A 243,441-nucleotide genomic window follows, 5' to 3' on the forward strand; every position below is an offset into this window, starting at 1 on the left:
ATCCTTCTAACATAAATATCCATGGAGCTGAAAACTGGAACCATATCTGGCAGGCACCCACCCCTACACGTGGACGGGCAACACGGGAGGCGTTGTATTTATGCAACTGTCGAATACGAAATAAAAATTCTGAAGCGTAAACAGGTAAAACGTAACCGCCGCCGCATAAACAGCGCTAGAGTTCAGGCTGCCTCTGGCCTCAACGTTGCGCAAAGTGCACCCATGGTCTGCACATATGTATGTCCGTACGTCAGTGGAATTATGTTGGGCTATGTTCCCGCCTGAATGCAACAGACGCGGCGGGGGAGAGGGCAGATTGCCGGCCGATACAGCCGACTGAAGCTCAGACCACGCTAGCAGCGAAAAAGGGTTGGAGCCTGCGGTCACTGGTGGCTTTTGTTTCAGGCAAGCCATGCATAAAATTTGGTCAGCAGACCAGAGCCACAGGATGAACTGAGAGGCGCGTGTTAGCAGGCTTAGTCCCCTCACCACCTCGGCACAAACTGAATATGTACATGCATTATTTACGCTGCAGCGACAAGCCGATAAACCTGGTAAAAGGTTTCATTTCAGTTTGTCTGTACAATAACGAAATGCTTTGCAAGGCTTTGAATCAATTAATAATTGCTGCCATAGAAATGTTGAGCCCCCACCCAATAGATTTGACCAAATTATCTCTTTTAAGCAGATTAATCACCGAGAACTTGAACCTGAACATCGTGAATGGCAGACGTGTTTTTGATTTGCTTTGACGCCCCCAAACGAAGGCAAGAATAACAACAGAACAACAGAAGTTCAATTGCCCTGGCATCCAAGCTGGAACCCGTTCGCCGGCCCAGCGGTCGTCATGTGGTCACGCTTTAAAAATATCGCACACAACAAGAATATCATGGGCTTCCAATGCAAAAGCGAGCCACTTTTTGTTTAGGTTCTTGCGAAACCCGCTTTGGGGGCTTTGTGGCTGGTGTGAAGCGATGATACTGTCGCCAGCAGAGCAGAACGTACGAACGAACGAATGAATTGATGTGTAATAAAATATATCGTGGTAGCTTGGTAGCTGGCTAGCTGGTACAATATTTCACTATCGCCGCCGCTCCACTCAACGTGCTTTGCATGATATTCGCGACAACAGCAGACTGCATGACTTTCGACTATGCTAATTAGTTATTTAAATTTAAATTGACAAGGGGTACAAACAGAAATCGAATTAAAGCACAAAGTCATGGCCAACGGGCTGATAATTAGCTGTTTAAACAAGCCTGAGAACGGCCTGATCTTCAGTTGCCCGAACCTGGCAGCTTCTGTGGCATTTTTCGAGCCTTATGCAATGCGCTACTGCCACTCGCCTCCACAAATGGCTCACAAGTGTCTAACTGTCAAAGTCGTTCCGTAAACGGTGCAGTGGCAATAAACAGATGGGCACAGGTGTTGCTCCAAGTGCCTGTAATTGGGCAGTTAGGGCGAGGCTAATGGGTATGTGCCTTGCATATATCATAGGAGTAATCGGAATCTATTCGAATAGTATCTCTAGAGCCGAAGACTGAGGTGTTTGTTTGATTGTAAATATTCATTAAATTGGTCGTAGAAAAGCAATACTAAAATATAGTGTCTTATCTTAAAAACATTGGTTTTTTTCGCTTCCGTTGCAAGAAGAGGTTTCGTTGCTTTATTTCGAATGGTATACAAAAGAGCTACCCCTATTCAAGTCAATCTGGCAGATCTTGTTTAATTTTTTGTGCAAACGATTCGTGCATCGATATTTCCAAAGTGGATGCTAATTAAAGTAACATGTTTTGAAGAAATCACAGCAAAATATCAGAATACCAATTCTGCTGCATTTTCGTTGGATTAAAATGTACAAGCTTTTTATTTAATTTTAATTTGAAATAAGGGAATCCGTTCTCATCAGAAGTATATCATCGTGTGTTTATCGGGTTAAATGGATTTGAATTAACTTAAAAAACGAGGGGGAACGTTGCGAGTTGCTGCGGACACCGCAACTCTACATTTTTACCCGATACTTAGTCAGTATGGCTCTCCTCCGGCAGACGCCGCTAATATTAAACGACACCACAAAGAGTGCGTGCGAGAGAGACAGAAAATCAGTCTGAGCGTGACGTCGGGCGCTGCGTAGCCACTACGAATTGATTTGTTCCTTTTGGGTATAAAAATGATCCGATCTAATCCAGATTCAGCAGTCTGATAGATATGGTCATTATCTATGATTCTGCGTTTTTAGTTTTCTCGAATCTGCAATATTGTGGATGCAACAGATTTTCGTTCTTTGTGTGGGCGGAAGGGGGTGAGGCGAAATTCTGAGATATACGTTTTATAGTGAGATCTAACAGAAGTGCGGATACCAAATTTGGTTACTCTAGCCTTAATAGTCTCTGAGATTTGTGGATGCCCCAGATTTTCGTCCTTTGCAGGGGCGGTAGGGGGTGTGGCGAAATTTGGATACGAAACGGTCAAGGTCCGATATCACAGGAGTGTGGATACCAAATTTGGTTGCTCTGGCTCTTATAGGTTCTGAGATCCTTGAACTCATATTTTGCAATTGGCAAAACCGATCATGAAACCTGTGTGTTAGAGAGAGACAGAGCGAGAAAGAATGAAATTGTTTTCTTGATTCTGACTATAATAATTATACGATCTAATTGAGATTTTACACTCTAGAACATATAGTCATCCTCTACGATTCTGCGTTTTTGGTTTTATCGTATCTTTAAAAATGTGGATGCCACAGATTTTCGTCCATTGTGGGGGCGGAAGTGGGCGGGGCGAAGTTTTGAAATATTTTTGTAGCAGTGACGTATCACAGAAGTCCTGATATAAAACGTCGTTGCTCTAGCTCTTATAGTCTTTGAGCACTAGGCGCTGAAGGGGACGGACAGACGGACAGACAGACAGACAGACAGGGCTCAATCGACTCGGCTATTGATGCTGATCAAGAATATATATACTTTATGGGGTCGGAAACGATTCCTTCTGGACGTTACACACATCCACTTTTACCACAAATCTAATATACCCCAATACTGATTTTGAGTATCGGGTATAATAAGGCTGTTCAGCGAGCAAAACATACTTAAATTGAAAGATTCAAAGAAATAGTTTCTCATTTACATATTTGGAGTGTTTCACTTACGCTTACGGTAGATACATATATACTTATGTTTTACATTGGCTTTAATTTTTAAACATATACATACATCATACATCGTCGTATCGTTATTGAACGCATCAAATAAAATAATATCGTTGCTTATTCAATTGTCATTTCATTAGTCATTACTTTTCCTACTCGATTATCGATTACATTACCGCTTAGCAAACTAAATAAATGAGAAGCCGTTCGAATTTTCATTAAACATTCTGTTTTGCAAAGCAACTCAAAACGTTTCAAATATTCTTCATACGAGTAAAAGTAGTACAGTACGTATTAATATCTAAACTTTTGATTCATTTCCTTTTGTGAGGGATTTGGTTTAGGAATGTTTTGTTTCTTGTTTATATTTTCTCGTTTTCTTGTTTCTTTTCATTAGTTTTAATTGCAATTTGGATTTGGATTTGATTACCTTTTTCAGGGGTATTTTGTAGAAGAAGAAGCCTTGGGACAAGTATAAAAAATATCAACTTTTGCTTTCCATTTCCACATCCGCCAGAACATCTGCCCGATTCCTACGAGTATTTCCTATATGCCCTAGTTCTCTTCTCCTTCTCTCTCTGTCTAGCTGTCTTCTTGTAATTTCCTTAATTCTCTTTCTCTTCTCCATTTGCTTTCAAAGACGGGTACAACAGGTACAACAACAACAATTAAACGCTACACTAAGTCCAGATTACAGTTCCATCTACAGACTCAAGAACAGTGTTAGGAGTAGCGTCATACAAGCAGATCCTGCTGTTGCTATCGATCCCGCTGCGTTCACTCCGAAACCGGCCAGCGCCACATCATTGCCGGGATTCGAGGACATATTCTCGGGCGCCTCGTGCGAGTTCACCTCGTTGCTCCCCGGCAAGTCGTGCAGTGTTTTCTCCAGGTTATCGGGACCCGAGTGCTTCTCCCTCATGTGCTTCACATGTACCAGTGGAGGCTCGTTTATGGGTGTCGGCTCGTTGGTGCTGGTGGTGGTCGCATGTGTTGTGGTCGAGGTGGAGGTAGTCGTTGTTGTTGTCGTTGTGGGCACAAGCGTGCCGTTTTCAATCCAGTAGACGGGGCTGAACTCCAGCTTCACTTCCTTCAAGTAGCTCTTGCGAACCTGTAATAAACGCAATAATAAGACCTTTCTAGTCAAGGTAGGTAGTACAGCCTCCGCTGTAGGCCCTGATAACTTGCATCGGCGCTTATCTTCCGGGAAACACTCTCATCGCTGCCGTAGTAGAAGGCAAACAGTTTGGCAGTGTATGGCGCCTCCAGGGTCACATAGGTGCCACGCAGCGTCATATTGATGGCTGTTCCCGGCCACAGTTTGGTCTGCACCGCCTTGTTCTCGAACCGCTTCTCGCTGGTCTTCAGGGCCCAGTTGATTTCCGCTGGGATAATGATATCCTTTTCGAATATTTTTGTGGGCAATCCGCGCGCCACACCGTCATGGGATCCCCAGTACTGAATATAGTCGAAGCTGTAGGGCATCACGGTCTCCACGGTGCTGTACTTGTCGCCCAGATTCTCCAGTTTGCCAGTGGCTGCCGTTGGAAGAGGAAGGTTAGGTCACAGGCCACATCCCGAACGGAAACCAATGGTCTACTCACCCAGCTCGGTTAGGTTCTGTCGCAGGTCGGTGCGTATGCGGTCCAGTTTGATGTCCCGCAGCTCGTAGCGGAACGGCTCCGTCTCGATCAGCACTTCGCCATCGTCGTAGTACTTCTCGCGATCGTTCTCGATGACCATGATTTTGCCCAGACCCAGGGGATCGAGGCGACCCAGGTTGAAGTCTGCGCCCCAGTGGGTTGCGATGCCCTCCGAGTTCGGCTGATGCGTGGCCCGATGGCGGCCAATGAACGAGTCGTCTCCAATGCGAACAGCGCCCACTGGGACGCCAGCATCGAACTTGCGCCAGTGCTTCCAGCCGACCTTGCCCAGGTGCCCCTTGTTCATCAGGACGTCGAAGTTGTCGTACTTTCCGTGCTGGTAGTGGGCCGCCACGCACCTGTGGCGCTGCAGGATCTTCTCGGTGTGGCCGGAGGTGTGCACCCCGTCGATGGTCACCCGGCAAACATAGATCGGATATTGCTCGTCCTCCGTGATGTACTTTCCGCCCTCGACGGCGAACGACAGCTGCGTGGCATCCTTCGGATCGTAGCTCTCCCAGACCAGGGTGCTCGAGGTGACCAGCTGGCCCAGCAGCGAGGAGGCGTTCTTGTGCGTGAGCACTGGGTGCACATTGGCCTCGGTGGGCGCCAGAATGTGTCCCAGGGCCAGGAGGCAGCCAAAAGTGATTAAGCTACTGCTGGCGGCCATTTTGCTGATTGGACTTCGCTGTTGGTGGACCCTGGCTTTCGTCATTCCAGTTTGTGCCCCAGTAAGGTGGAAAGCGATCTGAAAATGAAACAAAAGAACCCCAAGACATTATTCACATATCTTTTATCCATGCCATCGGCTGAAAGACCACTCCGGAAATTAACTGACAAAACTCTCTACCGAAAACTTGGCTTAGTGACACTCGAGTGTGCCAGTCCCAGCCCCAGTCCCAGTCCCAACACTCTGTCCAGCGCTCTCTGGGGTCTCCTTCACACCACAACCTCCCGAAAGGGCAAACATTTGCCGAGGGCGTCCCATTAAAAGCTTAAAGGGGGATAAACAATCTGTTGTTTTTTGGGGCAAGTGGGCGTGGCGTGTCTGCGCTTAACAACTTATTCGCTTCATGTGTATATTCGCTCGCCCCTACCTCCCCCCGTTCCCAGTCATTGAAGGCAACAGTGTCGCCGCAACAGCCAGGGGAGCGGAGCGCAGCGGAGGGGAGGAGAGGAGACTGGACTGGACATGCAGTACGTCTGCTCGTTGTCCTCATGGAGAGTATTCCCAATAAATTCGTCGCAGGTTTGCTCAACTTTCATGCTGACACATGGCGTATACGTAACTTTATTACTCCATGGCTGCGAGAAGGAGCGAAGGAGACTGCAGCGGAAGTGAATGGACGCCATGTTTATTCCTTAGCAGCCATTTTGGCCAGGACAAGGACACACACAGGGACTACAGCTTGTCTCCGCCTTGTACATATTTCCTTGTCTACTCGTGGCGTAACCTCAACCGTTTGACCCTAGGTGTCTGGTACACGCTGCTACTCCACCGCCACCTGCACCCACGCCCCGAAGCAGGGCCAAAGTCACGCCACGGCACAGGGATGCCAAGCAACTTTAGAGTGTCAATAGTTCAAGTGACACGAGTCGAAATTTGAATAATGCATGAAACAGCAAGCCAGCGGCAGGGAGGACCGTCGACTGGCTCTGTGAGTGATGGACGATGAATCATTCACAATACAGCACACACTTTGTGTAGGATAAAGGCTTATATTACGAGTGGTATTCCATTCTATTCCCATTTAGATGTTTGCACTTACCCCGCCCCCCCCCCCCCCCCCGCACCCCCTTTCGAAGCACTCCCCTGTGAGGCAGTGCAAACCTGCAGCTTAAGGCACTTGCCGAATGCTCGAGGCAGCCCATCGCCGGAAGCAGCATAAAAGCAGCTCCAAACTCGCGGAATATTGACCTCTGGCGACCGCATTGTTGGCCTGTTTTTTGCGCATGCAATAAATATGCTAAAAATAGCCAACGCGAAGACCCGACCCGGCAAATTAAGCGAACCCAGCGGAGAAAATAATTTATTTCCGTTTTGCCCAGGCATCCTCGCACCCTCCGCGGTCCGCGTTTCACTCTCCTCTCTCCGCCACGCCCTAATTCAATTGAGCAGCACTGCAGTTGCAGTTGCAGTGCGGAAATCGTGCTTCAGGGTGGAGCTGAGACAGAGCCGTAGCCGTAGCCAGAGCCAGAGCCAGCGCTGGAGACGGTGAAAGTTCACGTGGCCTTTTATTTAATCAAATGCCCTGCAACTTTGTTTTGCTGTTTTCGGGGTTTTAGTTTTTGTCTGCAAGTTTAACGGGGCAACGGGGCAACGGGGCATGGGGCATGCGGCATGGTGAAAAGTCGGTGCAGGTCTGCGGGTACTGCTCGAGGGACGGGATGGCGGGACTGCGGCACTTTAATTGGATTTTATTGAACTCTGACTCTGACCCTCATGGTCACGATAGTTGCAACAAGTTGTTGTTGCTCTTGTCGCTGTTGCTCAGGCATGTGCAACACGAGGTTGCACACACAATTGTTTCAGCTGCTAGTTCGTTATGAATTATCGCTGCCATCGCCATCGTATCCAAAGCATTCTCGTACTCATTCTCATTCTCATTATGAGGGCCCGACCCGCTCTTCAATCAAACCAATTTGGCTTCGTGCTTTATGGCTTTATGGCTTTATGACTTTGACATTACAATGATCCGGCGTCCGGTGGGTTTCAGCACTTGATTTCTCACTTCCAAGCTGGTGCCAGAGTTCACTGCACTGGCGATTGCCATGCCATGCCCAGAGGCGTTTTATTGTAAACAAAAATTAATTAGAAACCCGTTAAAACGCTCAATGGCTTCAAACTTATCCCCGGGAATGTCTGTGTACGTGATGCTGCCCCAAAATCCAAATCCGAATGGGCCCGGGGCATGGGATTTTAGCCAAAAATAACTGAAATAAAAGCCCAACTCGTTCTCAGATTATCGAGTAATTGATGACCATGCCGGGGGAGTTCTGGGAGTTGGCTGAGGGTTGGAGCCGGGGCCTGTGAAATTCAATTACTATTTTCCATTTTCCATTGAAAAGAAGAAGTAAAAGTTTCGATTTCCCTTGGATCCCAGGCAGTAAATCAGGGGGCTTTTGAATAGAACACCAGTCCGTTGCTCTAACGAATAGGAAAGTAATTGCGTTGGGTTCATGGGTCAAAATTAATTGCATCGTCTTGGAGCAGAGAACAGGAGAGGATGGACCACCAATCAGTGGAATTGAGTTGACCCCAGAGCCGCTGTGGTCAAGCGGATTCCTCCGCTAAGCCATTGATTGGGTAGCTGCTTACCGCAACACTTACCAGCCGACAATCACTCCGTTTCACATCGATTAAGCAATTACCCGTAAGTCGGAGATAGTTGCATATCACAACAGTCATCTTATACCACTGATCAGTGCTCTTTCTCCGGTTCGCTCCAGTTCGAAAACTATTCGCAAATTGCATGCCTCGGCCTGTGGAAATATGCCCGAGTATGTCCGCAGTCTTTGTCTTGGCATTTCCCATCGGCTATGTCTGGTGTTTTTCAATTTTCCAGGCGACTTAATTGTTGGTTTGGATTGCGTGCCACTGGGTCAAGCCTGGTCTGGCCGGGCGGTTCAGCTGGAGCTGGAAGCTGGGTCTAATTTAGCAAACAACGCTGCCAACAGGGGACGCTCCTTCCCACGCCTTCGATTGCAAGTGCAGTCTGCTCTCCCCTCCTCTTGCCTCCCGATGGGGCAGCTCATCGGAGCTAAACGGAACCCAGCCAAGCCAAGCGGTTAAGCAGCCAAGCACTGCGGCCGGTCGGAAAAAAACCAAAGAAAAACTACAAAATCCAAGGGAAATTACTATGCTGGTGATGTGGCTGGTGCAGGAACAGTTGTTAACTTAATTAGAGTGCCTCCAGCGCAAAGGTAACTGGGGATAAGCAGCCCCGCAGAACACGTGTTCCGGCGGATACTTTGGCCGAGGTTTCGGTCCGTCTGTGGGTGCCAGGGAATCGAGAATTCGGAGCCAGCATCTCTATTGACCGAATGTTTTATGTGTACACATCACCTGCTGTTTGCACACTTCTCCTACCTGTCTCCTACTTGTCACACGCTTTTTTTGGTAACTGACCTCACGCCCACTTCAGGCGATCCGGGGAGGTGTTTGGACAGCTGTGACAACAGATTTCGTATGCCCCTTTCGCACTCCCCTGCCCCCCCACTGCCGACTGCAGACTGGTGGCTGCCCATTTGCATGTTGCATCAATTAGAGCGTCTGGAGGCGCCCCGCACAGGTTTACTGGCTACTGACACGTCGGCTGTTCAACCCCATTTAATATTGTTGCAGACTGCACGAGGGGGGCACGTGACAATGGAGAGTCCCCCACTGCCCCACTGTCATCTCTCGGCCTGTCGCCTGCCCGAACACCCAAGCATTTCCCCTGCACACAATTAATTTAATGGATCAATCGATCGCCGGGGGGAACGGCGGCAGGGCGCTGAAGTCATTAAATGAACGAGCGGGGAAGGTGTTCTAAATGCCTCGTTGGCGGCTTTCCATTAATTACCGCCACCTGGAAAGCTGGCGTGGAATACAGCCGACCAGCGTGCATAATCCACGACTGACAATATCCTCGTTACTCAGTTACTCGTTAGTCGATTACTCGCTACCTCGTTACTCAGTTACTCGGTTACTCGTTTACTCGTTACTCGGTTACTCGTTACTCACTCGGTTACTACTTACTCGGTTACTAGTTACTCGGTTACTAGTTACTCGGTTACTCGTTACTAGGTGACTCGGTTACTCGTTACTCGGTTACTCGTTACTCGGTTACTCGTTACTTTCTTCAACTGAAACTGAAATCGAATTTCAAGCCAGGTTTTCGATTCGATTTCGAAACTGGTTCCCTGGATCTCCTTAGCTTCGAAGCCAACCCAGTTTTCAATTAGTTTTTTAATAGATATCAAGTTTTTTTCAGAGTTTTATGCTAATCGCAGACTCAACTCGTGAATTTCCCTTCCAGCCAGTCAAACGGCAGGAAAACCACGAGCATTTGGGCAAAGTTTAATTAAATCGAAATTAGACAGAATTAGAAACAAATGAGCTGCTAATTAATAAATTCGTAATGCCCAATAAATTTGTCATCAATTTCAATTCGGCCTCCGGTTCCGTTCCGCCGCTTCCCAAGGCAATTAGGCGTGGAAAAAAACTTTATAAAAAATGAATCCAATGCATTCCGTGGATTTCGTAATTTATATTCATTTAAAAGGTATTTAAACAGCCCAAGATTCGTTGAAGTATTGCGAATGCACGAAATGAGGTATTTCGGTTGGCTTTTATTCGATATGGGGGCTAAGAATTCATTGAATTTGACAGCAGAACGTGTCCCAAACAGAAAGGGAAACGCCACTAGCCAAGGGCACGCACACAATGGGAAACGGAAGCCCACCATCCACCATGCACCCTGCTATCATGCACTTGTCGATGACGTCACGACCGGCTTTGAGGCTTTGAAAATATAATCTCGAGTGAAGTGTGAAGCTCTAAATGGATTGAGTGGATTGTGGATCACAGAGCAGAGCGAGTGCTTTGTGCTGCACAAGACTTGAAGACTTGAAGAGTTCTCCGTGATTACACGGATGTCATATTGCAAATGTCAACGAAAATCCAATTTACAGACGTGCCATTTGAAACGTGAGCGACTGCAAAGACGTAAAGCCTTGCGTATTGGTGGGGGCTCTGATCCCCCAATTTTGCTTTAAAGATTGTTCCACATGGCTGTCGGGGCAGCATCTCAGATGCCACTCGAGTGAAACAATCTGCTCAAGGCCATGTTGGGGGAGAGTTGCCCCAAGTGCTGTGAACCCCCTGCACTTGCAACATCTGACAATATTTCATTATAATTGCTTTTTAATTATGCACGAAAAGACGCGACGACCGTCACTAGATGGAAAAGCACTCAAAGCTCTTGAACAGCAATATTGTACATGCGAGCAGTACACACATCGCAAATCATTTTGGGGCTTGGAAACGGAGACGAAAGAGTATAATTACGGCACACAATGTATCTGTATCTGTATCTGTATCTGTATCTGACACATTGTTGTGTGCTGTTCTTACGAATATAAATTGTGTAATGTGCCAGAAATTCATATTCGTAGAGGTGTGAGATTGTATGTACGGATGGAGGTTGTACATACTTTTTTTGACGGTCAGACACCAATAGTATAGCAGGATTTCGGAACGTGTACCTCTAGCTATGCTCTAACTAGCTCGCCGGAATGTCGTGGGATCTTTCCTACTCTCCTATCTGCTATACGAACACATTCGCAAAGATGTTTTAGGTACACTTGATTTAATGTTCAAAAGGAACTCTACAAAAGAAATCAAAAAGAAAAGAATGTGAATTTTAACTAACTGGTTAATCGACTACCGACAAATAGTCAGGCTAATTCCGTCGCTTTTGGGGACCTCAGATGACTTTGACCCCTTCTCTACCCTCCCTACCTTTGTATGCCGTTTAATCGACAGCATAACCCTAATCGAGCGCATCTCTATTTGATCATCGGACTTCCTCAGGCTCTACTCAGGACAAACACGAAAGGTTTAATGTTCCATTATTATCTACTAATTATTATTTAATAATTCAAAATTTAAGGGTTTGGACTTCATGGTTTTCCAGATAAGTATAAACTTAGCATAAAGTAATTAAATAAAGAAGGAGGAAATAGTAGCAAGTTATACCTAGTTATATGTGTATATGTATATAGGACTTATGTGTAGAGAATATGGCGTAAAAGAAATTAAATTGGAAAGAAGAGAAAAATATGATAATTATATAACTAGAAGGCAAACGTGAAAGAAAAATTAGTAGCCGATACGCTTTAAATTATGGCACGGATATGGTTGTTTTATATACCGGAATATAAGTTTTATAAGACAGATATATATTTCGAAAATACTCGAGAATTCCGTTTAAGGAAGTTTCGTAACTCACTCATACTTTATACGAATTATCCGGCGCGTCCGTTGAGCTCAAGGGGCGACGTAGGAACATATTCTGAGGAAGGGAGAAAAATTATGAATATACAGGTCTTCACTTCTAATTCGGATGAAACACCGATTTTCTTTCCATTTCCATACCCGTACGACGACGATTTGCCACTCAACGGCTGATGTTAAAAAAATGTGGTTTTCATTTTCGCTAATTTCTAATTATGGGTAATTATATACATTATTGGTTTTTTTTTCTTTTTAAATCTATGTAAAGGACAGTGTATCAAGCAGTTAGCACTATCCCATCTAAATTAACATTTGAACTTAAGATCCCATCGATAAGACCTAACCGATATAACCAGACTTAACCGATGTTTAAAAGACCTAACCGATAAGGGGTTATCGATACGGGAGTCGGTTGTTGGAAGTCGAAGCAGAAAGTTGAACAAAAAGTCGGAAGAACAGACTCATTAATTGCACATCTTAAATCATACACTTTGTACTCTTTTTCGAAAAACACTATTAATAAACGATACATTATTATTAATCTTACATTTGGGGGCTCGTCCGCGTCGAATACAGAGCTCGGAGTGTGTGAAAAAGAAAAACAGAAGAAAGCAGAAGCTGATGCAAAAAGAGGATTGTTGAAAAGTTGTTAAAGTTGTTGTTTGTAGCTACATAAAGTTGTAAAGTTGTTGTTGGTGGCTATAAACATTAAGTTGAACAATCCAAATTCTGTGAGCCTAACAGTAGACACGGAGTTTAATAAAAGATCGGTCGTTTAAATCGGTTGGAAAATTGTGAAATTCATTGTCGCGCCGCAGCGTCGCCTTGTCCGTGCGCAGTACGTACGCAAGCAGAAAAAACACGCACAGACACGTTGTGTGTGATACACACTTATAAACAGAAAAGACAAGCACTCGTCGGGTACACAGACACAAGTCGAAAAGAGCCGCAAAATGATGCAAACACCGCCGCCGTTGCACTGGAAAGAGAGAGAGAAGGAAGAAGCTGTACCAGGAACGTCGCGCCCGAGTGCAAACGAGATGGAAGATTTAGAAAATGCGGAAAACAATACTGATGACAAGATTGATCAAATGATAAAGTTGCTAAGTTTGAAAGTGCTTTGCGATGAGCAACGAGAAATCCAAATGAAGATCGCTCCAGATAATTTTACTAAAGTTGTGAGCGATTGTGATGGAAAATCGGTTCCCATAGAAAAATGGTTTGAGATATTCGAAAAAAATGCCGACGCATATGAGCTTACTGAAAAGCAAAAGTATGTGCAGGCCAGAGGAAAAATGACCGGTGCAGCTAAGCTTTTCCTTGAAGCTGAATGCGTGTGCACCTATGAGGAACTCAAGAACGTATTATTGGATGAATTCACATGTAGCTATAACAGTGCAGACATTCATAAGCTGCTGCAAGAAAGAAAGAGGTAGAGTAGTGAGTCGATGCACGAGTACTTGCTGCAGATGAGAAAAATAGCAGCAGTCGGACATGTTGAACACGCGGCTGTTATAAGCCATATTGTGAACGGTCTGGACATAAGAAACGAGTATAAGTATGCCATGTATCGCTGTAAGACCTTCAGGGCCTTGAAAGAAGAGTTCGATATCTATGATCGTTTGAACATATCGGAGAAGAAGGGCAATAACGAACAGCATAAAACGAGTTTCAAGCAGCAAAGTGGGCAAAGCGGTAAAAAAGAATATTGCTATAACTGTGGATCAGGAGAACACAAACGCAAAGACTGCAAAGCCGAAACGAAGTGTTTTAAGTGCAATCAGACTGGTCACATTTCGCGTAACTGTCCTTATGAAGGTGATAAAGTTGATAAAGTTCGCGTCATTTTGGATCGCAGTCGCATGAAAAAAATTCAAATAAACGGCATTGTTGTTGACTGTCTTGTGGATACAGGGTCAGATGTAACCATAATCAAAGAGAGTATGTTGAAGACCATGAAAAACGTTAAACTTTTGAAGTGCACAACTATGTTGCGCGGTCTGGGTCAGATATCAACAAAGCCTGTTGGATACTTTAATGCAGAAGTTACCGTGGATAAGTTGCAGACCACACAGAAGTTTTTAGTAGTCCCCAGTAGCCAGATTGATTTCGACGCACTTTTGGGGCATGATTTCATTAAAAAGTTCCGTTTCGTCGCTGATATGCAAGGATAAACGTTTTTGAAGCATGACGCAGATCCTGTGCCAATAGATGAGCATGCTCTTATATATAATGTAACTGAAGAGTCATCCTTTGTAGCTCCGCCGCAATATCGAAAAGACGTTGAACAGATGATAAGAAACAGTTACCAAATGCCCACAGAAGTTGCAAAGCAGTCTCCAATCCAACTGAAGATAGTTCCCGACGGAGTAATCAAGCCGTTTCATCACTCACCGAGTCGTTTATCAACAGACGAAGCCAGTGCCGTAAAGAAGCAAGTCGAAGAATGGATCGAGCAAGGAATCGTGCGCAAGTCGTCTTCAAATGTAGCGAGCAGAGTTGTCGTCGTGAAGAAAAAAGATGGTACACTTAGAGTTTGCGTAGACTACAGGAAGTTAAACAGCATGGTATTGCTGGACTGCTTCCCAGTCCCGATCATGGAGGAAGTCTTGGAAAAGCTGCAGTCGGCTAAGTGGTTTACCATAATGGACCTTGAAAACGGATTTTTCCATGTGCCTATGGAAGAGCAAAGCAAGTCGTATACGGCCTTTGTTACAAAGGAGGGATTATTCGAGTTTAATAAAGCGCCTTTCGGATTCAAGAACTCGCCAGCTGCGTTCATTCGGTTCGTAAGCTATATTTTTCAAGAATTAATCAACTCTGACATTATGCAGCTTTATATGGACGACATAATTGTTTACGCCGCGTCGCCCGAGGTATGCATGAGGAAGACAAAGTTGGTCCTGGAGACAGCTGCGCAGTTTGGCCTAAAGATCAAGTGGAAGAAATGTAGCTTCATGCAGCCACGCATTAGCTTTCTGGGCCATATCATTGAGGACGGGAGAATCTGGCCCGGCAAAGAGAAGACAGCAGCTGTCAGTCGGTTTGCTACGCCCAAAGACATTAAAGCAGTTCAAGCATTTCTGGGACTCACAGGCTTTTTCAGAAAGTTCATCCCTGGCTATGCACAAGTTGCCCGGCCGCTCACGAATCTACTCAGGAAGGAAGCAGTTTTCAACATTGGCGAAGCAGAGCAACAATCGCTACAAACCTTAAAGAATCTGCTTGCAATCGCACCTGTATTACATTTATACTCACGAGAAGCGCCAACGGAACTCCACACGGATGCATCCAAAGAAGGTTTCGGAGCAGTTTTATTGGATCAGTCTGATGGCAATTTCCACCCGATTTACTATTGGAGTAAAAAGACTACACAAGCCGAGTCCAAACGTCACAGTTACTATTTGGAGGTCAAAGCTGCATACCTCGCACTCTAGAAGTTTCGTCACTACCTGTTGGGGATCAAATTTGATCTTGCCACTGACTGTGCGGCGTTTAAGCAGACAACAACGAAAGTAGATATACCCAGAGAAGTTTCCCAGTGGATTCTGTATATGGAGGACTTTACATTCAAAGCAGTACACCGCCCAGGGGACAGAATGAGACACGTGGACTGTCTCAGTCGTTTTCCGCAGACATGCATGTTCGTGACGACGGAGCTAACAGCTCGGATAAAGAAAGCACAGCAGGATGACGATTTCATCAAAGCCACAGTTGAGATCCTGAAGCAGCACCCATATCAAGACTACAAGCTTAAAGGAGGTCTTCTCTTCAAATCTGTAAATGGCAATGACGTATTGGTGGTTCCAAGGCTGATGGAAAGGGAAATCATTCAAGGATCGCATGAAGTTGGTCATTTCTCCACAGCGAAGACAATGCACTCAGTTCAGCAGCAATACTGGATTCCGCACCTTGAACGGAAAGTAAATAAGTTGATTACTAATTGTATCAGTTGTATAATTTTCAGCAAAAAGTTGGGCAAACAAGAAGGCTATCTTCATTGCATTGACAAGGGTGACACAACACTATACACGCTGCACGTTGATCATTTGGGACCAATGGATGCGACAGCAATACAAGTACATTTTTGCTGTGGTAGATGCATTCTCCAAGTTTGTGTGGCTGTTCCCAACTAAGTCAACAGGTCACGAAGAAGTTGTGAAGAGGCTGAGCGATTTGTCATTTGTGTTTGGTTTTCCCAAGCGCATAGTCAGCGACAGAGGAGCAGCGTTTACATCCAACGCATTCAGCGAGTTTCTCAACGAGAACAAAGTCGAACATGTGTGTACAACGACAGGTGTGGCGAGAGGCAACGGTCAGATTGAGCGGGTGAACCGTTCAATTTTGGGTATCATCGCAAAGCTCTCAGCTCAGGAGTCAACGAAGTGGTACAAGCATGTGCCACAGGTCCAGATGGCGATTAATTCGCATGTGCATTCTACGTTGAAGTCGTCGCCATTCGAGGTCATGTTTGGGACAAAGATGCACAGACAAGCTGAAAGTCGACTATTGGAGGTGCTCAACAGTTTAACAACGAGCGCCAAGAACTGCGTGACCAAGCGAAACAAAACATTCAGAAGGCGCAAGAGGTGTACAAGCGCTATTATGATAAAAAACGACGACCTGAGCACGGCTACAGACTAGGAGACATGGTCGCGATCAAGAGGACGCAGTTCGTCGCAGGACGCAAGTTGGCCAGCGAGTATCTAGGCCCATATGAAGTCACCAAGGTAAAGCGGAACGGTCGCTACGACGTCAGAAAGGTTGCTCAAGTCGAGGGGCCAAATATCACAGCAACGAGCAGTGACAATATGAAGATATGGCGTTTTGTCTCAGAGAACGATGATATATTATCATCTGGGACAGATGAAGATGAGCAGGAGGGCCGAATGTAAAGGACAGTGTATCAAGCAGTTAGCACTATCCCATCTAAATTAACATTTGAACTTAAGATACCATCGATAAGACCTAACCGATATAACCAGACTTAACCGATGTTTAAAAGACCTAACCGATAAGGGGTTATCGATACGGGAGTCGGTTGTTGGAAGTCGAAGCAGAAAGTTGAACAAAAAGTCGGAAGAACAGACTCATTAATTGCACATCTTAAATCATACACTTTGTACTCTTTTTCGAAAAACACTATTAATAAACGATACATTATTATTAATCTTACATCTATACAATACAAAAATAGTTAGTGCGTGGCCTAATCTTTAATAAATGGAAAATCTCACGACGAGACTCAAAACTAATACTTTGGTACATTTTCACACGACGACTATTAAACGGCAGTGTGGATCGCCGCAGAATAATGTTTTATTTTCACAGTTTGAGAGCCACTCCACACATTGCGAAGAACTACATGCGAAAGCCTTAGCCGCGCGCTTGATTCATAAGCGAGAAGGGTGACGAGTGCGGCATATTAGTTTCTCCGAATTCGCAAGAAAATCATTCTTCTCGTCTTACTCCAAAATGTACTTCAGCTCAAGTATGCCTCCACATAACTTCGGGTTTCACTCTAGTATATCTTCGGACGGCTCTTTCTGGTTTATTTGGTTGTAGTTATCGTTGGTTTATGTAGATGCTGGTTCCTGGGAAATCCGAGGTCTTTCCCAGATCTACTAAGAAATCGATGGACTTTGACGACCTCGTTCTTGGAGGGGGGGGGTCAATTGGTTTTTCTTTCCCAGTGTCGAACGTAGTAAGATTTCCAGCCCTATGATACGAGACTGTTAAAGCTGTGTCACTATTGTAAGGTCCAAATACCTTTTTTTTTTTTTTTTAATCCAAAAGGAATAATGTAGTCCACCAGAACTTCAATTTACTTGGCACGTGTTTGATTGCACACAGTTTTCAAATTCACTTGGATCTATATATTTGTATAAAAAGACACATCCGAATTCGCACAGCTTCACTATAGCAATGATCTAGCCAGAAGTTCTATTACTTGCATTAGCCCTTACTATCGGAACTTTGCCTTCCACAACCAACGGGGTAATCGTACGATTTTAGACAAAGCTTACACCTTGCTTCCCTAGATAACGGAGTAATCGTACGATGCTAAGCAAAGCTTACACATAGCTTCCACGACTAACGGAGTAATCGTATGATTTCTAGTAAAGCTTTAAAACATAACTCCCACAAATCCACGCTGCTTCTCTAAATTAGACATTAAGCTCTTCAATGGAAGCTTTAACTACTGCTCTCTTGTAATTGATCTCTTATCTTGTTTTTGTAAAGAGCAGAGTTAATGTTAAACGCGAGGGCCGTACTTCCCAAGCTGTTCTCTGGAGTTTTAGAGTCACAACTGGCCACTACACCTCAGCCAATGAAGCGCTAGTTTTAACTGGCGAAGCCTAAACGGAAAAAGGACAGTTGCCTAGTGTTTCACTTGTATGTCTTTGAGGTGAAATATTCCTAAGTTTTTACCCTGTTCGTTCTTCAGTTGATAATAGGATGAGCCCCTTCGTCTAGATACCACGGCTGAAATAAAAACCGGCGCTAACTTTGCATTGAACTTTTTAATAGCATTGCTTTGGCAGAAATTGCGGGCAAGTACTGGCTCTCCAACCTTAAACTCTACTTTCCGACAGCGTAGATTATATCGCCTAGCATTTTGTTCATGTGACTCTTTCACCTTTTTCTTTGCCGATTCGCGAATAATTTGTAGTGCTTCCGGATAACTAATGCGGCTATCCTCCGATAAGAGTCTTAAGCGGCGAAGCAACTCATAGTCTTTGCCATTCAGAATCATATTTTGTCCAAAGGTTAGGAAATAGGGCGAGTACCCGGTGCTTTGGTGAATGTTGGATCTGAGAGCAGCACTGATTTCCGGTAATTTGGTATCCCAAGTGGAATGATCCCGGCTTATGTAAGCTCTTATAGCTGCTAACACCGATCTATTGAGTCTCTCACTGGCATTCGCCTGTGGTGAATATATCGCCGTACGAATATGTTGTATCCCAAAGCGGGTTAGAAAAGCCTGAAAGGCTCCAGAAACGAATTGAGATCCGTTATCTGTTAATATCACCTCGGGGACTCCAAATGTACAGAACAAATAATTTTCGAGGTAATCGCACACCCGATTGGAAGTAAACACCCTAAGGGGGCATAGGAAATGAAATTTTGTGAAGTGATCTACGATAATAAGTAAACCAATATGCCCTTTCTTGGATCGGGGATATGGACCCAGCAAATCCATATAAAGCTTTTGAAACGGACGATCAGACACCATTGGTTTTCCCATGGGTGGTTTCAACACGGAGTTCGGGTGTTTGGTGTGACGACACACTTCACAATGAGTTACATACTCACGTATTTGCTTGTTCATTTTTGGCCAAAACAAATATCTTTTAATCTTTTCGATGGTTTTCCCTACTCCACTGTGAGCGGCATTGGGCGGATGGTGGGTGAGTTCCCTAGGAATCCACAATTTTTAAAAAAGATTATCTACACCATTATTACCCTGATCAGGTTCGGTTCTTTTGTAGACAAAATCATTGAGAATCTTCAAGTCTGGTAATTTGTCTTGCTTAGCGCGAATATTATCAATTAAGGTCATATATTCTGGTGATTTAAATTCTGCGGCAGATATATCAACTATCGGACCCTGCTCTTCCATTTCAGAAACAGTAATTTCCTCTTTACGCGATGGGGCATCCGCTACCACGTTTAGTGAGCCCTTCCGGTGCGTTATCTCAAAAGAGAATCCCTGTAGTTTTATGGCCCATCGAGCTAATCTACCAGACAACTCCTTCTGACGCATAAGCCATTGTAATGAGGCATGATCGGTTATCACCTCGAATGCCTGACCTTCTACATAAGCACGAAACTTTTTAATTCCCTTTATCACCGCTAAACATTCTAATTCCGTGACTAAGTAGTTTTTCTGAGCTTTAGGGTTTTGAGAAATCAGGAGTAGACAAAATGGGAGCTGACGTCAAGCACTGTTTAAGTTTTTCAAATGCCTGATTGGCCAAAGGGTTCCACGCATACGCTTTCGGTTTGTTTAATAGTTCTGTGAGGGCGCAACTTACCGTTGCATAATTGTCGACGAAACGACGGTACCACCCAGCAAGACCAAGGAATCGTCGCAATTGTTTCACCGTCTTGGGAACGGGGAATTCTTTAATATCTTCAATTTTACTCGGGTCCGTCTTTACCTGTCCGTATCCAATGATGAACCCCAGATACTTAATCTCACGCATGCAAAAGTGCGACTTGGCAATGTTTATCGTAAGATTAGCCTTTCGTAGGTGTACTGCAACTTCTCTCAGTAACATTAAATGAGATTCGAAATCGTCTGATAAAATTAGTAAGTCATCGAGGTAAACAAACACTCTCGTACGCAAGTTAGCAGGTATTACCTTATCCATTAAACGACAGAGGGTTTGTGAGGCATTGGTTAGACCAAAAGGCATAACTTTGTATTGATACAGCGGTCGGTTAGGTATGGTAAACGCGGTGTATTGGCGTGAAGACTCCTCTAGGGGAATTTGCCAATAAGCATGCTTCATATCGAGTCCCGTTATGTATTTGGCAGGTGGCAATCGACTGAGTATCCCATCTATATGGGGAAGGGGGTATGCATCTTTTCGGGTATATTTGTTGATCTCTCGAGAATCAAGGCATAACCTATTCTTGTTCCCTTTTTTTACTAGGACGCAATTGCTACTCCATGGACTATTTGAAGGTTCTATCACGCCCAGCTTAATCATCTTCTCTACTTCTTCGAACATCACTTTCTCTTTCGCGCGGGAAATGGGCCAATGTCGTTGTTTGACGGGTACTTCGGCATTGATTACCATAGAATGTTGTATTAGGTGTGTACGACCTAGTCCGTCGCATTCATATGACGGGAAGGTTCTTATTACCGCCTCTAATTGGTTCCTTTGTTCTTCATTTAGGGAATGCATTTTAGGCGTTTCCTTCATAATCGTGTCGTCTCTATTCTCCAAACAGCTCACAGTTCCTTCTCGGGTCAATAATTGGCATAGAAGACCGAAGTCTTTCCAAAAGTCAACTCCTAAATAAACATCTTGCTTTAAATCTGGTATGATAAAGAACTCTACTTCCGTAACTATTTTACGGAATTCAATCGGGACCGCCAGTTTGGACACTACGGTACAAGCTTCGTTGCTGGCAGTGCGTATGGTTCCCAAACACTTCTGAGATTGTGGGTGATGTGCTAAAAAGGTTGCTGCTCTCCCACCCAAACAACTAATGGTTGCTCCTGAATCCAGCAAAACCTTATAAGTTTGCCCTTTGATCATTACCTCCGTGTACAATCGGTTATCTGAACTCAGAATAACTGCTGAGACTAAACGTTTTCGAACAGATTGGACCTTTTTCCAGAACGCTCGTCTCCGGACCGTCGATCGTTTGGGCTTAACTATCAATTTAAACCACGTATTCACATTTTCTGAATCTAACTCTTTGCTCTCCATCGTTTGAGTCGCTACATCTATACCTGTACAAATTTGGTGTAGTATCATATCCGGTTTTACGTCAACTACCCCTTCGGAAAGCCCTCTTAAGGTAGTTGGTTTACTTTCGTTTAGTTGCTGTTCTTGGTCGGATGTACTGACTGGGCTCCGGTCGGTACATCCCGTTTCAAGTTTTTCGATGGGTTACATTTGACGCATCGAGGTTTATAAATATCCTTAGCACCACACCCATAGCAGAAAATTCGCCTTTCTCCTAAACAATCTTCAAAACGATGCCCTTCCTGGTCGCAGTTCCAGCATACCAGTTTCTTACGATAAATCTGCGAAACGTCTTCTTCCTCCATATCTTCATTGTCCGTAAGTATTTCTGCTACATTCGGTTTGCTGAATTTACCTTCGCTTGCGAACTTCTTCTCTCAGGCCAGTTCGATCGCTGATTTTGAGATGCAAGAGTTCATATCTGAGGGCCGTTTTTGCGTTACGTTTTAAAATGTCTACTAACTTATTTTCGCTAACCTCGTGTGAGAGCCTGGACACTAATTCTTCGACGGCCGTCTGGTAATCGTCAAACGATTCACCCTCTCTCTGTCGGCGTTTTCTAATCAACTCCCACAAGTCGAAATCATCTTTAGCATCATCGAATCGTTGTCTGAACGAGGCAGAAAAAGTTTGCCAAGAAAACTGTGGGTTCTTTCTATGGAAGTTCCAAAACCAATCGCTGGCTTTAGATGAGAAAAGCAGATGCATATTGTCACAGAGTAATTCGTAATCGTTATTTAAAGTGGAGGATGTAAGTGAACGAACCCTGTACAGGAATTCGTCGACGTGCATAGCGTCTTTGGATCCGTCAAACTTTAGTCGCCAACTGGCTAAGATATTAGCGGCCTTCCCAAGAGCTATTGCCCTGTTAGAGACATTTGGATGTGGTAATCCCCTTTCCCTTCCATTTTCTGAAGACAATGAGTTTCCTGTTATATTAGGCTCGTGATTTTGCCTCGTCGCTTGCACAGGCGTGCTATCTGAAGCTATAGTCATCCTACCTAATTGTCCGCGTAGGTTTTCTTCGATCAAATTCTTAACGAATGAACTTAGCTCCACCATCATATCTTTCTGCTCACCTTTTGTCAGGGCTTGTATAACCTCAATGGTTCTTTCCGGCATATCTCCTTCGCCCGACCTGATACTGCCCAAAGAATTATCCCGAAATTGTTGAGACTGCAACCTAGTATGCATCCCTCAACGCGATGTAGTTCCCCGTCCCTGTTTAGGCCTAGCCCCTCTTGACTTTTGATGTCCTCTCTCTGAAGCGTTTGACTCCGGGTTGGATCCCCCTTCTAACGGCACTATACCCGAACCCATTTCGGGTGGTAATTCGGCTGCTAGAGTATTCTCATCAAACGAAAGTTCCTCCGGATTCAACTCCGCCCTACATACGGGGCAATTTCTGTTATTTTTCACGAATTCTTTCATGCAAGTATCATGATACCTGTGCCCACAAGATGCAGTACATATTAGTTGACTTCTTCTTATGGCTTCTTGACATATACCACAGATCTGGGCGTCCACGTCACCCGACGCCTTGCCCCCTGGGGTACGTTGTACTGGTGACATGTTAAGGTAACCCAGTAATACGAGTTCTGATCACTAAATGTGGAAATCCCTAATTATAGGACCAAAGCTTCAATAAATTCTACAAAACTTTCCTAAATACCCAATATATGTCCTTTTCAAGCTTGACTCCGTCCGATATACGCTTTCTCTTGTCGCCGGAATATAACCTCAATGAAATCTAAATTGGTCTACGGTATGTTTATGTGGTCAGTAACCTTGGCAATGGCTAATTTCCAAATCTATATCTAGAAAATTAGACTTCCGAAAGCCATCGATACTCTTCCCTCATAAACTCTTTTGGGGTTATCCTATTATAATTTGGCCGACCTATCCGCCTTTGTGAATAGCTGTCGTATATTCGCAAATTAATTCTGGTAACAAAAAAAAATATCAGTTTCCATCCCTTGCTACCTGGCGGATTCTATTTGGTTAGGTATTCCGAAACTCAGAATCTTAAACCCAAAATTCCATCAATATCCTCCGTTACAGTAGTTGGACGGGAAGTATTAATTTTAATGTGGAATTTAAAATTGCAACGAGCAAAGTTTTTGGGGGTTTTAACCAGTAGTAACTCGTACTCTGGCCCCACGTTGGGCGCCAATCTATGTAATGTGCCAGAAATTCATATTCAGAGGTGTGAGATTGTATGTACGGATGGAGGTTGTACATACTTTTTTTGACGGTCAGACACCAATAGTATAGCAGGATTTCGGAACGTGTACCTCTAGCTATGCTCTAACTAGCTCGCCGGAATGTCGTGGGATCTTTCCTACTCTCCTATCTGCTATACGAACACATTCGCAAAGATGTTTTAGGTACACTTGATTTAATGTTCAAAAGGAACTCTACAAAAGAAATCAAAAAGAAAAGAATGTGAATTTTAACTAACTGGTTAATCGACTACCGACAAACAGTCGGCTATATTCCGTCGCTTTTGGGGACCGTTTAATCGACAGCATAACCCTAATCGAGCGCATCTCTATTTGATCATCGGACTTCCTCAGGCTCTACTCAGGACAAACACGAAAGGTTTAATGTTCCATTATTATCTACTAATTATTATTTAATAATTCAAAATTTAAGGGTTTGGACTTCATGGTTTTCCAGATAAGTATAAACTTAGCATAAAGTAATTAAATAAAGAAGGAGGAAATAGTAGCAAGTTATACCTAGTTATATGTGTATATGTATATAGGACTTATGTGTAGAGAATATGGCGTAAAAGAAATTAAATTGGAAAGAAGAGAAAAATATGATAATTATATAACTAGAAGGCAAACGTGAAAGAAAAATTAGTAGCCGATCCGCTTTAAATTATGGCACGGATATGGTTGTTTTATATACCGGAATAGAAGTTTTATAAGACAGATATATATTTCGAAAATACTCGAGAATTCCGTTTAAGGAAGTTTCGTAACTCACTCATACTTTATACGAATTATCCGGCGTGTCCGTTGAGCTCAAGGGGCGACGTAGGAACATATTCTGAGGAAGGAAGAAAAATTATGAATATACAGGTCTTCACTTCTAATTCGGATGAAACACCGATTTTCTTTCCATTTCCATACCCGTACGACGACGATTTGCCACTCAACGGCTGATCTTAAAAAAATGTGGTTTTCATTTTCGCTAATTTCTAATTATGGGTAATTATATACATTATTGGTTTTTTTTTTTCTTTTTAAATCTATACAATACAAAAATAGTTAGTGCGTAGCCTAATCTTTAATAAATGGAAAATCTCACGACGAGACTCAAAACTAATACTTTGGTACATTTTCACACGACGACTATTAAACGGCAGTGTGGATCGCCGCAGAATAATGTTTTATTTTCACAGTTTGAGAGCCACTCCACACATTGCGAAGAACTACATGCGAAAGCCTTAGCCGCGCGCTTGATTCATAAGCGAGAAGGGTGACGAGTGCGGCATATTAGTTTCTCCGAATTCGCAAGAAAATCATTCTTCTCGTCTTACTCCAAAATGTACTTCAGCTCAAGTATGCCTCCACATAACTTCGGGTTTCACTCTAGTATATCTTCGGACGGCTCTTTCTGGTTTATTTGGTTGTAGTTATCGTTGGTTTATGTAGATGCTGGTTCCTGGGAAATCCGAGGTCTTTCCCAGATCTACTAAGAAATCGATGGACTTTGACGACCTCGTTCTTGGAGGGGGGGGGTCAATTGGTTTTTCTTTCCCAGTGTCGAACGTAGTAAGATTTCCAGCTCTATGATACGAGACTGTTAAAGCTGTGTCACTATTGTAAGGTCCAAATACCTTTTATTTTTCTTAATCCAAAAGGAATAATGTAGTCCACCAGAACTTCAATTTACTTGGCACGTGTTTGATTGCACAACGTTTTCAAATTCACTTGGATCTATATATTTGTATAAAAAGACACATCCGAATTCGCACAGCTTCACTATAGCAATGATCTAGCCAGAAGTTCTATTACTTGCATTAGCCCTTACGATCGGAACTTTACCTTCCACAACCAACGGGGTAATCGTAAGATTTTAGACAAAGCTTACACCTTGCTTCCCTAGATAACGGAGTAATCGTACGATGCTAAGCAAAGCTTACACATAGCTTCCACGACTAACGGAGTAATCGTATGATTTCTAGTAAAGCTCTAAAACATATTTTTATTCGAATTTCAAACTGTTGGTAACACTGGCAGACGTCACGCCAGCGGCTGTCTCTGGCTGAGATGAGAAACCTTGTGGGATGCCGGCATCTTTGTTCATCTGTTAACGAGCTGCCGTTTACTTTGCAATTCAGATATTTAATTATTTAAATGGGCTTTGATACGGCACATATCAACGGAACGTGATGTGGATCCAGCACTGGGCCTTCTCTGGGGGTCTGGCCAGAGAGTCGCCACATCTGGGCTTGGAAGCCACAAGCCACATCTTGGGGCTCCCTCGACGGTTTACGCTTTCTCAGATTACGCCCAAAGAAGAGCCCTCTACTGGTGGCGTGGAAGCAACAACTGCGATCGTAGCTGCGGTTGTGCCATAACTGTACGCTGCGGCCAAGAGTGGAGCGTGGAGCATGGAGACGCCTCAATGCCAGGGCTCTTCCATTAGCACCTCATTGACAGCCTTCGTGCCGAAAAGGCATCAAGTTACGCACTCGCTCGGGGGGATCCAGAATGCACTTGGACGATGCGCTCCAGTGGGAGCCAGACCTGCCCGACTGCCACATCGCGTGCTGCACTCATTACGTAGATTCTTTGTCTGTCCAGCCTCCCGTGCCCACAAGTGTTTGCTGAGCTCTCAACGATGACTCTTGACAGGCCATCAATATTCGTCGGACATCGCTCATACGCCCCGCCAACACGATGATTTCTGCCTGTTGGACACAAGTTCCGTTTGTGGGTAAACATACCCACTACTCCACTACTCACATTCGTCATTGGATCCTTTTGGTCCCAAAAGGCAACCCCCCCCTCGCCCCTCGCCCCTTGCAGTAATTAACAGACCATTTGCATGGGGCCTCAGGCCCGCCCCATAACGACGACGACTCTTCGCTGTTTACGACCCTTTTGTTTACACATTATTTAGGTTTACTAAAGTCTCGAGTTTTCAGTTTTGAGCTGGCGAAGACCCATGACAAGTGTCGTTTGTTTCCTCTTTTGGGGGGACTTTGTTTTCCTCTTGGGTTTGTCAATTTCCTACTTAAGCCCTTTAAATGTTCAATTTGTATGCTCCACTGGTCACCGAAAGGGAGATTCGGGAATGAGTGAAGGCGGGAAGGGGCCGTTCTGTTCTAATAGAAGAATCCATCTATGGCCGCTGCAGGCCAGAACTTCTGCTCTCAGTGTCACTTTCAATTTCTAGCAATTTAATTCGCGTTTGCCGCTAGTTTAAAGAGGCAGAGGCCTCTGCCGCTGGGGTATTGGCGGGGGCACTGGCGGGGACACTGGCGGGGACACTGGCGGGGACTCTGGCGGGGACACAGGCGGGTACACAGGCGGGGACACTGCCGGGGACTCTGGCGGGGACAGGGACACTACACGATGTCAAGTGGCAGGACAGGAGCGCAAACATGAGACATTTTCCGACATGACATGGCGCCAACACAAACAAGCGAAGGGATGGGCGGGGAGGGGAGGCCCTGGGGGAGACTCCATTCAAACTGCGTAGAGCAGAGTCCGAATTTGGACTCCGGTCCGGTGTCTATTGATTTTCCATTGTACCTGGACTGTCGTCAAAGCCAAGTGCTTTCGGTGATACCCTGTAAGGGCTGTGTGCGTTCTCCTTTTAGCTCTGCTTCTGCTTTGAAGATTGTTTTCGTGTGGGATCAGGAGTGGGGCGGAGGGAGGGCGTGTGGGCAGCTCTTATCAGCAGCTGACGGAACTCCAATCGTGGCGTCGTGGAGCACCTCGTGGAGCACGGCCGTGGTTTCATAAATTCCCAACTGCAACCGTCTGCGGTCGTTCTGCGAAAATGCAATTCAGCGCTGACTGGGGGATGGGAAAGATGAAAGGGGCATGAGGCATGGGGCATGGGGGAGTGTCAAGGGCTGGGCATATCGAATTCTCCTCAGCCTCGGGGCTCCTTACTTGTTGTTGTTCTCGGATTGTGGGTGAGTTAAGACGCGACTGCGCCAGGTGGAGATTGAGTCTGAGCTTCAACTGGCAACAGCTGCGCACACACACTGAAAGGAGGCGGGACTGGGGAGGACTGCGGAGGACTTGTTGCCTTTTGCTGTGCTCTGCTCCTTTGTATTTTTGAAATTTAGCGTAAACATTTTTCTCCCCTGCCTTGCTGGCAGTGTGGAGACCCGAAGGAAAGTAAAACCGTTTCCCTGCCGATGCTGGAAATAATGGTCAAGGCCACTGTCAGGGCCCAGAGTTGAATGCGCCGTCAGGAGTGGAGCCAAAGGGTTTCCACGCAGCTTCGGGTTCTTAAGCTGTTCATCGGAGTTTAAAAAGGAAACTTGGGGATTCTCTGATCAGCGCACAGTAATCGTTTCCAGATTATCCCCACTCCCCCACCCCCGCTCGGAGGCAAAACAAACTCCTGCAACAACAATTTCAAACGCACGCAAAGTACTTCAGCAAAGGACTCCTAACCCCCCCCCCCCACTCGGGGGAGGAAGTGTGAGAGTGTCGAGTATGTTAATGGCCAGAATGCAAACCATGCGACCCAAGCGACCTGGGATCAGATTCCACGCTGAAGGCAGTTGTAGCGTGGGGTGGGGGGTGCTTAGCCGCCCCAGAAGCGCAGCCAATAAGTCCAGCAACAATGAGGGCAATTCCAGGAGTTACACATTCACAAAAGGCACAAAGGGATGGATATGGGATGCATTGGAAACGGGACATTTATTTGCGGGGTGGTTTCTCTCGCTTTCTCAGTTACCAGCGCCGCAGGACACACGCGGGCAGAGAGAGAGATCGGAAAGCGGAGAATTTCTCGGCAAATAACAATTTCGAAAAGTGTGTGGAAATTAATTTTTATTTTATGGGCCCGTCCGCTGCTCCTGCCCTCCTTCCCTCCTTTGTTTGTTTTTGTTTTTGTTTGTTTACAGAAACGTGAAATAATTGGTTGCGGGCGCCGCTCGACTCCCGCCGAGCGGTGCGCCGACACCAATATCAAGGATCTCGATAAGGATCCAGAAGGGACAACGGGTGGGGGAAGCGTGCGGTTTCCAAATTTCATGGCAAATGGCGCCTGCGGTGCTTTATTGCGGTTGCGGTTGGCGGGATGGGTTGGGATTCGAAACTGTCACGACGGCGCGCGGCAGCCAGACGGAATAATAATCCATTTGTGGCACTTGCCGCAGAAACAGGAAAGCAATAAGCCAATTTCCCAGCGCCGGAAATGCAGATGAAATTTCCGTGGAGCCAAAGGGATTCGCATGCTGATGCGGATGCGGATAATACCACGATAACAATCCTCTCCCTTTCCTGCTATTCGAACGTTTCCCAGCTTCGAGCACAAAACAAACGAGGGGGAACGTTGTGAGTTACTGCGGACACCGCAACTCTACAGTTATACCCGATACTAAGTCAGTATGGCTCTCCTCCGGCAGAAGCCGGCGAGAGAGACAGAAAATCAGTCTGAGCGTGACGTCGGGCGCTGCGTAGCCACTGCAAATTGATTTGTTCCTTTTGGCTATAAAAATGATCTGATCTGATCCAGATTCAGCAATCTGATAGATATGGTCATTATCTATGATTCTACGTTTTTAGTTTTCTCGAATCTGCAATATTGTGGATGCAACAGATTATCGTCCTTTGTGGGGGCGGAAGGGCGTGGGGCGAAATTTTGAGATATACGTTTTATAGTGACATCTTAAAGGAGAGTGTGTACCAAATTTGGTTACTCTAGCCTTAATAGTCTCTGAGATTTGTGGATGCCTCAGATTTTCGTCCTTTGCGGGGGCGGAAGGGGGTGTGGCGAAATTTTGACACAAAATGGTCAAGGTCCGATATCACAGGAGTGTGGATACCAAATTTGGTTGCTCTGGCTCTTATAGGTTCTGAGATCCTTGAACTCATATTTTGCAATTGGCAAAACCGACCATGAAACCTGTGTGTTAGAGAGAGACAGAGCGAGAAAGAATAAAATTGTTTTCTTGATTCTGGCTATAATAATTATACGATCTGATTGAGATTTTACGATCTAGAACACATAGTCATCTTCTACGATTCTGCGGGCGGAAGGGCGTGGGGCGAAATTTTGAGATATACGTTTTATAGTGACATCTTAAAGGAGAGTGTGTACCAAATTTGGTTACTCTAGCCTTAATAGTCTCTGAGATTTGTGGATGCCACAGATTTTCGCCCTTTGTGGGGGCGGAAGTGGGCGGGGCAAAGTTTTGAAATATTCTTGTAGCAGTGACATATCACAGAAGTCTGGATCCAAAACATCGTTGCTCTAGCTCTTATAGTCTTTGAGCACTAGGCGCTGAAGGGGACGGACGGACGGACAGACGGACAGACGGACGGATGGACAGACGGACAGACAGACATGGCTCAATCGACTCGGCTATTGATGCTGATCAAGAATATATATACTTTATGGGGTCGGAAACGATTCCTTCTGGACGTTACACACATCCACTTTTACCACAAATCTAATATACCCCAATACTCATTTTGAGTATCGGGTATAAACAGCGACGAACGGGCGAACACAACAGAGCAGCAGAGAGGCGGTAGAGCAGCAGAGAAGCGGCAGAGAGGCAGCAGAGCAGCAGAGAAGCGGCAGAGCAGCAGAGAAGCAGCAGAGAGGCGGCAGAGCAGCAAGGCAGCAGAGCAGCAAGGCAGCAGAGCAGCAAGGCAGCAGAGCAGCAAGGCAGCAGAGCAGCAGAGAGGCGGCTGAGCAGCGAAGAGGCGGCAAAGAGGCAGCAGAGAAGCAGCAGAGAGGCAGCAGAGAAGTAGCAGAGCAGCAGTAGAAGCAAAGGACAGAGGCGCAATAGAGAACGAAATAGAAAATAAATAACGAAATAACCGAATGGCAGAGCCAGAGCCAGAGCCAGCGTCAGCGCCAACCCCCTGTCTGCGGGATGTGCGATGCTGCGTCCCTTGCAGACCGAAAAATAGAAGCCAACATTTATGCGAGTGGCAAAAATCTAGGAACGGACGAAGGACGTGTAAATGCTGTAAGCGAGGCCAGACACTGCACAGAGCTAAACCAAACCCCTAAAACTAAAACCCCTCTCCTCACTCTGCCTCTCTCTCGCTCTATCTCTTTCCCTCCGCAAGGACAGCGACAGAGGACAATGCCACCAGGAGAAGCAGCTGCCGTTAGTTGGCTTGCAGGCATCTACTCTCCCATTGCCCATCCCCCATCTCTCCGTATTTTCCGTTCTTCCTTTTTTTGCGTACTTGTCTCGACGCGTCATCGTCATCCTCGTCTGAGGAGAACACGCTCGTCCCATTCCAATGCACTGCAGGCGCAGGATTGTGTGGACGAGAGAAGCACAAATCCCAGCAAACGTGATTCATTCACGGAATTCACTTATTCTGTTGGAATCACGTGCTGTTTGTCTGCCGCTCGCTCTAGCCCTGACACCGAGGTGGGTCACCTCTCCATGGCAGTGTTGGGAATCCAGAAATTAACCCTAATTATCCGTTATCGTTCTGATGAACAGGGGACTTGAAAGCTTAAGCCACTTCCGTTGTGTGACAAAAAGGGGAGTAAGCTAAAGTAAAGTCTACAAAGCAATTACACAATTCGACTGCATATATTGCATCCCCGAGCAATCATCCTTCAATATCCATCAATCTAATCCAATCAAGATGCCACAGCTCAAGAGCAGCGCCATAAAAGGAGGCAAAGTCAGGCCCACTTTACATACTGGTGTGAGCACGGCGCACAGCAGTCAATGTGTGAGTCACGATCGTAGGGGCTCTCAAGGTCCGTTACACACCCGATACACTGACACACCGACACAGCGACACACTGCACACTGATACAACACACATCTTCGATTTGATGACATCACAAGCCAGCCGCTGGCTCACTGCTCACTGCTCAGCGGCGACCATCGGACATCAGCCATCGGCGGTCGAAGAGAGTTTATGTTTGTGCAAAAATTTCAATTAAACTTAAATTATTCCGACAAGAGAGCGGGATGGGGATGAAGTGGCGGGGGTGCAGGCCAAGAGGCACACAACATTCTGCATATTGCAAAACTCGTGAGAAGTCAAGGAGGGAAGGACCTAAGTGTATCTTAGAGAGTCCAGTAAAATATTTTATTATTTCTCAGCCCTACCCCTCTACCCAACCCCTACCACACGACGCCAACCGAATTGACCTTTGACAACGGAGTTCACGACCCCTCATGCCTGATGTGTCCGTCAAACTGGAGCCCCGCATCGATTTTTATACCCGATACTCAAAATGAGTATTGGGGTATATTAGATTTGTGGTAAAAGTGGATGTTTGTAACGTCCAGAAGGAATCGTTTCCGACCCCATAAAGTATATATATTCTTGATCAGCATCAATAGCCGAGTCGATTGAGCCATGTCTGTCTGTCCGTCTGTCGGTCCGTCCGTCTGTCCGTCCCCTTCAGCGCCTAGTGCTCAAAGACTATAAGAGCTAGAGCAACGATGTTTTGTATCCAGACTTCTGTGATATGTCACTGCTACAAAAATATTTAAAAACTTCGCCCCGCCCACTTCCGCCCCACAAAGGACGAAAATCTGTGGCATCCACATTTTTAAAGATACGATAAAACCAAAAACGCAGAATCGTAGAGGATGACTATATGTTTTAGAATGGAAGATCTCAACCAGATCGTATAAGTATTATAGCCAGAATCAAGAAAACAATTTCATTCTTTCTCGCTCTGTCTCTCTCTAACACACAGGTTTCATGGTCGGTTTTGCCAATTGCAAAATATGAGTTCAAGGATCTCAGAACCTATAAGAGCCAGAGCAACCAAATTTGGTATCCACACTCCTGTGATATCGGACCTTGACCGTTTCGTGTCCAAATTTCGCCACACCCCCTTCCGCCCCCGCAAAGGACGAAAATCTGGGGCATCCACAAATCTCAGAGACTATTAAGGCTGGAGTAACCAAATTTAGTATCCGCACTTCTGTTAGATCTCACTATAAAACGTATATCTCAGAATTTCGCCCCACCCCCTTCCGCCCCCACAAAGGACGAAAACCTGTTGCATCCACAATATTGCAGATTCGAGAAAACTAAAAACGCAGAATCATAGATAACGACCGTATCTATCAGATTGCTGAATGTGGATCAGATCAGATAATTTTTATAGCCAAACGGAACAAATCAATTTGCACTGGCTACGCAGCGCCCGACGTCACGCTCAGACTGATTTTCTGTCTCTCTCGCACGCACTCTTTGTCGTGTCGTTTAATATTAGCGGCGTCTGCCGGAGGAGAGCATACTGACTAAGTATCGGGTATAACTGTAGAGTTGCGGTGTCCGCAGCAACTCACAACGTTCCCCCTCGTTTATTTTCGGCAGTGCGTTCCACCCGCTTGAAGGTCTTCTCTTCCCAGCGAACAAGGAACAGCAGGACTGCACATTACGACTGGGGGAAGAGGGAGGCATCATCGGAGTGGGCGTGGCAGCACATTCACAGCTAAAAGGACGCCAATCGGCGCCATTTAGAGGCCAGGCGGAAAGCCAACCTACCGCAATCTGAGACCCCACCGAGCGACATCGGACTGTTTGCATACATCTCTGGCCATGCGGCTATGTGGGCCATCGCGTGCTCGACAAGAGTTAATTGAGCAGCGAATAAAATTTCATAATCAACGAACGGCGGGCAATGGGAAGTTTACGATGTTCCCCCGGGTGGACGGGGTTCCTTTCTGGAACCATAAAGAACTGACAACGGAATAGATGTTATGCGTGCCCGAGGATGACTCATCGCGCATCCCATAAGGCCTGCTCCTGAGTCCTACGGCCTTCAGAAGGATTCGGGACAGACCTTGTCTGAGCAGCGACATCAAAACGAATTAGCTGCGGAACTTCTGTTCATATGTATGTTTCCTTTCCTCAAGCTATGCCTTCGTGAATGGTCCCCTTTCCTGCGCAGACAACTCCGCCTCCGTCCTGTCCCTGGCTTCCTGCTCCTTGAGCATTTGTTTGTTTTCGTGCGATTGTCCTTTGCCTTTGGCTCAGCTGTTGGCGTGCCACAAATAGGTTCCTGCCCCACCCGCTTCGCCAACTTCTGGCGGGGCTAACGAGCACAAGGCGACAGTCGAGCCAACAGCGACTTGTCGCCATTCTAATGCCACCCGCGTGGCTCTTACGTGAGGATATAAATGGAAAACATATATGTATGTGTCCTCCCTGTCGAATACAAGAAATACCAAAGAATTGTGCACATAATATCATAAGGGTGATGGAATTACATGCAGACCAAAGACACTACTGTATATTGTTCGCAATGCAATTCCGAGTTCAGAGGAAATAAAATGGTTAATAAATGTATGCCAGATGTTCTGTTAGTTCCCACTTGCCCTTGTACTTGTGTCATTGAGGTGATTGCGGTAATGAGGTGGGAGAAAGAAAATTTAATTCTTTCCGAGAGGAAAGACTGCCTCACCTCCAGGTTGCTCTACAGGGACCAGACCGCAGCACTTGACTTTTGACCAAGAACAACGAGAATCCCCTTCAAAAACCTTTCTTAACCTTTCTTTAAAACAAAAACAAGAACCAAAAAACGATTGGCGGAAAGGCCCAAAAGAAAAGGAATGAAGATAGCTACAGAAAGAGAGAGGCAAAGAACAATCGCTAGGTAAATCAAAGAAATAAAACAAGTTCTGGCGCTAGTGCGCCGGCTGGCTCCCCTGGCGCCCCTGACTCCCCAGGCAGGAGCCAAGGAACAAAGGAACAACGAACGTAGCTGCTTATCAAATATCAGCCTGCATTCTCCTTCAACTCGAATATCCGTACAACAAATGGTCCGTTTGAGTCAGCGCCAAAGAAAAACCGATTTCCCAGTTCCCACTTTCATCCCCGCAAAGGTGGCAGAAACGTAACCAAATTTTCAGTGCATTCAACTCGATTATCATCGAAAATCGATTCCCCCAGCTTGAGGATAGGCACACGGAAGCACTTACTACTCTGTGGAGCTCGAGTTGGTGCTGGGGTCGGCGACGGAGTCAGAGCCGGAGTCATAAATGCCAGGCCATGCAGGGCAACCCTCCGAACCCCCGCCACATGCTTATTAGGTCGAACGAGTCCTGTCACGAGACACCAGGAGCAGGAAAATTGTCCGTCCCGGGTTTCCGGCCTCTTCCTGGCCCAATAACAACGATTCCACTCGAGGCAACAGTTCTCTGGTTATTCGATGGCGCAATAAAAGCCTTTGCCCCGTATCCCTTTGGGGGCACCGCACAGGACTCGCCTGCAGGAAGCCAAACTTCGTGTTGTTGTTGTTGTCGCTGATGTTCAGTCTGCTGCTTGTCTGCCCTTTCATTATTTACAGCCTCCCCAAATAAAAACCCACAACATTTTGGGGCTGCCTCTGCAGTAAGTGAAGGGAGCGAGCGGAGGGGGGAGCGAAACTTCGCAAACTCCGAATACTACTTGTACTATCTCGACGCCTGGCTCCTTTGAAGATGTTGGAAGTTTAATTTATGTGAGTTTTAACTTTTTTACTGCCGCCAGAGCCAGCTCCAGCCTGGCTGGCCTGCGGTTCTTAGCACACATTAAAAATTCATTATCACAGCCCCCCGCGACGTAACACGCCAGTTAAGAGCTTTACATACAAACAATACATATGTATTACATGGCTTTTGGAGCAGATAATAGCAGGCTCCCCTTGCATAAAAATGAGGCCATGAACAATAGGAATACAGAAATATCAGGCACAGGCACTCGTAATGGGAGAAACAGCCACCTTGTTGATGTTTGACCCAGTTCAAAAATCGGTACTTACCCGAAACAAACTTTAACTTTTCTGTGTACACCGTTAGTCCTAGAATCGAAAAACCATAATTAGCGGCAACAAATAAAACAAAATGCAAATTCTACAAACAAATGCCCGATTGTATTGCCTAGAAATATTCACAGAAAATACGGGAAGAACGGTACTACAGCACCCGATTCATGGCCATGGTTCGTCAACGTTCTAATTTAACACATACACATGCACGAACGCACCACACACACACACACACACACGCTCGGCTCAAAACTGGTCAGCGAATGACGTCATCGTCAAGGATGCTGCGCGCATCCACGGCCACTATCACAGCAGCACTTTAGCTGTGATGACGATGACGTCATTCGCTGACCAGCTGTCAAGCTACAACTCCGTTTTTTTGTTTGGCAAATTTTAGCAAAAGTCTCCATGCAAACAATACCAAGTGGAATAATACGCCGCAACGATTTTGAACTCCCGAATTATCCTGTCAACTTTCTGTTCAATATAACTTCTGATGCGAACTTACTGAATAACACGCGTCTCAATTGGTTTATTTTTATACCCGATACTCAAAATGAGTATTGGGGTATATTAGATTTGTGGTAAAAGTGGATGTGTGTTACGTCCAGATGGAATCGTTTCCGACCCCATACAGTATATACATATATTCTTGATCAGCATCAATAGCCGGAGTCGATTGAGCCATGTCTGTCTGTCCGTCCCCTTCAGCGCCTAGTGCTCAAAGACTATAAGAGCTAGAGCAACGATGATTTGGATCCAGACTTCTGTGATATGTCACTGCTACAAGAATATTTCAAAACTTTGCCCCGCCCACTTCCGCCCCCACAAAGGGCGAAAATCTGTGGCATCCACAATTTCGACGATACGAGAAAACTAAAGACGCAGAATCGTAGAGGATGACTATATCTTCCAGAGTGCAAAATCTGAACCAGATGGTATAATTATTATAGCCAGAATCAAGAAAACAATTTCATTCTTTCTCGCTCTGTCTCTCTCTAACACACAGGTTTCATGGTCGGTTTTGACAATTGCAAAATATGAGTTCAAGGATCTCAGAACCCATAAGAGCTAGAGCAACCAAATTTGGTATCCACACTCCTGTGATATCGGACCTTGACCGTTTCGTGTCCAAATTTCGCCACACCCCCTTCCGCCCCCACAAAGGACGAAAATCTGGGGCATCCACAATATTGCAGATTCGAGAAAACTAAAAACGCAGAATCATAGATAACGACCATATCTTTCAGATTGTTGAATCTGGATCAGATCAGATAATTTTTATAGCCAAAAGGAACAAATCAATTTGCAGTGGCTACGCAGCGCCCGACGTCACGCTCAGACTGATTTTCTGTCTCCCTCGCACGCACTCTTTGTCGTGTCGTTTAATATTAGCGGCGTCTGCCGCAGGAGAGCCATACTGACTTAGTATCGGGTATAACTGTAGAGTTGCGGTGTACGTAGCAACTCACAACGTTCCCCCTCGTTTTTATTGATAACTTTGAAAATCAAATGAAAACGCGCACGCACAACTTTTACCGTTTAGGGATAATATAACGCACAGGCTTTTAGCGAATTTTGTAGCTTTCGAAATTCGTTTATCCGCGACGCGCGCAGCAACCACTCGATTCAAAAAATAATTAAATTCTTTTGAAATCGGCCGGTAATTCTTATCTTTATTTTGGTCAGCGGCCCTTCTTTCAAATCGCGCGCCGCGAAATGCCGGAAGAAAAATGGTATGGACAGCAGAGAAAACGGCACAGAAAACGCAACGCACGCAAGGCAAAATCAACCGTTTTGCTAAATATACCTTGAAGACAAAATCAAGGTTTATTGAGAGCGTTCGCCGAGGTAGGGATCCTATCAAACTTGCAATTTGCATTGGCTCTTTTTGCTTGTTATCCATACCCCCCGTTAATAGGACATTCGAAATTGCTCTCTCCCGACTCATTTTTTCGTCGTAAGAGAGGAGCAGAAGAGATCCGGTAATTCGACCAGCAAACCGGTTGTAGGATGCGAGTGTTGATGGACACTTATATACCCTATGTGTGTTTAAACTCGTATTGCTGTTATGCGATTTTTTGTCAGAGGAAACGGCTTTTGATCTATCTATTTATCGTTGATACTCTTACAGCTATAAAAGGGAGAAACTAAATTACTGCTCCAGACTTTTGCTACTTTTGTAATAGCTAAGCAACTTTGTAAAATCCTCTGTCCAGGGTAGCGTGGTTGTTATACCCGATACTCAAAATGAGTATTGGGGTATATTAGATTTGTGGTAAAAGTGGATGTGTGTAACGTCCAGAAGGAATCGTTTCCGACCCCATAAAATATATATATTCTTGATCAGCATCAATAGCCGAGTCGATTGAGCCATGTCTGTCTGTCCGTCTGTCCGTCCGTCCGTCTGTCCGTCCCCTTCAGCGCCTAGTGCTCAAAGACTATAAGAGCTAGAGCAACGATGTTTTGTATCCAGACTTCTGTGATATGTCACTGCTACAAAAATATTTAAAAACTTCGCCCCGCCCACTTCCGCCCCCACAAAGGACGAAAATCTGTGGCATCCATATTTTTAAGGATACGATAAAGCCAAAAACGCAGAATCGTAGAGGATGACTATATGTTCTAGAGTGTAAAATCTCAACCAGATCGTATAATTATTATAGCTAGAATCAAGAAAACAATTTCATTCTTTCTCGCTCTGTCTCTCTCTAACACACAGGTTTCATGGTCGGCTTTGCCAATTGCAAAATATGAGTTCAAGGATCTCAGAACCTATAAGAGCCAGAGCAACCAAATTTGGTATCCACACTCCTATGATATCGGACCTTGACCGTTTCGTGTCCAAATTTCGCCACACCCCCTACCTCCCCCGCAAAGGACGAAAATCTGGGGCACCCACAAATCTCAGAGACTATTAAGGCTAGAGTAACCAAATTTGGTATCCGCACTTCTGTTAGATCTCACTTAAAAACGTATATCTCAGAATTTTGCCCCAGCCCTTCCGACCCCACAAAGGACGAAAATCTGTTGCATCCACAATATTGCACATTCGAGAAAACTAAAAACGCAGAATCATAGATAATGATCTATCAGATTGCTGAATCTGGATCAGATCGGATCATTTTTGTAGCCAAAAGAAAGAAATCAATTTGCAGTGGCCACGCAGCGCCCGACGTCACGCTCAGACTGATTTTCTGTCTCTCTCGCACGCACTCTTTGTCGTGTGGTTCAATATTAGCGGCTTCTGCCGTAGGAGAGCCATACTGACTTAGTATCGGGTATAACTGTAGAGTTGCGGTGTACGCAGCAACTCACAACTTTCCCCCTCGTTTCAGTTCTCTTTTACGATTCGCTCTCCCGCTCGCAACCATGATGCAATTCTGATGCAATTATACAAGGTGGTCTCGTCGGCAAAAGTTAGTCCCTTAACGTATGCTAGCAATAAGTGCGAGTGAAGGGCACATAGTATAGTGAGTGTGAGTGAGACGGTATATGTTGATGTTGATTAGCCCTTAACAGGCCCGTGGGTTTTAAAATTTTAAAATAAAATGATTTTACTGATATATTAATATTTAAATTTTATGCAGCCATTAATAATTTTTCTTCAACATTTTTAGTTATATTAAAATGTTCTTTTACATAATATAAAAAGATTACTTCTAATTCTGTGGTATTTTTTTTATATGCTTTTTATAATTTTGTTGTTGTCGGGACATAAGGGTTAAGAATATATCAAAAAATTCGTCCGTGAACAACCTTCATCATCAACAAGCAAGCATGCACTGACGATAAGGGACAACACGAACGAACTTCGGCTCCCGACGAGACCACCTTGTATAATTGCATCATGCTCGCAACAAGCGTGTATGTGAACACAGGGTACAATTCATTAGGTAAGGTCAACTCAGACCTCTTTTTGAAGGAAATAATGGTTATAACATAATAACATTTTTTGTGTTGCGAGAAAAATTATAGTACTATTTTTGAAGGAAATAATTGCTTCTGCTTATACGACACTCTCGCATATTTGTAGTACTATAGTGTCCTACTAAATTTGTGAGGATTGTTATTTTTTTTCCCGTTTTTTTTGTTTTGGTAGATATTTATTTCTCTCGCTCTCACTCTATACCATTCCCACATTCTTTAGTATTAGTATTGCTAGAAAATAATAGTAGTCGATCAGTTCGAAGCAACGTAACTGCAAATAAATATTCAGTAAAAATTTGTCCTTTGCGAAAATATTTCTATTCGATTACTTTCAGTATTTTTTTCGATATAAAAAGTGCTGGAAAACGTCGCACCTACATTTGACTTCCGAGCTGTTGCCAAAATTATAAATTTCCAATTTTCTAATTTGGAAACGCAAAAGAAGCACTGTGGGAAATGAAGTCGCCCAAGAAATTGCACAAGAGTGCGGGGGCTGAGTTTTCGCTAAGTTTGCGGGAGACGCAAAAGGAAGAACCCAAACCGGAGCTGAGCGACCAACAGACCGACGACGACACAGAATCCGAATTGCCCATACGCGGCCGCCCGTCGAAGAAGTTGCTGATCCAGCAGCAACAGCAGCGCCAGGTACCAGTAAGGGCTCCACTTCCACAGTGAAGCGTGAGAGCGACGCAGAGGAAGTTCTGGCAAAGCTAAAGAGCGGCGAGATTCAAATTCTGACCCAAATGCCGAAGCCTCGCTCCACCGACCTGCCAGTGGTCCCACCCCGCCTGGAGTACACCAAGGAGGAGAAGCTGCAACAGAAGAAGCTGGAGGGGGCCGCCAAGGACGATCTGCTCTCCGCCAACATGGCTCGCTGGAAGCGCGTACGCGATCATTGGGAAGAGCATACTCAAAAGTACAACCACGAGCGCTACGAGGTCATCGACCAGATCATGCATCAGGTGTCGAAAATCATAGAATAGTCGAAATGATAAATATTGATCTTGAATAAATGTTTAGTTTATTTAGTATGCGTAGAAGATGCGTTTCCCTTTCGATTAAATTATGTCTAATTAGCTTTCTTTTGAGTGGAGTTCAAATGCTGCTGGATTATTCTGGTTTGCTAGTGTTGTGTCGCCGGGTCTCTGTGTTCTGGGTATTGATTGGAATGGTGTGTGCGCCTGTCCGTGTTTCTGATGGTATACACACGCACACCCAATTGCAGTCAGGCCGTGCTCACACACACACATGCACTCCCGCTCCGGATACTTATTCGACCTTGAGCAACTCGACGTCGAAAGTAAGGGTGGAGTTGGGGGGGATGACTCCTGGGTGTCCACGGCTGCCGTAGGCGTAGTCCGGGGAGCAGATGAGCTTGGCGCGCTGGCCCACGCTCAACTGAGCAACGCCCTCGTCCCAGCCGCGGATGACTTCGCCCTTGCCGATGGTGAACTTAAAGGGCTTGTTGCGGTCGCGCGACGAATCGAACTAGGGATAATTCATTATTAGATTGACTTGTTCAGTACTGTACTTCAATGAGCTGTACCTTGGTACCATCGTCCAAGGTTCCGGTGTAGTGCACCACGACTTTTTGGCCGTTCTTGGGGAATGTGCTGCCTGCGAAGATATAAAATGGATGCGAGTGAGCGAGATGGATATAGGCAACGCTCGAGTAATTTTCCGGGGCATCCACCGCAAGCATTTCTAAGGTTATGCTTCACTCGCCCGGCCAGGATCTGTTGCACATCGTTAAATTGCCTAACTTACCGTCACCGGGAGCAATTGGAACAACTTGTACGCCCATTTTAATATTAATTAATTAAAAATTGCAAACTTTTTCCGAAAGCACGTTGACGCGTCTGATAAACAGTTTTATCGATAAGTGACTTAACCGACTTAACCCCCTCTATTTAAGCAGTCCAACGACTTGAAATTAATGATTGTAAATTCTTCTTGCAGATCCAAGCCTCTTTTCTCTGAACTGAAAAATAACCACGCTAACTTTTACCTGAACTGCGCTAAAATTATTTCATTTGCATTATTTTCGGTGGAATATTAAAACACCTCCTTGGTCTACAATGGTTTAATCGCTCTCCGTCAAGCATTGGAAACCACATTCCTCGATTATGATATTCCGCGGAATATTACTAGCTAGCTAGAACATTTTGCCATGCCCACATAGTTTTATCCAATTGATGAACCTATTTTCTATTTGACGGGTTTATTTTAAATACTTGCTTTTATTGAATTTTTTCTACAAAAAGGTTTTAGCAAAATAGGTCAAACAAAAAAAACGAAAGAGGATAGTCGTTCATATATCTCAATTTGATATTCCGTCGAATATTACTAGCTAGATAGAACTATTAGTTCTTCCCACATAATTTAAGGCCATTGATGAATAAATTTTCTACAAGATTGGCTAGGTTTTAGTCCTTGCTTTTATTGTATTTTGACTAAACAAGGTTTAAAATATGACATGTGAAAACATCGGTTATCCACTTTAGACCTATTTATCGGACATTGTTGAAAAATTTTTGATGTACTATCGATGACAAAATACATAAACAGGGTGGATTTTTTGAACTAAATATTTATTTTTAATTTCATTTAGCGTTATCTTTAAACGAAATTAGCTTGCCATTCAGTGTATGCTTCCCGCGATTGTTGATTAGTTTTACAGCATAGTTGATTTTTATAATCTGTCCTGAATCTCCGTTTTCTCCGAATCTCTCTTAGCCTTGTCTGCCACAGTTTTAATACCTGTATTTGATGAGACGGACGTATGCGGTGCTATATTTCCTGCCTCCGTACTTGTAGGGAGCAAACAAGGCACCATTAGTTTCGGCAGGACCTGAATTGGCCAGCATTGGCCAAATGGAGATGCTGGAAAGTCGAGTTCCAAATTAAAATTGATTTGTGTTCGCGCCCAAATAAAACAATCGTCTGCATGCCCTTATCGATAGTTCACTGCCAGGGTAGTCCACATATCTGAAAAAACGCGCTACAAATATTTACAAAAACTGAGCTTCGAGCACTCTGTTCAATAAACAATTTTAGTGAATAATATAAAAAATGCAAGACATTTTGCAATTGAAACGCAGATCTTATTGACAAGATGCGAGATGCCGAGCCGAGCAGCAGTGGCGGGGGAAAAGGACTCGCCGGACAGTGCAACGGCCAGCTCCACAATGTTGAGACGGAGGCCGACAGCGCGAACTGCACCATCTGCGGGGCCGCCAAGTCGTCCGCCCTGCTGGACCTCAGGTCTAATCAGGTAATGCAGCGCCGCCTCAGTCGTGATTGGAAGATGCAGCTGAGTATTCCGCAGCGTTATTCGCGCAATGGATGTAATCAGAGTCCCTCACTATTGCAGGAAGATGTGATCCGGTCTACGCTGAAGGCCATATGCGTAGAGTGCGTTTGCAAGTTGAACATGCATTCGGAGGTAACTCGCTCCCTGATGCAGCGGATGCAACGGCTGCAACAAGCAGGGAGCGGCACGTCCACCATGACGACGACCACGGTTACGCCCACGCAACTAAGTCCTCCCATAGCGGATGCCGAGGTGACCACCACTCTGGTAGAGGTGCAGGAAGGCGAAATGGCAGCCAATGACCACAGCAGTCGCAGCTCACGCTCCTCTTGCTCCGTACTAGAAGCCTACTCTGCCCAGCCACCTGAATCTCCTTCCGCCACCGAGTCAGGCGGCACTCGCAACAACAGTGTTAATATCCAGGACGGCTGGAAGTGGCGCACGCGGCTCGTCTGTCAACACTGTGGGCGAGCCTACTTCCGCAAAGACTACTTCATTATGCACTCGCGCCGGTGCAAATCGCAACAACGTCTGCCCAAGGCTAGGTGTCGTGTGCTTAACGAAGCCGGCAGCGATGACGACACTGTGTCGCCACGTGCGCTGCAGTCGTCCTTGCGCCCTACTCGTACCTTTCACTGCCGCAACTGCGAAAAGGAGTTCTTCACAGTAATCAGCCTACGCCAGCACCAGCGCAATACCCACCAGACCCGGCATCCGTGCAGTCTGTGCGGGGTGGCCTTCGACACCAAGTATGAGTGGGATCTGCACCACACAATTTGCAGTGCCAAGCATGAGGCAAGTACCAACTCGGATTCTTTCTGAAGCAGCAGGAGTTATAACATACTTTTCCCAGGCGCTAAAACTCCACCAAAATACGAACGAGACTAATCACAGGGTAAGGGCCCAGTCGACGCGCTCGCGTTCGCGGGCATGTTCTGAAATTTGGAATAAGTACACTACCAATGTCGAGGAGGAGGACAATGACAGCGAATGCGTCGAGCAGGAGCTGGAAGAAAATGAACAGGATGAGCAGGTGGATACCATGTACACACGGAGAATGAACTTCACGGGCGACTGGATAGTGAACCACAGCCGAAGCAACAGCAACAGTGCCCTCAATTTGTCCCGGCTCTACGACAACTACGTGCTGGAGGAGTCACATATAAGAACAGACAAGGAGTATGGTAATATATTGTTAGGTTTCTACGGCTCATATTTTTCGGAACAATCCAATAGTCGGTCTACTGGATTTGCTCATTCGTTACAATATGAAGCATTTCAGGGACGCAGAGGCAGCTTTTGAAGTGATAACATTTTTGTTTCCATCGACAGATTTATACATGCTTGATTTGCTGAAGGCGCAAGTGCAGCTTAATGAGTTTTCCTGCTTCACCCTAGCCTGTGGCTACCAGACGGATAGCCTTAGCGAGTTGATGAAGCACGACTACATGCGTCATTGGAAGATGAGCTGGTTCTACTGCCAGAAATGCGGGGACGTTTTCACCAGCAAGTATGTACAACTCCCTCGGATATCCTGCCTTTTAACATGGCCCCATGTACTTTGCAGAGTCTTCCTTGACTACCATCTGCATCGGCAGAACCGCGGCGTGTATATTTGCCACAAGTGCCAGGACGAGTTCGAATTCCAGCATCAACTGGACCGCCATCTGGTGCTCCACAACAAGGGCATGACCTACCAGTGCAACTTCTGCCGCCTGGCTTTCCTCAGTGAAGCCAAACTGCTGGCCCACTGCGCCCGTTGCGGGCACAGTCCCAACGACGACCCACCGCTCATCCGGATCGATTGCGCTCTTTCAATCAGCAACTATCCACCCCAGCCTGAAACAACCCACCACAAGTGGGAGTACGAGGAGCGAGAGCTGCTCCTGCCCGGAGTAGCCATGCCATCCAGCGGACCCATGCACTTGCCCAACCATAAGCCCTTCCGCTTCGCCATTGGAATATGCGATTTCGAGAACCGCCACCAGCCCAATTGTGTGGGCTGCCAGTAACTTAAGTTGATCAAAATGGTGGAGGGTCAAATCGTATGCCAAGACTTTTACCTCAGTGTTTTTACTATTCGCGTGTAGATAGATAGTCTCGTGTGTATTGTGTTCGTCTTAGTCCGGCTCAAATCCCTATCCGCATCCTCATGGTGGTCCCGAGGCGACCCAGGTCCCGTCTGTGTCGATGTAAAAATATGTGTATATTTTTCTAACAGATTAGTGTAATAAAGATAAACTCCAGACTGAATGGCTGCGATATTGCCTAATCGTGACTTGCGTCTTGGCGGTAGTGATAGTTAGATTCTCATATTCGATTGATTCAGTCAGTTTATTTCGCATTCGATCGCTTATCATTAAATAATGTAAGTCCGGTGTCAACTTTAAATTGCATTACAATTTCCTTTACTTAATACTAGATCTAATAACTGCATCTCGATCTTTGTATAACTTGTATGGATGTGCATGTATGTATGATGCGTGTGTGTGTTTATAGACTACGATTCTATGTACAGAGGTTACTCGTATAACAAATTAACATTATCAACCGTACGACTACATAATTGTATCTGTGTAGGTGTTTATAATTAAAGAGCCTATTGCATTGCCCCCAGCGCATGTTTGTTGGATTTGCTTATACATATTAATTTTGTTGTGTTTTGCTTTGTTTTTGCCTAAGCTTAAGTTATATTTATGTGTAGAGTCATAGTTGGACCTATGGACTAATTCATTCATTCTAAGTTGGCTTAGATCTAAGTAGGTTGAGGTTCTGAATTTGTACGCTCAACTCTATAGGTTGCCACTTGTATTTTAATTTGTATTTAATGTGCTCGGCTCTTGTTGCATATTCTCGTGCTACTTTCGAGCCGTTTGAGTCGGTGTCAGTCTTATAAAATTCAACCCAGGACAGTGCTTAACGCTAATATGATAATGATAAGGTAACAAAGAAGTTCGTTCTTTAAAAAAAAGCTAGAATAGGCTTTATTGAGGTAGTTGTGTTCATATCTGTTTCATTTCTTATAGACGTCACGGAAATCATAAACATAAGGCTTTATACGTACGTATGTATGTATGTATGTACGTATGTATGTATGTGTCTATTATAAATATCTAGTGCTAATAATTTTTAAAACAAATCACTGGCATTAACAAAGTTGTACAAAGTATTGCTTACTCGCTAGCTCATTCTGACCTGATCCTGTCAAATGTTCCTACCCTACGGTGTATCGGTAGCCTCTTTTGCTCTGCCCTTGATCGCCTCTAATATGCAATATGTGGATTCTTCCTTCAGTCTTATGTAAGTGTATAGTTTACATATGTTTCCTTAGCCATTGAGCCATTAAGCTTCAAAGACCACAGCTAGCTAGCTCCTAAGCTAAGATGGCCATCGAGTGCCTAGCCTAAGTGTCAAAGTGGGAGGGGTGTCTCCTAGCCTAGTGTGTGTGTGTAACCTATGCATATTCTATTCTAAGCTAACGTTTCTGTATTAGGCACAAAGTGATGCTGACAACAATTTTATTTTAGATTGTGGATTTGATTTGATTTCCTCCTAAGGTGCAGAAGCTGGTGTGCACCCGCCTCGACTGGGATAAGGGGTTCTCGTTTAAAGCTTCACCAACGCAGATGGACTGTCGATGCCATTGAGAAAACAACAGTTTAGTCGCACGTTGTACGCCGAAAAGAAAATAATAACACAAGGGGAGTGAAGAGTAACCACCTTGGGGCGGTGTACTGGGGTCGTGCATCTGGCCCAGCAGGTCTAGCATATGGAATCGTAGCTGTCCGCCGCGTACTGCCAGGCCATGGTGAGCGTCAATCAGTCGGTTCTAGCCTGCGACTCATCGCCGCCAAGTAGCTCCCGCTTCAGGCACAGACCCAGGGCCACGGGCGGTGGTGAGTGGGGATAATCCTCGTGGTCCTTTCCATTGGTGGAGGCGCTGTTGGAGTGCATGATCACACTGGCGCTCTCGACCGGCGAGGAGGCCCGTGGGGGCTGAGGAGAATAGGGCGACTCGGGACGTTCTTTGCGTGCCAGCGATAGATCTTCCACATGGTCGTGATCGTGATCGTGATCCTGCTCCTGGTCATGATCATCTTCATCGTCAGCATCATCGCGCTCGTCCTGGTCACGCTCCCTCTTGATCAGGCGCTGCTCGTGCTTCTCCATCTCTATCTCCATGGCCTCATGCTCGGAGTAGTGCCGAGCCCTTGGACTTGGAGATCTGGCTGCGTGTCCATTGGAGTCAGACTCCTGGGGGCTGCTAGACATTCGGTTGGCAGCTGCGTGGGCGGCCGCTGCCAGGGCCATGGCGTGGAGTGCTTCACGCCCGGCCTTATCCCCGCCTCGGTTCTCCAGGGCCTGCTGCAAAAAGGCGTGATCCAGAAGGGCGGCTGCCGAGTGGGGAATGGTGGGTGGCATGCCGTGGTGGCCGCCTCCATGGCCACTATGCTGGCCATGCTCCTTCGGATCACGCTCTAGATCCGTCTGGCCATGCCCGTGGACATGTCCGTAGCTGTGGGCAGCTGCGGTAGCGGCTGCTGCGGAGTAGGGAAAGGCGGCGGAGGACTCCACCCCGGGTGGGCTGCGCTTGGGTGTGCGATGCGTGCCACGGCCCGTAGTGATGTTCAGCTTGCGGACCTTGTCGTAGAGGGTGCGGCTGGGTAGTCCGTACTTGCGGCTCGCCTGGAGCGCGCTCATGCCTTCCCGAACGGCCTGAATGGCACACATCATGTCCGCCCGGGTGTATTGCTTATAACGCTTCCACTCCGGCTTCTTGCCGCCCGGCCCGCCAGTCTCCTCATCAAAGGAACGGTCCGTGTGCGGTGATAGGGGCTCCTTGTCGCCGCCGTAGTCCGAGCCGTTGAAGCTGTGGCTACCGGTTCCGCCGCTCACGCCGACTCCGCTGTGGTGCTGGTGCGGCGGCTGGTGCTGGTGCTGATGGGTGGGAGTCTTCTCGTTTAGGGAGGATGTGGAGGAGCTCTTCAGCAGCAGAGGATTGGGCTGCGAGGAGTCTGCTGGGTTGGCCTGGGCCAGCACGTTGCGCAGAATGGGCGTGTCCCGGGTGCTGTTGAGTAGCATGCTTGAGATGGCCGAGAGCTTCTTGCGCTTGAGCGGATTCATGTCGGCGGCGGACTCATACACGGAGTTCAGCATGGCGGCAGCGGCAGCGGCAGCGGCAGCGGAGGGCGAGAGGGGCCACTGGCCTGCCTCACCGGCTGCGGCGTGCGAAGTGGCCTGCGTGGGCGTCAGGGGAGTCTCACCGGCTGGGATGTGGAGATGTGGATTGATAGGTCCTGATCCAGGCGTGAAGTTTGTGTACGGCGGCTGGTAGCTTCCGAAAGGCGGCGGCGGTGGGGAGCAGCTGCTCGAGATGACGGCGCTGGGCGAGATGTGCGTGGACGTTGAGATCACGGAGGAGTTGTGGTGCTGCTGGCCGAAGGAGCCGTCGGCAAAGGACCCGTTGAGGGGCTTGCCAGAGCCAGCGCCCAATCCCGAGCTGGAGGTGGGCGTGATGCTGGCATGAAACTGGCTCTGGACCCGCTCCTCCGCTGCGCTGGCTGCCTTGTGATTGTACTTCATCAGATTGTCGTAGAGCCCCTTTACCTGCAGCTCCTTGGCAGTGCGCAGGATCTCCGGCTCCTGGCTCTTGGTCACCGTGGCCTCACCCGTGTACATGTACTGAAGCAAGGCCGCGATCTCGAAGCCCCTCACGCCCGGCAGGATTATGCTGCACTGGTCATGGGCCACGTCCTGCAGGATGTGCTGGAAGTACGGCGAGTTTGCCGCCAGCACCACGCGGTGTGCCTTGAACTGCTCATCGTCGACGACTAGGGTGCAGTCGACGTAGCTGCCGACCTCGTGTAGTGCGTGCAGGATCTGCACCAGATTGGTCTGGTGGTTGTTCCAGCGCAGGCAGTACGTCTGGCCCTCGCTGCTGGCCACGGGCGCTGTGGGCCCGCCCATCTCTTCTGCCCTGCTGTTCTGGCTGTGGCCGCGACCCCGGTGACTGTGACTGTTCACCCGATGGCGATGTCCCTGGTGATGGACTGGCGGCTGCTCCGGCTCCTCGTCGGGAGCGGTGTCGCTGCTGCTGTGGTAGACGCTGTTCAGGCTGGTGAACGCGGCACTCAGCAGCGTCGGCGAGTAGGAGGAAAGATGCTTCCGGACTTTGAGCGCCAGTTTAAGGCTTCGGGATCACTGTAGGGCCTGCCGCGGAAGAGAAAAATGTTTCCATGAAGATTAGGAAAAGGTTTTCGCTCCGGTTTGTTGCTTTCGAGAGTTTGCACAAATGATTCCCAACACGTCAATGGGAAAGGCAAAAATTCAGATTTCGCATGGGTTGCTAAGATCATGGAGTGAATTTCTCAGACCAGGGTAACCAGGAAACCAAGCTGGTCCCGTCCCCCTCCTTAATACCTCTATATTTCTCTGCCTCCTCCACGCACACACGCGTACATATACAGGTTTGCGAAACTGGGGATGGTCACCTTCTCCTCTCCATCGTCGTCTCTCATCCACCATTGCAAAAGTTCTCGTTCCCATTCCCATTCCCGTTCCCGTTCCTATTTTTCTGTTTTTTGGCGGAAAATCTTGTCTGTAAAATTTATGCCCATCGCCACCCCCTGAAGTTTTATGCGCCATAAAAAGTGAAAGCGCTCCTTGCCAATGAAGGAGGCACAGACAGCGGCCGTGCCAGAGGCAGAGGAGGGTGAACGAAAACGTGTAGAAAAAATGGGGGAACAAATATGCAAACATCCCTCGAAAGATGTGTGCGCGTATTTTTCCGGCTGCTTTTCGCGCGTTTTACTTAACATATAAATATATATGTATATCCGTAAGTACGGAGGTATACGTATATCATTTTTTACGCCGCCTGGAAAGTGGAAATGGAAAGGCAAGTCACCAACGCTCACACACACACGCACACACACGCCCAAGGAAATGAAAAATGTTACTGAAAAACTTGCAATAATTTTCGTTCATTTTCCGAGGACGAGGGAGGCCATATGCCCTTGCCCTTGGCTTGCCCATGGAGAGGCCCGACGCGTAGTCGAATTTCAGACTCAAGTGGACGCCATATGCCGAACCGATGGCCCATCTGCGTCATGTGTTGGACATGCATCATGCATCGGGCAACCTCCCCGCCTGCGCCTTCCGCCATGCGTCCTTGCCATGTGTCGGAGACGGCGACGGCGACGGCGACGGAGAGGGCGAGGGCAGAGAAGAAAAGCGGACAATCAGACAAAGGAGGCAAACAAACGATCGAATTATTGTCGGGGATGGTGATGTGATGGAGGTGGAGTGCGGAAAATGCGCAAGAGATCATCAATTGTTATCTGTCCATTGTCTGGCCAACAGGATAATGGGCACCTGCAGCGATCCCTTCCCCCTCCACTCGATCCTTCGCTGCCGTTTTGCGCAACAGATTGAAGTCGCTGCCTGTCGCTGTCTCTGTCGCTGTCTCTGTCAGAGCAGGTAAGCGGTTTCGAATTCGTGTCTGGGGATTGACGTTGGCCGAGTAAGCGCATTAGATGTGGTCATAAGCCATCGGGCAGCGCATTAACGCCTCGTTCTTGCCTCCACAGAAACTCTTATACGGGCGCTATATCGCGCATACGTCGTGTGATCGCCAAAATGCCGAAAGCTCTCCGAGCGTGAGCTTTCGCAGCTTTGGCTGACAGTGGGCCACCATTTTATAAACCATTTAATTAAAAATTATCAAAAAATAACAGTCGGACGGACGGACGTCATTGAAACGAATGCACTTGGAAACCGGTTTGGGGTTTTCCAGTTTTTTGTGTGTCAATTTCTTGAACACGTTCCACGAATTTTTAATTGCAAAACTACAAAAAAAATAACGATTTTGGAAGCCCAAACGAATGAGAAAAAAAACTATTGACGAGCCGTTTAAGTAGACTAATTTAATAGAATCAAATATCTGATTACTAATCAGGGCTTACCACAAAATAATGAAATCGCCACAGGCGAAGCACAAGCCTTTTTTTTAGTGGCCAAAGAGAGTCCTGGACACTTGCAGCGGTTTGTTGATATTTTAACAAGTTTGTTTGATTGTTTGTCAATTGGGTTTTTACTGGTATGTTTTAGCTTTGCCTTGTTTTGAATGTTTTGCACATTGCTCGACTTTAATTGATTTAGTTTGTTGTGTTGGGAATTAGTTATCGTTGACTGTTGGGTTGGGTAAATCCGAATCGAAATTGCACTGAAAACCGCACACACAGACACTAGTGGAGGACGCAGCTTATGCCTATCTCAGATGGAGCTCTTATAGTCTTAGGTTTCCACAAACTGCGACACGTTTGTCGTTTTCCTCTGGTCGTGCGTTGTTTGTTTTGCGGTGTTGCAGATTCGAGCGTTCAAAGTTGAATAAAACTGCCACGGCGCTCTATGCAGCCAAGTCATTGAAGACCAAATTTCCCGACCTACCGAGCGAGACAGCAGTACCCAGAGACGGGGACGGCAATAGCAGAAGGGGAAGCAAACTGTTCGACGCGTTGAGAGGAAAACTGTCCTACGGCTCGGCGCACCCTCGCGCTCTCTCGCTCGCGCACGCATTCGCTGCTTGCAGTCTTGTGCGTTTTTTGCGCTTGCACTCTCTCGTTCTCTCTCTCGCTCTCTCTTTCTCTGACTGCCTGTCTGTCTCTCTGTTTCTTGCAGTGCGTGAGAGTGCTGTGCGTGTGTTGGCTTGTGTGTGTGGGTTGCATATGGCTGCTGCTGCTGCTGCTGTCATTGGCACCAATATCGGTGGCAGCGGGAAAGAGAGAGTTGCAGTCCTCCTTTTTTGGCGACTGCATTTTTCGTGCTGTTCCAACTGACCAAACCGCTTGAGCGGCCGGCCGGACGGACGTCGGCAGGTTGTCAGTGCGTGGAAAACTGGTATCTGAATGAATTTTTTGTTCTTCTCCGCTTTTGGTTTTTTATTCGGGACCCCTTCCACGCCCCGGTGCCGTTCCCTGCAAACTCTACCTCGAAGCTCGGCGCCATTTTGGACTGCGTTTCATGCTTTGTCGTTATTTTTTTTTTTGATGTATTTTTAGGTTTTTAATTTTCTTCTTTTCGTTTAGTCTCTATCTCTGTCTTCCCCTCTCGCTAATCGGGCATAGTAGGTAGGAAAGGACAATTTCTCGGCCTCCGTTTTCCTCTTCTTCGCCTTCGTCTTAGTTATGCAAATTCCGAATCGAATGGCATATAGACAAGTAACGACCTTCAGCAATCAATGCATAATTGAATGCATTTTCGGGGTCGAAAGGGCTTGCCCCTTACGATTTTGCCCTAACCCTTTTACGATTTCTTGATTTTGTATGCAAATTGCAAAATAACGGTCGACGGGGTTGTCTTTTTAGGCAAAGGAACAGAGTCCCACAAAACTTTCTGCAATTCCTGTAATGCACCTGCAATCCATCTTACGCAGTGATCGGCGAGAAAGAGGGTCCTTTTTTATAGACATCCATGCACTGGCATCATGTTGCAGCTGTACCTCTCGTGGCGCTCGAAGCTGATAGAGCTGCATAAAAGTACGAGCACGGGTGTAAAAAATGAAAACTTGCAGCGACCAACTGCTCCATAATCTGGACACGAGCATTTATGGGCTCTGGGGCACTCGGCGTGCCCCCGGCTTTTCTCCGCTTTTAATCTTATCAACGCCTTTCCCCCTGTCCCTATCATTGTGTCAGTGAAAGTGTAAAATAAGGAACAAAGGCTCCAGAGATGGACACACAGTTGCTTCCTGAGGAACCCCCTTGGGCACGCCACTGTCCACATGTGTTTGGCATCGTGAATTTTCCCAAATTATTATCCGCCTTTTGGTCAGTGTTGACTTTGCTGACTTTTTGACTAAAAGATAAAGATGTGGATAAGGATGAGCACCAAGATGATGATGTTTACCGGCTCTGAGCCAGCGATCATTATTATGGGGGATTAGCTGGGAGAATCCGCACGTAATCCAACCGCATTGCAGTCACTCAATGAAGCTGAGTCCTCGTAATGGACTGCCTGACCAGGTAGGTGTTCTCTTGCGGTGTGCTGTGCTACTCTTCCCCCTCCCCTTGCCCCAGCCTTTAATTCGCAGTAGAAAATTCCGCGTGCTGGAGGGAGATCATCAAAATTGCATTGTTCTCACATTGTTTCTTATCGCGTATTTGTGTTTGCAAACTGCACGACGAAGTGCGGTTCGCAGGCGTCTCGTAATTTTCGCGATAAGTTCTGGCGGACCCGGTTGTTCTTTGTGCAGCTTATGGTCTAGTCAGCACATGGGTCGGTGCCGCTCTGACCTGCTGCACGCGTGCTTATGATTCATGGCGAAAGGGTTTAATTGCGGAAAATTAAGGTTTATGCTTTATTGCTTCTCACAAAAATTTGCCAAAATAGTTCAGTGGAACTGCAGGATGGCAACGAAAGGATTTTCCTGGAACCGGGCTGCTCTGCCTGGGGTGTTGGTGTTTCGATCAATGTCTGAGGATCTTAATAGCCACGATGGATATTCCTCATTTGTCATGCAAAAAAAAAATGCAAAACCAAGGAAATGTAAAAAACAAAAGGAAACCGCTCCGATGATGCGAGACGTGGCCGTAATTTCCCGCATTTCCCAGACAACCCTTTGCTTCGTTCCCCGCTCCCTGCTGCTCCCTGGAAAGATCGTCATCTTTGAAGTTGCATCGGCACGGGAAAATTCTCCTCGGCTAGATTTCCCATACAAAAGCAATTAGCAAGGGTCAAAGGTAAACAGAAGCCGCCGCCGGCCAACGGCCAATGGCAACCTGTCGAGCGGCTCTGAGCGACACAGGACCTTCCATCCTGGCCATAAAGATGCGCTCGCACACGGGTGCTAATTGATGCGAAAATTCTCTCCACTGCATCAAATCTTTTCGACAATTTCGCCCCCCGCCCCCACCCACATTTACGCGGGGAAACGGCGAAATATCCACATATTTACATGTGCATCTCTATCCGATTATCGCTGTACGGGTAAGTTTGCGTGGTGTGTGGTGCGTGGTGTGTGTGTTGGAGCAACAGTCGGAAAACAAACAAAAACTGCAGCCGACGAAAATGAATAAAAATGCAACAAGAAGACAAGAAGAAAAAACGAATATGAATACGAAAATGAGGAGGAAACGGGGAAACAAACAGAGAGCAGCAAAGCAGCGAAGAAACGAAAACGTTGAAAAATTTTTGTCCCGCGTCATTTGCTTTGCTGCAACTATGGAAAGTAGCACGTAGAGCCGCGACGCGTCGCCGCTGACATTGTGTTGGTGGCAGGGGAGAGGAGCGGATGGAGTGAGGGGAGCGGGAGCGGGTAGCGGGTAGCAAAGAGCAGCCCATTCGCGCTACGCATGGGTCATTGCACTTTTTCCACGCACACAGACTCGAGTCGAGGCATAACTCAGATACAAATACAAACACACAGGCATAGATAGATAGCAAAGGGCAACATTTCAACGAAAATTGTGTAAAAAAGGCACGAAAAATTAGGCGAAAGCAAACAGAAACAGAGAGACAGGCAGACAGGCGGAGAGCGAGAGCGTTGGCCCCCAACAAGATACAGATACATACATGTGTGTATGCGGCATGTGGGGAGCGAAACGATTGCAACTGCAACTTTGCATTGGTCGGCCATTTTTAACGTTTATCTTTTTGCTCGCGCACGCAGATGGAGATACAATCACTTATACTCGTACACATGTACATGGCTTCGGAGAAGCGGCCAATTGTACGAGTATCTGCAGCTTGTGCGGGGCGAGATTTGACGGGGTTCTCGAATGAAATTAAAATATAAATATGTTTGCAATGATAGTTCACACATGTGCTTTGCCACAGAGATACATACAGATACATTCAGATACATATGCTCTCCATGTAGCATGCAGATACTTATGCGCTTGCTATTAATAGCGATCCACGGCCATGCCATTTGTGCCGCCAACACCACTCGAGTGTGCAGTTGCAGTTGCAGTTTGCTGCACATGCACATGTGGAAATTTGGGAAAAGGAAATGGAAACGTTGCGAGGCCCCTGCTTCTGCCTCTGCCCCGGCTGCGGCTGCGGCCACGCCCCCAACTCCTGGTCGAAAGTACAGATAGCATTCAGAGCAGCGCATGGGGTGCGTTTTCCACGATGTTTTCTCCAAAAAGTCACTATCGCACACAGGCACAGACACACAGACACGCACACAGACACACAAGCACGCAATTCGAATTTTATTTTTAGCAATTTGAGGGAAATTTCAAGTCGAGCGTTGCGAATTTTTCGTTTGAATTCATATGGCCACGGTCACATGATGAGGGGTGGAGACGCCACCGATCTTACATACCTTGTATCTTGTAGTTTTATGTGTCGATCTGCAATTTGTATGTTGAATGCCCTCTCGATTTCGATTTCGAACACGTTTCACGATTGTATCTGTGCGATCCAGCTAGAACTTCGATTCTAACCATATTTCGTTTCGCAGTTTCGCAAATAGATTCGCCACGTTTCCACTAGGCTTGAGCTTGAGCCCGCCATTTTCACTGGCATTACGCCGGACGATGCGATTCTTTTCTGTGGTCTCCGCTTGCCGTTCACTTGGGTTTCTGGTGGGGAAAACTCGCGAGGATCGCTGCGAGCACTCCGCGGTCAGTATGCAAAATGCCGAAAAGATACAAAAAATAAAAAACAGCGAAAAACAACTTCCCAGAAACGTTTTACCGAGCTTACACATGTACGACCGCACGATGTATCTGTGCGCAGACAGAGACCCTGCAGGGCGAGGTTTACATGTGTCCAAGCGAGAGGGAGAGAGAGAGAGAGGCAGAGCAGCGTTGTAAGTTCTGAGGCAGAGCACAGCGTTTTGCGAGCGTTACGAGAACTGACCTTGAGTTCAGAATTCAGCCAAGGGATTGGGTCTGGGGACTGGGGACTGGGTCTGGGCTGTTTAACCGACTGATTCTGTTTCTTGCTGATTCTCGCCTGGAGAGAGCACCGAAAAATGGCGTGTGTAGAAAAGCTCTGACTGTACATGTGCATGTAAATACTTATGTATGACAGACACACACAGACACATATTGTATAAACATATGTACCTTCGTATACATAGGCTGACTCACAAATTGAACAAAAAGTTTCGTACTCGGAAAAGAATCAACAAATCTACACCTTCAGCCTAGGGAAGAGACAGTGCGGTGCGGGGCGGTGAGGTAAGGTTTGGTTTGGGGAGCGAAAAGCTCTCCGAGAACATAGAATTATCAGTTCGGCCCTTATGCGCCACACGATTAGAGTGAAGTCAACGCAAGTATTTTGCAAATAAAAAACAGAATCGAAATCATAACCGAAGCCGAGGCTGAACCAGAAGCAGAAAAAATCGCCAGTTGGTGGCTTGTTTTGTTTATCTGTCGAGCGCTTTTCAGGGTCACACTCTTTATTATTACACAATTTTTGTTTACAGCAAATTGCTGTCTGTGTGTGCTGTTGTTGCTGGCGTAAAAATAGTAAATTAATCGTATTTGGAGCTTCAGGTTCTCGAGTTGTTTACAACGAAAACGAGAATTCAATGGGCCAGGGCCACCCTGCTACGTGACTACACGGAAGGACAGTGCGTCCAATGCCAAATGCATGAAGATGGAATGTGTGCAGAAAGGGCACAAGCACTTCCTCTCGGTGCAAAGCGACCACAAGTTGCGTCAGAACCAGAACCAGAACCAGAACCCTACCGAACCCACACACACGCACGCACATTGCCTCACTCATAGATACATAGATACGCGTGCGAAAGCCCGGTTAGCGGAATAACAACAGCAATGCCAGGCAGAGCATTCCCTAAACTTGAACTTGAAATGCTGCAAAAACAAAAATTCAAGAGCAAAATGCCGGCAAAAAAAATAACACGCAAAAAACTAGTCGCAAACAACAACAAATGACGTAAACAAGCTTACTCTCTTCTCGGGAGAGAGTCTCTCTCCCGCTCGGAGCCGAGCGGCAGTCGAGTTTTTGTGCAAGCTTTCGATTCGCTCCGAAGTTCGCGAAATTTCACGAAATTCGCAATCCGACCAATCAGAGGCCATTTTTTGCACACAAACAAAACAAAAAAACGAGGGGGAACGTTGTGAGTTGCTGCGGACACCGCAACTCTACAGTTATACCCGATACTTAGTCAGTATGGCTCTCCTCCGGCAGACGCCGCTAATATTGAACGACACGACAAAGAATGCGTGCGACAGAAAATCAGTCTGAGCGTGACGTCGGGCGCTGCGTAGCCACTGCAAATTGATTTCTTCCTTTTGGCTACAAAAATGATCCGATCTGATCCAGATTCAGCAATCTGATAGATATGGTCATTATCTATGATTCTACGTTTTTAGTTTTCTCGAATGTGCAATATTGTGGATGCAACAGATTTTCGTCCTTTGTGCGGCGGAAAGGGGTGGGGCGAAATTCTGAGATATACGTTTTATAGTGAGATCTAACAGAAGTGCGGATACTAGTCTCTGAGATTTGTGGATGCCCCAGATTTTCGTCCTTTGCGGGGGCGGAAGGGGGTGTGGCGAAATTTGGACACGAAACGGTCAAGGTCCGATATCACAGTGTGGATCCCAAATTTGGTTGCTCTGGCTCTTATAGGTTCTGAGATCCTTGAACTCATATTTTGCAATTGGCAAAACCGACCATGAAACCTGTGTGTTAGAGAGAGACAGAGCGAGAAAGAATGAAATTGTTTTCTTGATTCTGGCTATAATAATTATACGATCTGGTTGAATTCTAGAACATATAGTCATCCTCTACGATTCTGCGTTTTTGGTTTTATCGTATCTTTAAAAATGTGGATGCCGCAGATTTTCGTCCTTTGTTGGGGCGGAAGTGGGCGGGGCGAAGTTTTGAAATATTTTTGTAGCAGGGACATATCACAGAAGTCTGGATCCAAAACATCGTTGCTCTAGCTCTTATAGTCTTTGAGCACTAGGCGCTGAAGGGGACGGACAGACGGACAGACGGACGGACGGACGGACGGACGGACGGACGGACGGACAGACAGACAGGGCTCAATCGACTCGGCTATTGATGCTGATCAAGAATATATATACTTTATGGGGTCGGAAACGATTCCTTCTGGACGTTACACACATCCACTTTTACCACAAATCTAATATACCCCAATACTCATTTTGAGTATCGGGTATAACAAGACAACAAAATGAGCAAAACAAAAAGCTCACATACAAGCTTTCCGAGTAGGTGTGCCTGTGTTCGTGCCGAGGCTACCGAAGTGTGCGAGAGCGGGTATTTTGCCTATTCTTGGCACAGCTTCAATCGCCATTTTTGCGCAAAAACTAAAGTTCCTCTGAAACCGTGTTCTGTTCATTTGAAAGCTAATATTAAGTGAGTGGCAGACTTTAGCACAGACACGCGGTGAGGCTAGTTCTGTCCATGCGGAGAAGAGAGTGGGAGCAGCAGTGGGAACGAGAGCGTCAGAAGAATAGAACACAAGCCGAAAGCTTTCTGGAGAGAGCTCTGATCTGTGTGCGAAACTAAGAGAGGAAGAACACGACACACTCCGACTTGAGTTGGACCTTTGATTAAATTATTTAACATTTTGCTGCTGATGATCACACTCGTATACTCTCTATTTCAGCGAATTGACGATGAATGTGCAATGACCTGCCAATAGGGGTCGAGGCAAGCACACTCGTATATCAAATTTGTTGAGTGTGATAACTCGATTCTTCTACTGACTATGACGTTTCGTTTTGACCACAGACGCAAACAGCTAGTTCCAGATAACACTGCAAAAATAAGCTTTTGCCAAAAGTTCGGGCTTTTGATAGCTTTTCTCTTATACGTATGAAATAGCGAGATCTAGTTGGGCTGCGAACCCGCGAGTTCCAGGTGACATGTGTAAAGATACGCGTAGAGTAAACGTCGAGAACGCAGAACCACAATCTCAGGGAATCGCGGAGCCAATTCAGCCCCGGACTATTGTTGTGCCTTATTATCCTTTTTCATCTTGCCCCAACCTCAGGCAACCTGCTGCAGTTCAGCTGCTGCGCACCAACTGACTTGCAAAATGTTCCCTTTTTCCTCAATCCGTGGGACTTTTCCGTGTGATTCTTTTCCTTCTCCAATCGAATCAAAAAGTTAACTTTTCCCAGGGATTTCATCCCGCATGCGCGTCCCTGTGCCCTTGCGTGTGCGTGTGTGTATCCTGTTGCATGCATCGCATGACGATCGCCCTCCTCCACTTCGCCCCTGCAACAGAAGCAGCAATCAATTTGTGCATTCGCTTTGGTTTGTCCTTCGTCCCTCGTCCGCATCCTCTGTCTCTTTGTGTGTGCCATAATTTCTCGTCATTCTTCTGGTTTTCTTTTGTTGGGTTATTGAACCATTGATTCCCCGAATCCACTGTACAGGTGATAATTTTAAGAGAATTTACTGCGTGATCACTTGTCGCAGCATCAGGGGGGAAAGGTAGGAAAGGCTGTGGGGAGCGGGTATATTCATAATCGCATTAATTGCATCTACAACTACAACCGAGACTAGGGTTCGCCTTGAGCTGTACCTAACCAAAAGTAACCCCCCCTCCACCGCCACCTCCACCTCCATCTCTATCTCCACCCTTCCCACCTCTTTGAACAGCCTCTGTTTCGGATTGCCAAAGAAATTCTCACACATTTCCCATCTCATCATTATCTGGTGGGAGTCCAACTAAGTCAACAATTGCACGGCAGGTATCCGACTATCGACTACCCATCCCAGCCCAAGCGAGGAGCAAATTATTTTGACAAGTGGCCGAGAAATTGTCTTGCATTGTCCGCTTGGTCTAACACAGACAATTGTCTTGATGCTGCAGTTGCAGTTGCAGTGACTGTTTCTGTTGCTGTTTCTGTTGCTGTTGCAGTTGAGTGACAGGCCATTAGAGCGATCCTTGAGTGCTCTAGGAGACGGAGACCAAGTGTCGTTCCTTCTCGTTGCTATTAAATAAATATTGCGGCTCATTAATTACAATCAAAGTGCCACACACACAGAGGCATTTATATGGTTGAGATTGGCTGCATTACATCACTGTCAGAGGATATTTCGAGTGCAGGCAAATCTCCATGAACTCGTCTCTGAGTGTTTTGCGGCAGTACGAATGGTATTAGTCTTAGCTTGAAGGTCGTTAAAATTCCACTGCGATCGGGTGGTACAGTCACCACTTCTCGTTCTCTGCCGTTTGGCTTGGGTGCTGTGCAGCCGGAAATCGCCAGCAATTGCACGTTTGGTGTGCGTGTCTTCCAAAATGTGTGTTTTTCTCTTTCTGTTTCTATTTTCTCGTTTTCCTACCGCTTTTCCATTCCTCGTTGAGTGCAAGCGGCAGTGAGTCGACGTAATGTTGCATTTAATTTCGGGAAAACGCACTGCACAGACACACACACACATGCACATACCCATTATTGAAACAGACGTGGCATCCACAGCAAACGCAAAAGCAACAACTGCAGCGACGGCAGCGCGATAAAACATTTTTGGAAATGTCAACAAAACAGAGAAGAAGCAGAAGAAGAAGAAGAAGGGAGCGAAAAGAAAAATAAAATGCCAAGAGTGCTCTAATGTTGGGTGTAGAAGAGTGAGGAGGTGGGGTGGTGGAGGAGGAGGAGGAGTGGGAGGAGGCGGAGAGGAAGTGCATGATGTGCCCGACGACGCCATCTTTGCTATGGATGGCAAGGGGAAATTGGTAAAAACACAAGATACTCGTACTTGTGGATACACACACACATGCTGTCGTGCATACAAATTTGGAGTCGATTTGTTGCATGCCTCATATGGCGGCCCTACACCAACATTAACGCACGTTGAACGGCCAGATCACGAGTTTTCCTGCCCGAGGCATTCATATGCTGGAAACGCTCCATTGGGCTGATTGCATAACTGCCCTGCCAGCCTATTCAATGTATCTCGCTAATGTAGCTCATTGAATGTGTCCAATTAGCCCGCAAAGGTCAATAAGTCAAAACAATGGTCGGCCTCTGCCTCTGCCTTTTGACTCTATCTCTCTCCCTCGTTTCGTCCAGCAGGACCAGCATTCAATGACGAAAAGGATCTCAGACCGGAGCGAACCAAACGAAAGTGAAACCAGGATCGATAGCCCCTACTCGAGCGACTCGAGCGACTCGAGTGACTGACACACGCTCTCCATGTCCAGACAATGGACCCAGGACCAAGAGAATGGCATCAAAACGCGACAAATTCAAACAGTTTTTGGTTTTGTTTTTTAGTTTTTCGGTCTTTTTTGTGTGTGTGTTGCTTTGTTCAAGTCAAAGTTCTCAGTTCTCAAACGTTCTTTGTAATTGGATCCTTTTCGAGATCCTTGCGCGTGTGAAGCGCGACGACTGCGTGTATTTCTATTTTCATATCTGTTGTCATTTCCCCTGGTTGCCTTATTTTCCTTTCGCCTTGTTTATGGCGGTGCTGCACAAAAAACCGAAAACGAAACCGAGGGATAGCTCCCCGGCACCACCACGGCTCGACAGATATGGCGTACGGCGTGTAATTTATGCCAAATATGATAGAAGAGAAGATAATGTTTGTTGTGGGTGTTTCCTCAATCTTGGTGTGTTTCCATATGAAAATTGACAGTTGCAGATCCGAGTGTGATAAGGAAAGCCTGTCCACGATTCTAGGGGATTGTTAAACAGAAGGGATCGTTGCGGGTAAAATGTAATACATATTTGGATGTTTACAGTTGCTTGGAGAATTCTGAGGGAAGGACTTGTTATTTCTGCCACTGCAATGGCAACCCTTCTTCTACGGCGTCTGGCTCTATCCCGTCCAGTATTGCAGCTTGGTTTTGGCTTTGGCCAAGTTTTCCGGTTTTTTTTCCTAATTCCTATTCAACCCCTGGGTAGCGACGACAAAAAATTTGCATGTGGCCGCTGTCACTAACGCTGCCGCTGCGAAATTGCCTGATACAAGGTACACGTAACGCACAATCCACTTTTAATAATGCAAGAGTGTGCGTGTGTGCGTGCGTTTGTGTGTGTGTTTCGTTGTCGAAGAGAGGGGAGGGTCGGCTTTGGGGTGTTTTCGATAAGTACTTTACGAGAGACAACCCTCATTTTGCGGGTTTTTTATGCTCTGACCCGGCAGTGGCAGCACCAAAGTTCATATTTTCCTGCCGGGAACAGAGGAGGGAACAGGGAACGGAGCGACAGGCGGAGGGCTCTACTCGACATGGTGGTGTTGCTCATGGATCTGCAGCGAATGGCCCTCGCATTGGCTGGCCTTTGCAATTTGCAACATGGAATGACTCTGCGATGGGTTTTGGCGAATCGCATTGGCGATTTTGCAAAGTTTGTGGCAGTTCCCCGCCTGGGATTCAGGGGTTGCGGGTTTGGCGGTTCGGTGGTGGCAGCTCGACGGTGGGAGGAGCTCCTGGCAAGCGAATCATCTCGCAAACTGTTGCAAAACGCACAAAATGGCAAACGGGAAGGGACTGGAATGGTAAACCCTCAGGAAATGCACTGTCCACCGCTGTCGATCTTGGGTCCGAACCCAAGAAAGGATTTGTTTGGTAATTTGCATAATTTTCAACCCAATCAAGAGAATCTCCGGGAAGGGAGTGGAGAGGAAGCCAAGGAATATGTAAATGCAAATCAATCGAGACCTTAATGAAAATCGATCAAAATTTATTTGTAGCCTCGTGTGCAGAAACCCAAACACCGCACCCCAAGATGGGCAAGGAAATGAAAGGAATGGAAGGGAAAGGATACGTCCAGGACACCGCCGAAGGAGTTGAGAGCGTGAGAACGTTTCGTTCGGTGGTTTTTGCACGCATAATTTACATAATTTTTAACCAAGTAAATTGCATGCACATCTCATGTGGACCTTATGCAAATGAGCGTCGCTGTGGCTCTTGCTGTCTCTCTTCACTGTTCAACCCCCTGCCAGGACTCAGGTGTGCGAGCGTGTCGGCATGCTGGGACGGCGAGGTGCCGTCCACGTCCACTGTGCGCATAATTAACCCCTGTCTGGGCCGCCTGTCTCTGTTTTCCTTTTTCTTTACACATTTTCATTTTCACTTTCGTTTCCATTTAGGTTCTTTTGGCAGTTTCGCAATTCGAGGTATCTTGTGCAAATCAGGAATCATAGAAATGAAAGGAGATGGAGGGGAGACGGAGACGGAGAGGGGGGGGGGGGGGGGCTGCGAGGACATCTCTTACCCTATTTTCGCCAAGTGAAAACCTTATGCAAATTTTCCTGTTTGTGGAAAACTCTTTCTGCTGCCACCGAAGAGATGCGAGATCTGCCTGATCTGCGGGATCTTCGCTCTAATTTAACTGCTGGGTGTCAGGTACACTGGTCGCATCGTCTCCTCGATCGTGAGAACCTTGGAAAATTTGCATATTTTTCTTGAAAATTTGCCGGCTACGTGATCGCGGCAAAGACAGCAGAGATCCCAGGACCGAGATCTCTGATCAACGATATTCGATGTTGCATTCACATCTCCCTTCCTTTGCACATTCGGATGTGTCAATGACTCCTCGCACTGATCTCTATTGCAATTAATGGAATATATTAAGGGGATTTATCTGGAGACTACATATGATATCCGTGGAGACTTTTTGCCATCGCTGGAGCGTGGTCAAGGGCTTGATCGAGATGGTAACTCCATTTTTGGAGTCTGCAGGTGTATTTGAACTATCTCGGTTGGTCAAAGCTGTTGGAGCAGTTTTTTCTTGTCATAATCGGTACTGTCCTGGCTGCTGACGATTGCCTACGCTCCTGGCCTGTTTTGTGCTGGCCGACTTAAAGCTGAGCATTCGCATCGATGCTCCATTATTATAACGGAAAACTGAAGCAAACAATGTCACATCAAAGCCAGCGAGCCACCCCATCTCCAGCGTATCCACCCACCCACCGTGCCACCCACAGGCAACAGCCCTTGTCTAATATTTTGCACCACTTCACTTTCACTCTCACTTTCACCCCACCCCCGTTCGCGTTACGGGCATAGACTCGTCGCCCCCTCACTGAAATGTGGCAACGGGACAAAAACTGCTTTTTGCAATTTACATCAACATTTTTATCACCCACCCACCCCCGTCGGCCGGGAGAGCTTCATCCAACCAGGAGTACAACAACAACATGCTTTTTCTATTTACACATACAAAGATATACTCGTATCACGTGTACTAGATACAGACACGCCCACACCAGCCACTGTCAGCCTCCGTCCTCCGTCCTGAGTCTTTTTGCGACACTTAATTACACACGCATACGCTTCATTCTACTTTGCGGTACTTCCGCCCCCGTCATCCTCATCGTTCCACCCACTCCACTCCCCCGCCGAGTACGAGCTGGGACAGGCCCAAACCAGAAATAGAAACGATGCCCGGCAAGGTGTACATCCAGGTTACAGTCCTGTCCTCGGCACAGATCCTTGACTAAGACTCGAACTCGAACTGCAAATTGTTTTCTCTTTAGTCCAGAAAACGCATAGGAGGAACACAGGAGGGAAGCGAGGCACTCACGCAATCAGAAGATGCCAACAATGCCAATGGGACTACCTGCCCGCAGTCCCCGGTGAAGGTGTCAATGTTGCCTTATCATCCCAATGTCGGACCTCTGTCTGCGTCCCCCCCTCCACGACCTCGTCCTCGACCATTCTTCGTTCATTTTTTATCTCTGACGGCGATTAATGCGAATAAATTTTATAGTGGAGAATGTGCACTCGCAGTGCGTCCGTTCGGGCCCGGGCCCGGGCCCGTCCCTTATGTTTTCCTTTGGACCTTTCCATTTCCTTCTTTCTTCTCCTTCGGCTAAGGTTTTCTCACTGACTTTTGGGACCATTGTCCGCCGTCTGTTTTGGAGTATGTGACTTTTGCTGTTTGTCTTGGGCATCCATCCCGTCCCATCCCATAACAGGTCGGTCTCAGGTACAGGCTGTCTCGAAGAAAGGGATACAAGAAACAGGTTTTCGTTTATTCTTACCCTCATCGTGGTCGCGACACTTGTCCCCGTGCTCGAGCACAGCTCCACGTTCCCCTTTCCCCTTTCCCGGCTTACGATCCTCACTCCGTCCATTTTCACGGCCATTGTTTGCAATGTGTTATAACCTTAAGCGATTTCTGACTTTGTCTATCCGTTGCCTGAGCTAGCCACTGGCCATGCCTTCGTTTTCTGCCTTTGGGCCCTATTGTTGGGTCTTTGACTTTTCGGAGTCTCTTTGGAACTTTCGGCGGTTGATTTCGATTTTGATATAAAAATACTCGATAGTCGACCTCGACCAGACAATAGTTTTCGTTGTTTCTGTTGATGCTGACTGTGGGAACGCCGCGGATCCTGGACAAGGACAAAGACGTGGCTTGATAGCCGCGCCTGAGCTGCGGGACCCCGCCATGCACCGCAAAGATGCAGGTTGTCTGATGCAGGGTTACGATAGGATCCTGGGAAAGGGACCTTCCAGCTGGCTCATGACTCTCGGTCGCGGTCTGGGTGGGTGAGAAAGAGGCGCACCCAAAACACACGCACACACACTCTTGCACCCAAGCACACATTATTTATGGACTTCCGTTCGCGGGATGGCGGAAAAGCTACACGGTTCATTTTATTCGCGCCGAATGTGGCCGCTCCCTCTGCCGCCCTCATTACGCACCCCCCGCTCTCTAAGAAGATGCATTCGTACGCACAAGCACCACGAGGCGAAACTCGAGTCAATGACCCGGACGGGTGCTGATAAACATGCCAACATATTCGCAGAGCAGAGAGCTCAGGACTAGAGAGGGAAGCGCCTCAATGAAATGTTGCAATTGCAATCCAAAAGATATCTGATACACAATTTCGGGGGTGGCCTATCGTAGAGTAGATGGATCGGGGCTTGGGCGGGCGTTGCTAGCGTTGTGTATCGAACGGTGTATGTGGACGTGGAGTGGGGTGGAGTCGGTGCCTCGGCTAATTGGGGTGAACTTACGCAATCGGGTGTTTTTACTTTAATAATTTGTCACTTTATTGTATTTCTTAGCGGTTTAAATGAACTTATTTTAAATTGTGCGCCGATGTCTTCTGGTGAGTTCCGGGTACCGCGTCTGTACTCCGGGTTGAGTCTCTGCGTAAGTCCTTGGTACCACGTCCGTGCTCTGAGACGGGTTTCTGCGTAAGTTGCCTCTGGGTTCTCGTCGTTGTCTTTTTATAGGCCCGTATTGCTGGGTCTGCGGGTTTGAAAATGCACTTCCGCGTCGGGGTGCACTTTGCCGTTCTTGGTGATCGTCGCAGATTTTCGCGGCGTCATCTTTCCTCAGTTGATGAACCCGAAAGACCGCACTTGGCCGATGGCTTGGCCTGGAGTGGGGAAAATCCGCGTGACCTGATGTCCTTGGTCAGCGTTATGGAGTTGGCGCGTGTTGATCGGTGGTTGCTTGCGGTGGGGGGGCTGGTCGTGGGGTGCGGTGCGATGCGCTCATTATAGGTCGGGGGACGGATTGTATCGAAACCTTTTAGGTTCGTTACACCCTCCCCTTTCTTCCCCGGCGAGAGCTACGAGGACTCGTGCGTGGGGCGTGCGGCGGTGGGTCTTACCTCCGAGTTTCGGGTGTCTCCTCGTCTTCTGAGTCTGTGGCGGGCTCGTCTCCGCTGTCCGTGCTGCTGTCATACGACGTCTCGCTCTCCGTGGGTGTCGGACCTCTCCGAGTCGGTGTCCCCTGTGAGGTCGACGATTTCACTCGTCTCGATGTAGTCTTCAGGTGCGTCGTTCATTGCGGCGGCTAGTTTTCTTTTGGTGGCCTTAGGATCGGAGGTGGCGCTATTTAACGAGGATTTAAGCTGACGTTGCGGAGATGGCTTTTGTCGGCGGAGTTTTTAGCGGTGTATTTTGGGTGTGGATCTTCGTCAGCGGTTTCGTGGCGTAATTGGATCCTCGGGGCGTTTCGACGGCGCTCCCGATTCCGTTTGCTGATGGGTGCGTTTTCTTTTCTTCCCTCTCTTCTTCGCCTCGGTTGGGTTCGTGTTCCGTGGTTTCATTGCTGGGGTCGTCTTCTGGGGGTTGGCGCCGGACAGTCTCTTAGACCTCGTTGATCGTTGTTCGCGGTCCGGCGGAGGTGTTCGCTGGTTGCTTCGTCGGAGGGGGGGATTGATATAGTCTGGCCCCTGGCTTGGCCGGCGTCGTCGTGTTGCCTGCGGGCGGCGTCATCGTGATTGGTGGAGCGCGGGGCGGTGCGATCGGTGGTTGTTGGCCGTTCTCTTTACCTTTTGCTGTACCGGCGTTCTGTTCCGGCGCCTTTGCGTTGAGGCGGCGGTATAATATTCCGATGACGACGCAGAGGGGAATGACGGTGACGAGTGTGAGTATGTAGGATGACATACTCTTCACCGTCAGTAAGTCGTGCAGGTCGTCGATGTGGTTGAGATTCTTCAGGCTTAGTTCACGTAGGAACGGTAAGCTGAGCCTCTCGTGGTGCTCCGTCACGTTGACTCGGGACATGGCTGATACTACCGCTTTCCTCTTGGAATCGCCCAAGTGGTTGATGTACCAGCTGCCGTTCAATGTGACTCGGCTGGAGTTCGAGATGAGGTATGTCCCCGCGATGTCGTGGGTGGCCCCCGCGTCGTCGATGACGGTCACGTTGGCGTCGTTTATGATGATCGTGCCGTGGTCGACTACCGTTATCGGGTCCAGATGTCCGGGTAGCGTGGCGCAGCGTGCGGTGGATCCCGCTACTAGTTGTTGCGCGCAGGTAATTACTCGTCGCTCCCTGCAAAACGTTGCGGCGACGCTGGGTTCGCAGCTCCCGATGTTGAGTACTCGGTTCTCGCATTCGGCCACCACTTCTCCGTCGCTGAAGTCCAAGATTTTGTTCTCTCGTTGGACCGGGAATATGAGCAATTTCTTGCAGATGAGCTTGGGCTGGGGGAACCTTATTAGGAACCGTAGTAGGTCGGCGTTCTGGAAGACGCTGACGTTGGAAAATTCTAGGAGTTCCACCAAGCTTATATTGGCGAAGTGTTGCTCGTTCAGTTCTTTGATGTCGGTGCCGGCGAGGAGGGTTGGGCTCACCATCTTGATCTTGGCTAGTGTCAGTCCCAGGATGAGGTTCTCTAAGTCGGTGATAACGATTCGGTTTTTAGCTACGATGCTCTCTGCCAGCAGGCTGTCCTCTGCATCGTTCGATTTTGCGATGTGGTTCATTAGCCCGGTCATCTCGTTTAGTCGGGTCTGAATCTTCGAGTTGATCTCGATCTGCCTGTTGTTGGCGTCTACCAGTTGGTTCTGCTTGAATTTCACCTGCTCCCAGTCGTCGAAGTCGGGAGTCCCGGCTACTACTTTCAGCGCGGTCCCGAGTATGTTAATGCTTCGTGTTTCCCGGTGGTGGATTCGCAGGGTGGCGACCAGGTCCCTGATGCGTCCTAAGTCGGCGGATATTACCTGGGCCATCCTGTTCACCTTGAGTTCCTCGATGGTTTGCTGGGTCCGGTCGGCGTATTCTTCGTAGGATGTAACGTTTGTGGTGTGGCTCAAGTATCCGGTCCTGTCCCAGATGACGACGTCGCCGTCGACAATCGGGATATAGTTCGCCGTGGAATAGTCGTTCAGCTTGACCGACGCTTGGGCGGAGACCGTGAGGGCGAGGAGTGTCAGTAGGGCGTTCATGGTTTTGATGTTTTTCTTCGTTGGGTGATATTTGGATGGGACGGAGTGTCTCAGTGCGGCTGTTGGTTCGGGTGCGTTGGGCGAGTCTTTGACTGTGGATTGTTGGCTCGGATGGCTTCGCCTTCTTCTGGCGAGATTGCACTGATTGATGGGAGCCAGAGTTGCGGCTATTTAAGCCGTTCGGCAGGGTCCGTATTTGCGGAGCAAGCTTTTCTTCTCTCTTCCGTATTGCGCCGGGGGTGCGTTTTGGGGTCGCCGCCGACTTGCGATCATCTCTTCCCTTGCCTCGTCAGCGGGTCTGTTTACTTCGTTGTCGAGGGGTTTGTTGTGCTCGCGTTGTTGTTGGCGTCGCGCCGCCGGTCGGTGTTTCGCTGACGTTGTCTCTCTTGGCCGGGGGCCCCGGGTTCTGCTGACTCTGCGGTGCCGCGGTCGGGGCGTCGGGTTGCTGTTTCATTGGTTTCTTCCACTTGTGATGGACCTATTTCAGGCTGAGGTAAGCTCAGTCCCGTCCAGGGGTCAATCCACAAGAAATATGTAGAAATGGATGGAACTTCAAAGGAGACGTCGGGGGTGGCCTATCGTAGAGTAGATGGATCGGGGCTTGGGCGGGCGTTGCTGGCGTTGTGTATCGAATGGTGTACGTTGACGTGGAGTGGGGTGGAGTCGGTGGCCTCGGCTAATTGGGGTGAACTTACGCAATCGGGTGTTTTTACTTTAATAATTTGACACTTTATTGTATTTCTTAGCGGTTTAAATTAACTTATTTTAAATTGTGCGCCGATGTCTTCTGGTGAGTTCCGGGTACCGCGTCTGTACTCCGGGTCGAGTCTCTGCGTAAGTTGCTCAGGTACCGCGTCCGTACTCTGAGCCGGGTTTCTGCGTAAGTCCTGGTACCACGACCGTACTGTGAGCCGGGTCTCTGCGTAAGTCCCTTTCTGGTTTCAGTCGGCGTCTATTTATACGCCAATGGGTGTTGTGTCAGCGGGTTCGAAAGTGCACTTCCGCATCGGGGTGCACTTCGCCGTTCTGGCGATCGTGGGTTGACCTGGTTCTGTCTCTTCGCGTTTTTGGCGAGCTGTCGGGTTTGCCGTTGGGTGCTTGTCGTGGGCTTCCGCGGTGTCATCGTTTTGTAGTCGATGAACCCGGAAGACTGCGCCTGGCCGGTTGCTTGGTCTGGAGTGGGGGAAGTCCGCGTGACCTGGTGTGTTTGGTCAGCGTTATGAACACGGCGCGTGTCAATCGTTGGTTGCTTGCGGAGGGGGCGCTGGTTGTGGGGTGCGGTGCGATGCGCTCATTATAGGTCGGTGGACGGATTGTATCGAAACCTTTTAGGTTCGTTACACCCTCCCCTTTCTTCCCCGGCGAGAGTTACGAGGACTCGCGGGTCGGGCTCTTGTGGTTTCTTCTGTGGTCTGCATTGGGGTTTCCTCGTTCTCTTCGCTTCGTCAGCGGATTTGTGGGGCGCGCGGTCGTGAGCTTTACGTTACTTCTCTCGCTGGCGTCAGCGCTGTTCGATTAATTGGTGGTCGCGCGGTTCGCTGCGCTTGCATTCTCGGCGGTATTACGCCATCGGGCTCGTTTTTGCCGGTGCTGTCTTTTGTCGGGTGTCCCGGGTTTTGCTGACTCAGCGGTGCCGTGGTTGGGGCGTCGGGTTGAGGTCTCGTTGCTTTCTTCGTCGATGTCAGCATTCTCGAGTAGGTCGGTGGGTTCTTCGGACTCGTGATCGTGGAACTCCCTCAGGTCGTTGATATTTGCGGTTTTGTGTTTCCGGCTTTCGCGGTGTTGTAATTTGGCGATGTTTGGTGATGGAAAACTCTTGACCCGGTAGGGGCCGTCGAACTTCGGGGCTAGCTTTGCCGCAAAGCCCTCGACGGCGTTTGAGAGGTGGTGTTGGCGTAGTAGTACCAGTGATCCGATGGCGGGGCGCCATAGTCGCCGGCGGAGGTTGTAATGTTGTACGGTGAGGCTTGTAGCTGCTGTGAGGAGGCCTAGGGTTTTTGGGGTCCGCCGAAAATTAGGCACCGTCTAACGAGAGGCAAGACAAACTCTCTTTAACAGTCGGCAAAGAGGGCCTGGGATCAAAGAGTGGGTCAGAGCCATGTCAGACTTCCTCGTCGAAACGAGAGCGAGTTCGAAGTCGAAGTCGGACAAGATAAACGGCTATAAATAGATGGCATTGGACGCCATTGCGGGATTCCAAGCCTGGTCGACAGCATTGGATTTTGTTCTCCAAGTGTCCTCTATAGTGTCAGCCGTAGTTGAATATTCAAAGAAAGGAAAAAGAGAAAAACCATATAAATACAATAACTAGTGAAAAGTAGCCAGGAAGTGAGACGGTGATTAGTGAAACCTCTTCGATACACCCTTTCGACGGGTCACCCGTTTGGGTAAGTTGTGGAATAAAAAAAAAGACAGCCTAGCGAAAGAGTATAAAGGTGTTCTGTGGGTGCAAATTTCCATAGGTCTTAAATTGGAGGAGGCTCGTCTTCCACGACCGCCAGCTGAAATTCGTAGAAATTCGCCGGAGCTTTGGGTCGTCGCCTTGGAGCAGTTCGGCGAGCCAGAGAGGAGAGGCCAACTAGTGCCCGGCAGACGGCAGCCGCGTCGGCTTGTTCATCGCTCCGCGTATGCGTCCATACCCCGTGCGCATGGGAGGAGGCAAAGAAAAAAAAGTGTTCTTCAGTGGCGACAAATAGTGGCAGATCGAGTTAGAAAATTTCTCATAGAAGGCCAGCCCCGCCCAAAATAACAATAACAAAAAAAAAAAAAAAAGAATCAAATATGAGAAACAAATAACGGATCGTAGTCAGATGCTCTAAGCATCAATACCCGAGTTATTTTATTCTCCCTCTCATTTAGGCTTCTTTAGCTCTCTATCCCTATCTATCTCTCTCCACCTAACTTTGCGCTGCGGGCGAGCCCCCACATACCGGTGCCCGACAAGCGCCGCTAATCTGCACATAGGAATGCAAGACTGAGCGCAGAGGAATGTAAGGCGGCGTGAGGGACGGGAAGAAAAGAGACAGGCAATCACCGTTAAAATTAACTCGATCTGCCTGAGCCACTCGGTCGTCATCTCAATTTTTTTGTGTGTGCGAATTGTGTGTGTTCTTTTTTTATACTTTTCAGGGGCCCAAATCGGAAGCGCTTCGTCGATGGAGGTTCCTGTAAGTCGTTCAATTGAATAAATAAAATATGTATATGAAAGTTCGAAAAATATATAAAAATATGAAAGTTCGCCACGGGAGCGCACCCAATTAGTGGGTTGAAAAGAGAGGGCATCAGAAAGTCACCTCTTGATTCTTTTCCCTACGCCTCTCGTACATTACACCTTCTCTTTTGGTGGATCGCTATGCCAGCAATTGCTCACATAAAATTTTCTTACATTTCTTTTCTTTTCACTCCTATTCAAATCATCTGTTCTCTCTCATATCTAGCCTAAGCTTCTTATTTATTTACAGTACTTTACGCAAATTATTTAAAATTAAGTCGTAGCCAATACTCGGGAAGGGCAAATGAGAACATTAAATTACTGGGGATCACTAATTTTAGTCATTAGAAATATATAAACGTTTATAATGTCTGAGTAGAAGAAATAGTGTTTGATCTCCTGCAGCAAGCCCCTGTAGGTCTCGCATAATATAAGGGGTCTTGTAACAAATTATGTGGTATCGGGCACAGCAAGACCAAGGTAGGGTGGGCGAACATCACTCCTCATGAACAGCTGAGGAATTCTTTTCGTTGTCCGTTCACCAGTGCAGTTATTGTCTTTCGTTTTAGGTGTTGTGCTTTCCGTCCGGTTTCATATGGCTTATTGACACGCATTAAATGTAGAATAATAATAGGGTAGGCCTCAGCTTAGGAGCAAATAAACAAGAACACCACACTCGTGGCCGACGAGCCAGTAGCCGGAAAATTGACAGCGTGCCGCTTCAAGCTGAGAGGACCATCTCGCCTACATCGTGGTTGCACGTGACATTTATTATTATTTTTGGCGCCCAACGTGGGGCCTCACTGTTAGGTGGGAATTATTACAATTTGTACTTAGGGGTGTGGTTCACGAACAATGACCTAAAACAAACCTTCACTTTTAAAATTTTCCTTCCATCGACTGTTCGATGTCTTTATTGAAGACAAAGAAACGCAAATCATTTCCGCTTTCATTCAGTTCTCTTACGGATCTTTGGAACACCGATAGAAAACTAAGCCCCAGGGTATGTTTCCGGGCCACGATTCTAAGGGTTCTGAGTGAGTTTGACTTATTTCTGTACAAATAGCCTGATTGTCGTGATTAATAGGAATACTACTAGAATAGCTTTAAGAAGCTATCTGTTGTCCATGTCATTTCAGTCTGCGCTGTAAGTGCTACTCAACTTTATGCCTGAGGGACCAAGGGAAAACTGAACCGTCTTGGATTCACTGGTGATGCATTTAGCTTAAGTGCACTCCTGACCACGGATCATTTCATTAAGTGCCTCAGTTTGCTTTGTCTTATCTTTGTTTGGCAGTTTGGATCACTGCTTCTATAAGCGCTGTTGGACGCAGGTGCGCAGAATTTAGAATTACCACTGCCCACGGCCTAGGTGTTCTAACTTGCCAGAAAGTATTTTCCTCTTTAGCTGTACTTGGTGAAATAATTCGGACAATTAAGAGAGGCTCTGCAGGGAGCCAGGCTAGCTGGGAGATCAAACCATTAGAATTTTTTTGTATTATTTTTTTATTTGAAACTGTTGAGTTGAAAGTTTTTTGTTTAATTAATATTCAAATTTCATTTCACTTTTAAATTTCCTTATTATATATATATAAGAAAACATACATAACCTTTACGAGTTAAGCAGATAGTTTTTTTAGTAAACACCTATAAGAAGAAAGATGGGCTTGGATCGGTCTGATGATGAAGGGGCAAGCGCCTCAGCAATCTGTTGCAGGCTGTGCAAAGTCACAATGGCCCCCGAAGATGTTTATAGAACTCCTTGTCAGCATGAATTCCATAAAACATGCATGCGAACATACCTTAAGACACAAACAACCTGTCCAGTTTGCAATGCGGTTTGTAGTGCCCCAACGGCTGGTCAGCCTCCTCTGGTGCCTGGCAAGACTAGACAGCAGACAAAGTCAGTTCTCGCGGGAGGCAGTAAGCAATCCCAAGCAGGGTCGGAGGGTCAAGCGTCTATTTCAAGTCAAGCGTCTACTTCAAATCAAGCGGCTAATTCAAATCAAGTGTCTAGGGAGATCAGGGCGGCTATTAGGGGTATGCAGAATGAATTACTTATCCACCTGACGGAGAAGATGTCTCAAATGATAAGTACCACTGTAGAAGCTCGTCTAGCTTCTAATGCGCAAATTCCGCAGCCGTCAGTAGGGAGCCTGAATATGAACGCTTCTTTGGATCAATTGCTAGAAATTCCCGAGGGGAACCAGGGCGCAGTTTACACACCTCCACTTCGGACTTCGCTCTCTAGATCAGCAGCATCTGATTTAGCTCAGAGACCTGACAAGGTGGGTCATATAATGAATAATTGGAAGCTTCGCTTTTCGGGAGCCTCAGACTCCATAAGCGTGGATTCATTTATATACCGAGTAGAGGCCCTTACCCATCAAACGTTGGAAGGGAACTTTATGCTGTTGTGCAGCAATGCAAACACTCTGTTTGAAGGGAAAGCATCTGATTTTTATTGGAGGTATCACAAGACAGCTGGCTCAGTGCGGTGGATGGATCTGTGTGAAGCGTTGAGGAAGCAGTTCAGAGATTCCCGGACGGACGTAGACATTAGACAGATGATTCGCGATAGGAAACAAAGAGAAAAAGAGACTTTCGAGGTATTTTTTGACGCAATCCAAAAGCTCACTGACAGGTTAGAGCAGCCTCTTTCTCATAAAACTTTGGTCGAGATCGTTCGCCGAAACTTGCGGCCGGAAATACAACATGAAATCCTGAATCAAAAAATAGACTCAATAGAAGCACTACGGGATATATGTCGGAGGCGAGAATGTTTTATGGAAGAGGTGCGTCGGACTCATGGCTATCAAAAACCTGCTCCATTTCGAAAGCAAATCTGGGAGCTAGTGGACGAAGCCTTGGGAGAGGATGCGGAAGAATTCTCGGAATCGGAGTTTGGGGAGGAGATAGCAGCTTTATCCTTGGTGTGTTGGAATTGTCGAAAAGAAGGGCACCGTTACCACGACTGCGTAGCTAAACGGAAAATATTCTGCTTTGGCTGCGGAGCGCCAAACACGTATAAGCCATCTTGCAAAAAATGTCAAAAAAACACCAAGGAGAACACGGCAGAGTCTCGTCGGCTGACCAGTGTTCCGCAGAGGGGGTCGGCGAAACAGGACTAGATGTAGCAAGTGGCGAAACGCAAGGAGAGCCTTCTCGGGATTTTGGGGAGGCGGAACCACCGATAGTGGGATGGCATATGAAGTTGATAGAGGGTAAGAAGTTAGAACCTCCAGTGGAAATTGTTAAGTCAAGGAGACTAACTAGAAATGCACGTAGGATCAAGGCCCATTTTAATTCTCTCAAATGTATTAATGAGATAAGGAAAAAGGAGGGAGATAAGAGGCCTTATGCCGAAGTCAAGTTACTGGATAGAACCGTAGTAGGATTGCTAGATACCGGCGCCGGAATGAGTTGCGTGGGTGGTCAATTGGCAAAGGAGGTAGTATGCAGTAAGAAACCATTTAAATTGGTGTCGTCCAATGCTTTTACGGCTGATGGAAAGAAGCATCAAATAGTAGGAAAGTTGACAACTAAGATAGAGTACCGTGGGGAGTCTAAAAACATAGAGCTATTCATAATTCCTAATTTAAGTCAAGATTTATATTTAGGTATTGATTTTTGGTCCCTTTTTGAATTATTACCGTCCGAATGGAAGATTTCCGAAATTTGCGAGAGTTCTGATGTTCATACACTTACGTCTGCTCAGGAGGCGGCGTTAAACCAGGTTATTTCCCTATTTCCATCCTTCGCTGTGTCGGGTCTGGGAAGAACAGATATGCTTTGTCATACCATCGATGTGGGGGATGCGAAGCCCGTAAAGCAGAGACATTTCTCAGTCTCACCGGCTGTTGAGAAATTGCTGTACGGGGAAGTTGATAGGATGCTAAAATTAGGGGTGATTGAGGAGTCAGGAAGCGCTTGGTCTTCTCCGGTGGTACTGGTCCAAAAGCCTGGGAAAGCTCGTCTTTGTCTGGACAGTCGAAAAGTAAACGCGGTGACAGAAAAAGATGCGTACCCGTTGCCCCAGATTGTTGGCATCTTGAGTAGATTGCCCAAGGCAGAATATGTAACTAGCCTGGACTTGAAAGATGCATTTTGGCAAATACCTTTGGAGGTGGCGTCGAGAGACAAGACTGCGTTCACCATACCAGGGAGGCCGTTGTACCAATACAAGGTCATGCCGTTTGGTTTATGCAACGCCTCACAAACCATGTCCAGACTCATGGATAAGGTAATACCCGCCGCTCTCCGAAATCAAGTTTTTGTCTACTTAGATGACCTGCTGGTCATTTCAGACACATTTCCCTCGCATCTTGAGGTACTGCGTTCGGTGGCAGAACACATTCGTCACGCAGGGCTGACCATAAATATAGAGAAGAGCAGATTCTGTAGGAGATCCGTAAAATATCTAGGTCACGTAATTGGCGAAGGCGGCATTAAAACAGACCCGGAAAAGATTTCCGCCATTACTAAGTTTCCGCTCCCAAGAACTCTCCGAGCCCTAAGGAGCTTCCTTGGAATGGCCGGGTGGTATAGGAAATTTATACATGATTTTGCTTCACTATCCGCCCCTCTAACAGACTTGCTAAAACAAAAAAAAAAATTCGTCATGTCCCAGGATGGAATAGAGGCCTTTGAAAAATTGAAAGAAACGCTGTGCAAGGCGCCAGTTTTAAGAAGTCCTGACTTTGGAAAGCCCTTCTATATACATTGCGACGCGAGCAATACGGGAGTAGGGGGGGTACTAGTCCAAAAGACGGAAGAAGGGGATGAGATGCCGATAGCTTTCGTGTCTAAAAAGCTGAATAAAGCCCAGCGCAATTATACAGTGACCGAGCTAGAGTGCCTGGCGGCCTTAGTGTGCATTAAAAAGTTCAGAGCTTATGTCGAAGGTCATCAATTCACCGTGATAACGGATCATGCCTCACTGAAGTGGTTGATGTCCCAAAATGATCTGCACTCGAGGTTAGCTCGATGGGCACTAAAATTGCAAGGTTTCCGATTTAGCATCGAGCACCGAAGGGGAACCCAGAACATAGTCCCAGATGCATTGTCAAGGGTTCACCAGGATGAGATCGCAGCAATAGACAAGAGTAATGGGCTCCTGGTGGATCTAGATTCTCCTCACTTCAGAGCGGTAGGGTATCTTGAATTGGTGCAGCGGGTAAAGAGCAACCAGGAACGATTGCCAGACGTAAAAGTGGTCGACAACTTAGTTTACCGGAGAGCTGAGCATGCGAATGGCGACTTACTTCATGACTCGTTTGCTTGGAAATTATGGGTGCCTAAGGAATTGATCGGCGAGATCTTAAAACAGTCACATGATGATCCGTTAGCCTCGCATGGGGGTATTCACAAGACCTTGGAGCGCGTCCGTAGGTACTACTTTTGGCCAGGATTGGTTAACGATGTCAAAGCTTATGTGAACAATTGCAGTGAGTGTAAGACCACAAAGGCGCCAAACTTTACCTTGCGGCCACCCATGGGAAAGCCGGCCGAATCACAAAGATTCTTTCAGCGACTATACATTGATTTTCTTGGTCCATATCCTAGGTCACGAAGTGGTCACGTCGCTATTTTTATCGTGTTAGACCATTATTCTAAATTTGTTTTCCTCAAAGCCGTTAAGAAGCTGACAGCTGATGTAATTATCAAATACTTGCGGGAGGATCACTTTCATACTTTCGGGGTGCCCGAAACCATAGTGTCCGACAATGGATCCCAATTCAGGGCTGAAAAATTCCAAAGCCTTTTAAAAAGCCACCGTATCTCACATACCTTGACAGCGGTACACGCGCCACAGGCAAATGCCTCCGAGAGAGTCAATCGCTCAGTGATTGCCGCCATGAGAGCGTATGTGCGTCCGGATCAAAAAGATTGGGACGAGAATTTAAGCAGCATTTGTTGCGCGCTGAGATCGTCCATCCACTCGGGAGTAGGCGCTACGCCATACTACATGGTGTTTGGTCAGCAGATGATCACTTCTGGTGGCACTTACTCTCTGCTGAGATCACTAGAGATGTTGGAAGACAGCTTTTACAAGAGAGGATTCCTTGGAGTTGGTCAGGAAGAAAGCACGTGAAGTAATGGATAAGCAAAATGCACGTAATGAAAAGCAGTATAATCTAAGATCAAGAGAGACAGTATACCAGGTTGGGCAGGAAGTTTATAGAAGGAATTTTAAACAAAGCAACTTCCAAGCTGGATACAACGCTAAGCTTGGGCACGCCTTCGTAAAGGCTAGAGTTCGGAGAAAGCTAGGAAATTCGCTTTATGAGTTGGAAGATTTGCAGGGCCGAAGCATTGGGAAATACCACGGGGAAAGATATCCGCCAATAACAGCTACAAGCGGTTCATCCTTGTGAGCCTTCTGCACCCCAAGTCTGATCTTGGCAGGGGGGAGTTGTACGGTGAGGCTTGTAGCTGCTGTGAGGAGGCCTAGGGTTTTTGGGGTCCGCCGAAAATTAGGCACCGTCTAACGAGAGGCAAGACAAACTCTCTTTAACAGTCGGCAAAGAGGGCCTGGGATCAAAGAGTGGGTCAGAGCCAGGTCAGACTTCCTCGTCGAAAGGAGAGCGAGTTCGAAGTCGAAGTCGGACAAGATAAACGGCTATAAATAGATGGCATTGGACGCCATTGCGGGATTCCAAGCCTGGTCGACAGCATTGGATTTTGTTCTCCAAGTGTCCTCTATAGTGTCAGCCGTAGTTGAATATTCAAAGAAAGGAAAAAGAGAAAAACCATATAAATACAATAACTAGTGAAAAGTAGCCAGGAAGTGAGACGGTGATTAGTGAAACCTCTTCGATACACCCTTTCGACGGGTCACCCGTTTGGGTAAGTTGTGGAATAAAAAAAAAGACAGCCTAGCGAAAGAGTATAAAGGTGTTCTGTGGGTGCAAATTTCCATAGGTCTTAAATTGGAGGAGGCTCGTCTTCCACGACCGCCAGCTGAAATTCGTAGAAATTCGCCGGAGCTTTGGGTCGTCGCCTTGGAGCAGTTCGGCGAGCCAGAGAGGAGAGGCCAACTAGTGCCCGGCAGACGGCAGCCGCGTCGGCTTGTTCATCGCTCCGCGTATGCGTCCATACCCCGTGCGCATGGGAGGAGGCAAAGAAAAAAAAGTGTTCTTCAGTGGCGACAAATAGTGGCAGATCGAGTTAGAAAATTTCTCATAGAAGGCCAGCCCCGCCCAAAATAACAATAAAAAAAAAAAAAAAAAAAGAATCAAATATGAGAAACAAATAACGGATCGTAGTCAGATGCTCTAAGCATCAATACCCGAGTTATTTTATTCTCCCTCTCATTTAGGCTTCTTTAGCTCTCTATCCCTATCTATCTCTCTCCACCTAACTTTGCGCTGCGGGCGAGCCCCCACATACCGGTGCCCGACAAGCGCCGCTAATCTGCACATAGGAATGCAAGACTGAGCGCAGAGGAATGTAAGGCGGCGTGAGGGACGGGAAGAAAAGAGACAGGCAATCACCGTTAAAATTAACTCGATCTGCCTGAGCCACTCGGTCGTCATCTCAATTTTTTTGTGTGTGCGAATTGTGTGTGTTCTTTTTTTATACTTTTCAGGGGCCCAAATCGGAAGCGCTTCGTCGATGGAGGTTCCTGTAAGTCGTTCAATTGAATAAATAAAATATGTATATGAAAGTTCGAAAAATATATAAAAATATGAAAGTTCGCCACGGGAGCGCACCCAATTAGTGGGTTGAAAAGAGAGGGCATCAGAAAGTCACCTCTTGATTCTTTTCCCTACGCCTCTCGTACATTACACCTTCTCTTTTGGTGGATCGCTATGCCAGCAATTGCTCACATAAAATTTTCTTACATTTCTTTTCTTTTCACTCCTATTCAAATCATCTGTTCTCTCTCATATCTAGCCTAAGCTTCTTATTTATTTACAGTACTTTACGCAAATTATTTAAAATTAAGTCGTAGCCAATACTCGGGAAGGGCAAATGAGAACATTAAATTACTGGGGATCACTAATTTTAGTCATTAGAAATATATAAACGTTTATAATGTCTGAGTAGAAGAAATAGTGTTTGATCTCCTGCAGCAAGCCCCTGTAGGTCTCGCATAATATAAGGGGTCTTGTAACAAATTATGTGGTATCGGGCACAGCAAGACCAAGGTAGGGTGGGCGAACATCACTCCTCATGAACAGCTGAGGAATTCTTTTCGTTGTCCGTTCACCAGTGCAGTTATTGTCTTTCGTTTTAGGTGTTGTGCTTTCCGTCCGGTTTCATATGGCTTATTGACACGCATTAAATGTAGAATAATAATAGGGTAGGCCTCAGCTTAGGAGCAAATAAACAAGAACACCACACTCGTGGCCGACGAGCCAGTAGCCGGAAAATTGACAGCGTGCCGCTTCAAGCTGAGAGGACCATCTCGCCTACATCGTGGTTGCACGTGACAATGTCTCCCTTGTTCTTGACTGGCTCTCTGGATGTTGTTCCGGACGATGGCGAATACTTCTTTCAGCCTCGTCGCTTTGCTGGTGGCCGTCTCTGGCGTACTCCCTGTCCCGGGTGTGACTTCGTCGTAGAGGGCGCCGGGGAGTCGGGCCTCTCTTCCTTGCAGGAGGAAGGCAGGGCTGAATCCGGTCGTCTCGGAGACGCTGGAGTTGATCGCCAATGTCATCTCGGGTAGGAGCTCGTCCCATGTGTTCTGGTGGTCGTCGACGAACTGGGCGATCATCGTTTTCACAGTCCGATTGGCTCTCTCCGTCTGGTTTTCCTGGGGGCAATATGGGGCCGTGTGTTGCAGCTACACGCCCGCGCTTTGCATGAATGTTCTAAACAATCGGCTGGTGAACTGGGTTCCGTTGTCGCAGACGAATAGTTTCGGTACGCCGAAGCTGCTCAGTATTCGTTCTCTGAAGGCTCGTTCGAGATTCGCTGTTGTCGCTTTCTTGAGAGGTACCAGTTCGACCCACTTGGAGAAAGTGTCGAAGAATACCAGTAAGATGGTTTTCCCGTGCTTGGACCGTGGTAATGGTCCGACGAAGTCGGCACACAGGGTGGCGAAGGGTTCTTCGGCTTTACGTGTGAGCATCCTGCCCACGGCCTTGCGCTGCGTGGCTTTGAACTTCTGACAGCTTACGCAGCCCTGTACGTACCGTCGCACGTCTCTGTGTAGTCCTGGCCAGTAGTATCGTTGTGTTGTCCTCAGGATGGTTTTCCGGACGCCAAGGTGTCCTGCCGTTGGTTCGTCATGGCATTTGCGGAGTACTCTCGTCCGGCCGTTTTTGGGCACGCATAGTTTCCACGGTATGTGGTCGTCGTCGTCGGCTCCGTGTCCTAGGTAGCGGTATAGCTGCCCGTTTTCGTGCGTGTAGTCCGGGTACTTCTGGGGTTCGTCTTGGACTTGTTGGATCCTTTGTTTAAGCCAGGTGCATGGTGTGTCGTCTTCCTCAATGCGGGAGAGGGTCTCCAGTGGTTGTCTTGACAGTGCGTCTGCGACTACGTTCTGGTTGCCGGCCCGATAGTGCACGTCGTATTGGTATTGCTGTAGCTCGAGCGCCCATCTTGCTACTCTCCCGTAAGGGCTCTCGAGGGTATTCAGCCACTTTAGTGCGAGATTATCGGTTATGACTTCGAATCGGTAGCCTTCGAGATAGCATCGCAGTTTTCGGATCGCCCAGATGACGGCGAGGCATTCCTTGTCGGTGGCCGAGTAGTTTTCTTCTGCCTTGTTGAGGCGTCGACTGACGTATGCAATGACCCGCTCTTTCCCTTCGATCTCTTGGGTGAGGACCGCGCCTACTCCAAGGTTGCTTGCGTCCGTCTGCAGGGAAAATTTGACGTTAAAGTCTGGGCAGGCGAGTACCGGTGCGGTGGTGAGCAGTGTTTTCAGCTCGTCGAAGGCATCTTGTTGTTCTTGACCCCATGTCCATGCTTTCCCTTTCTTCAGCAGCAGTTACATTGGTTGGACTACGGTGGCAAAGTTTGGGACGAATCTGCGGTACCACCCGGCCATGCCTACGTATTGTCGTAGCTCCTTCAGGTTGGTCGGCGGCCTCAGATCCTTTACGGTTGCGATTTTGTCTGGGTCCGTGTGGATACCTTCTTCGCTGATCATGTGGCCCAGGTATTTTATCCGGCGCTGGAAGAAGGCACACTTGTCCGTGTTGACCCGTAGGTTTGCCTTTCGCAGTCGTGCGAAAACTTCTTTTACGTTGTTCAGGTGCTCCTGGAAGCTTTTCCCGACGATGACGATGTCGTCGAGATATGCGAACGCGAATGGTTCCATGTCAGCGCCGATAACGGCGTCGAGGGTCCGTTGAAACGTGGCTCCCGCGGAGTGTAAACCGAAAGGCATTACTTTCCATTGGTATAATTCTCGGCCGGGTATCGTGAATGCCGTGGCTTCCCGGCTGTCGCGGGCCATTGGTATCTGCCAATACCCGTTTTTCAGGTCGAGGGTCGTGATGAAGTGGGAATTTCGGAGTCGCTCTAGTATGTAGTTGATCCTGGGTAGCGGGTACGCGTCCGGGATGGAACGCTCGTTTAGCTGTCGATAATCTACACACATGCGCCATCTCCCGTCCTTTTTGCGGACCAGGACGATTGGCGCGCTGTGGGGGCTCCGGGATGGATCGATTAGGTCCTCGGCTATTAGTTGGTCGACCTGTTCATCGATGATCCGCCGCATGGCTGGATTTTTCGGGTAGTACCGTTGTTTTATGGGTCGGTTGTCCCTCATGACGATAGTGTGTTCCGTTAGGCCCGTCGTCCCTCGGATGCCACCGAGTGTTGGCAGTTCCTCGTCTAGGAATTTCCGTATTTTCGGCGCGATGTCGGGAGGCCATGGGTCGGAGATTCGTTCCGAATCGTCCTCGGGTGGGTCGTTGATTCCTGGGTCGTCAGTGTGGTCGGGGTTCTCGGGGAGGATTGTTGTGTCGAATGCGCTTTGTGGTTCGACTTCGCGAGTGTATTCGCTTATGCTGGCGACGATGGTGGGTGCCTCGATCATGAGTAGGGGGCTCGTGTGTGTCCTGGGGTGTGCTTGCGCGACGTTGTACTCTGCGTGACGTACGAACGTGCGGGTCCCGATGGCGGTCGTAGCGTTTGACCGACGGCTAGTTTGGGCGGTGAGGTTCACCGACATGGCTCCAGGCGTGGTGCTGGGCCGCATGCCGGCGCCGTACGAGGTGTTGCCCGGGAGGCGTTCCATGATGTCGGGGACGATCGATGGTGCGTCGGCTCCAGGTGCGTCGGGGTTCCGATGGGTGCCTCGTGTGGCAGTGATCGCCTTTCCCGGTTCCTGCCTGAGAGGACGCGGGCGTAGCGGGTCGGTCGGTGTCGGAGGGGTCGTTTTCGCGTCGAGGGCGGTGTCGACGCGTTCGTGGGCCAGGGTGGCGAACGGAGGTGGTACCTCGAGCGCCTGGCTGCTGCGTGGCGGCTGTCGTTGCTGGGGCCGGGTTGTCTTCTGGAGGGGCGTCCTGGGTTCCTTTCCCTTAGTTGGTGGAACCGCGTCGGTGCCCTCGGGAGACCGGCTCGCTTTCTTCGTGGCTTTGCTTAGTTTTGGTTTTCTCGGAGTGGGCCTGGGGCTAGTGTGCTTCGTCATGGCCGTGGGTTCTGTGTTCCTTGTGCTCTTGTCTCGTGTCGTGGCGGGGAATTCATCTGCGGCGGAGGTCTCGAGTTCGTGGCTCCGGGGGCGTGTACTTGGCTAGCGGTGATCGTCGGCGTGTTTGGGATGGGGCGTTGAGAGCCTTGGAGATGGAGGTGAGTGGCGCCACATTGTATTGTGGTTTCAATGGCGCACAGGAAATCCATCCCTATGATGGCTTGCTCTACCATATTGGGGAGTACCAAGAGTGGCATCTGTATCTCTTGTTCGTCTAGTTTGACGCGCGCTAGCAAGATCTGAGTTATCTCGCGAGCTGAGCCGTCGGCTAGGCGTATCGGGACGCAGGCGGCTCGCAGGTCGTTGTCGCGGCCGAGTTTGCGGGCGAGGTCGGCGTTGATGAAGCTTCGGGACGCCCCGGTGTCGACCGTGGCTTCCGCGCGCCGTCCTCCGATGGTCACTCTCGCCATTATCCGGCCGTCGCGTTCTTGTAGCGGGTTTCTTAGTTGGTTGTCTGAGGAAGAGGATCGACGGGTTGGTGCAGTCGCGAGAAACATGTCCAGCTTCTCCGCAGCGTCGACAGGCTGCGTGTGGGTTGGCGATGGGTGTGGTGATCATTCGATGTGCCGTTTACTGTGCTGGAGCGCCGGCCTGGTGCGGCTTCCTTGCGGGTTCCGAGGTATTCCAGTGAGGTTTTCGGGATTGGGCCCGATTCGTCCCGCTTTCGTTTTGTTGTGCCGTTGGCCGCGTCATCGAGGGGGGATGAGGGTCGCTGGTACGTTTCGTTCCTGGATACTCTCGAACTCTGTGGCCAATCTTGTTAATTGCGTCAGACTTCTCAGTTCGTGCCTTCGCACGTACAGCTGGTACGCCGGGAGGGTGTTGTCATAGATCCGGCTAAGTTCCTTGGCTTCGTCGTACCCGGCGTGGTGCATGAGCAACCGGAGCTCGATGACGAAGTCCTTGAATGGTTCGCCCACCGCTTGTTTGCGGTCCCTGATCTGGTCTTCCAATTGCTCGAAGTACCGGGGAGGCAGGAAAAAGGCTAGGAATTCCTGGCGGAAATCGGCCCAAGAGGCGCTCTGGAGTCGGCTGGTGCGGAACCAACGGTTGGCTCGGTCGGTGAGGAGCTCTGCCATGGCTCGCGGCACGTAGTTCATGTCTACCCCGTACGAGAGGGCACGCTCTTCCAGTAGTTCGACGAACGACAGTGGGTCGTCCTGCCCGTCGAACTGGATTCCCCACTTTCGGATCCGTTCCGCCATCTGTGCGGCGTGACTGTAGTAATGACCGTCTGTGGGGCCATTTCCTACCGCGGGGGCTTCGGTAGATATTCGGCGGTTATCGATGTCGGTGAGGTGCTGGCTTTGCCCTCCATGACTCCTGGAACTTGTAGGCTGCGTGTGGATCCCGTCTTTCGCTTCTCTGTTAGTGCTGAGATGTCGGGCTGGGGCGATCTGGCTCGTCCTGGCGATCGGGCGTACTGCCGCTCGAGCTCTGCCAACCTGACCCAGGCATCGTGTTCGAGGGGCCCGGCGACTAGTTCGGCGACTAGTTCGGCGAAACTTCTCCGCAAATCTTCCACGTTACCCCCGCGGCTGAATCCGAATTCCTCCGCGAAGGACTCCAGCTCTTTTCGGCGGCGTTTGTGTATCCAGCCGGTACTCACCCCTGGGTTGGCGACGTATTCTCCAGGGTAATACCCACTGGGCTGTTCCTCTGTATGGGATTCCATCGCTTCGATTGTTACTCGAGTTGGCTGTTTCGCTAGGCCTGTGCTTTTCCTTCACTAGGGCACTATGTCGAGCTTCGCGGCCGACGCTTCGAATTTCTTCTCGGGGTGACGGCACGGTTCCCGTTTCTCTGTCGCTGTGTCGCGCTTTCGTCTGCTCGTTGCGCAACTCTTGCCGTTGATATTGCGCGAGGTCGGAGTTTTCTTTGAGTCGTTTTCTTTTGTTCTTCTTTATTCCACAAACCCTCGCTGACGTTCCCTTGGGTCCCTACTCGGGCGCCACTTGTGATGGACCTATTTCAGGCTGAGGTAAGCTCAGTCCCGTCCAGGGGTCAATCCACAAGAAATTTGTAGAAATGGATGGAACTTCAAAGGAGACGCCAGGGGTGGCCTATCGTAGAGTAGATGGATCGGGGCTTGGGCGGGCGTTGCTGGCGTTGTGTATCGAATGGTGCACGTGGACGTGGAGTGGGGTGGAGTCGGTGCCTCGGCTAATTGGGGTGAACTTACGCAATCGGGTGTTTTTACTTTAATAATTTGACACTTTATTGTATTTCTTAGCGGTTTAAATGAACTTATTTTAAATTGTGCGCCGATGTCTTCTGGTGAGTTCCGGGTACCGCGTCTGTACTCCGGGTCGAGTCTCTGCGTAAGTTGCTCAGGTACCGCGTCCGTACTCTGAGCCGGGTTTCTGCGTAAGTCCTGGTACCACGACCGTACTGTGAGCCGGGTTTCTGCGTAAGTCCCTTTCTGGTTTCAGTCGGCGTCTATTTATACGCCAATGGGTGTTGTGTCAGCGGGTTCGAAAGTGCACTTCCGCATCGGGGTGCACTTCGCCGTTCTGGCGATCGTGGGTTGACCTGGTTCTGTCTCTTCGCGTTTTTGGCGAGCTGGCGGGTTTGCCGTTGGGGGCTTGTCGTGGGCTTCCGCGGTGTCATCGTTTTGTAGTCGATGAACCCGGAAGACTGCGCCTGGCCGGTTGCTTGGTCTGGAGTGGGGGAAGTCCGCGTGACCTGGTGTGTTTGGTCAGCGTTATGAAGACGGCGCGTGTCAATCGTTGGTTGCTTGCGGAGGGGGCGCTGGTTGTGGGGTGCGGTGCGATGCGCTCATTATAGGTCGGTGGACGGATTGTATCGAAACCTTTTAGGTTCGTTACACGGGTTGCGCTTGCGCCTGCGCCCGCCCGCATCTTTGTCAATAAAGAAAACATTAAATTGGAAATGGCCTAGAGCTGCGCTGAGATACGGAGGGAGCGAGGGCAGTGTGAATGGTGAAAGTCGGACAATTAAACTGCAAACAAATTTCTGCCAATTATTTCACATTAATTAAAGGTCCTCGGAAAATGAGGGTCAGCGGGCACAGGCCCCGTACAGGCGTTCCTTGGAGCTCCTGGCGGGGAAGGGTTGGACTGGTGGGAAGGGTTCACTGACATGGTTTACCTTCCGGCTTTTGTGGCTTGTCAACATCAAATCTGTGCTGGTGTTATCGGATCTCTCATGAATCAATAATCAATACTCCATTGGTTCGGCTCTGTTCGGTTATGGCGGTTTGCACTTCGCTCCCTTCACATGAGAACGCCAATCCCAAAGCCTTTTCCTGCCTCTCTCATGGTACACGTTCGTGAATACATCTGTCAAGCGTTTCTTGGGTGCTGGGTGCCCACGAAAATGCCTCACAAGTCATTGACTCTGGCAAAGGTATCTATCTGCATGCGGTGCGATGGCCATGGCCATTGACGCTGGCGGCCCAGAACGCCAATCGACCAAGACGCTGGCCATGCCTCTACCTCCGTCATCTAAGAGGTCTAGTCCACCAATTAAGCCATGAGACCAGGCTGAAGCTGCGCTCAAGCTGCCACAAAATGCAATCAAAGAAGGTTGGAGGAAAGCAAAAACCTCAAAATGAAACATTTTTCAAAAACCTAAAGAACCTAAAGATGAAGAAAATCGGGTTTTGAACGGGCTACCTGTGCCGGTTTGGTCCCGGTGCCGCAAAAAAAAAAATAACAGCAATAGGAACAACAAAAAAGTCAGGAGAGAGTCGTGAAAATGTTTTTCTTTGCTGAAACCCAGTCAGCATCATAATCCAAGTCAGAGGCAGCCGACCAGATTTCGTATCGCGCTAGCTGGGGGATTACACAATTTATGCATTTGCCTCGGACTGACCCCGACGAACCCTTACCCTTACCCTTGCGCTAACCATTCGATCGAGGGCCGCAATTGATACGGAGTAGTGCCTGCGCGTCTTTATGGGTTGACAACTTGTAGGCGTGTTGAATCGCGGAGGGAGATTGGGTTTGAGCGAGAGATGGAGTTTGGAATCGAAATGTATTTGGGACTGGACTGGCACTGGCACTGGTAGTGGAAATGGGCTGCATAAATGTGCAGCGATCTGCAGCGGGAGATAAAGAAGATCGTCGAGACGGAACCTGTTTTATGGCCAAAAAACGATCGAAAATAAATGAACAAAACGACAAAATGAAATGCATAAACGTAAATCTCACAGCAGGTAGTCCCCGGATGATGCAGATGGAGATCATATGGACTTGGCCTGGCAATGGCGACCTGCAACATTACGTTTGATGATGACTTTTGGAGTTGGCTCAGGGCGTCGCCGGCGACAATAAATTTCTCAATTTTTCCTTGCCCGATTTTTTGGGTTTGGGAGATCGGGTTTGCTCCAGATTGCAGCTCCTGATTATCCTGTCTGCACATTCTAACAATTTCTTAAATATACAACTGCGCACTCCGCTGCAAGTGAATGAATGTGCATTCAGATCAGCAGCAGGAGGTGGAGAGGGAGAGTGAGAAGGAGAAGGGTTCAAATTTCTGCGCTTGGTTATGTCTGCGTGGGCGATCTGCTTTCAATGTTTTCCCAATTTCCCATGGCAGAGAAAGGGTTGTCTTTGATTGCAAGCGATTGATTGATTCTGGCCGACGGATGCACTTGCGTTGAAAGGCAAACATTTGCATCATCTGCCCCTCCTCCAGTCTACTTCGTGGATGGTGTAGAGCGGGAATAGGAGTGGGAATCCGAACTAGAGTCTATGTTCGTTCTGCGGTTGGGAGTGTGTGAAAATACTTTCGCGAGCACCAGCAGAAAATGGGATTGCCGTTTTTCCAATTGAGTTTTCCGCTTTTTTATTTCGGCGATTGCCAATTGGCAGAGCTGCGGGTCAAAGGTTGCTTATCTGGGAAAAACTTAAAAAAGGGCGACCATTGGTAAAAGCGGGCGCTGGCTGCGACTTTTCATTGAATGCGCTATCTTCAGATCGACTTGCCACTGATAGTCAACTTCTCCAGTATCTCCAGATACTTTCCCCATGCCCATTTCTTTGCGTGTGTATCTGTATTCGTTGCGACGGACAGCAGAGTGCACCCAAATGGTTATCGCAAACAACAATATCTAGCCGAAAAATGCGTAGACACCGAAAAAGTTCATTGACTTTCGCATACAAAATACAAAAACAAAATGACTACGGCAACAACAAGATCTTTTTAGTGCGTTTATTGCTGCTGTCTGCCTCCATCAGCGGCAACGGCAACTTCAACAGCAACAGCAACAACAAAAATAAATTTGGCCGCACCAACAGCGTGCACAAAAAAGCAAACTCCAAGAGATTGCAACAGCAGCACCAACAACAAATTATATTAAAGTGAAAATGAGCGATAAAAACGCACAAACACAGCCATGGCCCCAGGCAGATACAGCCACACATACACTCGCACCCATGACACAGCGCCACCAGAAACAGTAAACAACGGAGAAGAGAAAAAACAGCGGCTCCCCTCTCAGCCCTCTTTCCCCCCACCCAATCTTTCCCGCTGGCCACATGCGATCTTTCGAGAAACTGCATGGCCCGTGCAGCCATTTTTTTGCTGCTTCTGCTTTTTTTAGCCTTGTAAATTTTTTAATTTAATTTCTTCACCCAAAAATATGCTTTGAAAAATGCTATCCGGTCTTAGTTCGAGAATTGGCCGGGCGATATTTCTACTGGCGTCACCCAACATTTAGTTGCCGATGATACATTTAAAAATACATAAGATATCGAAGACATGTAAAGTTGACATTTCCAATAGCAATAATTACACTAGGCAACAAAATTGATCTTTTTCTATGGTAAGGTTAATTTGAAAACATTTTCAAAAACTGTTATTTTTAAAATTTTTTTCAGTGGTAGTTATGTTTATGTTTCTACATAATTTAAGTATCGTGCATCTGGTTTTATTGAACATTGCAGTTCTGAAAAGCTGATATATGCAGCTATAAATCGGACCCAAGAACTTTGTAGCTTCAGCTTACCGTATGGAAAATATTAAGCTTTTAAATTGATAATTTTTAGCGGTATTTTTTATTTCAAATTTTGAATTTGGTGTTGCGTAGTGTAATCGTAGTTGAAAACACTTAAGTGACGCAGATATGTTTAAACTAAGCTTTAATGTACATACAAATCTGATTCAATAGAATGAGTGTACTTGAAGATCACTAAAATGTTGTTATGTTTTTACAGAAGGTACATGGGGTACTGGCGGCTCACAGATCCTCCTTGGATGACTCCTTTTTGGGCGCTGCTTTGGTTAGGTTGTGGACGCGAAAGGCCTCCAGAATATTCAGCTTTTGCTGCAGCTCCAGCTTCTTGGCGGCAGTCACTTTGCCGGCCTTGAGCCGCAGCAGTCGCTTAGTCTCCTCTTCGAGGAAATCGTATCCATTCGCGTTGATCTTCCGCATGTACAACACGTAATATTTGCCACTCAGTTTCTCCTCCGGCTTGGAGAGCTTCTCCTGCTGGGTCTCCAGCTCCTCAATCAAGCTAAGCTGAGCATCGTCCGGTAGGTTTGCGTAGTTTTTAATGGCATCGTTGAACTCTTTCAGACAACCCTCGCGACCGATATACAGCGGGGTGTTACTGCTGACAAAGGCCTTCAGGTTGTCGAGTGTCACATCCAAGTGGCTGGGGAACCAAATGTACTGCTCCACGCTGCCCTTAAAGAGTAGTATGGCCGGGAACTTCTTGTCGTCGATCTCGAATCGCTCACCCAGAGCCTTGTTCTCCAGTTCGCCATAGTCCTTGATTCCGACAGTGGCCACCAGCAGCTCTCCAGTTACCTTGTGGGCTGCCTTGGAGAAGGCAGCGAATGCCTCGTGCTTCTCCCCGTACGGGAACGCAATGTCAAACTTGACCACGGCATACGGAAAGCGCTCGACGGTATTCTGAAAGTTGATTTCGTCCAAGTCCACGCAGCCGGCACACGAGATTGCCCACGTAGCATGCCGCGCCAGAATCGCCGCCAGCAGCAGTGTCACCAGTATCCTCATCATTGTATTCGTGTTTTGTATGTGCAGAAGAGACTTCTTGTGCCAGAATATAGTGTGAACTTGACCTTTCTTCTGCCGACCCGCTGCGCTCAACAGATATTGTTTAGTTGCTATAGCCACGAGGAGAGAGGCCCTACGATTCGCTCACCTGTGCGGCTCTTAGCGGCGACTTCTGGTTCTCGATTGAGTTGAATGACACGAAACAGTTCTCTCTCTCTTACACTCACTCAAAACCGGCCTACTCTCTGTTGGCCAACTCTTCGTGTTGGTTGAGCTGCTTTGGTGTCTGTATTGCTATTGCTCTTAGGGAGATTTATGCTGTAATGCCGGATACTCTGCGTTTGCCCGTTGCTTTTGAGTGCTCCACACAAATCTAGAAATAATTGTCATTCAAAATTTGACACTAACTTTGATGCTGATAAAAAACTCATTACAACAAAACTGATCATTTGGCCAATAGAGCGTGCCAGTGAGCCAGGGTAATTAGATATAGGCCATTTAATGCCAGTATAGGAGGGAGTGCTCGAAAATGGTCATTTGCCATTGAAAATAGGGTCAATTTTGAGAGACCGATGCCCATATACCCTGTCTCGGGCAAATATGGCCGGATCGGCGAAGGACCCACTTTCCAGGATCGGGATTATGCAGACTGTCGATCGGCTTTGCCACAAGTTCATGGGCCCATATCCCAGCTAATCAGAGCCAGATCCGCGAAGGACCTAGCATCTCAGAACCGGAAGAACTGTCGATCAACATTAATTGCCAATTTCCTGATGTAAACGGATAACCTAAAACATCCTAAATAATGTGCAACATGCTCTGAAATTCGGATATTGCTCGGTAGCATCAGTTCGTAAGGACCCAAAAAGAGATTATATGGTTGTAAATACGCAGCAAACTGTTCGCCTCGTGCAAGGGTATAAAAAGGTAAAGAAATGAAAACACCTGCATGTGGATGGAAAAACTAACCCCGTTTGCAATAATTTTCATTAGTCAGCAATTGAAATTTTCGTGGCCTCCTTCTCCTACCCCCAGATGGTTAATGGACATTTTCGGCAATTGTCGATTAATAATTCATGTGTGCGGCAGACATGTCGGATACCCTCCGACCGCCCCGCCCCCGCCCACTCGCGCTCGCTCCACCTACTGCTGTCCCGCCTCCTTGCTGGAGTATCTAGAATAGTTGGTTTAGTTTTTCCATTTGCGGTTTCGTTTGTCCACTGTACGGAAAATTGAACATCACGGCACGCAATTTGGTAAGGAAAAGCATTGCGAGCTTCACACGATCGATATGGGCGACTGGTAAATTATCTTTTTCGATGGGTGGGCGTGTGCCCCAGTTGGTACGGGGAGGGGTAGGGGTTAGGGGTTAGGGTAGGAGTTGGTTTAGGGGTGGAGGTGTGTCACTCCAGTTCAGGTGCAAAGAAAAACCTGCTGGCAATGCGCAATTTCGGGATGGAGTACAGGAGCGGGGTAATGGTAATGCGGAGTGGAGTGGAGTTGAGATCCAATAATGGGGACTGACATGCGTGTCAATCGCACAAAGATCCAAAATTACCCGGTGGTGGGAGCTTTATTGACCCAACTCTGTTTGATATGGTGACCTCTTTAGCAACGCGAAAAATGAAGTCCAAGTTCGGGCGTTGTAGTATGTGGACACAGTTCAGTGCTTAGTTTTCCGAGAACTCTCTCTTTGCACTTCATTCATTATGCAACACTGGGCCAAGCAATTTGTTAAGTACACCCCCTCCGGAAGCCTACGATAGCGACTGGACAATACACAGCCCTGTCGTCAATTAGCTGCCGTGACGAGCCTTTTATTTTTAACACCCCTCCAGCAAGCGCCATACGTCAAAGCTATCCTTTTCTCTAGCTAAATAAGATATTGAAACACAACTCAGATTGGCTCCTTGAAGACACCCGCTGCTTTAAAAGTAATAACGACTTAAAAATAGATAAAAAGTTTTCATGGAGGGGGCACAGCTAGAACCGTATGTCTTACTGGGCAAAGTCGAGGGACCTTCAGCGGACCTCCGTGGGGCCTTCAGGATTTCCCGTGCTGGGCACTCATACTCGTACTCATATGAGGCATTAATAATATAAATTGTGCGCTATTACGTTGGTTGTGAATGGGGCTGGGGCTGCGGCTGGGGCAATAACACAATGACCTTTACGCGAAACGACCAACGGGTGTCCCTGTCCCCACATGGTGCACGGCGACCAACTGACATTAAAGTGATAAGCGCGCAAAATTCAGGACATGGAACGGCCGCAATCTTCGTGGGGAAATCTAACGATTGCCGCATTGTTTTTTATGGGCTCCATCTATTGGGTTCGGGGCAACAGCCAATACAAAAAGCTAATCGTCCCCTGTCAGGGGGAGGTCCCGACTGGACATGTGCCCCATTAGCATACCCGCTGCCGAACGAAGTGAGGGAGTATACTAGACAAGTGAACAGTTTCATACACTCGCATTCGTAAAGTAGCAGGATCCATGGGTAATTGCAGAGTGGTGCCACTACTGATGGAGCATATTGTATCTATCAGTTTGACAAAAAATGCCATACTTTCGAAATTGCTTTCTTTTTTGGCAGCCCGTCTAATTATGTGGACTACAGTGAACGGAGACCATGAATTTTTCATGGCACACGTATGCCAAAGACATGCAATGCTTGAGGCAACTGACAATTTGGATAGAAAATAGATGGAGTTCAAGGAGTGGGGCCCGCAACTTGCGTAAGAGCCCACAAAATTTCCAACAGTAGACATTTTTCTTGGTTTTGTTGTTAAGTTTTCAATGGTCTGATGGTCGATAGTCAGGGACCAGAGCACTTGTAACGCTGAAGCTCATCAAATTTTTATGTTGTGGCATAATTCCATAAATGGGCCATCGAATGACCCACCTGAAAAGAGCCATATGTTCCCTCCACTCCCACCGTCCACCGACTCGACTGAGTCCACGCGCCAGTCCAAAATTTCGCATGCCCAAATCGAAACTGCCAAAGTCCAATCCTCGTCCAAGTGGTCGAATGGGGCAGGAGACGGCTCATAATAATCGGTATTTATTGAAAATGTGTTTTTGTTAACCCGTTCTGTTTATAACCATAACCCTCTGCCACGAATTGTCTCTAGAGAGAGTCAGAGCTAAGGGTTGGCTTGGCCGAGGTAGGCCTGACTTCTGTGCGTTTGTTGGGATATGTGTTTATCGCTTTTCATTTGCATTTATTGCCATTTCGATACGTGTGGCCATCATCGCTGGCAATTTGAGGCGTTTAGCGCAAATTTCTTTTCAATATTTGTGCACCCAATTACCCAAATTGTGCACCCAAATTGCTCAGCCCGTGGTCCAGTGGCCAGTTAAGCCTTTATCGTTCTCTGAATTTGATTGCAAATTCGGCTTCAGGTTTATGCGATCTGCGTGCCGGGATTTCGAAAGACAGTCGATATAGACAGTCTTTTGAAAAGGAATGAAAATGATTTCTTGCTTATCAGGAAATGTTCGGTTCGACTAATTAATCACTTGCATGCCTTATTATGTGTCCAGCGCTAATTACGGCGTTTCAATATTTGTGCAGGGAGTTGTGGGACGTCATGTGCGTACTTCCAAATCAAATATACTGTCAAAGGCCTAATGATGATTTCTTGGCCGATTGACCAGTGGAGCAGTTTACCTGCCTGTCGGAAAATTCCATTAGAGTATGGTCTATTAATTAGCCAAAAGGAATGTGTTAACTGGTTGTGGGTGGCGTGAGGGGTCAATTAGGCCAGCCGCATTCTAGGCTACAGTTTAAAAAGAGATTGACTACTGTACTCCAATAAAAGCTTCTTTTTGGTACGTTCAGAGAAAGTCAGCCGCTATATCTAGAGCCTCGTAAGGATCACCGTCACCCACTCGAATATTTACTTATTTCCTCTCACTAAGTATTTCCCGAAGTAAATTTTCGCAGGGGAAATCCCCGTATAACACTTACAAAGCATGCATGCGCATGCGTCGTCCTTGTTCAGAGCGCAAGGACTTCCAATGCGTTAGGAAATTTCCTCGTCTCCGTCCGGGAGTTTGGGCATTTGTTTACAAACAACTGGAGAACAGAACGGGTTCACTATCCCGGGTGCACTATCCCGGTTCGGGGGAGCTGCCATGCAAATATTTTCAATAATTACCTCCACTTGTTGCGCAATCCCGAATGTGCATGTGCCCCAGGAAGGAGGAGGACTCGAAAAACTTGTCCATTTCATGCAGTCCATTCGAAGGCAATTACTTAGCTACGTGGGTAGGGCCTTCCTACGTGGACGGACGGACAGGCAGCGGGAACATGACCAGACAGACATGCAAATTGCAGTTTCATGAAACAGAATTGGATTGCTCCGACCTCTGGGGGGGGGGGGGGTAGCAGGGTGGAGGCGGTCCTTCGCATTTCGCATGACATTTTGCGGTCCCACTGCATTCACTTAACATTCTTTTTCGCTTTGTACGATAACACCACCCTCGCCGCAACGCCCTCCCACCACCTCCTGGGCAGCGCTTTTGTTTTATAACATTTAAGCGCAACCGTCATCAAATCTAATTGGCGTTGTCGCGCCGGAGTGCCTGAAATTGCCGGTCTGCATTTGATTTTTTGCACTGATTTCGATACCAACTGTGGATTACGGACGCCAGGGCTGGGTGGGGACACCCCCTTGCTGTGCTGCTTGAATCAACGATCAGCGAATCATCGAATCAGCGAATCAGCAGGTTCACATTGAGGCCTTACTTAGATATTCCATTACTTTGTGAATCCTTCTCCCGTCTCGGGTTCTTCGGAAACCCGCTGGCCTTTCAACTAATAACAACTCGAAGAACAACAAAAACTAAAACAATGGCAACAACTTGATGCAATAATTTGCCACAACTTTTATACTGACCACAACAACATGTAATATGCAGCAGGCTCGTCAAAACAATAGCTGCATGGACGAAAAACGAAATATTCGCAAGAGGATTTTTTCCAGCGGGCCATTTAAAAATGCATGAGCAGAGAGCACTCAATGCGGTTATCGTGTCCCTGTGTGTGGCGGCCAGTCCGGGGTGGACATGGGCATTGGCAGGGGCGTTGGCATGAACATGCAGGTGCAAATTCTAGGCAACCGCAGGCGCCCCAAAGCCCAAGTGAACCGACTGACTGAATTGACGGCATGGCTCACAAGTTGAACGGCTTTCGTTCGGCATTTTATCGGTGGGGAGCGCACTTTATATCTAAACTATGAATCAATGCATTAGTCAGTCACCTTGTACGCTCTACTTTAATTATGCCTTTTATGCCGGCCCTTTGACTTCAGCACAAGTGCTCCTCTGGCTTAATCGTGACTTAAAAATTGCACAGAAAAACTAAAACAAAAAATAGCAAAGCGAAATTCTTGGCCAAGGCCCACTCTCCTTCCCCTCTCTCGCCGGCGTGGATGCACAAATATTGCATTACAATCGTTTTCCCCCTTTGGAGCTCACGAGTTGTCACGCGCTTTGTGGCAGGCAACTGCGAATTGGATTTCATGTTAATGCAGGGTCCTTATCGCTGGAGGGGCGCTTGAACGGGTCGCAATGGGTTCATTTGTGTTATATTTGGCCGGTAATTTCACTTAATTGCGATGACGCTGGGGGTGGGGCCTCAAGCCACCCGCCGCCCGGACCCATGTACAAAAAGCAGCCCATTGCATTACTGATTCATATCTTCGCCGCCGTGGCCGGTGCCTCTGGGCTGTTCCTCAAATATTCAGACGTTGTGGCTTATTGAAAATGAATGGCAATTCCAGAAAGTGCGAATAGTCCTCGTCCCTTTGAGACCGCGATTGTTTCACGATGATAGCCGGCACTCGTTTTGTGTGTACATTTAGGATTTATTTTTTTATTTGAATGCAATCGTGGTTTACAATATATAGAGTTTCTTTTCAACGTTGCCTTGCACATTCAATATTTAATAATAAAGAGTAACAACAGTTGTAATAAAAAACGAGGGGGAACGTTGTGAGTTGCTGCGGACACCGCAACTCTACGGTTATACCCGATACTAAGTCAGTATAACTCTCCTCCGGCAGACGCCGCTAATATTAAACGACACGACAAAGAGTGCGTGCGAGAGAGACAGAAAATCAGTCTGAGCGTGACGTCGGGCGCTGCGTAGCCACTGCAAATTGATTTCTTGCTTTTGGCTACAAAAATGATCCGATCTGATCCAGATTCAGCAATCTGATAGATATGGTCATTATCTATGATTCTGCGTTTTTAGTTTTCTCGAATGTGCAATATTGTGGATGCAACAGATTTTCGTTTTTTGTGGGGGCGGAAGGGGGTGGGGCGAAATTCTGAGATATACGTTTTCTAGTGAGATCTAACAGAAGTGCGGATACCAAATTTGGTTACTCTAGCCTTAATAGTCTCTGAGATTTGTGGATGCCTCAGATTTTCGTCCTTTGCGGGGGCGGAAGGGGGTGTGGCGAAATTTTGACACAAAATGGTCAAGGTCCGATATCACAGGAGTGTGGATACCAAATTTGGTTGCTCTGGCTTTTATAGGTTCTGAGATCCTTGAACTCATATTTTGCAATTGACAAAACCGACCATGAAACCTGTGTGTTAGAGAGAGACAGAGCGAGAAAGAATGAAATTGTTTTCTTGATTCTGGCTATAATCATTATCTGGTTCAGATTTCGCACTGTAAAAGATATGGTCATCCTCACCGATTCTGCGTTTTTGGTTTTATCGTATCTTTAAAAATGTGGATGCCACAGATTTTCGTCCTTTGTGGGGGCGGAAGTGGGCGGGGCGAAGTTTTGAAATATTTTTGTAGCAGTGACATATCACAGAAGTCTGGATCCAAAACATCGTTGCTCTAGCTCTTATAGTCTTTGAGCACTAGGCGCTGAAGGGGACGGACGGACGGACGGACGGACGGACGGACGGACGGACGGACAGACAGACAGGGCTCAATCGACTCGGCTATTGATGCTGATCAAAAATATATATACTTTATGGGGTCGGAAACGATTCCTTCTGGACGTTACACACATCCACTTTTACCACAAATCTAATATACCCCAATACTCATTTTGAGTATCGGGTATAATAAAAATAATAAATATGTGGATGCATTTCTCATAGACGGTTGCGGTCATATTGGTCATCAGCTCGTTATCGTTATAATATATAGATACTCGTATAGGTTGTATAAAAGGTGTACTGCATGTGCTGTGTATCTCGATTTTGTATTTGTAGTTGTAATTTTATGCGTGGGTCGGTGTATATGTTTGTTGTTGGGTTGAGTGTTGGGAGTGAGTGGGAGTGTGCTGTTTACTTCGAAAATCTTTAGAAATAGGTATAAAATCTACTGTGTTTGTTGTTGAATTTCAATCTTCTCGACTGTCATGTCCGGATTCATGGCCGTCGCTTCCTGCAAAACAAAAGTACGTCATTAGATATCCAGTACACTTCCAGTATGTATTCCGCATAATACTCACTTGTATTGCCTCTGCCAAAGCTTTGTCATGATCGATTGGATCTCCGTCGGATTGAATGGTGATCTTCTGTTCCACACGGGTCTCAACAATCCCATCGCGTTCGGTTTTGTACTGTGAAGGAAGGATGTGATGATGTGAGTCATTAACCATCTGGAACATCTGATCAGCGTGTTCTGTGGAAGATGCCTCAACCTGAACCCATTCGAAAAAGGGACTGATGCATGGAATATAGTACAGTGGAGCGCGTACGAGCACAGGAAATTGGTTGTAGAGGGATTCGAGTAAAAGAGCCTACCTCTGAATACTTACGCACTCAGCGAATGGGGTTAGTGTACTTACGGTAATGGTTTCCACAGTGCGGGTTTTACTGCTCACGGTCTGGGTAGAGATGATTTCGCCGTGTCCCGAGTATCCGGGTGTGTCCTCGCCAAGCACCACCCGGGTGCTCTCCACATGGGGGCCAGTGGTTGTGGTCGCGAAGCTCGAGTAAAGCGGAGATTTCTGTCGAGAGAATCGAGTCAATTCCAGAGATTAGAAACGAACATGCACGCCATACACCTTAGCCTATGATTTTTAAGATAGTAGGGGGTGGGAGGGGATGCAAAACAAACCTGGTTGTCTGTGCTCACCACACTAGAACCATCATATGGTCCATCGATGGGCGTGCCCGAATCGCCCGAGCTGGTCGAGGAAACGCTGTCCCGTCTTTGATACTAAGTTACGCAAAACAGTCACAACAGCGAGGCAAATACAAATCAGGAAAGGAACATCAAATCAATTCATGCAAAACGAAAAGTGCAGTCATGCGATCTTGGAGCCAATGATCGGTCTTACCTGGTCGCCGCTGGTTACCGTCGCCGTCGTCTTCACCTCCTGAGTGACGACGAGCTGTTGCTGCTTGGTGGGGTCGTGCGTGCGTGTGGTGGCGACGGTCTTCTCCTCCAGCTGCTCGGTCTTGGCGTTTTTGCCCAGATCCTCGTGCGTGGTGGCTGGGCGGGTGGTGACAGCGGTGGCCGTGACATAAGCGCCGCTCAGATCGGTTGGTGTTGCATCAGCCTACGGTAGTTGCGTGGATGATGGTAAGGTTAGTGCGTACAATTCAACAATATTAAACAGCAACAGCAGCAGGAACAACAACAACAACAGTAAATAGCAAATAAAGAAAGTTCATGCAAACTTAAATGTAGGCGTACGAAATTATTAGAAGCGTTAGAATAAAGGCGACAATGAAATACAGAGGGAGAGAGGAAGAGTATATCCCTTGCTAACCTTGTGTTCCTGTGTCGAGAAGGTCACTTCGCCTGTGCCCAGGTTTCGGACCTCCTCCTCCACATTGTGTGTGACGCCGTCGTTGTTCTTTGTCAGCACCTGTTTCGTTGTCGTCTTCACTACGGTGGGCGTGCTCACTGGCTTCCCCAGCTTGGAGCTGGCGCCCGCCTGGCTTGGACTGCTTATCACAATGTCCTTGACCGTATCGCTGCCATATTGCTGGGTCATGTCGTCCTCCGAGCTGCCCTCGGAGTCACGGCGCAGTGCCCCCTTGCCAATGTGTTTGACGCCATCGAAGAACTGCTGCCGGGTGATGGGCACCGTCTCTGTGGTGGTCTGCACTTGCGCCTGCTTGCCAAAGTGGGACGGATCGATCTGAGCGTAGTTGAGGATCAGTTTTCCCGTGACCGGGTCTGTTACGGCTGTGGCCGGGTCGATGTCTCCCGTGTTGGGGTCTATGTCGCCGTACTCGCTCTTTATGCGACCCGTCACGGGGTCAATTTCGCCGGTAAGGGTCATCGTATGTGTCACAGTGGTGCGGGCTCCGGCGAATCGGGGATCGTTGGGGTCGACCTGCACAATTTCACCAGTAACCGGGTCAATCATATTATAAACGTAAACGGTTTTGTTGAAGAACTTAAGAACACGCCCGGAGACGGGATCGATCTCGCAGGTCTCTGGGTCGATCTCCTCTGGGCGACCGCGCTCATCGGTCTTGGAAATGAGCAGGATGCGAACGATGACGATCTTTCCCGTCTTGGGGTCTACGCGAGCCAGCTTCGTGTACACCTCGCCAGACTCTGGATCCACCTGAGTGGCGGCGTACAACGGTTCACCCGTGGCCTTGTCCACCTCGCCGGTGGCAGTGTAAATCTTTCCAGAAGTGGGCTCGATCTTGATCGTGTTGGGGTCTAGCTTGGTCTGTTTCTTGATCTCGTTGGTCTTGGGGTCCAGGTAGCCGTAGATGGTGATGACGTAGCCCGTCTTCGGGTCGACGCTGCTGGAAATGTATTGCTGCTCCTTGGTGCTGGGATCGCTGGCACCCGTGGGCACCCAGATCTGGTTCGACTTGGGATCCACAATGATGTCTTTGTCCTTGGCGGCGCTGACCTGGGCAATGGGAGCCTTGGTTGCGGGGTCTACGCGCTGCTGCACGATCCTCAGCGAGATTATCCTGGCATAGTCCTTGTCAGGCTTGTTGTTCTTGGGGTTGATCTGGTTCTTCAGCACAATCTGGCCGGTGGCAGGCTCGATCTTAATGTCACGCGTCACTGTCTTACCCGACTTCGGGTCGTTGAAGGTGATCGTGTGCTTGACCAGATCGATCTGGCCGTACTTCGTATCGATCTTGCCAGCCTTCGGGTCAAACTGACCGCCGGAAGTCTCCACCTGAGCGGTCTTGGCATCTATAATGTTCTTCTTCGAGTCGAACTTGCCGGCCAGCGAGGTGACTTCCACTATCGGGTCAATTTGCTGGCCCACTTCGATCAAGCGGCCTTGGCTGGGATCAATCTTGTTGGTCTTAGGATCGATGACACCCAGAATGGTGATCTGGCCAGTGCCTGGATCGACCTTGACGTTCTTGCTCACCACGATCTTTCCGGACTTGGGATCGATGGCCTTCAGTTCTCCCGTGCGGGTATTAATCTCTCCGTACTTGGTATCCAGCAGGCCAGTGTCCAAATTCAGGACTCCCAGAGAACGCTCAACCTCCCCATTGACGGTATCGATCTTGCCGGTGGCGGGATCAATGCGGCTGGTGATCACCGTTAACTCCACCACCGGATTGTCTTGCGGGGTTATGCACACAATCTGGCCAAGCGTGTCATCCAGGCGTCCCGTCTTTGGATCTGCTACTCCGGAAACCAAGTTCAGGTTGCCCGTTTTAATGTCCACATCGCCCTGGAACAGCTCCTTCTTTCCCGTCATAGTGTTGAGGGCCTCCAAGGTGCCCTTCTTTGGGTCAATCACACCATACTTGGTATCGATACGTCCAGTAGCTGGATCCAGGACCCCTGTCGAGTGTTCAATCGTTCCGTTTTCGGCATCAATGCGTTTTGTAGCTGGATCATACTTCGAGGTAATGACCATTATCTTCACGCGCTTCTTCTTAGGCTTAGCAGCGGCTGCAGCACCTGCTCCTGCTCCGGCAACCACACCAGGACCAGTTTTTGTGGGCGAGCCAGGCTTCTTAGCACCTCCAGCACCAGCAGATCCTGCAGCACCAGTCGCACCAGCATCACCCAAGCCCACGTAGCCAGGCTCCTTGTTGTAGCGCTGAGGCTCAAGGAAATCTGATTTCGGATCAGATATGGGCTTATAGCTGCCCGGTGCCCCGTACGAATAGCCCTGAGGACCCTTGGTTGGGGAATAGGAGCGCTTCTGGGCATCGCTCAGGGATACAGCGGCGGCATCCACAGCACTGCCCTGGAGCTTTGCCCTGGTGGTGGGCGAAAGATTGCCGTCTTGCAGGAGCTTGGCCCTGGACTTGGGCGACAGTTGTCCGCGGTTCAGCTTGTCCTGGGTGCGGGGTGACAGCTGTCCAGCTTTGAGCTTCTCGGCCGTCTCCTTCAGGGCATTCTCGTTGCCCGGAGCATAGTTGAAGGCCAAGCCAATCTTCTTTTGCTGTGACGTTGGCGACAGCTGCTCTTGACCATCGGCACCAAGGTTCTTGGCATTGGGATCCTGGTCGTAGCGGAAGCCGCCCGGTGTGTAGGATTTGCGTGTGGGGCTAGTGTTGCCGTCGGTACCCACAGCGTACTCATAGGGACGTGTGACGCCGGGAGTCGCCGAACCGCGATTCTTGGCGGCATTTTTGTTGGCCTCATCCTGCTCCTGCTCGCCGAGACCCGAAGTAACTACCAGACCAAGTCGACCCACTTCTTTGTCCTTGTCCTTTCCGGACTTGTTCTTGCCATCCTTCGATGGTGAACCGCTCTTGCTCTTGCGACCCGAGGAGAATATGCCAACGCCCTGGTCGCATGTGAAGGCCCCAAATGGCGACAAATCAAAAGTTTCAAACATAAAACGAAAGATAAATTGGAGGGGAGAAAACAAAATTAAATTCGTACACAACGTAAATAATAATAAGGATAACTTAAGATCGATTCGGATTATCTACAAACTATCGGAACGGAACTTACGGGTAAAACTTAAGTGAGGTGATTGGGGTATGGTTGGGGTGGAATGGGATGGGATATGTACACAAGGTCGAGCGCATTCAGTGCGAGTCTATCCCTTAGCTTACGAGTTACAGGACTTAATATATAATCATCGGATGTATACTTACACGTCTGCCGGACTTGTCGGACTTGTTGGAGTCGTTCAGCTCGTCATTGCCTAAACAAATGCAGAAGAATGAGACTTAATTTATGTTCCATCTCAAAGATACTCACCATTGACTCCCGACCCTGCAGCGGCAGCGGCAGCAGCAGCTGCGGCTGCCTTGGCCGCCTTCTCTGTCCTCTTCTTCTCATCCAGATCTCTCTTCTCCTTCTCCTTGCGTTCCTTCTCTTCCTTCTCCTTGAGCTTCTTCTCTTGGAGCTTGGCCTCCTTCTCTTCGTCCTGCGGGAAGTGAGAAATAAGTTAGAAAACATTCCAAACCGTGGACGCAATAGACGGAATAGACGAATTTTCGGGAGAAAAGGCAACATGCTGTGCAATATAAGGGCGGGGGCTTGCTACACAAAAATAAATGAAGAAGATTATATACAAGCGTGGAAATTGCTATGGGGATGTGAGGACTTGCTTATGCACTACTTGCTCAATGATTGTTTTGTGTAGACTAAGGACTACAATTGACGGTACAGTTAGGAGGTTTTTTTTTGTTTGTACAGAAATTACCATCTCAAGATCAAGGAACTGCGCATTCAGTGGTTACCGGGATTTGGGAAAGTCGTTTATGAAATCAAAACAAAAAAAATAAATTAATATGTTCACAAGATTGATAAAATATAATAATATATAACAATATATAGATATAGAGAGAGATATATGCAAGTGGTAAGCCCTGAACGGAACAAATAAACCTCGGGGGAGTCTTCAAATAAAATCCTTTCATACTCAAGCTCACAACATTCGATAAGCAGAGAGTTCAAAGCCGAAAAGAAGTAAATTAGGAGAAATCGAGGGAAGTAATCGTTCTGATACGGTTTAGGTAGAAAAGTGTTCACGTTAACCTGAACTTGGGGCGACAGTTCGATCTCGGCGGAGCCTGCGTCGGCCGCCTCGATGCGGGGCTCGTAGTCACCCTCGAGGGAGCTCTGCGAGGATGCCGAACCTGTGCCGGTGCTCGATTGGCGTATTAACTGGTTAGTTTTTGGGAGATGTACGATTCGGGGTTTTAGTATGGAGTGGTAGGGCGAGTCAGTTCAGGCCACAAAGGGGGCAGGCAGAATTACGAGAACATCATTATCATTATCATTATCGTTATCGTTATCATTATCATGGATGGTGGGTCACCAGAGACGAAGACCAAGACGAAGATGTACACCATGTTGTTGTATCGGTATTTAGTGGTTGTAAGTGCGTGTGCGTGTGTTTGTTTGGTTTGGTTTGTGAGTGAGTTAGTAACAAACCGAGAAGAAAGTACAAAAAATATTTTGTTAAGTCCGAAAATCGTTAAATATGGTCATCTCATCTCAAGCTAAGGTCAAGCTAGGCAAGTGCCAGCCGGAATCCTCAGTCAGCAGCGTCAGTTACCTTGTCCTTCTTGTTCTTTATTGGACTGCGGCTGTGCGCGTCCGCATCATTTCCTCGGTCCGCCCGGTCTCCTCTATGGTCCAGGGTGCTGCTCTTCCGAGCCACCTTTTCCTTCTCGGCCATGGCGAGCGCTAAATGGGAATGGAAAGAGAGACATCAGAACTGTGATATATGAAGCTAGGTAAGTCCTACCGTCCATGCTGCGCGACGTGAGGCGCGCCCCCGATAGGGTTCGGTCAAACTTGGGCGCCGTACGGTCCACGGGCGTGGCCGTGGTCTCGTATTGGGTGCGTCCCTTGTAGCGGTACTTCGACCCGAACCTGGGGAACATGGTGGACTTATTGTCCGGCTCTGGCGTCATCAGGCGGAAGAAGGTGTGATGCTCCACACAGGACTTCCACAGCTTTTTGGCGGCCCGATGGTTGGCAAGCTTAAAACCAATGGTCGATTCGTACTGCTCGAATTGCCCCGGTCGTATCTTGATGTAGAAGTGGTGACGCTTGTACGAGATCTTCAAGATCTTGGGCCAAGCGAAGCGGTTGATGCGCAGTCTGCAAGGGAAAGAGACGACGCATTATTGAATTGTTGGGCTTTAGTTTGCGAGGCTCTCACTTGTCTCGGTAGACTAGCAAACCGGAGGCACAGACGCCCAGCATAATGTCCACTCCCTCGGAGTCCTTGGCCGGGTGTAGGTCCACGCCGTACATGGCCAGCTTCTTGGCGTTTTCCAGGTAATGCAACTCAGCATCAGCAGGCGATTGGCCCCTGAAAGAGTAGGATTTGTTAAGTGATGCCCAGCACCAGCTTTGAATGCGTTTCACTCACTTGTGGGTCTTGTGCAAGTCCATGACTTTTTCCTCGAGCTCCGGCGTTTGATTGGGAGCAATTTTGAAGTCTTTCAGATAGGCGCGAGTGGGCATATCCTTGGCATCGTAGTCGCCCATCTCCGACTGGACCAGATAAGAGCCGAGCAGAGCGTGGGTGACAAAGGTGCATGGCAGCCTGCCCTCCAGGATGTCGTTGCGCACCTGCAGGCACAGGTGGTAGCGCGTGATGTCTTCCTGCAGCTGCGACGGCTCCGGGGGATAGAACTTCACGGCAAACGACAGGGGCCACGGGTCTGTGCGAAAGAACTTCGCCACGGGCTTCTCCAAGTCCAGCCAAGTGCGCAGGTCTGTGGGCGTCTCATAGGTCAGACCGAAGTAATCCTTCTCAATGATGTTCAGGCCGGCACAGATGGAGTTCACCAAGTCGCGACCCTTGGCCTTCCGCTATGTGTGTGTGTGATTGATTGCCATTGCGATAAGTCGTGCTTGCAGGAATATGTATATATACTTACATCAATGGTCACGTCCAGAATGGACCCATCGAGGAGGGTAACGCGGGCTAGAGCGGCCTTTGAGAACGTCGACGAGTTGCTCTTCGGCTTGCTCTTGGTCGGCGTTTCTGGCTCAGCGGGCGCGGACGGTTTAATTTCCGCTGGCATCTTTCTCTTCTGGGGGGCTACGCCAGCAGCTTGGAGGACGCTGCAAGCAAGGGAAAACTTTAGTTGGTGCAACAGTCGATGCCCCTGGCTCCCAGCACAAGGGGACGGCCGGATGTGCCCACTCCTTCTGGTCGTGTGTGTGTGTGTGCGCCCTCGCTCATTAGGCGTCTGCAGCTAGAGCGTTAAACATGCCATAAAGTTGCTCAATTTGCCTGGCGCCAGTTCGTAAACAAAATGGGGCACAGACCAGCAAGGAAGCTACCAGCTAGCAGGGGTTTCAACCCTCTGAGACAGCCAGCGCTGGTGCCGTGGCGTCTATGATGTCATGCGAAGACATGTCGCTGGCGGGGCTCTAGTCGGTACTTACTTGAAGCTGGCTCAGTAGTTTCTCTGCAACAGCTCCCAGTGATTTAGCGCTTTGTCGGGGAGCTGAAAAGATGGGGAAGTCGAGAAAAGGCCCATTAAATGCAGAATTGCAATGGTTAAAGTTTAACTAGCGAAAGCCACAGCCGCATGCCATTCCGTCTAACAAGTGCAGACTGAAACGAGTCGCGTACTCGTAAAGCTTTCGAGCCAGGCCATAAACAGCACATCAGTCGGCACTCGCAGATCTATGGCTGAAGATTCCCAGATCCTAATTAGTGCTGGTATATGCCTGAAGCGAGGCCCGAGCGGACTTTCAGCGGAAGTCCTTTGCAAAAGCTGAAAATCAAATGATCTTTTCAAGCTCACGTTTCTTGAAGTTCAGCAATGACAAACGTTGGATACAATCGAATACGATTATGTCTGCGTGTATGTGGGTGTATGTGTGTGTTTTGTGTTATATAAGCCGACAAGTCGGGGCTGCGTCATGTTCTACTTCTTATCCCATTCCGTTCCTATTCGCATTCACCCGATCCCGTTCCCGTTTCGTTTGCGGTTTACGTTTAGCGGGACTTGAAATTGTGAAACGTCGCTATCGGTGTGCTCTCTCCGAGCTCTGGGCTGGCCCCACCCATAGAAGCCTCTTGAAGCCTTCAATCAACGCTGATTGAGGCATTAGCTAACGGGAAAGGAATGAAAGTCAATTGGCAGAAGATGCACCGACCGATTGCACTGCGAGTTCAATTTAGTGTTTAATTGATTTCGAATGGGGTATACCACGATGCAAAAGAGTGGGGGTACGGCACGAGTATTCACTGAGAGAAAAAGAGCTAGCTGAACCAGTTTTGCAGAGTTTTATTGATGGACCAGACTTACAGGCACAGCTGCGGAGAACAACTATTTCCAGCGATCAAAATTTACAGTATAAACGCAAAAACAAAGTCTCAAAGAACATCGCAACACAATTTCAATTTCGGACAACGGACAGCAGGGACAGCACGGACGGGGGGCGACATCACGACCCCAAAGAGAATAAACTCTGGTGGCGTCATCGTGCGTTCAAAATTATACGAAAACTCACAAAAAAATATGTACATACATATGTTGAACAGCAGACCCAGAACCAGAAAAGCAGACAAACATCTAATTTATTCTATTTTATTTATTTTTTTTCCTCTGTATATCACGAGGAGCATGTGTATGTGTATGTAAGTGTGTCTGTTTGGCTCTATATAGCATTATTTCGGCGGTTCTGTGCTGGGCTGTGTGTTTATTCCCATAGTTGAAGGTTGCGCATACGCAATGTTGACATCATCGAGAGAAGGTTGCAATTGTTGGATTGCTGTTACTGGTACTCGTAATTGCAATTCGCTTGGATTGGCTTCGATTCGATGGAGAGCGTTAGCGAGATGTGACTGAGGGCACACTTGAGTGATCATCGCCGACCGGTGAATCAGCCTCATTATGCACGAGCATGTTCCTTATGTTCGTATCGCATTAACGATGACATCATCATCGTCGCAGCGTCAGAATATGCCATGAAATCGAGAGCTATTTCTAGAGTATATTGAAATATTTGCAAGAGGTGCCGACACCCAAAAAACAGAAGAGAACAGCATTCGCTTCAATTAAAGGGGGTCGAGGTGAAATCCATCAAGTACGACAGCCAGAAGCTGGCTCTGGGCGAGTGTCTAATCATGACGGCGATGCTGTAGTCGGGGTGGACGGACAAACAATGCGGCACGTATGCGCTGTGCATACACATGTAGAAGAATATTTCTGTATACATATTATGAATGTAACAAAGTTCCATCCACATACAATGAACAGCTCAACAAAAGATTCCCCTAGCCCTCGCCCTCGCCCTAGCCCTCGCCCTCGCCGGTCATCCCAATTGAGACTGCCACTCTCGAGTGCTTCTGGGCGTAGTCTGCTTCTGCTGCGTCTGATCCTCCTTAATTAAGTTTCATTTAATACAACTTAAATCAAATTCAATTTGCATTGGGTCTGTGCAAGCAAACGCTTGCCGAAGGGGGGAGAGTATGAATGACGGATAGCTGGTGTATCTCTAGTTGTTACTCATTTCATTTCATTCACTTCTCACACTCCACTCGACAGTCTGTCATCATATTATGTCACCTGGCGGTGCCGTCATGACAGTTTGCAGGGTATGCGGAGCACTCCTCGGACCCCTGCCCGGATTCTGAATGAACTTTCGCTTTAAGCCCATTAGCATTAAGCTTTTCCTCGGCGGTAAAATGCACAAAACTGGTCGGACTTGCCAATTTTGCAAACTCAACGAACCGTTGCCAATAAATTGTGTCTAAAATGTGCTGCTATTCAAAGTGCCTTCTTGACAGGCTAGTGCTCAACATCCGTCCGTCCATAAACATGGCCCCGCCTCCGCGAGCAGAGATCTATGGGAGTTTGGGAGTTATTTCTGGACTCCCGCAACACTGAAAGTTCCACTGGAGTTCACGGGGTCTCTCTGGTTATACCCGATACTCAAAATAAGTATTGGGGTATATTACATTTGTGGTAAAAGTGGATGTATGTAACGTCCAGAAGGAATCGTTTCCGACCCCATAAAGTATATATATTCTTGATCAGCATCAATAGCCGAGTCGATTGAGCCCTGTCTGTCTGTCCGTCCGTCCGTCCGTCCGTCTGTCCGTCTGTCCGTCCCCTTCAGCGCCTAGTGCTCAAAGACTATAAGAGCTAGAGCAACGATGTTTTGGATCCAGACTTCTGTGATATGTCACTGCTACAAAAATATTTCAAAACTTTGCCCCGCCCACTTCCGCCCCCACAAAGGACGAAAATCTGTGGCATCCACATTTTTAAAGATACGATAAAACCAAAAACGCAAAATCGTAGAGGATGACTATATCTTCTAGAGTGTAAAATCTCAACCAGATCGTATAATTATTATAGCCAGAATCAAGAAAACAATTTCATTCTTTCTCGCTCTGTCTCTCTCTAACACACAGGTTTCATGGTCGGCTTTGCCAATTGCAAAATATGAGTTCAAGGATCTCAGAACCTATAAGAGCCAGAGCAACCAAATTTGGTATCCACACTCCTGTGATATCGGACCTTGACCGTTTCGTGTCCAAATTTCGCCACACTCCCTTCCGCCCCCGCAAAGGACGAAAATCTGGGGCATCCACAAATCTCAGAGACTATTAAGGCTAGAGTAACCAAATTCGGTATCCGCACTTCTGTTAGATCTCACTATAAAACGTATATCTCAGAATTTCGCCCCACCCCCTTCCGCCCCCACAAAGAACGAAAATCTGTTGCATCCACAATATTGCACATTCGAGAAAACTAAAAACGCAGAATCATAGATAATGACCATATCTATCAGATTGCTGAATCTGGATCAGATCGGATCATTTTTGTAGCCAAAAGCAAGAAATCAATTTGCAGTGGCCACGCAGCGCCCGACGTCACGCTCAGACTGATTTTCTGTGTCTCTCGCACGCATTCTTTGTCGTGTCGTTCAATATTAGCGGCGTCTGCCGGAGGAGAGCCATACTGACTTAGTATCGGGTATAACTGTAGAGTTGCGGTATCCGCAGTAACTCACAACGTTCCCCCTCGTTTTGAGTTTTGGGTATAAAAAACGAGCTACGAAGCAAGTAGAAAATGATCATAAAATCAGAGCATACTCGTAGTGAGTGACAGAAAGAGGGAGAGAGAGAGGGGAGAAGGAGAGAGAGAGCGCTAGCTAACGACTTGGCAGCACGAAAACATGGCCAAACAACAAAAGTCGGAATCAGAGACAAGTCAGAGAGTGGAATGGAATGAAAAACCTGAATTCGTTGGCGGAGAGGCAACAAGGTGTGTCTGGGAGCGTTAGAAGCTCCCCAGAGAGCGTTCTCCAGAGAGAGAGAGAGAGAGCAGCTCGAAGAGAGGCGAAGAGCAAGCCTGGCTTTGAGAATTGAATTGCATTGTAAACTGATGTTTTAGGCCATTGGCCAGAGTGGCAAGATCGCATCGATGGGGAGATGCCCACGAGTCCGAAAGTGTAATCGAAATATAGGATGATTCTCTCGTATTCTTAGCTCACTCTACCAACCCCCCTTTATCCCTTCGCTCTGCCAATGGAACCAATCTAATCTGTCAACAAACTCAATCAGACGGAAGGCAGCTTTTCCAGCTCGCTTCCAGCTACTCTGCCTCCTTCCGTGCGCCCCCCCATCATTTTGCATTCTATTTTTATACCCGATACTCAAAATGATTATTGGGGTATATTAGATTTGTGGTAAAAGTGGATGTGTGTAACGTCCAGAAGGAATCGTTTCCGACCCCATAAAGTATATATATTCTTGATCAGCATCAATAGCCGGAGTCGATTGAGCCCTGTCTGTCTGTCCGTCTGTCCGTCCGTCCGTCCGTCCGTCCGTCCGTCCGTCCGTCCGTCCGTCTGTCCGTCCCCTTCAGCGCCTAGTGCTCAAAGACTATAAGAGCTAGAGCAACGATGTTTTGGATCCAGACTTCTGTGATATGTCACTGCTACAAAAATATTTCAAAACTTCGCCCCGCCCACTTCCGCCCCCACAAAGGACGAAAATCTGTGACATCACCACAATATTGCACATTCGAGAAAACTAAAAACGCATAATCATAGATAATGACCATATCTATCAGATTGCTGAATCTGGATCAGATCGGATCATTTTTGTAGCCAAAAGCAAGAAATCAATTTGCAGTGGCTACGCAGCGCCCGACGTCACGCTCAGACTGATTTTCTGTCTCTCTCGCGGGTAGCCTTTGTCGTGTCGTTTAATATTAGCGGCGTCTGCCGGAGGAGAGCCTTACTGACTAAGTATCGGGTATAAATGTAGAGTTGCGGTCTCCGCAGCAACTCACAACGTTCCCCCTCGTTTTTGTTGTACAGTTATTAGCATTAAGTTGCTGGCACTCTCCTCACCTCAGTGCCAGTCCCAGGCCCAGCTGCAGGTCTAGCGCTCGTTTGCTTTGCTCGGCTGCTTTATCTGTTTGTCTGCTGTGCAGCCAATTTCTTGGCTTGCAACCGGTTTATAATGCAAGCTCCACTTCGCTCTCTCGCTTCTCTCTGTCTGGCTTCCACTTATGTACATATGTACATTGCATGAAGAAGTCTTTATGTTAATGTCTACAACTATTTGGGTCAAAGCCCAGAGCTCTCCAGCCCCTTTCGCGGTCGCTGCCACGTAAACACGTGCCACGTATTGGTCTTGGTCTTCGATGACGCATGGCTGAGGAGGCAGGGGCCCAGTCACCTGCCATTCATAAGTCATAACTACATACACGCATGGCCTTTGTTTTGGTGCCTATCTTATCAGCCGCATTCTAGCCGTGTTCCCATAGTTGTACGGTACGGCTAAAGGCTTTGCAGTTTTCCTGCTATGCTAGGCCTTCGATATCGAAATGCCAATGCGAAAACCGGCTCAATGGCTGATAAGCAGTTGAAAACCTGCCCGACGGCGCGCCGATCGATTCCCATGGCCCCAGGCGATCTATTTTGGTCCCAGTAACGTCGACATGGTAGCCCCTATAAAGCGACAGACGTGGGACAAATGGAACACGCAGTTGGATGGGATATATCCACCCTGTGAAATAAGTCGCATTCCAAAATTACAAACGCCTCTATGTATAGATACGCACACGGGCGGCACAAATTGCTTTCAGATACATTTGTATCTGATCGGTGTTGTGGAACGTTTCCTTGACTACCACTGTTCAATTGGAACCCTCCCCTGTTGCAATGCCTCTGGCTGGCGGCACAGCAAATGGCAAAATGCGAAGGAACTGAGGAAAACACAAAATTCGGTAAAGGAAAAGTGAAGTAAGGCGAGACAACAGTAACAGCAACAGCAACAATGTGGGACGAATACACGCGTACAGTGGACAAAACAAGAAATAGAAAGAATACCGTGCCAAAAGATACACGGAAAGCTTGATAGCTCACAGATGCAGTTGCAGATACAAGTACAAGCGTTACAACTACAACTATGGCCAAAAAACATCTCTCTCCCTCTCTTTGGCTCTGTCGGAGAGCGGCTCTCTCAGCCCGTGTATGTGTCTGTGAGTGAGTGGCTATGAAGTCATTCTGGCCCAAGTGTATATGTGTGTGTCGGAAACATAAAATGAGACCGAAACGCAGATGGAGACCGAAAGCCACAGAAAACTCCCGACCACAGCCCAAAAAAAAAAATCTAAGCAGCCCACCAAAAGGCGCGATTCTGGTGGAACTTTCAGATACTCACCAAGAAGTCGTCGCTCTAGAATCCTTTTGATAATCCACGGGAAGGATACGTAGATGAAGATACTCTGTGGCTGTGGTTTTAGCTGTTTTTTCTTGTTTTCACTTTCACCAACTGCTTTTCCCGATTCCCGTTCTCAATTCGATTCGATTCCTACTGCACTCACACAAGCTTATGCAAATAACCAAATTCTTGGACACTTTTTTCTTTTGAACGCGAAAAAAGATAATTTGTTGTTGTCGTTGAATACCTGTTGAAATTTTACGTGAGTTTGAGTGAGTAATAGAGACTAGAGTGAAAGAGAGGGACAGAGAGAGAGAGCGATAGAAAGGGGGAGCGAGGGTGGGATTATAGGCGTGGGCGAGTGGGAGAACTAGAAAACTGCACGGAAAGTGGTAGCTTCCAATTTATTTTTAAACACACTGGCGAATTGCGCGCTTTTCTATTCGCAATGGGGATCTTGGGATCGGATCGCAGATGCTTCTCGGCCAAGTGCTGGCAACCCGAAACGTACCGTCTTTAATAATATTCGAGTACGCCCAAACCCAACCGTTGGGATTCGCAGTTGAAAAAATATTGGGAGAGCAAAAGAATGAGATACTTCACTGAAACGCAAAACTGAGCATGGCTCTCTCTTGGTTAGTTTCTCACGGTCTTCTTTGAGGGTGGTTCGCTAGCCCATGGTAAATTCTTTCAGAAGGTACGGTGTTAGGTGCATTCGAACGCATGGTAAATGGTATAACTAAATTAGGCGGTCAATTATATTAATTCCAGTGCGTTTTTTTTTCGCTTTAAAACAATTGTACGATTTAGCTGATTGGATTTACAAGTTTGAATTTTATTACGCCTTTCTATTTTCTACATTTAATTAATGTATGCACTTTTAACCTTTATCCTCATCGCTTGCGGTAGAGGCAAGGCTTTAGAGAGAATGGCTTTAGCTTGACCGCCTTGTCCACATGCCGCATCTTCTTGAAGTGGAAGAAGTAGAAGTAGTTGACGGCCACATCTTTCTTGACGAGATCGAAACCGCAAGCGCCGACGCTAGGAACAAAGTCTCGGGCATCCTCAAAGCGCGACTGAATCTCCGCAATGTAGAGGCTTCCATGGAGCTTGAGCACACGGTTTGCCTCCAAGAAAAAGTCGTTCAAGTTGGTACCCATGAGCGAGAGGCAATAGACAGCCACGTCCAGGCATTGTGGTTCCAGCGGTGTGTTCGCAATGTTGCACGCTATGATGTCGCCTCGAGATGCCACCAAGTCCATAGAGAACACCTTGTTGGGCAAGGACTGGGCCAGCTTGCCATCTCCACAGCCAAAGTCGCCAATGATTGTCGTCTTGGGCAGTCGTTTAACAGTCTTGATGATGCGATTTAGCGGATTCGCTGGCCACTTTTCCATTTGTTGTCGGTAGCCGGCATGGTAGGCATCGAATGCGGAGGCATTTGAGCGAAACATGGCCTCCGCCTTGTGGCTGTTCATTGTGTAGAGTTGTTCGTTGATGTATCGGAAGCGTCCGCCCAGGAGCTTGTTGGCCAGCGAAGGTGCCGCCTCAGCGGTTGCCGGCGTCACTTCCATTGCCTCCAGTGCAGCCTGCGCCAGCTCCGGCTTCAGTCCCAGTTGTTTCTTGCCACCTTTCATTGTTTGAACTGGAGGACGCTGCTTTTCCACACGACCAGATCGCACTTTGTGCATGGCCCGCATTTCGTCATCAGCCTCATCGTCGGACGAGGTGTCTGCTGGCGGAGCCAAGGGTCCTCCACCAGGTCTGTAGCGAAATCCGCCAGTAGCCGTGGCAGTCTCCGCCTCAGCTGCCGCCTTTGACTTCTTCTTCTTGGGTTTTTTTTTCTTCGACTTCTTTGTAGCACCAATTCCGTTTCCTGCCGAGGTCATCGGCATAAAGTCAATTATTTCGGCTCCATCTTCCCAGGGAGGAACTTCAAACGGCATCTTGAACAGAATTTTGTAAACAAATGTGTGGAACACGCGAGACCGAAACTAAATGGGCTAGTGCGTTTGGCAAGTGAGTGAGACCAAACGCATTGGTGAGAAATACCATAGCGCGTTTTAGCGGGCGCCAAATTCAAAACTGAGCAGTACAGTGTTTTTTCAAATACTTTTTATTTTTGCACTAAGCTAGAGTTCAACAATTTTGTGTTTCTGTTTTCTTTTTTTGTATTAGTTTATAATTTTCGGTTTTACGCTTTGTCATAAGAACTAAATAACTTAAGATCTAGAGAATATTTTTACAACTGAAGACTTAATGTGCTGTTCGGAAAGATTTCTTTTTTGATTTCGTATAGCCTAAAACCGTGACTACGACAATCAGTTTAACACACAATACAGATAGGGGCCGTTTCAGCCATTTAGTTTATGTGTTCAATTTGCATGTAATTTCTGTGTGTTATTAGTTTAGAAAAGTCTTACTTTCTATTTTTGTTTCCCAACAAACCGTATCTGCTTTGCATTCCTAAATACTCGTCATTCATTCATACCCTTCTCACGATGTGCAACAGATCGCATCGAATCCTACCAATTTCGTTATTGAGCCAATTCAAAAGCAGATTTAACCACCTAAAAACATTGCGGTTTACAATTGCTAAAGACTATGTAATATTTAGTTTCTAATTGCCTTAGTGGATCTCGTAATGTATGTATGTATGTATATATAATTGTGTGTGTATAAATATGTATAATTGGATTCTGTTGCTTTCGCCCGCAGCTGACTATTTATAAACGTATTTATTGGCTTTGTGAAGCGTGTACACAAATCTCTAACATAACTATTGATTACCGTAGGGTAGGTCATTAAAGTTAGTTGTATAAATTAAAGCATTTCTTTGTAATACAAAAATAGAACTACAGACGCAGACTGTGAGACTTACGAGTATCTATTGTATGTATTGTATGTATATATAACGAGTGTATCGGCAAAGTATAGCGCAATGAATTGGGATTAAGACTCTTTTGTGTATTGGTTGTGTGGGATCTCTTGCGTATGGATTCTGCCTCTACGTGCGATAAAATTGCGCTAAGTAGCTATCGAACTCTCGACATGTAAGTGTATGTAAGTGGCTCTATCATCTATCATCTATCGTCTATCATATACCATCCATCTATTATCAGTAATCCAATTCTTAGTTCTACGAGTAATTAAATTACAGTTATTAGTTGACGACGACGACAACGGCACCTGCTTGCCATTAAAACGTATTGTGTAGCGTATTATATTAAAAATATAACAAGTGGATTACGCGGGCGCCTAGTAACTGGCCTCGTGGCCGGCCAAAATGTACAGATCGTGTCCCTCCTCACTGCCCAGGGAGCCAGTTCTAAGCAGCTGACTCTCCAAGGCAACAACCCTGCAAAAAAAAGAGAATATCAAATGTGATACCAACTGAATGGATCATGGACCGTGCTTACTTGTCGCTGCCCAGCAGCCGGTAGGTGCGACTCATGTCCTTGATCTCCTGCGTCACCTCACCATTGCGCAGCGACTTCCCCTGCATGCCGTGCTTGTGGAATGCCAAAACGCTGTCTGGTAAGCAAACTGGAATGAGAATGGTCGAGTGTGGCGGTAACTGATGGAAGGTGGAGGCGCAGCGGTGGGTGTGCCATCTCTTACCAATACTGTCAACGTTAAAGTCAAAGTTAAGCTGCGATACCATCTTCTTGTGCTGCTTGGGGTTGCCTTGGAGCGTGACCACCTGCATCACATTGCCATAGCAGACGAGAATGGCGTCCTTCTCCACCTGGTGCACACGCACCACCTTCAGGAGGTCGCGTCGCGGCACCATCGTGGCCATGGCGTCATACTCCAGGTCCTCCGAGTGGAACCAGCTGGCACCTGCAAGACAAATCCCGTTTAGACCTCCTTTGCCCATGCCCTCTGCCGAAGCAGCTTCCACAACGCAACTGTTCATGTTGATCAGCTCCAGCTTGAGGCAGCCGTTCATCGCCTTGCGCACTCCCGTGCACACAATGGGGTACTCCAGCTCCGGCGTGATGATCATCTCGAAGACGGGCGTGTGTCCGTTCTGAACGCAGCCGTGACCTCCGCCCAGGATGCTGATGGCCGGCCACTCGCACTGCTTCAACAGCATGAACTTGTTCAGCGGATCGTACCACTGCATCAGGAAGATGCCGCTGGGCGTCGCCCCGCACAGATACTTGTATCCGTTGTAGGGGTTCCTTGTTACGCAGCACTGGGTGCAGCCCTTTGTGTCTGGCACCTTGGTGGTGAGGGCGAACTTCCTGGGCACCAGCCGCTCGGGGATCTTGTTCATGTGCAGCGAGAATCGAACCGTCTGCTTGGAATGCAGAGCCACCAGATCGTGCCTGTACAGCTGGCAGGACTTGCCTGCAAATAGCGATGGAATCGTTAGCGATAGCCGACGAAATATGTGCCAAGCCAAGCCAAGCGGACACCTACCAGACAGACTCATTAGGACGTCCTTGATCACATATAGCCAGGTGGTGCGGCGCGGGAACAGCTGGTCGATGGCCGCGTCGTGGAGCTCGTTCATATTCAGGTTGTAGATGCCCTCCTCGGCGCCGATCAGCAGGTGCTGATCCCGCGTCTCTGGATGGATCCACGAGGCGGTACAGTGCACTCGCAGGGGGCAGCCATTGAATATTTTCGAGAAGCAGGCGCCCATATGCACCTTGGGTGTGGGCGGCAGTCCGTTGGAGATGGGCCTGGGCGGCGTGTGGCGACGCTTGTGCGAACGCTTTGGCGGCACAGGAGGTGTATTGTTCAGCAGATCTGGTTGCGCCTCCTTCTCCACTGCAATGGGATGGTTTGGAATTAGTGCTGGACTCCTCTGGAGATTACCTTGTCTACTCACCTTCTTCGTCGTCCTGGGTGCCACCATCGCTGAGGCTGCGTGTCCGCGAAGACTTTCCCATGTCATTGAGCAGACCGATCAACTGATCTATGGAGCTATGCCGCCGCGGCGAGTCTTCCAGCCCGTTCTAGAGGAGAGTTTGGGGGTGGTTAATGGGAGTTCCCATTGGGGTTTTACGTCGCCTGGTTCTCTCTCTCTTACCTGGTTGCTCTCGTGCCGGTAATCACAGTTGGTGCCCGCTGAGGAGCCCGCCGCTCCACAGCCGGGTGTCTCTCCAGAGCTGCTCCTTAGCAGATTCTGGTAGAGATGCGAGGAGCTGCTGGCCGCCGCCGCTGCTCCGAGGCTGGCCGTGGGGCAGCTGGAATGCATGAAGCCGTCGCCGATCGATTGTGTCACAGGCGAGGGTGTGGCATCGGCCTCGACGCCGTTGGTGGCACCAACACCGCAGCTGCCGCCGGCGACGCCGCCGCCTCCACCTCCGCCGCTGCCGCCAACTGCATCGCCGCTGGAATTATCGAGGAGTAGTAGGCGGTTATAAAACGAAGCTGATGACTCGGAGGACGATATGCTGGATGAGATCAACCCGTGGCCATGGCCCTGGCCCTGACCGTGCCCATGCCCGTTCGCGTTCACGTTCGGATTCGCAGACGCCGGCGAGGGGGCAGAATGGGCGGTCTGAGACGCCTGCGCAGCCGCAGCGGAGCGATAATTGCTGCTGTGCCTCAGGTAATGCGCGGCAGAGGCGGAGCACCCAGAGCCGGACCCAGTAACCGTGCCCGGGCCCGTGCCCGCTCCCGAACCTGAACCTGGGACGACGGCGGCAGCAGCCGAGGTCGTTGGAGCAGCGTTATTCATGGCAATGTCAACATCCACCAGGCCGTCGTCGTCCCCATCGCCAATGCTCGTGGTGCGGAGATTGGAGAATCCCAGGCCCAGGCCCATGCCCATTCCCACGCCCATGCCCAGGCCCAGGCCCAGATAGGAGCTCAGATCCGGCATCGAGGTCAGCGAGGCGGAGGAGCTGATGGGGGTCGAGTTGCAATTGGGATTGTGGGCCGCCGAGGTGGCCAAGGCGCTGCTGGTGCTGGACGATGTCAAAGCGGTGGTCGATTGCAGCTGATGGAGATGCTGATGCTGTGGATGCTGATGTGCTTGCTGTGGTTGTAGCTGTGGCTGTGGCTGTGGCTGTGAATGCTGCTGCTGTTGCTGCTGCTGCAGTTGATGGTAATGATGATGGTGGGTGTGGGGCTGCTGGTGATGATTGCCTCCTCCGACTCCGACTGCGACTCCGCCTCCATATTGGGCACTGCCACCGCCTCCGCTGCTGCTACCGTTTGCCTCGCTTCCACCTCCGCCTCCTCCTGCTACTCCTCCTCCACATCTTCCTACGCCAACTATCCCGTTGTGGGAGGAGCAGCTGCACTCGGGGCCGATGGAATCTTTCAATCCCGTGTCGTGCAATGGCAGAGTGGCTCTGCAGAGCAGGATCGCGACACGGCAGACACAGCAGACACGCGGAGAGACGTCAAGAGAGAGAGAGAGAGAATGCGGGATAGAGAGAGCATGGGCGAGAGAGAGAGAGAGAGAGAGAAAAGAATGCCAGTGTTTCAGCAATCAGCAATCTGATATATATGATCATTATCTATGATTCTGCGTTTTTAGTTTTCTCGTATCCTCAATATTGTGGATGCAACAGATTTTCGTCCTTTGTGGGGGCGGAAGGGAGTGGGGCGAAATTTTGAGATATACGTTTTATAGTGAGATCTAACAGGAGTGCGGATACCAAATTTGGTTACTCTAGCCTTAATAGTCTCTGAGATTTGTGAATATCCCCAGATTTTCATCCTTTGCGGGGGCGGAAGGGGGTGTGGCGAAATTTTGAAACAAACTCGTCTCGGTCCGATATATTAGGAGTGTGGATACCAAATTTGGTTGCTCTAGCTTTTATAGTCTCTGAGATCTAGGCGATAATGTTTTACTCTAAGCAAAGCCGGCTATGCTACGTGTGTGTTAGAGAGAGACAGGGCGAGAAAAAATGAAATTGTTTTCTTGGTTCTGGCTAGAAGATATAGTCATCTTCTACGATTCTGCGTTTTTAGTTTTCTCGTATCGTCGAAATTGTGGATGCCACAGATTTTCGCCCTTTGTGGGGGCGGAAGTGGTCGGGGCAAAGTTTTGAAATATTCTTGTAGCAGTGACATATCACAGAAGTCTGGATCCAAAACATCGTTGCTCTCGCTCTTATAGTCTTTGAGCACTAGGCGCTGAAGGGGACGGACAGACGGACAGACAGACATGGCTCAATCGACTCGGCTATTGATGCTGATCAAGAATATATATACTTTATGGGGTCGGAAACGATTCCTTTTGGACGTTACACACATCCACTTTTACCACAAATCTAATATACCCCAATTCTCATTTTGAGTATCGGGTATAAAAAACAAAATGCGAACAATTTTGCCCCAAAACGAGAACGAGACGAGAACAAACACGCCCCAAAAAACAAACAGGAGGCAGGGCCTCAATTTACTGGAAAATCTCAGCAGCTGCTTGCAGGCGCCAGGGGGGGGGGGGGGGGGGGGGGGGGGGGGGGGGCTTGGAGATTGGGGAATCGTCAGGAAATGACCGGAGGAATCCCATTTTCCGAATTAGTAACATAATTGCAATTTGTTTTTGCCCATCCGCCAGGCTCCATCTTCAATCGCAGTATGGATGTGCCTCTACTTGTGGCATGTGGCATATTTTAGTGCAGAGCCCCAGGAGCAAGTCCTGGGACGGATGTCAGCAGCAAAGTTACGCTCTCGACAAGTCCCTGGGAACACTCGTTCGAACTAGGCCTGACGGCCACTGGGATGTCCAGAAATACTCGCAATAATAATAACAATAAAACCAATGCGACGCCCATTTGCACACACATCAAAAAAATAAACAATAAGCACGGGAAAAGGGTGTGCGCACAGACTCGTGACTCGGGACTCGGGACAAAGGACAAATCGAGCGCATTTAATGGAGGACCGGATCGGGGCATAAATTTCGCCCAAAATATAAACCAATTTCTGTATAAATTAGTTGAGAATTGCCTTCTGGTGGCCCGGAATATAATTGAGCCATCGATGAGTCCGGCCCACGGTGCGTATGCTCAACATTTCGTTCTCCCTCTCCGGATTGTGCATCTGCCTCGTTCTCTATCGCTAGACAAAGGCAAAAGTTTAGGCGGAATAAGAGGCACGAACAAAGCCCCGACGAAACAAAGGCCCTCCCCAAAAGAAGTGTAGTAAACAAAGAGAAGGAATGCCACGAGAACCACAAGAACTCACTCATGGAGGAGGCAAAACAGAACAGAACAGAACAGAACAGAGCCCAGCCGAACAGCAGCCGTAACTTAATATGGTTTAAATGGATGAAGGCCGAACAAAAAGCGTAATGAAAATGTTGCTATTTCTGGGACAGGACAGGACAGCCTGACAGGACGGGACGATACGGTACGGTAGTTCGTAATAAACCAAAGCGGCCCACATGATGTTAGATAGTGCGCAAACTATCAGCTGTACTATCGGCTACACAAATCTTGTAGCAACCAGCCGCCGACAAGCATAAAACCAAAAACAAAGAAGAAGAGGGAAAAAACAAAACAAACAAAAAAGACAGAAAGGTGCATACTTCCAGGCGGAAATTATTTGTTCTGGTAAGGAGTAAGCGATACCTGCCTACATCTAGGCCAAAATTAGCTAGCACAAGTCTAGGTAGGGGAAAAGGCTGAAGGTCGCGGATCCGACTATTTTCCAACTCCCCCGCCTAGGCGGCGCCCCGGAAAAAAGGGGCTCTGGGGACCGAAAAAGGGGCGGTATATCCCCATCGACCAGAAGCCAAGGGAAACCTGTGGCCAGCGCGGGATCCCCTATCGCCTGACCTGTTAAATCAAGCGGCATGGAGGTAGGAAACCCCTTGGAAAAAGCGCAGCGATGGCAAGATCGCCCCCTCAGCCAAAAGCCACGCCATTGGCACAGCAGATGGCCGAATCGCTTAGCAGCCTACCACGGCACCAAAGTCCCTGGCGGACGCGGTACGCCAAATAGGGCTGATCTTGAAGGACCTCTCGACCCTGTTCACCGGCCAGAGGCACATCAACCAGCGGATGAGAGACAGCCTAACACAGCTGGTACACCTGCAGGAGATGGCAGCCGACCTCACCAGCCAAGATAATGGTAAGGTCCCCGAGCGCAAAGAGGCAGACACGCAGACGTCGCCAATAGCGGCAAGTAGGAACGGCAGAGGGCTCGGCACCCTGGAGAGGAGTCAAGCGACACCAAAACGTGCAAGGGAACCAACAGCAGTACAGAGGCAGACACCGCCTAAGAAGTTCAGGCCACGGGAGCGAGCGGACCGCGAACTTGAAACCCAACGGTCCCCAATTGGCAGCAGTTCGGTAGGAACCAGAAAAAAACAGACCACGAAAAAAAACGCGACCAGACGCTGTAGTGATAGCGAGCGTAGGAAACATCACTTACGCGGAATTATTCAAATCGGTGAAAGGAGATGCAACGCTGAGCCATGTGAGCGGTGATGTGGAAAGCATCAGGAAGACAGCTAAGGGAGATCTGCTGCTGCGCCTCAAAAAAGCCCCGAGTCACAGCGCGGAGGAGGCCAAATCGGCGGTCGGAAATGCACTGGGGGCCCAGGCAGTGGTACGGGCCCTGACCGAACAAACAAGGCTCGAGTTAATGGATCTAGACGAGATAACAACGAAGGCAGAGATATTGGAAGCATTGAAGCGTGCCACAGGGGTAACCGAAATCCCCGAGGACGCGGTAAGGTCCTTAAGAGCCACCAGAAGCGGGATGCAGATAGCCACCCTATCCCTCCATGCAGTCGCCGCCAACAAACTCGCTGCAATGGGGAAGATAAGGGTCGGCTGGGTAAACTGCCGTATCAAGCAAATGGTGGCGCCAAAACGATGCTACAAGTGTTTGGAGTTCGGGCACATCTCGGTAAACTGCACCGGAGAAAAGGACCACAGAGGAGCGTGCTTTAGATGTGGAGGCAGAGACCATGAGGCCAAGATTGCAGCAAGGACCCACACTGCATACTCTGCGCTCAAACGGGTAGCCCCACGGACCATGCCTCAGGAAGTTTTAAGTGTCCAGCGTACCGCGAGGCAGTTAGAAAACTCAAATGTTAAGGATCATCCAACTGAACCTTAACCATTGCAGGGTGGCCCAAGACCTTCTCACCCAATCCGTTACAGAGCTCAACACGGACCTGGCACTGCTGAGCGAGCCCTACAAGACCGTGAGATCCAACACGTGGGTCATGGATCAATCGGGGAAAGCGGCAATCTGGATGTGCGGCAAACCGGCACAGCACCTAGACGAAGTTAAAAGATCCAAAGGATACGTACGAGGGAGGCTGAAAGACCTATGGGTATACAGCTGTTACCTACCACCCAGCTGGTCACTCGAAGAGTTCAGCGACACAATCGACAACTTGGCAGATGACATCAGAGCACACTCGCCGTCGCTAGTAGCTGGGGACTTCAACGCCTGGGCAACGGAATGGGAGTCAGCAACAACGAATGCCAGGAGGCTTTTGCCTCCCTGGACATAGTCCTAAAAAACGCTGGTTCCAACCCAACATTCAGCAGAGCAGGTACCACATCCATCATAGACCTCACCTACATAAGTACTCGACTTGCAGCGAGCACGTTATGGCAGATCAGCGAACAGTACACCGCGAGCGACCACAACGCTATCTTCTGCAGTATCCAGACCAGAAGAGCCACCCAGATATCGCTACGAGGGGGCACTACAAAGAAAACACGCTGAACACACCAGCCTTCAGGGCAGCCCTAGCAGGACTAGCCGTCATGAGACAAGTCATGGGACAACTCGAAAGGGCGTGCAAAGCTAGCATGGAGCGCAGCAAACCATTTAAAGGCCATAGGCCGGTATTTTGGTGGAACCAGGCGATTGAGGAGGCCCGCCACGCAAGCATAGGCGCCCGAAGAGCATACCACTGATCCCGCGGAACAGCAGACTTTCAGGCTCTCAAGGAAATCTACACCCGAAGAAAGAAGGCACTGAAGAAGGAAATCAAAAATAGTAAAAAACGAAGTTTCCTAGATCTCTGTGACGAAGCCGAAAACGATATCTGGGGTAAGGCCTACAAGGTGGTCATGAAGAAGACCGGCGCATTCAAGCACGTGGCACCAACGGGAGCGGAAAAAATGGAGGCAATCGTCAAGCACCTATTCCCAGCGCAGGACACGCAGGTAGACAGGATCACGAGTACGGGACACCAAGTACCCCCAGTGACCCCGCATGAGTTGGCAGAACTAGTAAAGAGAGTGCCAAACTGCAAGGCACCAGGACCAGACGGCATCCCAAATCGGGCCCTCAAGCTGGCTATTAGCCTGCACCCGACGATGTTTGCGCAGACCTATACCAAATGCCTCACCGATGGGTGCTTTCCTGGAAGATGGAAGAAGCAAAAGCTGGTGCTGATACCAAAACCTGGGAAAGACACGGAGGACCCATCGGCATACAGGCCTATCTGCCTCCTGGACGGCGCAGGTAAGATGCTGGAAAGCGTAATCAGCGCAAGGTTAACGGAGGCAATCGAGGCCGCTGGTGGACTCTCCGACAGCCAGTACGGCTTTAGGAAGGCTCGCTCTACCTTGGATGCGCTAGACAAGGTGTGCGGCACTGCCAGAAAGGCCTTGGAAGGCACACGATGGCTCGGCGGGGCCAAAAAATACTGTCTGGTGGCAACACTGGACGTGAAAAACGCATTTAACTCGGCATCCTGGAGCAGGATGTCCTCCCTGCGCACACTCGAAATCCCCGGATATCTACAGGCGATGGTCAGTGACTAACTGGAGAACAGATGGCTGATTTACGACATGGAAGATGGCCCTCGGTCATACTTCATCACGGGAGGGGTCCCACAAGGATCTGTACTGGGACCTCTACTGTGGAATACAATGTATGATGGAATTCTTCGCCTCAACTTCCAACAAGGAGTCGAAATCGTGGGATTCGCTGACGATGTCGCGGTGACGGTCACGAAGAAAACCCTGGCGGAGACCGAGAGCTGTATGAACGAGGCAATCGGAACCATAAGCGACTGGCTAGACCTGGCAGGGCTCAAGCTAGCCGAGCACAAGACGGAAGCGGTTCTCATCAGCAGCAGGAAACAGGTGGAGACGGCGAGGATAACCGTAGGAGGAGCCTCAATTACCTCAAAACGAGCGATTAGATACCTGGGAGTTATGCTGGACACCAGGCTGTCGTTTAGAGAGCACTTGCAGCAGACACACCAGAAGGCACGCGGCGTAGTCATGGCGGTTTCACGCATGATGCTGAACCACAGAGGCCCAAAGTCAACGATTAGGAGACTGTTATTTAACGTGGCCAAGTCATCCATACTATACGCAGCGCCAATATGGGCCCAGGCCACGAGGACCAGGAGCTACACTAAGGGCATTGAGTCGGACTTCAGACTCGGAGCCCTGCGGGTGAGCTCGGCGTTCCGTACTGTCTCCACAGAGGCAATAATGGTAATAAGCGGCATACCACCAGTAGAGCTCGCAGCGGGGGAAGCCAGCGAAATCCACAAGGGAAGAAAGGCCGCCAACACACAGGCAGACGCTAGAACGGTTAAGACCAGGGCGAGGGCTGAATGTCTTGAGAGCTGGCAACTCAGATGGGATTATGCTGAAACCGGCCGTTGGACCCACCGACTAATCCCCAACATTGCAGCATGGATGAATCGGCGGCATGGAGAACTTACGTTCTCGCTGACAAAAGTTCTCAGCGGCCACGGGTGCTTTAAAGAGTACCTCCACCGCTTTGGCCACGAGGAAGATGGGCTGTGCAGCTGCTGCGGAAAAATAGAAAACGCTGAGCATGTCCTGACCGCATGCGCCAGATTCTCAGAGGCCCGCAGGCGAGCAGAAGGCACCCTAGGGGTGCCCATTACAGTGGAAAGTTTGGTACCTAGGATGCTGGAAAACCAAGCAAATTGGACGGCGATATGCTGTCTTGCATCAGAAATCGCTTCGGAATTGAGGCGGCTTGAACGCACACGAAACGAGCGGCCGTAATAAGCTAGCCAGCCTTGCGAAGCAATGCTTCACGGCAGTCCCGCAAGTCTGGTCATATATATGTATATGCTATATATTTTTATTTTTAACTTTTATATTCTTATATTTTATATATATATATCCTATTTTACTATGAATAAAAAAAAAAACGAGGGGGAACGTTGTGAGTTGCTGCGGACACCGCAACTCTACAGCTATACCCGACACTAAGTCAGTATGGCTCTCCTCCGGCAGACGCTGCTAATATTAAACGACAGTTCTTTCCATACATTCGTCGAAGACGGACGTGTCGCGAATTGAAGTTTCTAAATAATCGCAAAGTGCATTCTGTGTGCTTATCTCGCACGAGAATCTATTTTTAGACACTGCGTAGCGGTGTCGGTAACACGAGAACAACAAAGAACAGTAAGCGAAGTAAGCTGTCGTACAGCGGGCAAGCTTTTGCCCTCGCCCTGCGCGCAGCCGCAAACGAAAGGCAACAAAAGCTCAACTTTTCTTAGCAGCAAGAATTCTTGATGCTAGGCAATCACAAATTTGTAACAAGCAAATTTCGTGAAGTGCCAAAAAATGCACGTAGACTCACCTGATCATTCCCAGCTTAGTGATAAGCTTTCAGCGACTGATAAGATGAGGAAAATAGCTGGTGCACCTGCAGAATTGCGTGCCAGCTTGGCTAAAGACCTATATAAGGCAATTGGAACGCCTAACTACAATAGTAGCTTGATCGCAACGACTACAAGCACTATTACCACGAGCACACTATCTTTTTCAACAGGGAAATGTCCAGCGAATTACTCAATGGCAAATACCGTAACTGGCAGCATATGTTCAGTACCGAGCACCTCGAGAGCTGAGGCGTCTACTTCAAGCTTAGCCAAAAAAGTATCCCAAGGAAAAGATTGTACCTTTCAGATGCCGATGGTCTCTATTAGTAAAAAGCAAAAAAGTGCTGATAAAGTCTCAAAAACAATTCAAAAAAATACACACCCAGCTATTCCAAAAAATCACTCATTCAAGGGCCGCCAAAATTTTACACCTGTTACTACCCCTTCAGTAGCACTTCTAAATAATCGCTATGCAGCGCTATCTGAAGAAGCTGAATCTGTCATGGAACTGGACGAAGAAGAGCAACATGGGCTAGTAGCAAACGAAGCTAGCAATGAGCAGCAGCCAAGCATAGTGCCTAAGCCTCCAGCTATTTGCGTGCCGCAAGTGAATAAAATGGACAAACTCGAAGACGCCCTCAATTCTGTAATTCCAGCTGATGAGTATGACATTCGCACATCCAGATTTGGAGTTTCGCGTATATATGCAAAAAATTCCCAAGCTTTTCGAACAGTTATTGATATGCTGACGAAGCAAAACTGTGAATTCTGGCACCATCAGTTGAGAGAGGATACGCCGTACAGATTGATTATTCGAGATATCCATCCAAATGTACCAAAACACTTAATTGAGCACACGTTCACCGACAAGGGTTTCACAGTCATGAACATCTACTGCCCCAGGAAGCCAAACTGGCGTAATATTGAAATAAATGAAGAGGATGATCATGAAATAAATAACTTAAAAACAAGACAGAGTATGTTCTACGTGAACCTAAAGAAAACACCAAATATTGCAGAGGCACTTAAGATTACTCAAATTGGAAGGCACAGAGTAACAGTAATTAAGGCAAAGCACAGTAAAGAATTGGTGCAGTGCTTTAGATGCCAAGATTTTGGACATACGCGAAACTACTGCCTTAAAAAGCCAGTCTGTGGAAAATGCTCTGGCGACCACTATACTGGATCAAAATCGTGCGAACTAAGTCTTAGTAACAAATCCATTTGTGCAAACTGCGGCGAAGATCACCTATCTAGCTATAAAAGTTGTTCAGTCCGAATTGAACTCAGCAAGAAGCTTAAGCCGACAGCCAGACTACCAGAAGATGGAATGCCTGCCAGTAGCAAAAATAAAAATCACCCAGTCGGATCGCAAGTCATCTCAAATGCCAATGTGAGGAGTGGGTTCTCCTATGCAGACATAACAAGACCGCGTGCAGAGAAAAATATTAACGTGAACACATTACATGACAGCTCCCGGTTGTTTAATGGTGCTGAAGATCAACATTTTAGTAGCAAATTCAAAATATTAGAAAAAGCTATAAACGACCTTAATAGTAGAATGGATCAAATGTTCAAACTAATACAGGATACGATGGAGGCAAACAAAGCCTTCCGCGACCTGGTACAGAAGCTTATTTCAAAATGAACAAGCTTCAATTAAAAATCGGATTATGGAATGCACGAGGGCTAGTCAAGAACATTGAAGAACTTAGACTTTTCCTTAATGCTAATAAAATCGATGTAATGTTGATAACAGAGACACATATGCGCCCTGGTCGGAGAGCATTCGTACCAGGATACGATCAATATTACGCTGATCATCCCAGTGGAACATCGAAAAGTGGCTCTGCTCTGTTCATACGATCGTCCATTGCCCATACTCAGAACGAACCTACGTCCAGGATAAACATACAAGTTGCCAGCGTGAGTGTGCCGACTAATGTTGGATGCATCAAGATCTCCTCAATATACCTGCCACCCAACCAACCTTGGAGTACAACTGATTTTGAGCAACTTTTTCTTAGCCTGGGGAACAGATTCATCGCAGGCGGTGACTTTAACGCAAAGCACCCATGGTGGGGTAACGTCAGATCATGCTGTCGAGGGAAGCGATTGTAAGAGGCCATCGTCAGTAGCACATGCGAAATCCTTGCCACTGGCGAGGCAACTTTCTTCTCATACAACACTCGCCTTACACCTTCTGCTCTCGACTTTTTCATTGTCAACGGGATTGCGCAAAACAAGCTGTCAGTCGAAACTAAATATGAACTCTCCTCGGATCACCTGCCAATTGTAGCATCAGTGCATCATTCTCCTCAAATCAAAACTATGAAGCAACAAATTCTCCCTCGAGGCTCTTGCGTTGAAGTATTTCAAGCCGAACTAGATAGTAGAATCAACCTCAACACGGAAATAAAAAGTCCCGATGATATAGAAGATGCAATCTCGATATTTATGAGAAACGTAACAGCAAGCCCAGTCACATTTCAAGAGGTGGTGCAGCAAATTAAGAAGCTGAAGGCCAAAAAATCCCCTGGTGAGGACCTGCTGGACAACAGGACTTTAAAACTACTGCCTAAAAAAGCCCTGCTATTTTTAGTGCTGCTCCTCAACAGCATTCTTAGGATAGGACACTTTCCTACCTGCTGGAAGATGGCGCTAATCTCCATGGAACCTAAGCCAGAAAAACAACACACAGAAGTCGATGGCTACAGACCAATTAGCCTACTCTCAGCGCTAGGGAAGATGGCGGAAAGAATGATACTGAACCGCATCATGCAGCTTGAACCTGTAAAGCAAAGAATTCCAAAGTGGCAGTTTGGATTTAGACAAGGTCACGGCACGCCAGAACAACTTCATCGAGTAGTCAACTTCGCGCTTGATGCAATGGAGCAAAAAATGTATTCGGTAGCTGTGTTTATGGACATTCAACAAGCGTTTGACAGGGTGTGGCATGATGGCCTCCTCTTTAAGCTGAGAAACATATTGCCGCCGCAGCTATTCCAGCTGGTGAGTAGCTTTCTAATGGACAGAAGTTTTAGAGTTGTTGTAAATGGAGCAAAATCATCGAAGCGCCCAATCTGTGCAGGCGTCCCACAAGGCAGCGTTCTTGGACCAACGTTATATACCCTATATACAGCCGATATGCCTTCCTCAAGGGTAATAACTGGGTTGGACGAGGACGATGTGTTGATAGAAACCTACGCGGATGACACTGCAGTGCTGACCAGAAGTCCAAGCATAAATCTAGCTACGGAAGCTCTGCAACAATATGTGAGCAGCTTTGAGGTCTGGGCTCAGAAATGGAACATAGGCATCAACAGTAGCAAATGTGCTAATGTTACTTTTGCTACGAGAACACTTTCTTGCGGAGGCATTAATATGCTGGGCTCCACACTTACGCACAAGAGCTCGTACAAATACCTGGGTGTTGTACTCGACAGGTCACTAAATTTCAAAACCCATACTACCATGGTTCGACAGTCTGTGATGGCGAAAGCGGGAAAGATGGCGTGGCTACTTGCACCAAGAAATAAGCTATCGCTGTACAGCAAAGTCACGATACACAAGTCCATCCTCAGCCCCATATGGAAATACGCACTTCAAGTTTACGGCGTCAAAAACCAACTTAAATAAAATTAGAGTTGCTCAGTCAAAAATTCTACGACGAATATGCAACGCTCCATGGTACATACGAAACAGCGACATCGAGAGGGACCTAAAGGTTCCCAAAGTTGGCGATGTTATACAATTACATGCAGCAAGGTACCTTCAACGACTTGGTGGTCACCCTAATGCGCTAGCCAGACGTCTAATTAACCCGCCAAGGAAAAGAAGACTCAAAAGGAGTCATCCACTGGATCTCCCTACTAGATCCATCCTATAACATCTCATTAACTTTTTGTAAATATTGTAAATAATGTATGTACCTACTCTACATATATGTAACATTAAGTTTAAGTATGTATCTCCTGTGATCAATTGTTTTTCCCCTTAAATGTAAAACTAGATTAAGTTGCCACGAAAGGTAGCAGTAAACTTGTTTACAATAAAATACAAATTTTCCACATGACAAAAAAAAAAAAAAAAAAAAAATATTAAACGACACGACAAAGAGTGCGTGCGAGAGAGACAGAAAATCAGTCTGAGCGTGACGTCGGGCGCTACGTAGCCAGTGCAAATTGATTTGTTCCTTTTGGCTATACAAATTATCTGATCTGGTCCAGATTCAGAAATCTGATAGATATGGTCGTTATCTATGATTCTGCGTTTTTAGTTTTCTCGAATGTGCAATATTGTGGATGCAACAGATTTTCGTCCTTTGTGGGGGCGGAAGGGGGTGGGGCGAAATTCTGAGATATACGTTTTATAGTGAGATCTAACAGAAGTGCGGATACCAAATTTGGTTACTCTAGCCTTAATAATCCCTGATATTTGTGGATGCCCCAGATTTTCGTCCTTTGCGGGGGCGAAAGGGGGTGTGGCGAAATTTGGACACGAAACGGTCAAGGTCCGATATCACAGGAGTGTGGATACCAAATTTGGTTGTTCTGGCTCTTATAGGTTCTGAGATCCTTGAACTCATATTTTGCAATTGGCAAAACCGACCATGAAACCTGTGTGTTAGAGAGAGACAGAGCGAGAAAGAATGAAATTGTTTTCTTGATTCTGGCTATAATAATTATACGATCTGGTTGAGATCTTACATTCTAAAACATATAGTCATCCTCTACGATTCTGCGTTTTTGGTTTTATCGTATCTTTAAAAATGTAGATGCCACAGATTTTCGTCCTTTGTGGGGGCGGAAGTGGGCGGGGCGAAGTTTTGAAATATTTTTGTAGCAGTGACATATCACAGAACTCTGGATACAAAACATCGTTGCTCTAGCTCTTATAGTCTTTGAGCACTAGGCGCTGAAGGGGACTGACAGACGGACAGACGGACGAACAGACAGACATGGCTCAATCGACTCGGCTATTGATGCTGATCAAGAATATATATACTTTATGGGGTCGGAAACGATTCCTTCTGGAAGTTACACACATCCACTTTTACCACAAATCTAATATACCCCAATACTCATTTTGAGTATCGGGTATAAAAAAACACACATGTGGAATTTGTGAGAAGCGGAAGAGGTGCTCTGCAGGTGCAAAGGAGAAGTGCCAGGGCCCCCGAAAGTTGCATTTCCCCGCTGCGCTGCTCTCGTGAAGAATGGAAGTGGAGAAGTAGAGAAGTGTAGAAGTGGAAGAAGAGGAAGTATGTGAAATGAACTTAACGCTAAATCAAAGTCTATTGTGTGTGTGTGTAAGTGTGTGTGCGCATGGAGGTGTGTGCGTGAGACAGGGTGCAGGGGGCTGTGTGTGGCGTGTTTGGGTGGTACGGGGGACACCGAGAGCCTTGATGTTCGCTCGCAATATTTTTATTTTGGGTGTAGGGTGGTACGGTGGTAGGGTGGTAGGGTAGGGATGTAGTTACCTTATTTTTAGCTCCTCATCAATATACTGTAAGAGGCTCCTACGGATATCAAATACAAAAAAAAAACAAAGATACGGAAAAAAGGATAAAGAAAATAAACAAAAATTTCATTGTGTTAAGTTTCGCATACAAAAATAAAAGCGAAAAGAACTCCGGAAAATGTAAACGCAATTCTTTAGTTTGGAAAATTACTCGAAAGTTCGGGGCTGAGCCCCAAAACGAAACTAAAGCCACTGCCCGATCGTCGTGTATCGAAAGCATTACTATACTACTTATAAATACAATATCTCTGTGTGTGTTTATCGGTATATCGGAGGGTAGTTGTGGTTCGTGTGGCCAGAGGATAGGCCTTCGTTCAGTGTGACCCAGGCTGAAAAGCAGCAACAGGAGGGAAGCCGCTCCTTGCGGCCTAATTAAACGGATCTGGCTAATTTCTCCTGTGTCCCATGATTAGGACGTTCTTTGCTCCGCCCTGGAAATTATTAATGTTCCCCGCCTCCTCCTGCCCACCGCCTTTGTGTGAGCGTAAACAAAAAAAGGGAAAAAAGTATCCTTGTTGTACTTTCCGCTTATGACGGTTTAAATGAAATTAACCATGACAACCGCAGGAGGAAGGATGCCGAGTAAGACGAGCCAGGCCTTTTCCCACTAACTTTTCGGGCGCCATTCAGCGGAAACGGGGGTGTGGCACTTGGCCAGCAAGTCGCTTGTCGCTTGCCGCTTGCCGCTTGTAGGCGACTCTCAGTACATAAAAATTGGCGCAGCCAATAAAAATTGGGCGCCAGAATCGCGACAGTCGCCGCTTGTCTGTGCCAGTGGCTGTGGCAGGGGCATGAGTACTCATGAGTAGTACTCGTACTCATGAGACAGAGCCAGGCACTGCCTTTTGTTGTCTGGGACGCGCGCTCAGGTCGCGGCTGCCGCAAAGTGTTTGCCACATCGAGCACTTTGCATGCTGCCCCTTGACGCCACACCTTGCCACAGGGAGCCTGGCAACAATGTGTAATCGTTTAAAATGACAAATGGCACATCATCCGGAGCATCTCTCCATCTCGTGGCATATTGAAGCTGCCTTCGTGGATGTGGCGTACAACATGGCGTATGATTGATACTTCGATCTTCCGTTTCTCCTCCGTCATTGATTTCTTGGCAAAGTTTCTGCTCCTTGAACTCAATTTATTTCAAGTTTCCAGTTGGCCCATCTGTCTGCCGCTCCCTCGCTTTTTCCACCTCTTCCGCTGGGGCTGCTTATTATGTTATGGTGCAGCATACTTAGTGGCGCCCCAGCTCCGTCCTGGTTAAGTAATTACTCCGACTGGCTGCCAATTAAATATCACACAAGTTTGAGGCATACAGCCAGGCAGCCAGCTCGCAATTATAGCCACACACTCTGGGGACTGGCTCGGACGCGGTTGCGGACTCGTACTCGGACACAGACTCCTTCGAGGAATGGATGAAAAATTCACAAGTTTCATTGCCCGGACAGACCCTGCGAGAGCTCCGGCACGTAACTGCAACTAAGCGCAAGCGTGTGCCGCTGCCACACACATGAAAATGCAGCAAAATACGAAAGTAAACACAGCTCTGGGGATACGTGCAGCTGAAAATTGACTGTGGCAAGTTGTATGTGTGTGTGTGTGTGTGTGTGGTGTGTTTTTTTTTTTTTTTTATTGGGAAAACAATTTATATTTATAAAATAACAATTATGGCTGGGAAGGGGGTGGGGGGGTGGGTCCGCTCCCGCGGGACTGCCGCTAGGCATTACTTCGCGGTGCGGGCTGTGGGGTCATCCTTCTGGCTTAGTTTGTCCGGCTTCGCTCCAGCCTGCGCAGCTCCTTGATCACGCTTGCTGCCATGTAGGCGACCGCGTTCCAAGATTGCTCATCGGCTAGCATCTGGTCGGTGAGGGTGTCCACACTCACTTCTGCAAGCGTCTCTCCTAGCCTCGTTCGTTCTTGCGAGAAGCGGGGGCATACAAAGAAGACGTGCTCTGCATCCTCGTCGACTCCAGGCCCGCAGCAGCTGCAATACGGGTCGTCAGCATGCCTAAAGCGATGCAGGTACTGCTTGAAGCAGCCATGCCCCGTCAGCAGTTGGCCCAAATAATGGTCCATTTGGCCGTGCCTTCTTCGCAGCCATGGGCTAAGCTGGGGAAGGAGACGTCTGGTCCACCTCCCTTTTGCCGCTTGGTCCCAGCGCCGTTGCCACTGGGCTATAGTGCGCTCTCGCCGCTCGCTGGCTACCTCCACTCCGCTCTGCCGCTCAGCTGCCAGGAGATCCAGTGGGACCATCCCTGCCACAATAAGTGCGGCGTCTTCAGACACCGTCCGGAAGCAGCATGTAACCCTCAGGGCACAGCGTCGGTATGCGCTTCTGCAGTCTCTGCTGTATGTGGAAACCATCATTGCTGGTGCCCACACTGCTGATCCATATAAGATTATGGAGGTGACCACCGCAGCGATGAGCTGCCTGCTACGCTGCCGTGGTCCCCCTGTATTGGCCATCATCCTGCTTATGGCCGCCGTAGCTGCAGTCGCTTTTGGGCTGGCGTATTCCAGGTGGGCCTTGAAGTTTAGCCTCTGGTCCATCATTACCCCTAGGTACTTTAGCGCAGGCTTGGTCCTGATGATCGTGCTACCGACTCTCACGCATGCCTGCTCGACCTTTTTTCTGCTGCTCATTAGCACAGCCTCCGTCTTCTTCTCCGCCAATGCTAGCCCGTTGGCTGCGAGCCAGGCCACTATCATCCCGACTGCTACGTTGGTTTTCTCCTCTACGTCTCTTACGTGTTTCGACACTGTCACCAGTGCTATGTCGTCGGCGAAGCCCACCAGGGTGCACCCTTCCGGTAATGTAAGCCGCAGGATATCGTCATACATCACGTTCCACAGTATCGGCCCTAGGACCGAGCCCTGTGGGACGCCTCCGGTGATTTGGTGATGTTCTGCTCCTTCTTCCGTGTCGTAGATCAGGACGCGGTCCGTGAAATAGCTTCGCAGAGTCCGTGTGATTTGCTCAGATATACCCCTCCTGGTCAGGGCCTCTAGGATGCTCTTCCAGCTGGCAGAGTTGAAGGCGTTTCGTACGTCTAGTGTACATACTAGGCAGTACTTTTTGTCGCCTCCAGCCCATCGCGTTCCTGCCATGGCTTCCCTGGCAAGGTTTGTCACCATCTCGATGGCGTCAGTGGTGCTCCTCTGCTTGCGGAACCCGAATTGGAGGTCGGAAAGTCCGCGACGCTCAGCCAGTTCCGCCTCCAGTCGGTTACACACCATCCTCTCGAAAATCTTGCCCATGGTATCCAGCATGCACAGCGGCCGGTATGACGATGGGTCGTTGAGCTCTTTGCCTGGCTTGGGTATCAGAACCAGCCTTTGCCGTTTCCATGCTCGTGGGACTGTCCGCTCCGCTAGGCACTGGGTGTACATTGTGGCGAATGCTTCCGGATGGGCTCTAATTATGCATTTTAGTGCTGCATTAGGGACTCCATCTGGACCTGCCGCTTTCCCGATCTTCAGCTTACCCGTGGCCTCCAGTACTTCTCTGGCAGTGATGATGGTGGTGGTGTCCCTCAGGCTAGCTCCTTCTAGCCTAGCTTCCTCTTGTAAGGGTGGTTGTCCAGGGAATAGGGTGCCGACTATCTTTCTCATATGCACCGGATCCTTGGGCATAGGCTGTCTGTTTAATCTCCCCATGACTAGTTTGTATGCTCCACCAAAAGGTTCCGCATCGGCCGCATCGCAGAGCTCCTTGAAGCATTTGAGTTTGCTGCTTCTGATGGCCTCCTTCAGCTCTTTTCTTTTGGCCTTGAATGCCGCGCCATTTCTGCCAAATTGGGCGGAGCCTCTTGCTCGCTGGTAGGCACGCCGAGCTGCGCAGCACTCCCTCCTGGCCTTGGCAATGTGCTCATTCCACCACGGTACTGGCCGGTGCCTGCTTCCTCCGATCTTTCTTTTTTTCATGGCTGCATCACAGGCCGCTTTGACGGTCCTGTAAACGGCAAGCGCGGATGCTTCAGCATCCCCGGCGGCGCTTAGGTTTTCTGCTGCCGAGAGGAGCGCGGCTCTGCTCAGGCTTTCCTCCTTGTACCCGGCCTGGAGCGCCCGCTGTATCCTTGTTGTGTTCCTGGGTGCAAAGGTTTCCGTCATTACGGCTAAGTGGTCACTATGGGTGTAAGCACTCAGCACTTGCCACTTCGCGTGGCGTGCGAGCTCTGGGCTTGCAAAGGTGAGGTCTATAATAGACTCCCGCCCTGCTTTGCTGAACGTTGGTGTGGTTCCTGTGTTGAGGAGACAGACGTTCAGGCTTGCAAACTCGTCCAGGAGCGATGTCCCACGGGGTGTGTTCTTGGCGCTGCCCCAAGTCGTGGCCCAGGCGTTAAAGTCGCCCGCTATCAGGACCGGCGATTTGCCTCGTGCGTCGTTAGCGATGTTGCTGATGATCGCCTCATACTCCTGCTGCGTGAACCTCGGTGCTATGTAGCAGCTGTAGACAAAAGTGGCGCTGTGCTTAGCTCTCACATATCCCACTCTGGATGCTCTGTGGGTAAGCTGGCCTGGTTGTGGGCCACAGCTCCAGATTGCTGCTCCTCCGTCTGAGCTTTGCTGCCAGACTCCTTCGTGTTTTTTGCCGTACGGCTCGCTGAGTAGCGCTATGTCGATCTTCTGCTCCAGGACTGTTTGCGCCAACAGATCCTGAGCAGCTCGGCAGTGGTTTAGGTTGAGCTGCAGGAGCTTAACCATCAACCAGTTTTGCTAGTGCCCTCTCATACTCAGGGCAGCTGCGGCTGAGGGCCGAGTGGGCTGCTGAGCGGACGTCTCCTGGCTTGCCAGCGCATAGTATGCACATTGGCGGGTTGTTGCACTGGTTGTGCTTGTGCCCCTCCCCACCACATTTGTAGCATGCATTGCTTGACACAGGCCGCTTGGATCTGCACCTGGCTGCAGTGTGTCCATAGGCCATGCACTTGAAGCAGCGGGTTGGCGCAATCCGTTGCCGCACGCGGCAGACAACCCAGCCGATTCGAACTTTTCCGAGCTCCAGGAGCTTCTTTGCGAGTGCGGGCTGAAGGTTCAGCGTAGCTACCTGCGTTGCGCCATATGCTTTCCGCATGTACGGCACTGCTCCTTGTGTTAAGTCGCCGTCGATCGCTGCAGCTATGGCCTCACATACCTCGCGCCTGTCGTGAGCTCGTCTATGTTGAGTACCTCAACTGCGACTGTCTCCTGCATGGCCTTCACGGCTGCCTTGTCCCCAAGCGCTGCCTGGATGGCCATCTGCAGCTCCTGGGTGGCGGGGTCTGAGGATTGTTGCATCCTTAGAAGCAGCTCGCCCGAGGCTGTCTTCCTGATGCCCTGAACCTTGTTTTTGAGGCTCTGGAGTGTTGGTGCTGCCTTCACCAGTTTGAGGATGTCGGCGTATGATGCCTCCTCGGTGCATTTGACCAGCACTGCGTCTGGTCGGCCTGTCTGCTTGCGTTTCGCACGCCTGCCTCTCACCTCACTCCACTTCTGTGTAGGGTTGGTGTCTTCCGCCTTGCCGCACTGCATCTTGGTTTCCTCTTGTCGAGTGGCGTCAGCTTGGTGTCCTTGCCTGGGCCTTCCGCGCGCGCTCTTCTCCTCAGTTCGGGGTGTTGCCTCGCTCTTGTGGGCTCCTGATGCCGTTTGCGTCGCCTTAGTCGCACTGGGCTTGGTCATCCTGGGTAGGGGGCCAGTTGGGCCTGCAGTGTGATCATGGCACTGGCATCCTCCTGGCGCTGCCCTTTTATCCTCTGGCGCCTGCAGATGGGATTTGACTCCCACTTGCACCTCCTTCATGCGTGCTACCATCTTCTTGATGGCCATGTTGATCGACCTCTGGCCCTTCTCGTTCATCTGGTAGAGTAGGTCGTCCAGGATTGCGCCAATCTCGTCTATGTCCTGTAAGCAGTTCCTGCTTCGCTTGGGGGGGTTTTTCTCCCGCTACTCGATGGTGAGGGGGGTCCCTCGGCCTCTTCAGAGTATCAGTGCCCTTGCCGCCGTCCTGCGTAGCCCCACTGGCAAAGCTGTGCAACGAGCTCTGCTTCATTGGCGGTGCTAAAGCTGCTTGTGGCGGTGTTCGGGCCACCTTTGAGGCTTTTTGGAAAGCCATTGCTCCTTGGCTTGTAGCGAATTTTGCTTCGTCGGCCAAGTGTGCCACCGGCGAAGCAGGATTCGGGGGAACATCTCTCAGGGCCTCCAGGGTCCGCGCCCCGGCCACGGGATTCCTCCACGCGTGTGAATTTGGGATGGAACTTATGTGTAGGTGTGTGTGCGGTTTGCAAGTGATCCCGCCTAGGAGTTAGGCAGTACCTTCCCTCAGGTGCGGTCGCTGACAGAAGCTAGCTGCTGTGGGCGCAGTTATCTTCCGCAGCGGGCTCTGTCGAGGGCTGGATGCTTTGGCACCTAGTGCCCCTTCACCGCACTGCAGTCGATCAGCTGGTTAGTGGCCTGCACTATCCAGCCCTGGTACCCCAGTCGATCAGCTGCGAGGCCTGGAGTGAAGAAGAAGAACGGGAGAACCGGCCCAAAGGAGAGAAAGGATGAAAAAAGGTGGGAATCTCCAAGTGACGAGTGAAAAGCGCCGTCCAAAGCACTCACGGTGGGCCCCAGCGCCCCTGCCCCCTTTGGGTGACCGTGGAAGTGCAACGCGCAGCCCGGATCAGAAGCCAGTCGGGGTGAGACTCGATCCTCCCAGGTGAGCACGCGGTGTCAGCAAGAGCTTGAGCTAATTTCGGGTATATTTTTGCAGGTATCTTTCGCGATTTGTCTGTGTCTTGCAGAGCAGCTGTTTGGCGCGTCCACACTCGAAAAATTCGCGGGTGACTCTGTGTGTGGTGTGTGTGTGTTTGTGTGTGTGTGTTTTTTTTTCCATGGATACGCCTAGGTGGGTGAGAATCTCGAAGAGACGCGACCGGCCCGTACCAGTCAACGAACTGGACTACCCCTTCGGGGCTTCCCAGCTAAACTCACCACCACGCACAGCTGCACACCTCATTCCCCGCGGGATCACCGCAAAGTATTACTTCGCGGGGATGGGTTGCCTACGTTAGGCACTCTCCTCTACGCGTCGCTCCCTTTCGCATCTTCTCAGATCGCTCTGGATGGATATTAGGGTGTTGATAACGCGCTGCCAGTTCTCGTCGGACTCCGTCATGAACGCCATTAGCTCCTCTGGTCGTGGGAAATACTCTGCACTTGAGCGGTACCTCGTGCAGTGGTAGATCACATGCTCCGGATCCTCGCTCTCATTCGAACACTCAGGACACTCGGGAGTATCCTCGTGATGCAGATACTTCCAGTATCCTCCGTGACCCGTCAGGAATTGGGTGAGGTGGTAGTTCATCTCTCCGCTTCTCCGCCCTATCCATGACTCAATGTCCGGGATTAGTCTATGGGTCCACCGTCCATTTGTGGCCGTGTCCCATCTTGCCTGCCATTTTTCTAACGACGCCCGGCGCACACCCGCACCCGCACACCGGCGCAGCGTACAGTAGGATCGAGGCCACTACTCTCGTCAGGAGTAAGCGTCGACCTGCCTTGGGTTCACCAATATTGGGGAGCATCCTTGCGAGTGCTGCCTGCATCCGGGAGGCTTTTTGACTCACGTACTCGATGTGGGCCCGGTAGTTCAATCGGTTATCCAGCATCACGCCTAGGTACCGGATTGACTCCTGCGACTTAATAGTCGCATTACCCACGCGAAACGTCGCGTACTCCACCTTCTTCCGACTCGTCATGAGTACAGCCTCCGTTTTGTGGCCAGCCAGGTCCAATCCCGCGTTTTCCATCCAGTTGGATACGATCCAGATTGCCTCGTTGGCCGTCGCCTCGACATCTCGGAGCTCTTTGGCTACCACGACCAGGGCGAGATCGTCAGCGAAACCGACAAGCGTGCATCCCTGCGGGAGCTGGCGTCTCAGGGCGTCGTCGTACATTATGTTCCACAGTAGAGGTCCTAAGACTGATCCCTGTGGAACTCCGGCTGTCACCCTGTAGAGCTTTGGTCCCTCCTCCTTCCCTTCCCTCAGTACCCTACCCGACAGGTAGCTGGCTATTATCCGAAGCAGGTAGGTGGGAACTCCAATTCTCCCGAGCGCCTCGTTTATCCGAGACCAGTTCGCTGAGTTAAACGCGTTACGGATATCCAGGGTCACCACCGCGCAGTACTCCTTTGTGCCAAATCTCCATCTTATTCCCTCAATCGCTCTGGATGCAATGTCGGTGACTGCCTTGATGGCGTCGACCGTTGATTTGGCCTTCCGGAATCCGTACTGGGACTCCGATAAGGCCTCCTTCTCCTGGACCACAACTTGCAGTCGGTTGTAGACGATTCTCTCCAGGGTTTTGCCGACCGTATGCAGCAAACATATTGGGCGGTATCCTGATGGTTCCTCCGGGGACTTATTTTCTTTGGGTAGAAGTATTAGCCGCTGCACTTTCCACTGTTCTGGAAACACTCCTTCCCGTAGGCATTTGTTGAACGTGTCAACAAATACTTCTGGTCTGGTGGTTGCTCCAAGCTTCAATGCCTTGTTTGGGATACCGTCCGGTCCTGGTGCCTTTTTACCCCCAATTCTCCTGGTAGCCGCTATCACCTCCTCAACAGAAATCTGTTGCCACAGCTCGGAGTCTTGGCTCGAGACGCTCTCCTCTCTATACGGGTGCTGTGGGAATAGGGCTTCCACGATGCTACGAAGCAGGATCGGGCAGGTCACTTCCGGTGTTGACTGGCTCCTTATCCTCTTGGTGACGACCTTATATGCCGTCAGCCTCCTCGCATATCTGCCTGAAGTAGGCTGACTTGCTCTCCTTTATGGCACGTTTAAGGGCTCTTTTCGCTGATCGGAGTTCCTCTCCCCTGGTTTCGAACTCAGGCCGACCTCGTGCTCTCTGGTAGCACCGTCTTGCTCGTAGGCAGGCTTTCCTTAGCTGGTTAACCTCCGCATTCCACCAGTAACAGGGCGCTCCTCTTTTGCAAGGCTTCCTTCTTGGCATTGCCACATCACATACCTCCTCCATTAGCTTCGCCAGTTTCTGAGCCAGGCCCTCTGCCGTTTCTCGCGCAGGGCTCCAGCTGGCGTTGCGCAGATATTCCGTGAAGGTTTCCAGGTGGTCGCCCTTCCATTTAGGTCCGGTAATTTAGGCTAGCTGTCTTTTCGTTGCTGCTCCGCATTCGAAGTGGATCGCCTGGTGGTCGCTGAACGTAAACTCCTCGCTTACTCTCCACGTAGATCCCCTATGGAGTGAGACGCTCATGAAGGTTAGGTCGATAATGGACCCTCGACCCGCCTTGAAGTAGGTTAGCTTCCTGCCATCGTTTGCGAGTATTACGTCCAAGGACGCAAATTCCTCGAGCAGACAGGTGCCTCTGGCGTTGGTTTCCTTACTGCCCCACTCTACGGACCACGCATTAAAGTCTCCCGCTATTATTACGGGGGCTCTTCCGCGCGCGTCTTCCCCTATATGCGCTAGCATACTTTGGAAGCGCGCTAGGTCCCAGCTCGGCGGGGCATAGCAGCTATAGAAGGTTACCTCTCTAAGCCTCGCTCTAACAAATCCTTCGTTGGCTGCGCATATCTCCTGGGGGTGGATTTGTACGGCCCAGATGGCCGCCTTGCCGCAACTGCTGCTGGTCCAACCGCTTCCTGGTATCGCCCTGAATGGCTCGCAGATGAGCACGACTTCGGTCTTCCTCTCCCTGACTGCTTGTCTCAGGAGAGACTGAGCAGCTTCGCAATGGTTTAAGTTCAGCTGAGTACACCTCATGCTGATCTTTTAGTCAGGGCGTTCCTAAACTGCGGGCATCTACCGCTGCCGGCCACGTGCTTCCAGTCTGCGCTCGTTCCCTTGCAGAGCATGCACTGTGGTTCCAGGCTACAGTCCTTTGCCAGGTGGTTCTCCTTTCCACATCTTCTACACAGCTTGGACCTATCTACTTTGCTACTGCACTGTCGTGCCATATGCCCAAACTCGAGACATCTGAAGCATTTGGTGACGCTGATTCGCTCACGCAGTCTGCATCTTAACCAGCCTACTTTTAGGACTCCTATTTTCAGAGCCTTTTGAGCGCTCTCCGCTGGCAGCCTGATTGTGGCCGTCTGGGTTCCGCCGTATGCCTTTCTCAGCTGGATGTCATCCGCAGACAGCTCCGCCAATTCCACCTGGCTTCTCAGAGCTTCGCATATATCCTCCGTGGTGGTTATTTCGTCCAGGTCCTTGCACTCTACGGTCACCCGGTGCGACAGGCTACGGACTTCTGCGTGCTCCTTCAGCGTATTGGCTACCAGGCTTTTAAACGTCTCCGTCTCCTCTCCCGACTTGTTGAGCTGTAGCAGTAGCTCTCCTTTTTGGGTCCTCCTGATCCTGGCGACCGCATCACCGAGTCCACGCAGGGTTTCGTCCGTCCTAACCTTGCGCAGTATCTCTGCATAGGTCTGTTCACCTTTGGTGGCAATGACGATGGCGTCTGGTCGCGTCTTGTCCGCGAGCACTCCAGTCGGCTTTTGCGGCCTCTTCCTTCTGCGCCGGTTGGTCACCGTCAGAAATGGTGTCTCCTCCGGCTCCTTTCTCTCCCTTTCAGCGTGGGCGTCCTTTTCAACTGCTACTCCTGGTGTGGTCTGGACCTCGACCGCTGCCTTGGTCCTCTTTGTCCGGGGTGTTGGTGCACCTGCAGCCTGTTTCCTCTTAGGCTCCGGGAGAGGTCTGAAAATCGGTGACGTCTGAGAGGACTGGTGGGTCCTGATCACCGCCTTAGCTCCTTCGTCGTGCAGCTGGATAGCAACCAGTTCATACAGCACCCTTATGCTCTCGATCGAGTCCCGCATGGGTTGGTGTATGGATCGCCTCTTGCCATACTCGAGCATCTCCACTAGCTGCGTGATCTCTCGTCCTAGATCGCGCAGCGCTGTGCTGCCCTGAGCTTTTTGGTGCTGCTCCGGGCCAGGGAGGGCCGGCAGCGGGGCGTCGGTCCGCTCACCAGTTGGCGTTCTCGCCATTTTTTTGCTTTTATTGAAGCCTTCTGAGTCGTTCGTCGTTATGGGTGTGATATTTTTACTCATTTTGTTGGGTCCCAACTCGTAAGCCGTTGTCCTTGTCTGTTGTACAGTCGCGTTATGATCCCATGGTTGTCTATGCAAGCAGGGAGGGCAGGCGAGGGTTGACTCCCGCCCTTATGGGGTCGGGAGTTCAGAGCCGGATCCGCGCTAGTCAGGAGTGACTCAACTGAGCCTGTACGTCCAATTTAATGACTACGGAACAAGGAGCGTGCTTAGAGATTTGCCAATTTTTCACGGGACGGGGGCAGAAGCAGCATTAACCTAGCAGCCATTTCGGCGGGGTTTCATTTCGCGTACTAAAGTGCTAGAATGCTGGCTTCCGTCAGCCCTGGGGTCATCAATCCAAAAAAGGGGGGTCCAGTTCCTATCCTAAGACTTTACTGGTCTCCGTCTTAGTCGCCTTCTCGTATTAGCTAGGTGTTTCACAAGTGTGTTAGACCTATCCGGGGGATACCTGGCATGTGCCGGCGGTTACGAGTTGCTTTAGTGCTCTTTAGAGGGAGCAGAACATCCCCGTGTCTTCTTAGTCGCCTCATACGACAAGCTGTGACATGCTGTGGTGGTATTCTACTGCCCGCTCACCACACGTGTTTGTGTGTGTGTGTGTGTGTGTGTGTGTGTGTTTTTTTTTTTTTTTTTTTTTTTATTCATAGTAAAAATATGATATATATACAGTATGTCAAGAAACTCTTTACACACTGAAAATAAATTAAATTTTTTGACTTTGGATAAGAAAATAATGGCCTTTGGTTCAAATTTATCAAATTTTTTTAATTCATAATCATTCAGGGATTAATTATAAAGTAGTTAGGGAAAAAAAAATAACAAAACTATAAATAGGTAACTTACAAAACAACAAAAACAATGATTACTCATTTTTGACACTGTCAAGAAACTCTTTACACATTTCGTTTTCGAGCTCTGTTTTGATCTCGTTCTTAGAAAAAACGGGACTTTACCGTAATCTATGCTTTTGGCGTTGCTCAGTGATGCTCTATTTTTGCATTGACTTTGATTTGGTTGCGAAATTTTGACCGGTGCACATCTACAGACTAACTTTCTGAAATTTTTAAAATGCCTGGCAAAAGACTAAGCTTTGACGTTGTCCAGTTGATTTACTATAATCACCAGTTGGGCAAATCTGTTGCAGACATGGTAGACATGTTTTCAGTATCAAGGAAAACAATTTACAATGTCCTTAGTCGCGCGAAGAACGAAGGGAGACTGGAAACCAAATCTGGAGGTGGCCGTAAAAGGAAGATAGACAAACGGGCAGACCGCATAATCATGAGGAAAATTAATCAGAATCCGCAAATATCGGTCAGGACTCTGGCCAAGGAACTTGACGAAGAACTTGACTTGGTTGTTTCACACGAAACAGTACGCCAGGTTATTCTACGCCATAAATACTCTTCCAGAGTGGCACGAAAAAAACCGCTGCTTTCGTCGGTCAATGTGGAAAAGCGCTTCACTTTCGCTGTTAACATGATCAGTTAGCCGGCAGAGTATTGGGATGACGTCATATTTTGCGACGAAACAAAAATGATGCTATATTACAATGATGGTCCACCCAGAGTATGGCGCAAGCCGTTAACAGCTTTAGATAACCGAAACATCATTCCGACTGATTTGGGGGTGCATCTCTAGCCGAGGAGTGGGAAATATTGAATTTATTGAGAACACAATGGATGCCAAACAGTACCTCAAAATTTTAAAAACAAATTTAAAAAGCAGTGCGGAGAAATTTGGTCTCATTACGGACAATAGGGCCAAATTTAAGTTTTATCAAGACAATGATCCCAAACATAAAGAGTCCAATGTGGCTCTCAGCTCTCAGCTTGGCTGCTTTACAACTGTGGAAAAGTTATTGATACACCACCCCAGAGTCCCGATCTTAACCCCATTGAAAATTTGTGGGCCTATTTGAAGAAGAAAGTGGGAAAAAGACAGCCCAAAAACCGCAATCAGCTCAAAGAATTCATATTGGAAGAGTGGCAAAAGATTCCCTTTGAGTATGACCTACAAAAATTGATAAATTCGATGAAAAAACGGCTCCAGCATGTAGTCAATGCTAAGGGTGGACATACCAAATATTAAAATAAGTTAAATATATCAAATAATTACGAAGAATTTTGAATTTAAAAAATGAAAATATTTTGTGTAAAGACTTTCTTGACAGTGTCAAAAATGAGTAATCATTGTTTTTGTTATTTTTTAAGTTACCTATTTATAGTTTTGTTATTTTTTTTTCACTAACTACTTTATAATTAATCCCTGAATGGTTATGAATTAAAAAAATTTGATAAATTTGAACCAAAGGCCATTATTTTCTTATCCAAAGTCAAAAAATTTAATTTATTTTCAGTGTGTAAAGAGTTTCTTGACATACTGTATATAAAATATAAGTTAAAGTTAAAAATAAAAATATATAGCATATATATATATGGACCAGACTTGCGGGACTGCCGTGAAGAATCTGGCGCATGCGGTCAGGACATGCTCAGCGTTTTCTATTTTTCCGCAGCAGCTGCACAGCCCATCTTCCTCGTGGCCAAAGCGGTGGAGGTACTCTTTAAAGCACCCGTGGCCGCTGAGAACTTGTGTCAGCGAGAACGTAAGTTCTCCATGCCGCTGATTCATCCATGCTGCAATGTTGGGGATTAGTCGGTGGGTCCAACGGCCGGTTTCAGCATTATCCCATCTGAGTTGCCAGCTCTCAAGACATTCAGCCCTCGCCCTGGTCTTAACCGTTCTAGCTTCTGCCTGTGTGTTGGCGGCCTTTCTTCCCTTGTGGATTTCGCTGGCTTCCCTCGCTGCGAGCTCTACTGGTGGTATGCCGCTTATTACCATTATTGCCTCTGTGGAGACAGTACGGAACGCCGAGCTCACCCGCAGGGCTCCGAGTCTGAAGTCCGACTCAATGCCCTTAGTGTAGCTCCTGGTCCTCGTGGCCTGGGCCCATATTGGCGCTGCGTATAGTATGGATGAGTTGGCCACGTTAAATAACAGTCTCCTACTCGTTGACTTTGGGCCTCTGTGGTTCAGCATCATGCGTGAAACCGCCATGACTACGCCTCGTGCCTTCTGGTGTGTCTGCTGCAAGTGCTCTCTAAACGACAGTCTGGTGTCCAGCATAACTCCCAGGTATCTAATCGCTCGTTTTGAGGTAATTGAGGCTCCTCCTACGGTTATCCTCGACGTCTCCACCTGTTTCCTGCTGCTGATGAGAACCGCTTCCGTCTTGTGCTCGGCTAGCTTGAGCCCTGCCAGGTCTAGCCAGTCGCTTATGGTTCCGATTGCCTCGTTAATACAGCTCTCGGTCTCCGCCAGGGTTTTCTTCGTGACCGTCACCGCGACATCGTCAGCGAATCCCACTATTTCGACTCCTTGTTGGAAGTTGAGGCGAAGAATTCCATCATACATGGTATTCCACAGTAGAGGTCCCAGTACAGATCCTTGTGGGACCCCTCCCGTGATGAAGTATGACCGAGGGCCATCTTCCGTGTCGTAAATCAGCCATCTGTTCTCCAGTTAGTCACTGACCATCGCCTGTAGATATCCGGGGATTTCGAGTGTGCGCAGGGAGGACATCCTGCTCCAGGATGCCGAGTTAAATGCGTTTTTCACGTCCAGTGTTGCCACCAGACAGTATTTTTTGGCACCGCCGAGCCATCGTGTGCCTTCCAAGGCCTTTCTGGCAGTGCCGCACACCTTGTCTAGCGCATCCAAGGTAGAGCGAGCCTTCCTAAAGCCGTACTGGCTGTCGGAGAGTCCACCAGCGGCCTCGATTGCCTCCGTTAACCTTGCGCTGATTACGCTTTCCAGCATCTTACCAGCTCCGTCCAGGAGGCAGATAGGCCTGTATGCCGATGGGTCCTCCGTGTCTTTCCCAGGTTTTGGTATCAGCACCAGCTTTTGCTTCTTCCATCTTCCAGGAAAGCACCCATCGGTGAGGCATTTGGTATAGGTCTGCGCAAAGATCGTCGGGTGCAGGCTAATAGCCAGCTTGAGGGCCCGATTTGGGATGCCGTCTGGTCCTGGTGCCTTGCAGTTTGGCACTCTCTTTACTAGTTCTGCCAACTCATGCGGGGTCACTGGGGGGTACTTGGTGTCCCGTACTCGTGATCCTGTCTACCTGCGTGTCCTGCGCTGGGAATAGGTGCTTGACGATTGCCTCCATTTTTTCCGCTCCCGTTGGTGCCACGTGCTTGAATGCGCCGGTCTTCTTCATGACCACCTTGTAGGCCTTACCCCAGATATCGTTTTCGGCTTCGTCACAGAGATCTAAGAAAACTCGTTTTTTACTATTTTTGATTTCCTTCTTCAGTGCCTTCTTTCTTCGGGTGTAGATTTCCTTGAGAGCCTGAAAGTCTGCTGTTCCGCGGGATCAGTGGTATGCTCTTCGGGCGCCTATGCATGCGCGGCGGGCCTCCTCAATCGCCTGGTTCCACCAGAATACCGGCCTACGGCCTTTAAATGGTTTGCTGCGCTCCATGCTAGCTTTGCACGCCCTTTCGAGTTGTCCCATGACTTGTGCCACTAGATCGTCTTCGCCTTCCAACTCGGCTAGTCCTGCTAGGGCTGCCCTGAAGGCTGGTGTGTTCAGCGTGTTTTCTTTGTAGTGCCCCCTCGTAGCGATATCTGGGTGGCTCTTCTGGTGTGGATACTGCAGAAGATAGCGTTGTGGTCGCTCGCGGTGTACTGTTCGCTGATCTGCCATAACGTGCTCGCTGCAAGTCGAGTACTTATGTAGGTGAGGTCTATGATGGATGTGGTACCTGCTCTGCTGAATGTTGGGTTGGAACCAGCGTTTTTTAGGACTATGTCCAGGGAGGCAAAAGCCTCCTAGCATTCGTTGTTGCTGACTCCCATTCCGTTGCCCAGGCGTTGAAGTCCCCAGCTACTAGCGACGGCGAGTGTGCTTTGATGTCATCTGCCAAGTTGTCGATTGTGTCGCTGAACTCTTCGAGTGACCAGCTGGGTGGTAGATAACAGCTGTATACCCATAGGTCTTTCAGCCTCCCTCGTACGTATCCTTTGGATCTTTTAACTTCGTCTAGGTGCTGTGCCGGTTTGCCGCACATCCAGATTGCCGCTTTCCCCGATTGATCCATGACCCACGTGTTGGATCTCACGGTCTTGTAGGGCTCGCTCAGCAGTGCCAGGGCCGTGATGAGCTCTGTAACGGATTGGGTGAGAAGGTCTTGGGCCAGCCTGCAATGGTTAAGGTTCAGTTGGATGATCCTTAACATTTGAGTTTTCTAACTGCCTCGCGGTACGCTGGACACTTAAAACTTCCTGAGGCATGGTCCGTGGGGCTACCCGTTTGAGCGCAGAGTATGCAGTGTGGGTCCTTGCTGCAATCTTGGCCTCATGGTCTCTGCCTCCACATCTAAAGCACGCTCCTCTGTGGTCCTTTTCTCCGGTGCAGTTTACCGAGATGTGCCCGAACTCCAAACACTTGTAGCATCGTTTTGGCGCCACCATTTGCTTGATACGGCAGTTTACCCAGCCGTAGCTGGGCCCCATTGCAGCGAGTTTGTTGGCGGCGACGGCATGGAGGGATAGGGTGGCTATCTGCATCCCGCTTCTGGTGGCTCTTAAGGACCTTACCGCGTCCTCGGGGATTTCGGTTACCCCTGTGGCACGCTTCAATGCTTCCAATATCTCTGCCTTCGTTGTTATCTCGTCTAGATCCATTACCTCGAGCCTTGTTTGTTCGGTCAGGGCCAGTACCACTGCCTTGGCCCCCAGTGCATTTCCGACCGCCGATTTGACCTCCTCCGCGCTGTGACTCGGGGATTTTTGGAGGCGCAGCAGCAGATCTCCCTTAGCTGTCTTCCTGATGCTTTCCACATCACCGCTCACATGGCTCAGCGTTGCATCTCCTTTCACCGATTTTAATAATTCCGCGTTAGTGATGTTTCCTACGCTCGCTATCACTACAGCGTCTGGTCGCGTTTTTTTCGTGGTCTGTTTTTTTCTGGTTCCTACCGAACTGCTGCCAATTGGGGACCGTTGGGTTTCAAGTTCGCGGTCCGTTCGCTCTCGTGGCCTGAACTTCTTCGGCGGTGTCTGCCTCTGTCCTGCTGTTGGTTCCCTTGCACGTTTTGGTGTCGCTTGACTCCTCTCCAGGGTGCCGAGCCCTCTGCCGTTCCTACTTGCCGCTATTGGCGACGTCTGCGTGTCTGCCTCTTTGCGCTCGGGGACCTTACCATTATCTTGGCTGGTGAGGTCGGCTGCCATCTCCTGCAGGTGTACCAGCTGTGTTAGGCTGTCTCTCATCCGCTGGTTGATGTGCCTCTGGCCGGTGAACAGGGTCGAGAGGTCCTTCAAGATCAGCCCTATTTGGCGTACCGCGTCCGCCAGGGACTTTGGTGCCGTGGTAGGCTGCTAAGCGATTCGGCCATCTGCTGTGCCAATGGCGTGGCTTTTGGCTGAGGGGGCGATCTTGCCATCGCTGCGCTTTTTCCAAATGGGGTTCCTACCTCCATGCCGCTTGCTTTAACAGGCCAGGCGATAGGGGATCCCGCGCTGGCCACAGGTTTCCCTTGGCTTCTGGTCGATGGGGATATACCGCCCCAGAGCCCCTTTTTCCGGGGCGCCGCCTAGGCGGGGGGGTTGGAAAATAGTCGGATCCCCGACCTTCAGACCTTTCCCCTACCTAGACTTGTGCTAGCTAATTTTGGCCTAGATGTAGGCAGGTATCGCTTACTCCTTACCAGAACAAATAATTTCCGCCTGGAAGTATGCAACTTTCTGATTTTTTTTGGTTTTTCCCTCTTCTTCTTTGTTTTTGGTTTTATGCTTGTCGGCGGCTGGTTGCTACAAGATTTGTGTAGCCGATAGTACAGCTGATAGTTTGCGCACTATCTAGCACTGCTACTATATCGATCAGCTGCTCGAGTCGCCGAGAATGGAAGTGTGTGTGTTTGTGTGTGTGTGTGTGTGTGTGAGAACTGAAACCAAATTACCAAAACTGAAGCGAGGTGAAACCGTTGACGCGCAAGTACTTAAGAAATAAGGTATAAACTGTGGCATAGGTTCAGGCAAAGAAGAGATATGTTCGAGTATACGCGGGATACACAGGAGGAGGATCGCGGCACAAAGGCAGGACTTACATGTCGCAGGGTAACGTCTCGGGACTAGAGGATCGCTCGTTCCACATGGAGTTTGTCGTCATGGCTGCGGTGAGGAAGGGGGGAAGGTGAGAGATTAGCAAAGGCCAGGCAGCCTCTCGGCGTCGGAGTCTTGCCTGTTTTCAGCGTGTGATTCTGGGCTGGAGCTCCATTGGTGCGTAATGTCATCTTGCTGGGTATCCGCTGCGGAACACTGGACACCGTCTAAGGGAGGAGACACGTTAGGATGCGGGTTAACAAGGGAAGAACGCTAAAGAGCTAAAGAGGCATCGTCAGTGGCAAAGTTTCAGCCTGCGATGGAAGCCCATAAATCAAAATCATATTGGGATTGGAATTTTGGAGCGTCATTCGTTACTTTCTTCAAGTTACACGAGGAATGTGGGGCACGTGGGGCACTAAGTAAAATTTGAATATCTACTGCGCGCTTCTTGGGGGTGGAGTCCCTCCTTTCGTTCAAAGTTTGCAAAATATCCAAACAAATTGAAGATTTATGACTTGACAAGCACCACAGACCCCACCCCAAGACAGCCTGCTGTTGAGAGTGCGGGGGGAAATGGCCATTAAATTTAAATTTGATTTTCCATTTGAATTTGTCGTTAAATAAGTTTCGCCTGGCCGTCTGTCTAGAAATCTGCATTTGAGGGAGGGGAGCAGGGGGAATTAATTGGGGCAGTGGCCGGCAAAACCTAGAGTTTGGGGCTCCCAAGGTGTCTAATGGCGCACTAAATCTCTATTCTTGAGAAAGCAGAAAGCAATCTTGGTCCTTGGTCTCTGCAAGGACGCAGGCCGCAAGCCGCAAGCCCCAAGGCAGGGAAGCCCAGTAAATAGCCACCAAGGCCCGAGAGAAAGCGAGAACGAGTCATCGAGCCAACACTAAAAGCGTAAATAAATTATACAAAAGGTGCCACAGCCAGAGCCAGAGCCAGCAGCTCCTTCCACTCCTCCACCTCCTAGGGCTGACCAGGCGCCACTCCTCACCTCCTCCTCGCCGTCAAGATAGTAGTAGAACTGCTGATTGGGACTCTGGTACTTCTGGAGCAGCTCCTTCGCCACCCGCAGCGACATCTCGCACTGGACGAAGGGATGCTGCAGGAGGCGCTCGGCGGTGGGTCGCTTCTTGGGGTTCTTCGTCAGCGCCGTCTTGATGAAGTTGTGGAATGTGGGACTCCACTTGTCCTTGTTGCCCAGTGTGGGCGGCTTGAAGCCGCTCTTCGACATCAGGAACAGGGCTCGCATGGGATGCAGATCGAACATCGGTGGCTGGAGTTCAGCAAGCTCTACAAAAAGGGGTGGGGGTTAAAGGGGGTCAGCCGCAGAGGGGGGTACTCACCGATTGCCGTGATGCCACAGGCCCAAATATCACATAGTTGATTGTAGCCGCCCTTGCGCTCCACGGCGGCCACCTCGGGTGCCATCCAGTAGGGTGTCCCTGCGAACGGAGGAGAATCGGTTGTCAATGCAGCTGCCACTGGATGGGGCATGGCAGGCGATTCCTGCTAATTATGCAACATTCACACATTTAATTTCATTGCCTCAGAATATGTGCCGCAAATGTCATTTATTCATACGCATTCGTTTTGTTTTTAATATAATATAATTTAATTTGATTTTTTTTACGGTGCAATCTGCCAATTGTGCAAATTGTGCGAATAAACAAATTGCTGAATTATGCAGAGCACGGCAGGATGGGGCGCCTCATTTCGGGCGCACGTTTTATGATCCTGCGTCCATTACTCATACGCCATGCTGCAGCCAATGGCCCCATCTAGGAGGAACATCAGCGGCATCTGTTGTCGCACTTTCTCGAAAGTTCTGTGAAATTAATTTTCATCTCCCTGGCGATGGTGAAAGGAAAAGCCAACCAACTCGAACACTAACTCAAAGTTAATTGTATTTTCAATTTAATTAAGCCACAACGAAGGTGGAAAATCAATTTTAATGCCTGCTTCTTGATGGGGGGGGGAGACCAAGGCTGCTGCTGCTGCTGCAAGTGGAAGTTTCCGACTCGGTTTTGGTCTCGGTCTGGGCCCTGGCTTTGTTTCTGCTTTTGACGGGATTCTCCAAAGGAGAACCGAACCGGAATGGAAGCTCATCGATGAAGGACTCAGCCAAGTGTTCCGCACACTTTAATTAAAGGCGCAACACAAACAGATACACGACGAAACAGCTACAGATACACAGCCGGAGATACAGATTGCTCCTAATTGAATTGCATTCAATTGGGGGCCCCACTGTGCATCGCCGATTCGAATAATTCCCCTACAGTGGAGCTCGAGTACTCCCAGCATTCCCCAAGCATCCTTTGTCTTGCTGCTACTTTTTGCTGTTTGTTGTTTGGTTTTGTGCTCTGTCATTTCTGACAGCTTTTGCACCTCCTCCTCCTTTCTGTCGAGCGTCCAGAGTCGAGAAGCGTTAAACGCAATTGTTGCCAGTACATCCCCCTCCCCCCTCCCCCCCCCCCACCGCCCCACAGCAGCACAGAGTCCCACAATGATAAACACTTTGTGTATTTCCATTTCCATTTACACGTCCATCTTTAACTCGAAGCCTGAATCGTCGACTATTTGTTGCCTGGCAATGTTCTTGGCGCCAAACGTTTCCCCCCGTTTCGTCCTGCCCCGCATTCAGCACCGAAATCGATCTGTGAATCTGCATAAATCGAATGACAGAGGATGCCTCATCAGTCATGCCTCCACCCAGGCGGAGGGGGGAGCAACAGGGGGGCCGCCACTCACCTATGAAGCTCTTCCGCTTGTTGATCGTGGCCGTTATCTGGGCCGAGACCCCGAAGTCGGCCAGCTTCACGTCCCCGTACTCCGTGAGCAGGATGTTGGCGCCCTTGATGTCGCGGTGCATCTTGCCCATGGAGTGCAGGTACTCCAGGCCCTTGAGCGTCTCGCGGCACATGTAGGCGATCTGGTTCTCGGACAGCGGTCCCGTCACCTGGTAGATGTCCTGCAGGCTGCCGCCGCCGCAGAACTCCATGCAGATCCAGAGCTTGTCCCGCCGCAGGTACGACCCGTAGTAGGCGATGATGTTCGGGTGCCGGCAGTCGCGCATCATGATGATCTCCTGCTGGATGATCTGTATGTCATCGGAGGGCTCCAGCTTGATGACCTTGATGGCGGCCAGCTCATTGCTCTGTATTCGTTTCGCCTGCGAAAGCAAAGAATGGGAAAACGGAGATCAGAGACGGCATATGGAATCGTGAATCGTGAATCACGAATTGGGCTGTGAATAATGAATGTATACGTAAGGAATGGAGCATGGAACAATGGCAATGAAAGTGATGATGGCAGTCCCTGTTCATTGGCTTGTAACAGCAGCACACCTGCACTTGCAACAACCTGCATCTGCCCCACATCCCGAACGCTGTTTTTTGCAAGCATTCGCCATAAAAATGCATTGTAACCACGACGCTCAGTCCCCCCCCCCCCCCCCCCCTTCCCATCTCTACCGTTTGTACTATTTGCATAGAACAATGAAATGGGGCACCATCATGGGGGGTGCAGCGCCTGAGAAGAATATTAAAATGCTCCTTTGGTAGCGGAAAACTGAGCCAAATTGGTTTTTCTCACAGGAGAGGAGATGGGGAGGGGACGATGAGTGGATGGGGGGGACAGAGAAGCGCTTTAATTACAGTCAATTATGGAGAGCTTCAATCTGTTTGACCTTTGCCACTGGGGCCTGGTTGTGTCTGCCGTGTTCTCATTTTGTAATCGTAATCAGAGCAGAACCGAACATCCTCTCCATCCCCAACCCCTAGCCAGCCGTTGATCTTAAATGGAATTCGATTGCCATGGAGCTGCCACTGTGGCCATTGGATTCCATTTAAGAGCAGCCGCGCGTCCGTATCGGCGTCCGTGTCCGTGTCCGCGTCCCTGTCTGGCTTTCCACTTCGGCGCTCGCTGCAATAATTTCGCTTCGCTTCCTTCTGGTGCGCCGTCAGTCCTGGGGTGTGGGTGGAGCATCAGCACCAGCCTTGGTGGTCTGCAAAGGATTCGCCCACACACACACACACACACACACGCACACACAAAAACACAAAAGCCAAAAGGGGAAATGACTTACGCGGAGATCCTTAACCTCGTCACCCGCAACCAGAGCGAGAAGATGAAGAAGGTCGGCGAGAGTGTGAGCAGAGTGAAGCGCACAGCCAAAGGTGCTCTTCTATTGGAGCTCAAAGACGCCTCGAAGGAGACCGCGCAGCTGCTTTGCGAGGACATAGGCACTGTCCTAGGAGGTAAGGTGGAGGCGCGAGCACTCACCCAGCAGACGAGGCTAGAGATGCTCGACTTGGATGAGATGGCTACCACGGAGGACGTGAGGAAGGCCTTCAGCGAGCAAATGGGGATTACTCTCGATGCGGACGCCATTAAGAGTTTGCGCCCAGGCTTCGGTGGTACCCAGCGCGCTGTTATTTGCCTGCCGGCGACCCTTGCGACGAAGGCGCTATCCGTTGGAAAGGTCAAAGTGGCATGGTCCGTCTGCCGCATACGGGAGCGAAACCTGCCGTTAAAGTGCTTCAGGTGCCTTGAGATCGGCCACGTTGCACTAAATTGCAAAAGCTCTGTGGACAGAAGCGGGTGGTGCTTCCGCTGCGGGTCTGCGGAGCACAAGGTAAGCGACTGCCACAATGAGAAAAAATGCTTCCTTTGTGTCGGAAAGGGCAAGCCCCACACACACGTAGCTGGTAGCCACAGGTGCCCCATGGCACCCAAAGAGAAGGCAAGTCAATACGCTGGACATGGTTAGGTTTTACCAAATAAACCTAAACCATTGCGAGGCTGCCACAGATCTGCTCTCTCAGTCGGTGCGTGAATTGAGATCGGACGTTGCCATAATTAGCGAACCCTACATTTCCCCCGAGGATGGATTCTGGGTCCAAAGCTCCTCAGGCAAAGCAGCAATATGGGCTTGCGGTAAGCCTCCTCTGCGGCCCTCAGTGTGCGTTGAGTTCCGACATTTCGTCAGGGCAAAACTGGGGAACTTATGGATTTACAGCTGCTATCTCCCCCCAAGCTTGAGCCGTCATAGCTTCGCTGCGGCGATGGACGAATTGGCCGACGACGCCAGGCACCACAAACCAAATGTGATTGCTGGCGACTTCAATGCTTGGGCCCAGGAGTGGGGCAGCGACATCTCCAGAAGCAGCAGCTCGGACGCCATATACAAGGGACACGCACTGCTTGAGGCCTTCGCTGCGCTGGACGTAGTATTGTTGAATCAGGGGACCGCGAATACCTTCAACAGGGGTGGCTCTGGGTCAGTCATCGACCTTACATTCGCCTCTAGTAGCCTTTCCCCTCTGTCCACCTGGCGCCTGGGGAACCACTATACGGCCAGCGACCACGAGGCAGTGGTGTTCTCGATAGGCGGAGAAGGTGGTTGCAGACTGACCAGGGCAACGCAGACAAGCCGGAGAGCAGCCTACAATCCCGAATCAATGCGGATTCCAAGGTTCTTGGAGGCGCTGAGGCATATGGAGGTCGGAGGCTCAGCTCAACAGATGGTCAACCAGCTCTTGGAGTCCCTACTGCTCGCATGCGATGCCAGTATGACTCTCAAGAGGCCATTCAAGGGTAAGCAATCGCCGACCTATTGGTGGAACGGCGAGATCCAGGAGGCCAGACGCACATGCCTGTCAGCTAGAAGGCGATATCAACGGGCTCGCAGAAGGAGTGGCACTAGCTGGCCAAGGCTACAGGCGGAGTACTGCGGAGCTAGAAAAGCGCTAAAGAACGCTATCAAGGAGAGCAAGAGGGAGTGCTTCCTGCAGCTTTGCGACTCAGCCGAGAAGGATCCGTGGGGACGTGCCTACAAGACGGTAATGAAGCGAATGCATGGCAGCAACGCGGGGTCGCCGTCTGACCCAGACCAGTTGCGGACGATTGTTGAGGCATTGTTCCCATCCGGGGCTCACGGTCTTGCCATCAGTGCCGTCGCACACCAGCCTGCATATTCGGTCGAACCTGTCACGGAGGACGAAATCGTCGCCCTGGCCCAAAGCTTAAAGGCCAAGAAGGCTCCAGGCCCTGATGGAATCCCCAACCGTGCGGTAAAACTGGCGATGGCATACAACCCGCACGAGTTTGCTAAGGCATTCACGCAGTGCCTGCGGGAAGGTCTATTTCCGCCGCAGTGGAAGTTGCAACACCTGGTGCTATTGCCAAAGCCAGGAAAGCCGCCGGACGATCCCTCCTCATTTCGACCGATTTGCTTAATCGACTCGCTGGGGAAGACTCTGGAACAGGTAATCCGTAGAAGACTGGACAACGCCGTCGAGGATGCTGGGGGACTTTCACCAAACCAATACGGCTTCAGGAGTGGGAGGTCAACGGTGGACGCCATAGGCAGGGTAGTCGACATAGCCTCCAAGGCAGTGGAGGGAACTCGATGGAAGGGCGGCAAGAAGGAATACTGCCTGATTGTCACCCTAGACATCAGGAACGCCTTCAATACGGTGAAGTGGGAGTGCATCCTGGACTCACTTAACCGGCGCGGTGTACCCCAATACCTTCAGGCAATCGTAAGGAGCTACTTCGAGGGGAGAATGCTGGAGTATAATACGGCGGCCGGCGCGCAGACTCACGGCATAACGGCAGGCGTTCCCCAAGGATCAGTGATGGGTCCCCTCTTATGGAACATTGCCTACGATGGAGTCATGAAATTAGCACTTCCAGGCGGATTTCAGCTAACCTGCTACGCAGATGATGTCGCACTGACGGTGGTAGCCAAGCACCTGGACGTCGTCGAAGCAAATTGCGACACCACAATCCAGCTGATTGCAGACTGGCTCCGTTCTGCGGGACTAGAGCTAGCCGCTCATAAAACCGAGGCAGTATTGGTGAGCACCCGTTCGACTGTGGAGACCGCTCACATCAGGGTTGACGACCAGAGACTATCGTCGAAACGAGCCATTCGGTATCTGGATCGACACCAGGCTCAGTTTCCGTGAACACCTAAGCTACGTCCAGGAGAAAGCGGCAAACACGAGTCGGGCGCTGTTCCGAATACTGCTGAACACCCGTGGCCCGAAGCAGGAGAGGAGGATTCTGCTGACCAGCGTAGTCCGCTCAGCCATGACCTACGCAGCAGACGTATGGGCGGATGGCATTAAAGTTGCCAGCTACGCTAGGGGCGTAAAAGCCACTCATCGCCTCTGCGCGCTCCGGATCTGCTGCGGCTTTCGGACCATATCCGACGATGCTGCCCTAGTACTGGCGGGTGTCCTACCGTGGTCGTGGCCGAAGCCATCCGCGCAAGCAGGCCCGTGAAGGAAGCCTCAGAGCATGGCAAAGCCGCTGGGACGGCTCTGATAACGGACGGTGGACACACCGCCTGATTCCGGATGTCCGATATTGGATCGGCAGCGCGACACGGTGCGGTCAATTTCCATTCCACACAGCTTCTGAGCGGACACGGCTGCTTCAGCCATTACCTTTGGAGGTTCTGCCACGAGGACTCGCCGAACTGCTCGTGGTGTGGCGACGCCACTGAAGACGCTGAGCACATCATTTTTCAATGTGGGCGCTTCTCACTTATTAGGGAGGAGTTGTGGCGAGCCGCCGGCGGGCAGCTCACGCCGAACAACTTGATCGAGGCGATTGTGGAAGACCCCATGGTATGGTCGGCCTGGAGCAACTTTGCAGCCGGCGCCATGAAGGAGCTGCGTAGGTGCGAGCGCCGAAGGAACGAGAGTGGCTAGGAGGAACCATGGTCCCTGCGAAGCATTGCTTTGCGGCCGTCCCGCAGAGACCCGGAACTTCCTGCCGGTCTCTCCAACTCAATACAGCTCCCTGTCTAGCTATAGTTAAGTCCCAGGCTTATAAAATTTAATAAAATTAAGAGTTAATACAGAATAAAAAAAAAACACACAGACACACGCTTCCAAAGTATGCTAGCGCATATAGCGGAAGACGCGCGCGGAAGAGCCCCGTAATAATAGCGGGAGACTTTAATGCGTGGTCCGTAGAGTGGGGCAGTAAGGAAACCAACGCCAGAGGCACGTGTCTACTCGAGGAATTTGCGTCCTTGGACGTAATACTCGCAAACGATGGCAGGAAGCTAACCTACTTCAAGGCGGGTCGAGGGTCCATTATCGACCTAACCTTCATGAGCGTCTCACTCCATAGGGGATCTACGTGGAGAGTAAGCGAGGAGTTTACGTTCAGCGACCACCAGGCGATCCACTTCGAATGCGGAGCAGCAACGAAAAGACAGCTAGCCAAAATTACCGGACCTAAATGAAGGGGCGACCACCTGGATGTGGAAACCTTCACGGAATATCTGCGCAACGCCAGCTGGAGCCCTGCGCGAGAAACGGCAGAGGGCCTGGCTCAGAAACTGACGAAGCTCATGGAGGAGGTATGTGATGTGGCAATGCCAAGAAGGAAGCCTTGCAAAAGAGGAGCGCCCTGCTACTGGTGGAATGCGGAGGTTAACCAGCTAAGGAAAGCCTGCCTACGAGCAAGACGGTGCTACCAGAGAGCACGAGGTCGGCCTGAGTTCGAAACCAGGGGAGAGGAACTCCGATCAGCGAAAAGAGCCCTTAAACGTGCCATAAAGGAGAGCAAGTCAGCCTGCTTCAGGCAGATATGCGAGGAGGCTGACGTCAATCCTTGGGGGACGGCATATAAGGTCGTCACCAAGAGGATAAGGAGCCAGTCAACACCGGAAGTGACCTGCCCGATCCTGCTTCGTAGCATCGTGGAGGCCCTATTCCCACAGCACCCGTATAGGGAGGAGAGCGTCTCGAGCCAAGACTCCGAGCTGTGGCAACAGATTTCTGTTGAGGAGGTGATAGCGACTACCAGGAGAATTGGGGATAAAAAGGCACCAGGACCGGACGGTATCCCAAACAAGGCATTGAAGCTTGGAGCAACCACCAGACCAGAAGTATTTGTTGACACGTTCAACAAATGCCTACGGGAAGGAGTGTTTCCAGAGCAGTGGAAAGTGCAGCGGCTAATACTTCTACCCAAAGGAAATAAGTCCCCGTAGGAACCATCAGGATACCGCCCAATATGTTTGCTGGATACGGTCGGCAAAACCCTGGAGAGAATCGTCTACAATCGACTTCAAGTTGTGATCCAGGAGAAGGAGGCCTTATCGGAGTCCCAGTACGGATTCCGGAAGGCCAAATCAACGGTCGACGCCATCAAGGCAGTCACCGACATTGCATCCAGAGCGATCGAGGGAATAAGATGGAGATTTGGCACAAAGGAGTACTGCGCGGTGGTGACCCTGGATATCCGTAACGCGTTTAACTCAGCGAACTGGTCTCGAACTCTAGAGTTCCCACCTACCTGCTTCGGATAATAGCCAGCTACCTGTCGGGTAGGGTACTGAGGTACGAGACGGAGGAGGGACCAAAGCTCTACAGGGTGACAGCCGGAGTTCCATAGGGATCAGTCTTAGGACCTCTACTGTGGAACATAATGCACGACGACGTCCTGAGACTCCAGCTCCCGCAGGACTGCACGCTTGTCGGTTTCGCTGACGATCTCGCCCTGGTCGTGGTAGCCAAAGAGCTCCGAGATGTCGAGGCGACGGCCAACGAGGCAATCCGGGGAAGGGATGCGAACTAATGCATCGCTAGAGACCATCCGTGCGTCGGAAAGGCGGGCGTCGATAGAAAAATGGCAGGCAAGATGGGACACGGCCACAAATGGACGGTGGACCCATAGACTAATCCCGGACATTGAGTCATGGATAGGGCGGAGAAGCGGAGAGATGAACTACCACCTCACCCAATTCCTGACGGGTCACGGAGGATACAGGAAGTATCTGCATAGGTTCAAACACGAGGATACTCCCGAGTGTCCTGAGTGTTCGAATGAGAGCGAGGATCCGGAGCATGTGATCTACCACTGCACGAGGTACCGCTCAAGTGCAGAGTATTTCCCACGTCCAGAGGAGCTAATGGCGTTCATGACGGAGTCCGACGAGAACTGGCAGCGCGTTAGCAACACCCTAATAGCCATCCAGAGCGATCTGAGAAGATGCGAAAGGGAGCGACGCGTAGAGGAGAGTGCCTAACGTAGGCAACCCATCCCCGCGAAGTAATACTTTGCGGTGATCCCGAGGGGAATGAGGTGTGCAGCTGTGCGTGGTGGTGAGTTTAGCTGGGAAGCCCCGAAGGGGTAGTCCAGTTCGTTGACTGGTACGGGCCGGTCGCGTCTCTTAGAGATTCTCACCCACCGCGGCGTATCCATGGAAAAAAAAAAACACACGCACACACACACACACACACACACACAGGAACCGATAACCGATACTACCTGGATAACAGATGGTTGATTTACGACACGGAAGATGGCCCTCGGTCATACTCCATCACGGGAGGGGTCCCACAAGGAGCTGTACTGGGACCTCTACTGTGGAATACCATGTATGATGGAATTCTTCGCCTCAACTTCCAACAAGGAGTCGAAATCGTGTTATTCGCTGACGATGCCGCGGTGACGGTCACGAAGAAAACCCTGGCGGAGACCGAGAGCTGTATGAACGAGGCAATCGGAACCATAAGCGACTGGCTAGACCTGGCAGGGCTCAAGCTAGCCGAGCACAAGACGGAAGCGGCTCTCATCAGCAGCAGGAAACATGTGGAGACGGCGAGGATAACCGTAGGAGGAGCCTCAATTACCTCAAAACGAGCGATTAGATACCTGGGAGTTATGCTGGACACCAGGCTGTCGTTTAGAGAGCACCTGCAGCAGACACACCAGAAGGCACGCGGCGTAGTCATGGCGGTTTCACGCATAATGCTGAACCACAGAGGCCCAAAGTCAACGAGTAGGAGACTGTTATTTAACTGTTATACGCAGCGCCAATATGGGCCCAGGCCACGAGGACCAGGAGCTACACTAAGGGCAGTGAGTCGGACTTCAGACTCGGAGCCCTGCGGGTCAGCTCGGCGTTCCGTACTGTCTCCACAGAGGCAATAATGGTAATACGCGGCATACCAGCAGTAGAGCTGGTAGAGCCAGCGAAATCCACAAGGGAAGAAAGGCCGCCAACACACAGGCAGACGCTATAACGGTTAAGACCAGGGCGAGGGCTGAATGTCTTGAGAGCTGGCAACTCAGATGGGATAATGCTGAAACCGGCCGTTGGACCCACCGACTAATCCCCAACATTGCAGCATGGATGAATCGGCGGCATGGAGAACTTACGTTCTCGCTGACACAAGTTCTCAGCGGCCACGGGTGCTTTAAAGAGTACCTCCACCGCTTTGGCCACAAGGAAGAGGGGCTGTGCAGCTGCTGCGGAATAATAGAAAACGCGGAGCATGTCCTGACCGCATGCGCCAGATTCTCAGAGGCCCGCAGGCGGGCAGAAGGCACCCTAGGGGTGCCCATTACAGTGGAAGGTTTGGTACCAAGAATGCTGGAAAACCAAGCAAATTGGACGGCGATATGAAGTCTTGCAGCAGAAATCGCTTCGGAATCGAGGCGGCTTGAACGCACACGAAACGAGAGGCCGTAATAGGCTAGCCAGCCTTGTGAAGCAATGCTTCACGGCAGTCCCGCAAGCAGGCCCATATATATGTATATGCTATATATTTTTATTTTTAACTTTTATATTCTTATATTTTATATATATATATATATCCTATTTTTACTATGAATAAAAAAAAAAAAAACACACACACACACGTGCTTCACACAGAAGTGTGAAATGAGGAAGTGCGGTCGCGTTTTCCTGGTGCTCCCGCGCGGAAGGCTATTTAGCCAAGTGTCTGCAGGACAAAAAAGCGAAACCGGGGAATTGACAGACCCACACGTGTGGCCGGTACATACCGAGGAGATTTGCAAGGCAGGCGAGGCCGCATGTCCAATTCCAGACGGCAGGAAGGCGAAATGCGTCCCCCCTTGGTCCACCTGGCCAAGGGGGGGTGGTGAGTTTGCCCTCCTTTCTTGTTCGCCCTGCTCTTTCAGCACTCGATATTCTTTGTTGTTTTAATTGTAACTTTTCACTCTTTGGCCCGGCCGTCTTGCTCTTGTTCTTCACTGCAAGTGTTACTCGTCAGGCCAGCTGATCGATATATCAGCTGCCGACCAGTGCACTGCAGCGGAACCAATGAGCCACCGGCAGAGGGCGTGCTCATGCTGATCTAGGATTATCTACTCCTACATCTGCTACACCTACATGTAGCATAGATTATGTTCCCCCACCAGAAGCCGCCACTGTATTAAGGTGGCTACACAGTGCCAAAATTAAGTTTTTGGACACTGTACTATTGGTGATATGGGACGTACTAGGAGGCAGTCGTACTAAAGGTAGTGGAACCTAATAATAGTAACCACCACGGCGAGCCGCTGCCTGTCGCAGCAGGCGACAAAACACGGCATCAAGGCCGAGACCAGTACAGCCTTGATTATAAAACTGGAAACACCGGCACGGAAAGACTTTTTGGGCTGACGGCGTCAGTATTCTAGAACTTCAGTAAGCGGAGTGAAATCCTGCTGAAATAGCTTTTAGGCTAATGCGGAGGCCGCCCCCGTCCCGTTAAAAACTGGCAGTTCTCCTAGGTACGCTTCCTGATTCGTCGCCATTAAGTTGGTGGTGCAGGCTCGGTTGAGCAACGCTCCCGACTAGCGCGGATCCGGCTCGGAACTCTTGACCCCGTGAAGGCAAGAGTCAACCCTAGCATGGCCTCACTGCTTGCATAGACAACCATGGGATTAATAACGCGACTGCGCAAGCGAACAGGAACAACGACCCGGGAGTTGGGACCCATTAGAACGGAAACACCACAATCACAACCAAAAATTACAGAGGACGAAAACGCATTCACGAGGAGTGCAAGGATGGCAAGATCACCGGTGGAGGTGAGATCTGCGGGAGAAGCAGCAGTAGCAGTCCAGGAGCGGACTCAAAAAGATCGGAACAAAAAGGAGCTACAACAGAAGGAGCATACCCAGATGGAGCAGACCCAGATAGAGCAGACCCAAACGGAGCAGACCCAGAAGGGGCAGAGCAGCACGGCGCTACGCGATCTCGGGCAGGAAATTGCAAAGCTGGTGGAGATGCTGGAAGACGGGAAGTGGCGCTCCATCCACCAGCCGATGAGGGACTTTATTGAAAGCATCCGAGCGCTCTACGAGCTGGTGGCCATCTAGCTTCATGACGATAGGCCAAAGGCGGTGATCCGTACCCACCAGTCCTCCCAAACTTCGCCGTTGTTTAGGACAGCGGTGGAGGCAAAAAGGAAGCAGGAAAATGGGAAAGCACCGAAAAACAAGAGGAGCAAAGGGGTGGACACCCAGACGAAAACCTGCGCGGTTGGAGTGGATGCGAAAACTCCAACTCCAGGAGATAACGACACAGGGGAGACACCGACGGCGCCTCCGAACAGGGAGTGGAGGAAAGTTGAAAGAAGGCCGAGAGTTAGGAAGCCGAAGCCTTCTAGGGTGATGACGGAGAAGGCACGCCCGGATGCCATCATCATAGCGGCGAAAGACCCGAGCAGCTACGCAGAGATTCTGCGAAAGGTAAAAGGAGACGAGAAGCTACAAGGGCTAGGAGAGGCGGTGGCAAGAATCCGCCGCACCCAAAAGGGGGAACTCCTGCTCCAGCTCAGCAAATCAGGAGAGGAAACCTCGTCCTTCCAGAGTCTGGTCGGCGAGTCGCTAGGGGACGCAGCAGAGGTCCGCGCCCTCCAACAGCGAGTCATCGTTGAATGCAGCGACTTGGACGAGGTGACCACCAAGGAGGAGATAAGGGACGCCCTCATGTCCCAGGTCCAGTTGGCAAACGTGGCACTGGACGACATATCAATAAGGAGAGGGTACGGACAGACGCAGATTGCAACTGTCCGACTTCCGACAGAGGACGCCCGCAGGGCACTCAAAATAGGAGGACTGAAGGTCGGCTGGGTAAGAGGCAGACTTAGGGAAAGGGTCAGCGTCACCAAATGCTTCCGCTGCATGGAGCGATGTAGATCGTTCTAAGCTGTGCCGGAGATGCGGGAAGGAGGACCACCTTGCAAAAGACTGCGACAAGGACCCCCAGTGCATGTTCTGCAAGGGAAAGAAGGAAGATTGGAGGCATATCGCAGGAAGCGGCAGGTGCCCCCTCTTTAGACAGGCACTTGCAAAGAGGATAGGATGAGGTGCATGCAGCTGAACCTTAACCACTGCGAGGCGGCACAGGCACTACTGAGCCAAGACGCCAGGGAGAGGAAACCGGACGTGGTCATCGTATGCGAACCATACAAACCGGTGCCAGGCAGCGGTTGGGCACAAAGTAAGTGCAGGAAGGCCGCGATCTGGGGCGTCGAGACCCCGCCGCTCGATGTGGATTCGTCAAAGGAGGGCTTTGTAAGAGCTAGACTCAAGGGTGTAACTTTCTACAGTTGTTACGCACCGCCGAGTTGGGACCTGTCGCGTTTCCAAACTATGTTGGAACACATTGCGGAAGACACTCGTGGGAGGACACCCTTTGTCATCGCAGGGGACTTTAATGCGTGGGCCGTCGAATGGGGCAGCAAAGAGACCAACGCAAGAGGCTACTGCCTACTGGAGCAGGTCTCGTCTCTCGACGTCGGACTGGCAAACGTCGGGAAAAAGATGACCTTCTGCAGGGCGGGAAGATCCTCAATAATAGATCTGACCTTTCTGAGCAGTTCGCTATGTAGACATTCCACCTGGAGAGTGGGTGACGAATTCACATTTAGCGACCACCAGGCGATACACTTTGAGCTCGGACAGCGCAACAGAGTCCCCAGGAAGCCAAAAACAACGGGGCCAAAGTGGAAGGATTGTCTACTGGACGTCGCAGCCTTCTCGGACTCCTTCAGGCAAAACGAGTGGAACCTAGCTGGTATCTCAGCGGAGGAAGCGGCACGGGAACTGACGCAGAGGATAGCCGACGCATGCGATCAGTCCATGCCAAGGAGGAAGCCGTCTCTACGAGGAAGACCTTGCTACTGGTGGACGCAGGAAATAGGCGAGCTTAGAAGGGCTTGTCTCCGAGCGCGACGGCGTGCCCAAAGAGCGAGAGGCCGCTACGCCTTCGAAACCAGGCAAGAGGAATTTCGCACGGCAAAACACGGGCTGAAGGTGGCCATCAAGAAGAGTAAGAGCGACTGATTCCGCCACATATGCGACGAAGCGGAGGTAGACCCCTGTGGTACTGCTTATAAAGTAGTCACCAAAAGGATCAGAGGAATAAGCACTCCTACCCCGACGTGCCCGCAACTGCTGCATAGGATTGTGACAGCGCTGTTCCGCAGGCACCCGCAGAAGGAAGAAGCTAACCTGGACCAGGAGGAACCACCATACGAGCCAGTATCTACACTGGAGGTCATAGAAGCAACCAGGAGAGTTGGCGACCGGAAGGCACCAGGGCCGGATGGAATACCCAACAAGGCCCTAAAGCTCGCGGTGGCCACCCGACCGGAACCCTTTGCGGAGACTTTCAACAGTTGCCTCAGGGAGGGAACATTCCCAAAACGATGGAAGAGGCAGCGTCTAATTCTGCTGCCCAAAGGCAACAAGCCAGCAGACGATCCATCGGCGTACAGACCAATCTGCCTGTTGGACACGGTGGGCAAGCTGCTTGAAAGAGTGCTGTACAACAGGCTTCTAGAGTTCGTGGAGGAAACAGAAGCACTCTCAGAGGCGCAATATGGATTCCGGAAATCCCGCTCGACCGTGGACGCCATCATGGCGGTAGTTAGCATCGCAGCGAAGGCCATAGAAGGAACAAGATGGAGGTGGGGCACCAAGGAGTACTGTGCCATCGTGACGCTGGACATCCGAAACGCTTTCAACTCGGCCAACTGGTCAAGGATCGAGACGGCGTTGTACCGAATCGGGGTACCGGTATACCTTCTGAGGATGATCTCCAGTTACTTCTCGATACCAGCCCATACTGCCCTACGTGCCCAATCGAATCGCAATCGAAGACCCGGAGCATGCCCTCTACGGCTGTAAGAGATACGCAGCATGGACGGAGAATATCCCCCAGCAGAGTTGCTGGTTAGCTTTATGACAGCATCGGAGGATAACTATATATACGTGTACCGTCTCATCAAGCGCATCCAGGATGACCTGAGACGATGCGAGAAAGAGCGGCATGTAGCGGCCTAGAATAGGCCCCCCCTCCCCACGAAGCAATACCTAACGGTGATCCCGCGGGGGAAGAGGTGTGCATGTGTGTGGGGTGGTTTTAGTACGTATGACTTGACTAGAGCAAGGAATCGTGCATGCCAATGGCACGGGTCATTGGTATCTCATAAAGATTTCCACTCCTCATGGCGCATCCATGGAAAAAAAAAAAAAACACACGTGCTGAAGTGATGCTACAATTGCGCAGGAGCCGACCACCAGGCCAAAGATTACAAAGACGAACCAAGTTGCATTCTTTGCAAGCGCCACCGGGTGAAGGACCCGAAGCACCAAACGACGAGTTCGAGGTGCCCGCAGTACCAAAAGGCGATGCAGCAAATGAAGGATAGATGAAAATCATCCGACTAAACCTCAACCACTGCGAGATGGCACAGCAGCTGCTGGACCAGACCATAAGGGAGCACCGTATTGATGTAGCAGTCATAAGCGAGCAATGCCGGAATCGCAACTCGGGAGAGTGGATTGCTGACTCGAGCAAGAAGGCAGCGATATGGAGCTGTGCGAGTCCCACACAGCAACTACTGCAAACATACGTCGGAGACGGATTCGCCAGAGCCCGGATAAATGGAGTCCACATATATAGAGCTGCTACCTGCCCCCGAGCCTCAGCCTACAGCAGGCGACGCAGGCACTGGAAAGGATTGCTGAAGATGCGCGGGAGAAACACCCTACGCTCATAGCCGGCGATTTCAACGCTTGGGCGACGGAGTGGGGATGCCCGAGAATGAACCCAAGGGGACAGGCGCTCTTAGAATGCTTTGCGACGTTGGATGCCGTACTGCTGAACACAGGCACACAGCAGACGTTCGGCAGAGCTGGAACGGGGTCTATAATAGACCTTACGTTCGTGAGCAGCAGCCTCAGCCGCAGGACAACGTGGGAAGTTAGCGGCTTATACACCGGGAGTGACCACCAAGCCCTCATATGTGAAATCCAGGAAGCGGGCGCACCTAACCCGTTCATTGGCAAGCAGATCGGTTATAAGACCGAAACGCTAGAGCCGGATATGGTCCGGGCCATGTTTGAGGACTACGAGACCAACGGTACGGCTGAAGAGAGAGCAAGCCAACTGGCTATACATACGCTGGAAGCATGTGATGCCTCCATGCTAAGGAAAAGAAGAAGCCTGAACAACCGCAGGCCAACGTATTGGTGGAACGCTGCAATAGGTAGCGCCAGGCAGGAGTGCCAGCGGAAAAGACGACTATACCAGCGTTCGAGAGGTTCCCCGGAATTCGAGAGGCTCCAAGGAGAATATAAGGAAAGCAGACGCTGCTTGAAGAGGCAGATCAAGGATGCCAAGCGCAAATGCTTCGAAAAGCTCTGCGATGACGCAGATGCGAACCCTTGGGGCTACGCATACAGGATGGTAATGAAGAGACTGCGAGTGTTCAGTCCCCCGCCGCCAATGTGTGCAGATCTGCTGGTTAACATAGTAGAAACCCTCTTTCCAGAGAAAGTGGCAGCCCAGAGGGTGATGGATAGAATACCGCCACCTGAAATAGAAGCCACCACGGGAGCAGAAGTCCTCGAAGCTCTACAACGGATCAAGAACGGCAAAGCACCAGGAACTGATGGGGTCCCAAATACCGTTCTCCGCACGGCTATTGAGACCAATCCACAAATGTACGTGGATTTATTCAATGCGTGCATGTCCGAAGGGACCTCCCCAGACCATGGAAGCGACAGCGCTAGTCCTCTTACCCAAGGGGAACAAGCCGACCGAGGAGCCATCATCCTATAGACCACTCTGCATGCTCGACACAGTGGGTAAGATCCTCGAGCGCATAATCCACACCAGGCTGGAGAAGGCAGTAACGCGTCAGCTCTCACCGAGACAGCACGGGTTTCGCAAAGGCAGGTCCACGGTGGACGCAATCGGCGAGGTATGTGAGATAGCAAAGCGAGCTATCGATGGCACCCGATGGATGTACGGGACCAAAGAGTATTGCATAGTGGCAACACTCGATGTCCAAAATGCATTCAACTCTGCCAATTGGGATCACATACTAGAAGAATTGAGAAACTTTCAAGTACCGCCGTATCTGCAGAATATCATCGCGGACTACCTAAGAGACCGAGTGCTCATATATGAGACGGATAAGGGGACACGTGAGCACACAATCACTGGAGGAGTTCCCCAAGGATCGGTCCTCGGCCCGCTGCTGTGGAACATCATGTATGATGGAATCCTCAAGATGGATATGCCAATGGGCGCCACGGTGATAGGCTTTGCCGACGACATAGCAATAGTCGTAGTGGCAAAACAGAAAGAAGCGGCGGAAGAAATCTGCAACGACGCGGTAGAGAGAGCCATAACATGGCTATCAGGGAGGGATCTCTCATTAGCCACCCTAATGAACGGAGGCGGTGCTCATAAGCAGCAGGAAAGTAGTGGAGACGGCCACGATCCGAGTAGGAGACTGCACTATTAGCTCCAGTCCAAGCCTGATGTACCTGGGGGTCATGATTGACCACAGACTCAGCTTCAAGCATCACATGGCGTATGCAAGCAGCAAAGCAGGAAAGACGGCAGTGGCCCAATCCCGCATCATGGCCAACACCGGAGGCCCGAAACAGCCAAGGCGAAAGCTACTAGCGAGCGTAGTTGGCTCAACGCTAATGTACGCTGCACCAATATGGGTTGATGCAATGAAGCATAAAACATATGCCCGAGAATGCAACGCAGAGGCTGTGTGCCCTGAGGGTGTGTTGCGCATTCAGAACGGTATCCCAAGACGCCGCACTTGTGGTAGCAGGAATGATTCCCATCCATCTGCTGGCAAGAAAAGCCGCAGGAATCAGGGCACAGCGAACCCTGGGGACTACGGACCAGGACACCAGAGGTGCCTTAAGGCAGCGCACAATCCTGCAATGGCAAGATTCGTGGGATAACAGCAGCAAAGGGCGATGGACCCATAGGCTAATCCCAGACCTGAAGAGTTGGCTGAACCGTAGCCATGGACAAGTGGAGTATCACCTGACACAACTGCTGACAGGACACGGTTGCTTTAAAGCCTACCTGCGTAGGTTTAAGCACGAGGACGACCCCTTCTGCGTGGTCTGCGCAGGGGTCATTGAAGACGCAGAGCACTGCTTCTTGGAATGTCCAAGATTTCGGCAAGAACGAGAGGATCTAAGCAACTAGCTTGGAAGAATGTCAGCGGTGACAAACCTGGCAGAATGCCTGCTGGAGTCGGAAGGAAACTGGGCCGCGATTAGATTCATGGCCGTAACTATGGCTACCAAACTGCGTCGCGAAGAAAGAGCACGCAATGCAAGGAGATAAAGGACAAAGGAGATTATTAAGAGAAGAGCCCTACGGGCATCTCCCCCGGCGAAGTAATATCTCGCGACAGTACCGCCGGGATCCGGGATAGGTGTGGTTGGTTTTAGAGCGGCTAGAGTCCCTCACTTCGGCTTCGGCTGAGTCGGCATGAAACTTTCCTGTAGTCACACAACAACAAACAAAAAAAAAAAAAAATATTCGTTGCCTGTTGTGTGTTGCGCGTTGTGTGTGTGTGTGTGTGTGTGTGTGTTTTTTTTTTTTTCCATGGATACGCCACGGCGGGTGAGAATCTCTAAGAGACGCGACCGGCCCGTACCAGTCAACGAACTGGACTACCCCTTCGGGGCTTCCCATCTAAACTCACCACCACGCACAGCTGCACACCTCATTCCCCGCGGGATCACCGCAAAGTATTACTTCGCGGGGATGGGTTGCCTACGTTAGGCACTCTCCTCTACGCGTCGCTCCCTTTCGCATCTTCTCAGATCGCTCTGGATGGCTATTAGGGTGTTGCTAACGCGCTGCCAGTTCTCGTCGGACTCCGTCATGAACGCCATTAGCTCCTCTGGTCGTGGGAAATACTCTGCACTTGAGCGGTACCTCGTGCAGTGGTAGATCACATGCTCCGGATCCTCGCTCTCATTCGAACACTCAGGACACTCGGGAGTATCCTCGTGTTTGAACCTATGCAGATACTTCCTGTATCCTCCGTGACCCGTCAGGAATTGGGTGAGGTGGTAGTTCATCTCTCCGCTTCTCCGCCCTATCCATGACTCAATGTCCGGGGTTAGTCTATGGGTCCACCGTCCATTTGTGGCCGTGTCCCATCTTGCCTGCCATTTTTCTATCGACGCCCGCCTTTCCGACGCACGGATGGTCTCTAGCGATGCATTAGTTCGCATCCCTTCCCCGGATTGCCTCGTTGGCCGTCGCCTCGACATCTCGGAGCTCTTTGGCTACCACGACCAGGGCGAGATCGTCAGCGAAACCGACAAGCGTGCAGTCCTGCGGGAGCTGGAGTCTCAGGACGTCGTCGTGCATTATGTTCCACAGTAGAGGTCCTAAGACTGATCCCTATGGAACTCCGGCTGTCACCCTGTAGAGCTTTGGTCCCTCCTCCGTCTCGTACCTCAGTACCCTACCCGACAGGTAGCTGGCTATTATCCGAAGCAGGTAGGTGGGAACTCTAGAGTTCGAGACCAGTTCGCTGAGTTAAACGCGTTACGGATATCCAGGGTCACCACCGCGCAGTACTCCTTTGTGCCAAATCTCCATCTTATTCCCTCGATCGCTCTGGATGCAATGTCGGTGACTGCCTTGATGGCGTCGACCGTTGATTTGGCCTTCCGGAATCCGTACTGGGACTCCGATAAGGCCTCCTTCTCCTGGATCACAACTTGAAGTCGGTTGTAGACGATTCTCTCCAGGGTTTTGCCGACCGTATCCAGCAAACATATTGGGCGGTATCCTGATGGTTCCTACGGGGACTTATTTCCTTTGGGTAGAAGTATTAGCCGCTGCACTTTCCACTGCTCTGGAAACACTCCTTCCCGTAGGCATTTGTTGAACGTGTCAACAAATACTTCTGGTCTGGTGGTTGCTCCAAGCTTCAATGCCTTGTTTGGGATACCGTCCGGTCCTGGTGCCTTTTTATCCCCAATTCTCCTGGTAGTCGCTATCACCTCCTCAACAGAAATCTGTTGCCACAGCTCGGAGTCTTGGCTCGAGACGCTCTCCTCCCTATACGGGTGCTGTGGGAATAGGGCCTCCACGATGCTACGAAGCAGGATCGGGCAGGTCACTTCCGGTGTTGACTGGCTCCTTATCCTCTTGGTGACGACCTTATATGCCGTCCCCCAAGGGTTGACGTCCGCCTCCTCGCATATCTGCCTGAAGCAGGCTGACTTGCTCTTCTTTATGGCACGTTTAAGGGCTCTTTTCGCTGATCGGAGTTCCTCTCCCCTGGTTTCGAACTCAGGCCGACCTCGTGCTCTCTGGTAGCACCGTCTTGCTCGTAGGCAGGCTTTCCTTAGCTGGTTAACCTCCGCATTCCACCAGCAGCAGGGCGCTCCTCTTTTGCAAGGCTTCCTTCTTGGCATTGCCACATCACATACCTCCTCCATTAGCTTCGCCAGTTTCTGAGCCAGGCCCTCTGCCGTTTCTCGCGCAGGGCTCCAGCTGGCGTTGCGCAGATATTCCGTGAAGGTTTCCACATCCAGGTGGTCGCCCTTCCATTTAGGTCCGGTAATTTTGGCTAGCTGTCTTTTCGTTGCTGCTCCGCATTCGAAGTGGATCGCCTGGTGGTCGCTGAACGTAAACTCCTCGCTTACTCTCCACGTAGCTCCCCTATGGAGTGAGACGCTCATGAAGGTTAGGTCGATAATGGACCCTCGGCCCGCCTTGAAGTAGGTTAGCTTCCTGCCATCGTTTGCGAGTATTACGTCCAAGGACGCAAATTCCTCGAGCAGACACGTGCCTCTGGCGTTGGTTTCCTTACTGCCCCACTCTACGGACCACGCATTAAAGTCTCCCGCTATTACTACGGGGCTCTTCCGCGCGCGTCTTCCGCTATATGCGCTAGCATACTTTGGAAGCGCGCTAGGTCCCAGCTCGGCGGGGCATAGCAGCTATAGAAGGTTACCTCTCTAAGCCTCGCTCTAACAAATCCTTCGTTGGCTGCGCATATCTCCTGGGGTTGGATTTGTACGGCCCAGATGGCCGCCTTGCCGCAACTCCTGCTGGTCCAACCGCTTCCTGGTATCGCCCTGAATGGCTCGCAGATGGGCACGACTTCGGTCTTCCTCTCCCTGACTGCTTGTCTCAGGAGAGACTGAGCAGCTTCGCAATGGGTTAAGTTCAGCTGAGTACACCTCATGCTGATCTTTTAGTCAGGGCGTTCCTAAACTGGGGGCATCTACCGCTGCCGGCCACGTGCTTCCAGTCTGCGCTCGTTCCCTTGCAGAGCATGCACTGTGGTTCCAGGCTACAGTCCTTTGCCAGGTGGTTCTCCTTTCCACATCTTCTACACAGCTTGGACCTATCTACTTTGCTACTGCACTGTCGTGCCATATGCCCAAACTCGAGACATCTGAAGCATTTGGTGACGCATTTGTGTGTGTGTGTGTGTGTGTGTTTTTTTTTTTTTTTTTTTTTTTTTTTTCTTGTGTGACTACAGGAAAGCTTCATGCCGACTCAGCCGAAGCCGAAGTGAGGGACTCTAACCGCTCTAAAACCAACCACACCTATCCCGGATCCCGGCGGTACTGTCGCGAGATATTACTTCGCCGGGGGGAGATGCCCGTAGGGCTCTTCTCTTAATAATCTCCTTTATCCTTTATCTCCTTGCATTGCGTGCTCTTTCTTCGCGACACAGTTTGGTAGCCATAGTTACGGCCATGAATCTAATCGAGGCCCAGTTTCCTTCCGACTCCAGCAGGCATTCTGCCAGGTTTGACACCGCTGGCATTCTTCCAAGTTTGTTGCTTAGATCCTCTCGTTCTTGCCGAAATCTTGGACATTCGAAGAAGCAGTGCTCTGCGTCTTCGATGACCCCTGCGCAGACCACGCAGAAGGGGTCGTCCTCGTGCTTAAACCTATGCAGGTAGGCTTTAAAGCAACCGTGTCCTGTCAGCAGTTGTGTCAGGTGATACTCCACTTGTCCATGGCTACGGTTCAGCCAACTCTTCAGGTCTGGGATTAGCCTATGGGTCCATCGCCCTTTGCTGCTGTTATCCCACGAATCTTGCCATTGCAGGATTGTGCGCTGCCTTAAGGCCCCTCTGGTGTCCTGGTCCGTAGTCCCCAGGGTTCGCTGTGCCCTGATTCCTGCGGCTTCTCTTGCCAGCAGATGGATGGGAATCATTCCTGCGACCACAAGTGCGGCGTCTTGGGATACCGTTCTGAATGCGCAACACACCCTCAGGGCACACAGCCTCTGGACTGCGTTGCATTCTCGGGCATATGTTTTATGCTTCATTGCATCAACCCATATTGGTGCAGCGTACATTAGCGTTGAGCCAACTACGCTCGCTAGTAGCTTTCGCCTTGGCTGTTTCGGGCCTCCGGTGTTGGCCATGATGCGGGATAGGGCCACTGCCGTCTTTCCTGCCTTGCTGCTTGCATACGCCATGTGATGCTTGCTAATAGTGCAGTCTCCTACTCGGATCGTGGCCGCCTCCACTACTTTCCTGCTGCTTATGAGCACCGCCTCCGTTTTGTGGGTGGCTAATGAGAGATCCCTCCCTGATAGCCATGTTCTGGCTCTCTCTACCGCGTCGTTGCAGATTTCTTCCGCCGCTTCTTTCTGTTTTGCCACTACGACTATTGCTATGTCGTCGGCAAAGCCTATCACCGTAGCGCCCATTGGCATATCCATCTTGAGGATTCCATCATACATGATGTTCCACAGCAGCGGGCCGAGGACCGATCCTTGGGGAACTCCTCCAGTGATTTGGTGCTCACGTGTCCCTTTATCCGTCTCATATATGAGCACTCGGTCTCTTAGGTAGTCCGCGATGATATTCTGCAGATACGGCGGTATTTGAAAGTTTCTCAATTCTTCTAGTATGTGATCCCAATTGGCAGAGTTGAATGCATTTTGGACATCGAGTGTTGCCACTATGCAATACTCTTTGGTCCCGTACATCCATCGGGTGCCATCGATAGCTCGCTTTGCTATCTCACATACCTCGCCGATTGCGTCCACCGTGGACCTGCCTTTGCGAAACCCGTGCTGTCTCGGTGAGAGCTGACGCGTTACTGCCTTCTCCAGCCTGGTGTGGATTATGCGCTCGAGGATCTTACCCACTGTGTCGAGCATGCAGAGTGGTCTATAGGATGATGGCTCCTCGGTCGGCTTGTTCCCCTTGGGTAAGAGGACTAGCCGCTGTCGCTTCCATGGTCTGGGGAAGGTCCCTTCGGACATGCACGCATTGAATAAATCCACGTACATTTGTGGATTGGTCTCAATAGCCGTGCGGAGAACGGCATTTGGGACCCCATCAGGTCCTGGTGCTTTGCCGTTCTTGATCCGTTGTAGAGCTTCGAGGACTTCTGCTCCCGTGGTGGCTTCTATTTCAGGTGGCGGTATTCTATCCATCACCCTCTGGGCTGCCACTTTCTCTGGAAATAGGGTTTCTACTATGTTAACCAGCAGATCTGCACACATTGGCGGCGGGGGACTGAACACTCGCAGTCTCTTCATTACCAGCCTGTATGCGTAGCCCCAAGGGTTCGCATCTGCGTCATCGCAGAGCTTTTCGAAGCATTTGCGCTTGGCATCCTTGATCTGCCTTTTCAAGCAGCGTCTGCTTTCCTTATATTCTCCTTGGAGCCTCTCGAATTCCGGGGAACCTCTCGAACGCTGGTATAGTCGTCTTTTCCGCTGGCACTCCTGCCTGGCGCTACCTATTGCAGCGTTCCACCAATACGTTGGCCTGCGGTTGTTCAGGCTTCTTCTTTTCCTTAGCATGGAGGCATCACATGCTTCCAGCGTATGTATAGCCAGTTGGCGTGCTCTCTCGTCAGCCGTACCGTTGGTCTCGTAGTCCTCAAACATGGCCCGGACTATATCCGGCTCTAGCGTTTCGGTCTTATAACCGATCTGCTTACCAATGAACGGGTTAGGTGCGCCCGTTTCCTGGATTTCACATATGAGGGCTTGGTGGTCACTCCCGGTGTATAAGCCACTAACTTCCCACGTTGTCCTGCGGCTGAGGCTGCTGCTCACGAACGTAAGGTCTATTATAGACCCCGTTCCAGCTCTGCCGAACGTCTGCTGTGTGCCTGTGTTCAGCAGTACGGCATCCAACGTCGCAAAGCATTCTAAGAGCGCCTGTCCCCTTGGGTTCGTTCTCGGGCATCCCCACTCCGTCGCCCAAGCGTTGAAATCGCCGGCTATGAGCGTAGGGTGTTTCTCCCGCGCATCTTCAGCAATCCTTTCCAGTGCCTGCGTCGCCTGCTGTAGGCTGAGGCTCGGGGGCAGGTAGCAGCTATATATGTGCACTCCATTTATCCGGGCTCTGGCGAATCCGTCTCCGATGTATGTTTGCAGTAGTTGCTGTGTGGGACTCGCACAGCTCCATATCGCTGCCTTCTTGCTCGAGTCAGCAATCCACTCTCCCGAGTTGCGATTCCGGTATTGCTCGCTTATGACTGCTACATCAATACGGTGCTCCCTTATGGTCTGGTCCAGCAGCTGCTGTGCCATCTCGCAGTGGTTGAGGTTTAGTTGGATGATTTTCATCTATCCTTCATTTGCTGCATCGCCTTTTGGTACTGCGGGCACCTCGAACTCGTCGTTTGGTGCTTCGGGTCCTTCACCCGGTGGCGCTTGCAAAGAATGCAACTTGGTTCGTCTTTGCAATCTTTGGCCTGGTGGTCGGCTCCTGCGCAATTGTAGCAGCACTTCGTGAAGTCTTGGCTGCTCTTACAATTAGGCGCGATGTGTGTGTGTGTGTGTGTGTGTGTGTGTGTGTGAGGGGGGGTTGTTGGGAGGTGCACTTGCAATGATATCTTCCTCGACTTAATGAAGATAAAGCGATTTTTATTGCGCTGCAGCTTCTATCGTGCTTAGGTTCTCTTTTTTTTATGCCACGCTGATTGCTTCTCGGTGTCTCTCTTCCCCTGCCCAACCCTCCCTTCCTCCCTCCCCTCCCTTCCTCGTTCCCTCGCTCCCTTTCAGTATTGTTGCATTTTTGATGTTGTTGCAATCTGGGCTTGCTTCCAAAAATTGTATTGCATACTTTACAGCAGGCTGTAGGAGCAGGCTCCCGCTTCCACCGCTGCACTATGGTCCGAACGACCACTTTTGTTCGCCAAAATCTAATTTTTAAAAGTCACAACTAAAACTTGGTTTTGATCACTCTGCATTAGAAAAAGATGGACCATTAAAGCTGCGTACCAGAAATTTCCATAGATGGCGCCACATTCGCAAAACCAGCTGTGCAACACAACTGTTTTTATAGTAAAGCACGTGAAGGGAAAAACGATTTTATTTTTATTTAAATCAAAATTATGTTTAGGCGTGCAACGCCGTTTTCTTAAATAAAATATGCTTAATACTTTTTTTCACTATAACTAATAATTTAAATATGCATTATTAAAAAAAGGGGCGGTGCCACACCCATCTTTTTTCTTAACTCCACTTCTTATTGATTTTATATATCCAATACAAAAAACTAAATGAAACGAGGTGGAACGTTGTGAGTTGCTGCGGACACCGCAACTCTACAGTTATACCCGATACTAAGTCAGTATGGCTCTCTCCGGCAGACGCCGCTAATATTGAACGACACGACAAAGAGTGCGTGCGAGAGAGACAGAAGATCAGTCTGAGCGTGACGTCGGGGGCTGCGTAGCCACTGCAAATTGATTTGTTTCTTTTGGCTACAAAAATGATCCGATCTGATCCAGATTCAGCAGTCTGATAGATATGGTCATTATCTATGATTCTGCGAATGGATTCTGTTGTGGATGCAACAGATTTTCGTCTTTTGTGGGGTCGGAAGGGGGTGGGGCGAAATTCTGAGATATACGTTTTATAGTGAGATCTAACAGAAGTGCGGATACCAAATTTGGTTGCTCTAGCTCTTATGGGTTCTGAGATCCTTGAACTCATATTTTGCAATTGGCAAAACCGACCATGAAACCTGTGTGTTAGAGAGAGACAGAGCGAGAAAGAATGAAATTGTTTTCTTGATTCTGGCTATAATAATTATACGATCTGGTTCAGATTTCGCACTCTAGAAGATATAGCCATCTTCTACGATTCTGAGTTTTTAGTTTTATACTATCTTTAAAAATTTAGATGCCACAGATTTTCGTCCTTTGTGGGGGCGGAAGTGGGCGGGGCGAAGTTTTGAAATATTTTTGTAGCAGTGACATATCACAGAAGTCTGGATCCAAAATATCGTTGCTCTAGCTCTTATAGTCTTTGACGGACGGACGGACGGACGGACGGACGGACGGACGGACGGACGGACGGACAGACGGACAGACAGACAGGGCTCAATCGACTCGGCTATTGATGCTGATCAAGAATATATATACTTTATGGGGTCGGAAACGATTCCTTCTGGACGTTACACACATCCACTTTTACCACAAATCTAATATACCCCAATACTCATTTTGAGTATCGGGTATAAAAATGCTCCAGCTCCAGCCTGCGGCCAGCCAGGACAAAGGAAAAACATACGATGCCCCAACCCCCCTGCCCCTGCCCCTCCCCACTGTAATGTATGCTGCGGTAAAGCAGCCCGAGACCGAGACCGAACCAATCAATAGCTGATGATCGCCCCCCCCCCCCCTTTCCCTCCCTTCTCTGGCTACAAGGGAGAGGAGTGGATGGATGAATGGTTGGTTACGCCGTTTCCTGTTTGTGTGTCTGGGTGCGTCTGGCGTGTAATCGTTACAATTTCCGACATATGCACATACTAGTGTATGCGTGAATAAGCAAGCCATCTTGCGGCCCCAAAGGAGGTGGGGGGAGCTCTTTTACATTATTTTACATAATGCATTTTACGCGTTAAGCTCAAATTTTCATTCCCGGATTGTTTCCTAATTGCACGGCGTGGAGGGGATATGGTGAGGTCTAGACGAGGGCATACCCTCGCTCTCTCTCTCTCTGTCAGCCCTGGAAAACTTTTTAGGTGGTGTCCTTCACGTGGGGGACTTAATTCAGTTTCAGGGATTGCGCTGGAAATTCATTTTGAACGTCACATGAAATGAGCTTAAATCGCAAACGTCCACGTCCTCGGCCACGTCGCGGTGTCCACGTATCCTTGTACGTTTTCCAGAGCGGCTTTCGTTTATTTTTCAATGGATGCAAATTGTTTATGATTTTATTCGAGTGGGGGGGGAAGGTATAGCTGACAGCAGCCCCCCTGCAGGAATTTGATTCAATTTACAGCGCATTTAAATGCAGTTCGCTTTTATGTTCTCTTTCAATTGAAATTGAATTTCCACTGGAGGAATGGAGGAGCACTCGACACTGGAGCGGGCCAGGGGCAGAGGCATGCCACTCGAGAGTCTCTCCGGCAGCCGCGATAGCTCATATTATCCACTCGAGTTTATCGATGAGCTCGCAATTTACCGGCAATTTTCACGCAAAACCAGAAAAAACGAGGTGGAACGTTGTGAGTTGCTGCGGACACCGCAACTCTAGAGTTATACCCGATACTAAGTTAGTATGGCTCTCCTGCGGCAGACGCCGCTAATATTGAACCACACGACAAAGAGTGCGTGCGAGAGAGACAGAAAATCAGTCTGAGCGTGACGTCGGGCGCTGCGTAGCCACTGAAAATTGATTTCTTGCTTTTGGCTACAAAAATGATCCGATCTGATCCAGATTCAGCAATATGGTCGTTATCTATGATTCTGCGTTTTTAGTTTTCTCGAATGTGCAATATTGTGGATGCAACAGACTTTCGTCCTTTGTGGGGGCGGAAGGGGGTGGGGCGAAATTATTAGATATACGTTTTATAGTGAGATCTAACAGAAGTGCGGATACCAAATTTGGTTACTCTAGCCTTAATAGTCTCTGAGATTTGTGGATGCCCCAGATTTTCGTGCTTTGCGGGGGCGGAAGGGGGTGTGGCGAAATTTGGACACGAAAAGGTCAAGGTCCGATATCACAGGAGTGTGGATACCAAATTTGGTTGCTCTGGCTCTTATAGGTTCTGAGATCCTTGAACTCATATTTTGCAATTGACAAAACCGACCATGAAACCTGTGTGTTAGAGAGAGACAGAGCGAGAAAGAATGAAATTGTTTTCTTGATTCTGGTTGAGATCTTACATTCTAAAACATAAAGTCTTTTGATTTTATCGTATCTTTAAAAATGTGGATGCCACAGATTTTCGTCCTTTGTGGGGGCGGAAGTGGGCGGGGCGAAGTTTTGAAATATTTTTGTAGCAGTGACATATCACAGAAGTCTGGATCCAAAACTTCGTTGCTCTAGCTCTTATAGTCTTTGAGCACTAGGCGCTGAAGGGGACGGACAGACGGACAGACGGACGGACGGACGGACGGACAGACGGACAGACAGACATGGCTCAATCGACTCGGCTATTGATGCTGATCAAGAATATATATACTTTATGGGGTCGCAAACGATTCCTTCTGGACGTTACACACATCCATTTTCACTCAAATCTAATATACCCCAATACTCATTTTGAGTATCCGGGTATAAAAAGATAAGAAGAAGTGAGGCAAATGGGCGGCTGCTGGCGTTGGCGCTGGCGCCCCTCCAAACAATTGGTGGGTGTCTGGGTCATTGCCAAGACAATGCTGGCATCTTGACGAGCGTTTTTATGTGTGGCCAGCGCAATCGTACGAATTTGTGGCTGGCGAGACAAAAGGCTAACGGGGCCATTGGATGACCAAAAAATATGAGACAATCAATCAATCAAAATGGCCCCCAGTCGATGCTACATTGGATACACCCTGTCAGAGGGAGGATATACGTGAGTGTTTGGAGGATATATATCCCCCATGGTGGTGGGGGGGGACTATCCCAACTGAATCAACATTGCGAACGATAAAAATGTGCAGTATTTTCATTCAGAGCACATTTTCTGTGTTTGTCGTATGAGCCACGCTCAGGCCCACGCCCACGCATGCCGTCTGCCAAATATAGAACAGCTTTTTTCATTCCCGCTTTCGGGGCTCCTCTTCCTCCTCCGCGGCTTATTGCGGGTCGCTTCTTCTGCTTTCCGTGTTCTGTGTGTTCTGCTTTCCTCTTTCCGCTTCCAGAGATTCTGTTCCCTCTTTTCCATATTGTACTTTCCGCAACAAATATTTGCCATTTTTCGCCGTCGGTTTTGCCGCTTAATGCGTCAGCTTTTCAAATTGTTTATTCGTGTATTGCGGAATGTGGTGTTGAGGGGGTGCTACCTCCCTCCCTCCCTCCCTCCCCCCTGCTCAGCCATCCAGGGTCAGTCGACGGGGGCGGTGGTAATGAACCCGAATTTGCTTTGTGTGCAACACTCGACTCTTATGACTCTTCTGCTCGGATTGACATGTGCGCATTCGATGTAATTAGCAGATAATCAGACGTGGAGGTGCACTGGTGCACTGATGCACTCTCTTCGCCGAAGAGAATCTCATTAGCCGACAGTCGATAAACAGATTAAAAAGGAAGAGATGCAAAGCAAAGAGATGATCCGTGTGCAACTGTAACTCTCCTGCTCTCTGCCCGCATGTCTGTCACGGTTGGGCAGGGAAACAGTAAGAGCTTCTGCCTTGCCCTACCACTTACATACCTTGCAAACAAACAGCCTGCCGTCAGGCGATTATATTCATAATGAGCGCTCGCTCGAACGCGGCGCCAGCAGATAAAACGAGTTAAATGCACAGCAGCCAGAGAGAGAGAGAGAGAGAGAGAGAGAGAGAGAGAGGGAGACAGAAGCAGACTCGGAAAAACAGCAGACAAAGAGCAGCGAGCGGGAGTGCGCAGGGAGAGAGCAACGAGCGCTAGTGAGCAGGAAGAAAGCAGAGAGCAGGAAGACGGGAGAGAGCTGCGTTAAGGTAGACAACAAAGATACAGCACAACAGGACAGGACTGAGCATGCACAAGGCTTCGGCGTAAATGAGGGAAATGTCCAGTTAAACCTCTCGCTCAGGCAGGCAGGCAGACAGACGACTCCCGAGTGCTTTGAACCCTTCGGAGGGTCATTAACAAGAGGACTATGCCGCTCTGCGCTTTGTTTCCACAGTCCATCGCTCTTATTAGATCCATTATTGTTTATGATTTGCATGCGACCCCCAGCCCAAGCCACGCCACAAGGCGGGCGAGACGCAGCTCTCCACTTAGCAGCTCTGATCCAGTGGGAGAGGGGAGGGGAGAGCACGGGGATAGGATCATCTGACAGCGGACAGCGGGTCACGTAAAGCTCGGAATTTATATTTTAATGGCGAGAGCTTTCCGATGGCACGACATGCGAGAAAATAAGCGAAATGTGACTCGAATGACTCTCGGAACATTCGTGGGGATTATGCTCGAGTCCTTCAGAGTGTTGTCCTGGTCAGTGGGCCAACGCCCAGCCCCCAGCCCCCTGCATCCGCCGCACCGCTACGCCACTGGCTATGCTGTGCTCCACTTTTCGACTGTCTCTTGATTAACCGTTGCTGCCTCAACCGTTTTACAGTTATTAATGGCTTCTTCTCCGCCTCCCCTCCTGCACTGCTTCTCGTCTGTATCCGCACCTTAAGAGCTCGTTTACAGTTTGTTCTGTATTTATGTGTCACAGAGCATTCGTCTCTCCCTCTCTCTTGGCTTCTTCTTTTGGCTTCTGGAAACTCCTTTCCCCCAATCTCCGTCCCATTACAGGCGTAATAGCCTTGGCCCCATCTTGGAGCTGGCGTGGGCGTCGCATACATGGCACGCGTGGCTGTGGCCCGGCTTGGCTTCCGTCGGTCAACAGGTTCAAAATTAGCGCTTTAATTTCATTTCGAGAGCTCTGCTCATAAATTTCAATAAGTGCCCGGGCTAGGAGGGAGGAGGGGGAGGAGCAATGAGAGAGCGAGTTATAGAGCACTCTCCCTCACATATTAAGAGCCTCCGTCGAGGCCTCCATCCAGCAGCTGCAGCCCTCGAAAGGCTAATTGAAAATACAATAACATTTAAATTGAAATTTAAATTAGTTCCCGAATCAGGTCGAAAACAGGACCAGGTCGAGCAGGTCGAGCAGGTCGAGCAGGTCGCCTCTCCAGTGAAGGTCAGTGAGGATGGAATATACATCCAACAGATGGCGGCAGGGCGGATGGGGGCACTCCATCAGCCTCTACCCCGACGAGTATTCATCAGTATGCATGTATGTACATATGTGTGTGGGTGTGTGCCTGTATCTATTGCAGTTGCCATAACACAGGCGAAACACGTACTCGTGTATCTACGGCTATGGTTACGGCTCGACGGAAGCGAGGGCCATAGCGAGAGCGGGCGAGCGGAAACCTTTTTGCCTTTTTACGCCCACTTGCACCTGCCGTTAGTTATCAGTGTAAAAGTTTATCATAGCCCTAGGAACCTCCTCCTGCTCCTCCGCCGGTAACCCATCCCCTGGACTCTGGTGGGGGGGGGGGGGGGGAGGGGGGGAACAACAAAATTATTAACGAACTGGTTTATGCATGAGCTACTTTACTCGCACAGCATTATGCATTGACAACATTGGGGCGTGGCGCCCAGTCGATGCCGGAGTTCGGTTCGGCCTTCAACCACATGCGAGGGAGCCAGCAGGAGCAGCCTTGACGAGCGGAGCGACGCTCTCTTATAGGCTTTGGTCAGGAGGCCATAAGAATGCGAGGATCAAACGGAGGAACGGTGGAGGATACTCCGCCGGAGAGGAGAGTCATAGAGGCAGCCACAAAGTGTGTCGACCATCACTCGAGTGGTGTTTGTGTTTTCCTTTTCCTTCAGTCAAAAGGATGTTTAGTAACCTTTCAACACGATGCATATATGCATGAGGCAGGGGTAGGGGCAGGGGCAGGATTGGGTGTGTGTTTGTGCCACAGGGAGAACAGAGAACCCTTCACCTGCACCTCATTAAGTCAGTCACAAAAAGTTCTCGCACATTTTGCAAGCTGCTAAACTAATTTGCTCTGGTCGAGTGCCTGCCACATGCACCATGCCCCATGCCCCCTGTCAACTCTGTGCTTCTTCGGGCTGGCACCTCGAGTGAGAGACAAAACAAGAAGTTGCCTCGTGTTACAGCCTCCGGGGAGGAGTGCTTACGGCCGAGGTGCGAGGGAAAGATAGACAAAAGAGATTCAAGTGGCTCTGTTTTGTTGCATGAATTAAAGTTTGACAGCCCGCACCGCACCCTTCCCCCCACCCACCGCTACCTCGGTTGAGTGCTGCGGATGATTAGCGGAAGAAATTTTCAGCTGGCCATAAAAGTCGTTCGCTGAACCCAAGGCGGGGCACAGTCCCCGTAGAGATGTAATTAGCAGATAATCAGACGTGGAGGTGCACTGGTGCACTGATGCACTCTCTTCGCCGAAGAGAATCTCATTAGCCGACAGTCGATAAACAGATTAAAAAGGAAGAGATGCAAAGCAAAGAGATGATCCGTGTGCAACTGTAACTCTCCTGCTCTCTGCCCGCATGTCTGTCACGGTTGGGCAGGGAAACAGTAAGAGCTTCTGCCTTGCCCTACCACTTACATACCTTGCAAACAAACAGCCTGCCGTCAGGCGATTATATTCATAATGAGCGCTCGCTCGAACGCGGCGCCAGCAGATAAAACGAGTTAAATGCACAGCAGCCAGAGAGAGAGAGAGAGAGAGAGAGAGAGAGAGAGAGAGAGAGGGAGACAGAAGCAGACTCGGAAAGACAGCAGACAAAGAGCAGCGAGCGGGAGTGCGCAGGGAGAGAGCAACGAGCGCTAGTGAGCAGGAAGAAAGCAGAGAGCAGGAAGACGGGAGAGAGCTGCGTTAAGGTAGACAACAAAGATAAAGCACAACAGGACAGGACTGAGCATGCACAAGGCTTCGGCGTAAATGAGGGAAATGTCCAGTTAAACCTCTCGCTCAGGCAGGCAGGCAGACAGACGACTCCCGAGTGCTTTGAACCCTTCGGAGGGTCATTAACAAGAGGACTATGCCGCTCTGCGCTTTGTTTCCACAGACCATCGCGCTTATTAGATCCATTATTGTTTATGATTTGCATGCGACCCCCAGCCCAAGCCACGCCACAAGGCGGGCGAGACGCAGCTCTCCACTTAGCAGCTCTGATCCAGTGGGAGAGGGGAGGGGAGAGCACGGGGATAGGATCATCTGACAGCGGACAGCGGGTCACGTAAAGCTCGGAATTTATATTTTAATGGCGAGAGCTTTCCGATGGCACGACATGCGAGAAAATAAGCGAAATGTGACTCGAATGACTCTCGGAACATTCGTGGGGATTATGCTCGAGTCCTTCAGAGTGTTGTCCTGGTCAGTGGGCCAACGCCCAGCCCCCCAGCCCCCTGCATCCGCCGCACCGCTACGCCACTGGCTATGCTGTGCTCCACTTTTCGACTGTCTCTTGATTAACCGTTGCTGCCTCAACCGTTTTACAGTTATTAATGGCTTCTTCTCCGCCTCCCCTCCTGCACTGCTTCTCGTCTGTATCCGCACCTTAAGAGCTCGTTTACAGTTTGTTCTGTATTTATATGTCACAGAGCATTCGCCTCTCCCTCTCTCTTGGCTTCTTCTTTTGGCTTCTGGAAACTCCTTTCCCCCAATCTCCGTCCCATTACAGGCGTAATAGCCTTGGCCCCATCTTGGAGCTGGCGTGGGCGTCGCATACATGGCACGCGTGGCTGTGGCCCGGCTTGGCTTCCGTCGGTCAACAGGTTCAAAATTAGCGCTTTAATTTCATTTCGAGAGCTCTGCTCATAAATTTCAATAAGTGCCCGGGCTAGGAGGGAGGAGGGGGAGGAGCAATGAGAGAGCGAGTTATAGAGCACTCTCCCTCACATATTAAGAGCCTCCGTCGAGGCCTCCATCCAGCAGCTGCAGCCCTCGAAAGGCTAATTGAAAATACAATAACATTTAAATTGAAATTTAAATTAGTTCCCGAATCAGGTCGAAAACAGGACCAGGTCGAGCAGGTCGAGCAGGTCGAGCAGGTCGCCTCTCCAGTGAAGGTCAGTGAGGATGGAATATACATCCAACAGATGGCGGCAGGGCGGATGGGGGCACTCCATCAGCCTCTACCCCGACGAGTATTCATCAGTATGCATGTATGTACATATGTGTGTGTGTGTGTGCCTGTATCTATTGCAGTTGCCATAACACAGGCGAAACACGTACTCGTGTATCTACGGCTATGGTTACGGCTCGACGGAAGCGAGGGCCATAGCGAGAGCGGGCGAGCGGAAACCTTTTTGCCTTTTTACGCCCACTTGCACCTGCCGTTAGTTATCAGTGTAAAAGTTTATCATAGCCCTAGGAACCTCCTCCTGCTCCTCCGCCGGTAACCCATCCCCCTGGACTCTGGAGGGGGGGGGGGGGGGGGGGGGGGGAGGGGGGGAACAACAAAATTATTAACGAACTGGTTTATGCATGAGCTACTTTGCTCGCACAGCATTATGCATTGACAACATTGGGGCGTGGCGCCCAGTCGATGCCGGAGTTCGGTTCGGCCTTCAACCACATGCGAGGGAGCCAGCAGGAGCAGCCTTGACGAGCGGAGCGACGCTCTCTTATAGGCTTTGGTCAGGAGGCCATAAGAATGCGAGGATCAAACGGAGGAACGGTGGAGGATACTCCGCCGGAGAGGAGAGTCATAGAGGCAGCCACAAAGTGTGTCGACCATCACTCGAGTGGTGTTTGTGTTTTCCTTTTCCTTCAGTCAAAAGGATGTTCAGTAACCTTTCAACACGATGCATATATGCATGAGGCAGGGGTAGGGGCAGGGGCAGGATTGGGTGTGTGTTTGTGCCACAGGGAGAACAGAGAACCCTTCACCTGCACCTCATTAAGTCAGTCACAAAAAGTTCTCGCACATTTTGCAAGCTGCTAAACTAATTTGCTCTGGTCGAGTGCCTGCCACATGCACCATGCCCCATGCCCCCTGTCAACTCTGTGCTTCTTCGGGCTGGCACCTCGAGTGAGAGACAAAACAAGAAGTTGCCTCGTGTTACAGCCTCCGGGGAGGAGTGCTTACGGCCGAGGTGCGAGGGAAAGATAGACAAAAGAGATTCAAGTGGCTCTGTTTTGTTGCATGAATTAAAGTTTGACAGCCCGCACCGCACCCTTCCCCCCACCCACCGCTACCTCGGTTGAGTGCTGCGGATGATTAGCGGAAGAAATTTTCAGCTGGCCATAAAAGTCGTTCGCTGAACCCAAGGCGGGGCACAGTCCCCGTAGAGATCTGTTTGCTGATCGAACGAGAGCCTCTTCTGTTCGATTCCCAAGAGGTTTCCCAGAGGTTCCTCAAATGCTATCCCTGCTAGAAATTACTCGACGTGCATGATACTAAATATTCAGCCTTTCCGGGCCATTTGCCAGCGTCCAACTCCAATTAGACGGCAAATTAGGCAAAGCCAAAGGCCGGGGACAAATGAAATTGGGGCCCAGTTCCAAATCCTGGCCACGCACGCAACAATACAAAGGGATCCCAAGGCAGGGCATGGCAGGGATTACCACCAAAGACTCGGTGGATAAACCGGATTCTGAAACCGAAACTAAGACCCAGACATGTGCGTGGCCTGTGCAGATGGAAGAAGGTCTTCTCTCTTTTCCGTTTTCTCTCTCTGTTCCGAGAGAAGGCTTAGGCTGTGACAGGCATATGCCGGCCATATGGCAGCGGTGGAGGTCAAGATCCCGCAGGATAATCATGGAAATTAAATTATGCTTTTCCCATGCATATTAAACTACAAATCGCACGGGGATTCCAGGACCAAACAAAAACCCGGAAAGTAAAATGCCTGGCCGGGAGACGAGGGCGCCGCGGCAGGGGGCCCGGGGACCCACCAACACTAATGAAAATACTTGTCATGCCCCAGGCTGCTCCTTGCCTCCCCACACTTAACCCTGCTTTGTCTTGGTCCCTGGCTCTGGCTCTGGCGTGCTTTTGTCGTGATGTTGATGGCATTAAAATAATTTCTCCTGGCAATTTCCTTGGGTTTCTCTGCCTTCTGCTTCCATCCAAGGTGTAGTCTGCCGTGACTCCTACTCCTCCCTCGCCTTGTTTTACCAGAAGCATCCACTTTGATTGAACGACTCGACGATGATGATGATGCGCAAAGGAATTTGTGGCACTGTAACCTCTCCAGGGGGCGGAGTGGCATCCGCATTAGCTGCCACTGCAGCTGCCTCATGCGACGCGACTCCATATCCGGCATCCGCATCGAAGCCAATTTTGCTCCATTCTTTCTCTCTCTCTCTCTCTAACTCTCTCTCTCTTTTTTTAAACTTTCGCTAAATTTTATTTTTTATTACGTAAATATTGGAGTAGCTGCGAGTCGTTGTTCGCCCGCCACTTCCTCCCTCCCTCCGGCGGGTCCGACATTTGCCTTTTGCTTTCTCTTTGTCTCTCCCTCTTATCATTAGCAAGGATTTGCGCACGAACGCCTCTGCAGTAGCGACGTTGGCACCGAAAAGTATGCTATAATATTTAAAGCTCACGCAAGCAAGCGATTCTCCTTGTTTCCTTGTGTCTTCTCAGCGCCTCAAGGAGCCCAGGACAAGCAGGACGAACGGAGGAGCAGGAGAAGGAAGGGCAATGCTTGGGCACCGCTCCGAGGCACAGACGTGGCACAAACGCGACGACGCCCACAAAAGGAAGCTGCGGTGTTATGAATTATAGAAAGGATTGCCCCCACCCCCACCCCGGCCCACGCCCGACACACACACACAAAATGTTGTCACATCCGATAAGTAGGTTTTCTATACGTCAGAAGGCGGCAATTCAATTAGCCCCACGGTGGGGAATGGCCTTAGTGCCCCCCGCGCTGGCAGGAGGCTCGGGTATGGCATTTATCCATTCATAAAGGCGCTTATCTGTTCCGTTGGGGCCAAGGAATTGCCCTTGATTTATGGCCCTGCGATTTGTATCCGTCGCCCACACACACACAAAAGAAAACGGGGAAAAACATGCGAAATGAAAATCCTTCACATTATTTTCTCCACATTTCACATTTCTTCTTGCCACATTAGCCAAACGCGCGTCTCATTTGGATCACCAGGAGGAGGAACAGCAGGCGAGAAATAAAGCCCTCTGCTTTGTTAAATTCCCGTCCGCTTTATGCAATTACAGAAAGTCCCGATGATCTAGATGTGCTCACGCCAAACCCCTTTCTCAATGGAGCCCCGAAAGCTGCATTCGACGAGCCAGATGTGGCGCATCTCCGGGTCAACCTACTTAGTCGATGGCAGCGGCTGTGTCAAATGAAGCAGGCGTTTTGGAGAAAATGGAGCACGGCGTATCTTTCGATTCTTCAGGAGTGGAGCAAGTGGCGGTCATCGTCTCCAAACATCAAGCTAGGAGCGCTCGTCATGATCAAGGAGGAAACGCTGCCACCATTAAGGTGGCCGCTTGGCCGCATTGAGAGCGTCATCCCAGGAAAAGATGGAACCATCAGAGTAGCCGTCATCCGCACTCAAAAAGGCCTTTTCAAGAGGGCCGTTGGAAAAATAGCGGTTCTGCCCCTTCAGGATGGATCTGTTGAAAGCCTTTGCCTTCCAACGGGGGGTGAATGTTCGGAGCAGAACCCAGCCGATTAGCTGCTTGCCAAATAGCACCTAATTCTTGGCCCTCAGCCGCTTATTTTGTTTGTTACTTATGTCTATGTCACTCATTTGTTTGTTAAAGCTCTGCGCTTGCTTGCCCTGCTAAACGCTCTCTGCCAGCTCGCTCTTCGCTATCTCCGCTTTGCGTCTGCCTACCGACGTCGGCCGAGCGAAGCAGCGCTTAGCGATCGGAGCGGCAATGTAAAGGGCAGGCAAGCCACACTTGCAATTTGGATGTCACGCATTAAAGAACATATCGTAATTTTATTTCTGCGCCGAGTTTTGTTTAATTCGAAATAATTAGTCGGCCGATTGGGGATAAAAAACATTATCTCCACATAAAATTTGGTGACCCCGACGTGATCTCTGAGTTGCAGTGTCAATTAATAATCATTCGCGATCGACATTCGTTAGCCCTAGCAAATTTTCGGCGGTTAAGCACAATTCGGTGCTAAAACACACTTACATACACCTACATACACGCATTGCTGGCTATTAATTTCTCTGTCCCGACAATTCGGTCAGTGCAGTGCGGTAGGCAGTGCAGCGAACTCACTAATACACACAAGCGGAGTACAAAGCGGAATCGGACAGCTCGCACAGCCGCACAGCTAAAGGCATTAGCTGTAATCCCTTTGCTTTCGGTTCCCACGTTTATACGTATACAGGGTGTCTTTTTCGGTCGTGCTGAGTGACTCTTTTAAAACCTCAACATGGCAGCACCTGAGCCTACCAATGTCGCGAACGCAGCAATGCCGAGTGATGTAGATTCCTACAAGCACAAGGTCGAGTCCATCGCGCGCCAACTAAAGGCCATGGATCGCTTTCTCACCAAGGCAGAGCTTGCCGAGTTAGATGAGGCAGAACTTCAAGCTCGCTTAGAGAAGATCGAGCGAATGAATGCGGATTTCGATGCCGCTCAAACGAGCCTTGAAAGGCTGGATTTCCTGCAGTTAGCCCATGATGCCCGGCTAGACTTTTCGAATGTTTATGTCAAGGTTAGGTCCAGGCTGTCGCGGGAGTTGATGGCTGCTCGCACGGTAAATGTTGCCAATTCAACGGCTCGGCCTACTCTCGAGCGGAATTCGTCGGTGTTCGCCTATAATAGTATAGGCCGTTCTCGAATGCCCGAGTTGCAGCTTCCGCGATTCGGTGGGAGCTACATGGATTGGCCAGAATTCCACGCGATGTTTTCGACAATGGTGCACAAAGACCATCGTATACCAATCATCGAAAAATTCCAATATCTTCGTGGATGTCTAGATGGTGCTGCGCTGGATACGATTCGTTCCTTGGAACTTTCTGAGGAGAATTACGACAAGGCGTTGAATTTACTAATGTTGCGATTCGATAATAAACTGTTACATTTTCAGGCACACGTCAAGGCTATTTTCGGGCTGCAAGGGGTGGAGAAGGGCTCGGCTATCGGCTTGCGCGCGCTCAGCGATAAAATCAATTCGCACTTGCGTGCACTTCAGACCTTGGCGACCCCGCAGGAGATTTCCGATGGGTTGCTGATCTTCATCATAGGCACGAAATTGGACCACAAGAGCAAGGAGAAATGGGAAGAGAACTTGCCGACGTCAGGATTGCCTCGGTGGTCAAGCATGGCCTCATTCTTGGAAGCAAGATGTCGGATGCTGGAAAACTTGGGATCGGCTATGGTAACAATTCCTAGCCAGCAGGTGGGAGAAAGTAAACCTAGCACCCTAATCACCTCCATTAACGATCATAATAGCTCAACATGCAAGTATTGCAAATCCTCCGATCACTACATATCCCGATGCCAGGCATTTATAGATCTCCCTGTTTTTTCTCGATACAAGGAGGTGAAGAAGCGCCATTTATGTCTAAACTGCCTTAACAAAGGCCATTCATTGCAACGCTGCAAGTCAGGGGCATGTAGAAATTGCCAAGCCAAGCATCACACACTGCTCCACATGCAGTCGGGCGCTGACGCTGAGTTGCCGTCGCCGAGCACGGAATCGACCCAGCATGATCCTGCAAGTGCCCTAGTAGCAAGCAAATATATTAGCCCTCCCCCCTCGAGTCAAAAATCTCTGCCTAGCCAAAACGTGCTGCTAGCTACTGCAATCGTATATGTCAGGGGCCGTTTTGGATCGCTTATTCCATGTCGTCCCATTTTAGATTCCGCTTCTCAGGTTAACTTTATAGCATCGAGACTCGCCAATCAGCTGCAGTTAGATCCTCACCCGTCTCACGTTCAAATCGCCGGTATTGGAGAGTCAATTCTACCATCCAGCAAGGCTGTGGACATCGTCCTGCAATCTCAAGACGAAAGCTATCGCGGTTTCCTCTCTGCAATTATCACTGCCTCAATCACAGGAATACAGCCTAACTTCGGCCTAGACGCAAAGGATTGGCCGATGCCAAATAATCTAAAACTGGCTGATCCTAATTTCGCCAAGCCCCAGCGTGTCGATCTGTTGATAGGTGCTGGTTTGTTCTTCGAATTAATGTGCGTTGGACAGATTCGACTGTCAGACCAATTGCCAACATTGCAGAAGACGAAACTTGGCTGGATAGTGTCAGGAAGTATTAAAAACTCTGAGAAAGCCCGTGCGGCGCTAGCAGCCGTTGAAGATCCCCCTGTCATCTCCGCTTGCGAGACTAATTTGTGCGATATTGTAAGGCGGTTTTGGGAAGTCGATGGAGATTATTCGCCCTCATCAATTTCGGAGGAAGATGTTCATTGCGAACAGCATTTCGTCACAAAATGCATTCGCCTAGAGTCCGGAGCTTACTCCGTGCGTTTGCCAACCAAATTCAGTCTAGAGGAATTAGGAGAATCGTATCAGCAGGCGCTACGTAGATTTCTCAATTTGGAGAGGAAGCTAGCAAAAAATGCACAGCTTAAGGCAAAATATATGGAGTTTCTCCAGGAGTATCGTGATTTAGGACACATGTCGCCAGCTTCGCGGCAGTCAGACCTCCCGCAGTACTTCTTGCCTCACCATTGCGTCCACAAGCAGGATAGAACAACCACCAAATTACGCGTAGTGTTCGATGGATCTGCCAAAACAGCGTCTGGAGTATCACTGAATGATGCGCTAATGGCTGGACCCACCATCCAACCTAAAATTCTGATAACTCTGCTTCGTTTCCGCTTTTTTAAAGTCGCCTTGTGTGGCGATATCTGCAAAATGTACCGCTGTGTACGCGTTTCCCATCCCGATACGCACGTGCAGTGCATCCTATGGCGCAATGACCCGAAGGAGAATATTCAGGTGTTCAAGTTGGAGACTGTTACTTACGGAACCAAACCTACCGCTTTCTTAGCAATTCGTGCTATGCATCAATTGGCAAATGATGAAGAGTTGCGTTTTCCGCTTGGCGCTGATGTTGTTCGAAGAGATTTCTATGTCGATGATCTCATATCTGGAGGGGACAGCATTGATTCTGTCATCAAGATTCGTCAGCAGGTAAAGGAGCTACTTTCGAAAGGATGTTTTCCCATACGTAAATGGTGTTCCAATGAACCCGCTGCTTTGGAAGGCGTATCGGAGGCGGATCGCGAAAAGTTCCTTACCTTTCATGACGGGACTGAAGTAACCAAGGCGCTTGGTCTAGTTTGGGATCCCACCACGGACAATCTTCTGTTTGGCTTCGCTCACGTCGGAACCGCTGCAGGCCCAATATCGAAGCGTTCGGTCCTGTCTACACTAGCTAGGTTCTACGATCCTCTAGGGCTCATCTCTCCAATCATCACAAAAGCTAAAATATTTATGCAGTCGCTATGGAACGAAAGCCTAAAGTTGAATTGGGACGAAAGCCTGCCCCAGGATCTACATACGACTTGGATTGAGCTGACTTCGCAGTTGTCGATGGTTAAAAACTTTAAGTTTCCACGTTACGTGCTTCGGAAGCAAGCCAGATTAGAAATGCACGCGTTTTGTGATGCGAGCCAAGCAGCATATGGCGCCTGTGTATACATGCGTTCGGAAGCTCTTGGCATTGTGCAAAGTCATCTCTTATGCTCTAAATCCAGAGTCGCGCCCTTGAAAAGTATGACTATCCCCAAGTTTGAGCTGTCCGCTGCCCTCGTATTAGCCGAACTAGTGTCCACCATAGTTAAGGGATTATCAGCTCCATGCCAAATACATTGCTGGTCGGATTCGTCCATAGCCCTTGCCTGGATTCGAGAATCACCATTGAATTTTAATATATTTTTTTCTAATCGAATTCAGCGGATTCAGGAGCTCACCGCTGGAATGACTTGGAATCACGTGCCCACAAAGTTGAATCCTGCCGACATCATATCACGTGGATCCACGCCCGCTGAACTAATGGATAGCAGCCTTTGGATCTCTGGACCACCATTCTTGCGTCTTGAGAGCTCAGAGTGGCCTGCAGGCTTGCAATTGCCGACCGATGTACCAGAACGTCGTCATGCAGCATTGGTTGTTTCAAAGGAAAGGGATGTATCGTACGATTGCAAATTTCAAAACTCATTCGGATCCATGCAGCGCGTCTTTGCTTACATATATCGATTCTACATTCTCAAGGACAAAGGCATAGCGCGGTCGAAGGGTCAACTTACCGTAATCGACGTCAAAAATGGTACGCATTTGCTCATAAGGGCAATACAGCAGCAACAATTTTCGGAAGAGATAAGGGCCCTCGCCAGCAAACAGGCCCTACCCCCAAAAAGCACGATGGCCTCACTGAATCCCTTTCTGGATAGCTTTGGATTGCTGCGTGTTGGAGGCCGCCTCCAAATTCCGAATTGGACTACGACGCGATGCACCCGATCCTGCTTCCTAAGGGACATCCTGTCACTGTCTCTATTATTATCTTCTTTCACGAAAGGTTTCTCCACGCAGGAGCTCAAGGATTGCTCGGACTGCTTCGGCAAAAATTCTGGCCTATTGGTGGACGCAAATATGTTGCGGGAATCATTCGCAAATGTGTTAGATGCTTTCGTTTGAAGCCAGTGCTGAGGGAACATATCATGGGAAACTTGCCTGCGGATCGCGTAAGGACTAATCCAGCATTCCACACAACGGGCGTTGATTTTTGCGGACCCTTTTATCACAAGTCGGAAGTCAGAAGCAGGCCTCCTATCAAATGTTACATCGCTGTCTTCGTATGCTTTAGCACCAAAGCAACTCATTTGGAAGTCGTTCGGGATCTATCTACAGAATCCTTTCTGGCAGCATTAAGGCGTTTTATAAGTCTACGTCCCAAACCTCGAATCATCTGGTCAGACAACGCTACAAATTTTGTAGGAGCAAAAAATGAGTTTTTGGAGCTTTGGCAAATGTTCCTCAGCGATCCTCATACGTCGGCTGTGTCACATCTCTGCGTTTCTAGTGGAATCGACTGGAAATTCATCCCCCCTCGCTCACCTCATTTTGGGGGTTTGTGGGAGGCGGCTGTTAAAGCAGCTAAATATCATTTTCATCGCATCGTCGGGACCTACATTTTTACTCTTGAAGAAATTCAGACCTTGGCTTGTGAAATCTCTGCTTTGTTAAATTCCCGTCCGCTTTATGCAATTACAGAAAGTCCCGATGATCTAGATGTGCTCACGCCAAACCACTTTCTCAATGGAGCCCCGAAAGCTGCATTCGACGAGCGAGATGTGGTGCATCTCCGGGTCAACCTACTTAGTCGATGGCAGCGGCTGTGTCAAATGAAGCAGGCGTTTTGGGGGAAATGGAGCACGGCGTATCTTTCGATTCTTCAGGAGCGGAGCAAGTGGCGGTCATCGTCTCCAAACATCAAGCTAGGAGCGCTCGTCATGATCAAGGAGGAAACGCTGCCACCATTAAGGTGGCCGCTTGGCCGCATTGAGAGCGTCATCCCAGGAAAAGATGGAACCATCAGAGTAGCCGTCATCCGCACTCAAAAAGGCCTTTTCAAGAGGGCCGTTGGAAAAATAGCGGTTCTGCCCCTTCAGGATGGATCTGTTGAAAGCCTTTGCCTTCCAACGGGGGGTGAATGTTCGGAGCAGAACCCAGCCGATTAGCTGCTTGCCAAATAGCACCTAATTCTTGGCCCTCAGCCGCTTATTTTGTTTGTTACTTATGTCTATGTCACTCATTTGTTTGTTAAAGCTCTGCGCTTGCTTGCCCTGCTAAACGCTCTCTGCCAGCTCGCTCTTCGCTATCTCCGCTTTGCGTCTGCCTACCGACGTCGGCCGAGCGGAGCTGGGCTTAGCGATCGGAGCGGCAAGGTAAAGGGCAGGCAATCCACACTTGCAATTTGGATGTCACGCATTAAAGAACATATCGTAATTTTATTTCTGCGCCGAGTTTTGTTTAATTCGAAATAATTAGTCGGCCGATTGGGGATAAAAAACATTATCTCCACATATACTACATAGGGAATGCACATCATTCAGTTCATCCACTTCCAATGCCAGAGCCACAGAGCCATAGCCACAGCCACATAATCATCTATATCCACATCAGCCCCATCATCGACATCATCGTTCCCACAGATGACCCCATCAATGGCTTCTTCCACTGGCCTCTCCAGTGCTTCAATCGATTTTTATGCTGATTATCGACGCGCACGCCCTGCTCTTCGGCTCTGTTCTGCTCTCACACATTTTCCGAACAATTGAACCAATATTCTAATTATTTTCACTGCTTCTCCTCCAGATTTGGCACACGGAACGAAGCTATAAAACGCGTGCGAGCTCGAGAGCCCCCCACCACCCAGAGACAAAGGGAAAGAGCTAGAGCGAGAGAGAGAGAGATGAATGAAAAGAACAAAGCAAACGGGAGAGAAATTAGTTTGCAGACAAGAAATGATTGAGGTTGAGATTGATTTGAGGATTTCTCTTCGCTTCTCGAGTGGAGGACGGCACGGAACGATGATCTGGTTGCCGGGCAAGGGGGAAGGGTGAAGGATGGAAAATATTATATATTCTGACTCCTCCCTGCCCTGCCCTTCCCCTCCCCGGAGGTGGCTACTCACCACCTTTTTCATTTGTTTCATTTGCCTCATTTGAAGCATTTTCCTGGATTTTTTTTTGCCGCTGTTGCACATTGCTTGCATTTTTCATGCCTCCTTTGCCGTTGCAACAAAAGTTGCAGTTTTTGCCACTTCGAGAGCCTCGGGAAAATAATGAGTTTTCACGCTTTTCCATTGCTGTTGCTGTTATTGTTGTTTTTGGGTCACTTGTAGTTTTTTGCCTGCCGTTGTGCCGCTGTTTTTGTTGTTTTCAGCATTTTCACACGACTCTTCTGTCGCGTCGTGTTATGCCCCAAGCGCCACCCGCAGCCCCAGCCCCAGCCCCAGCAACAGGACGGAGACCCCGAACTGTTGTTGACTCCGACATTGCCATTGTCCGTTTCCAGTTTTCAGTTACCATTTTCCTGCTGACTTTGCCATCGAGGTGGCTGTCGCTGTCGCTGTTGCTGTCGACGGCGGGAAAAATTGAAATTTAATTAAGCTGCTCGGCTGCTATCTCCGCCCCCTCCCATTTTTTTCTGGACAACCCCTTATACGTGTCTGGTCCGTGCAATTTTCCATCGCAGTTCAAACAGTTTTTGGACGCTGCGCATCTGCCGCCTTTGAGGGGCATAATTAAACGCCGGCTTTGTCGCTCACCTGCGATGCCAGGACGCGGATTCGAATAGTTACGGCGATACGGGATGGTCCGGCGTCCACCTTTGATGTTCGAAATTCGATGCTAATGGACGCCCATGGATGCTTACCTGAAACGGAACGGGAAGAGGTCGAAAATGTAATTTTAGTTTTTAGCAACATTTCCATATTTTCATCTAATAAGCCGAGCGAAAGCATGGCCCACGTCAAAGGAGCAGAGGAGTGGGAGGTGCAGGAGAGCGTGGAGCATATTTACCAAATTGGATCCGAATCGGAGTCGGGTTCGTTGCGGCACGGATGGGTCCAAATCGAATAATAATCCGTTATTGAAACAAGATTTGCTCGTATTTTTTGCTTATTTATTTCTGCTGGATATTTGGCGCTGTTCATCAAGTGTCTGCCACGGCTCACCCCCCACCAGCCACATCTCTGGCATCCATCACACGTACACGCACCCACACACAGATACATACAATCCATCGACATTTCCACATATTTTCTCGCAGTATAAACATTAATTCGCTCTGAAGAGGGAAGAACACAAACAAAAAACCAAGAAAGGAAGGCTAGCCTTCGGGGCGTCTCGAATCTTTACATACCCTAGAATATCCATTGATCCTAGGGCATTTAGTACATATCCCTCAATCATGAAATACTTTTTGCATAGCAAACAGACAATTAGCAACAATGCAAAGTGGACGAAAAAGACACGCTCGGTTTTGTTTCCGCGTGCTTAAGCGAAAAGCTTCAGCGCTTCTCTCACAACAACAACAAAAGCTGTTAATCGAAACGAAAACGAAAGCTGGGCATGGCTTTGTTTGTTTGATTAAGCGAAAAGCTTTGCAAAGTTATTCGCTTCTCTCGCAACAATAAAAGCTGTTGATCGTGGGACAGTCGGGCTCAACCGAAAGCACGAAGCACAGAACACACGAGCGAAGGTGCAACGAAAGCTCTTCGGCTCAGGGAAAGATAAGAGTTCGGAAACATATGTATGTAGGTGCAGGGCGCTCTGGTAGAAAACGAAAGACGGCCATGGCTTTGTACAAATCTGTTATACTTTCCGACATGCAGGGGTATTCCACCCAAGGCAAGGGGTAGGGCAGGCTGCAGAGGCAGCGGCAACCAACTGTTTGTTTACGCAGAGCGCATTTTATTTTTGGAGGAGGCAGCCTAGGTACCAGCCACCAGTCAAGAGGTGGGGAGTGGGCAGAGTGCAGAGGGCGGAGAGACAGAATCACGGCACAGTCGGTTGAGAGAAATTCTTGCCGTTTTGTTGGCTGTTTGTTCTGTTCTGTTCGCGTCGCTGTATTGGCAAATTTCTCGCATTTCTCGCTGCTCCCCTGGCCATATGTTGTGCCCCCAAATCGATTGCGAGTGCCATGAATTGCCCCTCCCCCCTTCACCTTCGATCAACACTTCATCATCATCATTAACGGTAAAGTTAGTCTCTCCCCCCAGAATTATTCAAAGCGAGGGGGGAGAGCGGGCATCGTACAACATCCTCCGGGGAGTGGCACTTAAACCACTTAAAATTGTCTTATCGGTCGGGCAGCAACAGCAACACTGCAGTGTTGGGCAGTGCACTGATGCTCGAGGCATCAACAAAAACTAACCTCAATTTCAATATACGTTAAAACAAAGGGTGGCGCGGAAGGGGGGAGCGGAAGGGGGAAACCGAAAAAGTTGTGCGCCCGAGTGTATGCAGCAAAAAGCGTCGACAACATGGACGCCTGCGCACTGTGGGCCAGCGACCCCATTTTTCGACGTTAATTCGAAAAAATGCATGTCAATGAAACTTAATTTTAATTTAACATTTAATTAGTATATACATTAATTTAAAAAAAATCAAAAATCTTTTTTGTTTTAATGCATCCTTGGCATTTTTGCAACGTTTTAAAGTCAGCTATTTGATAAGCTGCAATCGATAGTAAAAAACGCGGGAAACTGTTTGTTTACTTTGAGAGCTTACCAAATTGAAACTAAGTTCAAAAACTGAAATCAAAGTAATGGAAAAGAAAGGCCAGGGTATGTAGAGTTATTATATTAAACAAATTTGTGCTCATGTTTTTGAATATGTTTTTGTGTGTAATAATTTGTGTCGTCCAAAGGTAGAGAAATTCTCTACGAACAAAGTGTCTTTTGCGTATGTAAGTTAACGTACCCAATTCTATTGAGCTCTTATACGAGTTGTAAACAATCTTTGGCTTTCTAAAACGAAAACAATTTCAATCTTGGGCCTCCGCCTAATGGATTTCTAAGATGTACAATCTCAATGGCTCCCGCCACAATCCCAATCTTTGACACTCGCCTAAATGGAAAAACAATGTTTGCCCACACCCGGCTTCCCATAAACAATCTCACACCCGGCTTTCTGCAGATCCTGCACTTTGGGCATTTTACAGTTCTCTCTTTGGATGACGAAATCCAATACTCGGGATGGCGAAATCAATTGAGATGTTTATAGAAAAACTATTCCCGAAAGGGATCGACGATGCAAAGATCAAAAAGTTCAAGGGAGTCTTGATCCAGAAGCGACACCGAAAAGTCGAACTAAAAACTAAGATCGCGCAAACCCTTTGTCCGGAATCCTTTGCGACCCTCAACTTAAATCTATATCTGTAAACTTAGAAGTTAAATAAAAACTTTTTAAACTTTTGTGAATTCTATACGGTTTAACTATTGGAGCTTAAAATGAATCGTGAAAAGCAAAACGAAAATGTTCGTTTGCCAATTTTGCAAATAAATATACATATTACAATACAATAGCACAAAAGATGCGGAAAACATGAATAAATAAACATATACACGAAAAAAAAACTAAAAACACTTTACTCAGACACTTTTTTGGTTCAACTCATCTAAAGACACTTTTGCTGTGAGCGCTTGACCAAAGTGTCTCTCTAAGTTGTTATTGTGAGACACGATCGTGTGTCGGGCTCACCCGAAAACCCGAAACACATAACACAAGCGAAGAGACAAAAAGTGTTCTGCTCAGTGAGAGACCGTGTCTTCGTGGTCTTTTTCGGTTTTGTCAGTGTCGAGACAGCAAAGGGAAAAAGTGTTGACCGTCGTTTGCGAGCTATGTAGAGAATACTTAACCAATGTGCCCGTCTCTTATGGTCAATAACTAATTTTGTGCGCAATTGTGCGAGAAAGTAATTATGTAATATTGTAGTGCAAGCTGTGTATAAAATAATCCTAAAACTTGTTTTTGCGCCATTTTGCGCCGGTGTGCGCATTTTAATTTATTTGTAGGTGAGGTGGAGTTCACTAATGAAAAGCTGCTCAGTATTTACATTGAGAACAATCGAAACGCCGCAGCACTTTCGAGTTGGATTTTCGAAGAACTGAAGGCATACAAAATAAGCACGGAGAAAAAACTTTATTGTCAGCGATCCAATGGTTTTTGACCAATCCCTTTTCGCGACAACAATGGTTCCTCTCAAATTAATGGATGATATTGGAAATATATTGTGGCTAAATCGTACTCCTCAGTCTATTAGATTTTGTAGGCCAATCAAATTTGAATTTGTTAAAGAGACCAAAGACCATATTATCGAAGAAAAAAAAAATTTGGACGATCAAATTAAAGATTTATCTTCATATGTCTGCACATTTATAAATGGAAGAAACATAACAGTAAAATATAATCTGCATATGACACTTTTAGACGGGAAAGTTTTGAACATTTTGACTGAAACTAAATCTTGCCAATTATGTCCCATCTGTGGAGCAAGTCCAAAAGATTTCATGGAAAGTGGAAATATGGATTCACCGACATTTAAGCCTAGACGTGGAACATTACAATACGGCATGAGTCCACTTCACGCATGGATTCGATTTTTTGAGTTTTTTCTTAAAATTGCTTATAGAACTGGACTCGAAAAATGGCAAGTTAGAGATGAAAATGGAAAAAAAGAAATGGCGAAAAAGAAAAAGCTCATACAGGAGAAGATGTGGAGGAATATGGCTCTACATGTCGACAAGCCTAAACAAAATGGAAGTGGAAACACCAACGACGGCAACACAGCAAGAAAAGCCTTTTCAAAACCTAAGCTATTCGCTCAAATCTTAGGTCTTGATGAGTCTCTCATCACATATTTTCAAAATATTTTAATTGCGATTTCCTGCCAGCTGTCAATTGATGCAAAACTATTTACAAAATATTGTCAAGAAATAGTTACACTATATATGTTCTTTTTCTCATGGTTTCCGATGTCGGCAACAGTTCATAAAGTTTTAATTCACGGTTTCCAAATAATAGAAGCATCAGTACTGCCAGTAGGTGTTCTTGGAGAAAGCGCTTCGGAAGCACGCAATAAATACTATAAGAGTGACAGACGATTACATGCTCGAAAGGATTCACGACGCAACAATATGACAGATGATTTCCAGAGAGCAATGGATTCCACTGATCCTCTTGTATCGAGCATCTATCTGACAAAAAGATTGAGTGGAAATAAAAAGGATCCATTGCCGAAAGCTGTCATTGAACTTTTAGAAACACCATGTTTTGAAAATATTTTTTATAACAATAATGCTTCCCTAGAAACTGATACTTATTCTGGTATGTGTAAAAGTGACGAATCGGATTCCGATAATGAAAATTCATTTTCAATAGAAATAGATGTAGAAGAAGATTAATAATAAATTCGTTGTACTTTGAAAAACATCAACATTCATCCCCTTCTAAGTATTAAGTTTAAGTGTAAAAATATAAATTTTTAAGAATTTTAATAACATATTCTATCATAATGGACTACGTGTTAAAAATCAATATTAGCGAATCTTTTCTTTTATGGGCGTTTGGTTTGGCGTGGTCGGATCGGTCTAAAATTAAGATATATATAGTTAAATATGCGACACTTCAGTTTAAGTTTTAAAAAAGGTTTTATTCTTTCACTTAAACTTAGCGTACATTGGTTAGTTATTTCCCCGACGATGACTGAGGTCTGATGTCTTGAACGGAATTAACTTTGGTTGAATTCTCCGACGGTGCCGCGATTGACGTTTGTCTTGAACAGAACTGTCTTGGCTTCTTAGATGTAGACTATTTATACTATGATGCTCGGTTTGGGATTCGGATTTGGATTCGGAGGCGTTGGCTTCGACTTCGGCTTCGGAGATGGAGTACGTGACTCGATCGATATGTCGGAAAGGCGGCTTTTGATGAAAGGCTTCCGCTGCGTATGATCGGTGTTGCATTACTTGGGGGTGGCTGAGAATAGGGCCTCTGATTGGTCAGCTAGGATGGTGTGATTCTTGAGAATCGATTAGTAATTGATCTCTGAAGAGTGGCGTGATTCTGGTGCGGCTGGATTCTAGTGCGGCATCTATTGTTTTATGTTCAACTTCCAGTTTAGGGTGTTTGTTTACATTGCCTGCAATCGGCTACGCGTGGTCCATTTCGAGCGTGAGATTGTTTATGAGGGTTCGAAGCTGAGGGTGTCGTATTGTTTATAGTATTGTGGGTGCAGGGTAATAGACATAGACAAGGGTATGCGGAGCATGGACTATAGATATGTCACTCCCCCATTGTTAGATTTAAGCCTGTCCTCAGGCGATTATCCTTGGATATAGTTCAGGTGCGTCTAAAACTGTGCCTGCTGGGGATTCCTCGTCTCCGTCTAAGGATGTTTCTATGTGCGGGTCGGTTTTAGGCTTATTGCTTTTACTTAGATTAAACAATTTGTAGCTTAATCCTATTATGATTATGACAAATAGTATTAAGCTTACATGTAATACATTATTTAATCGCATATTTTCTATTACGATTTCTTTGGTTTGCAAATAAGACAATGGTTTAATTTTTGTTACGTTATTGTTGATGTAGATGCTTTTTGCAAATTCTGGTATGGAGTTGGATATTAAGAATTCATTTAACTGTATACTGCAATTATGTATTTTTATTAATGCGTTACCTTCTACTTTTATTTCTTGGTTTAGGCAATCTTGGTTTAAAATGGTTTTTGGTAATTTCCAAGTTAACAATATATTGGGTTCTATGAAACTTATTTGAAAGTTTTGGTGTGCTTTGGTGTATGGACATTTTGTTTCTACTTGTTTGACTATTCCTGAAATACATTCGTCATTTATTTTTCGTTTTGATTCTTTTTCATATACCTCGTTTTCTAGAACGTAATAATTGTTTTGCGTTAGGTCAGTGAGGATGTTACTATCTTCATCTGGATATGGGACAATTTTAAGTATAGGAATATTTCTGATCTCTCGTGGGATGTTGGAAATTATTAGTATTTCGTTATTGTCTGTTTTCAACCAGGTAGATGTTTTGATATTTAATAATTTCTCTGAATCGATGTGTTTTAGGTAATCCTGCCTCAATAATTTTGAATTAAAGATCCCTAATCTTGTTAGCTGCATGCCTAATTCAATATCCTCTATGTACTCTGTAAAATGTTGAAGGTTAAATATTAATATCTCTAGTTGCTTATTTCTATCATTATCCTTGTTTAATTTATTGACAACTTCTATGCCAGAATTTACTGCTTGAATTACTAAGTCTAATTCGTTAGCTTAAACACTGGGGCTAGCCAGATTGTTTATTTTCCCTTCTAATTCGACTTTATAATCTTGATCTAATGTTCCAAATAGATATTTATATACTGTGCCTACTGCATTTATAATGCCTCTTTTGTTTCTTTTGGCTATTTTGATGCCGTTAAATTCACGTTGCAATTTCTCGATTAAATATTGAACTTGGATTACGTTATTATATTGGGTTGCCTGTTCTAGTAAACTCTGATATGTTTCATCTGTTCTTGTTATATTAATTGTTAGATAATGGTATTCATAATTAATGGGTATGTTAATGGTATTTGTTTTGAATATGAGATATCCATTCCTTGAGTTGATGGGATCTATCTCTATATTCTGTCCGGAAGACTGTAGGACGGTGAACATTAGTAAGATTATAATCTTAATCATGTTGTAGCTCCGGATTCCCAGTACTCTCTTCGGGTACTCTGCAATTATCGTATTTACTTTTATTAGATTTTTTCTTTCTTTTGAATTTCGTTTTATAGTGGGTGATTTTCCTCCCTCTATTTTTCTCTTCAAAGTGCTTTTCGTCTACCTGCGTAATTTCCCCTGTTCTTTTGAACGGGTTGGTTGTTTTTGTTTTAACTAGGGGTGCATTCTTGTAGCGTGTGTCTACTTCAAAGTCGATTCTATCGTTATTCAAATGATTGATCTTCCTAACTTTATTCAGTTGGGTGTTATAATGTGGTAGTCCGGCGTACAGGAAGATATCAGCTGGGGATCTTTTTGCAGTATTAGGAACCGTTTTATGGTTATAAGTGTATAGAATTAACTCAAATTTTGTGAGCTTGTTTTCTATGTTATCCTCACTTGAAATGATTCTTAATTTTTCATTGATCGTTTTATGTAGTCGTTCTACATCAGAAACTCCGTTTTTACTGGTAGTGATTTCGATTTTCACATTTTCCGCATTCAACCATGCTTGCAATGCTGCGCACATAAAGGCTGAATCTTTGTCGGCTTTAATTCCCTGTGGCTTGCCCATTTCGTTAAAGAATTTTATGATGGGTCTCTTGGTTTCTAACCAGTCACGACTCTTAACTTCTATACCTTCTTCTATACCAAATAGAAATCCATGACATACTTTTCTCTGATATTTTGTATTTCAGGGGTGATTTCGAAGGTTAGATTGGTGTTACGATGCTCTGTTTTAGCAACGTTGCACGTAGGACATTCATTGATAATATTTTGGATTAACTTTTGATAATCGGGGTAGTAGAATTTTCCTTTAAACCAATTAGTGGTCTTTTCGATACCTGGGTGAAGTAGCTCTTTATGATTCTTCAATATTTGTTCTTTGAATTCGGAGTAGTTCGGAATATTTATGAGTTTGGTACTGGATTTAATCAGTTTAGTGAAGTGATTTGGACTGATTATCTCCAGGAATGCCCTTTGGAACAGTGGGAAGTCTACTTCGTTATAGAAATATAGTGCACTCTTTTTGGTACACACATATTCCTTTATTATATCTTTTGCTAATGATTCTGTCATTTCGGTATATGTGATTTTTATCAGTATCTTGTGGAAATAGTGGGATGTTTCTACCTTATCCTCATTACCTTTAATCAGTTCTATTTGCCTATTATAGTAATTGATTGGTCTCTCTGTAAGTGGAATATAATTTGTATTATCTTCTTGCGCGCTATGGACCGTTGCACAATCACTATTAATGGTTTCCCCGAGTAGGTGTTCGTTAATCTTTACTCTTGATAGCGCATCGGCTACATGGTTCTCCTTTCCGGGTAAATATTTTATTTTGAAGTCAAATTCATTAAATTTGATCTTCCATCGTTGTAGCTTCATATTTGGTTCCTTGAGGTTATTCAACCAAATCAAGGGTTTGTGATCACTCAATATCTCAAACGTTCTACCAAACAGGTATGATCTGAAATACTTAGTTGCCCAAACTATAGCTAGTAATTCCTTTTCTATTGCTGAATAATTGATTTCGGGTTCGTTTAAGGTTCTACTTGCATAGCAGATTGGTTTGTGGTCTTGCGACAACACTGCTCCTAATGCAATGTTACTTGCATCGGTTGTTACCGTGAACATTCTGTTGAAATCTGGGAATGCGAGGATGGGGTCTGAGGTGATAAGTACTTTCAATTTTTCGAAGGCCTCGACGTATTTTTCCTCTGTTGGGTCTATGACTGCTCGTTTCTTTAATTTGAGTGTCATAGGTTTCGCTATATTAGCGAAGTTGGGAATGAATTTCCTATAGAATCCACATAAACCTATTTTTTTTTTTTTTTTTTTTTTTACGCGTTGAATCCGTACATTGCATATAACGTATCTTAACATCACTGGTAAATAATATTGGGGTAGCCAAACCTAATGGTAAATGCGAGAGGACTTACAAAAAATATAATATTATAATATTGGCCAATAGTTCAATCTCTTCAACCGCCTCAACGGCCTGGCAGGTAGTAATCGTCTGGCGAGCATACTATGGTGTCTAATTAGCCTGTCACTGTATCTGCTGGTGTGCCTTCCAATCTGCTCCTCTACTGTATGCAGATTCAAATCCCGATGTAGGGTGGAGCCGCGCACGTACCAAGGGCAGTTCGTTATTTGCCTCATGGCGCGATTCTGCAAGACCTGGCAGCTATACCCCAAATCTGCACACCGTAGAGCCAGATCGGGGCTACACAGTGTACATAAACTGCTCTTTTGGCTCTCAGTGACATGGTGCTTCTTCTGTTAATCAGCCCCCGCAATTGCTGCATCCTTCCCCCACATTTCCGAGCCGTAGCTTTCAAGTGTGGACCAAAAGTAAGACGCTTATCAAGGGTGATACCGAGATACTTTGCTTGCTCTGGTTGGTCCAAAGTTACGCCTTCAAACTTTATGGGTGGGGTGTGGTCTATGAGCGCTTTCAGGGTGAAGGATGGATTGGTGGTCTTCAGTGGGTTGACTTTTAAATTCCATCTTTTGCACCAAGCTGCCAAAGAGTAGAGGTACTCTTGGAGACCAAGGCTGCACTTGGAGCTGTAGAGCAGTGCTATATCGTCCGCGTAGGTAGCAAGCAAAGCCTTACGGGGGGCCTCCATATGTTGCTCGCTTGGGGAGGGTAGATCTGCAGTATAGATAGAGTAAAGCAGCGGGCCAAGGACGCTGCCCTGTGGAACTCCAGCTCTCATTTGGCAAGGTGTTGAATGTGTGTTCCTGAACCTGACCATAAACTGACGTCCTTCCAAGTATGATCGTAGGACACCGTAGTATGGTGCTGGGAACAGTTTTTTAATTTTGCTCAGTAGGCCGATATGCCAAACTCTATCGAAGGCTTGCTGCATATCAATGAAGACTGCATTGCAGTATTCTAGATCATCATAGGCCTGTAGGATGTGTCCTGCCAATCTGTGGACTTGCTCCACTGTGCCGTGTCCCTCCCGAAAGCCAAACTGGTGATCCGGCAAGATACGGCATTCCTTGATTATACTACCAAGACGATTGGCAAGAAGCCTCTCCCATACCTTAGATAAGGAAGACAAAAGACTTATTGGCCGATACGACTCAGGGTCGTCCTCCGGTTTTCCAGGCTTATGGATCATCAGGATTGTTGCTATCTTCCACTGCTTAGGGAAAAACTGCATCCTTAACATGGCGTTAAAAATGAGCACTATGTAGAGTATCGCCCGAGTAGGCAATGCTTTCAGTGTGGAATTGCACACTCTGTCAATGCCAGGAGCCTTCTTCCTCGGTAGGGACTTGATGACTTCAACAATCTCCTCAGCCCTGGCTGGTTTAATGGGTAAGGCCATTTGTAGAGGTGTTTGCAGACTATCTTGTGTCTCTTTGTACTGCGCCTGCGTGGCGAATTGGTAATGGGTGAACCTGTCCCCTAAATGATGTGCAAACTAATTGGCCTGCTCTTCTTCGTTTCTAGCAAGTTCACCGTTGGGACACCGGATGGGAATCTGTCTGAACGGTTGTCTCTTAAGAGACTTAGTGGTCTTCCAAAGCGAATATCCAGCATCCACGGTGTAATCCATGGAAGCAAGCTTTTGTTCAAAGAAGTTGCTTCGAAGTTCTCTCAGGGTGTTTCGAAGTTGCTTGGCACCCGGTTCCATAGAATTCGGTCCCATGGGTCTTGAGATCGGATTGCGCGTCTGCGAAGTCTCCTTTTTTGTGACAAAAGCTCTCTGGCCTCTCTTGTAAGAACTATTCCATAGGCGGCGCTTGTCGGAGCATGCGAGGGCGTTGAGGCAGCAGCAGCCATGTGTATACTCTCTGTGATGTTATCTACAGCCATCTCGATATCTTCCTCAGAGTTTAGCGTGACGTTCAGTTGAATCGACCTCTCCAAATGTTGCCTAAATGCGAGCAGATCAGTGTGCTTGGGGACTAGATGAGGGCTTGGATTTTATAATGCCATCTGTTTTAATGCTGATGACTAAGGCCAGATGGTCGGAGTCCAGATCCCAGCTCTGCTGCGAAGTCTATGCAGGACGGCGTGTGATTGAGTACATATGGGTACCTGGTTGGTGATCCAGTTGCAAGGATCTTAGCGCCAGTAGCAGAGATAGCTTCCGCTAGCTCTCGCCCCCTAGGGGAATTGTAAATGTCTCGCCACAGCCAGTGTCGGGGATTCCGGTCACCACCAACCAAATACCTTTGCCCGCAAGCACGGAGTGCATCGATGTAATGTCTTTCCTCGATCCTGACTCTGGGAGGGCAGTAAATGGCGCTGAACTCCACATCGCCCAGTCCTGTGGCTACTTTTACTGCTGACATTTGCATGCTGCGTGTCTCAATGACCCTTTGTGGAAAATGACGAAGCGAAGTCTTAACTAAAACCGCAACTCCACCAACGCTATTATTATTCCGCGATGGCTTGAAGGCTGGATAGAAGGCATATCCATGTATTTTTACAGCTGCCCCTCTTTTAATTCTGATCTCCGTCAAAAGAAGAATGTCAACGCTATTCTTGTGCGCGAAGAGCTCAACTTCTTTTGCTTTCCCTGAAATTCCGTTAGCATTCCAGATGAGAACCTTTAGTGGGTTCATTGAGATGCTGAAACGTTGTTCTGGAGCTGAAGATTAGATCCAGCCCATTGCTTAATCGTGTTGGCCAATTCAAAAACCATTTTTTCAAGTTTTTCAAGGCGTTGATTGGCTTGACTATTATGCTGCTGCTGTTCTTGCTGCTGTTGCTGTAGCCACATAAGAAACTGCTGCTGCTGCTGCTGTTGGAGCTGTTGTTGCTATTGTTGAAATTGTGTCTGCTTTTCTTGTAGCAGTGCATGAACTCCATATGAATTCTGTTGCTGGTTATTCAATCCTTGTGGCTGATGCGCTTGTAGACTATGAAAACGACGCTGAGCAGGTGTAGCAGGTATTGCATTTGAATTACCATTTGCTACGGCAGCATAGGAGGCTCCTGTATTACTTCTAGTGCCTACCAAAGGTTGGTGCTGAACAATATTTCGCTGGTGCTGCTGTATTGTTGGTCTATTAGCCCCCTTTTTGTGACTAGACTGCAAGGTAGGAAACTGTTGCTGGTCTCCAGGAAGTGTGGTAGAGTAAGCATATGCCACTTGATTATTTAAGGGGACATGACACGTCCTGTTCGTATTAATTGCCATCTTTGCGGAGCCCATTGATCGGCGTAGAAACTCCTGATACCATTGGCATCCTTTGTAACTGGCCATATGGCTTCCAGAGCAGTGAATGCAGGTTGGCTGTGCATCTAGGGGGCGTGTGCATTGTGAGGTTTGGTGATTTTCACCGCATCTGGCACAGTTGTGAAGTCGGCGGCAGTATTTGGCTGTGTGGCCGAAATCCTGGCATCGACGACATTGAGCAATCTCTGTGGATTTTCGCATCCTTTCAATCCTTATTTTTTGGCGGCAAAGGGTCTTGACTTGGTAAATTTCGTTAATTTTTGCACAAGGCTTAATATTAATGAAAAAAATATTAAGTTTTTCGTCCTTGTTAGTCCTTGAGCTTGGATTATGGATGTGAAGGACCTCGAAGCCCAACATTTTAAAGTCGGCGGTAATATCATTGTTTAGGGTGCTATGATGTAGGTCTCTTACAACAATTCTATGAGGCTTTTCAGTCTGCAATTGGTATGTGTGGAATTCTATTCCAATGGCATCGAAACAATCCACAATTGCTCTATAGGTATCACTGTCTTTGGGGAGGATTCTGACCGTTTCCCCCTGGTTAGCTTTGACGACAACGTTATTCAAATTTGCAACGTCCTTTATGACATCAAATAAGTCATTTAAGTTGCTAATATTGACAACTATTTGCGGTGGTTTTGGAGGGCCTTTAAGCTGATTACCAGAGCTCGTTGATTCTCCTTGAAGACACTGGTCTGTATTAACTGCTTCATAAAGGTGTTCATCCATTTGGTCATTTCCAGCGTCTGCATCTACATTCATCCGAACTTCCTCATTATTACTATCACTTGGGATGTTCGTGTCAAGAATGGCAAATCTGTTGTTGGTGTTTGCCTGTTGGCTTGTAGTGGGGGGCAAGCCCAGGTCCCGGCCGCCGCTCCCTCGTTTAGATTTAGATGACAAAGTCTGATCGTTTTTTCTTTTGCCCGTTCTCCGTTTTTGAGCATCCAGAAGTCGTTCGGCAGCAGTGCGAAGTGTTTTTGCCTCAGTGTCGTCGGGGCATGTGGATATGGAGTTTTCTTGGCTATCAAAGCTTAGTGCAGGGCAGATACTGCTTATTGTAGCAGTTGCCATGGTGTAGGTGGTGTTGTTGGTGGCACTAGTGAATGTTACTGTTTTGTGGTTTCTGTGCATGTAGAGCGTTCAGCCTCTGAACGGTACTTAGAACGAATCTCAGAAGGTAATTTGCCTGATATTAGAAGCATTCTCTAATGATCAGTCCGCTTATTTCTAAGCCGAGAGTCAGATGAACTATTCGCATTCATTATAACGTAGCTGATAAGCGAAGTTTTTATTGCCCTTCTTGTGCGGCTGTGCGCAGACTGAGGGGAATGTCTTGCCCGAAGGGCAGTGAATACAGTTGTAAAAACGTTCACAAATGTGTTTTTTGTTTTTGTCCAATTGCCGACACCGCACAAAGCAGCACCCGAATTTATGATATTTGCTATTTTTAGCACACAAGAGAATGCTCCGCTAAAGCAGAATAAAGAAAACAACTTTGCACAAGCGCGACACAACCGATCTCTATGAAAGTTGATTCGAGACTCACACAGTGATAGTTACAGTTTAATTATATCGAGTTGCAAATTTTTGGCGGCGAATAAGCGTCTACACATAAACCTATGAATGATTTTATTTTTGTGGTTGTATTGGGTATTGGGAAGTTTATTATGGCAGATATTTTCTTTGGATTAGGAACTATGCCGTTAGTTGTTACTACATGGCCTAGGAATTCCGTTTCTTTCTTCAGGAATTCACACTTATCCATTTGTAGCTTTAAGTTGGCGTCTCTCAACTTTCCAAATACTCTCCTTAGTGACAACAGGTGTTCTTCCAATGAAGTGGAAAATATAATGATGTCGTCTAAGTATACGAGGCAATCTTTGAAGATTAACTCTTCTAGCATATTGTTCATACATCTTTGGAAGGTAGCGGGGGCAGTGGTTAGCCCAAAGGGCATACGAGTGAACTCGTAATGACCATGCTTCGTGGAGAAAGCTGTTTTTGGGATTGAGCTAGGTTCCATAGGAATTTGATGGAATCCCTTAGCTAAATCGATTGTTGTGAAATATTGGCACCCCTAGTTTATCTAGTATTTCGTCCATTCTGGGTGTAGGAAATTTATCCTTGATTGTCACCTCGTTTAGACTTCTATAATCTACTACCATACGATATTTCTGCTTTCCTGAAGCATCTATTTTCTTTGGTATCATAGCGATGGGTGCACAATAGGGAGAATTCGACTTACGAATGATTCCCTGTCTAATCATATCTTTGATTTGTTGAGTCACTTCTTGATCGTGTATTTGAGCATATTTATATGGTCGACGATATACAGGATCTTCGTGATGGGTTTTAATTTCGTGCTTTATAGTACTAGTGAAGGTCAAAATGTCACCTTCTTTATACTGCACGTCCTTAAATTCATAGAGAACTTTCTTTAGTTTCTCCTTTTCTTCGTCATTTAAATGTTCCAACCTTAGCTGGTTGCATTCCCTTAATTCATTCTCTAATGCGGAAGCGAAGTATTGCTCTCCTTCAGGAGATGGGTCAAGGCACTTAGGTGTAGTTATATCTTCCTTTGAAGATGGCTTAACACCTTTGTGTGCGGTCTTGCCGACGGCAATTGCTTCTCCACTTTGGATGATTGGGTAAGACCTTTCTCCTAACGTTACCGTTTCATTTCGGTAATCGATGACGGCTTTGCTGGCCATCAAATATTCTCTGCCTAAGAGTATGTCATAATTTTCAGAAAAATTATGAATATAAAATTTTTGTTTTGTCGGACAGTTTTTGGTTGCATTACGTGTAATGCTCTGAGTCAGACGGACGGGTCCATTGATGGTATGGACGGTGAGGTTGTCGCTATCGACTTTGGAATCTGTATAGTTTTCTTTTATTATATTTATTGACGATCCCAAGTCCGCGATACCTCTTAATTTTTTATTATTTACGATTACGATTTCTATATATGGTCTTCCTCGATTTCTTCCGAGGCACTCTGCTGAAAATTTACATCCATTTTCATTTGTCCGCTTTGGCTTTCCCTAGATCGTTTGACTGGCTGATTTGTGTGCACGTTGACATGCAATGACTGCATCTTTCAAGAGGCGATGCAGTTACTGCACCGTCAAGTGGCCCGTGTGACACCAGCAGAAGGCTGTTACGCGCGGATCCCAGGCAAAACGCAGCCCTCCTCCCGCCCAACCGACCGAGGGGCGCTGCCGCATGACGCGCGGTGCGTAGCCGAACCAAACGCGAACATGCAAGAAAGATAGCTATTAGACTAACATTCGAGGAAAATTAGTACTAAACTTACTAAGAAACTAAGCATGCAATCAAAGTACAAATACCACTACAGTTACTAATTAATAGAAAGGTGTGTAAGGATTAATAATTTAATAAGAGGAAGAGAATTAGTGGTGGATATAATATGGTAGAGGGAATTATAATCCGAGCATAAGACCCTAAACGGTTCATGCAAGGAATAATTCGATCTACAAAGTGGAAGGAACAACGGTATAAAATTTCTAGTCAGTCTAATAGGAATCGTGAAGTTTATGCGGCTCAACAGATCAGGGCTGTCTATGTCACCCCTGATCAAGTTGTGCATAAATATCACACCAAGAGTTTTTCTACGGTTAACTAAGGATGGGAGGTTTACTAATAGTAGTCTACTAGAGTAAGATGGGAGTCTTACACCCGCATCCCAGTTAAGGCCCCGCAGAGCAAAGAGTAAAAAGTTTTTCTGTACTGATTCTATACGGTCCTGGTGTACTTTGTACTGAGGGCAGCATACACAGGAGCCGTATTCTAAGATCGGACGAACAAGCGAGGTATAGAGAGTCTTTGTTATATAGGGGTCGTCAAATTCCTTTGACCACCTCTTTATAAACCCAAGCACGCCCATGGCCTTATTTACCATGGTAGAAATGTGTTCGGAAAACTTTAACTTGGGGTCTAACATAACACCCAGATCATCCACCAGGGTAATTCTCTCAAGAGAACCACCAAATAGGGTGTAGGGAGCCAACAAAGGGCTAGAACGATGAAATGTCATAACTTTGCATTTCGAGGCATTAAGGTGCAACAAGTTTGCACAACACCATGACTGAAAGTTATTGAGATCGGATTGCAAGCGAGAATGAAATGAAATGTCCTTGTACTGGACACAGAGTTTAACATCATCCGCATACATAAGTACTCGAGAGTATGTTAAGTCATTAATAAAGAGTGTGAAGAGTAAGGGGCCTAGATGGCTGCCTTGTGGTACTCCCGAAGAAACCTTTACTGGGAAAGAGAGGGAGTTTTTGAAGAGGACTCTTTGAGACCTAGAACAAAGATAGCTAGAAATCCATCTCAGGAGGTTGGGCGGAAACCCTAAAAGGTCAAGTTTATGCGCTAAAAGGGAATGGTTTACAGAGTCGAATGCTTTACTAAAGTCGGTGTAAATAACATCCGTCTGTAAGTTACATTGAAAGCCTTTAATAATGAAAGAGGTAAACTCTAACAAGTTCGTGGTGGTTGATCGCCGCCTTATAAATCCATGCTGAGTTGGAGATATAAGTGACTAGCAGAGATGTTGCAAGTGCGGAGTTAAAACCCTCTCAAACATTTTAGGAATAGCGGATAACTTTGCTATACCTCTATAATTTTTTGCATCAGACTTGCTACCATTTTTATGGAGAGGAATTATAAACGATTCCTTCCAGATCGGGGGGAAGCAAGAAGAATCAATGGATAGGGTGAATAGTTTAAGCAAAGGTCCACACAGAGCCTCGGCGCAGTACCTGAGTACACAACCTGGAACCCCGTCTGGACCCGGTGAAAACACCGGCTTAACTAGTCGAAGATCATGAAGTAGGGAACATTCATTTAACAAGGGACTGAAAATGCCGTTCGACCTCGGTAAACCGTATGGGTACGGATGACCAGAGTAGCTTTCCTCAGAATAGGTGGTTTGGAAGAATTGGGCAAAAAGATCGGCAATTGCCTGATCATTATTTGCCGACGTATTACAAAATGATAGCGAGGATGGGTGTGCGGACGTTCTACGCTTACTGTTTACGAAGCTGTAAAACTGTTTAGGGTCCTGAGAAAAACGTATCCTGCATCGAGATAGGTAGTTCTTATAGCATTGAGCATTAAGAACTGAAAAGTTTGACCGAGCTAATACATAGCGAGAGTGAGAAGTAGGAGAACCCACTTCTTGAAATTTTATATAAAGTCTTGATTTTAAGTTTTTTAGACTGGATAACTCTTTGGTAAACCAAGAGGGTTTTCCAGATCTAGTCGGACAAGAAAGCGGGACACAAGAATCGAAAAATGTGCCAAGAGCATTGTAAAAAATGTTTGTGCCTTTTATGATATCAGTGCACAAGTACAAAGCGGACCAATCAAAATCCCTAATGAGGTTATTAAGCTTCGCAAACTCGGCTTTACGAAAGCAGCGGACACGTTCGGGCAGCCTACTCGACCGATCCAATACAGTTGGTCCTATATCTAGCGACACCTCGAAAGTAGGGTGGTAGGCGTCTTCAGGTATAGTGAGCGGAAGGGCTCGGGTTAACAACACTATGGTCGGATCCGATACAAAGCACAGAGCAAGCAATCGACCCAAGGAATTTTTCACATGGTTGACTTGAGACAGGGATAGGTCAAGCAAGCCGTCAACAAAGTCATGTCGTGACATGGGCACTAGGATACTAGACTCGTTTACCGAAGACCAAACAGTTCCTGGCAAGTTGAAGTCACCAAGAACTATCATACGATCTTTATCAGATAGCGAGGAAGAAACAGCGGTTAAAGCGGACAAGTGCTGCCCATAAATTGAAATATCCGAAGAAGGTGGGATATACGAGCAAGTAATGAATATAGCGAAAGCGCGAAGAATCAGTTTTACACACAGGAATTCCAGTTCCTGTTGAACTTGGACTGTGAAGTGTTCCGACGTGAAGTAAGAGTCCACTGCAATTAGAACCCCCCCTGCCCGTCGAGACGAACGGTCCTTTCTAAAAGTTGTGTACCGACCTGCCAAAACCTCGGAACTAAGAATGTCCGGCTTTAACCAGGTTTCAGTAAACACAATAACGTGGGAAGCAAATGCAACACTATCCCGGAAAAGAATGCTGAGCTTACTACGCAAGCCTCTTACATTCTGATAGGTTACTAAAAGAGAAGTTAGTTTTTTGGAAAGGTGGAAGCAAGACGGGAAGTTGAGGTTGAGGTTGAGGGTGGCACACTGGAAAGGTTTGGAAGGGATATGGGGGGCCTATTCTTCTTCTTAGCCTTAAACTCCTTCACCACCAAATGCTCCGGCCAAAATTTGGCGGAGCAAATGGTGTCAAATTGAGTTGGGGAGATGCTTATCTTAAACGAGGCTATCTCCCTGGCATAAGAGAAGTTAAATTTTTCCACCTTTAAACCCACGGCTTTTATTTTGCTTTGAATAAAAGCAATTACATCATTAGATGTGAGGTCAGGGGCCAGCCGTGAAACAAAAACTTGTCGTTTTGGTGGGACTCCCACCAGTGGTTTAGTCACCACAGGCCTAGTACCTGTGGTGGCAATATCCGGAGGTCCGGAACGTCTATTTACTGGTGGGATCGGGATAGACGGGACAACTAGCGAACTTGCGGACACCACGGACACGGACGCTGCAGACGTACTTGGCTGCACATTCTCCGAGGCGATGAATTCGGCTACCGAATCTGCGTCGCCAGCAGCTGTCGTTGCCCTTGGAGTGGCAAACGGCGGCGGCGCACGGCTGAGTGACGGTTGGCAATTGCAGATCCCGCGGAGTGACCTTTTTGCGCCTCGGAGACTCATTCAGCAGTTTTAAACCGCTAAACTGAGCCTCCATGGCTAGGAGCCGATCGTATTGGTTTTTAAAACCAACGGTCAGCTCCTTAAAGCCACTCCGCGTCTGCCTCATGAAAGCCACTATGTCTTTCTCCACCGCACGGCATGCCTCGCAACTGTAATGCAAGCCATTACGTTTGGCTATAGCATCACTCACGAGGCCAGAAAATCCAGCGCATTTTGCGTGCACTACGCTGTCGCAGAGCCAGCAGGGGACATTCGGCTGATCGTGGGTGATCTGCTTCTTACAGCTTTTTTTGGCACAGACCACAGCGTATTCCATTTTATTTTATTATTTATTTATATATATACTATTATTTGCAAAACAAATTGGTATCAGACCAATGTGCCAGACAACGCTCAAAGCGGAATTGGTAAAAAGAAGAGAGCAGAGTGGAGAGCGGTTATAGCGAGAGCTACTAAGCGCTATTGCTCAGAAAGTTTAAAGAGCGAGAGAGAAATAACAGTTATTGAAGTTGAGGTGATAGCGAGAGAGTGATAAAACAACAAAAGCTACCAGACGAGAGCGGACTGCAATGCAATGTAATGCGTACTCACTCACTGCAACAACACAAACACAAGCACAAGCACAAGCCGACGCCGAAAAATAAAAAGTTAAATAATGTTTTAACACAAATCAAAAGGCATGCACTCGCGTAATAGAATAGGTTTCCAGATTGTTGTCTGGTTAGGAAGTATAATTAGAATTTAGTTAGGAAAACACCGGCTGTTTATTCAAAACAAAAGGAAAAAATGCGGAGCGCAAAACAAAAACACGTCTGATCACTACGAAAGATACGAAAGATTCTGCAAAGATTTGGTGCACTGCTACCTGCCTGAGTCTGATTGATTTGAAAGTTTGTGGGATTCTGTACTCTGCCCTGGTTTAAGGAATTTCTAAATTCGTTAAATAATCCTTTATTATTTACGGCATTATTTCCTGAATCATTTCGATTCGATCCATGATTATTTCTGGAAGTACTTGGGTTTTGATTGTTATAATCGTTACTACTATAGCGAGGGTAATAAGTTCCAACATTCCTACGATTGTTATTTCCGTTTCTTGAGTGTTCGTGATTCTTGTTATCAGTTACGAAATTTTCGTAGATTCCTAACTCTTGAGCTGATTTTTCTAGATTAGCCATAGTAGAAATGTCTTTCTTTGCTAAAATGATGAACAGTTTATTGGGTAGAGCATCTTCTATGGTATGTCTGGTGGCATTTGCCAGAGCGTTTTTAAAGATTATCTTATTTTCTGGGCTAGTCTCCAGATTTAGTTTACTTACTATAACATTTGACTTAATTTCTAGTTCCTCTACGAACTTACGAATATTCCCATTGAATTTGGTGTCGTGTAATTGTTGTAGCAGCGTTTCGTATGGAGTGTGGTTGTTGAATTTGCTGATTAGGGCTGCTTTTAGATCGGTCCAGGTGTTGGGTTGAAGGCTTTGTGATAAAAGTTGTGCTCGTCCGCACAGTTGACCCTCAGTGGCTCCGTACATGATGCTTTGTTGCCGGATGTCTTCTGTTCGGTACAATTCGGAGATGTACTCAATCCTGGTTATGAACGAGCTTAGGCGTTCTTGGCATCCGTCGTATGGTGGAATTTGCCTGATTGACTTCAAGGCTTGGTTCAGGTGTATTTCTGTTAGCGGCATGTTGATTTCTTTTTGTTTATTTATTTTTTCCTAATATTAATTGAGTTCGATCGTGTGTAGATTCTTTGGCGGATATCTTTAGTATTAGCGTTACTTTTTCTCTGATCACTGTAGGTTGTTACGCACTGTAACTGTCACTACGCCAATTGATCGTCTTAAAAAAAAAAAGGATTCACTTTTAACTGAGGTCCTACCGACTGCGCCAGTTAAATATGCGACACTTCAGTTTAAGTTTTAAAAAAGGTTTTATTCTTTCACTTAAACTTAGCGTACATTGGTTAGTTATTTCCCCGACGATGACTGAGGTCTGATGTCTTGAACGGAATTAACTTTGGTTGAATTCTCCGACGGTGTCGCGATTGACGTTTGTCTTGAACAGAACTGTCTTGGCTTCTTAGATGTAGACTATTTATACTATGATGCTCGGTTTGGGATTCGGATTTGGATTCGGATTTGGATTCGGAGGCGTTGGCTTCGACTTCGGCTTCGGAGATGGAGTACGTGACTCGATCGATATGTCGGAAAGGCGGCTTTTGATGAAAGGCTTCCGCTGCGTATGATCGGTGTTGCATTACTTGGGGGTGGCTGAGAATAGGGCCTCTGATTGGTCAGCTAGGATGGTGTGATTCTTGAGAATCGATTAGTAATTGATCTCTGAAGAGTGGCGTGATTCTGGTGCGGCTGGATTCTAGTGCGGCATCTATTGTTTTATGTTCAACTTCCAGTTTAGGGTGTTTGTTTACATTGCCTGCAATCGGCTACGCGTGGTCCATTTCGAGCGTGAGATTGTTTATGAGGGTTCGAAGCTGAGGGTGTCGTATTGTTTATAGTATTGTGGGTGCAGGGTAATAGACATAGACAAGGGTATGCGGAGCATGGATCGATAATATTTTGTGTACAAAATTTGAAGTCTCTAGCTTTATTATTTTAATTTACGTCAAAAAATGGGATCGCTGGCCCACCGCAGCTGCGGTGGGATTTTGTGTGTTCGAATACGTGTGTTCGATTGTGTGTGTGTGTGTGTGTGTGTGTGTGACAGATCCCTCTAGTACTGGCGGTGGCGAAAAAGCATGAGAGGAAAATGAAGAGAGCAGGTAGCTAAAAATGATGCTGATCTGCTCTTCTCCTTTCCCTTTTCTGTTTTCTGTCATTTCATTGCTGGCATGTTCTTTGCGTTTGGCGTTTGTGCAAATCAGTGCGGCTGTCCAAGGGATTATAATTATTCAATTTTAAACAGTAAGTCAAAGCAAATGTATAGCAAACGGCATTTGCGTAGGCTCAATAAAGAAATATAAGACAAATATGCAGCCAAAAATAATCGTGCTAGCGGAGAAACAGTGTCGTGCAGTGAAATAGAAAAAGGTGAAGGCCGCGAAATAGGAGAGACAATCGACGAAAATGAAACAAATGGAAAGTGACACTGAAAAATTTAAAGAACTTCTTTAGAGTTTTGATTGGTAAGCTTATATGCTTTTGGTTTTTTTGTATGCCTATTATATATGTATTTTATATTTATAGATGCCATAACTGTAGATACGGGGACTGGATCAGCTGAAGTCCAGATTAGGAAGGCCCTACAGCTGCAAAAAAAAAACGTTTTTTCAAAAACAGTACCACCGCGAACAGCTTAATTAGTAAATTTAAAAACTAAAATGAAATATATAATAAAATAAAAATTTAAATATGAAATGAAATGAAGATTGATAACCTACCTCATGGGTACCCATTTCACTAGCTACTTCATGGGTACCCATTTCACTAGCTACTACGTGGGTACCCATTTCACTAGCTACTACATGGGTACTCATTTCACTAGCTACTAGACGAGTACCCATATTACTAGTTCGGGGGTAAACGATGTGGTGTCGCTGGTCCCCATGTCGTAGGACATTGCGGGTAAAAATGGAAATGATGAAAAGCATTGTTAAGGGTTAGTAAAGAAAGTACCCCTGGTCTGTTAGGGAGTGGTGATATCACCACCTCCGAACTAGTTCCCAGTACTGCTGGGATATACTATACAATACATATGTGTGTGCTCGTGTTTATAAACAATTGGGGAAATTAGTGGGAAAATGGCCATGCAAACGGATGAAAACAATCCGCAGAGAACACAGGGAGAAAAGAAAGAGAGAAACGAGCGGAAAACTACGCAAAAATGTCATTTCAAAGTAGGGGACGGGGACGGGGACTGTAATCGGGGATTGTGAGGGATAACACTTTCTTGGGACAGAAGGATGATTCCACCGCAAAAAAACACAAAGGATTCTGGCCACCGCAGACAGACAGACAGACAGACGGGACTGCATGCGAACAAAGTTATTCTGTGGCCACATTAGAGCTGCGATGTGGGCGTGGCAGCATAGGCATTAAGTGTCGCACTTAATTACATTGAAACCACATACTTCTATGCCACATAAAGCACGCCCCGCCCCTCTTCGCCCTGCAACCGACAACAAAGGACGAAAACTTTGTCCATCCGCCAAAAAGTGCAATCAGAAAGTTTTCCCCAAAGTCGGAGCCAAAGTGGGCGTAGGAGGAGGGGAGTTTCGAGGAGCTAATATCTCGGCGAAATGGGAAAACGAATCATCTTTCGATAGCGTCGATCAGTGCATAGAAGATACCCCCCTCCTACTCTCTCCACCCCTACTCTCTCCTGCCGCAGCGCTCGAGTCAGAGTTCATTGTCCTGGCAATCAATTTGAGGAGAGGAAAACTTTCAAGTCCCGGGCAAAAGTAAGCACGAGAAGGACGAGCACCACCCACAGCACTCCGTTCTCGTTCCCATTACCGTTGCTGTGTGGCCGTTTACCTATCCCCCTCTCTTCCTGTTGTGCTCCCCCACCCCCGCTCCTGCCCTGGCAAGCTTGGGCTTGCGTGCAAAATTACTTTCCTGGCCAGCACCAGGACGCGCATTTCCTGTTCCATTTTCTTCTTGTCTAACGGAGAGGTTCGTTATTAACCCGGTTCCGTTCTACACCGCTCCGCTCTCCCTTCTCCTCTTTCATGAGCTCCTTGTCTGTTGTGGTTTTTGCTTTTATTGATTGTAGATTTTCCTCCGTTTTCTAGCTCCCTCCCGGTCCATAAATTATGCAACGTCCTCAAAATCTGCTCATATGTTGTCCTGATTTACAGTCGCCCTCTGTCCGGCCGCGCAATTAAAACTTACGCTTCCGGCTGAAGGCGTTCCATTCCCTTTGATGGGCGTGGTCGCATCAATCAAATTATACCTTTGAGCAGAGCCGGGAAACTTTCCCCGGGATCTGTCTGCAGCCTCTCTCCGATTAGGCCAGACTATTAAAACGCGACCGAAAAAGTTACAAATTTAATTAAAATGAATTTAAAATTCAATGAAGGAAACTTTCCCTGACCCTCCGCCTCCGCCACGAGAGAAACTTTGCCCAGCAGCGGGCTCTCCCTCTCTCTCTCTCTCTCTCTTTCTCTCGAATCGAATGCATTTCGGACTTAATTTTCCGACGGCTGCGAGATTTGTGGGCTAATTGCAGAAGGCCAAAATGGGGCAGGAGGCAATGGGAAAGGAAGGAAAAACAAACAGGACTAAAGCAGAGCGGAAACCCAAACGAAAACGAAATTGAAAAAGAAAATTGGGAAAGAAGTAAATTAATTTCGATGTTGAAGGATTTCCCATGCCCCAACAACATGGCCCAGACACGCTCTTCCGCTCTTCCGGCTTTGGCTATGGCTCGTAAATAAACGATTAGCACACACACGCAGGTCATGTGCGTGTGTGTGTCTGTGTGTGTGTGTGGAGCCATCAAAAATGTAAGACCAAATGCAAAGAGAATCCTCCGCCCAGCCTCCTCACTGGATGGGGCTTAGAAAACTCACAGAAACGACAGATGGACAGACAGAGAGGGGGGGCAGTGGGGAGGGGACAGGGGTAGGTAGATGCCCCCCTTGAAAGATGGCACTATCAAAACTTTTTCCGAGGAAAAAGTGCCGTCTCTGCCTCTCTTCCCACCCTTTGACCCGCTGCAACGCACGATTCAATTAGCCAAAACTAATCCCATCTCCACTTTGTTTCCATTTCACTTCTTGTTTTTCCGTTTTTCCACCGTTCCATCTATCATCTATCATCCGTAAGCCGCCTCCCCGAGAACCTGGGGGCCTGGGACGTGGGCGGACGTTCGGCCGCTTGTCTCACTTAACCAAATTGCATTCATTGGACAGGACTGGGCTATTCCTTCTCCAAGGAATAGAAACCAAAAAGGAGAGAGAAATGTCGAGTGTTGGGCAAAGTTTTTGCTCCTCCGACGCCTCCGCCTCGGCAAAAGTTGGCCTCCAAACAGCAGCAAAACAACAGGCTCGAAAGGAGAGCGTCCACTAGTCCTATCTCCTACTTTATGCATATTATGTTGCCTCTCCCCTCCCCTCCCCGCCCATCTAGTGGTGCTCCATTCAGCATTTTGTTGTTTTGATGCCCGCCCGTCCGCATTGGAAAACATTTGAATATCAGTTGCAGCAGCTGCGGGCCACTCCTATCCCCAGCCCCAGCCCCTTTCAGAGCGTTGTTTTCCGACCTGGGAAAATACTTTAATTACTTTTAGTAAGGGGGGTCAGGGGGGGTCAGCAGGCATCACCTGCTCTTCTTGAACGCCTTTCCGCAATCAAATTGAAAAGTCTACAACTGCCAAAGGACGAACACAAGCTTCAATGTCCCCCCCCCCCCCCTCCCACTCTCTATGGAGTCCATCGAAATATTAACAATTTCTCAGGACTCAAAGAACGACGAAGGCTGTGCCCCCTCTCTCCCTCTTTGTTTGTGCCTCGACCGGAGACTCGTGTAAAAAAGGTAGCCATGGCTGCCACTTGCCCTGCGGCAGCATGCATGCAAAAAGGTGAAAGGTCGTTTTCCCCGTCCCCTGCCCCATCCCCAAAGGAGGAGGAAAAATTTTCAGCAATTTTCTCTTTACACCAAAGTCCACGCAACGAAGTTTGTCACGCCGGATACATCGGCAGCTGCATCGCCCCCACACGCCCCCCATTCCACGCCTCAACGACCCAAAGGATATGCATTTGCAAATTCCCGCATTTCCATAGCCACAACAGCAGGAGGCACAACATACATGCATCTCTGATCAGAATAACAAATCGAATGTCATTTTCCAGCTGCACTGATAACCTTTGACCTCAGGAGTGCGTTCGGGGGGACCTTTGGGAATAATGGAATTAGACCGAAAGGCATGTGCCGCATGTACGGAAGCCATCGGTTTTTTCAATAAACCAAACGCGCAAATCCGATTGGAATCCAGGGGAAACAAAGCCCAGCAACAAAATCTCTTGTTATTATGCCACAAAGAGTGCGTTGCACAGGGCAAAAGCAGCAGCACCAGCAGCATCAGCAAGAGGCCTCATTAATGATGATGCCACATCATTGTCGATACGGTGTGGCAGAGAGGCAATTTCCAGCCAAGAGGCAACGTAATTAAAGCACTTCTCCGCCTCCGCCCCCTGCCCTGCTTCTGCCATAAGCCTATATAAATGGCAAACGTTGTTTTGTCAACATCTTCCTCTCCCTCTGCCTCCCTCCCCCCTTGAGCCATCCACCTTCCAAGAGTATGCTAATTTCCCTGTTTGATGCAAGGACCGGGTGAATGGGGCGGCGGCGCGGGATACTTGTCGGCTTTAATATGCCAGGCAGGCAAGCTGTGGCAGGGGCAGGGGCAGACACACGTTGGGAATGCCAATGGCACACTTTCGGGAATGTCTAACACCCCCCCCCCCCCCCCTCCCCTCAGTTCCGGCAGCAGAAGCCCAGCCAACGCCTCGGTAATATTTCCATTTTATTATTTACCTTTGGCGCCACTTTGGGGCACAGTGTGCTGAAGGAAGCGGGGGAGGGGGAGGGGTGCACGACTCGATAGTTGACAATTTTCATCCATTTAGATCGGAGTCTGAGTGCCTTAAATGTGGGGCAAGCGGCAGCCATGTTGTAGGCAATTACTTTTCATATATCGGACACTTTCCCACTCTGTGTCCTTGCCCGAGAATTGATAACCGGGAGCGATAAGAGAAAAATTGATTTGCAACGAAAAAAAGAGCGGAGGGGCCAGCAGGCGGCGGAATCTAGCGGCTTACCTGCCGCAAATGGAAAACATTTATATTGGGAGATTAGCATTCAGGACTCAAGATTGAGGCCGTTCGTTGGAGGCGTAGGAGGCGGAGGAGGAACAATGCCCGCTTTTGAGAGGCAGCCAAAAATGGCATTGTAGTGGGGGGATTAGATTGGGGCCAGCGGCAGGTAGGGCACCGGAGATGGAGCTTCGGTTTCAATTTGTTGAAAAATAGAAAATTGCATAATTGAAGGATCTCCCGTAGCGGCAGGGATGGCAGGAGCCCGCCTCGTCCTGTGGCTGCGGCTGCACTGAAACTGCGGTTAGTGGCGCCTCCTGCAGTTCTCTCTCGCTCTCCCTCCATCTGTCTCTTTCTCTGTGTGTGTGCTCCATTTTGGCTTCCGCCGCCCTTTATTTTTGGCTTTTTCCCCTTTTGTTTCTGAATTGTTTGTGAAATATTGGTCAGCGGTTTCCATTCTCCTTTTTTGCTTGTGGAATATCCAGGCCTGAGCCTGGTCCTGGGCCTCCTTTGGGGGAGGGGGGGCGGTGTGTGGCGTGCAACATAAAATATTTGACAACAGTTTGCGTTCTGCATTAAATTACGTAATGTGCTGGAAAAGGAACTTCATCAAAAAGCACCCCCTCCCTCGCCCACCACCACCTCTGCCTGCCTTCTGTTACAGGCATAAATCAAGAGCAGCCTAGAGAAAGAGCGCGGAGAGAGAGATGGAGAGAGATCAGCTCAAGCTTTTCACGCATTACCGCTCAGCGGTCGTCACCCGTCATCTCGATTACTCCGTTCGCACATTTGTCTTTTCTCTGGAAGCGCTGGAAGCTCAAGGTCATCCGCCTCTCGCTCTCTCATGAAAGGCATCTAAGAACAGAACAGAACGGAACGGTACTCTGCTCATCGGCAGACGCAGATGTGTACAACAGAGAGCAGCGCATAGCAGAGGCAGTGTACCGGGAGGGTGGGGTGCAGCCTGGAAATTGTTTGTAAAATATACATAGCAAAACTATTATTTAAATTAAGTATCTCTCTATCCCACCCATTGCCCACTGTCTCGCTCGCTCTAATGAAGCGCATTTCAGCAGCAAACTTTGAACTTGAGTCAAACAATGTTCATTATTGGACAGAGACTCGACTCAATCTGCAGGAGAGAAGCCCAGAGAGGGGAGGGGGGCCCTTCCATGGCCACAGACAATGGCAAATACATGTATACACGTATACATATGTATATATGTATACATTTTTAGATGAGGCAAAAGCGTTGCCAAAGACTTTTTATTTGACTTGAAGTTTCCTTTGGTTCCTCTCTGCTCTTTCCCTCTTTCTCTCCTTCCTCATTTGCCTATTCTTTCTACTTTTATTGTTGTTCTTTTCCCCATTCCCTTCTTTGTTGCTGCTGCTGCTGCGTATTTCTTTCTTTGTTCCCCTCCCCACCTTCCTTCGTGGTCCCTCCACGTAGTGCCAGTTGTCTGCCACTACTTCATTTTTTATACCCGATACTCAAAATGAGTATTGGGGTATATTAGATTTGTGGTAAAAGTGGATGTGTGTAACGTCCAGAAGGAATCGTTTCCGACCCCATAAGGTATATACATATATTCTTGATCAGCATCAATAGCCGAGTCGATTGAGCCCTGTCTGTCTGTCCGTCCGTCCGTCTGTCCGTCTGTCCGACCCCTTCAGCGCCTAGTGCTCAAAGACTATAAGAACTAGAGCAACGATGTTTTGGATCCAGACTTCTGTGATATGTCACTGCTACAAAAATATTTCAAAACTTCGCCCCGCCCACTTCCGCCCCCACAAAGGACGAAAATCTGTGGCATCCACAATTTTAAAGATATGAGAAAACCAAAAACGTAGAATTGTAGAGAATGACCATATCTTTAAGACTGCGGAATCTGAATTGGATCGTATTATTATTATAGCCAGCATCAAGAAAACAATTTCATTTTTTCTCGCCCTGTCTCTCTCTAACACACACGTAGCATAGGCGGCTTTGCTTAGAGTAAAACATTAGCGCCTAGATCTCAGAGACTACAAAAGCTAGAGCAACCAAATTTGGTATCCACACTCCTAATATATCGGACCGAGACGAGTTTGTTTCAAAATTTCGCCACACCCCCTTCCGCCCCCGCAAAGGACGAAAATCTGGGGATATTCAAAAATCTCAGAGACTATTAAGGCTAGAGTAACCAAATTTGGTATCCGCACTCCTGTTAGATCTTACTATAAAACGTGTATCTCAAAATTTCACCCCACCCCCTTCCGCCCACACAAAGGACGAAAATCTGTTGCATCCACAATATTGCACATTCGAGAAAACTAAAAACGCAGAATCATAGATAATGACCATATCTATCAGATTGCTGAATCTGGATCAGATCAGATCATTTTTATAGCCAATAGGAACAAATCAATTTGCAGTGGCTACGCAGCGCCCGACGTCACGCTCAGACTGATTTTCTGTCTCTCTCGCACGCACTCTTTGTCGTGTCGTTTAATATTAGCGGCGTCTGCCGGAGGAGAGCCATACTGACTTAGTATCGGGTATAACCGTAGAGTTGCGGTGTCCGCAGCAACTCACAACGTTCCCCCTCGTTTTTATCATATTTTTTCCAACCATTTCTTCCCCCGCTCCCCCCTCGGTGCCCTACTATTACAAATAAAACTTCAATAAGTTTTTCTTTCCCCCTATTTCTCCCCTCGTTCGTCGGGTATTACTTTTTATGGCTGTTCTTTGACGACCCGTCGGCTGGCTCTTCGGTGGCTCTTGTCCCCCCTTAGCCCTCCCCTAATGGGTTTACTCTTCTATGTTCAATAAAAAACGATTTTAAGAATCGAAGCATCAGCCCTGGCTCTCTCCCTCTCCCGCTCTCTCACACACACCCCGTCACATATGGTGTTCTAAGAACATATTCCGCTCTCTTAATCTCCCCATCTCCACCTCTCTGTTCCCCAAAGGAAAAGACTCGACTTCAAGCGCAATTATTTCGTTTAATTGTGTTTCTGTGTCTCCTAAAGGCCCTCCGCCATCTCCAGGCTCTGTCTCTTGTTGTTCCTCCCGCTGTTCGCCTTTTTCCAGCTCTCGTCACGCTTCTCGCTCTCTAGCACTCTCTCTCTCTCCCAACTGTCATAATAACTTTAATAATTTCGTCATGTCTCCCTCAATTAAAGTCAGTTTACTGTTTTGCGGTTTAAACCCTGGCCAGAACCTCTCTCTCTCTTTCCCTCTCTCTCCTGCTCTCTCTCTCTCTGGGGATTTTGTCACTCATTAATTATTCTGAAGGTCCGCCGCGGTCTTTCTCCCTCAGTTTATGCATATTCCTTAAAGGTTAATCATTAATTTTGTTTGTTTGTTTTGATTATTTTGTCAACGGCCAGTCGGCGGGGGCCAGACATCCTCGAGAATCCCTCTCTTTCGTTCGCTCTCTTGTGGACTCCATAATTAGTAGGCCCACAGCTGGGCTCTGGCAAATCGATTTCCCCATTTGCATGCCCCACTGCTTGCCCCTTTGCCCCAGACTCGGGTTTCTTCATTGTTCTTCCCCACTCTCTCCCACTCTCTCTCTCTCTCTCTCTCTCTCTCTGTCTGGAAACAGACTGAAAATTGGAATTACACATTTTAATGGGAATTAGTTTGGCCAGAAAGTTTTCGACTCGTCGCAACTTTTTGGTTTTGGTGGCTAATGGAATTATGCAAAGCAACAAACAACAAAACTTTTTGCCTTGCTGGTGAGCCCTTTCCTGCCTCTAGTTTATAAGTAGCTCATTTTACTTGCATAATTCTACAAGTTTTTATTCATCTCATCTCTCTCTCTCTCTTTCTCTCGCTTCTGGCAATGATTCTCCAAAGACCCCGCTACCCGGTGGTTCGCTGAACCTCGAGCATGACATCGATAGCTCTCTGTCGCTCTCTCTCTCTGCTCTCCCGTGCAACATGCAGCAGCTTCAACTCTGTGACTTTATGTCTGAAATATTCGTTTGATTTTTTATTCCCACTTCATTCTGGGAGGGATGGGGCTGGGGGGTAGAGGGGACTGTGTGTGGCGGGTGGAGGGCAGAAGGAAAGTGTTCACTTGCATAAGTTTATGTTTGGACGCCGTTGATGATGATTTTAATATGGCAAAACTCTTGGCGTTGCAAAACTCTTGGAGAGTGGGGCAGAGGATGGGGCCAAAGCCAAGTTATAATGAAGGAAAAAGTTTTGGCATACCCTATACATATGCACACACACACACACACACACAGAGAGAGAGGCAGGAGAAGACTTTCCGAGAGAAGATGGAAACCCTGGCTAAATCCTTTACGAAATTGGCCAAATAACGAGCTAGAAAGGCTGTAAACACTTGCCACCCTCCCCGCCTTTTGCAGGCTGGGGCTCTGGCACACATCCAATTGATGGGAGCTGCTCTTCAGACGGGTCCCGACTTCAGCTTCTCCTGGGAAGTAGCCATCGAATGAGTGAACGGAGGAACGGAGTAGAGAGCCGTCCAATATTCAAGGAAAATGTCAAACGGAAATGAGTGAGGAAATGAAGGGAAAAACTAAAGCAGAAACAGCAGGGAGGACATCTCGCGCCAAGACATTTGGACCAAGATGAATGGCGACATTTAGACGTTGCACAGCCTTCCCGGGGTCAAAGACAGTCAGACCGCAGGCCCAGACACAGACACAGACCTAGAAAAAAGGTGAAATTAGCCAGCAGCATCTGCCGCTTCCTAGGACCTGCTCCTGCTCCAGAGACAGAGGACAGAGCCAGGGACAGTGCCCGATGAGGACAAGTGACAAGTTCCAAACAACGTTCCAGCAAAAAGCGACAAAGGAAGGCCCCACATCCGCTCCCGCTCCCCCTCTCCCTACCCCGACGGGAGGCTTGTCTGCCTCGCCACCCCAGAAGTGGAAAAAAACCCCAACTTTGTTAGATTGTTTAGTATTATAACTCTACAATTGTATTTACTATTAACGTTGTACGAAATATCGTAAGTATCGATATGAATTATCATCCGATAATTCTAGTTCTGCGAACTAGAACTACGAGAGAACGAGTGATCGGAACTGGGGTTCAATGAGCACTTTTTTGGCGGTATCGACAAGACGAGGAGGTTGAAAAGAATTAAGTAAAAATAAAATCATAATAAGCACGAAACATCCGTGGACCTTTTGCGCCAATAACTTTAAACACGGCCAAGAAAATAAATATAAAACGAGGGGGAACGTTGTGAGTTGCTGCGGAGACCGCAACTCTAAATTTATACCCGATACTAAGTCAGTACGGCTCTCCTCCGGCAGACGCCGCTAATATTAAACGACACAACAAAGAGTGCGTGCGAGAGAGACAGAAAATCAGTCTGAGCGTGACGTCGGGGGCTGCGTAGCCAGTGCAAATTTATTTGTTCCTTTTGGCTATACAAATTATCTGATCTGATACAGATTCAGCAATCTGATAGATATGGTCATTATCTATGATTCTGCGTTTTTAGTTTTCTCGAATGTGCAATATTGTGGATGCAACAGATTTTCGTCCTTTGTGGGGTCGGAAAAGGGTGGGGCGAAATTCTGAGATATACGTTTTATAGTGAGATCTAACAGAAGTGCGGATACCAAATTTGGTTACTCTAGCCTTAATAGTCTCTGAGATTTGTGGATGCCCCAGATTTTCGTCCTTTGCGGGGCGGAAGGGGGTGTGGCGAAATTTGGACACGAAACGGTCAAGGTCCGATATCACAGGAGTGTGGATACCAAATTTGGTTGCTCTGGCTCTTATAGGTTCTGAGATCCTTGAACTCATATTTTGCAATTGACAAAACCGACCATGAAACCTGTGTGTTAGAGAGAGACAGAGCGAGAAAGAATGAAATTGTTTTCTTGATTCTGGCTATAATCATTATTCGATCTGGTTCAGATTTTGCACTGTAGAAGATATGGTCATCCTCACCAATTCTGCGTTTTTGGTTTTATCGTATCTTTAAAAATGTGGATGCCACAGATTTTCGTCCTTTGTGGGGGCGGAAGTGGGCGGGGCGAAGTTTTGAAATATTTTTGTAGCAGTGACATATCACAGAAGTCTGGATCCAAAACATCGTTGCTCTAGCTCTTATAGTCTTTGAGCACTAGGCGCTGAAGGGGACGGACGGACGGACGGACGGACGGACGGACGGACGGACGGACGGACAGACGGACAGACAGACAGGGCTCAATCGACTCGGCTATTGATGCTGATCAAGAATATATATACTTTATGGGGTCGGAAACGATTCCTTCTGGACGTTACACACATCCACTTTTACCACAAATCTAATATACCCCAATACTCATTTTGAGTATCGGGTATAACGAGAGGGAACGTTGTGAGTTGCTGCGGACACCGCAACTCTACAGTTATACCCGATACTAAGTCAGTATGGCTCCCCTCCGGCAGACGCCGCTAATATTAAACGACACGACAAAGAGTGCGTGCGAGAGAGACAGAAAATAAGTCTGAGCGTGACGTCGGGCGCTGCGCGGCCACTGCAAATTGATTTCTTGCTTTTGGCTACAAAAATGATCCGATCTGATCCAGATTCAGCAATCTGATAGATATGGTCGTTATCTATGATTCTGCGTTTTTAGTTTTCTCGAATATGCAATATTGTGGATGCAACAGATTTTCGTCCTTTGTGGGGGCGGAAGGGGGTGGGGCGAAATTTTGAGATATACGTTTTATAGTGAGATCTAACAGGAGTGCGGATACTAAATTTGGTTACTCTAGCGTTAATAGTCTCTGAGATTTGTGAATATCCCCAGATTTTCGTCCTTTACGGGGGCGGAAGGGGGTGTGGCGAAATTTTGAAACAAACTCGTCTCGGTCCAATATATTAGGAATGTGGATACCAAATTTGGTTGCTCTAGCTTTTGTAGTCTCTGAGAAAAAATGAAATTGTTTTCTTGATGCTGGCTATAATAATAATACAATCCAATTCAGATTCTGCAGTCTAAAAGATATGGTCATTCTCTACGATTCTGCGTTTTTGGTTTTCTCATATCTTTAAAATTGTGGATGCCACAGATTTTCGTCCTTTGTGGGGGCGGAAGTGGGCGGGGCGAAGTTTTGAAATATTTCTGTAGCAGTGACATATCACAGAAGTCTGGATCCAAAACATCGTTGCTATAGCTCTTATAGTCTTTGAGCAATAGGCGATGAAGGGGACGGACACACCGATACTCAAAATGAGTATTGGGGTATACTAGATTTGTGGTAAAAGTGGATGTGTGTAACGTCCAGAAGGAATCGTTTCCGACCCCACAAAGTATATATATTCTTGATCAGCATCAATAGCCGAGTCGATTGAGCCCTGTCTGTCTGTCCGTCTGTACGTCCGTCCGTCTGTCCGTCTGTCCGTCCCCTTCATCGCCTAGTGCTCAAAGACTATAAGAGCTAGAGCAACGATGTTTTGGATCCAGACTTCTGTGATATGTCACTGCTACAAAAATATTTCAAAACTTCGCCCCGCCCACTTCCGCCACCACAAAGGACGAAAATCTGTGACATCCACAATTTTTAAGAAATGAGAAAACCAAAAACGTAGAATTGTAGAGAATGACCATATCTTTAAGACTGCGGAATCTGAATTGGATCGTATTATTATTATAGCCAGCATCAAGAAAACAATTTCATTTTTTCTCGTCCTGTCTCTCTCTAACACACACGTAGCATAGGCGGCTTTGCTTAGAGTAAAACATTAGCGCCTAGATCTCAGAGACTACAAAAGCTAGAGCAACCAAATTTGGTATCGACACTCCTAATATATCGGACCGAGACGAGTTTGTTTCAAAATTTCGCCACACCCCCTTCCGCCCCCGCAAAGGACGAAAATCTGGGGATATTCAAAAATCTCAGAGACTATTAAGGCTAGAGTAACCAAATTTGGTATCCGCACTCCTGTTAGATCTTACTATAAAACGTGTATCTCAAAATTTCACCCCACCCCCTTCCGCCCACACAAAGGACGAAAATCTGTTGCATCCACAATATTGCACATTCGAGAAAACTAAAAACGCAGAATCATAGATAATGACCATATCTATCAGATTGCTGAATCTGGATCAGATCAGATCATTTTTATAGCCAATAGGAACAAATCAATTTGCAGTGGCTACGCAGCGCCCGACGTCACGCTTAGACTGATTTTCTGTCTCTCTCGCACGCACTCTTTGTCGTGTCGTTTAATATTAGCGGCGTCTGCCGGAGGAGAGCCATACTGACTTAGTATCGGGTATAACTGTAGAGTTGCGGTGTCCGCAGCAACTCACAACGTTCCACTTCGTTTTTATTTGACTTTGGGGGCGGCTGCTGATGTCGGTGATGGGCCAAGGGGCTGTCCGTGCGGAGGCTGCAATATTTCTGATATGTTTCAAAGCGAAAAGATAATGGAATAAAAGGCCAGGAGAAGGCTTCTTCCGCAGGCAATCCTAATATTTCCACAACTGGGATTTTCCGGGTTTTGCGGCGGCAGAGAAAGGGTAGGGGGCAGGGGTTCAGGGGTCCCTGGAGTTGGGTTTTTATTTAAATTTTCGTACATTTGAGTTGATTTGCCGACTGGATTAGTTAAGGCTCAGTGGACAAGCGGCAGGAGCAAAAGTACACACAGATGGAAGCAGCGATAAGCGGCAGAGGTGGCACGTTGCCAGGGACTGTCTGGACTCCTGCTGAACTCCCCCTTGGGTCTGCTGGGGCTGTCGGTTGGTCCACTACTTGAACACGTGTCCCCATTGGCAGTGTCCCTGCTAATTGCCACAAATTGTTGATGTTCCTGTCTCGTGTTGCCCCTACGAGGAACGTACGGTGTTATGTTCAAACTAAATTAAAGCACTGTTCCCTCTAGAGTCCACCCACGGCCGACAGCTGCCCACGTCCCACATCCAGGATTACAGCTGCAAAAGATGATCCTGAATTTTGAACGGAAAAGCCTTGGGTTCGATCGGTGGATATGGCAATCGATATCAGGCCATCTGGATTACATGTTGCCACAATTGTTGGTGCATCCACATTAGACACAGCTGGAGCTACTGAAACACCACCCCATTGCCAGATGGAGGCACAGACAGACAGAGAGAGAGGGAGAGAGAGAATACAGCCACAAGCCGCCACAAAACATTGCAACAGTCGGGCGCCCTTTTGGCCCTACCCCCGCGCTTGCCACAGCTCCTGCCATTGCCCTTCCCCTGCTCCTCCCCCCCCCCCCCCACCTTTGCCTTTAACCCGTTGAAGACGTGCAAATTATTGCCACGGCAGAATTAGGTCAACATGGCGACGTCCCTCTACCGCTGCCACTGGCCCTTCTCCTCCCTGCCTCCCTGCCACCCAGTCGTTGCTTGTATTGTTATGGCGCTTTGTTGTTGCTAAATGAAGGGTTGCCAACCACCCACTCCCCACTCCCGCACACATTTTGCGCTTTGTTTTCCCTGCCAGTAGGAAAAATTTGCCGCGTTTCTCATTTAACATTTAAATGTGGCACTAGATGTGGAACCGAATGCGGAGGCGTTGAAACTGTCTCAGTGTTTGCTCAACGCCCATTGGAGGTGGGCGTGTCAAGATCCATTTGCATATCTGCCTTCCCACCTCCCTCCTCCATCCAGGCCATCCAGCCCTGCCATCCATTCATTCATTTATTCATCCAGCGAAACCCAGAAGATCCTTTGCTATTCTTTGCTCAAGGAACATCGAAGGAAGGCTAGGAAAACCCTTTGACATTTTCTGTTTGCCTTTTGCCACCCCCACCACCCACCACCCTTCCCCATCCTGTTCGCTGGCTGCTGGCTCTCTTCTTGTTTGCTGTACCGCAACGTAGTTCAGGGCAAGCATTTTTCGGCACGTCACAGACAATGCCTCCCCCTCAGCCGTAGCCCCCTCCCTCCGTTGTCTAGACTGCACAAAGCTGTTGGGTTTTTTTTGGGTGCAAATAATTTGCCTTTGATTCTGTTTTTGTTTTGTGGAAAATTGTTGCCATGTCCCGATTTAGTCATTCCAACTGATCCATGACGAGGCCCACGAAGCACAGAAGCTTCCACAGATCCTACTATGAATGGTGGCAAAGAGTCAATGATAATCGGGGTACCCCAGGGGTGCGAAGGGTATGAAGCCAGAGAGAAACAACGACAATGACGAGGATGATTGTTAGAGTGTGGCGGCGGTGGCAGCGGCAGCAGCAGCAACAACAATGGACATATTGTGTGGCGAAGTCAAGTGCCTGGCAAAGGCAATCACACACACACACACACAGTGGCGGCACGCATAAGATATGTATGTATTTGTATTTGTATTTGTACTACTTTCCATTGCATAACTGTAACCGAGCACTTTTCCTTTTGTGCGCTTTCCTTGGAGCAGCAGAGTCCACTTATTTGACTTTTTCCTCCGCTTCGTTTCGCACTCGAGTTTCCGGTAATGAGAGCCTTGTTGGAACACCTTCACCTCCACCCACACACACACACCTTGACAGGTGCAATTTAGTTGCTTACTCTCTCACTCTTTTGTTTTCCTTCACCTCCACCCACACACACACACCTTGACAGGTGCAATTTAGTTGCTTACTCTCTCACTCTTTTGTTTTCCGATCCGATGGAGTATTAGGAATCAATCGATGAGCAATTGGTGGCACAATGGAAACCCTGCCCGACCTGCCGACCCTCTTCATGGCCTAATAGCCTGTCAACATTGTTGCCATTATTATTATTGCATATTACACACATATTTCCATTGTAAATTGATATCGCGAAACGAGCTGCAAACGAGAGCGCAAACGGGAGAACGCATTTCGATTGCCCAAGCACTTTGGCCCCATTTCCTATCAGAGACGCATAAATATGTATATAGTAGTGTAGGTTCTGGCCGATAAGTATCTGTACAATATTCGAAACGAGTGTGTTCCATGCCAAAACTTTGTGTAAACAAAAAAACCAACGAGAGAGCGGAGAGAGATTTGTATGAAATGAGAATTGCCAGCGGAATGTTCTGATGATGCGATGTCTGTGTGGGCATGTATGTATGCATGTTTGTATGCATGTTGTGTGTACATACATTCCCGTACATTCGCCTGGCAACAAAATTCCGCAGAAGAAAAACAAAAGACAGAAGAACGAAGAATGGAAAAAGGGGAAATGAAATTGGAATTGGAATTGAAACCGAAATCGAAACCCAAGCTAAAGCATGCGCAGCCGACTTGGCGGATGACGCATCCTCCTCCTCCTCTTCCAAGAGAACGAGCGAGAGGCAATCCAGAATGAGAGAAGAAGAAGGCTGCGGTGCGGTGGGGTGGATAAACATAAAAAAATAACACATTCCCAATATTAATCCCCATAATCAATGCAAGCGCGTGGCTGCCAGCCAGAGCGATACAAAGGGGAGGAGAGGAGGGCATCAGATTCAGGGGTGACCCCGATAGCCGATAATAAATGAAGCAACCTATCGAATAGAGTAATGTGGATCATCCGTATACATTTTGCACCACTGTGGATCAGGGCTGTCTCCTCATTGGAGCAGTGGAGCCACCCCATAACAGCGAAAATGCATTATGCCAAGCCTTGCGCCCCACAGAGCACAGACCCAAGGCCCAAGGGCAGCTTCTTGGGCAGAGAGCATTGGTCATATTTCCCCACAAGGCTGCGACGGGCAGCATGCAGCAGGGAGACAGCAGTGGCGGAAAAAAGAAAAGTAAAACTAAAATTGCGCATATTTTGTGCTGGAATAACTCGGGGAAAACAAGAGGAGGAGGGGGGAGTCGTGGAGAGTGGAGCATGCAGGCGGTGGAAAACAGATGTACAAATGAGTGTGCCAAGTGGGAGAGGGGGCTGCACATGCACCCAAGCTGGCAGCAGGATTGCAAAGAAAAACAAAAAGCGGCAGATGGGGCCCCCATCCACCTCCACCTACCTCCACGAGGAGGAGGAGAAGCATTCTAAATCAGAGGCACGCTTTCAGTTGGTTTTTTGTGTGTGCGAAACATTCCCGGGATAGATGGCGAGCGCAGTTCATACCGTGCTACGCCAAGTGGCGCCCCTGCGAGTACCCCGTGTCTTGTCTGGCATCACTCACCTTGTATACGTCGCCGTAGGTGCCGGAGCCAATCTTCTGAATGAGCTCGTATTCGTCCTGCGGATTGCGCCGCGAGATGTCCGTGCTGAGGAGGTTGGCGTTGTGGTGGCTGTGCGCGGCGGCCATGTTGGGACCGAGTCGAGTCCCCCGATCGGAGTCCGAATTCGAGGCGTCGAAGCCTACCCAGCTGATGTTCTCTCTGGCTCTTCTTTTGGCCCGTTCTTTCGCGTGCTTTGCTGTGCCGTTCACTCACTTTGGTTCACTCACCCTTTCTTTGGTTTTAATTTACTGATGACTTGTGGACGCCCATCGATAGAGATCGTGCGGGCGGATTACACACACACAAACACTCCCGTACGGTCACACACACACTTTCAATTGCGTAACGTTAACTGGACTTCTTTGTCTATATATAATCCGTGTTGGATATAGACGGGAGCGAACACAGATCGAAATTAGCCCAAACTGAAATTAGCAAACACGAAATTACAAAAACAGAACGGGGTCGGATACGGGTGCGGGAAACGGCTGCGCCGGCAGCGACACTCGCGAGATTGTGACGCAGAAAATGATGGAAACAAAAACCGAATCAATCAGCCAGGAACAACTACAACAACCACAGCAGCGGCGTCAGCGGCAGCGTAGAATCAAGGAATGTCAAATCGAAAGGTATGGCAGTGGGGCAGAGCGGCCACCCAAAGCTGGGACTGGTTCCACCTTCCACTTGAAAATACCTTGCGTAGAATGATAAACGCATTTCAGCGTTTAGCAGTGGGCAAGAGAGAAAGCGTATTTTGGCGGGGGGTGGTGAGCGCCTTGCGCTTTGCGGGGGCAAGCGATCCAAAAGTCTCTCTCTTATTTTTTCTCTTCCGTATTCACTTTAATATATTGGTTATTAAACTCAGCGCTCGACCACAGGAATAGATTGCATTGCCCCATTAGGAATATGGACAGACAAGAGACGGACAGAACTGCGACGACACACGCGACAACAAAAACAAGGGCGTCGACTGACGACTGTGTTGTTGTTGTTGTTGTTCTGCCTGCTGCTTGTAAATTTGTGAGAAACGCACCCGACGCAACCACGTGACTACTGACGAGTTTTTTGTTTAATTTTTTTTTTTTGGCCGACGAAGAATTTTGCCAATTTGTCAATTTATAATAATTTCACGAACGAAAAATTTGTCGGGCAGCCCAAATGTTGTTTTTCTTCTCTCCAGTGTGACCAACTGCAGTTGTAGGCAAGACCCAAATTAATTTAAATGTTTTCCAGAACCGTATTCGTATGGACCCCCTCTAGGTCACACACCTTGCAATGAAATACTGAACTCTGAAATCGATAAGAGGATATTTCCCAGCGGATGTGTAGCACCACTAACCATACAGTATATAGATGTGCCAGTTCATACAACGAAAGCGTCACACACTGGCTAGCGCGTTCAGTACCCCAGAGTGACGTCATCATGAGAGAGAGAGAGCGCAGAGAGAACATCTTTGCATGTGTTAGTACACACGCAATATGTTTCGACAAAAATATGTGATTGTATGCTTTTTCAGATTTTTTGAACTCTCTCAGGTCTGGTTCTGTTTTGCCACCAGCATGTTTTAGTGTATGGGTGCACATGCATTCTCATGTACTTTGCGTGTGTGCGTTTAGTATTGCTGGCCGCTAGAACAGAAATTTGAGTTTGGTTCTTGTTTTGGGTCTTTTGATGAGCTGACCTACCGCCACAAAATAAATGATGAATGGGCAGGGGGTGGGGGTATGGTACACTAGGGCGCGGGAAATGAAATAAAAGCTGTTATTTGTTTGATTTATACCACAAAATATAAAATATTACAATAATATAATTACACATTTATTTCCTTATTTTAAACAGTTTGATTATAAATTATAAAAATTATGTAAGCGCCGTCGCTTCTCGACTTTATAAATAGAGGATATACCTTAAGAATGTTCATATGTATATGTATGTAACTACATACAATGTATACGTAAATACATACAGTGCCGCTCAACTGAATAGGTTCAACAATTTTCAAAAGTCAAACCGCTATATCTTTTTAACCAACTTACCGATTTATATGAAATAATTTGTTTGCATAGATTGATTCATTATTAATATAGCAAGAAAGTTTCCAGAACACGTTTTTAAAGGCTATTTATTAATTTTTTCAAAAACATTACAAACGAGGGGGAACGTTGTGAGTTACTCTACGAGTTAACTCTACGGTTATACCCGATACTAAGTCAGTATGGCTCTCCTCCGGCAGACGCCGCTAATATTAAACGACACGACAAGGAGTGCGTGCGAGAGAGACAGAAAATCAGTCTGAGCGTGACGTCTGGCGCTGCGTAGCCACTGCAAATTGATTTGTTCCTATTGGCTATAAAAATGATCTCATCTGATCCAGATTCAGCAATCTGATAGATATGGTCATTATCTATGATTCTGCGTTTTTAGTTTTCTCGAATGTGCAATATTGTGGATGCAACAGATTTTCGTCCTTTGTGTGGGCGGAAGTGGGCGGGGAGAAGTTTTGAAATATTCTTGTATATACTGTATATATAAAATATCTTATGTATATACATATGTACATAAATATTAAAGTTTATTACATTCGTATATTGCATGAGGGTTTTCAAAATTACTGTTGTCTTAATGTTGTCTTTATACTTGAATTAGAAAATTTATGGGTATTGTCCATGAGAGTATTCAAGGTGCGACCGGCATCTAAATTTTTGCTTTGCAGATTCCCGTCGGAAAGAGCGCGATTGACAATTGATTTGAAATATATGTAAAACCAATTCCATTTATATATATGCATATTTATTTAAGTATATATATGTATGTATAATTTTTCTTATATTGTATATGTATTTAGATACATCATTGTTTTAGTTATAATAAACAAAAAAGTCGAGAACCGACGGCGTTTGCATAAATTTTATAATTTATAATAAACCTGTTTAAAATAAGGAAACAAATGTGTAATTATATTATTGTGTAAGATATGAATATTAGTTTATAAGATTTGAATATTAGTTTAAGATTTACTCATCGATAGTATTATAAGAAATACCAATGTACTCGATATATCGATACTTGTCGAGGACACGTATCGATATATCGAGTACATTGGTATTTCTTATACTTGTCCTCGACAAGTATCGATATGCCAACACACATTCATTCGAATACGCCGATCAAGAAAGAAGAACATATAATAAAACCGTGCTATTAAGAGTTTACATATCAGGTGTGGGGTTTGCCCAAAAAAAAAAAAAAAAAACTGCGATGAACAATGCAGACATAAAAGCGAAAACCATAAGTGAACTTAGCGACATATTGCGTAGCGACATAACGTATATTTTGATCAAGATGCCAACATACACCAATTACGTACAGCAGTGAAAAAAATCATGGAAGACACGCATGAGCTAGGAAATACGGCGCCAAGCGCAGACGAGACTATGCAGGCAGACATTTTTGCAGTCCCGGTTGAGCGCGAGATAGATAGAGACAACCGTAGTGCACAACACGCAGTAAAAGCGGCGCCAGAAGAATATGGTGAAAATGTGCAGAAGGCTCGAGAAGCATTCATGCCGCGACAAGACAACGCTTGTTCGAAATTGACCATGCGATCAGATGAATACGAAGAAGAATCGCGCCGTTTGCAGCAGTTGGAACAATTGTACGTTTCTCGCAAGCGCTTAGCTGATCTCAAATTAAGCATATTGAAAACGGAGAAAGAGGCTATGGAGTTGGAAACGCCGAGAGATTGCATCGACTTGACACACATTGAGGCGTTGATGCGTCCATTTTCTGGAGATGACGACCAGGATGTAACCAGTTGGATAAGTAACTTTGAGGACATTATGAATTTCCATGGTGTATCCGAGTCCAAATGCTGGATATTAGCGAAGCGGCTGCTAGGCGGATCGGCGAAGGCGTACATCGACCATGTGGCGCCTTTGACTTGGCAATTGATGCGAGCAGAATTGCTCAACGTCTTTGAGCAGAAAGTGACAGCGTGGGACATTGGAAAGCGACTGGAGGCACGGAAAATTGCAAATAATGAAAGCGCATTGCAATATTTCGTCGCAATGTGCAGCATAGCGTCGCAAGCAGACATGGCCACGAGCGATGTGGTCAAATTCATCGTAGAGGGACTGCAGGACAAGACGGGCATGGCAGCATCCATGCTATATTGCAGCACACTCAACGAGTTGCGTGACAAGATGGTCACCTATGATAAGGTCAGAAGAGCTCCTGGCGTCGTAGCAATTCGTAGCGAAGGTATGACAAAGGGAAAACTAAATGTGAGTATGGCAGTTGGGCAGCAGCAAGGTGGTGGCGCAATGCGTTGCTACAACTGTCGGCAATTTGGGCACGCTATGAAGGAATGCAGTCAGCCAAAGAGACCGGATGGGGCATGTTTTAACTGTTGGAGTACCAGCCACCTATATTCGCAGTGCCCGAAACGAAAGATGGCCACTAGGGTAGCTGCAGTTCAAGATGAGGAGCGACCAGGAGAAAAAAACAACGACGATTTAGCGGCTGTCCAGTTAATCACTTTATGACTTCCGTTTGGTGAACAAAGAGGCGTCAGTATTTTTAGTCTATTTGATACAGGTAGCCCTGTAAGTTTTATTCATAAGTCTTTGATACCGAAGTCGGCTATAGTTGAAGCCTATAATGAAGTTAGGAAATACTATGGACTAGGAGGACAACCAATTCCCATATGGGGAAAATTTAAGTGCCATATTGAATTTTGCACAAAGAAATATATCGTTTTATTAAACATCGTAGATGATAACATGCTGCCTTTGCCGGTATTGTTGGGACGCGATGCCCTTAAAGTTATTGAAGTAAAATTAGTTCATAAGAAAAATATCAATGCGAAGCAACACACATCATTAAGTTCGTTAAAGCAAAAAGCTATTAGTTTAACCTGCGCGTCTTTATTCACCGAACGTAAAAATAATATTAACATAAGACTATATGATAAGTTAGATGGTAATCAATCAGAAAGAAGCGAGCTAATCAAACGTTCTAATCCATTTAAAAATCAGACACAAGAAAACTCAAGGAATGACAAAATGGCCATCGAGAATATGAATCAAGGCGACGAATTCAGTAACTTTTGTGCGTCGGTAGAGATTGATGAAGAGGAACATATTAACGTAGGTTTCGAATTTGGCCTCACTCTTGCAGAAAAGTGTAGGGAAGTTATTAAGACATACTATTTACACAAAGAATTTGACTTTAAAGCACCACCAAAGTATCAGATGCAGATTCGTGTAACAGAAACAACGCCATTTCATTGTACTCCGCGTCGTTTATCCTACCATGAGAGAGAGAAAGTAGCTGAAATAGTAGATGATCTGTTAGAAAAGAAAGTAATCCGTCATAGTGAGTCTCCTTATGCTTCCCCGTTGGTCCTAGTAAAAAAAAAAATCAGGAGAACTTCGAATGTGTGTCGATTACCGTGGTCTGAACAAACGAATTGTTAAAGATAATTTCCCATTGCCCCTTATTGAGGACTGTCTTGAGTTTTTAGAAAACAAGTGCTGTTTTTCCATTATAGATTTGAAAAGTGGGTATCATCAAATAGGCGTAGAAGAAAAATCAGTTCATCGTTTGTGACACCGCAAGGACAGTATGAGTACTTGAGAATGCCCTTTGGGTTAAAAAATGGATCCGCTATTTTTCAGAGATTTATTTCGGAGCTCTTGAGAGACTTTATTAGGAACAAAAGCATTGTAGTGTACATGGATGATATATTAGTAGCGACTAAAACAGTTGAAGAACACATGGATATATTAAAAAGACTATGCATTCGGCTTAGCGAGCAAAATTTAGAGATAAATCTAAAAAAGTTTAGGTTTGTCAATCGAAACATCGATTTCCTGGGGTATAAAGTTAATCAAAACGGAATAGTTCCTAGTGATTCCCATATTGAGGCCTTGAAAAAATACCCAGTCCCTCAGAATGTAAAAGCACTGCACTCATGCTTGGGATTCTTTTCGTATTTTCGACGTTTCATGTTGTCATTTGCGACGACAGCTAAGCCCTTGGTGCAGTTGTTAAAAGAAGGTGGTCCGTTTCCCATGAGAAGAGAACAGGTGAAGACGTTTGAAACTCTTAAGAATGCGTTGGCAAATCCTCCGGTATTAGCCATTTTTAGCCCAAATAGAGAAACGAAATTACATACAGACGCAAGTTCATACGGTTATGGCGCAATACTGATGCAAAGACAAGATGATGGGAAGATGCACCCTGTGTCCTATTATTCCGGCAAAACAACAGAAAGAGAATCACGTTATCATAGTTTCGAACTAGAGACATTGGCTATAATTTATGCATTGAGGCGTTTTAGAGCATATTTGGAGCATAGGTCCTTCAAAATAATCACGGATTGTAATTCGTTAGTACAGACGTTAACCAGAAAGTCAATTAGACCTAAGATAGCACGGTGGTCCCTAGAGTTAGAGAACTATGATTACTCCATTATGCACAGACCTGGGGCCAGTATGGCGCACGTTGATGCGCTGAGCAGACAAGATCAAGTGACGAATATGTTAGAGGATGGTTATAGAGTCAAATACGGTTTAGAAAAGTATAATTTAGAAAAAGATGAGAGTAGAAAGCAATATACAAGGAATAGTGTAAGTAGAGACAACACTGGTAGTGAGCATAGAGGTACCGTAGAGAACCCTGTGATTAAGTGTAGAGAATTAAATATCAATAGAGAGCGTAGTAGTACCGTACAGAACCCTGCGATTGAGTGTAGAAAATCAAGTGCAGTAGGAAGTAGATTGGGAAATAGGTGGAAGTCTGATGATAGAGAGAACCTTGGTGGTGATTGTAGAGATAACATAGAGAATAGTGAATATAGGGAAAAGGATGGATGGAAGATTGAAATTAGAGATTTGAGCCAATGTAGAGGAAGCGTTAACGATGTGGTGGGGGAGTAAAGTACATTAGTAGTAGGAATTCAGATAAAGAGAAAAAATGTGTTGAGGATACAGTAGAGAGGGACAAGTTAGAGTTTCAGGAGGAAAGATTACTAAAATCATTGATAGTTGGGGTAGTAGGTGCAACGCCAGAAGATGTTGATTTGATATTGCAAACAGAACAGATGCGAGACAAGGAAGTAGTTAGGATTCGAAAAATGCTAGAGGATGGAATTGAAGTAGATTTTGAAATGATAGATGGTATTGTTTACAAGAGGAGTTGTGAAAACAAACTATGTTTCTATGTACCAATGTGTATGGAAGAGCAGTTGATAAGGCGGTCATACGAAAAACTAGGACATCTGGCCGCAGAGAAGTGCGTGAGTGACCTTTTGAGGACCTACTGGTTTCCGTCAATGAGAAGTAAAGTGGCAAGGTTCATCAGAAACTGTCTACCGTGTATACTACACTCGATGCCTAAAACAATCCATAACAGAACGCTCCATAGTATCCCAAAGTCGTGTGTTCCTTTTCATACCCTACATGTTGATCATTTGGGTCCGTTGCCGAGTATTAGATCTAAGCGAAAACACCTCCTTGTGGTAATAGATGCATTCACTAAGTTTGTCAAATTGTTCCCGGTTAATAGTACCAGTACGCGGGAAGCGAAGGATGCCTTAAGTAAATATTTTGATTTCTATAGTCGCCCTACTAGGATAATATCAGATCGTGGGACCTGTTTCACCTCGTTAGAGTTCTCTAGTTTTCTGCAGGAGAGAGGGATAGAGCACATTAAGGTAGCTACAGGTGCACCGCAGGCGAATGCCCAAGTGGAGCGGGTGAATCGTGTTCTTACTCCTATGTTAGGAAAACTGTCAGAGTCCCTTGAGCAAGCCGATTGGTATAGGTTGATGAGCAAGGTAGAGCACGCCATTAATAACTCCGTTAACAGCAGTACGAAAAAGACACCTAGCACATTGTTATTTGGAATACCCCAGAAAGGACCCGTTGTAGATGAATTAACCGAATACCTAGAGGAGAAGTTAGCGTCAGAACTTAGAGAGTTGGAAACTATAAGAGAAATAGCAAGTGAGAACATACGGTGGTCGCAGAAAAGAAATGAGAAGATGTATGCCCATAAACATAGAGCCCCATTAAAGTATGAACCTGGTGACTATGTAGCAGTCCGGCATGTGGACACAACACCGGGGACCAAAAAGAATTCCGCACCAAAGTATCGAGGACCGTACAGGATCAATAGAGTAATGATCGTTATGAGGTTGTCGACATTGAGGACTGTCAGTTGACGCAAATGCCATTCCGAAGTATATTAGAACCAGCAAGGCTTAAACCCTGGGTAGAGTGTAAGGATAAAACCATGGTCTCATGTTGTTAATCGATTAAATAGTATGTTAAGTAAGACAATACCGAATAAGAAATGTTTAACCAACTGTATGCCTTAGTGTGTAGATCGTGGGCGATCTGTAGTCAGGTTGCCCGAATGTAAGATATGAATATTAGTTTATAAGATTTGAATATTAGTTTAAGATTTACTCATCGATAGTATTATAAGAAATACCAATGTACTCGATATATCGATACTTGTCCTCGACAAGTATCGAAATGCCAACACACATTCATTCGAATACGCCGATCAAGAAAGAAGAACATATAATAAAACCGTGCTATTAAAAGTTTACAATTGTAATATTTTATATTTTGTGGTATAAATCAAACAAATAACAGCTTTTATTTCATTTCCCGCGCCCTAGTGTACCATACCCCCACCCCCTGCCCATTCTTCATTTATTTTGTGGCGGTAGGGCAGCTCATCAAAAGACCCAAAACAAGAACCAAACTCAAATTTCAGTTCTAGCGGCCAGCAATACTAAACACACACACGCAAAGTACGTGAGAATGCATGTGCACCCATACACTAAAACATGCTGGTGGCAAAACAGAACCAGACCTGAGAGAGTTCAAAAAATCTGAAAAAGCATACAATCACATATTTTTGTCGAAACATATTGCGTGTGTACTAACACATGCAAAGATGTTCTCTCTGCGCTCTCTCTCTCATGATGACGTCACTCTGGGGTACTGAACGCGCTAGCCAGTGTGTGACGCTTTCGTTGTATGAACTGGCACATCTATATACTGTATGGTTAGTGGTAGCACGATAGCTGAAACCGATAAACATTATTCGTCGGTTAATAAAAGCTCAATACACAAAGCTAAAATTCGGTAAACGGTCTACTCCATCGATTTCTACTCGTTCTAACTTTATTTTCGATAGAATATACCGTCGGACCTTCAGAAAAATACCGATATATACCGTCACAACTGAAAAATATACTATAAATATTCCGATGAAAATTCTATTCTATTTTCATACACTTTGGTCGACAATGGGTTAATCGTTCTCTGTCCATAATCAGAAAACATATTCCTTGATTTTGATATTCGGTTGAATATTACTAGCTAAATAGGATCCTCAACACTGCACACATATTTGTATCCTAATGATGAATCTATTTTCCACATGACTGGCTAATTTTAAAGAATCTTTTGTATTGAGATTGGGTATAAAATAGGATTTCAACAAATTAGGTCATAGCTGAAACGTAGTGGGCATGAAAT

The 243,441-nt window shown here is 48.0% G+C and overlaps 9 protein-coding genes, 1 long non-coding RNA gene and 1 pseudogene across 20 annotated transcripts; 3 read left to right on the forward strand and 8 right to left on the reverse strand.

The window, feature by feature from the left end:
* Nucleotides 1–3,111: 3,111 nt before the first annotated feature.
* Nucleotides 3,112–36,898, reverse strand: LOC117192519 (protein unzipped-like). 3 transcript variants are annotated; one of them, XM_033397214.1, is made up of 5 exons: nt 36,784–36,898; nt 35,239–35,277; nt 4,753–5,539; nt 4,337–4,686; nt 3,112–4,259 (listed from the first exon to the last, which is right to left on the reverse strand). In XM_033397214.1, exons 3-5 carry the CDS (start codon nt 5,504–5,506, stop codon nt 3,852–3,854), a joined length of 1,512 nt encoding a protein of 503 aa, XP_033253105.1. In that variant the 5' UTR covers nt 5,507–5,539; nt 35,239–35,277; nt 36,784–36,898; the 3' UTR covers nt 3,112–3,851. The 3 variants fall into 3 exon arrangements, with proteins under 3 accessions (XP_033253105.1, XP_033253104.1, XP_033253106.1); XM_033397213.1 differs by lacking the exon at nt 35,239–35,277; XM_033397215.1 differs by lacking the exon at nt 35,239–35,277 and having other exon boundaries at nt 36,807–36,894.
* A 2,653-nt stretch (nt 36,899–39,551) lies between these two features.
* LOC117192521 lies at nt 39,552–40,211 on the forward strand (annotated as a pseudogene).
* On the reverse strand, nt 40,179–41,050 carry LOC117192520 (12 kDa FK506-binding protein). The gene is made up of 3 exons (XM_033397216.1): nt 40,942–41,050; nt 40,721–40,791; nt 40,179–40,662 (listed from the first exon to the last, which is right to left on the reverse strand). Exons 1-3 carry the CDS (start codon nt 40,976–40,978, stop codon nt 40,444–40,446), a joined length of 327 nt encoding a protein of 108 aa, XP_033253107.1. The 5' UTR covers nt 40,979–41,050; the 3' UTR covers nt 40,179–40,443.
* A 1,135-nt stretch (nt 41,051–42,185) lies between these two features.
* On the forward strand, nt 42,186–45,137 carry LOC117185788 (zinc finger protein 585B-like). The gene is made up of 5 exons (XM_033397212.1): nt 42,186–42,448; nt 42,548–43,282; nt 43,341–43,671; nt 43,820–43,997; nt 44,055–45,137. The coding sequence occupies exons 1-5, from the start codon at nt 42,290–42,292 to the stop codon at nt 44,497–44,499; spliced, it is 1,848 nt and encodes a 615-aa protein (XP_033253103.1). The 5' UTR covers nt 42,186–42,289; the 3' UTR covers nt 44,500–45,137.
* Nucleotides 45,138–46,059: 922 nt separating this feature from the next.
* On the reverse strand, nt 46,060–50,894 carry LOC117192518 (longitudinals lacking protein, isoforms H/M/V-like). The gene is made up of 2 exons (XM_033397211.1): nt 50,452–50,894; nt 46,060–48,697 (listed from the first exon to the last, which is right to left on the reverse strand). The coding sequence occupies exon 2, from the start codon at nt 48,452–48,454 to the stop codon at nt 46,307–46,309; it is 2,148 nt and encodes a 715-aa protein (XP_033253102.1). The 5' UTR covers nt 48,455–48,697; nt 50,452–50,894; the 3' UTR covers nt 46,060–46,306.
* An 18,287-nt stretch (nt 50,895–69,181) lies between these two features.
* LOC117192924 lies at nt 69,182–80,049 on the reverse strand. Its single transcript, XM_033397656.1, has 2 exons — nt 79,747–80,049; nt 69,182–70,045 (listed from the first exon to the last, which is right to left on the reverse strand). The coding sequence occupies exons 1-2, from the start codon at nt 80,024–80,026 to the stop codon at nt 69,609–69,611; spliced, it is 717 nt and encodes a 238-aa protein (XP_033253547.1). The 5' UTR covers nt 80,027–80,049; the 3' UTR covers nt 69,182–69,608.
* LOC117192925 lies at nt 70,044–70,873 on the forward strand. The gene is made up of 2 exons (XR_004474463.1): nt 70,044–70,480; nt 70,556–70,873. It is a non-coding gene; the product is annotated as an uncharacterized LOC117192925 (long non-coding RNA).
* An 8,908-nt stretch (nt 80,050–88,957) lies between the features above and the next one.
* Nucleotides 88,958–90,252, reverse strand: LOC117193714 (protein windbeutel-like). The gene is made up of 2 exons (XM_033398441.1): nt 90,094–90,252; nt 88,958–90,028 (listed from the first exon to the last, which is right to left on the reverse strand). The coding sequence occupies exon 2, from the start codon at nt 89,946–89,948 to the stop codon at nt 89,163–89,165; it is 786 nt and encodes a 261-aa protein (XP_033254332.1). The 5' UTR covers nt 89,949–90,028; nt 90,094–90,252; the 3' UTR covers nt 88,958–89,162.
* Nucleotides 90,253–97,092: 6,840 nt separating this feature from the next.
* LOC117192817 (protein 4.1 homolog) lies at nt 97,093–112,111 on the reverse strand. Of its 6 annotated transcripts, none has more exons than XM_033397580.1 (17): nt 112,021–112,111; nt 111,510–111,756; nt 105,257–105,318; nt 104,743–104,929; nt 104,229–104,674; nt 104,016–104,168; nt 103,596–103,954; nt 103,404–103,534; nt 102,546–102,563; nt 102,098–102,266; nt 101,992–102,041; nt 98,703–101,675; nt 98,268–98,489; nt 98,045–98,146; nt 97,773–97,934; nt 97,434–97,544; nt 97,093–97,366 (listed from the first exon to the last, which is right to left on the reverse strand). In XM_033397580.1, exons 4-17 carry the CDS (start codon nt 104,887–104,889, stop codon nt 97,301–97,303), a joined length of 5,109 nt encoding a protein of 1,702 aa, XP_033253471.1. In that variant the 5' UTR covers nt 104,890–104,929; nt 105,257–105,318; nt 111,510–111,756; nt 112,021–112,111; the 3' UTR covers nt 97,093–97,300. The 6 variants fall into 6 exon arrangements, with proteins under 6 accessions (XP_033253471.1, XP_033253469.1, XP_033253468.1 ...); XM_033397578.1 differs by lacking the exon at nt 102,546–102,563 and adding an exon at nt 102,881–103,009 and having other exon boundaries at nt 98,063–98,146; XM_033397577.1 differs by lacking the exon at nt 102,546–102,563 and adding an exon at nt 102,881–103,009.
* Nucleotides 112,112–112,320: 209 nt separating this feature from the next.
* Nucleotides 112,321–113,512, reverse strand: LOC117193748 (ribosomal RNA-processing protein 8-like). Its single transcript, XM_033398478.1, has one exon. The coding sequence runs from the start codon at nt 113,453–113,455 to the stop codon at nt 112,403–112,405; it is 1,053 nt and encodes a 350-aa protein (XP_033254369.1). The 5' UTR covers nt 113,456–113,512; the 3' UTR covers nt 112,321–112,402.
* A 716-nt stretch (nt 113,513–114,228) lies between these two features.
* On the reverse strand, nt 114,229–235,061 carry LOC117185931 (mitogen-activated protein kinase kinase kinase kinase 5-like). 4 transcript variants are annotated; one of them, XM_033398474.1, is made up of 15 exons: nt 234,914–235,061; nt 233,841–234,305; nt 151,492–151,912; nt 150,087–150,185; nt 149,735–150,033; nt 148,873–148,960; nt 148,739–148,802; nt 130,544–130,582; nt 116,554–117,826; nt 116,353–116,479; nt 115,938–116,291; nt 115,422–115,865; nt 115,131–115,352; nt 114,929–115,055; nt 114,229–114,867 (listed from the first exon to the last, which is right to left on the reverse strand). In XM_033398474.1, exons 2-15 carry the CDS (start codon nt 233,964–233,966, stop codon nt 114,768–114,770), a joined length of 3,783 nt encoding a protein of 1,260 aa, XP_033254365.1. In that variant the 5' UTR covers nt 233,967–234,305; nt 234,914–235,061; the 3' UTR covers nt 114,229–114,767. The 4 variants fall into 4 exon arrangements, with proteins under 4 accessions (XP_033254365.1, XP_033254367.1, XP_033254366.1 ...); XM_033398476.1 differs by having other exon boundaries at nt 116,554–116,857; nt 234,914–235,056; XM_033398475.1 differs by lacking the exon at nt 130,544–130,582 and having other exon boundaries at nt 234,914–235,060.
* Between the last annotated feature and the right edge of the window lie 8,380 nt (nt 235,062–243,441).

This window comes from Drosophila miranda (genome assembly GCF_003369915.1).
Source record: "Drosophila miranda strain MSH22 chromosome Y unlocalized genomic scaffold, D.miranda_PacBio2.1 Contig_Y2_pilon, whole genome shotgun sequence".
Taxonomy (NCBI): Eukaryota; Metazoa; Arthropoda; class Insecta; order Diptera; family Drosophilidae; genus Drosophila; species Drosophila miranda.

What these genes read in the sequence shown, in the direction of transcription:
- LOC117193714 (XM_033398441.1), bottom strand. Translation starts at nt 89,948, where the DNA reads ATGATGAGGATACTGGTGACACTGCTGCTGGCGGCGATTCTGGCGCGG.
- LOC117193748 (XM_033398478.1), bottom strand. Translation starts at nt 113,455, where the DNA reads ATGCCGTTTGAAGTTCCTCCCTGGGAAGATGGAGCCGAAATAATTGAC.
- LOC117192817 (XM_033397577.1), bottom strand. Translation starts at nt 104,889, where the DNA reads ATGCCAGCGGAAATTAAACCGTCCGCGCCCGCTGAGCCAGAAACGCCG. An exon ending in GACTTGCACAAGACCCACAA is followed by an intron (nt 104,169 to 104,228) that starts GTGAGTGAAACG and finishes CTACTCTTTCAG; the next exon opens with GGGCCAATCGCCTGCTGATG. An exon ending in TTGCTAGTCTACCGAGACAA is followed by an intron (nt 103,955 to 104,015) that starts GTGAGAGCCTCG and finishes TTTCCCTTGCAG; the next exon opens with ACTGCGCATCAACCGCTTCG.
- LOC117185931 (XM_033398474.1), bottom strand. Translation starts at nt 233,966, where the DNA reads ATGGCCGCCGCGCACAGCCACCACAACGCCAACCTCCTCAGCACGGAC. An exon ending in ATCTTGACGGCGAGGAGGAG is followed by an intron (nt 148,961 to 149,734) that starts GTGAGGAGTGGC and finishes CTCCTCCCTTAG; the next exon opens with ACGGTGTCCAGTGTTCCGCA. An exon ending in CGTCCTAATGAGTCTGTCTG is followed by an intron (nt 115,866 to 115,937) that starts GTAGGTGTCCGC and finishes CGCTATTTGCAG; the next exon opens with GCAAGTCCTGCCAGCTGTAC.
- LOC117192519 (XM_033397213.1), bottom strand. Translation starts at nt 5,506, where the DNA reads ATGACGAAAGCCAGGGTCCACCAACAGCGAAGTCCAATCAGCAAAATG. An exon ending in ACAGAACCTAACCGAGCTGG is followed by an intron (nt 4,687 to 4,752) that starts GTGAGTAGACCA and finishes TTCCAACGGCAG; the next exon opens with CCACTGGCAAACTGGAGAAT. An exon ending in CCCGGAAGATAAGCGCCGAT is followed by an intron (nt 4,260 to 4,336) that starts GCAAGTTATCAG and finishes CGTTTATTACAG; the next exon opens with GTTCGCAAGAGCTACTTGAA.
- LOC117192924 (XM_033397656.1), bottom strand. Translation starts at nt 80,026, where the DNA reads ATGATCGCCCAGTTCGTCGACGACCACCAGAACACATGGGACGAGCTC. An exon ending in CAGTCAAGAACAAGGGAGAC is followed by an intron (nt 70,046 to 79,746) that starts ATTGTCACGTGC and finishes TCACCGTACAAC; the next exon opens with ATTACAACCTCCGCCGGCGA.
- LOC117192520 (XM_033397216.1), bottom strand. Translation starts at nt 40,978, where the DNA reads ATGGGCGTACAAGTTGTTCCAATTGCTCCCGGTGACG. An exon ending in TCCAATTGCTCCCGGTGACG is followed by an intron (nt 40,792 to 40,941) that starts GTAAGTTAGGCA and finishes ATATCTTCGCAG; the next exon opens with GCAGCACATTCCCCAAGAAC. An exon ending in CCTTGGACGATGGTACCAAG is followed by an intron (nt 40,663 to 40,720) that starts GTACAGCTCATT and finishes AATTATCCCTAG; the next exon opens with TTCGATTCGTCGCGCGACCG.
- LOC117192518 (XM_033397211.1), bottom strand. Translation starts at nt 48,454, where the DNA reads ATGGGCGGGCCCACAGCGCCCGTGGCCAGCAGCGAGGGCCAGACGTAC.
- LOC117185788 (XM_033397212.1), top strand. Translation starts at nt 42,290, where the DNA reads ATGCGAGATGCCGAGCCGAGCAGCAGTGGCGGGGGAAAAGGACTCGCC. An exon ending in TTTGCAGTGCCAAGCATGAG is followed by an intron (nt 43,283 to 43,340) that starts GCAAGTACCAAC and finishes TACTTTTCCCAG; the next exon opens with GCGCTAAAACTCCACCAAAA. An exon ending in AAGAACAGACAAGGAGTATG is followed by an intron (nt 43,672 to 43,819) that starts GTAATATATTGT and finishes TTCCATCGACAG; the next exon opens with ATTTATACATGCTTGATTTG.